Genomic DNA, 288358 nt, shown 5'->3' with positions numbered 1-288358 from the left:
CACAAGTATTTCATTAGTTTGAAAAGAGTTCTTACGTAATTACTTATTTTTTTATTGGAGAGAATAATCAGAAGCCCCTTTCATATACCTAATCACAGTTTGTATCCATTTCCACTGTTTACCTATGTTTCGTCCATAGGTAGCTCATGAACCCAACATGTTTGTAACCAGTACTTCATAAACTACTTACAGAGACAGCATAATTACTTTTACTGTATACTGTTGAAGCATTACAGTTCTCTTTTTTTTAAAAAAATGTTCTTTTTTCAACTTGATACTCAATAAAAGATTTTTAATCTACCTTAAAGTTTGTGGAAAATAAAATTTCATTTTGGTTCACTGCTTGGTAGGCCTATTCTAATAGTGGATTAAATGCACACAGTAAAAGTATTTCTTGTTGAGTGTACTAGGAGTCTACAAAGTACTTACTCTTATTAAACAGTTTTTAATCCACTTCACTACTTGGAAGTAAAAAAACATTTTGGTTCACTGCTAGGTATTAATATGTTTTTTTTTATATATGTGTGACGTAATTACAAAAATCTCATTTTGGTTTACTGTTAGGTATTCTAGTACTGGATTACTACCAAAGTACACAGCACAAGTAATTCATGTTGAATGTGCTAGTAGTCTATGATGTACTATTTACAATAACATAGGATTTACATACTACTTATTCAAGGATTTTTAATTCGCTTCGGACTTGGGGCAACAATCTCAGTTTAGTTCACTGCTACGTATTCCAGTACTGGATTACTGCAAAAGTACACAGTATCAGTAATTCATGTTGAATGTACTGGTAGTCTGAAGTAATAGGTGCTTGATTGATTGATGGAGTAGACTACTTATCGAATAAACAGCTTTTATGTCACATGAAATCTGGAAGAAAAAGCTCATTTTTATTCTCTGAAAGGTATTGTAGTACTGGGTTACTCCAAAGGTACATTGTGAGTACAAAAGTAGGTAGACATTGATGGTGTAAGATAAAATTGAACTACTTATCAAGGTATCTGTGCATGTCACTCCCACTCGATCCCATTTAAAAAAGTGTGCAGATGTAAATAAAAATATAGCCGCAAGCGGCGATAAGCGGCCCTCGCCTCGAGCGCACCGCCCCCGACGCACCGCCCCCGCGAGCAAACCGCGTCCCCCAGTTAACCACATTCACGAACAAACCGCCTCCGCCCTCTGAATTGACCACCCCCAAAAAATTGGCTGCCCCCCTAAATCCCCTCCCCCGAAGAGACCTTCACCTCCCCAAGTAGACCACGTCTTTGAGTGGACCCCCACGGAGGTCTGTGAAAAATTTGGTACAGTTCTAACAAAGTAAGTGCAAGTACATAGGGGGCATCCTATGTCCGATTGAGCTCATTTTTAGCCAGCATCACCTAGACCCATGGGGCTGCAAAAGTTATCCAAATTTTGTGAATAAGTATTACGGTTTGCCTTTGGCGGGTGCGGCAAGTTGCCCCCCCCCCAAGTAGACCACGTCCTCTAGTGGACCCCCGCGGAGGTCTGTGCCAAATTTGGTACAGTTCGGACAAAACCTGGACATTTTGCAAAATTCCCATTGAAATTGAATGGCGAGATTTGGTCATCGCCAAGGCAACAGCCTTGAAAATAGGGCATGGGTACGATTGGCTTTTATGATCAGGATGCCCGATGTCTGTGCCAAATTTGGTACAATTCTGACAAAGTAAATGTTTTGGTTTGAATGGAAATTTTCAAATCGTTATACAGGGGGCGGTATTGGGCCTATTTTGATTTAGTTTAATCAAATGGGTTCAGGGCGGCAGGGACTACAATTCATCAATTGGTCCGATTCTAATCCGACAATGCGTGTGAGAGTTATTACAAGTTGAAGAAAGGGTGGCGAGCCAAAAACCTGCGACAACTTGCCGCACCCGCCAAAGGCAAACCGTAATACTTATTCACAAAATTTGGATAACTTTTGCAGCCCCATGGGTCTAGGTGATGCTGGCTAAAAATGAGCTCAATTGGTCAAAAGCCCAAGGAGGAGTTCGTTCAAGTTCGAGGTGAGCAAAAACAGCGAACTCAATGACCCCAAGATGAACTCCCAGCTTGTGGACTTCCTGTTGGTCGCATGACCTCCGCATGATATGCTGTTTTGCTTGGCCTGACATGAAGAAGAGATGTGCAAGGTTTGGTGACTGTGCGATGAAAAAAATGTCAGAGGAGTTCCCATAGGCGCAATGTATTTTGATTTTTGTCGGGGGGCGCTGAAGAGCCATTCTTTTGAGGTCGTTTATGAAACCAATAAAATATCAAATTTTCACGTGATTATGAGTGGCATGCAAATTTTGGTGAGTTTTCACACACGTTCAGGGGGTCAAATTTGAGGGAGTTGCGGAACGGAAGAATAATAACGAACAAAAAAAAGAAGAAAAATCCTAACAATTTCCAGGCCCACGGCCACCTGTCTATCGTAATATATACATTTTCGGAAAGGTCTAACGCCCAGTAACGTCACGGTGGGGTGCGGGTAGACGCTAGACGATGCCTGAAACCTAGTAGGCATTAGTTAATGTGGAAATATTTGTAACACCTGTCCCATCATTATGATCATGTATCATGAAAACATTAAGCAATGCTGTCGTTATATATACATGTTGTGCATTCACTCCCTTCTAACTGCCCTCGCAATCGTTTCATTGCGATTACGGTAAACGTGTGACCTCAAAAGACGAGCGGCTGACTTGACCACGGAAAATAGAACGGTGGTTCATTTAACCGAAGTATCGTGATTGCCACGTTCACTTCCTGAAAAGGAAAGCTACTGAACCAGTAACGTTTAACGTTACGCCATTCGCCTTCTGTAGGCTGTACCGCGCCTATCTGGCAACACACACACAAGCCAGTCGTTGCTGTCGTCACTAAGGTCACGCAGACGGAGCAAAGATGGCGACCGCCTACGAGAGATACAATTTGTAAGTATATGTAACGTTAATGTAGTTAGCCTGTCTAAATATTTTGAAGGAAATTGAGACGAAGCTTAAGATAGAGGTAAACCAGTAGTTTAGAAACAATGATAGGTTAACGTTAGATGAAACCAGCGACTGAAGTTCGCTAACAGGCTTGGCTGGTAGAGTAGGAGCCAGTCAAGTTTCATTCCACACTCATTCATTATGAAGAACATATCTTGGTATCTTTATGTAGACTTGGTGCGGTATGTGTATGGCTGTCAGTTAGCTAACGTTAGATGATTGTAAGTGCTTTTTTAAATTTGCCTTTTAGTGTGATAAGGGAGACGGAAAGTTAACATTAGTTTAATGCCAGTCTAGCTAACGTTAGCGGGAGTGTTTATGGACTTTTAATGTTCAGTTTTTCAATTTTCCCCATATACTGTCCGTTCTGTTAATCGGTGGGAGTGTGACTGTTTATTTACGACATAGCTACACTTCTTTGAAGATATATTGTAAACGGGCTTTCATGGCTAACGAACGCCATTCACTTGTCCGTGAAGGCGGATTGACCCTGTTTTTTCTGGAGGTTTCTTCCGTTAAAGGGAGTTTTTTTTCCTCACAACCGTCACCAAGTGCTTGCTTATCAAACTGAAATGTGCTGAACCGAAATTAGTTAGTTCAATTTAACATTAGCTTAGCTGTTGTCCTGTATTTAGCGGATGTTGAGAAAGCTCTGTACTTTTTCAGACACACCCTTGTTAATGTATATTTCACCTCATTCAAGGTGTAAGCTAGTCCTACGAGTCTCTTCTATCACACCAACTTGGTCAGTAGTACTTTGCTCACCCAGTCTAATATGAGAGTTTAAAGGATTTCAGGCTGCCACTATGTATGAATTGTGTGAGGTACAGTTCTAGGCCCCAGTAGTTGTTTGAAATAAGGGGTTTAGTAGGCTATTTGTGCCTTGTACATAGGGACATCTTAGGCAATGCTTTGAAACACCATTTAGTCTATTATGCAGGGATGTAAAATTGATCAATAATAACTTGATTATGGAACTTTTTTGCTTCTTTATCGCAATTGCAATTAATTTTACAATTCAGTTTGCAAAATGGTAATTCAGTACTCAATTCTCTTTGAATTATTTTAATAAAAAATTTAAATGAAAGCTAAATTAATTGCCTTTCATATTACCATGTTTTTTGGGGTCACCTGAAATGGGACCCCCAGTGGATTGTATTTTCATTACATTATTACCACGCTCCTTTGGTGTCGAAATTCAAATTAACCTGCAAACTGTCAGTCCTCTAATCCAGGCATGTCCCCACCTGCGTCGGCTATGTCACGTCCTTACTCTGCCTCTGATTGGCAAAGTCTAACCATAAACTTAACCAAGGTAACAAGTCCCAGCCAGTCACAACATTCTTTGAGCCTTTAGTTACACTAACAGTAATGTTATGGCAAAGTAAGCGGCAGATCCTCTGAAAGACTGCAAAAATGTTTGACAAACAGAACAGAAGTATCATTAGGTTTGTTCAAGATGAACTGCGCCTCACCTGGTTTGTAGACAAGAACAGGCGGCTGCAGCAGTGGGCGGGGAAAAACAAATGCGTTTAAGTCGGACACTTTTGAGCAGCTTGAAGAGACAGGAACAGGAAGTCAATGGTGTACAATCTAGTCCCTAATGCTTATATAGTGCAGCACTATAGATTGCAGATTTCTGCAGGGAGATTGCAGATCTCCCTGCTCACACGTAAAACAACAGCTCCTTGCCCGTCTTCGAGTTTGATAGTAACTCTGTCCATTTTTGCTGAGTTCTAATTTTGAAAGGATTAAATTGTACCTTATACACCGACAGCCAAATTGGTTACCACAGCTGCTTTGAATTGAGCAGCCGGTAATGGGTGCAGCTAGTTAATCCATAAAGTGCACCCAGCAAAGTTTGTTGTGTGTGGAGTCATACACTATTAGGCCTAGATATCATATCATATATTAATTGAGAAAATGCTGGAATTATCTAATAAATAATAAATGATATATTGAGCATGTGTGTAAAAATGTTTTCTTGAAGGAATATCACCACTCAAAAATGTGAGATTTGTTCTTTTAAATTTATTAAGAATTATTGATAGTATTATTAATACAGAGAACCAGACACATATTACAACACACATTTAGGTCAGTGACATTTTAGAATTTCAAAATGGCAAAAAAATAAAAATGAAACAGCAAGTCAGTTTCATCATTTCCTGTGTACATCCATATGTATATTTTTCATTTCAGTATGTGCCTCTTATAAATATATAAAATAAAAGGCATTTTAATGTATTTCGTGTTACGCACTTCTTGAAAATGTCATTTGGCAAAACAGAACTATTTTTCATATGCTATTAAATTTAATATCAATTATACAATTGTAAATAATGCAAAATGCAAGTGTTGATTTACAAGTAATTCACAGCCACTTGCAGAATTTCCACGCTTTAACTAGAAATATAGAATTTTTTGGCTTTTAAGGTTAATCAATGTCATTTGTCAACATTCGTTCCAAAATTTTTCCACGAAAGGTAAAAATGCTTTGAAATCATATAAAACTTCATAATGTGTTAAGTGTCCTTTATTTATGTCCTTTTATTTATGTCAATTAATGCAATATTTTATACATTTCCCAGAAATTTCAATGTTTTACTGTGACACATTTTGTTTTACCAAATGACATATAGTACAGTTGCAATATGCACTACATAAATCTATTGATAACATAAATATACATAAATCTGATATTGAATGAATATAATTCTGAACAACACAAAAGATACAAAAATGTCAACCTTTCATTCACTTTATAACATTTTCTAACAATTTTATAATGTTCTCCACCTTACAAACAAAATTATAGTACTTCTAAGTTTTAGCATTTTAGATTCGGTTCTTAAGTAAAACAGTCCTCAAAGTTAATGAAGACAACTAATGGTAAAATTATTCAAAATCATTCAGTTTTCTCTTTGGCATATTTTTTAAAGTCTTGAGATAAGCCAGTAAAAGTTTTTGCATGATAGACCTTTTAAAAACATTTTTAGTATCTAACGAACGTTATTCCGCAATGATCTATTTCCTTAAATGTCATTTGGCAAAACAAAGATAAGAGGCCATTTTGAGCTATAATCTCATGGGTTTAGTTAAGTGACGTGATGATATCACTCGCAAGACCAATGAAGTTGGAGGAAAGTTTAAAATTTTCTCCTCAATTTAAGTTTATTTCACCTTTTCCAAGTGTGGTAGCGTGTGTCACACATTTGGGTGTCATTTGGTCTTGATTAACTTTGAGGACAGTTTTACCAAACAACATTTTACCACTTTAGTCCTACAATATTCTGCCAATTTTGTGTTTTTCATACAAGTATGAGTAGGGATCATCAAAATGATGTGAAATTAACCTTTTTAAACAATAGTAAGATGTTTTTCTTCAAAAATATAAAATCAGTTGCTTATGGAAGTAAAAATCTAGGCATCACGTCACTGACCCACTTCCGCAATTCTGTAAGAAAAAATAAATAAAATAAAAGAGGAACTGATTACCCTAGTAAAAACTAGGACTGGGCGATAAACTGATTTCATCAATTAAATGTTGTTGTTTACATTGACTTGTTTGAATGAAAATCGTTTTTCTCTGTAACATTCGCTGATGTACCCCTCAAAACTGCCAAGTGTATAAGCCTACTCTTTTAGTTGTACAGTTTGTCAGATTTGGTTTGAAATAAATTATGTAGATCTATGATCAGAGGTTGTCTATGACCAGGTTCTCAATGCGATATTTATGTCCTCTATATTTGACAACACCCTGAACAGTTTCCATCACATTTGAAGCGTTTGTTAGCATAAAAGTAGACTGTAGGGCTGTAGAAAAGTGGGGCTTTTCTGATCAAAACAACTCGCATCCAATCATATATCGGTGCACGTGTTAACAACAAGCTTGGCTCAAAAACTGCGTCCGCCTTGTTCTCACGAGATTACCGTGACTGGCGCACAGGTTACATCAGAGCAAATCGGTGTCAAGTTGGACACAAAACTAATCATCATGCAATGCGCACAGATCGGCGGTGATCGGATCTGCATTCACCTTGCTCATCACGAGCGCACCTATTAATGCCAAAGATGGTCCTCTGATGTGTCTGCAGCAACCTGGAGGTGAACATGCTCAGGTCTCCCCGTGCCATAACCCTGATGAACACTTAATCCATGCTTGTTGGACAGCAGAATCTGGCAAATTTAGGTGTCTGGTTATCTGAAAACATTAGCTGAAAACCCACAGACAAGTTCTGCTCTGTAAATTAGCAACACTGGTAACATTATACCTGCACCTAACTTTATATCTGAACCTTAGCCAGCTTTAGGTATGTGCACACTCTGCTGCAGACAGCGTAGTGATATTTGAAACATTAATCAGATTTTGGCAGCCTTTTGGAGCATTTATGGGGCAGGTTTAATCTGCCATCCAGAAAATACATTTCAGAGACTGTTATACCTGAACAATACAACCAAGTCTCATCTCAGTTAGTATAGAGCAGTTATCTAAAAGATGCTAATATAGGATGCAATACTTAGTGATGGGCAAATGATACCGAGGCTTCGGAGCTTGTGTCATTCTTCCTGAAGCGGAGTGATTCGAAACACTGTGTGTTGAGTGGTGTATCAAAACACCAGTGTCACGTGACTGATGGCGTTCGAAGCTTCGAACGTCATCACTGTTTCGCTTCGCGCTTCATTGCTTCAAAATGTTTCATAGCTTTTCATTGGCTCATAGTCTTTCAGTGTGTGTCATTGGCTCATGGCGTTTCAATGCATTCTGAGGCAATGACAGCTTGACAGGTTTGACAGATTTGAGTGGTTTGGTGCCATACCAGCTATATAAGATGCATCATTCTGCTTCAGGATTTGGAGAGTGAGAGTGAGAGTATTTTGGCAAGTTTCACGGCGAGTCCCACCAATAAGCGACGTTCTAAAGTTTGGGATCATTTTGACCTCAAGAGGTCTGAAGTTTTATTGCTGTCATGGGATTGAAACAGTGCCAGTGCTTCAGTCGTGCTCTTTAGAGGTTGCTATTGCTTCAGTTGTCCACCAGATGTCACCGTCACTGAAGTCTCGAAGCTTTGAATCTTTTTCGGCACAATTGTCAGGAAAGCTTCAGTGCTTCATGAGGCTTCACTTGCCCATCATTAGCAATACTTCAATAAGTAGTGGTGTTTGGTTCATTTGGGCCTCATGATGTAACCTTAAGCACAATAGGAACAACAATTATGATAAAATTAAATTAGAAAGATCTCTTATTTTGGAATTTGTATCAGTTGTAGATCAGTCGAACTGGAACTTAGGCAATGTGGATCAACCTATTTCTAATTTATTTAACCTACCCTGAGTCCCACTTGCTTTGTTAACTGGTGTCCCAGCACCTGACACAAGCCTATCTGTCTGGAGGTGGAGTAAGGTCAATGTTTCTGTAATATTGTGTTATGCATACATGGTTTGGCCATGTAAAAGGTTAGCATCTCAGTGTTGTATTGGTGTAGCACAGACAAATTTACTAATATTTCAGTTGTGGGAGGCAAAGTGTCATTGTTTGTATACAGGAGATCACATTTTTGTGTTGGAAAAGTTTAAAGTTGTAATTTTACTTCTGAATGAAAGGCTCAACCATAGGATCTTTTTTCTTTCTCTTCCAGGCACACAACCACAGAGAAATTCTTCATTGAAGCCTGTGATGAGGGGGTTGATGCTGTTCTGGTAATCGACAGGGTCTCAAATGAAATGACCCTCACAGGTAGAAAGTCTTTGAATGTTTGTTACTGTACATCGCTTACACTTGATATATTTGAACAGAAGACATTTTCTTCCTTGCATCTTTATCTAGCAATTAAAATTTCAGAGAGGGAAAAAACACATCTGCTCGTAACCCAGCAGAAAATTCCCAATTGGCAATGCAGTTCCAAAAATGTGTATATACAAAGTAGCTTTATATACATTTATACACACACACTAACATATACAATTCCCCACCCACCAAGCTCAGTTCTTTTGAGTTTGAGGGTTCTGTGCAGTATCTTAGCTGTGAAAGTGGTTGAGAAGGACCAGGCTAAGATCCTTTGGGACTTCCAGATTCAGACTGACAAACTCTTAAAGGCTAACTAACTGGACATAGTAGTGGTCATAGTAATAGATGTAGCAATCCCAATCGATAGCAACATCAGAGAGAAGGAACATGATATTGAGACATACCAAGGGCTGAAAGAAGAGCTTGAAAAGACGTAGAATGGGAAGGCAACATATATATATATATATATATATATATATATATATATATATATATATATATATATATATAAAAACAAGCAGATAGGCAAGAAACATTGGCCAGTTGCATTAGGAGGACCAAAGATTCAAACACTATTGGAGCACAACCTATTACTTTCCCCAGAAGATACCTAAACATAAACATCTTTCCTTTCTTTAATTTCCCTATCAATCTTGAATGTGAGATTGCGGTGTATAAGAATTGACACATTTCAGCTACTAGTAGTAGGATTAGTATGTTTGATTTAGCAAGCCCCTTTAAAATATAACATGCGTGAAGGTTAAGGTCTGATAGATGAGTCTTTTGACACCTTTTTTTTCTTTAGGAAATAAAGTAACTTCTGATGCTTAGCTATGTGGTTTAAACCTTTTGAGGAACATTAACTAATCCTTTTTAAAAAAAATTTTTTTGTTTTGCAATATGTTTATCAACACTAATGGTGAAGATCTGAAGCAGTGTCAGTCACCTAAAATACATAATGAGACTTCACACAAAACTTCCAATTCAATTCAATTCAGTTCAATTCCATTCAATTTTATTTGTATAGCGCCAAATCACATTACAAATCATCTCAATGCACTTTACAAAAAACTAAAAGTAAAAACCCAACAAATCCCTTATGAGCAAGCGCTTGGCGACAGTGGACAGGAAAAACTCCCTTTAACGGAAGAAAAAACCTCCAGCAGAACCGGGCTCAGTTTGGGCGGCCATCTGCCTCGACCGGTTGGGGTGAGTGGATAGAGCAGAGAGAAAAGAACAGCAACAATAAACAACAAATAGACACTGCAGGTTGGTGGGGTCGGTAACTGCACATCAGAAATATACAGCTCCAGGACCAGTGACACCTGCAGAAGGTACAGAGAGAGAGGGAGAGAGCACAAGGTTAGTGAGATTCAATGGTGGAATATTGGTTAGGGTAGGGGAGCTCAGTGCACCGATGTTCCTCAGATAGTCTAGGCCTATAGCAGCATAACTAAGGGATGGTTCAGGGTTGCCTGAAGCCAGCCCTAACTATATGCTTTGTCAAAGAGGAAGGTTTTAAGTCTAGCCTTAAAAGTACAGAGAGTGTCTGCCTCCTGAACCCAGACTGGGAGCTGGTTCCACAGGAGAGGAGCTTGATAGCTAAAGGCTCTGCCTCCCATTCTGCTTTTGGAAACTCTGGGAACCACAAGTAGACCTGCACTCTGAGAGCGAAGTGGTCTATTGGGATAATATGGTACTATGAGGTCTTTAAGGTATGAAGGAGTTTGATCATGGAGCGACTCTTTCTCCTTAAGGAAGCTGAATGCCAAGTACCTCTCAAAAATCCTATTTTAGCATTGGAAAACAAAGAAGATCTTGAATACTCACAACCATGAAAGTAACCTAATCACTGAGAAGGACCAGGCCAATCATCAATCATTAGAAGTGACACACGATAATAGGGTTAGGAGGAGGGTACGTAATATAAGAAACATATTGTTGGAACATCACTGTTTTCATTACATTAGGATTGGTTTCCAACAAAGGTTTTCCCAATGTGTCAACACTAAAATGCACACCTTTTTATCAGATAGTCAGAGGTATACTCCTTCACTGTCTTTGCGTGTCATGAGATGTGCTCCTGTTAATTTTGTGAATTGTTTGACTGTTTTTTCAGAAAACCCTATTATGCAGTTTGGTTGTCACAAAGCATGGTGATTTTATTCATTATAAAGTCTTTTAAAGCGTATTATCAATAAATTGTTATTAAGGTAACATACAGTCATACATACAAACAGTCATACAAACCTTACATTTGGTGGAAATTGAAGAATATAATAGGAAATTCAGAATCTAAATTAAAAAGAAAGATATTACTAATTACTAAAATTACTAGATTCACAGAATTTAACTTAACCATTGTGGTGCTTTCACAGGTAAAATGGATATTCCTCCCTCAGCAGTAACCAGGCCTATATGTGGCATCATGGGAACCCTTCGCCTGGTAGCCGGTAGATACCTTGTTGATGCAGCATTATGTTGAAGTTCTCTATTGAGCGTGGCTGTGCAGTAAAAGTGCTGTTACTGAACACTTAATTTCACACAGGGATGTACCTAATTGTCATCACCAGGAAGAGGAATGTGGGCAGTCTCCTGGGCCATGCTGTGTGGAAGGCAGTGGATTTTGATGTGATTTCTTATAAGAAGACAGTTCTCCATCTTTCAGAAATTCAGGTCAGCAAGACTTCATTCAAAATATACAGTAGGCAAATAGATGTAAAGAAAAATACACTTAATAGTTTATTCTATAAATTTAACTGGAGATTGACCTTGTTTTCCCAAACTGAAATGTGGTGGCAGGAGCGGTTTATGATGCAATTACAACCCAAATTCAGTGTTATTAAAAATATGACTTTCAGCCTCCACCCTTGCCTTGAAAAAGAAAAAAAAATGTTGAAAATTTGAAAGATTTTTTTCTTTCTAACATTTGCTTGTTAGCAGTTTTAACAGTGTTATAGTCTAAACTCTTTCAGAAAATACACTGAAATGAAAAACATCCTTTTTTTATTATGCTATTACTTTTAAGCTCCTGAAGTCGATTTCTTCACATCAAATATTTGTCTAAATAAACTACGACTGAAACTTAACATTTGGAAATAAATATCCTTAGTTGTTAGTCAGAATCTCAGATGATCTGCTTCATCAGAGCTGTGTTGGGTGTGCTTCTATCATATTTAATTGACAGCATCATTACAGCAGAAACAAACAAGCCCTCCAGTCATTCATTCAGATATAAACAAGCCTTGCACATACACACAGACTCGTTCCTAATGTTTCTAAATGCCAGTCCCAAGTCCACAAATCTTTCTACAACTGGCTTTTGCTATTTACTCCGTTCAAAATTGTGTACAGAACTTGTGATAACACGGGGTATTCTCATGTTTTTACAACATAAACAACCAGCTTGGGGTGGTGTCTCTACTAGCTCTCTTGAGTCATATTGTTCGTTTCTTTGATTGGTTTACTCTGTGTCCACTGGCCTGCCCCCTGTAAATTGATCTCAATCGAAGAGATTCCAGACTAATTCTTTGTATAGTATAGAAAAAGAGTCAGTCTAGCTGGCCAAGCAAATGAAAAACAGGAGTTTTCCAGTCAAGCCACACTCACATCAAACTGGTAAGACAAAATACAGAAAAATAAAAAAACAAAAACCAAATATGTAGAAATTTCTGTTCATATGTGATTCCATTACTCAAAATACTATTTAAGGGCAGTCCCTATGCATATTTATAACGTTATGTAGAATTTGAATGCTTTGCACTAAAATGTCAAAATTTGGACCTGAATCAATCAATGCTACTATGAAATACATATAATCATTGGTTTTCAGCTAAAAATAGTTTTGTGGTTTAGTTACCTTAATTGTTTAGCATTTATTTAATTAATTGCAATTGAGGATGTGCAATATGTGTATCATTTATTATTTTTATTGTAGGGAAACAAAGATATTTAAAAGTGAGATTGAGGCAAACTTAAGTTCCTCATATTATATAACCATCTTCTTCATCTACATGAAGCTGATACCTAACTATATTCGATATTTTCAGTTTATTTTTAACCCACATATTTGCGTAGCACTGATCTTCCATCCACCTAAATCCTATTTTATTTCTTTCGAAATTTTTTTTCCTAAGTTCTGTCATAAAGACTTTGGAATCATTTGGTATTTTTGTTGCTAAATATCTTGTACAATTTGCATCCCAAATCCAGTCTCCTCATTGAAGGAACAGAGGTTAGTAGGGTGGATCCTAGTCAATAATTATATTTCCCAAATAAACACCTAGCATACTACTCTATGCATAGATTTGGGCACCCCAAGACAAATCACATACTTGAAGTACATTAAATTACATTTTCAAAGTGATATGAATAAAATTCAATTCAGTTCAATTCAATTCAATTTTATTTGTATAGTGCCAAATCACTACAAATCATCTCAAGGCACTTTACAAAAACTAAAACTAAAAACCCAACAAATCCCTTATGAGCAAGCACTTGACAACAGTGGACAGGAAAAACTCTCTTTAACGGAAGAAAAAACCTCCAGCAGAACCGGGCTCAGTTTGGGCGGCCATCTACCTTGACCGGTTGAGGTGAGTGGATAGAGCAGAGAGAAAAGAACAGCAACAACAAACCACAAATAGACACTGTAGGTTGGTGGGGCCAGTAACTGCACATCAGCGATATACAGCTCCATATATATATATATATATATATATATATATATAAATATAAATTTAAAAAAAAAAAAATTCCCTTCTCACCCCTATGGGTAGTGTGTGTGTGTGTGTGTGTGTCTTCCTCAATCTCGGGTCCTAGTATTGTTCAGTCTCCAGCCTTGGTGGGTCTGCTCTCGTGTTACTGCCCCCCCACTGAGAGTACACTTTGGATGGTTCGGTGGAGAACATCCTGTTTATTCTCCGTGCTTCTATTTCTCTGGTGTACCTCTTCAGGCGTGTGGCCAGGGCTGTGAGTCGTTGTTTGGCAGTCTCTATGGTCTCTGGTATGGACAGCCTGCTGTATTTCTTACCCAACTTCATCCCCCTTCTCTGCAGTTCTGATAGTTGACTAACTTCTCTCCGTATTGCCCTTATTTTTGCCTTTAACCTCCTTCTCCATGCAGGGCACTGCTCCTTGGTGGTGGAATGTATTTTGTGGCCAAGCATCTCAAGGATCACTGTTGCCGTGGTGTATATCAGCTTGTTGGTCTCGGTGATGGTCACAGTGGGGATTGTTTAGTACTTGAGTACTTCACTTAGTCTTGGTAACCGGCTGCGGAGGTTCCAGGTGTCTATCTTGCCTACGATCTTCATTCTCAGGTCAGCTGCTCTTGTGTTGAGCATGTTGGGGCTTGTCATTGGGGCTTGATACCCAATCTTGGGTGGGGGTGGTGTTGTTTCCCCCCTGACCTAGCGTCCTGGCTCCCCCTTGCCGTAGCATTTGTGTTGTATTTCTTCAATCTCTAGTTGTGATAGCAGCTGCCGTTTGCGGATGTTGGAACACTGAGCTACTAGATGTTTTGGCCCTAGTGTAGATGGTGGTTTTCAAAGTTTCCATAGGTCCAACATCCTCTTCATGTAGCCCCTATTGCTGGGGTTACTCATGTAGTAGCACTCCAACAGTTCTTTGTTATCAGCCCTCGTCCACGAGTGTCTTGTTCCAGTAGCCCATTTCTCATCACGTTGCCCTGGTCCCCTAGCACCTGACGCGGACCTTGTTGACCCTCTGTATCTGAGGAAGACACACACCACCCATAGGGGTGAGAAGGGAAACTTTTATATTTTTATATATATATATATATATAAATTTCCCTTCTCACCCCTATGGGTGGTGTGTGTGTCTTCCTCAATCTCGGGTCCTCTACCAGAGGCCTGGGAGTTTGAGGGTTCTTCGCAGTATCTTAGCTGTTCCTAGCATTGCGCTCTTCTGGACTGAGATGTCCGATGTTGTTCCTGGGATCTGTTGGAGCCACTCTCCCAGTTTGGGGGTCACAGCCCCGAGGGTGCCGATTACCACGGGGACCACTGTTGCCTTCACCTTCCACATCCTTTCTAGCTCTTCTTTAAGCCCTTGGTGTGTGTGTGTATATGTATATGTACAGTGGGTACGGAAAGTATTCAGACCCCTTTAAATTTTTCACTCTTTGTGTCATTGCAGCCATTTGCCAAAATCAAAAAAGTTCATTTTATTTCTCATTAATGTACACTCAGCACCCCATCTTGACAGAAAAAAACAGAAATGTAGAAATTTTTGCAAATTTATTAAAAAAGAGAAACTGAAATATCACATGGTCATAAGTATTCAGACCCTGTCCTCAGTATTGAGTAGAAGCACCCTTTTGAACTAGGACAGCCATGAGTCTTCTTGGGAATGATGCAACAAGTTTTTCACACCTGGATTTGGGGATCCTCTGCCATTCTTCCTTGCAGATCCTCTCCAGTTCTGTCAGATTGGATGGTGAACGTTGGTGGACAGCCATTTTCAGGTCTCTCCAGAGATGCTCAATTGGGTTTAGGTCAGGGCTCTGGCTGGGCCAGTCAAGAACGGTCACAGAGTTGTTCCGAAGCCACTCCTTTGTTATTTTAGCTGTGTGCTTAGGGTCATTGTCCTGTTGAAAGGTGAACCTTCGGCCCAGTCTGAGGTCCTGAGCACTCTGGAAGAGGTTTTCTTCCAGGATATCTCTGTACTTGGCCGCATTCATCTTTCCTTCAATTGCAACCAGTCGTCCTGTCCCTGCAGCTGAAAAACACCCCCACAACATGATGCTCCCACCACCATGTTTCACTGTAGGGATTGTATTGGGCAGGTATTGAGCAGTGCCTGGTTTTCTCCACACATACCGCTTAGAATTAACGCCAAAAAGTTCAATCTTGGTCTCATCAGACCAGAGAATCTTATTTCTCATGGTCTGGGAGTCCTTCATGTGATTTTTGGCAAACTCTGTGCAGGCTTTCATGTGTCTTGCACTGAGGAGAGGCTTCCGTCGGGCCACTCTGCCATAAAGCCCCGACTGGTGGAGGGCTGCAGTGGTAGTTGACTCTGTGGAACTTTCTCCCATCTCCCTACTGCATCTCTGGAGCTCAGCCACAGTGATCTTTGGGTTCTTCTTTACCTCTCTCACCAAGGCTCTTCTCCCACGATTGCTCAGTTTGGCTGGACGGCCAGGTCTAGGAAGAGTTCTGGTCGTCCCAAACTTTTTCCATTTGAGGATTATGGAGGCCACTGGGCTCTTAGGAACCTTGAGTGCTGCAGAAATTCTTTTGTAACCTTGGCCAGATCTGTGCCTTGCCACAATTCTGTCTCTGAGCTCCTTGGGCAGTTCCTTCGACCTCATGATTCTCATTTGCTCTGACATGCACTGTGAGCTGTAAGGTCTTATATAGACAGGTGTGTGCCTTTCCTAATCGAGTCCAATCAGTTTAATTAAACACAGCTGGACTCCAATGAAGGAGCAGAACCATCTCAAGGAGGATCAGAAGAAATGGACAGCATGTGAGTTAAATATGAGTGTCACTGCAAAGGGTCTGAATACTTATGACCATGTGATATTTCAGTTTTTCTTTTTTAATAAATTTGCAAAAATTTCTACATTTGTTTTTTTCTGTCAAGATGGGGTGCTGAGTGTGCATTAATGAGAAATAAAATGATTTTTTTGATTTTGGCAAATGCAATGACACAAAGAGTAAAAAATTTAAAGGGGTCTGAATACTTTCCATACCCAATGTATATCCTCAAGACAGTTTAATACTGAGATATTTCATCCCCTTACATATCCACCTAAAATTACATTTTTTAACCATAAATGGAAAATATGTTTTAGAGAGGGGTATTGCTTCTGATTTATTGCAATTAAAAGAATAAAAATTGAGATGATTGTATCATTTCCATCAGGCATTGCAAAGATAATAAGGGGTCAGATACCACTGCTAAGATATCATCTGCATATAATAGTAACTCAATGTTCATTACCCCCTCCCTTAACTCCTCTAATTTCTGGGTGTACTCTGATGGACACGGCTAGAACCTCTAAGAAAATGATAAACAATAATGGACTTAGTGAACAGCCCTGCTGTGTTCCTCTGATTAAACTGAAAAAACGGGATACTACACCATTGGTTTTCACCGCTGCCCTAGGTTTTCTATACAACATTAAAACATTAAAATTGGTGTTGAAGCCAAAGTTAGACAGGGTGGAGAAGAGGAACTGCCACTCCAGCCTGTCATTGTCTGAAAATTTTCTTGTTTTGTTCTTGTGTCTTGTGTGTGTTTTCTTGACTTTCACTGTTTATTTTAAGATGGAACCTATTTTTGGACACACTTATTTTTATAGCCTTCCCTGCTTTGTAGGCATCAGTTAAATTCATCCAGTTCTGGAAATGTCATCAGCTGATATATAACAATAACAATTTCTGACCTTTACAAGTCCAGACAAGTCAATATGAGGAAAAGCACTTTTTTACTTGTTTGTATGCTGCAGGAGTTCTATTGCCTTCAATAAAAATTAAAATATGTAATTTCTTCCAGTGTTTTCAAATTTTAGCTAAAACTCAATAATTTTTAATCCACATTTAGCTAGGTATTTAAACTACATTATCTAAGACCAGGTCCATCTTTCTGAATAGCTGCCAGTTTTCTAATTACATTAAGTATCTAGAGGTGAATAAAGGTAATTTGCAATAATGTGTGAATTCAACAGAAATTTCTAAAATTTGGGTGTAACACTTTCAACTCAGGCATTTCCTCATTTTTGGGTAATTACCATACATGGATAGATTAGCTGTAGTTGAGGTATTAGAAAAGTTGAATCGGTACATCTCTAACATAAATTCCAGTGCAACATATAAGTTTGCAGGTTCCTGCACTCTGCTGTGTACATCAGCATGAGTTTTCCTGAAAACTAAAAATATGTTTTCTGTCCTTCCCTAGTCTCAGGAGAATAAGACCTTCCTATCAATGATTAACAATGTGCTGAATACAGACGGCTTCTACTTCTGTACTGACTTCGACCTGACACACACACTGCAGCGGCTAGCCAACACCAGCCCTGACTTCCATGAGATGAGTCTGTTGGAGAGGGTGAGACATCCAATAATAGGCTATCTGGGATAAATCAGTCATTTTTTTAAAATCTATAAAGAATTATACAAAATGTTTTCTTTTTTTTTTCTAAATAACAGCAGTTAGTTACAGCACCTTGGTTGTGGTCTAGAGTCTGTTTTGGTAGACACATGCTCATAGCTTATGGCCAAAATAAATGTGGGCATAATTCAGTAGACTGCACTAGCACAATATTTGAGTCATATTTGTAAATCTTTCAATATGTCATGTGAGTATTTTGTACGGTTGCATAACAAATAAAAACAAACTTTAAAAAAACCCCAAAAAACCTTAAGTCAGTTACTCTGAATTAATAGTTACCACTAGACCCAAACAAACAAAGAGCTTATCCTATTAATGTCCATAGCATGACATGTCAGTTGTTTATATTTGACCACTTTTCATTTATTTCATTAGCATGGGTTGGCTAAATAAAAAATAAATTTCTGTAAATTGACATTCATGTTCACCATGTAATTCTCTTAAATTTACTATATCATAATCACAGTCATAGTAGAATGTCTGTATATTTTTTAAAATTATGAATATGACATATACTATACTTGCAATATACTGCTATACTTGCTTGTAATTTCTGTTGAAATGATTCAGTAGTGCTAGTAATTACACCTACAAGTAATTTGAATTTAACTGATCTGTGGCTGATGACCTAAAATATTCTTTATTAAGAAGTAATAATTATTATATGTATAAAAAGCCATGCTTATTTACCTCTGATAAATAATGCATTAATTTTATGCCCATTTGTGGTTTTTAGGCAGATCAGAGGTTTGTGTGGAATGGGAACCTATTGAGAGAACTAGCTGCACAGCCAGAGGTAACACTTGGCCCACTTGTTTTTCTGTCATGCTAGTGAATGTTTTTGTATTTATTTTACTGTTCTCTATAGCTTCACAAGTTTGCACTTCCAGTTGTCCATGGATGTATCCTTTTATACATATTTTCTGAAATGTGAATAAAGCATGGGGCATCTTATTTGTTATGCAACACATTTGAGCAAAGTCTAGATAAGAGAGGGAAAGATGGCATTCTGACTAAAGCCTTTCCTTGACCATTGTGGTCCAGTCATTGTAATGAAGCCATGTCGTATAAATGGGAAGATCTTTGAGTGGATCCTCATATCCAGGAGAAGCTGCTTCCGAGCTGGTGTCAGATACTACGTTAGAGGTAAAAAAACTACTACCTTAAAAGGAAAAAAACATAATAAAACAAAAAAACTGACACATGACACTGAAGCATTGTTTTTGCTGAACTGCACCAAGATGTATGGAGTTACTTCTTGTGGAGTGGAGAGCAAAGGAGGCAACACATTTTAATTATTTTAATTATGGAATTGAAAATGTATATAAACAATAGCTCACAATGAACATGGTTACTGTCATGACTGGCTGCTGATGAATATTTTCTTGTCTTCACAGGCATCGACTCTGAAGGCCATGCTGCTAACTTTGTGGAGACTGAACAGATAGTTTTGTATGAGGGTGCAAAAACTTCGTTTGTGCAGGTCAAACTTGAATTATAGTTCAGTTATAGTTGCTGTCTTTTCTTCTTCTTGCACAACTTTTGGTTAAGCAGTTAAAAATTTTATATTTCAGAAGAAATTACCTTTCATCTTTTTTTCCCTCCCAGACACGAGGCTCCATGCCCTTTTACTGGAGTCAGAGGCCCAACCTCAAATACAAACCTAAGCCTATAATCAGCAAAACCATAAATCATGTAAGAGCAGTTGTTGAGTGCTTTTAAAAAAATTATGATAGGTGTTAGAATTGAATACTAATCACTTACACTTGGTATAGATGGATGGTTTTCAGAGGCATTTCGACTCTCAGCTCCTCATCTATGGCAAGCAAACGATTCTCAACTTGGTGAGGAAATGTTTTTCAAGGGCTTATATTATTCATTCAAAGCAAATGTAAGACACTTACTAAGCCAATTTGTGTGTGTGTGTGTGTGCGTGCGTGTGTGTGTGTGTGTGTGTGCGTGCGTGTGTGTGTTTTTCCCCAGGTAAATCAGAAAGGCTCAGAGAAGCCACTAGAACAGGCCTTTGCCAATTTGGTGTCTGGTATGAATAATGGTATGCTCAAGTAAGTGTCACTTAATGCTTTCTCAAATTTTTGTAAACATTCACTTACCATCATTCAGTGTACTTACTACATATACTCAAGTAACCATCTTACTCAGAGAAACTACATTATACAGTAATTGAAGGCCTTTTATATGTTGTTTAAGAATTATATACAGTGGTGTGAAAAAGTGTTGGTCCCCTTCCTGATTTATTTTTTTTGCATTTGTGTCACACTTTGTTTCAGATCATCAAACAAATTTAAATATTAGTCAAAGATAACACAAGTAAACACATCATGCAGTTTTTAAATGAAAGTTTTTATTATTAAGGGAAAACAAAATCCAAAACTACATGGCCCTGTGTGAAAAAATGTTTGCCCCCTAAACCTAATAACTGGCTGGGCCACCCTTAGCAGCAACAACTGCAATCAAGCATTTACAATAAGTCTAAGTGCAATGAGTCTGTTACAGCGCTGTGGAGGAATTTTGCAGTTCTTTGGATGATGTTGTGGGGTCTTTTGTGACCTCTTGGATGAGTCGTCGCTGTGCTCTTGGGGTAATTTTGGTCGGTCAGCCACTCCTGGGAAGGTTCTCCACTGTTCCATGTTTTCGCCATTTGTAGTTTGTGGTTCGCTGCAGTCCCAAAGCTTTAGAAACGGTTTTATAACCTTTCCCAGATTGATAGATCTCAATTACTTTCTTTCTCATTTGTTTTTGAATTTCTTTGGATCTCGGCATGTCTAGCTTTTGAGGATCTTTTGGTCTACTTCACTTTGTTAGGCGGGTCCTGTTTAAGTGATTTCTTGATTGCGAACAGGTGTGGCAGTAATCAGGCCTGGGTGTAGCTAGAGGAATTGAGCTCAGGTGTGATAAAGTTATGTTTTAACGGGGGGGGGGGGGGGGGGGGGCAAACACTTTTTCACACAGGGCCATGTAGTTTTGGATTTTGTTTTCCCTTAATAATAAAAATCTTAATTTAAAAACTGCATGATGTGTTTACATGTGTTATCTTTGACTAATATTTAAAGTTGTTTGATGATCTGAAACAAAGTGTAACAAACATGCAAAAAAATACTTTTTCACACCACTGTAGATATGTAGCAACTTTGTTTTGTTCATTTCAGACTTTGAATGGAATTATTGTAAATACCAAGAAATGTCTTTAGAATATATTTTAGTCTGGCTGTAGGACTTTCACATATGATATGGTCTCTTTTATGTCATCAGTTACATAGCCTTTGACTTCCATAAAGAGTGCAGCCACATGAGATGGGACCGTCTCCAGATTTTAGTAGAAGCTGTCACTGACACACAAGATGAATATGGGTAACTTAAATCAGGAACTGTTCAGGTTTAATATTTTATTATATGCTGTCACTCAGTATTCAGACTTTTTTCTGCATGTAGTTACTTCATGGTGAACTCAGAGGGAAGAACTCTGGCTCAGCAGAGAGGAGTTTTTCGCAGTAACTGCATGGACTGTCTGGACAGGACCAACGTCATTCAGAGCCTGCTGGCCCGACGCTCCCTACAGTCTCAGCTTCAGGTATTTTTAATGTTGCTACTGCCAAAGAAAAATCATTTCTGTAACATATGGTTTAGTGGTAATTGCAGTCCCTAGATGCTAGTCCTAGTGTGCTTCCAGTTTCTAGTTATATCAGTTTTTCTAACATTCAAAGCTCATCCTGGCTATTGAATTTCTGTTGTTGGAATTCAAAGAATGGAATTTTAGCATGCCAGTGCCATTTGGTCCATTCTCTAGGAAGTTCAGCAGAAATTCAACAAAAGTGAGAAAAGTGTACCACAATTTTGCTTCATGAAGAATATTTAAACAATCCACAGTATAAAACAGAACTTGAGTACCCCCATGGTAAGTATCACTAAAATTAATTCTGTACATTTAACAATTTACTTTGTTAAATTTTATTATAACTTATTTTTCATTTGTTTTAAGACAAAGCCCAAGAAGGTGAAGCTAAACTTTAATGCAAATGTGGCCTGGTCTACAAATTACGGGACAAACAATTTTTCATGTTGGTTTTATTCCTTGTTAGTTTATTAAAGTGAAATTTTAACACCCCCTACTTCCCCTGGCTACATTCTCCCCTGCTACAAGTCAAAGACCTCAGTGACTTACTACTCATCTATGATCATCTTTGACATGTAAAGGGCTATCTTTGCTAATATCTGAGAAAACACATCAAGACTAAGGGACACAGAGTTGCAGGCTGACCTTGGTAGGTTGAATGGGTTTCTGTGTTTCCCTGCTGTCTCTTTCTGACTTCTGCGTGGAGGGGGAACAGGTGCCTCTACTCTGACTTTGCTCCCTCTCCTCTCTCTTAGAGCAGGTACCGGTCTCAACTCCAGTTCCTCATCAGGTACATTAATACTCTCCAAAGCAGTACCAGGACAGGACAATGGGGCTGTTTCAAGGTCACTTCTAGATGTTGCCTCATTCCCTTCCCCACATACTTCCCATTCTGTCACCTCATCTGGATGGCTTTCTGGCTCGGCAGCCACAACGCTCAGGTTGTCAGGTCATGGGTACCTTACATCCTCCACCAGTACAAACTCTGGATCCATCTCAGTTTCCGACCCCAAATCCATGTGAACCTTGCAGATGGGAGGGTTGAGACAAAGATGCCTTCTCGGCATTGTCGTAGGTCCCACTCATGGCTGAAGATTGGATCTGTGCACTCTCTTCAATGGACCTCCCCTCCAGGGGCTCCACAGTGTATGGGGTCCCACGAACATCAATGACTTTGTACACAGGAGCCTGCCCATGCATCTTGGATTTTATTCCTTCCTGGTGGCCTATGGTGGAGATACGCCATCTGCCCCACATCTATAGGTGGACAGTACATCCTCTCTTGCTGCTGCGCCACCCTTCTGCAGCCTTTCGCTCAGCATGGTCTTACCTGTGCATCTTGTAGTCTCTCTTGGTGTGCGACAAACCAGTCAAGCTTATCATCCTTTTCTCTTGGCCTAACAAAGTATCAACTGGGAGATGGGGGTGAACCCCAAACAGCAGGTAATAAGGTGGATACCCTGTGGTTGAGTGTGATGTGACATTATAGGCATAGACAAGTTCAGGCAGGTGCTCAGGCCGGTGCTGCGTCTTTTCAGGAGAAAGTGTGAGCAAAAGGTTGTGCAGTGTCCTCTTGAACCTTTCACAATGGGGATTTCCCTGGGGGTGATGAGGTGTTGTTCTCGTCTTCTTCACCCCATACAGCTTGCATAGCTCCGCAATCACTGCACTCTCAAAATTTCAACCCTGGTCTGAGTGCAGGCGTTCTGGCACCCTGTACCTCAGGAACCACTGTTTGAGAAGGACCTTCACCATAGTATCTGCTTTCTGATCTCGGGTGGCAACTGCATGACTGAACTTGGTGAAGACGTCCGTTATCACAAGCACGTTCTCACGACCATCTGTGTCATGTTCAAGGGTGATGTAGTCCACTGCAATTACTTCAAGGGGGCCAGTAGCCAACAATGGGGTTTGGGGAGCTTGGATCTTTAGCTATGGCAGTTTTGTTAGCACACACCTCTGACACTGTTTAACACACTGCTCAACATCTCCATGCGTGCCACACAGAAACATCTGTTTTAACAGGCCCAAAGCTTGTTCGATGCCCTGATGCCCCAATTGGTCATGTACACTTTTGAGGACTTGTTCTTTGTTCTAAACTATATCCTCAAGACAAAAGAAAAAGGGGATCCCACTTCTGCCATCAAGAATTATGTATGGCTCGGTCTACGAATGATGGGACAAAGACAAATAATTTTTCATGTGGGTTTTATTCCCTGATTGCGCTTATTGAAGAACAGTACAACAGCATTAAATTTATTGAATTTAGGATAGCTAGTTAGTGAAATAATTCTTTTACACTCCTACTGACCATAGAATACAACAGTCAACAGTAGAATTGACAATACTAACTAGAATAGACACTACAATAAACTACAGTACCAAAATAGATAATGGATAATCAACCCTGAGTAAAATAGACAAAATACTAAGGCTAGGATAGACAACAATAGTGGCCTCTTTAGGCAGGGAAAACAAAAATACATTTCACATTAGTGCCTAGGTCACATCAATTAAACAATATCATTTATCATAGCAAATACAAAAAAACTCAGTGCATTATCTCTTAATAAAAGTTAATTCAATATCTCATTGTAAACTACACAATACATTTCAACAGTACAAAAATGCAACAAACAATAAACAGTGCAAACAAAGACATTTTCTCTATGTCATATGAATAAACTCACTTTCCCTCCAGTGTGTATAGTCCTGAACAGAAAACTCACATGCTGGAAACTTGTCTCGGCAATATATCCCCTCTAAAGTCCACACACAACATTAACACACAACCGTTGTAATAACGCTGTCCTGATATTTCAATACAGAGAATCAGTTCTCACAGTAGTGAAGACTAGAGTGTAACTTGTTAGTTTGTTAAAGTAAAATTTGAACACCCCCTACTTCACCTAGCTACACAAAAAAGACATTTTTGACTAATTAAATTATAGGTTCACTAAAGGTCCATGTTTGGGAAGCTGCTGTTGGTGTAGCCTTTAGCACACCTGTCCAGATTAGATTATTAAGAGATTATTAAGCGGTTAACAGGCAGGTGTGTTAGTGGGCAGCTTAGTGTTGCTGTTGTGAAACACGTGACATTGTCCCTATAAAATAAAAATGATGATTAGGCCTATTATTAACTAACATTACATTTTGCAAATGTGCTAATTTTTTGAACTTGGCTCGTAATCTGGCACACACCTAAAAGAAACACAGAGGAAGAAGCGAGCGATGGATTTCATGATGGACATTAACCTTCTGGGGTCTGAGGGTGCTTTGGGGCCCTGGACAAGTTGTGACATGCCCTGACATTTGTGCTTTTTTCAGTTGCTTTTAAACATATTAATGGCTAGTCTGATAACACTGTAATCAGCACAAACTGAGTTATATTAATATGGGACCAGCAAGTTTATACATGATTGTGTTTTTGAGAAAACAGCATTTATGCATGGTTAGTGAAAAACTAAAATTTTTAAATCACTGAAATAAGACCATAAAACACAAACAGAACATTGGTTCACAAGACTTTTAAGAAATGCATCTTGTAGTGTAAAGTGTTTGCTTCATAATGATGTGAAAGTCATCTTGTTCACTCATTCACAGAAAACAATACACTGATTTAAATTTTCTAAGACACTTTTTGTTCAGAAAGGGCATATGCAGGAAGGTGTGTCTCACCATGAATAGTCATGTGATTTACCTGAGAAGACAAACACGCACTCAAAGACCTGCACAAAGTCGTGAGTCGTGTTTTTCCTCTCAGGAGAAAGTATTCATCTCTGTCTGGAACATACAAAGCGCTTCTTCACCCACGTAGCGTGCCATCATTCAAACACACAAAAAAAGTGAGTAAATTCTATGATGAAGTTTCAATTCAGTTTAATTCAATTCAATTTTATTTGTATAGCGCCAAATCACAATACAAATCATCTCAAGGCACTTTACAAAAACTAAAAACCCAACAAATCCCTTATGAGCAAGCACTTGGCGACAGTGGACAGGAAAAACTCCCTTTAACGGAAGAAAAAACCTCCAACATAACCGGGCTCAGTTTGGGCGGCCATCTGCCTCGACCGGTTGGGGTGAGTGGATAGAGCAGAGAGAAAAGAACACCAACAATAAACAACAGATAGACACTGCAGGTTGGTGGGGCCAGTAACTGCACATCAGCGATATATCAGCGTTATTATGAGGCTATACAACTAAAACTAGACCCTTTACTCGAATGATATATATTGCTTTTATCTGTACGATCAAAATTGACAGAGTAATTTAAGTTTGTTTCAGTGTTATCAGGAGAAGATGCCACAAAACGCGTGTTCTTCGACCCCTGAGGGTTAAACTCACAAGTATATTGAAAAATTAAAGTTTAGCAAATAAAGTTGCTGACTGTTCTGATTGTGAACATTAGGTTAAACTGGTCATTATTACTGTGGCTTAGAAAGGAAAGCAACAGGGAAACCAAAAGTAATTCATCTGTTCTAACGTGCATGAATGTTTGTTTTTTTCAACGAAAACTAGGTTTAGATGACAAAGTAGGGTCAAAATGACATTACCTGACTGCAGTGCCCACAGTAACCTAATAAAACATTAGAATAATTTTATAAATTGATATGAATGAATTAGATTTTAGATTCTGTGATTATATGTTAAGTTTGCTACTTGGTTGACAGCCCAAAAGGAAGAGAGAGAGAGGAGAGAGAGCAGAAAAGAAAGAGCACTGGGCATAAGGTATTGTAGAAATGTTGTGGTCTGCTCAGGAGCCGAGCACCCATAAAAATCTGATTCTATTATCACCCCTAAATTTTAGAGAAAAAATGGGAATGCCCAGTAAAAGAAATTGGCTCAACATATTGGCCACAAAAAATTGGTGTCATATGTCAGCCGTTGGCCATAGAAAAACCCATATTGGTGGACCTCCAGTTTTGATCCTCGAGTGTAGACGATGTTTTACTCAAATTGAGAGATGTTTTACCATGCTTTTCAGATGAGTGTTTTAACTGCTCTTTGCCGCAGGAGTTACAGTGGGTACGGAAAGTATTCAGACCCCTTTTAAATTTTTCACTCTTTGTGTCATTGCAGCCATTTGCCAAAATCAAAAAAGTTCATTTTATTTCTCATTAATTGACACTCAGCACCCCATCTTGACTGAAAAAAACAGAAATGTAGAAATTTTTGCAAATTTATTAAAAAAGAAAAACTGAAATATCACATGGTCATAAGTATTCAGACCCTGTGCTCAGTATTGAGTAGAAGCACCCTTTTGAGCTAGTACAGCCATGAGTCTTCTTGGGAATGATGCATCAAGTTTTTCACACCTGGATTTGGGGATCCTCTGCCATTCTTCCTTGCAGATCCTCTCCAGTTCTGTCAGGTTGGATGGTGAACGTTGGTGGACAGCCATTTTCAGGTCTCTCCAGAGATGCTCAATTGGGTTTAGGTCAGGGCTCTGGCTGGGCCAGTCAAGAACGGTCACAGAGTTGTTCCGAAGCCACTCCTTTGTTATTTTAGCTGTGTGCTTAGGGTCATTGTCCTGTTGAAAGGTGAACCTTCGGCCCAGTCTGAGGTCCTGAGCACTCTGGAAGAGGTTTTCTTCCAGGATATCACTGTACTTGGCCACATTCATCTTTCCTTCAATTGCAACCAGTCGTCCTGTCCCTGCAGCTAAAAAACACCCCCACAACATGATGCTCCCACCACCATGTTTCACTGTAGGGATTGTATTGGGCAGGTGATGAGCAGTGCCTGGTTTTCTCCACACATACCGCTTAGAATTAACACCAAAAAGTTCAATCTTGGTCTCATCAGACCAGAGAATCTTATTTCTCATAGTCTGGGAGTCCTTCATGTGTTTTTTGGCAAACTGTGCGGGCTTTCATGTGTCTTGCACTGAGGAGAGGCTTCCGTCGGGCCACTCTGCCATAATGCCCCAACTGGTGGAGGGCTGCAGTGATAGTTGACTTTGTGGAACTTTCTCCCATGTCCCTACTGCATCTCTGGAGCTCAGCCACAGTGATCTTTGGGTTCTTCTTTACCTCTCTCACCAAGGCTCTTCTCCCACGATTGCTCAGTTTGGCTGGACGGCCAGGTCTAGGAAGAGTTCTGGTCGTCCCAAACTTTTTCCATTTGAGGATTATGGAGGCCACTGGGCTCTTAGGAACCTTGAGTGCTGCAGAAATTCTTTTGTAACCTTGGCCAGATCTGTGCCTTGCCACAATTCTGTCTCTGAGCTCCTTGGGCAGTTCCTTCGACCTCATGATTCTCATTTGCTCTGACATGCACTGTGAGCTGTAAGGTCTTATATAGACAGGTGTGTGCCTTTCCTAATCAAGTCCAATCAGTTTAATTAAACACAGCTGGACTCCAATGAAGGAGCAGAACCATCTCAAGGAGGATCAGAAGAAATGGACAGCATGTGAGTTAAATATGAGTGTCACTGCAAAGGGTCTGAATACTTATAACCATGTGATATTTCAGTTTTTCTTTTTTAATAAATTTGCAAAAATTTCTACATTTCTGTTTTTTTCTTTCAAGATGGGGTGCTGAGTGTGCATTAATGAGAAATAAACACGAGTGAAAAATTTAAAGGGGTCAGAATACTTTCCGTACCCACTGTATATTGCCCTACTTTTTGTTTTTAAATATTCTAAATGTTTTCTATTGGATTCAAGTCAAGGTGACATCCTTCACATTGTCTGATCAGTCACTGAAAGATCCTTGTCAGAAGCGCTTAGCTCTTTTCTTACCTTCAAAGGTTCTGTAAATAGTAAATTGTGTGGTGCCATACAAGGTTGGCCAATGTGCCTTCTGTTAGTTAGTTAGTAGTGCAACTCTTCTTGATGCAGCTGTGTCTCAACTTATGTTTAATAGCACATTGTTTTCATGATGTGATTGCTTGCTTGTTCAGGCATTTCAATTACCATGTTACAATATTGAAGTAGGCATAATTCAGGGCAAATGTAAGAAAGCTATGGTGTTCGCTGGTTCATTCATGACCTTTATCATGTCATTAACCTTTATTGAAAGTTGTAAACGCAATTACTTTTACAGATAAACTGTTGCTGCAGTGATCACAAATGTACTTATTTTGTTACTTTGGGCTATGCATTTCCAATGAAAACTCTCTATTTTGAAACCTAACAGAAGAGGCACATTACTTTAAAGTATATAGTGCGTGTAAAATTATAATCATGTTGATATTTTGTTTTAAGTTGTTTATTCATAATAATAATAATAAACTTATGTTTTGTAAATTTTTGATTTATGACATTGATACCCAAAATTAAGACATTCATTCATTATCTATACCCATCCATCTATCCATCCATTATCTATACACGCTTATTCTTTAGGGTCACAGAGATCTGCTGGAGCCTATCCCAGCTCTCTATGGGTGAAAGGCAGGGGTACACCCTGGACAGGTCACCAGCCCATCACAGGGCCACATAGAGACAAACAACACCACACTCATTCCTATGGGCAATTTAGAATCACCAGTCAACCTGACTTACGTTTATGGACTGTGGGACGAAACCAGAGTACCCAGAGTAAACCCACACAAACACGGGGAGAATGTGCAAACTCCACGGAGAAAGGTTCCGGCCGGGTTTCGAACCAGGAACCTTCATGCTGTGAGGCAACAGTGCTAATTACTCTTCCACCGTGCTGCCGAAATTAAAACAAACAAAAAAAGAAATCTTAATATTTTTCGTCCAGTATATTGGCTGGTATAACTCTTTAAATGCATATTTTCAGTCAGCTAGGAATATATCTAATTTTTGTTTGATCTGTTAGTTTGGAAAGATACAAAAAGTGTATTGCATTTCACATCCTGCTTGCATTCAGATCCCCATGTCTTCCTGACCAATATATTGTATGTATCTTGGCTGTGTATCCACAGAGAATGGGAGTTCTGAATGTGGGTCAGCGGATTGACGAGCATGCTGAATTTGAAAAGATATATAAGAATGGTAACGTTTTCTTTATTCTCGACTTTTGGCATGTTTTGAGTCTAGAAACTCTAGCCTCTGAGTTTGCCCTCATTATTCTCTGTGTACTCTCTAACCAGCATGGGCTGATAATGCAAATGCATGTGCTGTACAGTATGCAGGAACTGGAGCCTTGAAAACAGACTTCACAAGGTATGGTACTATAACCTATACCACACATATTTACTAACAACTGTTGTTTTCTGGACACCGCCCGCAGCATTATGATGATGGCTTATAACTAATCAAAGTTAATTTCTTCATCAGGACGGGGAAGAGGACTAGGTGGGGGCTGCTGATGGATGGCTGGAATTCCATGATTCGGTACTACAAAAACAACTTCTCTGATGGATTTAGACAGGTATGTCACAATAGTAGGATGGCAGTGTCAAGGTTCTAGTAGTAGTATTTGTAGATATCACTCTAGGGGTGTTGTAGATCACTCTAGGGGTGTTGCAGGTATTTGACATTGTTGATGTTGTTTGCTCCTTCATAGTTTGACTTAATTCGCCGACAACAGTAGTGCCTGAGCTGCTTCCTTCCAGTAGCCATGGTGCTAATGACTACTGCAAAATGTTTCTACTGAATGTTAGCTTTGGAAGCTAATTTTGCTATCATTAGGTACTTTTCCGTGGGCAGGCCCTTGAGCCTCTCTGTGATGTAAAAAATGGGCCAGATCTGAAATGATGTGTTCTGATTGTTTCTGACAAAGCTGGCCTTTTCAATTCAATTCAATTCAATTCAATTTTATTTGTATAGCGCCAAATCACATTACAATCATCTCAAGGCACTTTACAAAAACAAAAAAACAGAACAAATCCCTTATGAGCAAGAACAAGGCGACAGTGGAGAGGAAAAACTCCCTTTAACAGAAGAAAAAACCTCCAACAGAACTGGGCTCAGTTTGGACAGCCATCTCCCTTGACTGGTTGGGGTGAGTGGATAGAGGACAGAGAAAAAACAGCAACAATAAACAATTCAATTCAATTCAATTTTATTTGTATAGCGCCAAATCAGAATACAAATCATCTCAAGGCACTTTACTAAAACTAAAACTAAAAACCCAACAAATCCCTTATGAGCAAGCATCTGGTGACAGTGGACAGGAAAAACTCCCTTTAACAGCAACAATAAACAGCAAATAGACACTGCAGGTTGGTGGGGCCAGTAACTGCACATCAGCGATATACAGCTCCAGGACCAGGGACACCTGCAGAAGATACAGATAGAGAGGAGAGGGAGAGAGCACAAACTAGGGGAGAAAGAGAGCACAAAGTTAGTGTCATTCAATGGTGGAATATACATGTAAGGGGGGAGGAGAGGAGGAGAGGGGAAGGGAGGGGAGGGGAGGGGAGGGTTAGGGTAGGGGAGCTCAATGCACCAATGGTCTTTGGGCAGTCTAGGCCTATAGCAGTATAACTAAGGGATGGTTCAGGGTTATCTGAAGCCAGCCCTAACTATACACTTTGTCAAAGAGGAAGGTTTTAAATGTAGCCTTAAAAGTACAGAGAGTGTCTGCCTCCTGAACCCAGACTGGGAGCTGGTTCCACAGGAGAGGAGCTTGATAGCTAAAGGCTCTGCCTCCCATTCTGCTTTTGAGAACTCTGGGAACCACAGGTAGGCCTGCACTCTGAGAGCGAAGTGGTCTATTGGGATAATATGGTACTATGAGGTCTTTAAGGTATGAAGGAGCTTGATCATGAAGGGATTTGTATGTGAGAAGAAGGATTTTAAATTCTATTCTGTATTTTACAGGGAGCCAATGAAGAGAGGCTAATATAGGAGAAATATGATCTCTCTTGCTTGTTCCTGTCAGGACTCTGGCTGCAGCATTCTGGATTAACTGGAGGCTTTTTATGGACATAATGGGACATGCAGATAGTAATGAGTTACAGTAATCTAGCCTTGAGGTAACAAATGCATGGACTAGTTTTTCTGCATCGTTAAAGGACATGTCCTGGTCAAAAATAACTACAAGGTTTTTCACAGTAGTGCTGGAGGCCAAGGCTATGCTATCGAAAGTAGCTATATTGTTAGAAAAGCTATTTCTGAGGTTTTTAGGCCCAAATACAATATCTTGTATTTTCTCTGAATTCAAAAGTAAAAAGTTACTGGTCATCCAAGCCTTTATGTCAGTTAGACACACTTGAACTCTAGCTAACTGGTTTGTGTTATCAGGTTTCATAGATGGATACAGCTGAGTGTCATCTGCATAGCAGTGGTAATTAAGTGGTAATTAGTGCTTCCTAATAACATTGCCTAAACGAAGCATGTACAGGGTGAACAGAATCGGTCCTAGCACAGACCTTTTTGGAACTCCATAACTAAATCCATGAAGGGCACACATCACAGCAGTATTTTATGTTTATTTTTACATAAAATTAGGTTTCAAATGAGACATTTTTGTTGTATTCTCTTGAGTGGATAGTGGAGGATACACAAGGGTGGAAAAAAAAAAAAACTACATTTTGTCTATAAGGTGTTTTGCTCATTAAGGTGTGTTAAACTGTTTGATCTGAGCGGGTTTGAATGATGTAAATGTAATCAGTCCAGGTACGATGATCTGAGCTATGATATTGAGAAAAAACATAATGAAAACAATTTCATAATAATGAGCTGAATTTTAAAGATGTATTGCATTAGTTTACAGTTTCATGGTCATTTTATAAAATAATTTGATAATTTCATAAAATTGCATATATTTATTTAAATAATTCTTATGTTTATGCTTTATTTAAATAATGCTTATGTTCATATCATTAGTCATTTTATTTAATTTTGAACACTGGGCTGCAATATTAAATATAGCTCTGGTATAGGTTTTGTGTGTTTTTCCATATAAGTTCTTAATGTGATCTCTTTTTTCATTTCATTCCTTTTCTGATGAACTGATAACAATGGGAGTATGTCTTTTTCACAAATGTAGAATCCATCTCTGCAATCATCTCAACTGTTAATTCCTATAACAGGAAATAGATATACTATTTTACCCATTGATTTTTTTTTTTTCTGTCTTGAGATGGTGTACTCCAATATTCCACAGTTGAACACAAAGAGTTGTGTACATGGCATGCAGAGTACATGGTGAGAGACAATATGCGATGGTATCTTTCAGCTCTTGACTGACTGATCCGATCTGATTCAGGTAATCATCAATGGGTAGGGCAGGGATAGTTGGAAAATAAGTTGGGCAGTGGCCCTTAAGGAACATGAGTTTCCCCAAGTGTTGGGAGTGGTTTCAGATGCAGCCCTGGAGTTCGTAGATGGTTCCTGCACAGATCTGTGGGAGCTGACCAATCAGACCAGATGGGTTTTCAGGGAGGAGGCAGACAGTTTGTTTTTTTTAATGAACTTAATGAACTGAAAAATACAAGCCTGTAAGTTAGCATAATATGTCCCCAGAAAGGAAAATATATATGTTTGGAGTAGTGTGTGATCTGTCCAATAAAGGTGTCAATGTGGTGTGACATTTTTAGGATTCCATTGACCTTTTTCTTGGGAACTTTGTTGTCGATGAGTCAGATGGACCCACTCCCCTTCGTGTACAGAAGGACTGGAAGTTCCTCACGGTTAGAATATCAAGCATTTTATTTGTTATAATCCATAATGGGGAATGCAACGCCAGTCTAATGTTTTTAATTCTGTTCTTTTTGTAGCTGCCCATCATTATGTTGGTGGCATTTTCGATGTGCATCATCTGCCTTCTCATGGCTGGTAGGTTCTTCTCTTCTGACCAACCTACAATTATACAATCTAGCACTGGTGAAATCTTATTTTGCATACATTTTGATGCATAATGATAGCTTTATTCCAAATGAGGAAGTGTGTGAGTTCAGTTTTTCAATGAGTATCATTGATACTTCTCAGCATAAATTACTGCTTTTTGTTTTTCAGGTGACACATGGACAGAGACTCTGGCTTATGTGATGTTCTGGGGAGCTGCTAGCGTGATAACAGCCACCATCATCCTACTTAATGGCCAAGATTTTGTGGATGCTCCCAAACTGGTTCACAAGGAGAAGATGGACTGAGTGTGTGTGTGTGTGTGTGTGTGTGTGTGTGTGTGTGTGTGTGTGTGTGTGTGCGCGTGCGTGCGTGCAAAGCAGCTGAGCTGAGCAGGCCCATACACTTTTTAATATTCACATCCAGAATCTACACTGATCCACTGTTTCCATATTGCCCTTGAGATATTCTCATTTGGAAAAGTTTTTTGTAATTTGTCAATAACATATTTTACTTTCTTCAGTTGAGAACACAGTTTAGCGTGATTTACATTTAATTTTCTGCAATTCACATTTTTTTGGCTGGTTTTGCTGTGTCCAGTGTCATTTATATATAACTGTAATGTTATGTTTTACATTCCAGAGAAAATAAAATGTGTGTACCATTACCAGTTACCATTTACATTTGTAAAAATGTTACCAATATCTACCAATACAAGAGTGAAGCTGAAAGAAGCCAAATGAATGTTGAATTTTTAATATAACATGCCTTAAACATGAAGTATAAATATTTGGCTAATCTCTGTGTAACTGGAGTGAACAGTTTTGTTGTCTATGTATTACACTAACTTGGGAGAGTATCTATGATGAGTCTGTTTTATTAATGCTTTAAAAGTGCTTGCCTTACATATCGTTTTATCACTTTAGAGAACGAGGAAATGTGCTGCTAGTTTACAGGTGTTGATGATTTAGCTATTAGTATGGAATATTAGCACTAGTACATTAGTAGATTTTCTGTGGTTGGTAGTTTTTTTGTTTTTTTCTAGCCTGCTTCCCGGCCTATTGATTTGTTCAGTAATTCAACAAGTGGGACTTTCATTGTGTTCACTTGCACATTGTATTAAAACTGGTTGGAGAAGCAGTTATTCAATTTTAAACTTTAAAGACAAGACTGAATGAGGACCATACCTTTCTGCATCTTTGATTAACCACTTAATTAGGAGTTAGTTTCATTTTTTTCAAAATAACAGATTATTGGGTGTATAAGTATTTAGCATATTAAGATCTTTGGTTAATATTTTAAAACGGTTGCTATATTTTCACATACCAGCTGAGTGGCGCTTTTAGATTACTCCCGCATTTTCTGAAGTCATTGGATGAGTGATTGGGTTTCAGACTTGTTTAGTCAAATGTTTATTTTTGAGTGTATTCTATTCATGCATCATAAAAAGTAGATCAGAATTACTTGCAAGTTGGTGTTAGAGTGTAGATCATGGCTAACAACTACAGATGCCCAAAGGGCCAATATGTTCATTTAAGTTGTATATTTAGATGTTGTGGAGTTACTTTCATAATAAAGCAGTAAAAGGTCACAAATAGAATAGAATACATTTTCCTTCCATTATGTCAGCTGCTGATTTAAAGTAACTTGAATGTTTTACTTTTACAGTAAAGGTTTATTTGATTTTGGATATGGTCATTATATCTCTACTGTTGATTTTGCATATGTTTGCTTGTAAACCTAAATTAATAATTGTACCAATGACATATTACTGTATCATACAAACCTTCTAAACTAAGCTGTATTATGAAGTGTGTGCAGAATAATATGACCTGCAAACTTCATTGTATTACAACAGTGCATTACAATCATTTGGAAACAGTCCCTTAACTTCCTCTGTGAACACTGAGATCATGCTTTAATTTTTTTCTTAAAATTTGGAGCATTTTGAAAAAAATGTACAATTAATGAATGTGTGTACAAATTGTTTGCAAATGATGTTATAACAAAGTGCAGTATAGCTGATGTTGAGTTTTTAGGTTGCCCAATAGGTGTTACATGTTATTCTTAAAAAAAAAAACAAATAATATTCTAGATTTCTTATGGTACTGGAATTTGTGGTGGAACATCTAAATTCCTTCTCAGCAGTGTGAATCGCTTTTCTTCCAGGACCAGAATTTAAGTTTCTGTAATTGTCAATAAACTCCAGTGAACACACAGATTACCATTATTGGATTTTTTTTTTTCACTTTTAACCATAATAATGTACAAACACAAGTAGAGATGTAAAGACTATGGAGTTGCAGTTTTTTTATGAACAAAGACAATTCAATTCAATTCAATTTTATTTGTATAGCGCCAAATCACAATACAAATCATCTCAAGGCACTTTACAAAAACTAAAACTAAAAACCCAACAATTCCCTTATGAGCAAGCACTTGGCGACAGTGGAGAGGGAAAAACTCCCTTTAACGGAAGAAAAAACCTCCAGCAGAACCGGGCTCAGTTTGGGCAGCCATCTGCCTCGACCGGTTGGGGTGAATGGATAGAGCAGAGAGAAAAGAACAGCAACAATAAACAACAAATAGACACTGCAGGTTGGTGGGACCAGTAACTGCACATCAGCGATATACAGCATATACCAGGACCAGGGACACCTGCAGAAGGTACAGAGAGAACAGAGAGAGAGGGAGAGAGCACAAGGTTAGTGACATTCAATGGAATATACATGAGGTGGGAGGAGAGGAAGAGAGGAAGGGAAGGGTGGGGGTGAGGTTAGGGTAGGGGAGCTCAGTGCACCAATGGTCCTCGGGCAGTCTAGGCCTATAGCAGCATAACTAAGGGATGGTTCAGGGTTGCCTGAAGCCAGCCCTAACTATATGCTTTGTCAAAGAGGAAGGTTTTAAGTCTAGCCTTAAAAGTACAGAGAGTGTCTGCCTCCTGAACCCAGGCTGAGAGCTGGTTCCACAGGAGAGGAGCTTGATAGCTAAAGGCTCTGCCTCCCATTCTGCTTTTGAGAACTCTGGGAACCACAGGTAGGCCTGCACTCTGAGAGCGAAGTGGTCTATTGGGATAATATGGTACTATGAGGTCTTTAAGGTATGAAGGAGCTTGATCATGAAGGGATTTGTATGTGAGAAGAAGTATTTTAAATTCTATTCTGTATTTTACAGGGAGCCAATGAAGAGAAGCTAATACAGGAGAAATATGATCTCTCTTGCTTGTTCCTGTCAGGACTCTGGCTGCAGTATTCTGGATTAATTGGAGGCTTTTTATGGAGATACTGGGACATGCAGATAGTAATGAGTTACAGTAATCTAGCCTTGAGGTAACAAATGCATGGACTAGTTTTTCTGCATCATTTTGAGAGAGGATGTTCCTAATTTTGGCAATGTTGCGCAGGTGAAAGAAGGCAGTTCTAGAGATTTGTTTTATGTGTGAGTTAAAGGACATGTCCTGGTCAAAAATAACTCCAAGGTATTCACAGTAGTGCTGGAGACCAGGGCTATGCCATCTAAAGTAGCTATAATTTTAGAAAAGTTATTTCTGAGGTTTTTAGGCACAAATACAACTTCTGTTCTGAAAGTTACTGGTCATCCAGGCCTTTATGTCAGTTAGACATGCTTGAAGTCTGGTTAACTGGTTTGTGTTAACAAGTTTAATAGATAGATACAACTGAGTGTTGTCTGCATAGCAATGGTAAATAATAGAGTGCTTCCTACTAACATAGCCTAAAGGAAGCATGTACAGGGTGAACAGAATCGGTCCTAGCACGGAGCCTTGTGGAACTCCATAACTAACTTTTGTTCGTGTGGAAGGTTCATCTTGGACATGAACAAACTGGAATCTGTCCGATAAATAGGATTGGAACCATTTTAACGCTGTTCCTCTGATACCAGTCATATGCTCCAGTCTCTGTAATAAGATGTTAGGAGGACAAGTATAGAAACAAGTCCATTATCTGAGGCTAAGAGAAGACTGTTGGTGACTTTTAACAGTGCTGTTTCTGTACTATGACGTGCTCTAAATCCTGATTGAAAATCTTCAAATAGTTCATTCCTGTGTAAGTGGTCTGATAGCTGCTTAAAAACAGCTTTTTCTAGGATTTCAGAAGTAAATGGTAGGTTGGATATTGGTCAATAATTAGCCAAGACTCCTGGATCAAGACTAGGCTTTTTGAGTAGGGGTTTGATTACTGCAGTCTTAAAGGCCTGTGGTACATAGCCTGATACTAGAGATAAATTAACCAAGTCTAATAAAGATGAGTTAGACTTAATTAATGGCAGGGTGCCTTTAACCAGTCTAGTCGGGATGGGGTCTAAGAGACATGTTGATGATTTAGATGAAGCAACTACTGATGTAAATTCAGAGAGATCTATGGGAGAAGCAGTCTAAACATAACTGAGGTCTTACAGATGATTCAAGAGCTAGAGAATTCAAGAGAATAGAGCCGTCGAACAAAGGGCCTATATACCTGAAGGGAAGATCAGCATGTTTCCTCTGATTTTTACTATGAACCATGTCTGAAAAAAGTCCTTCTCACTGCAAACCTGCAGCCAACTCCACTACAGCTGCATGCACAAGAAAAACACTGGTCCATGTTCGTTCCATAATCAGGTTGATAAGCCCTTGCTGAGGTGGGGCGTTGTCTGGTATTGTTGTTGCTCTCGGATTCCTCATATTCATTTGCAGTTTGTCCAGCTGATTCAGAAAACAGAAAAAGGCCAGTGTAACCTGCTTTGATGCATTTTCGCTTGGGCTGGCTGCGGGTACTCCACAATGTCGTACAGTCTGGGTGTTGCGGAGGTGAGCTTCAGGGTTTTCAAGTGTCTCTTCATGTCCTGGAGGATCAGAGTGCTATGGATGCTCTGGCAGCCTGGTAATGTTGATAGGATGCTGGGAACTCAGCTCGTGAGTTCCAGAGGGTCATCACTCAGTGGTTCAGGAAACGCACAAAAACTTTGCTAGCTGACTTTGTTACTGGTAACTTGAAAAGAAAAGAAACAGAAACTATTTAAAAAGTTGTGCACAAAGTTACTAAAAAATGAAGAAGCAAAAAAGAAACAGAACACAGAATGAAGCAGAATCTAGAGTGAAGGCTCCCTTTTTATAGGCTCTCAGTCTGGAAGTGGGGGATTCAAAGTGATAAAATTGAATCCAAAGAAAAAAGGGGTAAAATTCATCCTTTCTTCAAAATTAATTGATTAATACAGACAAATTATACATCTCACTGTCTGTGTGTGGCTTTCAGTAGGGGCTCCATCAGTTCTTCAAGTTGAATCCTGTTAGAGAGCAACAGTATTTTATGAACGGTATCCGGCCTGGCTCTGAGGTCTTTGGTCAGGATAACCAGTCCATGGGGTTTTCTTGAAACAGTGAGTGTGTGTTTGCTCATTGGTTATAGCTTGAGTAGAGTGTTCTGTTTAGAGTTAGCTAAAGTTCGCTGATAAGATTGTCCTTGGGTGTTTGTTTTGAGGCAGATTCCTTGGTTGGCAATAAAACATCACTCAGTCCTTCTGTCTTTTATTGTGAGGGTCTGTGTTCTGGAAATTGTTGCCCCCAACCTTTCAGAATGCTTGTAGGCAGATTAAGCTTGGTAGTTCTTTTTGGTACACCCAGGTATGTCCTAAATAGATTGTTCCTTGGAAGAGTCAGTAGACTTTCACATAGCCAGGAGAGAGCTCAGAAAGGTGTCACTAAACCCCCCATTGAACATCCACAGGCTGAGGTCACATCAGTGTACTTGTTTGTGATTGTTTTTGATCATTTTTTATTTGCAGCATAGGTAGTAATGTGTCCGCAGTCATAGTTCCTTAAAATCTACAATAGAAGTTTTTCTTGGTTTACTGAACTTCAAATATTCTAAAAGAAACTAAAAAAATAGAAAATATTACTTAAAAAGAATTCTACTGGGAATTATATTTCCAATATAACATACTCTATAAAAAAGCAGCATTTTAAAAATAAAGGCAATTAAAATAGAGGCAATTAACCAGCAATCTGTAACTTATATTTGTCAAAAACATAAGTACCATAATCATAAGTACAACTAATTTCCAAGTGAGTAGTTAGCAACTACCTCAGCCATGGGAGTTTGAATTGCTGTCATCCACCTACATTGTGTTTTGGTAGTGACAATATTAAAGAGCAAGCTAACCTTAGCCAGGTAGCTTAGTTCATCTTTGCCTAATAATGTTCAGTCTAACTGTGTCCTCATACTAATACTCATGCAATGAGAATCAAATACTCTGTATATACATGACAAGAAAAGCACAGTGAGTACAACACAACAGAGCAGGACAACAAGAATCACTTAGTAGATTCATCCAGTGGATGCATGGATGCTGATGACATTTTGATTATGCCACAAAGTCACCATTGTGATATTTTTCCAAACCATTAATGTCCTTCAAGGTCCTAATGTATTTTCCGTTCATTTATGAAGATTGGTTTTTGTGGTGGAAATTTTTCTCTTCACTCTCAAAAAAATTTAAAGTGCTTTGCAATTTGAAATGGTATTAGTGTCAAGATTGTAAGGAGCCCAGACTAAAGATAAAGCTATTAGAAAGTGATTGGATATGACAGTAACTAGATATTATTGATGGTACAGTGATGCAAATTTCTCTCATACTCTAATCAAATCGCCAACTAGAATCTGGCCACAAATGGCCTAGATCATGTCTGAATGTGGTCCGAGCAATGTAATCACAATATGTTAGCAGATTACAAAAGACAACAGATGGTTAAAAGAACACAGCCCCCAACATCCAATTAACATTTTAATTCAGGCTCGTCAGCAGTTAATAGACACATTGGCTGAAAAACATCCCCCACCTTGTCTGAAAACCTGAAGATTCACTCACCTCACCTGCAACTTAGATCACAACTGTGGTTCATTCCTAAAGATTTCTAGCTGTTAAACTGAGGGGATTCATTCATTTGGAATGAAGATGGCAAATTGTTAAATGTATCTGCCAACATCTAAAATATTTGAAACTATCTTTTCTAATCTGTGTCCAGAGAGTGGCTGTTTTTTTTTAAAGAAATAGATGTCTCTGTTGTAGTGAATATAAATATATATATATATATATATATATATATATATATATATATATATATATATATATATTGAACATGAATGTGGTATGTCTGGTTTATGAGTTATAAATATTATAAACCATTTTTATAAATTTGGGGCACCAGATCCTTTGATGGCAGATCAACCAGTAAATTAATTAATAATACAGGGAGAGTTCCCTGATTCAGTGATGTATTTACTGTGTGAAATAACATCAATGATGCCAGTCACAGATGCCTTTTAAAGATTTAATCAGCTATTTACCATATATACATGCTATTTAAATAGGGGGAAATGGAGGGAGGACTGATCAGAAATGTATTAATGATTAAAACATTTTAACAGTAGGTTGTTTGCAGTGGTGGAAAAGAAATCTTGAAATTAATTTATGTTTTTTGTTTGAGTCTGAGGTCTAAACAGTTTTGGAGAAAGTTCTAAGTAGTTAGCTATGGAGACCAACTAAAATTAGTGTAAGACAACAAGCAAAGCCACAGGTTACTTGCTTGACCTCAGGCTTGGCCTGTTCCGTTCTGGGCTGGTCCGACTGCAGTTCGCCGGTTTCCAAGAGAGACGTAGGCGTTCCCGAACTCCTCAGCTGCAGGCATGGAGGTTTGGTTGATGTAAGATGGTCAGCTGGAAGTGAGCTCTTTGCTACAGGACAGCCACACACAGGGAAGATGTCTTTGGGTCTCTCCTCAGCATGGGCCGTCTCTGCTTCATTGTTCTGCTGGTGCCCTCTTCCTGAGGATCAAAAAGGAGTCTGCAGATCTCTGGAAATCTGTAAAAAGTCTCTCTGAAGAAACTCTGTCCAGTGCTCTGTTCAGGGATTCTGTTCAATTGTGTGTCTGTCTGTGTCTTTTTGTGTCTTGCTGTGCTGGGCAGGGAATCCATCTGATTAGTCCGTCATCGTGCTTGACACAAGGTGATTGGTCCTGGAGGCACTGCATCCTTGCTGGTGATTGGTTAATTCTCACTGGTCCCTGTGAATCAAGAGACTGTTTTCTTTTAAGTGTTGTAAGTTTTAAGAATATTTGTCTAAGATGGGAACAATAATTTATTTTTCCACCCAGCATAGTTCAAACACATGACAAACTTAGCAACTAATTAGAGTCAATAGTCCATCAACAACATAAATGAAAATTAATAAAACTTCACACAGTTATATGGATTAACCACAAGCACAAATGACAGATAAACAATAGCACAGCTTCAATATCCCGCTGTAGTCTGACAGCAATGCTCTGTATAAGTCTGGTCATATGTTACATACAGCAGAAATGTTAAAAGAACAGTTCATAAGTTATTGCAGAGGTTTCAGGTCTTGCCTGAAAGACAGTAGTTTTAAGGTATTTATGGCCGGGTGTAAGCAGTGGACTTTCTTTGTCAAGAGGGTTCTCTCAGTAAGAGTCGGTGGTTTGCTCTTTATCAACTGGAGTCTTGACAGTGCAGTATTCCTGTTGTTTACCTTAGCAGGTCACTAAAAGTTTTAGAGCAATAAATTGTCTAAAGGATATAACTCCTGCCTCAATCATGAATGTGAACATATTCTGCTGCTTTAGGTCTGCTATACTGTACAGTGGATATAAAAAGTCTACACACCCCTGTTCAAATGCCAGGTTTTCGTGATGTAAAAAAATTACATCAAGATAAATAATTTCACAACTTTTTCCACCTTTCATGTGACCTATAACCTGTACAATGTAATTGAAAAACAAACAGAAGTCTTTTAGGAAGGTGAAGTAAAAATAAACAACTGAGATAATGTGGTTGCATAAGTGTGCACACCCTTTTATAACTGGGGATGTGGCTGTGTCCAGATTTAACCAATTACATTCAAACTCATGTTAAACTGGAGTCAGCACACACCTGTCACCAATTAAAGTGCCTCTGATCAACCCCAAATAAAGTTCAGCTGTTCTAGCAGGCTTTTTCTGACATTTTTGTAGCCATGTCTTCCAGCACAAGCCATGGTCTGCAGAGAGCTTCCAAAGCATCAGAGGGATCTCATTATTCAAAGATATTGGTCAGGTGAAGGCTACAAAAAAATTTCCAAGGAATTAAATATTCCATGGAACACAGTGAATACCGTCATCATCAAGTGGAGAAAATATGGCACAACAGTGACATTACCAAGAACAGGACGTCCGTCCAAAGTTGTTGATAAGACGAGAAGAAAACTAGTCAAGGAGGCTGCCAAGAGGCTGACAGCAACACTGAAGGAGCTGCAGGAATTTCTGGCAAGTACTGGCTGTCTAGTACATGTGACAACAATCTCCCGTCTTCTTCATATGTTTGGGCTATGGGGTAGGGTGGCAAGACGGAAGCCTTATCTTACAAAGAAAAACATCCAAGCCTGGCTTAATTTTGCAAAAAGACATCTGAACTCTCCCAAACGCATGTTGGAAATGTGTTATGGTCTGATGAAACCAAGGTTGAACTTTTTGGACATAATTCCAAAAGGTATATTTGGCGCAAAAACAACACTGCACATCACCAAAATATCACCATACCTACAGTGAAGCATGGTGGTGGCAGCATCATGCTTTGGGGCTGTTTTTCTTCAGCTGGAACTGGGGCCTTGGTCAGGGTGGAGGGAATTATGAACAGTTCCAAATACCAGTAGGTGTTGGCACAAAACCTTCGACCTTCTGTTAGAAAGCTTAAGATGAAGACGAACTTCATCTTTCAGCATGACAATGATCCAAAGCACACGTCTAAATCAACAAAAGAATGGTTTCACCGGAATAAGATTGAGGCTTTGGAATGGCCCAGCCAGAGTCCAGACCTGAATCCCATCGAACATCTGTGGGGTGATCTGAAAAGGGCTGTGCACAGGAGATGCCCTCGCAATCTGTCAGATTTGGAGCGGTTTTGCAAAGAAGAGTGGGCAAATATTGCCACATCAAGATGTGCCACGCTGATAGGCTCCTACCCAAAAAGACTGAGTGCTGTAATAAAAGCCAAAGGTGCAGCAACAAAGTATTAGTTTAAGGGTGTGCATATTTATGCAACCAGGTTATTTTAGGTTTTTTATTTTATATTTTTCCCCTTTTCAGTTTGTTTTTCAATTACATTGTACAGGTTATAGGTCACATTAAAGGTGGAAAAAGTTTTGAAATTATTTATCTTGCTGTCATTTTTTTACATCACGAAAATCTGGCATTTGAACAGGGGTGTGTAGACTTTTTATATCCACTGTATATAGAAAAAACAGCATATACTGTGTACTGTAATATATAGTTGTGGTCAGAAGTTTACATACACTCAAAATGTACATGAATTTCATGTCAATATTGGGCTTTTAATGGTTTCTGTGAAATGTTTGACCATCTTTTTGTGAGGGTAAGTAATTGTACAACATACATCCGTAACAGAAACAAAAATTATTTAATGCACTCGTTTTGTGTTTTCTGAGATCAACACAGTGAATTTTATATATACAGGGTCAAAAATATACGTTAGACTCACATTGATTATGAATTTGTCATGCTTAAGCAATGACTGAATTGACAGAAGTATTGACAGAAGCAAATTTATTTAAATGGGAAACACATCCCCAGAGCATGATGCTTCTACTACCATGTTTAAGAGTTGGTAAGGTGTTCTTGGGGTTGAATGCCTCACCTTTACACCCCCGAACATACCTCTGGGCACTGTGTCTAAACAACTCAATCTTTGTCTTATCGAACCAAAAGACCTTCCTTAAGTAGTTATTTCTTTGTCCCTGTGGTCAGCTGCAAACGTAAGCCTAGCTTGAATAAGTGGATTCTGAAGCAGATGCTTCTTTAATGGACAATAGCCTCCATGGCAATGTAAAGCTCTCTGAACTGTAGATGGTAGACAGAGAACGGTAGCTGCTGATGAGCATCACCTGGTTCCAATTACTCACCGTCTACAATATAAGCTCTGGTTTATCGCTCCATCGTTGCCAGTTCTTCCCGTTAACTAAACGCGGTAGCATTTCGCCTGCTTCACACAAGTGAGAGAATCTTGTCAGCCAAATACTTACCTATTCTCTGTTTCTCCAGGTCCCTGCACGTCAGCAGTTACCTATGGTGCACCTGACCCTGTTGTCCTCGAACCACGCTGTCCTGAACAAAGCACACGTTGCATCGTACCTCAGCGAGGGAGTGTCCCGAGTTGCCCTGGAGTGTTTTGTGTTTTGAATTGATCTTCAGTGATTTTTTTGTTGTTTAAATAAACTGTGATTCACCATTTGGATCTGCCTTTGGGTCCTCTCCTATTCCGTCATAACTGACGTAACACTCATCTACGGATTAGCAACAGACTAGTTTTAGTCTAACACACCTAAACACTAACTATTCAATTCAGTTCAATTCAATTGTATTTGTATAGCGTCAAATCACAATTCAGTCATTTCAAGGCACTTTACAAAAAAAAAATAAAAAAATAGAAAAAACCCAACAAATCCCTTACGAGCAAGCACTTGGCGACAGTTAAGAGGAAAAACGCCCTTTAACGGAAGAAACCTCCAGCAGAACCAGGCTCAGTTTGGGCAGCCATCTGCCTCCACCAGTTAGAGTGAGTGGATAGAAGAGAGAGAAAAGAACAGCAACAATAAACAACAAATAGACACTCCGGGTTGGTGGTGCCAGTTACTGCACATCAGCAATATACAGCTATACAGTAGCACCAGGGACACCTGCAGAAGGTACAGAGAGAGTGAGGACAGAGAGAGAGGGAGAGAGCACAAACTAGGGGAGAGCGAGAGTGCAACGTTAGTGACATTCAATGGTGGAATATACATGTGAGGAGGAAGGAGAGAAGGAGAGGGGAAGGGAAGGGTTGGGTAGGGGAGCTCAGTGCACAGATGGAGAGTCCTCAGGCAGTATAGGCCTGTAGCAGCATAACTAAGGGATGGTTCATGGTTACCTGAGCCAGCCCTAACTATAAGCTTTGTCAAAAAGGAAGGTTTTAAGTCTAGCCTTAAAAGTACAGAGAGTGTCTGTAACTGGTTTGTATGTTTGTATGGATAAGCAATCACTTCAGGGTGTCGGGTCAGAACAGCAATTATATGTTTAGGTGAGTTGAGATGGAAATGAAATGATAATGTCCAGGTCTGTGTTTTATCTTGACTTTGCATGAACAGCTTTGGGGTGTGTGTGTGTGTGTGTGTGTGTGCGGTTCTCTGCAATAGAGAACAAAACAAATACAATCATAAATATTGCTCTACAAGTATCAACAGAAACAATTCAAAGTGCAACAAAGTAGTAAACGTAGCTAGGCCTACATTAAACTTTGTCTTACCTAGTTACTTAGTTACAAAGTTACAAAATGTACTTCATCAATACACATCAATACACTAATTGTCAGTGCATAATCAACATGACAGATACATAATCGAACATAACGTATTCAGATATTCCTAAAAAAACTCACGAACATATTCTGAGTCACTTACAGGCCTGCAGGCCTTAATAATATAAGTGCTAAGTGGCTAACAGCTAGGCGAACTTGGCGAATTACAGCATGAAACCTCTAAGAATCAAATACGAACAAGATTACTCACTTTCAAAGGACGCACACAACAATCAACCACACGATCTCCGTGTCACGCTGGCATCTCTCTGAACTACGTTGCTACAAACCATGCATTGGTGGGTTCAAAACTCCACCTAGTGTCTGAAATGTGAACTACATGTAGTAATACTAACGTAAACTAACCAAATAGGATTGAGATGAGTACAATGATACAGTCTTTTGTACAGTTTCTGCCTCCTGAACCCAGGTTGGGAGCTGGTTCCACAGGAATGGAGCTTGACAGCTAAAGGCTCTGCCTCCCATTCTACTTTTGGAAACTGAGAGCAAAGTGCTCTATTGGGATAATATGGTACTATGAGGTCTTTAAGGTATGAAGGAGCTTGATCATGAAGGGATTTGTATGTGAGAAGAAGGATTTTAAATTTTATTTTGTATTTTACAAGGAGGCAATGAAGAGACGCTAATATAGGAGAAATATGATCTCTCTTGCTTGTTCCTGTCAGGACTCTGGCTGCAGTATTCTGGATTAACTGGAGGCTTTTTATGGAGATACTGGGACATGCAGATAGTAATGAGTTACAGTAATCTAGCCTTGAGGTAACAAATGCATGGACTAGTTTTTCTGCATCATTTTGAGACAGGATGTTCCTAATTTTGGCAATTTTGCGCAGGTGAAAGAAGACAATTCTAGAGATTTGTTTTATGTGTGAGTTAAAGGACATGTCCTGCTCAAAAATAACTCCAAGGTTTTTCACAGTAGTGCTGGAGGCCAAGGCTATTCCATCGAAAGTAGCTATATTGTTAGAAAAGCTATTTCTGAGGTTTTTAGGCACAAATACAATAACTTTTGTTTTCTCTGAATTTAAAAGTTACTGGTTATCCAGGCCTTCAGTCTGTTAGACATGCTTGAAGTCTGGTTAACTGGTTTGTGTTATCAGGTTTCATAGATAGACACAGCTGAGTGTCATCTGCATAGCAATGGTAATTAATAAAGTGCTTCCTAATAACATTGCCTAAAGGAAGCATGTACAACGTGAACAGAATCAGTCCTACCACAGAACCTTGTGGAACTCCATAACTAACTTTTGTGCATGTGGAAGGTTCATCATGGATATGAACAGACTGGAATCTGTCCGATAAATAAGATTGGAACCATTTTAATGCTGTTCCTCTGATACTAGTGAAATCCTCCAGTCTCTTTAATAAGATGCTGTGGTCAGTAGCGTCGAATGCAGCATTAAGGTCTGGTAGGACAAGTATAGAAACAAGTTCATTATCTGAGGCTAAGAGAAGATCGTTGGTGACTTTTAGTAGTGCTGTTTCTGTACTATGATGTGCTCTAAATCCTGATTGAAAATCTTCAAATAGTTCATTCCTGTGTAAGTGGTCTGATAGTTGCTTAAAAACAGCTTTTTCTAGAATTTTAGAAATAAATGGCAGGTTGGATATTGGTCTATAATTAGCCAAGACTCCTGGATCAAGACTAGGCTTTTTGAGTAAGGGTTTGATTACTGCAGTCTTAAAGGCCTGTGGTACGTAGCCTGATACTAGAGATAAAGTCTAATAAAGATGAGTTAATTAATGGCAGGGTGTCTTTAAGCAGTCTAGTTTAGATGGGGTCTAAGAGACACAATGATTTAGATGAAACAACTACTGATGTAAATTCAGAGAGATCTATGGGAGAGAAGCAGTCTAAACATAACTGAGGAATTACAGATGATTCAAGAGCTACTGCAGTAGAAGATTCATTGCATTGATTCATGGCAGCTATTGGAAGCATCTGCTGAATTTTATTTCTAACAGTTGTGATTTTATTTGTAAAGAAACTCAAAGTCATCACTGACATCACTAGATGTAAATAAAGATGGAATAATTTTCTTAAATTTATTAACAGCGCTGTCAGATAAACATCTACTGTAGTGGAATTTTCTTCCAATTACTCGAATTCGAAAGTTTGATCTGAATGATCTGCCAAAGTAGGATTTTGGGGAAAAACTATTAGATGTTCAATTTCAATGCCATAGGTCAGAACAAGATCAAGGGTGTGATTGAGACAGCGGGTCGGTTTATTAACATTTTGAGTGAAACCAATTGAATCTAATATTGAATTAAATGCAGTGCTGAGACTATTATTTTCAACTCTACATGAATGTTAAATTCTCCCACTGTAATGACTTTATCTGAACTAAGCACTAAATCAGAGAGGAAGTCTGGAAATTCAGTTAAAAACTCTGAGTAAGGGACAGGTGGACGGTACACAGTGACAAGTAGAACTGGTTTTTGTGTTTTCCAGTTTGGATGTGAGAGACTAAGAGTGAGGCTCTCAAATGAGTTTTTTGAGGATGAAAGTTTAATAATAGGTTTGAATGGAATATTGCAGCTAATCCTCCAATTTGGCCTGTACTTCAAGGAACATGACTGAAGACTGACATAGAAGACTGACATATTCATCCTGCTGCAGCCAGGTTTCAGTAAGACAAAGTAAGTCAGTTTGGTGATCAGTTATGAAATTATTTACAGATTTAGATGAAAGAGACCTGATATTTAATAATCCACATCATTAAGAGGACTAGTCTTGATTTTTATTAGGTTTTTATGAATAACTCCTCTTGTGTTAACTTCTGATTTATATGATTTAGATGTTTGAGGGGGAGACACAGTCTCTATGAGGTTTGGGAGGGGGGTGGAGGGTGATGGCTCTAAGGAAACTGCGGAGAGGCGCTTTAGATGAGTCTCTGCGTCCCGGTCCCCACTCTGGATTGTCAAATTGTTGGCTAATAAACTCAGCCAAATTTCTAGAGATGAGAGCCACATCATCCAACGTGGGATGGTTGCTGTCCCTCGCTACCAGACCGTTTTCCTCAGAAAGTGGCCCAATTGTCTATGAAGCTCACATCGTTTGCTGGACACCACCTAGACAGCCAGCGACGGAACAATGACACGTGGCTAAACATGTCATCGCTGGTCAGATTGGGGAAGGGTCCAGAGAAAATTATGGAATCCGACATTGTTTTGGCAAAATTACACACCAAGTCAGCATTAATTTTAGTGACCTCCAATTGGCGTAATCGGGTGTTAGAATAAGGGCATTGTAAATTGCTAACTGTGTTATGAGAATTGTCATTTTGTAGACAGATTTATGTAAAGGGTGTAACCAGGCATGTCATAGTTGAGGAAACCCAGGTTTTCTGTGCAAATCACCAAGACATGTAAATGTATGGATGTGAACTCTGTATGAACTCTGAAGTTAACCTATGTTTCAACTTTCCCCTGTTGTGTAAAGTGAGACGGTGCCTGGAACCCATGTAACCACCTCCAGATATAAATTAAAGTGTTCTGAGCGGGCTCGGGGCTGCAGCCGGAGATAAGCAACAAGTTTGCATCTCCTAACAGTCACGAGCTCAACCTAGAACAAAGAAAAGAAAGTCTCTGTTTAAATGTTTGATTAGAACCAACATCGGGTGTCGTTGCTACGGACGTGAATAACAATTTTTCCATATTTACGATTGTCCTTAGCCAGCAGCTTCAGATTTGACTCAATATCGCCTGCTCTGGCCCCCGGAATACATTTGACTATGGTTATTGGTGTCTCTAAGTTCACATTTCTGACTATGAAATGGCCAATTATCAGAGTTGGTTTCTCAGTGGGTGTGTTGCTGAGCGGGGAAAATCTGTTAGAAATGTGAACAGGCAGGTGATGAGCTGTGGGCTTCTGCTTAGGAGCATGTTTCCGTCGGACCGTCACCCAGGCTAATTCTCCAGGCTGCTGCAGAGCTGCCGTCAGACAGCTAACAAGTCCTGAGCTCAGTGGCTCCACACCTGCTAACAGGCTAGGCTAGCGGGCTTTTGTTCAAAGGTACGGACCCACGCAATCAGTGATCCTCGCCTCCAAAGTTAACTTTAACAGGTATCATTATCACTAAAGGAGGCAGAGGAATAACTAAACATGTGGCACACAGCAGGAGAGAGAGGGAAAGGGAGAAACCATGCTACTAGCTAGCTAAGCTAACTGCTAGGCTAACGAGCGCTAAGTCTGGTAATAGCAAGAAATACCGCACAAATAGATAGGTACTTGTCTAGTACAGGAATATGTAGCAGTTAATGAATTGGCCAGAGAATTTAGTTGCTGGGGATATTTGCTTAGCTTAAATGAACTATTTGAAGATTTTCAGGATTTAGAGCACATCATAGTACAGAAACAGCACTGCTAAAAGTCACCAACGATCTTCTCTTAGCCTCAGATAATGGACCCTTTTATATACTTGTCCTCCTAGACCTTAGTACCTTAGTACCGCATTTGACACTATCGACCATAGCCTCTTATTCCAGAGACTGAAACATGTGATTGGATTCAAAGGAACAGCATTAAAATGGTTCCAATCTTATTCATCACAAAACCTTGGGGTTTTGTGGACATGTCCTTTAATTCATACATAAAACAAATCTTTAGAACTGCCTCCTTTCATTTGTGCAATATTGCCAGAAGTAGGAGCATCCTGTCTCAAAATGATGCAGAAAAACTAGTCCATGCATTTGTTACCTCAAGGCTAGATTACTGTAACTCATTACTATCTGGATGTCCCAGTATCTCCATAAAAAACCTCCAGTTAATCCAGAATACTGCAGCCAGAGTCCTGACAGGAACTAGCAAAAGAGATCATATTTCTCCTATATTATCTTCTCTTCATTGGCTCCCTGTAAAATACAGAATAAAATTTAAAATCCTTCTTCTCACATACAAATCCCTTCATGATCAAGCTCTTTCATACCTTTTGGTTCCCAAAAGTAGAATGGGAGGCAGAGCCTCAGCTGTCAAGCTCCTCTCCTGTGGAACCAGCTCCCTAAAACCTTACTTTTTGACAAAGCTTTGTTTATGCTGCTATAGGCCTAGACTGCCTGAGGACTCTCCATCGGTGCACTGACCTCCACTACCCTAACCCTCCCTTCCCCCGACGCATATTCCACCATTGAAAGTTTGTGCTCTCTCCCTCTCTCTCTGTACCTTCTGCAGGTGTCCCTGGTCCTGGAGCTGTATATTGCAGTTACTGGCCCCACCAACCTGCAGTGTCTATTTGTTGTTTATTGTTACTGTTCTTTTCTCTCTCTTCTATCCACTCACCCGAACTGGTCAAGGCAGGTCACCGCCCAAAAGGATCCTGGTTCTGCTGGAGGTTTTTTCTTCCGTTAAAGGGAGTTTTCCCTCTCAACTGTCACAAGTGTTTGCTCATTAGGGATTTGTTGGGTTTTGTTGTTTTTTTTTGTGCTTTGATATGATTGAATTGTGATTTGGTGCTACACAAATAAAACTGAATTGAATTGAATTCACATTAATTGAATTCTGGGGTTTCAACTTGTACACAGGTAGGTTTGGTAGTTGCTTGAGTATGACGTAGGGAATGTCATACCAACGATTTTCAAGTTTGTGTTTGTCTTTCAGACCAAGATTCTTCACCAAGACTCTGTCTCCTGGTTGAAGGTTCTGGAATCCTAATCTTTTGTCATAGGGTTTCTTGTGTAGATGAGTCTTATTGGATACTTCAGCAGCCATTTTGTAAGCCTTTTGTAGATCTTCTTTCAGCTTAGCAAAATACGCTGAGTGCTGGGTTTCTCCTTTGTCGTCCAGGCAGGTACCAAAGCACAAATGAACAGGGAGCCCGGTTCTGCTGGAGGTTTTTTCTTCCGTTAAAGGGAGTTTTCCCTCTCCACTGTCACCAAGTGCTTGCTCATAAGGGATTTGTTGGGTTTTTTGTTTTTGTAAAGTGCCTTGAGATGATTTGTATTGTGATTTGGCGCTATACAAATAAAATTAAATTGAACTGAATTGAATTGAATTCCCTCCCAAACATAAGGAAGTAAAGGGAATAACCAGTTAGCCACATTTGGTACTGTTATAAGCATGTACGAGATGGCTCCATTGGCGACTCAGGGTGCCTAGCACTGACAATAGGGTTCAGTTAACCCTCTGGGGTCTGAGGGGGTTTTTGGGGCCTGGACAAATTTTGACATGTCCTGACATTTGTGCTTTTTTCATATTAATGTCTAAAGTCTAATAACACTGTAATCAGCACAAAATTGGCTACAATAATATGTGAGCTTCAAGTTTATACATTATTGTGTTTTTGAGAAAAAAGTGTTTATGCATGGCTAGTGAAAAACTACAATTTTTTACTCACTGAAATAAGACCATAAAACACAAACAGAACATTGGTTCACAAGACTTTGGAGACCAGCATGTTGTAGGCTAAAGTGTTTACTTCAGAGTGCTGTGAATGTCATCTTGTTCACACATTCACAGTAAACAATACACTGATTTAAATTTTCTAAGACACTTTTTGTCCAGAAAGGCCATATGCAAGAGGGTGTGTCTGAGGATGAATAGTCATGTGATTTACCTGAGAACACAAAAGACGCACTGAACGTCCAGACAAAGGCGCGCATAATGAGCCTTTCAGTCAATGTAGATGGGACGGATTAGTGCTGTACAATACAACACAATGAGGAGCCAAACGATCCTCATTTGAGTTAAAATCAGTGTTTTTACTCTGAGGACAAGCTAAACTATTTGTCTCTGTGTGGAATGTAAGGAGCGCCGCTTCACGTGCGTGACGCGCCATCATCCAAACGGGCCGAAAAAGTGAGTAAATTCTATGATGAAGTTTGATATTTTGTGTCATTTCTCGGGGGCGTGCACATATTTATCTGGTTCACCTGAGATTATTTACATGTGAACAGTGGACAGTGTACAAGGCGGGACCGCGTTACCTGTAATGAGGTGAGACAGGAAAAAACGTCTCCTTACGTTCATACGGATTCAATAAAAAGTGATGATTTGTTTTTGACTTGAATTGTTTCACTCAAAAGAAAACATTTCAAGCTTTCTAGCCATATAATTCTTATTTTTATGAGCCAAGTATTCGCTAAGATTCTGGTTGTTTTATTTACGCGTCTGTGAAGAGAAATGGCAGAGAAAGAAAAGTCAGAGAGCGCACCCTGTCGGCTTTCTTTATTTAAAAAAAGCACAACGTTTTGTTGTTATTATGATGGTATACCACTAAAACTAGACCCTTTACAGATTTGAATGATATGCTTCTTTTATCTGTACGATCAGAATTGACGGAGTAATTTAAGTTTGTTTCGGCCTTATCAGAAAAAGATGCGTCAAAACGCGCCGGCGCGTGCGTCGACCCCAGAGGGTTAAACTGCTCAGGTTGCGGGTCACCCTGGTGATGACACGGCATTGGATTACCAGTATTCTCAGAAGTTCTTTAATGAGTTTGGACTTGAAGTCCCTGCATTGATCCGAATGGATCTGTGCGGGTAAGCCATGGTGGATGAAATACTTTTCCATTAGGATCTTGGCGACTGTGAGAGCTTGTTGGTTTTTGGTAGTAAAACTTTGGGCATACCTAGTAAAGTGGTCAGTTACCATTAGCACATTGCTTATTCCCTTTGAATCAGGTTCCACTGAAAGGAAATCTATGCAGACAAGGTCCATCGGCCCTGTGCTCATGATCTGGTGCAAGGCTGCAGCTCTTTGGCATGGAGTTTTCCTAAGCATGCATTCTTCACATTTCTTTATGTATTGTTCCACATCCATGGCCATTTTGGGCCAGACGAACCCAGATCTGCATCAATGTTATTTCTTCCAGGTCGGTAGATGATGTCAAAATTGTACACTGACAGGTCCGACAACCATCTATGCCCTGTTGCATTAACTTTGGCAGTGGTGAGGACATATGCTAGCGGATTATTGTCAGTACATACAGTAAAGCGGACTCCAAATAAGTAATTATGGAACTTCTCAAGTATTGCCCATTTTAGGGACAAAAACTCCAATTGATGGGTGGTGTAGTTCCTTTCAGAGGGGTTTAGTTTGTGACTGGCAAATGCCACAGGTCTAAGTCCTTCTGGGTATTCTTCATAAAGGACAGCCCCAAGTCCACTTAGGCTGGTGTCAACATGCAACACATATGAATTGTTTGGATCAGCAAAAGCCAATACTAGGGCATTTGTGAGACAATGTTTTCATCTTTTCAAATGCCTTGGTACATGACTCATCCCATTTGACTCCAAACGGTTCTCCCTCATCCAGGTAAGTATTGTTTTGTTTCTTTTTGAGATTCTTTCCTCGCTGTGTGGGAGCATATCCCTTGCTTAGGTCTGTCAAAGGGTGTACAATGGACAAATAGCTTTTGATAAATCTTCTGTAGTAGCCACAGAAGCCTAAGAAGGAACGCAGGGCCTTTAAGTTGTGGGGCCTGGGCCAGTTAGTGACGGCTTCGATCTTTGCTGGGTCAGCAGCAATGCCATCAGTGGAGACTATGTGGCCAACGTTCTTGACTTTTGTCTGGCAGAACTGGCACTTATCAAGGGAAATCTTAAGGACTACTTCCTGAAGTCGTTCGAGGACTTCCTCTAGTGTTCGTCGGAACACAATCAAATCATCGAAATGGACTTGAAGGAGGTTCATGACACTGACCGCTTTCTCCATTGTGCGTTGGAAACTTGCAGGTGCTCCAGTGATGCCTTGAGGCATTCTCTCAAATTGATTGAGGCCTAGGGGACAAATAAAGGCTGTTTTTTCTTTGTCCTCCTCCATGGTGATCTGGTAATAGCCACTTCTCAAATTGAGGACAGAAAACCAATTCCTGCCTGAGAGGCAGACTAGTGCTTCGTCAATCTGTGGTCTGATATACTGGTCAGGAATGGTGTGGTTATTGAGAGTGCAGTAGTCTATACACATCCTAACGCCACCGTTCTTTTTCCTTACAACTACTATTGGGGATGTGTAAGGACTTTTTGACTCTTTGATAATGCCTGCTCCTAGCAGTTTCTGAATGTGGCGACGCACATCAGCAATCAGGGGCAATGTGTCGGGAGCCTTCACGAAATGGCCTTGGGGCAGATGTGTATACTCTGCTCAACTCGCTTGGCTAGACCTACATCGAGGTCATGTAAGGAGAAAACTGCTGCTCTTTCGGGTAACTTTTGACATAACCTTGTTTTCCAATTTTCAGGGATAGGTGACTCTCCAAAGTTGATCTGACTGGTATCAAATTGCTTGGAATTGGACTGGTGGCAGGACATAGTCGTGACAACATCAGCAACGCAGAGGCACGCGACAACAGCGCCGACAGGTAAGTTGAGATTCTTTAGTGACTCTTTTCGAATCAGGATTATACACTGATCATATTTGATGGTGCTGCTTGGTACCACCATAGGTCAGTGTAACACTTCAGCAGGAAGCTGATTGGTTGCTGAGGCTTCAACCATCAGCAGGTATAGTTAGAGATCCCCGGCCCTCCCATTTCACAAATCCTACTCCATCATCCTTTTCTTGGATTGATGTGGGAATGCTTGTCTTTGTACTGGGGCAAGAGCTCTGTGTGCCAGAAACATGTGCTGGAATGCCTGGGGTTTCACTGCATAGCTGAGCCAGGCACTTGGAGATACTGGCCTTGGCATTAGTCCCTATGATGACAGGGGTCTAATCAAGACCTGGTGGATCAGGAAAAATCAGGGCTAGATATTTTTGGTACCAGGATTCAAAGATGATGCTGACACGGGAACCACTGTTCAATAATGCAATAATAATTTATTTTCACTGGCTCTACCGAGGGTGGGCCTATTATGCCTACAGGTATGCCTACAGGCTTCAGCAGATGAACTGGTGTGTTAACAGCCATGAAAATGTGTGGAGGTAAATTTTGATGTCTTGGAGTTCACGTTTTGTTGTAAGTGCTTGACTTGTTCTTTCAGTGCTATTACTTCAGGGTCTAAACTGGTTGCTTGTTCAATGTAAGTTGAACGCTTTTCAGTAACTTCCACCTCAGGCTGAGGTTGGGTGGTGAGAGCTGCAAACATAGATTTTGCTTCTTTTATCTCTGCTCTTAAATCTTGTATCTCTGACTATTTGTTTCCTCATTGAACTTTGGCATGGACAGTATGAACTGACTGGTTCAGCTTGACTTTGGAAGCTTCGTACTCTTACTCTGTTCGGATCTCTCATAAGAGCTCTAGAAAGTTTGGGGGAGTGGCTCACCTTTCCCTTAGTCTGAACTGCAACAGTATCAAATCAGCATTAACTGCACCTTTGAGTATTGCCCAACTCTGGCTCTGTCGATGTTACTAGCTGGCAGACCACCTCGCTGCACAAATTTGGCCAGGACCCGTTCAAGTCTTCTCAGAAAGTCAGATAGCTTTTCACCAGGCTGTTGCTGTAATAGTCTAAAGGAAAAATAAAGATCCTCACCAGACTCAGCTAGTCCAAAAGCACTTTTGAGGGCTTCTAAGCAATTTTCTGGAGTAACAGCAGATCTGCCAGGTGTATTGCTTTCATCACTTCTAGTGCTGGGCCCTTTAGACTCTCCATTATCCTTCACCTTTTGTCTTTGTCAGAGCCATCACTTTCTTCTACCATTAGGTGGGCTTGCTCTAGCCAATGGTCAAATTATTACTCTTCGGCAGGAGCAGCCACAATTTCAGAAAAGATGCGCAGGCGGCAGTACCCACCCACGGTAAGTTGTGATTCAATGAAAAAAGCTTGGACATCATCAAGCGTTTTTCCTTCGGCCTGTAGAAGTGCATTTAGTTTTATATTAAAATCGACGATGGGCCATGCTGCCAAACATCTGGGGCCAGCACCTCCTGTGGGACATCATTCACCATCTCGATTTCTCTACATTCACAAAGTACAAGCACTTTATTTTCAGTATCACCATAAATCCTTCCCTTGACTCGGACACGACCAAGACACTAATAGTCTGTAAAGTCTCTTCAATAAGTGCTATCTCTGTGTTTTCAGGAGCAACTGTCAGCAGGGCGTGGCTCTCATCAAGGGCTTCTCCTCGACACCACTTCTTCAGCTTGTCAACTACTGTGTTAGTCATGGTGTGTGTTAATGTGAATGTGTAAAATGTTCTGATTGTCACAATAGGAACCTAAGATACAGCAAACAAAATGAATCTATCCCAGCGGTGCCTCCAATTTATGTAGCCCACCTATACCCACAGTAATGAAGTAAGGGCCTTCTGAGTTCTTACCAATTATTATGTAGTTCCCACTACGAGTATGACTAACTTGATGACAGGTTCTTAGGTCCCAAGTACCAATCCCCAATCCAAAGACTCTCTTCTAGCCATCTCGTATTACTTCACGAAAGAATAATCTTCATATCCCAGGTCGGAATGATGAAAAGGTAGACTCTGTAGCCAGCTGAGTTAGCTATGCTAGTCACAACAATACAGGTACTGCACTGCTGTCATAAAACAATAATTTATTAACAGATCTATCCAGGTTACATATATATATATATATATATATATATATATATATATATATATATATATATATATATATATATATCACTTTGTATGTGTAGCAATGTCTTCAGTATATTTACAGATGTAGGTATTAATGCATCCAAATGTTTAATCAGACCATCATTAGTTGGATGTATGCCCTCTGCAAGGCTGTGTGCAACCACTTTTTATAAAATATCACATCTGTCACGTTCTTAGCAGCTCACAATAATTTGTTGTTCCATAACTACTCTTCTGAACTGTGAATAAAGCTAATGTAAAACCTGTGTTTGATGATAATTGTTCTTGTTATTTGTGTGAGAAATTTGATCTTTGATTGTTAGGGTCATGTCGGTTTCTTAACATATAAATTAAAAGGGTTTATGTTACATAACACAGAGCAATGTGTTTACATGTACTTTTACATCTATGCAAATGCATATACAATATTTATAACTTGAATAAACAATACAGAGACAGTTATTTAACAATTGCTAAGAAGTAGTTACACTTATAAAGTCTTAGTTACAACCGGCCCTTTGAGGGCAACCATAATGCTGATGTGGCCCTTGCTGAAAATGAGTTTGATACCCCCGTGCTAAATGGTCTCTTCAACTCTCCATCACAGTTCATAGAGCTACCCGCTGTTCTAATGTGACCTACCATACATACCATAGTTGTTTACTAAGCAGTTTTACTGTGTAATGTAGGATTGTTAGTGACATTTTGCCTGCAGATTACCGTATTTTCAAGACTATAAATCGCTTTTAACTAACATAGCCATGTTGAACCCTTTGGTGTATAAGTTGCATTTAGACTAATTATAGTACCAAGTACCAGTAACACAGACTAAGCATAACAACAAGCAGAAGTGCATTGCCAAATTCATTCATTAGAACAAATAGCACTTATTTAAACAAGAAGCATATTTTAAGCAGATTAAAAACAGGTTTTTAAGTGGTCTGTGGGGACATTAAAGCCCAGACACATTAACAGAAGCATATTTTTGTTTGCACTTTGTTTGCTTGTTTATGCTTTACAATAATTTGTTTTCTGTAGACTGCTGTTTGTTTCATGCACTTTTCTTGATGTTCCAGTGTGTCCAGTGTTTTTTGCTCTCAGTTTATTGCTGTCACATAGAGATTCATTTGTATTTGGCCAATGTACCTTCTAATCCTCCATTATCCCTAACTGCAGTGTCAGTATGGTGGTGTCAATCATTGTCAGCTATTCCTTTTCATATTACTGACAGCCTGTTTACCACCTCACTCAGAGTACTTTCTCTCTTCCCTCTAATTTCCTCTTTGATCCTTCATCATTCACTTGTCTTGATCCTCACTCATCATTATCCATCAGCCTCCTCCTGCCTGACTATCATAGACTAACACTTCTCTGGTGGTGCTTGACAAAATTCCCCTGCTTCTCTTTACTAATGACTCTGTTCTTTTCCTGCTCCTGCTGGGGACCCTCTGTTACCACATCCTTCCTGGCAGGCTTCTCAGGCTTCCTGTCACAGACCCACTCCTCACCTAACACGCTCCTGGAGTCACTCAGGTCACCTAAGTGCTCCACTGAGTCACATTTTTCCAAGTCAGAAGCAATGGTCTGTAGGCTGATGACTGATATGCAGTCTGAGCTGACCTGCTCTGCTTCCAGCCACTCCCTTTGGCCCCATCCACTCTCTCTGTGTCTCTCCACCCACAGCCTGGTTTTCTCACCAGCAACCCAGTCACGCTCTATCCCACTTACTGTCACATAATTACTGACATGAAACCCAATGACAGCTCTAACCTCAGCCTCAGCACCTACAGGGGAGTTCCGCCCCCCACAAACTGTTGGATGCCTCCTGTTGGCCCTGATTTGCCCCCTCTGTGCATGGATCTGTTCGCTGATCTGCTCCAGGTTCCGCAGGGCCACAGAGTAATGTGTTTTTACTTTTGCCACCTGCTCCTCCAGCTGTACTACTTTATGTTTATGTTCCTGAAAAATAGTTAAAAGCAAGTTAGCAGGGCTCACAGTTACACATTTCAATGTGATCTTGAAATATATTTTGCTTCAAGTCATCAACTTAATGTAACATAACTTAAAAAAACAAACTGAGTCACTAAATTTATCAGCCATAACATCCAACCAAAGTAATTACAGTTAAAAATACATGTGGATTAAGTATATCAGTGAAAAACCACCAAAATCATGTGGAGTATCACAGAGGGCCTGCGTCCCTACTTACTCTTGGTTATAAAAAATTAAATGCTTAAATGATCAGCTTTCAGTATACATAATACAGGGAATATGTTTGTTATGTTGTAAAAACACTGGTACATACCTCCAGAATCTGATTGAATTGAGCTTTAAGTTCAAAGTAAGGTTTGGACTTCAGAATAACCTTCTTCAGGGCTTTCTGGAGGGTTTGGACTCGAACCTCTGCATCCTGGCAGAGCTGTGTGACTTGCTGGTGCTCCTGCTCACTGTGGAGACGCTCCTCCTCTGCCTCGTTCACCTGATCAGTACAGGAAATATGACAGAAGGAACACTATAAACTCACATAAAATGTTCACTGAGAAAGTGACAGAAGTGGTTCTGTGGTGGATGAAAACATTTAAAGTTCACACCATTGGGTTTTTCATACTGTGAATAAGGTTTTCATTTATTTGTTTTTATGCACATTTTCAAATATTCTGAGTGAAAACATGGAGCAGTATGTCACTGACAGAACTACCCAGTGTAGCCAGTCTCATGCATTGAGTAATTCTGTTATGATGTCTGTGAAGATTCTCAGTCAGCCAGGGGAAATTATGTAACATTGAGTCATGACAACTGGACTTTCAGTTTTTAGGTCGAAACATTTCTCCACGCCTCCAGGTGGCTTCATTAGTCTGAGAAAAAGCTGGACAGGAACATATCCAATATACCTCTTGTGCTGGTGTTACGCCCCTGTAAACGGGGGAGAAAGAATCAAGAGAGTCATATGTAGCATTTCCCTCTTGCAGTGGTTTATTGCCATGCGAGAACGGCGCGATTTCCCTCGAAGTGGCCCGAGCCCTGACCAATCGATCCCAGAGCAGAATACAGACTAAGGATTACCAACACACAAGATTATCTTGAGAACTGGCCTTCTCTGTACTTATCCATCAGCATTCTCAAAGCAAATATTGCATCTGTGGTACTCTTTCTTGGCATGAAACCAAACTGCTGCTCACAAATGCTCACTTCTGACCTCAGCCTAGCCTTCACTACTCTTTCCCATAACTTCATTGTGTGACTCATCAGCTTTATTCCTCTGTAGTTTCCACAACTCTGCACATCTCCCTTGTTCTTAAAGATAGGCACCAGTACATTTCTCCTCCATTCCTCAGGCATCCTCTCACTCTCCAAGATCTTGTTAAGTAGCCCAGTCAAAAACTCTACTGCCACCTCTCCTAAACACTTCCATACTTCCACAGGTATGTCATCTGGACCAACTGCCTTTCCATTCTTCATCCTCTTCAACGCCTTCCTCACTTCATCCTTACTGATCTTTGCTACTTCCTGCTCCACAACAGTCACCTCTCTAACATTTTCCTCATTCATCAACTCTTCAAAATATTCCATATTTATTCCATCACACTTGTGGCACCTGTCAACACATTTCCATCCCTGTCCTTGATCACCCTAACCTGCTGCACATCATTCCCATCTCTGTCTCTCTGCCTCGCCAACTAGTACAAATCCACCTCTCCCACCTTAGAGTCCAACCTATCATACAAATCCTCATAAGCCCTTTGTTTGGCCTTTGCCACCTCTGCCTTCACCTTACGCTGCATCCCCCTGTACTCCTGTCTGTTCTCTTCTGTCCTCTCAGTGTCCCACTTCTTCTTACCTCTTAACACACTCCTGAACTTCCTCATTTCACCACCAAGTCTACTTATCTGCTTTCCTCTTTCCAGATGACACACCATGTGGATGACTGGTACCTACCTGTCTCCCTGATCACTTTAACTGTAGCTGTCCAGTCATCTGGAAGAACCTCCTGACCTTCCAGAGCCTGTTTCAGCTCCTCCCTGAAAGCTACACAACACTCTTACCATTTTAACTTCCACCACTTGGTCCTCTGCTCTGCCTTTGTCCTCTTCATCTTCCTCACCACCAGTCATCCTACACACCACCATCCTATGCTGTCTGGCTACACTCTCCCCAGCCACTACTTTGCAGTCACTGATCTCTTTCAGGTTGGAACGTCTGCACAAGATGTAATCAACTTGTGTGCTCCTGCCTCCACTCTTATATGTCACCCTATGCTCCTCAATTTTCTGGAAAAATGTGTTCACTACAGCCATTTCCATCCTTTTTGCAAAGTCTACCACCATCTGTCCTTCTGCATTCCTGTCCTGCATACCAAACTTACTCATCACTTCCTCTTCACCTCTGTTTCCCTCACCAACATGTCCGTGAAGTCTGCCACAATCACCACTCTCTCACCACTAGGGATACCCTGAATCACCTCATCCATCTCCCTCCAGAAATTCTCCTTCTCTTCTAACTCACATCCTACCTGTGGGGCATAACCACTGACAACATTCAACATCACACCTTCAATTTCCAGCTTCAGACTCATCACCCTATCTGACACTCTCTTCACCTCCAGAGCATTCCTAGCAAAATCCTCTTTCAGGATGACTCCTACTCCATTCCTCTTTCCATCCACACCATGATAAAACAGCTTGAACCCTGCTACTAATTGTTATGACCCTAGGTCATTATGTGTGTAGTTAGTGTTATTGGCTCTCCCCTCCCCATTTCGTGAGTGTGTGTATGAGACGGTGCTGGAGTGGGCGTTGACTCGAGGACCCCGTGGATTGGACTTCCGGGATTGGTCCAACACTTCCCGGAAGGACTATAAGAAGCCCATGGACTACTGCTCAGGAGAGCCATTCTCCCACCTTTGCCATTCCCAGCTATTTTGCTACAGATTTCGATTTCGAGTTAGTTAGTTAGAGATTAGGTTTTATTTCGTGTTGTAGGTTTAGTATTGATAGTATTTTTCGTTGTTTAGATTAGAAATATTTAGATTCTTAGGTTACGTTTGTGTTTTGTTTTCTCCTGTTTGTTTTAGGAGTTTCCAGGCTAGCGACCTGTGATTTTGTGTTGTTTCTCTTAGATTAGATATCGTAGGGCTATTATAGCGTTTCTGTTATTGATTTTCGTTTGTTTGATACCGTAGGGCTAAATTAGCGTTTATGTTTTGTTTTGACCATTCTGTATTGTGTTCTGTGTTTCCACAGAATAAATATTCTTGTTAATTGTAGTTCGTATCGTTCGTGTTTGTTGAGAGTGGAAGAGGTTTGGAGGAAAACTCCACATCGTGTTACGCTTCGGTAACCCCTAGGTTGGGGCGTAACATAATCTACAGGCCTTGCTACCTTTCCACCTGGTCTCCTGAACACACAAGCTATCCACCTTTCTTCTCACCATTATATCAACCAACTCTCTAGTTTTCCCTGACAAAGTTCCTACATTCAAAGTCCCTACTCTAAGTCCTACACTCCTGCCCTTCCTCTTCTCTCTTTGCCTACGAACACACCTTCTTCCTCTCCTTCTTTGACCAACAGTAGTCCAGTTTCCACTGGCACCCTGTAGGTCAACAGCACCAGTGGCGGTCGTTGTTAACCTGGGCCGCAACCGATCCGGTATGGAAGTCATATTTGTGATTCGCATGTTTGATTTGGCTGAAATTTTACGTCGGATGCCCTTCCTGACACAACCCTCTGCATTTACCCGGACTTGGGACCGGCACATGAAGACACTAGATTGTGCCCCCCCTGTGGTTGCGTTAAACGAACAAATATTAATACAATATAGAATATAACAAAGAGTTTTACAGTTCTTAAAGTATTTAACATGTTTTAACCAACTTTTAACTGCATATCAAATGTTTTAGAGGCTTGCATGAATTAATATGAATGAATATTTATTGCATTTTCCCCAAGTTTTTTAACCCATTTCCCTTTTACATGAAATCATACTGACTAAATCATGTTAAGGAGTATTAAGGAGTCATGTAATGCTATTTTAGCCTATTACACTAGGCCATCCTCCTATTAAGTGGTTGTTTGGTTTCTCCAATGTAGAGTTCTGAGCATTCTTCCTTACACTGGACAGCATCTTTTATTTTGGTGTCCGGCCTTTAGGGTGAACCAGTCTCTGTCTCAGTGTGTTGGTGGGTTTGAAGTGAACTGGTATCTGATGTTTCCCAAAAATCCATTTAAGCCTCTCTGAATCACCTGCTACATAGGGAATGATGAGGTTTTTCCTCTGTGGATCTCCCCAATCTGACCAGCAATGACATGTTTAGCCGCCTTTTAGCTGGCTGTCTAGGTGGTGTCCGGCAAACGATGTAGTCTTCATAGACAATTGGGTCACTTTCTGGGGAAAACCTGGTCTGGTAGCGAGGGATGGCATCCATCCCACTTTGGATGTTGCAGCTCTGATCTCTGGTCGAGCATATTAGCCAACCTAAATCAATCCAGAGTGGGGACTGGATTGCTGATTGCTGTGCTGTTTCTGTACTATGATGTGCTCTAAATCCTGATTGAAAATCTTCAAATAGTTCATTCCTGTGTAAGGGGTCTGATAGCTGCTTAGCAACAGCTTTTTCTAGGATTTTAGAAATAAATGGCAGGTTGGATATTGGTCTATAATTAGCCAAGACTCCTGGATCAAGACTGGGCTTTTTGAGTAAAGGTTTGATTACTGCAGTCTTAAAGGCCTGTGGTACGTAGCCTGATACTAGAGATAAATTTACCAAGTCCAATAAAGATGAGTTCATTAATGGCAGGGTGCCTTTAAGCAGTCTAGTCGGGATGGGGTCTAAGAGACACGTTGATGATTTCGATGAAGCAACTACTGATGTAAATTCAGAGAGATCTATGGGAGAGAAGCAGTCTAAACATAACTGAGGTCCTACAGATGATTCAAGAGCTACTGTAGTAGAAGATTCATTTATTGCAGGTATAGGAAGCATCTGCTGAATTTTATCTCTAATAGTTGTGATATTATTTGTAAAGAAACTCATAAATTCATCACTGCTGAGAGCTAAGGGAACACTGGGCTCAACAGAGCTGTGACTTTATATTAGATTCAATTGGTTTCATTCAAAATGTTAATAAACCCACCCACTGTTTCAATCACACCCTTGATCTTGTTCTGACCTATGGCATCGAAATTGAACATCTAATAGTTTTTCCCCCAAATCCTGTTTTGTCAGATCATTCTTTAATAACTTTTGAATTTAAAATGATGGATCATGCAGCATTTGGAAGAAAATTCCACTACAGCAAATGTTTATCCGACAACACTGTTAATAAATTTAAGAAAATGATTCCATCTTTATTTACGTCTATGCCAAGTACAAACATAGTGGAGGGCAGCTGCTTCAATCCCACTCCCTACCAAATTGATCATGTTGTTGACAGCGCTGTAACCTCACTGCGTGAAATGCTTGATTCTGTAGCCCCTCTGAAAAAGAAGTTAGTGAATCAGAGAAGACTAGCCCCATGGTATAATTTACATATTCGTACCTTAAAGCAGGCATCACGAAGGCTGGAAAGGAAGTGGCGTTCCACAAACTCAGAGGAAATTTTTCTAGCCTGGAAAAACATTCTACTAACATATAAAAAATCTCTCTGTAAAGCCAGAACTGCATACTATTCATCACTAATAGAGGAAAATAAGAACAATCCCAGGTTTCTTTTCAGCACTGTAGCCAAGCTGACAAAAAGTCACAGCTGCACTGAGCTCCCCTACCCTGAATGAATTGAATTGAGTTGAATTTTTGTAATCAAGTTGCCTGATCTTCCCTGTGTTTTGGACTTGATGTTATTTGTGTCCTGGGTGTTCAGTAAGTCTGTATTTTCCTAGTGTTCCGTGTGTTCCTGAATCCTCCTGTTTCTCATTACCATCCAGTGTTTTCCCAAGTGTGTTTCACTGCCTTGTTTCCTGTTTATTATATAAACCACCTGCCCCTAGTCTTGTGTCCATGTGTTTCCTCCAATTGGGTGCTCATCCTTGTTGAAACCATGACAGTCATTCTCTTCTCTTGGCCAAGACCCTCCTCTCTCCCACCGCCTGCACTGGGTCTAGGTAACAACCTAGTACAGAGATGGCCCTTTTGATTAGTTTAGTTTTAATCCAGTCTCTTCCTGTCCGCAGTCGAGGTGCCACTGCCCTAGCAGACCGCTTTATAAAAAATGACTGATGCCACCACTGTGTCCTCAGGAGTGTCCCGTGCACTCCAAAAGACCTCTGACCCACATTTAACAGACTCTGTCATGCCGGGGACCTTTAGACTGAAAGGACTTCCTGCCTTCCCTTGCTTTGGTCCCCGGCAGCTTTACCTTAATGAGTTATTGTTGGCACCTGCGTTCTCATTAGCCTGATTATGTTCACCCATGTCTTATTAGTTCCTCCCTGGTTAGTATAAGTACTCCCTGTGTTCTCTGTTTCATTGCTGTAGCATTGTCTACCTAACCGTAGTCAAGACTGATCGTAGCTAGTTGAAATAAGTCAGTGTTTTGAAGTGAAAGTGTGTTTTTTATGACGACCGTCCCACCCGGTCTTTCTTCAGTTTCAACCATCTTATGTTGTCTAGTGAATTTACCGTCTCACCCGGTTCCCGTGTTTGCCCTGGAAGTCCCAGGAGAATAAAGCTTTGTGTTACCTGCATTTGGGTCCTGCCTCTCCTCCTTCCACCCAGCGTCTCTACGCAACTCGTGACAGACTCAGGACCTGTTCACGGTCTTCCGCTCTCTCCTTACCTTTTATCCACACATTACTTATGCTTCTTCTTCTTGAGGATGGTTGACAAAATCAACTCCATACTGGATAATCCTGTCTACCCACTTCATGAGGAGCTGTGGCGAATGGGAAGTTCATTCAGCCAGAAACTAATTCCTCTTAAAGCCAAGACCAAGAGATTCAGGAAGTCTGTTATGTCCATTGCCATAAGCCTTGCACGCACACACACACTTTCTCACGAAAGCAGCCGCTCTCTGCTGTTTAACAGTAATTTGTTATAAACATCCAAGTCAATAGTTAATGATGTAGCTAAATAAATTACTTTGATAATTATCTTTCAGTCGAAACATTCACAACAGTTTAAGTTAACAGGGAAGCTATGGAATCAATTCCTCATATTAAGCATAGGTGATGTACACAATTTATTACATTTGAGACAAATCAATTCATACAATTGCAAGCACAAGTTTAGGTTTAGTGTCTAGTGGGTGCTAGATGCAATTATGTCTGATTGCCATGGCACAGAGCAGGAAGGGCTGTTGAAGTACAGGCACAGGTACTTTCATTGTCTACAGGGCGTGAGCAGAATGGTAATTAAATGGTGTCTGTGCTGCTAGTGTTAATGGAGGGATAATTAGAAGTGGTACCTCACTCCCCACCTGATACCATCCTGTTCACGCTGTTGCTGATCAATTACGCTTAATGTCTGTACTATTCCCGGTTAACATTCGTGCTTCCTGACCCATTCCCACTCTACTTGCGCTCTCTAGAGGTCAAGAGAACTTTTTGGTTGTGAGGTTGGTGAGGTGGTACAGATTCCAATCGACGGATCAAAGTCCACCCCCATGTGCTCCAACTTGATATTTGATATTTGTAGGCTGGCTCCACTTCAATTTTCACACCACAGATATTGACTAGATAAGGAGGGGATAATGTTAAACCTCTGCTACAGGTTTCAAGTTAGCACAAGATACATACATTGACAGACATACATAGAGAAACACACAGACACACACATGGACAGATATACACAGACACACATACTGACACACACAAACACACATAGATAAACATACAGACACACAGATAGAGACATAGACATCCACTCACACACAGACATATACAGACATGGCCAGGCATATGGAGACACACATGGACAGACGTACACAGAAACACACACAAAGGGCACGACACAATCACCAGCATACTCCCAGACACACACATTCGTAGACATGAATACACATGCACACACATGCACACAAACACAAATATTTGTGCATACAGACACATACACATGGACATACACAGACACAGAGACACATTCAAACACAATGACAGATATACTCACAGACACACAGTCACACACATGACAGACATATATAGAGACACACATTCACTTATATAGAAATCTCATCCTATCCCACGCCAGAGATCTGCAGATATCCATAAAAGTACTAGAAAGGAAATAAACCATCCTGAATGGGTGTACCACAAGTCTTTAGTAGCAAAATGAATATTAAAAAGTATTTGCCAATTATGAATCCAGAGAGAAGTAGCCTATTTCACACAAAGTAGCAATAAAAACCACAGAAAGCCAACAGCAGATGGCAAGCCATATACACTGCCACCATCTTGACAGTTATTATTCACTATGCACTTAAAAAAAAAAATCAAAGAACATAATCCTCACATAGCTTCCAGATTCTTACAGTTGAAAGAAGGCAGGAATAAGTGTGTAGAGGACAGAATCATTCACAACAGATGATACGTGACCCCTGTGACACTGTTTCCTAGTAAGAGAATTCACTTCCTGCGTGTGTTGTACTGTGTAGCTCGTCTATGGATTAGCAACAGACTAGCTTTGGTCTAACACACCTAAAAGCTAACTAAACTCTCTGAACAAATCAATAACTGCTACATATTCCTGTACTGTATCTATTTATCTATTTTGTCCTATCAGTTAGTTTATCTAGCTAGTAGCATGGCTTCTTTTGATTCATATTCATATTTAAGATTCATATTTTCTCTTCTGAATTGAATTGAACACTTGTTATCACTCATATACCATACTGTAGCCCTCCTAGCTACCTACAGGTTCCTGTCGTGAAGCAACATGTAACCACATGGACGCCGTTGGTGGAGATTTTAACCTTTTTATTTATTTTGCCAATTCTCCTGTTCTCCAGCTCTCGTTGGGGCTGGCGCTCGCTCTCCTCCCGTCTCTTCCTCCTCCTCCTATATATCAAGGAAAGCTAGTGATTATTATTCATCCCCTACACCTGACCCTAATTTCCTCTCTCAACCGCTGATCCTCTGGCTGCTGCCCCACCACTCCCCCTGCAGCCTCGCGCCGTAATCACACCCCGCCACCACATGTACATTTTTTTGTTCTCATTGCCGGTCACATTTTGAAATAGTACCTTCTAATAGACCATTGGTGCTGTGGCTCAACAACCCTGATGGCACTCTATGCACAGACCCCAAGTCATACACACACACGGATAAATAAGTACACACCCTCCACCACACCACAGGTGTGATAATGTTCCTGAGGCTATCCATGATCTGGGTACCCACTACAGAGAGTGGTCACAGTATAAAATCACCTCCTTTACAGACATTTTGAGACAAATCAACAATTCTTGATTGTAGGCCTTCTCAGATCTTGTTTGCGGCATATTGACACAGTTTTGGTGTTTTTTATAAGTCAAGAAAGTTCTAAACCACACCCTGAGTCTCGTTTCATTGACTGGACTCCAGAGATGCCACCATCTCACTCTAGCTAACATTTACTGAGAAGACTAGTGTTGCCATTACGTTTTCTATCATGATTCTATATGTTTAATGGGTGTGTTGAAAGACATGAATGATCAAGACCGTGTTTTATTAGCTTAGAAATATTCCGTTCTGTGAAGATCAAATCTCATTTCATGACCAATTTATTCATAAAACCACGAAATAGCAAAAGGTGTCATTACATTGTCGTGCCACTGTAGAATATTCCAAAATTCTGAGGTCAGCAAAAAGCCTGCATATGTACCTTTGTGGTGGCATGATTAAGCATTTCCTGCCAGGTTGGGTCCATGGTGTTCCTGTCTGCTAATAGACCTTGCTCTGCCACATAGACCATCTCTCTGGCAGCAGTGTGCATGGACACGGCCCTCTCATATCTCAAAGCTGCTTTCTGAGTCTCCTGTTGGGCCTGGGGGAACAGACAGAAGCAGCTTATAAATATCTGAACTCATCACTGTTTAAAAAACAGGATGTACTTATTTAGGCTACAAGAATACGTGAGCATATTCATGACTCAAAATCTTTTCAATACATAAAGAAAAAAAATTAGAAAAACACCAACATTTTAGAAACACCCACCAGATTTTCAAATTCAATCATCACCGTAGGCAAGGCCTCATACAGTTGAAAGTGCTTCACCAATAGCACTTCTCTATCACAGGGCTGACAAGTGGACAGACAACCCCTTACACACACACGTATGGGAAATTTAGAGTCACCAAAATAGCCTAACGCATCTGCATGGTTTTAGAACGTGGGAGAATGTCTGAGTACCCAGACGGAACATAGAGAACAATGTTGTGGAAATTTCGTTTAGGTTATTCTCAAAAACAAACACAAGTGTGACGAATAATCTCAGGTTTAATCATGGGCGCCCAAGAGAAGTCCACAGAATTCTCTGTCATTCTGTTACAGATTCAGGGTAAGATAGGTTGACGTAAAGAGGTGGACTCATATTGGAAAAAGACCCCACATGTTTCAATAACAATATTTAGATATATATGTTGATATTTTTTAAAACAATACAATATTGATATTCCCTCCGTCCCTCCAAACAGGCTTGCTGTAGCTTTCCCAGCCTGCAGTAAATGGGGCCAGTCCTTCTTGAACAATACATGTTTTTGTCTTTTCACACCTGAAGCGATTGAATGAACCAAGTAGCACAATCACTAGCCATGATATTAGATCCACATCTGGAGTTGAATTCCTACTCTGCGGGTTGAACAAATTCTTTAAATGCTGCATTATTTAATGCACGTTCTGTGAACAATAAGGCTTTGCTTCTGTCAGATATCATCATGGACAAAGGTCTGGACTTACTGTTTCTCACTGAAACCTGTCATAAACAGGACGATGGCCTACTCTTCAATCAACTAACTCCAGCAGGTTTTAGTCTCTTTGACCACCTGCAGCCTTCTCGTAAAGGTGGGGGTATTAATGTGGTCTATAACCTGCAATGCAAATTATGCCCTGTGCCTCTATCTCAGTTTACATCCTTTGAATGCCTTGTACTCATGGTAACTTTTTCCTACTCTGCCGCTATTGCTACAATTTATATACCTCTGAAACCAAATGCAGAATTCTGTCATAATTAGCTGAATTGCTGACAGTGTTGTCCATTAAATTTGAGAGAATTCTGATTCTTGGTGACCCCAGAGGGTTAACATACATGTTGATCAGAAAGGACTGTGTCCTTTGACTGTGACTGTGTGCCAAGGACTTTTTATCGCTGCTGTTAACTGTTTTAACTTTATACAATTTGTGAATGTTTCAACTTACTGCAAAGGCCATACATTAGATTTAGTTATGGCTAATGATCTTTTTGTGTCAAATTTTTCTATTGTAGATATTGGTCTTTCTGATCATTCAGCTATCTTTTTTAATCTGGAGGTATCATATTTCCCAAGGCCTGTTGCACCTACCGTCTCGTTCCGTAAATTGAAATCAATTGACCCTATGGCTTTTACTAATTTGATCAATGCATGCCTGAATAATTTGTCTTTGGTCCCCTCTGAACCTAAAACTCTTACTTAATAATGCCCTTACTGCTAATTTAGACATTTTTGCTCTTGCAAAAACATGAAATATGTCTTTCGTAAATACAGCTCCCTGGTATACTGATACTTTGCTTTCAAAGGTGGAATGTCGCAAACTGCAGCACAAATGATGTGGCTCTGGTTTGATAAAAGAAGAAGGAAAACCTGTTTGGGCCAGTACAAAACAAAAATTGATTCTGCAAGGTCCTCATATTTTTTTCAGTTTATTGACAATAATCATCATAACCCTAAACAGCTCTTTCACATAATTAATAGTCTATTGAAAGTAGACAGTGCAAATACTCTATCTGTGTCTCTATCTTAGTTCTTCTAGGCCTCATGCTTCTACAGTTAACCCACCACACTTTTCCGGTACATCTTTCTCTAATTTTGTTTAGTCACCTCTGAGTCGCTTTGTGCACAGGTATCTCGCATGAAAGCTTCCACTTGCATACTTGATCCCTTGCCTTCTAGCTTATTTAAATCTTGTTTTGGCTATTTATGCCCTGTTGTTCTGACAATAATAAATTATTCCCTCTGCACTGGTGTTGTGCCAACAGCACTTAAAACTGCTGCTGTCACTCCCATATTAAAAAAACAAAATAGTGATTGAACAATTTTTTTGTCCAATTTCACATCTTCCATTTCCATTGAGGATGTTGTTTCATCTCAATTGCATAATCATTTAAGCGTCAATTATCTGTTTGAGCCCTTTCAATCTGGGTTCAGGAAGTTGTACTGGTTACAGTTAACTGTGGTTAAAGTTGTCAGTGACTTAATGCTAGCTTCTGATTCTGGCTCTCTCTCGATTCTCATCTTACTTGATCTTAGTTCTGTCAAGATCCTGCCATGGACTTCCTGCAGTGGACTTTTATGTTGAAGGACTTGGCAGGATCCACCTTGTCTGTTCATCTCACCTTGTTTTGATTTTGATTATTTTCACCTGTGTCTTGTTTTACCCTTAGTTATATACCCCTCCTTTTCCCTTTGTTCCTCGCCAGGTTGTTTTTGTCCTAGGCGTTGTCTGTGCGTTTCTCCCTAGCCAGCATTAGCTACCCAGCCTCGTTCCAGCCCTGCCTGTTTGGGATTTAGTTCTTTTGGACCCTCTGTTGTTAAGTTGCCCTTTTCATGTGTCTTTTGAGTTTATCTTTCTGTGTGTTGTGTTGTCTCTCCGAGTCCGCTGTCTGTGTTGGTGTTAGCCTGATGTGTCCCCGTTTGTGTGCGTGACCCAGGCTGTGTGCCGAGTCCTGTGTTTGTCTGTCTGCCTGTGGTGTCCCCAGTGTGTGCGTGACTCAGGCAGTTCCGATCCTTGTGTGTGTGTTAAGTGTTCCGTGTGTTTGAGTCTGTGTCCCCATAAGTGTGTGCGACCAGACCGTTCCTGATTTCTCGTGTGAGTCTGTGTTCCCCGTGCGTGTGTGACCAGACCGTCTCCCGAGTTCCCCGTTTGAGTCTGTGTTCCCATGAGTGTGTGCGACCAGACCGTCCCTGATTTCCCATGTGAGTCTGTGTTCCCTGTGCATGTGTGACCAGATCATCTCCCAAGTTCCCCGTGTAAGTCTGTGTCCCCATGCGTGTGTGACCAGACCGTTTCTGTGTGAGTCTGCGTCCCGAGTGTGTGCCAGACCGTGTTCTGTGTGTTTCTGAGTTGTGTGTCTCTTAGTTTAGTGTCCGAGTCCCAGGTTTCATGTTTCGTCTTGTCTGTTGTTAACCCCTTGTTCTCCTTAGACCCAAGCCTTTGTTTGTATTTTGATTTCTGTAAATAAAACCTTGCCTGCACTGAGTACCAGTCTCTGTGAGCGTATCTGGTCCTTTAAAGTTAGTTAAGTTCAGCCTTTGACACCACATGCTTTTACTTAATCGTTTGGAAACTGTCATTGGGGTTTCTGGGACTGTCCTAAATTGGTTTATGTCATATTTTATGTGTCGCAGTCAATTTGTTTTCATGGATGGATCCAGATCCAGAAGGTTTCTTTTCAGCACTGTAGCCAAGCTGACAAAAAGTCACACCTCTGTTGAGCACAGTGTTCCCTTAGCTCTCAGCAGTGATGAATTTATGCGTTTCTTCACAAATAAAATCACAACTATTAGAGATAAAATTCAGCAGATACTTCCTATACCTGCAATAAATGAATCTTCTACTACAGTAGCTCTTGAATCATTTGTAAGACCTCAGTTATGTTTAGACTGCTTCTCTCCCATAGATCTCTCTGAATTCACATCAGTAGTTGCTTCATCTAAATCATCAACATGTCTCTTAGACCACATCCCGACTAGACTGCTTAAAGACACCCTGCCATTAATGAACTCATCTTTATTAGACAGTAAACTTATCTCTAGTATCAGGCTACGTACCACAGGCCTTTAAGACTGCAATAATCAAACCCTTACTCAAAAAGCCTAGTCTTGATCCAGGAGTCTTGGCTAATTATAGACCAATATCCAACCTACCATTTATTACTAAAATCCTAGAAAAAGCTCTTGCTATGCAGCTATCAGACCACTTACACAGATTTTCAATCAGGATTTAGAGAACATCATAGTACAGAAACAACACTGTTAACCCTCTGGGGTCTGAGGGGGTTTTGGGGCTCTGGACAAATTTTGACGTGCCCTGACATTTGTGCTTTTTTCAGTTACTTTTAAACATATTAATGGATAAAGTCTGATGACACTGTAATCAGCACAAAATGGGCTACAATAATATGTGAGCAGCAAGTTTATACATGATTGTGTTTTTGAGAAAACAGTGTTTATGCATGGTTAGTGAAAAACTACAATTTTTAAGTCACTGAAATAAGACCATAAAACACAAACAGAACATTGGTTCACAAGACTTTGGGGAACTGCATGTTGTAGGCTAAAGTGTTTACTTCAAAATGATGTGAAAGTAATCTTGTTCACTCATTCACAGTAAACAATACACAGATTTAAATTTTCTAAGACACTTTTTGTTCAGAAAAGACATGCAAGAAGTGCTTTACGTATTAAATAAAAAGTGATGATTTGTTTTCGACTTCAATTCTTTCATTTAACCCTCTGGGGTTGACGAACCCGCTGCCGTGTTTTAACGCATCTTCTCCTGATAACGCTGAAACAAACTTAAATTACTCCGTCAATTTTTATCGTACAGATAAAAGAAATATATCATTCAAATCTGTAAGTTTTATCAGGAGAAGATGCCACAAAACGGGCCTGCGCGTTCGTCAACCCCTGAGGGTTAACTCCTTTGTTTTCTCACGAATTGATTATTGCAATGCTCTCCTTGTTGGAGCATCTAAATCCTCCCTTAACAAACTGCAATATTTGCTCACAAACCCGGATGACCGTGCCCAACACCTGGTGCATTGCGGAGCAGCGCATTAAAAGCCACAAAAAGTGTGAGAAGAATAAGGCTTATAAGGTGTACACAACATTTGTCAATTACCTCATTGAAAGGCTATGCAGAAGTGGTGCCTCATGACCCGCTGGAACCCAAAGATGGAAGAGTGGTATACCCTATCATGGTATCTACCACCCAAGGAAGAGGATGCTACAAGTGTTTTTTGACTGTGGAACAAGCTATAAAAGGACATCTCAGTCAGCCCAGTGATCTGATGACAGTCCACCTCTTTGGAGCAGTTTCATCTCCAAGTTGTGCCAACTATGCTTTGAGAATGACTGCAGCAGACCATATGTGTAGCTACACCACAGACGTGGCATTCTCTCAATAGTCAGCTCCATCTATGACCCATTAGGTTTCCTGGCACCATTTACTCTATAACCAAAACTGTTGCTGCAGGCTTCAGGTTCTGGAAAAAATAGCAGAGTGACTTGCTGCATCAAACCTAGCAGTTTTAAAGGATCCCTACAGGCCCAGTTGCATCATTTTGCAGATGGCAGTGACCATGGATAAGGTACAGTATCCTACTTGATTCTGCAGGACAAGAGAGGAAATATGCATCTTGCATTCATGCTGGGAAAGGCTAGAGTAGCACCACTGAAGTAGACCACAATTCCCTGCCTTGAACTCACTGCTGCTGTGCTAGCTGTGAAAGTGGACAGATTGTTGAGGAAGGAGTTATCCCTCCAGTTGAACAGCTCACCCTTCTGGACAGACAGACAGTGCTGAAATACATCAATAAGAAGGGCAAACAATTTCACACTTTCGTTGCAAATAGAGTGGCTGATATAACAGAGGCTACAGATGTTTTTCAGTGGAGGTACATCAGCTCCAAGTCCAATCCAACTGATTAAACCTTCAGAAGACTGACTGTCAGAGATAGATCACAGGCCCAGCCTTTCTCAGAAAACCTGAGCAGGACTGGCCAGGGGCATCTGAACCACAGCCTGTTTCATCAGAAGACCAAGAGGTAAAGATGGACATTATGGTGAATGTCATTAGCACACAGGAGGATCCTACCAAGAGGGTCATGCATTACTTTTCAAGTTTGGCAAAGCTCAAGACTTCACTTGCTTGGTTTCTCAAGCTAAAGAGCATCCTCCTGAGACTGAGCAGGAAAGAGAAAAGAATTAGTGGCTGCACCACCTTGTACTGACTCATCTATAGGTCCTGGAAAGATAGTAGATGAAAAGGAGCAGCGCTGCTGTTCATACACAAACACTTGTCAGTAAGTGATCTTTCCAGAGCAGAAGTTGCCATTATCTACTATAGTCAACACACAAGATTTAAAGAAGAAATCTGTACCTTGCAGAGTGAAGCATCTGTTGTGAAGAGCAAGATTGACATCTACAGGCTAGACCCTGTGCTGAAAGATAGTTTACTGAGCATACGTGGAAGGCTGTGAAGTGAAGAGGGGATGTGTAACGGTCGTAATATATGTAGTCATTTTTACCTGCATGGCCAGCCAACCTGTACATCTAGAGGTGGCACACTCGTTAACAACTCACACCTGTATTATGTAGTATGACTTAAGACATTTAATATGTTGCAGAGGTCCAGTACGTCAGATAAGATCTGACAATAAAACAAATGCTATTGGTGCAGAGCGAAAACTGAGGAAGGCTTTGGCAGCTGTAGACCACAATAAAACCCACCAATCTCTATTGCCAAATCAACTGGATTTTCAACCCATCATGGAGTGTGTGTGTGGGAGTATCTTATTAGAATGGTTCAAAAGGTGTTGTTTTCTGTCTACAACAGCAGATACCGGAGGATGAAAGCCTACAAATCATCTTATGTGAAGTGGAAGCCATTACCAATGACCGCCCCATTACCAGAGTCTCAGATGATGTCAATGACTTGGAAGGTCTTACCCTGAATCACATCCTTCTGCTCAAAGGGAAGCCTTTTCTCGCTCCTGGTGCATTTGAAAAAAATGACTGGTTCCTGGATCCTGGTAAAGGTTACCAATACTTACCCTGATAAAGATGGACTTGTGCGTGTTGTACAGCTGAAGTCGAAGACAGGACAGCTGGAAAGACCAAAATCTTCCTTCTTCAAGAAGCCATTTAACCCTCTGGGGTCTAAGGGTGTTTTGGGGCTCTGGAGAAGTTTTGACATGCTCTGACATTTGTGCTTTTTTCAGTTGCTTTTAAACATATTAATGGCTAAAGTCTGACCAGCAATGGCATGTTTAGCTGCATGTCGTCGTTCCTTCACTGGCTGTCTAGGTGATGTCCAGCAAACGATGTGGGCTTCATAGACAATTGGGCCACTTTCTGGGGAAAACCTGGTCTGGTAGCAAGGGACGGCATCCATCCCACTTTGGATGGTGTGGCTCTCATCTGTAAAAATCTGGCTGAGTTTGAGTGTTGTTGAGTGGGGACCAGGACGCAGAGACTCAGTCTAAAACGCCTCTCTGCAGTTTCCTTAGAGCCGTTGTTAGAATAAGGGCATTGTAAATTGCTAACTGTGTTATGAGAATTGTCATTTTGCAGACAGATTTATGTAAAGGGTGTAACCAGGCATGTCATAGTTGAGGAAACCCAGGTTTTCTGTGCAAATCACCAAGACATGTAAATGTATGGATGTGAACTTTGTATGAACTCTGAAGTTAACCTATGTTTCAACTCTCCCCTATTGTGTAAAGTGAGACGGTGCCTGGAAGTCATGTAACCACCTCCAGATATAAATTAAAGTGTTCTGAGCGGGCTCGTGGCTGCAGCCGGGGATAGCACCAAGTGTGCATCTCCTAAAAGTCACGAGCTCAACCTAGAACAAAGAAAAGAAAGTCTCTGTGTAGATGTTTGATTAGAACCAACATTTATTGGTGTTTCCGCCCGGTTTCCAATACAGCATCAACGGTGAAGAGGAGGACGAGGACGCTGGAAAACTGTGCACAGTCGGTCCCATAGGGGATCGAGGAAAATCCACCCTCGTGAATTCGACGGGAGGTCGGTGTCTACTCGCCTGAAAAGATCCTCTTCACTTCTGCTGCTTGACGGAAGCCGGACAAGAGATGTATCTGCAGAAATAGGTGAGCTGCGTTGACTTCTATGTCTGGGACATAGCAGTGTCAGGGACACTAGAAAGCAGCTGTAAGTTCGTCAGGGACGAAACCTATGTCAGGGACATAGTAGTGTCAGGGACACTTGAAAAGTAAAAGCGCTATTCGTCAGGGACGAAAAGAAAGTATCAGGGATACTGAAACACGTGTGAGTGAATGAGAACGTGTGATTGATGGTAGTTGACGGACTATTGTCGGCTGAATAGAGCAGTGTCACTACCTATTAAAACTGTGTTATTTCTTGGGCACAAGTAAAAATTGAAAAGTTGAGTGTGGTGGACGGCTGTATCCGCAGGTACTTAGCACCTGTAGAAGCCTGATACAGTGGACGATCCCCGCGCTGTTGTGACTGATCGTTTGCTTGTGCCAAAGTTGCAACTATGGGAAAGGGAAACAGTAAACCCCAATTAATAGGGGATCCTAAATTTATGAACACTTATTCTCCTGGATCAGCGAGATATTTAGGAGAATGGAAGGAAAAGTATGAGTTTCCTGGAAAATTGGAAACCTGCGCATGCGATAAATTGGTAACTCAGTTAAAAGCAGAAATGGCCATAGTAGAACCTAGGAAAATTGATAAATTTAAACTGCAGCTCATTGAGGCAGTAAAATGGTAAGAGCAAGCTGAGAAGAGAAGGCAGAAGAGAAGAGATAAAAAGTCCCTCATAGCAGCCCTACAAGAGGACCCAGCTGATTTTGTAGGGCGCCCACAAGCGTTAATTCAACAAGAAGAAACAGCGGCTGCTGCAGCTGCTGCGGCTGCCGCACCTGTGATGGGGGCAGCGAGGACAGCTGCGGCCCCGCTTCCTACGGCTGGACCTGCCCTAACCAGTCCTAGCCACACTAGATCAGGAAATCTGTATGGTCCTTTAGTTGATGAGGTCCAGGGACTGGCAGAGGCTATGTCAAAATTAAGCCCGTTTAGGGACCTCCGGGGCGATGGGTTAAGGATGGGGCCCCGTCCTGATCCGCCGCCCTGGCCACCATTGACCGACCCAGCCAGCATCTTTCCAGCCATAGAGGTGCCTAACCCCCATTTTGGAGTAGGGAATGATAACAGGCCCCTTCTCCTGGTAAGGAGACCGTGGTCTTGTAAGGAGCTAGAGGATGCAGTAAAAGGGCTAGGGGACCCCTCGCTAATGTTCGTTAATGGATTGAAAATCTGCAACAACTTAGACAAACTTACAATTTGGACGGGCAGGAGATTGACTCAGTGTGTAGGAAAGCTTTAGGACACAGATATGGAGGAGTGAGGGGAGGATATACAGGGCGGACTCCAGCGGGGGAGGTTTTGGCCCCCGGAGACCCAGCCTTAGACAACCAAGTTACATTACTGACAGATAGAGTAAAAAATGCATTTGTTAAACCTCCTGATTACCAAGCTATTGCCCAATGTAAACAAAAAGAAGGTGAGGATGTGCAGGACTATAGAAGACGGCTAGAGGACGTGTTTAAAGCAAACAGTGGTTTGGATCCCTCTGACACTGTCGCTTCCCCCTATCAGCAACAACTGAAGCAGGCCTTGCTGAGTGGGTTTCTTCCGTCCATCACCCACCACAACCGAAAGCTAAATATTAATACACCCACGGATGGAGTGACTCAAATAATGAATTATGCACAGCATGCCCAAGACTTACAGAAACATAAATCAGAACGACAATCAAAAGCTGCAGTGTTTGCACTACTGGATGTCATGAGTGACAGGGGAGGAGGAGGTCCTTCACAGTACAACAGGAGAGGATTCAGAGGAAGAGGCAGAGGTAGAGGGAGCTCAGGAAGAGGCTTTGGAAATAGGAAATGGAAGGATGATGTATGCTATAATTGCGGTAGACCAGGACACTTTGCCCGTGATTGTGATGAGCAGAACCAGAGCTCAGGGAGAGATGAAGGCAGACGACCAGAAGAGTATAGGAGGCCGGGACCCTTTAACCCCCAAGCATGACTAGGCCCCACTGTAGACGAAATGTTGGACCTTGAAGAAATTGTAGAAACTTATTATAGTGCAGAAGGGAATAAGGTAATGCCCATTAGAATGCTAAAAATTAATGGAGTGAAAATAAAGTTATTGTGTGACACAGGAGCAGACAGAATTCAATTCAATTCAATTCAATTTTATTTGTATAGCGCCAAATCACAATACAAATCATCTCAAGGCACTTTAAAAAAACTAAAACTAAAAACCCAACAATTCCCTTATGAGCAAGCACTTGGCGACAGTGGAGAGGAAAAAACTCCCTTTAACGGAAGAAAAAAACCTCCAGCAGAACCGGGCTCAGTTTGGGCGGCCATCTGCCTCGACCGGTTGGGGTGAGTGGATAGAGCAGAGAGAAAAGAACGGCAACAATAAACAACAAATAGACACTGCAAGTTGGTGGGGCCAGTAACTGCACATCAGCGATAAACAGCTCCAGGACCAGGGACACCTGCAGAAGGTACAGAGAGAGAGAGAGAGAGAGAGAGGGAGGGAGAGAGCACAAACTAGGGGAGAGAGAGAGCACAAGGTTAGTAACATTGAATGGTGGAATATACATGAGGTGGGAGAGAAGGGGGGGGGTTAGGGTAGGGGAGCTCAGTGCACCGATGGTCCTCGGGCAGTCTAGGCCTATAGCAGCATAACTAACTAAGGGATGGTTCAGGGTTGCCTGAAGCCAGCCCTAACTATATGCTTTGTCAAAGAGGAAGGTTTTAAGTCTAGCCTTAAAAGTACAGAGAGTGTCTGCCTCCTGAACCCAGGCTGAGAGCTGGTTCCACAGGAGAGGAGCTTGATAGCTAAAGGCTCTGCCTCCCATTCTGCTTTTGAGAACTCTGGGAACCACAGGTAGGCCTGCACTCTGAGAGCGAAGTGGTCTATTGGGATAATATGGTACTATGAGGTCTTTAAGGTATGAAGGAGCTTGATTATGAAGGGATTTGTATGTGAGAAGAAGGATTTTAAATTCTATTCTGTATTTTACAGGGAGCCAATGAAGAGAAGCCAATATAGGAGAAATATGATCTCTCTTGCTAGTTCCTGTCAGGACTCTGGCTGCGGCATTCTGGATTAATTGGAGGCTTTTTATTAAGATATTAGGACATCCAGATAGTAATGAGTTACAGTAATCTAGCCTTGAGGAAACAAATGCATGGACTAGTTTTTCTGCATCATTTTGAGACAGGATGTTCCTAATTTTGGAAATGTTGCGCAGGTGAAAGAATGCAGTTCTAGAAATTTGTTTTATGTGTGAGTTAAAGGACATGTCCTGGTCAAAAATAACTCCAAGGTTTTTTACAGTAGTGCTGGAGGCCAGGGCTATGCCATCTAGAGTAGCTATAATTTTAGAAAAGTTATTTCTGAGATTTTTAGGCCCAAATATAATGACTTCTGTTTTCTCCGAGTTTAAAAGTAAAAAGTTACTGGTCATCCAGGCCTTTATGTCAGTTAGACAGGCTTGAAGTCTGGTTAACTGGTTTGTGTTAACAGGTTTAATAGATAGATATAACTGAGTGTCATCCGCATAGCAGTGGTAATTAATAGAGTGCTTCCTAATGATATATCCTAAAGGAAGCATGTACAGGGTGAACAGAATCGGTCCTAGCACAGAACCTTGTGGAACTCCACAACTAACTTTTGTTCGTGTGGAAGGTTCATCATGGACATGAACAAACTGAAATCTGTCCGATAAGTAGGATTGGAACCACTTTAACGCTGTTCCTCTGATACCAATCACATGCTCCAGTCTCTGTAATAAGATGTTGTGGTCAATGGTGTCGAATGCTGCACTAAGGTCTAGGAGGACAAGTATCGAAACAAGTCCATTATCTGAGGCTAAGAGAAGATCGTTGGTAACTTTCAACAGTGCTGTTTCTGTACTATGATGTGCTCTAAATCCTGATTGGAAATCTTCAAATAGTTCATTCCTGTGTAAGTGGTCTGATAGCTGCTTAGCAACAGCTTTTTCTAGGATTTTAGAAATAAATGGCAGGTTGGATATTGGTCTATAATTAGCCAAGACTCCTGGATCAAGACTAGGCTTTTTGAGTAAAGGTTTGATTACTGCAGTCTTAAAGGCCTGTGGTACGTAGCCTGATACTAGAGATAAATTTACCAAGTCCAATAAAGATGAGTTCATTAATGGCAGGGTGCCTTTAAGCAGTCTAGTCGGGATGGGGTCCAAGAGACACGTTGATGATTTCGATGAAGCAACTACTGATGTAAATTCAGAGAGATCTATAGGAGAGAAGCAGTCTAAACATAACTGAGGTCCTACAGATGATTCAAGAGCTACTGTAGTAAAAGATTCATTTATTGCAGGTACAGGAAGCATCTGCTGAATTTTATCTCTAATAGTTGTGATTTTATTTGTAAAGAAACTCATAAATTCATCACTGCTGAGAGCTAAGGGAACACTGGGCTCAACAGAGCTGTGACTTTTTGTCAGCCTGGCTACAGTGCTGAAAAGAAACCTGGGATTGTTCTTATTTTCCTCTATTAGTGATGAATAGTATGCAGTTCTGGCTTTACGGAGAGCTTTTTTATATGTTAGTAGACTGTTTTTCCAGGCTAGAAAAATTTCCTCTAAGTTTGTGGAACGCCACTTCCTTTCCAGCCATCGTGATGCCTGCTTTAAGGTACGAACATGTAAATTATACCATGGGGCTAGTCTTCTCTGAATCACTAACTTCTTTTTCAGAGGGGCTACAGAATCAAGCGTGAGGTTACAGCGCTGTCAACAACATGATCAATTTGGTAGGGAGTAGGATTAAGGCAGCTGCCCTCCACTATGTTTATACTTGGCATAGATGCAAATAAAGATGGAATCCATCCATCCATCCATCTTCCATACCCGATTTTCCTGGCTCAGGGTCACGGGGATCTGCTGGAGCCTATCCCAGCTCTCTCTCGGGTGGAAGGCAGGGGTACACCCTGGACAGGTCACCAGTCTGTCGCAGGGCCAAAGATGGAATCATTTTCTTAAATTTATTAACAGCGTTGTCGGATAAATATCTGCTGTAGTGGAATTTTCTTCCAGACGCTGCATGATCCATCATTTTAAATTCGAAAGTTATTAAAGAATGATCTGACAAAACAGGATTTGGGGGAAAAATTATTAGATGTTCAATTTCGATGCCATAGGTCAGAACAAGATCAAGGGTGTGATTAAAACAGTGGGTGGGTTTATTAACGTTTTGAATGAAACCAATTGAATCTAATATAGAATTAAATGCAATGCTGAGGCTGTTATTTTCAACATCTACATGAATGTTAAAATCTCCCACTATAATGACTTTATCTGATCTAAGCACTAAATCAGACAGGAAGTCAGGGAATTCAGTTAAAAACTCTGAGTAAGGAACAGGTGGACGGTACAAAATGACAAGTAGAACTGGTTTTTGTGTTTTCCAGTTTGTATGTGAGAGACTAAGAGTGAGGCTCTCAAATGAGTTATAACTGTTCTGAGGATGAAAGTTTAATAATAAGTTTGACTGGAAGATTGCAGCTACTCCTCCACCTCGACCTGTGCTTCGAGGAACATGATAATTTTTATGACTGAGGGGGGTTGATTCATTCAGACTGACATATTCATCCTGCTGTAACCAGGTTTCAGTAAGATAAAGTAGGTCAATTTGGTGATCAGTTATCAAATCATTTACTAACAGAGATTTAGAAGAAAGGGACCTAATATTTAATAATCCACATTTGACAGTTCTGTTTTTCTGTTCAATAAGAGGAGTGGTCTTAATTTTTATTAAGTTTTTATGAATAACTCCTCTTCTGTTAACTTCTGATTTATTTGATTTATATGTTCGAGGGGCAGACACAGTCTCTATGTGGTTTGAAGGGGGCGGCGGCTCTAAGGAAACTGCAGAGAAGCGTTTTAGACTGAGTCTCTGCATCCCGGTCCCCACCCTGGATTGTCAGGCTTTAGGTCGGCTAAGAAACTCGGCCAAATTCCTAGAGATGAGAGCTGCACCATTCAAAGTGGGATGGATGCCATCTCTCGCTATCAGACCGGGTTTTCCCCAGAAAGTGGCCCAATTGTCTATGAAGCCCACATCGTGCGACATGCGGCTAAACATGTCATCGCTGGTCAGATTGGGGAGGGGTCCAGAGAAAACTACGGAGTCCGACATTAATTTAGCAAAGTTACACACCGACTCAACATTAATTTTAGTGACCTCCGATTGGCGTAATCGGGTGTCATTGCTGCTGACGTGAATAACAATTTTCCCATATTTACGATTAGCCTTAGCCAGCAGCTTCAGATTTGACTCGATGTCGCCCGCTCTGGCCCCAGGAATACATTTGACTATGGTCGCTGGTGTCTCTAGCTTCACGTTCCTGACTATGGAATCGCCAATTATCAGAGTCGGTTTCTCAGCGGGTGTGTCGCTGAGCGGGGAAAATCTATTAGAAACATGAACAGGCAGGTGATGAGCCGGGGGCTTCTGCTTAGGAGTATGTTTCCTTCGGACCGTCACCCAGGCTAATTCTCCGGGCTGCTCCGAAGCTGCCCTTGGACCGCTAACAGACCCTGAGCTCGGTGGCTCCACACCAGCTAACGGGGCTAGGCTAGCTGGCTTTTGTTCGAAGGTGCGGAGCCGCGCTTCCAAATCAGTGATCCTCGCCTCCAAGGCTAACAGAACCTTACACTTAATACAGGTATCATTATCGCTAAAGGAGGCAGAGGAATAACTAAACATGTGGCACACCGAGCAGGAGAGAGAGAGAGAGAGGGAGAGGCCATGTTAGCAAGCTAACTAGCTAGCTAAGCTAACCGGTAGGCCAACGAGCGCTAAGTCAGGAAATAGCAACAAACACCGGTCAAAACAGAAAGGTACCCAACCAGCACCGGAATGCAGCAGCCAGTGAACCGTTCAAAGTCTAGCCGGTTCCCAGGTGTGCCAAACCACAGCTAGTCTGCCGCCAGTCTGCAGACGAACCACACAACACACACAACACGACACGCCTGCAAGACAAAAGTGATTTGCTTACCCGGATGTTCAGCCGGAACAGAACAGTTTTGAGGGATAAAATTCCTGGAGTGAAAAAAGGTGATAAAAATATTTTTGTAAAATCAGCAAATGGACAGGTCACCCCTTGCAGTTTCTCCCAAAGTTTTATGATTGAGGATGAGGCATCTGGCTTTCAGGAAAAGGTAATGGCAGTTTTGTGTCCTAACTGTCCTGTGAACTTATTGGGCAGAGATTTGTTGAGTAAGTTAAAAATATCTCTAGTACCTACTATAAACGGGATGGCAGCCATAGGCCCGGGGGAGGAGATCCCCTCTTATGTAGTGCTGAAGCAAGGGGCGCCACATTACTGGTGGTCCCTAGATCTGCCCATGCCTGACCCTGGACGCACAGGAGAGCAGCTCCTGCGCCTGCTGCCTGATCCTCAACCACCACACTCAGAAAGTCTCTCACCAGAGCAGATGCATGTCACCCTCTATTATAAACACACCCCAGGTCCAGATTTTGACTATGTACGGAAGTTTGAGAAGTTAGGGCCGCAGAGAATAACACTTAAGACCCTTTATACTGATAGGAAAGGAAAGGCAGTCTGCTCTGTTAGTCTTCCTCCAGAAGCTAAGCGCCTCTTGATGGGATGGTCACCTAATCCTCACTTGTCAGTGTCTAAGACGAATGACATGCACTGGGAGGAGTTGAAGCAGTTTTTGAATAAAGCTGAGAGTATTTGTGATTGGCATGAGGATGAAGGGGGCTGGTTTAGTAATAGTGTGGGAAGCTGTTTTTACAAAAACTTAAATTGGGTTGTAACGGCCACTCCCCGTGCTCACATGGGGGAGGATGACCGAGAATGAGTGTTACTTCTGGAGGAGTTAGATCCGTGTTTGGCTGAGGTGCCTGACAGTTTCTGGTCTCGGAGCAAAACTGATGTAGGCCTAATGACCACAGCTCCAGAAGTTATTATCAAACCTAAATCCGATTATAGACCTAGGATAAAGCAGTATCCCCTTAAACCAGACGCGCTTCAGGGAATCAGGCCTGTAGTACAAGAGATGCTTGATGCAGGGATCCTGGTGAGGGCACCAGAGGCTCAGTGTAACACCCCTATATTCCCAGTGAAAAAGGCTGATGGGAGGAGTTGGAGGATGATCCAAGACTTAAGGGAAGTAAATAAAGCAGTTGAAAGTAGGGCCCCGTGTGTCCCAGATCCTCACACTTTGTTGAACCATATAAAACCTGAAATGAAGTGGTTCACGGTTGTGGATCTTAGTAATGCTTTTTTCTCTATCCCAGTACATCCAGACTCACAGGGATGGTTTGGGTTTACCTTTGAGGGAAAGAAACTCACCTACACCAGGTTGCCACAGGGTTATGTTGATAGCCCTACTATATTTGTATTAGAATTGGAAAATTGCTTATCTACATTCCATGTGCCCTCACATAGCCAAATTTTGACCTATGTGGATGATATTTTAATTACATCAGACACTCAGCAGCACAACAAAGACACGGCGATAGCACTGTTCAAACATTTAGAAAGAACAGGTAACAAAGCATCTCCAAAAAAGCTACGGTGGGCTACTTCTAGCAGCTATTCAACAAGCCTGTAAGCCTATCACTAAGCAACAGATGATGCAATTTTTAGGGTTGTGTAACTACTGTCGACAGTGGATTCCAGATTATGCTCAGGTAACACAACCGCTGTTAGACTTGATTTATGAAACACCGATGGCCATGAAGCAGGAAATACAATGGGCTCGCAGAGGAATGAAGACAGCTGGAGGACAGTCAGTTAGACATGCCCCACTCTTAAAAGAGTTATTACAAGCTGTCATGTTACCAAAACAACTTGCTGTCTGTAAATGTGCCGCACATACGAGGAATATAAATCCAATATCCAAAGGAAACAATAGAGCAGATGCTATAGCAAAAGCAGCGGCGCAGGGACAGTTTGGAAAATGTAACCTGTACCTCATGGAAGAAGTGAAACAGCCTATAGATCATGAAGTACTTTCAGACATGCAGAAAAGAGCCCCACCGGCTGAACAGCAACTCTGGCTCAAAGAAGGAGCCATAATTGAGCAAGACCTTTTTAAAATTAAAGACAAACTTTGCCTACCTAGAAGTCTCTATCATACGGCAGCTATTTTGACGCATGGGCCTTGCCATGTGTCAACAGGAGGGATGGTATATGCAGTGGAAAAGTATTTTCATGCACCAGGTTTTAATAACTACTCAAAAAATTTTTGTAAATCCTGTTTGACTTGCTGTAAGCATAACCCACAGGGAAATCTCAGACCAAAGAGAGGGAGATTCCCCAATCCGGACTATCCATTCCAAGTTTTTCACATGGATTTCATAGAGTTGTCACAATGTCAGACATACAAGTACTGTCTTAGTTTGATAGATGCATACTCCAAGTGGGTTGAGATTGTGCCCAGCAAAAGTGCTGATGCACTAACAGTGGCCAAAGCGCTGTGCAAAAGTATAATCCCAGATCATGGGATTCCACAGCGAGTCTACAGTGATAATGGTCCACATTTTGTAAATGAAGTAGTTACGCAGATGTCTAAATATCTGTGGGTTTTGAATTGAAAAACCACTGTTCATACCATCCCCAAAGTGCAGGCCTGGTAGAAAGAACTAATGGCACTATAAAGATGAGACTGAGGAAAACTATGGAGCAAACGGGAAGGACATGGGTGGAATGTTTCCCCCTGGTGAAAATGTATATGAGGGTCACGCCAACAGACAGAGGCCTGACCCCGTTTGAAATCCTTTATGGAAGATCTTTTACACTTCCCATTTGTGAAAATGTGTGTGAAAAACCTCAAGGAGAAACTACTCTAGCTGAATGGATGAGCAAGATGTTGCAAACTAGAGAAGTCATGAGTGCAAATAATCTGCCAAGAGATGTTTTGTCTCCACAGGTGCAGAGAGTCAAACCTGGTGACCAAGTCCTGATAAAGGTCATCAAGAGGAAGACCTGGTCCACTCCCAAGTGGGAGGGGCCCTATACAGTGATCCTGACCACTCCCACTGCAGTAAAGATTCAGGAGAGACCCACGTGGATTCACCAGAGCCACTGCAAGATACTACAGCCGCTAGGAGCCGAGTAAGGTGGAAGTCGGCCGGTATCAAAACCCTTGGCTGCTGAAGAGACCATCTGATCCTTACTCCCAGCTATGGCTCTCCATTGGCTGATTCTGTGTCTAGGGACACTAAGTATTGTCTGTTATGTAAGCACAGAGGTGACTGTAAATACCACTTGCTCCCTGGTCGAACGCCTAATACAGCGAGCGTTGGGCCCAGTGGAGCAACAGGTGGATCAGCTGTACCCTCTCCTCACAGCCTTGGACCACTCTGATGAAGATGATAATGAACAGTTTGTGTAAATACTGACTATGTGTAACTGATTGTGCTCTGATAGAGGACCAGAGGTGGTCGCCCAGGAGCCTGGGGGCCGGTTGGGAATTTTTCCTTTACAGAAGGTTTTCGCCCAACCCCTCACAGAGCCTTGCTTCTCCAAAGCTTGTTTGGTCATAATGACGAGTTTCCAGAAAATCCTACAAGGAAGATGGAAAACTCTGATACTATGGTGAAAATGACAAACAGGAGGGAAATGTTAGAATAAGGGCATTGTAAATTGCTAACTGTGTTATGAGAATTGTCATTTTGCAGACAGATTTATGTAAAGGGTGTAACCAGGCATGTCATAGTTGAGGAAACCCAGGTTTTCTGTGCAAATCACCAAGACATGTAAATGTATGGATGTGAACTTTGTATGAACTCTGAAGTTAACCTATGTTTCAACTCTCCCCTATTGTGTAAAGTGAGACGGTGCCTGGAAGTCATGTAACCACCTCCAGATATAAATTAAAGTGTTCTGAGCGGGCTCGTGGCTGCAGCCGGGGATAGCACCAAGTGTGCATCTCCTAAAAGTCACGAGCTCAACCTAGAACAAAGAAAAGAAAGTCTCTGTGTAGATATTTGATTAGAACCAACAGCCGTCACCCCCCTCAAACCACATAGATTGTGTCTGCCCCTCAAACATATAAATCAAATAACTCAGAAGTTAACACAAGAAGAGTTATTCATAAAAACCTAATAAAAATTAAGACCACTACTTACTGAACAGAAAAACAGAACAGTCAGATGTGGATTATTAAATACGAGGTCTCTTTCGTCTAAATCTCTGTTAGTAAATGAGCAAGGATCCTGGTATGAGCAAGAGAGATCATATTTCTCCTATATTAGCTTCTCTTCAATGGCTCCCTGTAAAATACAGAATAGAATTTAAAATCTTTCTTCTCACATACAAATCCCTTCATGATTAAGCTCCTTCATACCTTAAAGACCTCATAGTACCATATTATCCCAATAGAGCACTTCACTCTCAGAGTGCAGGTCTACTTGTGGTTCCCAAAGTTTCCAAAAGTAGAATGGGAGGCAGAGCCTTTAGCTATCAAGCTCCGCTTCTGTGGAACCAGCTCCCAGTCTGGGTTCAGGAGGCCGACACTCTCTGTACTTTTAAAGCTAGACTTAAAACCTTCCGTTTTGACAGAGTGTATAGTTGGGGCTGGCTTCAGGCAACCCTGAACCATCCCTGGTCTAGACTGCCCGAGGACCATCGGTGCACTGAGCTGTATATTGCAATTACTGGCCCCACCAACCTGCATTGCCTATTTGTTTATTTTTGCTGTTCTTTTCTCTCTCCTCTATGCACTCACCCCAACCGGTCGAGGCAGATGGCCGCCCAAACTGAGCCCAGTTCTGCTGGAGGTTTCTTCTTCCGTTAAAGAGAGTTTTTCCTCTCCACTGTCGCCAAGTGCTTGCTCATAAGGGATTTGTTAGGATTTTTGTTTTTTGTAAAGTGCCTTGATGATTTGTATTGTGATTTGGAGCTATAGAAATAAACGTGAACTGAATTTAATTTAATTTACTTATGGACTACAGTATGGTCTGTTCATTTGCAGATAGCTGTACATGTCAGTGTAAGCTGTGGCCCACCTACAGACATTATAGTGTAATACATGCCATGCTGTTGTATAAATAACGGACAGTCCCTATAAAAGTGGCAACTTAAGATTTAGTCAGCTGTCTGTAGTCACTTAAGAGACAGTGTAGCATATTGAATTGAAATAGCTTATGTTTCAAAATAAGAATGAAACTAAACAGTATTATTTTTTGATTCTATGAAAAGATTCAATCACCAGATGCACAAGGGGCGAATCCAATACACAGGAGCAAAGCACAACAGAATCTCCAGATCTGTCAGAACCCAGGAGTTTTAATGTTTTCCAACTGCATGCATGACTGCATGGCACACCTGAGCAGCTTCTCTCAGATACTTCTCTGAAACTTCAACAATGACTGTGGCTGAAATTCACAAGTGCCTCACTACCACCCAGGAAGTTCTGATAAAATACAAAGACAGGAGAGTGACATAGAAAAATGAAAATTTGTGTTATGGTTGATTAGCTCAATATTTGCGAAGCTGATTCACAGACATGAGCACAAGAATTCTCCCAGCTACATAATTGGTGAATCTCAACACTGATGTAGATCACAACAATGGTTAACAACAAAGTTAGATTGAGACAATTGCATTAATTATATATAATAATAATAATTAGTATTATATTAATTATATATTATATTATTTATTATTATATATATATATATTTTATTAATTATATATAATTAATTATTATTATACTGACACTGGGCAGCACATTTTGCTCCAGAATGCCTTGATAGTCTTGAGAATTCATTGCACCTTGTACAGATTCCAGACACCCTGTGCCAGATGCAGCAAAGCAGCCCCAGAGCATAATTCTTGAAAATGTATTGCCTTATCCTTTAAACAAATACAAAATCAAAAAGATAAGTCAAAAATACATAGATCTGACAAAACACAGCCTATCATAAGAACTGATCAAAAAGACACCTTAAGAATGAATGAATTTTCAGTTTTTCATCTTTTATATAGAAACTTGAATGGATAAGTATTATATGAACCATATTATTTTGTTCTTTTACAGGTCACCCTCTCTCTCCAGTTGGTTAAATCTCCCATAAGCTTGATCATTCAAGTTGGCAACAGGTTATAAATTAAGTGTTCCATTGGTCAAGTTGCAAAACCAAGTCTGGTGTTGAATTCTCCTTATAGAAAGGCTTACACTTGACAAATCAAAAGTTTGCAGTTTATGATATTGTGTGGTGTCGGTGAAGGAAGGAGTGAGGACCCAAATGCAGGACACCAACCTTTATTCTCCCTGGATCGTCCAGGGCTCAGGCAAAACACAAAATGTTCTCCGCCGTTCGGCGGCCAGGCAGACAACAGGCAACACAAGACATCTCCGCCGCTCGGCGGGCAGGCAGACAGGGAAACTGGGGCGCTCTCCACACTTTGCATTAGCAAACATTAGCAATGCTCCGGCGGGGAACAAAGGAAAGCCGGGGACATATATAGACAGGACACAGGTGAGCGTAATCTAACTAATGAACACGAAACACAAAGCTACCTGGGACTACACTGAACAGAACCGGAACACAGTGGGGACGTCATCGTCGGCACACTGAGGCTCGGGAACCTGGACCGGAGCCTCAGCGGGGACGTCTTCGTTGACGCATTGAGGCTCTGGTTTCTGCCTCTTAGGGCGGTGGCGACGCCGACGAGGCATCCGGGTTGGAAGTTCAGGGGGCTGGGCAGCAGCGAGGAGGGACTCGGGCTGGGCAGCAGCTATGGGACCAAATCACAGGGAGCCAGGGGCTTTGCCTTCAACTCCCGCCAGATGGCACGCGCCTCCACCGGCGTCAGCGACTGTGGAACCGGTGTTGAAGGCTGGATGTTCGGCGGTGCGGCGTGGAGTGTCATGGAGGAAAGCCGGAGGGGTGCCTCGGCAGGAACGTGATCGTCTGGCGCCTGAGGTTCCAGCTCCTACCTCTCAGGACGGTGATGCTGAGGCAGCCGGACTGGAGTTTCTGGCGGTTGAGACACTGGGGACCAGGAATCTGGCGGCTGGAGCCGGAAAAGACACAGCTGTCTCGCCACGGAGAAGGAGACTGGCAGATCCCTACATACCTCAAGCATGGTATGGAGGAAGGAAAAAAGGTCTTTGACTTTGACCATGCGTCTCGCCGAGGGAGCACTGAAGCACCCGTTTGTGTTGGGCAGACCAAATTAGAGGCGCCCCATAATCCTATCCATAAACAACCGAAGAAGCCCTTCGCTCCATCTCTCTTTGGCATCCGCTGGGCATGTATGTGGCCGGAGCATTCTGTTATGATATTGTGTGGTATCGGTGAAGGAAGGAGTGAGGACCCAAAATAGGCACTATGCAATTGCTAAAGCTAAACAGATGCCAAATATCTTGCTCAAATATAAATCACTGGAATTGTCAAGCTCAAGGTTCCCCACATGCCTTAATGACAGCTTTAGTTTTAAATGATTTCATAAAATATATTTGGAGTTTGATGGAAGATGTAGTAATCAAATTGTGTCATAATCTGATGTTCTTATATTTCTATTGTCTAGAGTGTACATTGTCTTTTCAGACCACTTTCGGGAGTGGCCTGCTGCAGTGGTATGTGTTGAATCTATTTCAACAATCATTTTGTATGTAAGTACCTTGTTGCCAACACTTTTATAGTCAGCCATGATATTAAAATATAATTTGAAGCTCTACCGACATCTTTTCTTTGATGATGTGCCACCTCTTTTTACTTTTGTATTTGAACAGCCTAAGGTGGGGATGGACAATTTTTCTTCTTCTTTGGATAACTATTTATATACAGTGGGTACGGAAAGTATTCAGACCCCTTTACATTTTTCACTCTTTGTGTCATTGCAGCCATTTGCCAAAATCAAAAAAGTTCGTTTTATTTCTCATTAATGTACACTCAGCACCCCATCTTGACAGAAAAAACCAGAAATGTAGAAATTTTTGCAAATTTATTAAAAAAGAAAAACTGAAATATCACATGGTCATAAGTATTCAGACCCTGTGCTCAGTATTGAGTAGAAGCACCCTTTTGAGCTAGTACAGTCATGAGTCTTCTTGGGAATGATGCATCAAGTTTTTCACACCTGGATTTGGGGATCCTCTGCCATTCTTCCTTGCAGATCCTCTCCAGTTCTGTCAGGTCGGATGGTGAACGTTGGTGGACAGCCATTTTCAGGTCTCTCCAGAGATGCTCAATTGGGTTTAGGTCAGGGCTCTGGCTGGGCCAGTCAAGAACGGTCACAGAATTGTTCCAAAGCCACTCCTTTGTTATTTTAGCAGTGTGCTTAGGGTCATTGTCCTGTTGAAAGGTGAACCTTCGGCCCAGTCTGAGGTCCTGAGCACTCTGGAAGAGGTTTTCTTCCAGGATATCTCTGTACTTGGCCGCATTCATCTTTCCTTCAATTGCAACCAGTCGTCCTGTCCCTGCTGCTGAAAAACACCCCCACAACATGATGCTCCCACCACCATGTTTCACTGTAGGGATTGTATTGGGCAGGTGATGAGCAGTGCCTGGTTTTCTCCACACATACCGCTTAGAATTAACGCCAAAAAGTTCAATCTTGGTCTCATCAGACCAGAGCATCTTATTTCTCATAGTCTGGGAGTGGCTGGACAGCCAGGTCTAGGAAGAGTTCTGGTCGTCCCAGACTTTTTCCATTTGAGGATTATGGAGGCCACTGTGCTCTTAGGAACCTTGAGTGCTGCAGAAATTCTTTTGTAACCTTGGCCAGATCTGTGCCTTGCCACAGTTCTGTCTCTGAGCTCCTTGGGCAGTTCCTTCGACCTCATGATTCTCATTTGCTCTGACATGCACTGAGCTGTAAGGTCTTATATAGACAGGTGTGTGCCTTTCCTAATCAAGTTCAATCAGTTTAATGCTGGACTCCAATGAAGGAGCAGAACCATCTCAAGGAGGATCAGAAGAAATGGACAGCATGTGAGTTAAATATGAGTGTCACTGCAAAGGGTCTGAATACTTATGACCATGTGATATTTCAGGTTTTCTTTTTTAATAAATTTGCAAGAATTTCTACATTTCTGTTTTTTTCTGTCAAGATGGGGTGCTGAGTGTACATTAATGAGAAATAAAATTAACTTTTTTGATTTTGGCAGATGGCTGCAATGACACAAAGAGTGAAAAATTTAAAGGGGTCTGAATACTGAATAGTTTTAGTCTCCTTTTTTTGTAAAAAAATAGGTTGTCAATGAACATTTTTTTCATAGTTATCATAGGTGAAATGCTGAGGACATTAAAAAAAAAAAAAAAAAAAATCACATCAACCATATAAGACAAGCACAAAAAAAGCCTGCACAAACCAGGTTGTTACTTTTCTAGCAAATCCAGTGCAGTGCCTAAATGCTGCAGTTACTGTTAGTCAATGCCAAGTTCTGTTGGTGTTTTCTTCCATTCCCATTTATTTATTAACAAACTTTGTATGTTAAACACCTCTATGTTAATACAATACAAAAGAGTTGCACAAACTACCCTCCTGAGCGTTATGCTGAGCAGGATCAAGCAGGATCAGGATTTTCTGCATAGGTATTTAGACTACATAATGTTGCACTAGCTTAACTCCCAGTTCTCAAACTATTCCATGCACATACACTGCAAATCCATACACGCACCTCTTTGGCAAGTCGGCGGGCTTCATAGTAGGGCCTTGCTTTCTCAATACAGGCACCAAGCTGGGAGCCCTGAGCATTTAACCTCCTGGCAGAATCAGTAAGAATCCTCCTGTAGCTGGACCGGGCATCCTGAAGTAGCACACACATGACGGCTAGTGTAAATGGCATTCAGTGAGCCCTGTCATGATACTGTCTGACAATTAATGTTATGATAACAGGGCTACATTCTGTCAAAGTACAAACACTAACTGTGACACAAACAACTCTCTCACATCCAGCTGCAGCTCCAGCTTGTTAATCTCATTACTGGCCTGGTTAAGGTGCTCCAGCTCCTCCTGGAAAAAAGCAGGTGGGGGGGTTGTTCTATTAAAAGGAGAATACAAACTTAAATGCTACAAAGATGATGGAATTAAGCTACGTTAAATTGTTTAGTTGCAACCCAGATTTCCTCACACGAGTAATTATGATAATCTTATGACCTGCCTGAATTCTTGGGTCGAGTTCCTCCTCATATTTTCGAGCACCTTCTCCCTCTACGATTTTAATCTGATTCTCAGCATCGCTGTCTTCTTCAAAAAGCGCTTTCAGCACCTCCGCGGTGTCTTCACACACTCCGCTTTGCTTCAACATCACGATGCTCCCTTCTCTTGCCTCTTCTACCGGGGTCTCCTCTCGCAGACCGGCCGGTTTAGGGCACCCTGCGCCATTTGGTGTTTTATGTGATATCCCTGGCTCCATTTGTGGCCTGTCGCTCGTCTGCCAAGTTTTATTACGCTTTTTCCCGGGATGATGAATCCAGATGATAATGAACAGTCAGAGTCTAAGCGACACGAAAACACTAGCGGAAAGCACTTTCTGGCTTATCCTGGCTAACATTACTATGGCGTGGCTGCTTTGTTCATTCCGGCTGCACAGTGGCCGCCTGGTAGTAACGGAGTATTGTATTTTGTGTGTGTGTGTTCTGTATTGTAATGTACTTAATTCTAATTTAGCCTATCCACTAATAACTGTAGTCCATTGCCAGGCTGGTTTTAAGTCATCTAGGGATCTTACAAAGACACCCTAACAATTTCTACCTTCACAAGGATTATCATTATTGTAACTGTTATAATTTTTAAAACTTATAGTATGACTCAAAGTCAATAATGTGCGGCCACCTTAAAAATCGGAACACTCAACAATACAACACTAGCCAAGTATTTCCCTGCAAATTTTATTCAAAAAACATAACACAGGGTAATGGCCATAAATTGCTTAATATTTTTTCAACAGTATACCAAATACTGCCCTATGTCATGCTAGTTAGAATATATTTATCATGGGCCTGAAAACACAGTATCCAACCCAAATATGAACAAAAAATGAACACAATATATCAACAGTAAACCTGGCCCACATTTTTTAAAAAGAGTCCTCTGGTGCACTGATTATACAATCCATACGAAATGTGGATGCTGTGTGGTAGCCTATTTGTATGTTCAAATACACTAAAGCACTCACTCAAGCAAAACACAGGATTCATTTTAGTCTCTCTGAAGCCATCAGTAATCAGTTAACTTTGATCCCCTAGGTATGCCTCATGTTGGGTATTTTATTTGTGTCACCTGTAGCTCACCTAGTGAGACATCCAGTTTGTTCCTGTACTTTATCTTTAAAGCCACAAGGGCTGAAAATCCAGTTTCAAACAAATATGTGGTAGCAAACGGCATCAGAAACAGTGCTTTGTTAGCCAGATCCGTGAATTCTGGGTCGAGAAATGGACCAGGTGTTTCTGCATAAATATTACTGTCAAAGTATCACAAGATAACTCCACAAGGCTGTTTACTCCCTGGAACCTGTGATGGCATGCCCATTCTGTGGGGCAAATGGGTTCTGGATCCAGTCGTGCTGCTTGCTTGCTGAGTATGGGAAAGTAATATCACAGCTGCCTCCCAAGGGCCTGCAGGTGCGCTCTGGCGCACAGCACTTGAGTCGGGATCTCTTCCAAAAAGTCACAGTTGTTCTGTGCCATTGTTCAGTCCTACAGCTTGAACTTTCTTATTGTGGCTTCAATCTTACTCTGGATTTGAAACCAGTGGTGGAGCTAGGGGGTGTCTTTCAATGCTTAGGCCCTGAAACTTCTCTCAAAAGCCCCAATTTTTTTTATGCTTTGAAATTTATGATAATTTCATTTTTGATTGAATAATCCCATCGGTTTCTTTAATGAGACCAAACAAAGCTCTGGGAAAATATCCCCTTCTAGACTAGCTTATAGGTGTAGTGGTTCCAAGATGGTTTCCAGCAGAACACAGACAAACCAAACAGGATTCTGGTCACTGCAGTTAATTCAGCATGGACTCTCTCTCCTCTTTAACAACAGAGGCAGGAGGCATTTAATTAGTGGACGCAGCTACATGGATGCAACTCTCTGCAACACGCGAGCAAAGAAAGAAATTAACATAAGTGCTGTTAAAGTTCCTTTTCTACAAACGGAAAATAACAGTGATCACAATTCATGGTTAACACAATCTTATACATTCCTAGCATTTACTTTCAACTAGCATAGCTCTTACAGCTGCTAGCTTAACCTGTAGTGACACGGCAGCGGCACACAACAATAAAATTGGATATTGATCTCAAAATTAGCATAAAATAAAATAAATTAGTGTGCACTGTACAGTTTTGAGAATGTTAATTTTCATATTAATCTGCTACATAGTCTCACATTTTTTCAATTTCAATTCCTCCATTAGTAACCATAAAGAGCCAGGTTATTTTTCAAACTTTTCTTCCGGAACCCCCTAGCATTACTAGCCTAAGCCCCAGATGTTCACAATGTCTAGCTCCGCCCCTGCACACTGTAAATTGTGATTTTGCCTTTTTATTCTTCTAGCACATAATTCCATGTCAGTACAACAGATTTCTTAAGCTGTTGTGATAACATGAAATTACTATTAGACCGCAACTCAACTACAGAAAAAAATGTAAACTTGAAAATCCATGTTCAGCTAACTCAGCAATATACGTCACTTCGACTGATGGAAACAGTTCGGAGTGTGCGTGGACTAAGCTGCTTGCATCATCACGTTTCTGTGACTGTGTCGAGGTGCATTGTGGAAAATTGGCAGCAAACGACGTGCTCCTAACTTTCTTACTTTTACCTGATGTTGTGGTGTCTAGCTATTTTCAAGGTGAGTAAAATCGGTTATAAGTCTAAACTGAGTGCAGTTGCAAGAGATGTAACATGTTTATAATATTTTGAGAGTTGCTCTGGACTTTCATGCTTTCCGAGATAAACGGTTATGTGTAAAAACTGCACTGGCTTTAGCTAAAGAGAAGCTAATGCTAATCGCTAACATTAGCATTATTGTAATATTTTATCCCTGTAATATTTCCGAAATACATGCTGGTTAAAAGGACAACACCACTGTATTTTCTTGTTAATATGATGAATTTTCAGATCTAAGCATTTCCATTGTAAAATATGGCAAATAGAATAGCATTTGTAATGGTGAAAATATTCTGCATAGGGCATTGCAACATGGAGTAATCTCACAAATATACTGCATAATTTAGCAAACTGTACTCTGTGATATCAATACTTTGTGCATATTCTGGAGAAAAACTGTGCAAAATTGGTGCCAACAATATAATTGTAACTGCTGTTTTCTTTATTGTTATAGGTCTGTGTATTTTGTTTTCAAGTTTTCAAGTAAGATAAACTGGTAAGTTATTTTATTTCTCAAATTGCTTCAATTATTGCTGAATTTAAGAGTAAAGTTATTCCAAGTTGCTTAGAATAATTTGAATATACATTTTTTTTAACAGTTTGTAATTTAAATATGAGAAGACTTTCCCTGCTATAATGAAAATGGTAAATGCTATTTTTGCTTTTTTGTCTTTCTTTTGCAGGCCATAGATAATGAGGATGTGTTCACTAAGGGGATGAAAGTTGGACTTGTGATGGTGAAAGAAGGAGAAGATGTCATTGATGTGTCCGTTGTCCTTGAGGAGGCAGCAATCCTGTCAGATCTGAAGGACTTCCCAACCACCATTGCCATGCTGATGGGCCTTCTTTTTGCCCTCTACATAGACTATCCAAAGGAACTTAGGTACACATTCGAAGTTATTCAAAAGGTTCTCATGAACATTGGTGGAAGACAGTAGGTCCAGGAAGACGGGACAAACTGCAGTGAATAAGCTCTTGTAGGAAGAAGTTAATGTAAAACACTGTAGTTGAAATATATTCTCAGCTGTAACATAAAAGACAAAAGCATCAACCCTGTCATCAGACTTGTTGAAGTGATAAAATATAATTACATGAATGAGCACAGATTTGTGAGTTTGTAATATAAAAACAAACAATAATATATGGTCTGTTCTGGGGAAACCTGGACACTGGCAGGAGAAACGCATGTCCAGCAGCGATGGGTCTGCTGTTGTTTACACACCTTAGAGCCACTAATCAAACTAACCTGTATGTGTTTGCAAACATACTTTCTGATGTATTTCTGTGTTAGCAGCTGCGTACAGTGATGTTAACATCATTGTCCAAATGTTTTTGCCTGTGCATTTACCAATCCTGACCCAGACCCATCGTGATTAATGCACAGGCAAAATATAAAACCACAAAAACATAGCTACCAGAAAATATTATGACCCATAAAATTATCCAATACCCTGAAAACATAATTACCAAAGCAACTTTCATTCCACGTACTACATAGAACAGCGATATATTAAACAACACTATTATCTAAAATACAACCTGATGCTCAGCAAGTGTATCTAATCATTTTAAAAGTGACAAAAAAGGCACAATGCAGCAGACACAATGCAAAACTCACCTTATGATTTGTACATGCAAAGGCCAGTTTAATGCATACCACTCCTTTCTGTTTCAGATTCTTCTCTGCTCTCTCTATGTACACTAGATTGGCAGGATGTCCTGGTGTTCTGTTATGGTGATTCCGTCCAGATGCTTCATTATCTATCCTGAGCCCAAGCATAATGACGTGCAGAACCATTTTGTTCAGAAGCTCTGACTAAAGTTGTCACGATTCGGGGGATAATTGTTTAATAGGACCAATAATTACGCCCGGCCTGATACTCAGGTGCAGAGGGGAACTTTATTGAAACAAAAAAAAAAAGAAAAAAAAAAAAAAAACCAAGGAAAAACCAGAAACAAGGAAACAGGAACGAGACAACGAGGACTATGGTTTGACACGGGTGGACAAAAACAGGGACCTAGGGGACATGGCACATGAACAGAGGGAGATGAGACATGGGACCTGGGACGCACACACACTGGGGTCACACAGGCCTAAGGGGAACAAGGCAAGAGGGTCTGGGTCACACACACTTGGGGGAGACACACCAGACCATAGGGGAGTCAAGACAGGAGAAGGGAACAAGGCAAGAAGGTCAGGGCAGGTTAACATAAAGACAAGGAGACACAAGAACCGAGCCTGACACGACTAAGGATCTGGGGAAACATGGACATATGACAAAGGAGAAAAGAACACAAAAACCTCCAGGTAGTGATGGGCAAATGATACTGAGGCTTCAGAGCTTGTGTCACTCTTCCTGAAGCGGAGTGATTAGAAACACTGTGTCGGAGCTTGTATCAAAACACCAGTGTCACGTAGCTTCGAACGTCATCGGTGTTTCGCTTCGCGCTTCATTGCTTCAAAATGTTTCAAAGCTTTTCAATGGTTCATAATCTTTCAGTGTGTGTCATTGGCTCATGGCGTTTCAATGCATTCTGAGGCAATGACAGCTTGACAGGTTTGACAGATTTGAGTGGTTTGGTGCCATACCAGCTATATAACATGCATCATCCTGCTTCAGCATTTGGAGAGTGAGAGTGAGAGTATTTTGGCAAGTTTCACAGCGAGTCCCACCAATAAGCGACGTTCTAAAGTTTGGGATCATTTTGATCTCAAGAGGTCTGAACTTTTATTGCTATCATGGGATTGAAACAGTGCCAGTGCTTCATTCGTGCTCTTTAGAGGTTGCTATTGCTTCAGTTGTCCACCAGATGTCACCGTCACTGAAGTCTCGAAGCTTTGAATCTTTTTCGGCACAATTGTCAGGAAAGCCTCAGTGCTTCATGAGGCTTCACTTGCCCATCACTACCTCCAGGCAAGAAATAGTTGTTTAAACCAAACACACAAAGAAACAGCTACTTAGCTTGGCCTTGGGAAAACATGGCAATCCATAATCAAAAGTCCAAACCAAAAAAGTCCTGTGACGTGGAAAAACAAAAACAAGGGCTGAGAGCAAGGCAGAACAAAGGATGTGGTAGTTATAGGCAGATGACCTGGCAAAGAGCAGTGACTGAACAAAGGTGAAACTAATAACTAATTAGGTCAATGTAAAGAGAAACAGAACGAAACAAAACCAGATCCTGTCATGACCCGCCAAAATAAAAGTCCAACAGGAAGTCCAAAATGCGGATCATGACAAAAGTAGCAAATGAACCATTGACTAATCCCTGAGAAATGTCCAGGTTTCTGGTGGCTTGTCTTTTTTATGTCCTTTTTATAGTCGTCTGCATCGATTTTAATGGTCTGAGAATGGAGCCAAGTTAATGTTGCAGAGTTGTGTGCATCTACTAGTTTATTGGTTGCAAAAATATGCAGGACATCACGTGGACAAAGTTGTGGTTCAGTGACGGCTTGTGACAGCAAAGCTCTGTCTGCTTCAGACAACTCATCTGACTTGTCTTTGACATGGATCCTGTTCAGCATCTCTGCAAAGGCAACATCATCTTTCTGACACATGATCTGAGTCAGAGTGATCATCTGAAAGTGTTCCTGCCACAGGTCAATCTCACATGGGTCATGTAATTGCAACAAGATGGCGCTGCAAGAGCAGCAGCAAGTTATGGTAGCTCTCCCCTTTCTCTTTTTTATACTTTTCTATTGTTTGTTGGCCTGTCTTACAGGTTTTCTTTAACATGGTCATTTCCTGTTGCAAGTCTACACACAGGGAGACCACTTTCATTACTTTTCTGTTCATTGTTTTTTAACATTTTTGGGAGTGCATCGGTGGATCCCCTCAGCTCCACCAGAGACTAGCTGTTAGCTCTGCGCGGCCCCACACCTCTGTACACAGAAAGACCTGAGGTTACACCTGAAATACGGAGGAAAAGGAGAGGCTGCAGAGCGGGACGAAAGCTCCAGGAGAGGAAACAGAGGTACAGCTCATCTGAGCCCACCATCATTATGGGAAATGTCCATTCCCTCTCCAATAAAATGGACGAGCTTACGGCGCTAACCCGGCTTCAGCAGGAGTACAGGGAGTGTAGCTTCATGTGTTTTACTGAGATGTGGCTGAATGTATCGACACTGGACGCTGTGGTCGCCCTGTATGGATTTAAACTGGTTCGGGTGGACAGGAGTTTGGGAAGGAGTGGTAAGAGGAAAGGAGGAGGACTGGCGGTGTTTTTTAACGAGAGACGGTGCAACCCGGTGCATGTCTCTGTTAAGGACACCCACAGGTGCTCCTTCTCATCAGTGGGGATTTCAATCACACCTCACTCTCCTCCATTCTCCCCACTTTTACCCAGTACCTTAAGTGCCACACCAGGGAGAACAAGATGCTGGACCTGCTGTATGCAAACGTTAAGGATGCATACGACTCTAACCCCCTCCCCCCATTTGGCCATTCTGATCACAACCTGGTGCAGCTGCTCCCTGAATACACACCCAAGGTGAGAAGAGAACCTGCACAGAAGAAGACTGTGAAAGTGTGGACTGATGAGGCCAGTGAGAGACTGAGAGACTGTTTCCAGACCACAAACTGGGAGACACTCTGCAGCTGTCATGGAGAAGACATTGACAGTATGACCCACTGCATCACAGACTACATCAACTTCTGTGTGGAAAACGCGGTACCGACCCGTAGGGTGCGGTGTTTCTCTAACACCAAGCCCTGGGTGCCCCTTAAGCTTAAAGCCCTGCTGAAAAAGAAGAGGAGGGCTTTTATTTCAGGGGACAGAGGAGCAGAAGAGAGTTCAGCATGAACTCAAGTACAAGATCAGGCAGGCCAAGAACAGCTACAGGAAGAAGCTGGAGGAGCGGTTGGAACAGAACAACGTTCGAGACGTGTGGAGAGGCCTGAAGACCATCTCTGGCCATGGACAGAGAGGAGGCACAGGGACGGCTGATGAAGACCAAGGCTTGGCCAATGAGTTAAACCTGTTCTTCAACAGGTTTGATTCCAGCCCTCCTCTCCCCACTTCAGAGTCCAGTGGATACACACGCCCCCACGCACTCACACCACTCCACACCACCCCCCTCCATAACTAGCCCATCTCTGCCCCCCTCCTCCACCCCCCTCTCCTTGACTTCAGACCAGTTGAGGAGAGAACTAAGGCGGCTAAAGACCAGGAAAGCCGCAGGTCCAGACGGCATCAGCCCTAGACTGCTCAGGAACTGTGCTGACCAGCTCTGTGAGGTGGTCACTTACATGTTCAAGTCTGGAAATGGTCCCTGTCCTGTGCAAGACCCCCTGTGTGGTTCCGGTTCCTAAGACTATGCACGCTAAGGAGCCAAACCACTACAGACCAGTAGTCTTGACCTCCCACCTCATAAAGACCATGGAGAGACTCATCCTCAGCCACCTTCGCTCTGTTGTCAGCACAGCGATGGACCCGCTGCAGTTTGCCTACAGGCCGAACATCGGGGTGGATGACGCCATCTTCATCTATCTGCTGCACTGAGCCGGTTCTGTCCTGGTCTGTCCACTGGACTCTGTGGAGGAGGTGGGTGAGAAGAGGATGGTGGCCAAGCTGGCATCCATCATGGACAATACCTCTCATCCACTGCATCAGACAGTGGAGGTGCTGTGCAGCTCCTTCAGTGGAAGACTGTTACACCCTCCTGTAGGAAGGAGCGGTACCGCAGGTCTTTCATTTCCACCACTGTTAGATTATACAACCAATCAACTGTGTAAATAAAGGTTTTCATGTTAGCTTATCTTGTGTAGTTTATTTTATTTTAGACATATTGTTAGGACTTTGGTGTGTTGGTGTGATGAAGGAGAGGTGAGGACCCACGTGCAGGACACGAATGGACTTTATTCCCCCTGGATCATCCAGGGCTCAGGCAAACACACAAATTATCTCCGCTGCTTGGCGGGCAGGCAGACAGGTGAAACAGAAACGCCACTCGGCGTGCAGGCAGGCAAAACAGAAAGAACCGTTCGTCACATACATCACATACGTTACTTTACAAACGTTATCAATGTTCCGACGGAGAACAAAAGAAAAAAGGGGGCCTATATAGACAGAACTGAAGACTAATTAGCAGGGGTGAAAGTAATCATACTAATAACCAAGGCTACCTGGGAACAACACAGACAGAAACCGGGACTAACCAAAATAAGAGAGCAAAAACCGGAACTCAGAATACACATCCTAACACATATTATGTATAGTATTCTTATTTGTAAACATTTGTAAACTTGTAAAATTTTTATTTCTGCACACATTTTGACACTTTTTTTTTTCTCATTCTTTGCACCTTACTGTTGTCCTGTAGCTGTGGTAACAATTGAATTTTCCCACTGTGGGATCAATAAAGAATTATCTTATCTTACACACAGAGGTTTAGCCTGTCGGACTGGTGGCAGCTGATAGAAGTCTCCAACAACTATTACTGACATCCCTCCAAAGGGTCTCTGCCTGCCTTTGATCTGTTTGAGTCTGGGATCCACATAAGCAAAAAGGGGCTTTGACACCATGGACACTTCATCAATAATCATGACTTCAGCATTTACAGTGGGTACAGAAAGTATTCAGACCCCTTTAAATTTTTCACTCTTTGTGTCATTGCAGCCATTTGCCAAAATCAAAAAAGTTCATTTTATTTCTCATTAATGTACACTCAGCACCCCATCTTGACACAGCTGACAATCACAATAATTCACAGCAACAACATTATTAATGACCCAGGGTCATAACAATTTGATATTTCCTCTTTCAGTTTGATTTTTTTCTTTTCTCTATATGTTTCATTTGAAGCATACTTTTCAACTTCTTTCCTTTTTTGATTCTCTTTTCCTTGTGGAGTTTTTTGTGAGAGCAATGGTCTTCTCTTAAATTTTCTCCTTTACTTTTTACTTTACTTTGGACAGTTTACAAAAGGTCTTGTTGGATGAATTATCAGTGACAATGACAGTGGTATTTTTATTTGAAGCAGCTAAATTTGCTTTGCCATGACATGCCTCATGTGATGGCATTGAATTCAAAGAGAACTCACATGATTGTTCAGGTTGCATATCAGTGGATGTAATATGAACCTCTTGCTGTTTCTCAGCTGTTGTGTGAGTGAACATTTCAGCATCAGAGTGATTTTCCAAGACCATCATCCAACAGAGTAGGAGTAGCAGCAGTGTGAGGTGTAGGCCTGATTTCTGTGTCTGGTATAGCATCATTCAGGTTGACTGTGTCCACGTTGTAAAACACCACAGGCTTTCAGCTCATAGCTACAGTAGGACTGTGTGCCAGACAGCTTGTGACACTTTTGGAGCCTGTCAGTCATGTCAATGAGACATGTGAATGTAACCATTACAGCAGTTCCAGCAGTGTGTGAACTTGGTGGTCGGGGCAATCCATCGGCTCTTCTAGAGTGTGGATCAAAGAGTCCGTATCTGCCTGATCTGGTTCTGAATACTGCAATACATAACCCTGTCATTAGCCATAGCGGGAAAGTTGTGCGTTGTCCACATAATACCTATACCTGCATGCAGCAACGTGGTCAGGCAGCTCATCAGTGGTCAAATGGATACTCTTAGGGAACCGTTTCCTGGTGTCTCGATACATCACATCACTGTTATCCAGGACGAGATAAAGGTCTGCTCTGGTGATGTTTTCATCCTCATGAAAGAAGGCAAGAAATGTTAGTGTTACAGGTGCACTGCCGATTTCTGGATTTGCCAAATTCAGAGAAGCCTGGCTGCAGGATGCACAAACGTGTTTCAGAGGACTGGTCTCCTGGGGTTGCACAGTCTGCATGAGAAGGTCCTGTTATACTTGGAGCATCACTGTGACATCCAGTTTTTACAATGTCAGTATAGGATACACATGGTATGCATGCAGCTTTATGTTGACTGTTGTACACATTCAGCAGACTTTGCAGACACATTTACATGGGCACAGCTCTAAGGATCATTCTGAGAATGTTCTGCTTGGTCACTTGTTGTTGCACACTGGAAGTCAGTCAGTCTCTGCCAGCGGAGCGTTGCAGCTTCTGACTTCTGTGGGGGTCAAAGGGTCACTGGGACATATTTACTTAACCCATGCATGGTATGTGATTTCTTAGTGTTTTATGGTTGTAGAGGGTTGTAAATAACTGCCAACAATTTGTTTAGTGCTGGTAGAGGCCTGGAGATAGAGGACACTTGAAAAAATATGTAGGGTCTTTTCCAATCTCAGTCCAGCCCTCTATATATATAGATATATAAACCTGATTCTGTAACACAGAGTCAGAGGATTTTCTGTAAGGACTTCCTCTCCGGGACTGTGATTAAACCTGAGATGATTCATTACACTTGTGGCTGTTTCTGAGAAATTTCCAAGACACGTCTTGCCTTTCTTTGGCATTGTTCCTGTACTCCAAAACTAAAGCTGCTTTAAGATTATGTCAGTATCAAGTCTATTAAAACTGTAGAAATCACACTCTCAATATGGACCAGAAGATAAATAGTCAGAATTATGCAGATTTTACTTAATACAGCTTTCTAATTACATAAAAAAGGAAGCGTTTCTTCTGTAAATCTGTAAAGCCATAAGCTTACAACAAGCTGCTTTTCACAAAATCACCATAGATGCAATAGCGCCCCCTATGTACTTGCACTTACTTTGTCAGAACTGTACCAAATTTGGCACGAGCATGGGTTTTTGGCACCTTTCAGAGATCACGCACGCATTGTCGGATTGGAACCGGACCAATTGATGAATTGCAGACCCTGGGGGCCTGAATCCAGGTGATTGAACAAAATCACAGTAGGCGCAATAGTGCCCCCTGTATAAGGTTTTGAAAATTTGAACGGAGAGCCAAACATTTAGTTTGTCACAGGTCTACCAGATTTGGCACAAAAATCCTTTAGGGCGTGCTAATCAAAAAAGCCAAATGGACCCATGCTGTATTTCCAAAGCTGCTGCCTTGCAATGACCTGAAGCCACAATTCATTTTCTATGAGTTATCTCTGTACTGATGAATGAAATTACATGGAGAGCAAAAATTTAGTTTGTCAGAAATATACCAAACTTGGCTTAAAAATCCATTAGGGCATCCCAATCAAAAGAGCCAATTAGACCCATGCTCAATTTTCCATGCTGTTGCCTTGGCGTTGACTGAGATTCACAATTATTTTCCAATGAGAGTTTTAAACTTAAAGGTGCAAATGCTGTACAAATATGTGCAGCTGCTGTGTTGTCAAATTTTAATCACTTATACACCCCACACTCCTGAACCCACATGACCAAACAAAGTCACAGTAGGCATAACGGCGCCCCCTCTTTAAGGACTTGCAAATTGCATGGAGAGCCAAACATTTAGTTTGTCAGAAATGCACCAAACTTAGCTTACAAATCGTTTAAGGTGTGCTGATCAAAAAAGCCAATCAGACCCATGCTCTATTTTCCATGTTGTTGCCGTGACGATGAGCGAGAGCCAGCATTCTATTTCATTGACAGATGCATACTGGAAGATGCAATTAAGCCTGCTGCTGCCGTCCTGCATTTGTCTGTCTGTATGAGTGTCTGTGTGTGCCTGTAGGACTGTGGTCTCAGAAATGTGCCCTCTTCAGCAGTTAACAAAATCCCTCTGCACACCTCACCTGTCCAGGCCTGAAATCTGCTCTCATTTAAAGGGCTCCCAGTGAGGCGACTGGAAACACAGTTTGGCCTTGGTATTGAATAAATCTTGTGGTTTTATGAGACAAGACTCTTTTCACTGGGATGAGGTGAAAAATGTGTCTTTTCGGTCCAAACTGGGGCCTCTTGGGTCATTTAGAAAATCCTCCACCTCAGCTTTGCTAGTCCTGTCAAATGAAAAATTACAATGATAAATGTGTAGGTTTGCTGGTCTGCATGTGTCCACGGGTGTGTGCAAGGGTTTGTGTGGCTGAATATGTTTGTTAATGTCTTAATATGTGTGTCTGTGTGTTTTTGTGTCTCAGGACCATAGCCGTTTCTTGCGCTATGCAGACTATGCAACTGCATAGGGCCCCCAAGCCACTAGGGGGCCCCCAAGCGGCAGCTTCAGCCTAATCTAAAGAGAATTAAAATTATTACCTGTTGTTATCTGCAGCGTTCTCTTGTGTTTATTAAATCACTTATGTTTAAAAATATAGGTAGGATATAAATAAAATAAGCTGAAAAAACAAGTGGTGGCTGTGTTTTTGTTGTCAAAAATAAAAAAAATCGTTGTTGCACAGAGAGTGATGTTCGCCGACAGGCTAGTATAAATAACACTTGCAGGGTTCTCTCGGCCTCTTGTCACGCGCCACCTTCTACTTCTCATGCATAGAAATTGCAACGATAGTGGCTGTGCTGTCTAACGTTAACACGCACACACAAATATCATGCTCAACTAGGAACCCTGCACTGTTATTTAATTAATTCCCAAGAAATATTTGGCCTATTGACTATGTTGGGCTTATATGTCAGCTGTGAGTGACTTATTACTACCTCGGCTGAGATACTTTCACTATTTACAATGCTACTTTGAACAACCCTGCCTCCATTTAGCTGAAGTTACTTCTTTAAACTTAAGGTTTGTTTTAAATTACAAGTTGACCTCTTTGAAATACACAGACATTGCTATTATTACACATAGTACATATAACCCATTTATCATTGGTTTATTATCTTAACAAGTACAATGTGTAAATAAGAGCAGAAGCATAATAAAAGTAACAGCTCAGCTTTGTATTTGGGGAAATGCTTCAAAGGAACATTCTACATTCCAAAGTCTAAAAACAGATTACACATTTCTCTGTTCGTGCAATATCACTGCAATTATAAAATATAATTATATTTGAATATATGCTTGTGATGTGTTATTTTTGGTAACCTAAAGAGCTTTGTCTTTGCAGGAGCAATTCTAAAATATTTTGGAGCTCCAGGCACTGAAGCTGAAGCTTCTGAAGCTGCTGAAGGTCCTGACGAGGAACAACCTGGATGTTCTCATTCTTCAGTATTTTCTGCTGACCAGGAAACCAAGGACGAGCTAGACACTCAGCTGCCTGTTTTTGGTGAACCACTAGATCCTGCTGACTGGCCATACGTTCTCTCCGATTCGTTCAGGTCAGATTTAATAGGTAGAGGGCCATTTCAGATTAACCAAGATTTTACATTTCCCAAACAAGATGGTAGAAGCTTTCATTATCATTATTTTTACAGAACACTAGTGATGTTATGAGTCCCCTTTTGGGACTTCCTGCCGGGGACCTTTATGATGAAAGGGCTTCCGGTTTTCCCCCTGCATCAGTCCCCGGCAGCTTCACATTGGTCACTGATTGTTCGCACCTGTGTCCAATTACTGTTTCTCTGCTGGCTATATGTACTGCTGGTATTCCTTTGTTCAGTGCAGAAGCATTAACCTGTTTCGTTCATTAACCTGTGTGACTCGTGTTAGCCCGTTAATCCTGATTAACCCGTGTAGCCTGTTAACCGGTGTAATCAGTATTAATGTGTGTAGCTAATTGTGGATTACTTTCATGTTTTATTATATGCGTCTGTTTGGCAGACTGTGCCGCCTAACCGGCTACTATTTGTTCACCGGGACACCCGGTTGTATTTCTGTTTTCTCTCCTGATCCCTGGAGTCTCCAGGGGGAATAATTAAACCTCTTTTGTCCTGCATTTGGGTCCTGTCACTCCATCCTCCTGCCAGCACCTCAACACATAACAAGTGAATGGAGAAAAGATAAAGTGGACCTGGCTTATCTACTCCAAAAAAAAACAATGCCCTTTATTGCTTTTGTTGCAAATTATTTTCAAACAAGGAGCACAAATTAATGACAACGGGACTGACAAACTGGGCAAACGTAGGCATACTTTTAAAAAGTCATGAAAGCAACAAAGAGCACATAACACACATTGCAATCTGGAAAGATTTTGAACAGTGTCTACAAACTGGAAAGACAATAGACCAGGCTGAAATGATGTTATTGGAAGTTGAGAAGAGGCGCTGGAGAGATGTCCTGACTCGCTTAATCTCCATCATAAAATCTCTAGCTGAGAGAAATCTTGCATTGAGAGGTTCATCAAACACATTATACCAGCAAAATAATGGAAATTTCCTAAAAGAGGTTGAACTTGAAAAATTTGATCCTGTCATGAAGCAGCACATTGAGCGTGTGGAGAGTGGTCAGTTCATGCATTCCAGTTATCTTGGAAATGTTATTCAGAATGAACTGATTGACTCAATCAGTGGGAAAATATTAGACACGTTGGTGACTGAAATTAAACAGTCCAAATATTATTCAATCATTTTGGATTGTACTCCTAATATAAACCACCAAGAACAGATGTCAGTGATCGTAAGGATTGTAAAAATGGACAAAGTACCAGAAATCAAGGAACATTTTCTAGGATTTCTTGTGGCTTCAAACGCAACAGGTCTTGGTTTGTCATCTTTGATTTTGAACAAGCTTATGGAATTGAATATTCCATTTGATGATTGCAGAGGACAGTCATATGATAATGGTGCCAACATGAAAGGGACGAACAAAGGAGCTCAAGCCAGACTTCTTGAGATGAATCATGCACTCTATGTTCCATGTGGGGCACATTCACTAAACTTGGTGGTGTCTGATGCAGCAAAAGTGTCAACAGATGCAATCAGATACTTTGGCAATGTACATAAATTGTACAGCCTTTTTGCAGCAGCCCCACAAAGATGGGAACTCCTAAAGGCGCATGTAAGCATTGCACTCAAGACATGGAGTGACACGCGGTGGGAGAGCCGTGTTAAGAGCATAGAGGCTGTGCGGTACCAGGCCTCCAAAATAAGGGAGGCGTTGTTGGAGGTCAGGGACAAAGTGACAGATCCTCTGACCAAGGTTGAAGCACAAAGTTTGGCAGAAGAGATTGGGTCATACCGTTTTCTTATTTGCACAGTAGTATGGTATGACATTGTAAACATTGTGAACCATGTTAGCAAGCTTCTACAGTCTGCCACTATGCAGCTTGATGTGGCAGTTGACCTTCTCACTAAGACAACATCTCTGACTGTTTACAGAGAAACTGGCTTTGCTTCAGCTCAAGCCTTTGCTAAAGACATATGTGAGGAAATGAATGTGGAGGCTGTGCTGAAAGAGGAAAGACTAAGAAGCACAAAAAAGCACTTTGCCTATGAAGCCCCGGATGAGCCTATTGCAGATGCCATGAAGAAGCTTAAAACAACATTCTTTAATGTAGTTGTTGACAGAGCCATTGAATCACTAAAGGATAGGTTTGAAACACTGGGCAATGTGAGAGACAGATTTGGAGTGCTGCACAATTTTTAAAAAATGGATGATGGGGAACTGTGCAACCAGTGTGACAACCTCTGCAGGACATTAGGAACTGCAAATGAAAGCTACATTGATGGAAAAGAGCTGGCTGTAGCGATAAAACATTTGCCGAGTTTGCCTTCTGATGACATGGCTGCCCTAGAACTTCTCTCTTTCATCCATGAAAAACATTTGAAAGAACTGTATCCGAATCTGTGGATTGCACTGAGAATCGCTTGTACTCTTCCTGTGACTGTTGCCTCAGCAGAGAGGAGCTTCTCAAAGCTGAAGCTCATCAACACCTACCTTAGGTCATCCATGGGACAGGATCGCTTTTCTGGTCTCGCACTAATCAGCATTAATCATGAGACTGGTAAACAGCTGTCATATGATGACATAATTCAAGACTTTGCTTCTAAAAAAGCCAGGAAGCAGACCTTTTGAGGAAAACAATACAACAGACTGTGATGTTAACTATACAGAGCAAATTATTTTAAAGTTAAAGTATTATTTTTAGTGTTGGGGTTTTTTTCATTGTTGCACTTTAAAATAGATGGTTTATTGTGTTTTCATTCTATGGAACAGTTAATGTTGATATGTTTTTCATAATGACCAGTGCTTGTGAGAATTGTGTTTTATAAAGTATATGTTGAAAAAAAACTCAGTATCTGTTTTCTTTATTGATGTATAGATGATTGTTGATTACCTTGTATTAATATTTATTATCAGTTTAAATTGCTTAATTTGCTAAGATGTTTATTTTAATATGAGAAGTGGATTTTTGTGGATTATCAAAACAGTTGTTTTTTTGGCGAACTAAGGGGCCCCCAAACACAATCTTGCATAGGGCCCCCACAAGGCTAGAAACGGCCCTGGTACCAGCCCTCTGTTACAAGTGACTTGTAAATTAAGCTGTTGGCTAATTAAATTTGTGAACATCAAAGGGCAGTGGAGTAATTAAATAACTTAGAACTCAGCTTTTAATAGAAATTTATTTGCCTGGTTGTGTGGTGGATGATAGAAAAACAGATGAACGTGCGGGTGGGGGGTTAGGGTGGACAGAGGTTTGTTGTCGGTGAAAAGGGCGGATGGGAGGGCGAGAGAAGGAAAGATAAATGAGAGGGGCTGGAGGATGTAAATCCAAAGTGGTTTGTAAAACAAAGACACAGAACCCCCCATCTACTCCTCTTCCTCCTCCTCTCTTCTCATTTCTCGCATGCGCTTCTGCAGCAGCTACAATCAAACGCACAGATCTGCTAGCCGAACGCGATTCCCGTCATTTGTCTCCTGTCTTCTCATCAGAGGCCAACCACATTCCAATAAGACTAAGGTGGCTTTCATCTCGAAATCGACATTGTTTTCAGATCTTTCATATTAGATTCCATTGGATTACTGAAAACAGACATTGCTCGTATATTGCGTATACTATACCTAGGCTACTACGTGTTGTGTGTGTTGTAAACCTTTCGACAGAACAGCGTGAGTCTGTAGGCGGCTGGATGAGGAAGGGCAGATAAATGGCGAGAAGACAGAATAAGGTTCACCGTGTGTTTCTCGGGCTTGCTAATATTTCATGAGGACGAAAAGGGACAGGGTGTTAATACGATCTGCCAAGCAGGCTCGGGCTGAATATCACGGACCCTCCACGAGTTTAGCTTCAGAACCTTGGACAGCACAAAAAGCTGGATCTAAAAAACAAACTCGGCTTAATATTGAAATTCGGCTTAGGAAACAGTAACTGTTCACTGTCTTTGTTCACCCATAACAGAATGTCCTTTCCGCACGCAGGCTAAAAGTGTTTATATTTTTTGGAGCTCTTCTCTGAAAATGCAATAATAGCTAATAATCATTTTAACAGTCAAATTAAAATTGTGCACTTCAAGTACGAGTATTCTAGATGTGCTCCAGTCTCTGAAGAAAATCAATCTATTCTGTTTGTGGGAATTTACTTCTCCTGACCCACACACAGTACACCCTCAGAGTCACAGTTGAACAATACAGGAGGAATAAGCTGACTTTATCACCTTCAGCTTCCCCCCAGCTATGACCTGGCTCTGTCAAATCCTTCCCCGTATTTTTCTCCTTAACTACTCGCTCAGCATTACCGTCCTCCTGTCCTGCTCCTGTCCGGCTCTAGCAAAGAAGAAGCTATACATCGGAGCCCTCTTCCCTATGAGCGGAGGGTGGCCTGGTGGACAAGCCTGCCTCCCTGCTGCTCAGATGGCCCTGGACCTAGTGAATAGGAGAACTGACATATTGCCAGACTACAAGCTAGAGCTGATACATTATGACAGTATGGTGAGTAACTAGCAAAATATGTTCTATAACATAAGATTTCATGTACAGTATAAGGTCAGTAATTTTGTTCCTAACATTCCATATATTGATAAGGAACAGGACTGGTTTGATTTGTCACATCAGCCTGCAAGTACAGTACCAGGAATTCCACTTAACACAATAGAGTAACAAACGATAATAAGATACAAGGCTTCCTGTAAACTGTGCTTATATTCCTGCTTTTCTCGCACAAATTGAAAACATGGTTGAACAGAAATTTACTTGGGATATACAACATTTAAAAACAAGAAAAAGTGTGAAGAATTTCAAATACAGCCCTCTTAATTGTGAAGTTGCATCTTGAAACAAATGGCTTTATTAATCAGTGATAAAATATGTAGTAATGCAATAATACAATTGAACCTCATAATGTACTGTATGTTAAAAGACACATAGCAGGTTGTTTCATTGTGGCTATTTTATATATATCTCCGCAAATTTATTAATCTAAATTTCCAAATCATGTAATCATGTAAATTAGAATAAGTAGCAGTCCTGTCTTTTATTGTATCTTTTGAAATGCAGCGTCATAAAACAGGTTGCAGTCCCACAAAAATCTTCTACAGTATATAGTGGTGCAAGAACAGCAGCTACACAGCCTACAGAAATTCAATTACTACAACACTCCCACCTAAGAGGTTGTAAGAGCGCTAATAGAAATTATTTTATTTATTTATTTTATTATTTTAATTTTCACTACTAGACTGTAATCCTACTAACAATACTACTATTTAGCTTTTCCAACTACTGTATGGGGGAAATTGCAATTGATTGGTTAAGTTCAACTGCAATGTATTTTCTAACCAAAACTCCAAATCACCATACAGTCATCTCAAGACTCCTTACAACAACCCAAAAAAATCCTCATGAGCAGCACTTGGCAACAGTGGAGAGGAAACACTCCCTTTAACAGAAGAAGGCTGCAGCAGAGCTGGGCTCAGTTTGCCTTGACCGACTGGGGTGAGCAGATAGAGGAGAGAGAAAAGGACAACAAATAAACACTTTAGGTTGGTGGGGCTATTAACTACACATCAGCAATATACAGCTCCAGGACATATATATAGAGAGACCATAAATGGGTGAGAGAAGGCACAAAAGTGTTATTCAATGGTGGCATATACTTGTGAGAGGGGAGGAGAAGAGAGGTTAGGAGAGAAGGATAGAAAGAGCAGAGAGGGAGGGAGAGAAATGGAGAAAGGAGCTCAGTGCACCGATGCACCGACCAGAAAGATAGAAGGAAGCTTCTTCCCTCAGGCCATCCAACTCTTAAACTCATAGCTCTCCACCATTCCCTTCTACCACCTGCACTATGACACTGGCACCTTTTTGCTCTTTGCACACCATTTAGTTCCCCTTATATTCTGTTTTCAGGTTGCACCTTTTGTAAGCACACTGGACTCGTTTAGTCAAAGTTATCTGTAATTTGTTTACTTTTTATTATCTGTGCATTTTTCTTTAGTTTTTTTGTAGCATTTGTAGCATTTCTGTAGCATTTATGTTTACTGTTTAATCCTTGTAGCATTTGTATTTATGTCTGTTTACACTGGAGTACCCCCCCTGTACCTAAACAAATTCCTTGTGTGTGTGTGCACACACACTTGGCAATAAAGCTCATTCTGATTCTGATTCTATGCTGATTGAGACTTCAAGCAGTCTAGGCCTATAGCAGCATAACTAAGGCATGGTTCAGGGTCACCTGAGGCAGCCCTAACTATAAGCGTTGTCAAAAAGGAAAGTTTTAAGACTTACCTTAAAAATAGAGAGGGTGTCTGTCTCCTGAACCTAGACTGGGAGCTGGTTCCATAGGAGACGAGCTTGAGAGCTAATGGCTCTAAAGGCTTTCTGAAGGATTTTAAATTCTATTCTGGAAATTACAGGGAGCCAATGAAGAGAAGCTAGTATAGGAGAAATATTATCTTTCTTGCTAGTTCCTAATGAATTACAGTAATCTAGCCTAGAAGTAACAAATGCATGGACTAGTTTTTCTGCATCATTTTGAGACAGGTCCTAATTTTGACAATACCAAGCAAGTAAAAGAAGGAAGTTCTAGAGATTTGTTTTATGTGTGAATTAAAGGACATGTCCTGGTCAAAAATAACTCCAAGCTTTTTCACAGTAGTGCTTACATCTAATGTAGCTACATTGTTAGAAAAGCTATTTCTGAGGTTTCTAGGCCCAAATACCATAACTTCTGTTTGCTCTGAATTTAAAAGTAGAAAGTTACTGGTCATCCAGGCCTGTGTCCTTTAGACATGCTTGAAGTCTAGGCAACTGGTGTGTTTTATCAGGTTTCATAGATAGATAGGTACAGCTGGGTGTCATCTGCATAGCAATGGTAAATAATACAGTGCTTCCTAATGACATTGACTAAGGGAAGCAAGGATAAGGTGAATATAATCAGTCCTAGCACAGAACCTTGTGGAACTGCATAACTAACTTTTTTGCGCTTGGAAAGTTAATCATGAACATGAACAAACTGGAATAAGATTGGAACCACTTTAACGCTGTTCCTTTGATCACAATCACATGCTCCAGTCTCTGTAATAATGTAATTGTTGGTTCTACTCAATCATTTAACAAGAGACACGTTGCATCTTTTCAGGCTGGGATCAGCTCGTGGCTGCAAGAAGACATCTCTTCTTGGGTTTGTGGCTGCAGCCCCGAGCTTCACACAGACTTCTTTATTTATAGCAAACAAGGTTACACAATAGTTGCACAGAAGACCTTTAACATATATCACGTTCGCTTTAGAAACAAGGAAACTGGCTTTTGTCCCTATAGATTCATGAAGTTCAACCAGGGGGCACTTGGTGTCACAAGTTCCTTGACCCAGAGCGGGTCTGTTTCACTTCCTAAACGCATACATTCTTACAACATATGCACAACTGACATGTGTTGAGCGGTCAACATTCAAAGCAGTCAAAAGTTCAATGTCTCAACAAGATCACATGTACATTTACTTATAGCAGTGAATAAATTCTATGATAAACAATTTAGACTTTTGATCCTAACATTCCCTCCTGTTTGACGCTCAATACATCAGTTGTATATGTTTCCCTAAGGGATTTCCATATTCAATGTCATAAAGGTCAAATGAGATGGTGTCAGGTAATGGAGGTTGGGCGAAAACCTTCAAAAAGGGAAAAATTCCCAACCAGCCTACAGCACCGCTGTACGACTCCCTCATGGGTCCATCCTTCTAAAATACTAGTAGTAGTACGATTTTCAGCACAGATGGTAAGAGTGAACCAAGGGTCTGCTCCAGCTGCGTGGAACATGTGGTGTTATTAATGACTTCTGTGTCAACAGGACAGAGAGTACTTGCTGCCCCTAGGCACAGAATCAGCCAGTGGAGAGCCATAGCTGGGAGTAAGGATCAGATGTTCTCTACGGCAGCCAAGGGTTTTGATACCGGCTGACTTCCACCTTACTCGGCTCCCAAAGGCTGTAATACTTTACAGTGGCTCTGGTGAATCCACGTGGGTCTCTCCTGGATCTTTACTGCAGTGGGAGTGGTCAGGATCACTGTATAGGGCCCCTCCCACTTGGGAGTGGACCAGGCCTTCCTTTTGATGACCTTTATCAGGACTTGGTCACCAGGCTTAACTCTCTGCACCTGTGGAGACAAAACATCTCTTGGCAGATTATTTGCACTCATAACTTCTCTAGTCTGCAACATCTTACTCATCCATTCAGCTAGAGTAGTTTCTCCTTGAGGCTTTTCACACACATTATCACAAATGGGAAGTGTAAAAGATCTTCCATAAAGGATTTCAAACGGGGTCAGGCCTTTGTCTGTTGGCGTGACCCTCATGTACAGTTTTACCAGAGGGAGACATTCCACCCATGTTCTTCCCGTTTGCTCCATTGTTTTCCTCAGTCTCATTTTTATAGTGCCATTAGTTCTTTCTACCAGGCCTGCACTTTGGGGATGGTATGAACAGTGGTTCTTCAGCTCAAAACCCAGGTGCTTAGACATCTGTGTAACTACTTCATTCACAAAATGTGGACCATTATCACTGTAGACTCGCTGTGGGATTCCATGATCCGGAATAATGTTTTTACACAGCGCTTTAGCCACTGTCAGTGCATCAGCACTTTTGCTGGGCACAATCTCAACCCACTTAGAGTATGCATCTATCAAAACAAGGCAGTACTTGTATGTCTGACATTGTGACAACTCTATAAAATCCATGTGAATAACTTGGAATGGATAGTCCGGATTAGGGAATCTCCCTCTCTTTGGTCTGAGGTTTCCCTGTGAGTTATGCTTACAGCAAGTCAAACAGGATTTACAAAAATTTTTTGAGTAGTTATTAAAACCTGGTGCATAGAAATACTTTTCCACTGCATATACCATGGCAAGGCCCATGTGTCAAAATAGCTGCCGTATGAAAGAGACTTCTAGGCAGGCAGAGTTTATCTTTTACCTTAAAAAGATCCTGCTCTATCATGGCCCCTTCTTTGAGCCACAGCTGTTGCTCAGCAGGCGGGGCACGCTTTTGCATGTCAGAAAGAACTTCAGTATCAATAGGTTGATTGATGTGTGCAAGGAGGTACAAGTTGCATTTGCCAAACTGGCCTTGGGCTGCTGCCTTAGCAGTAGCATCAGCTTTGGCATTACCCAATGAAATAGTATCTGCTCCCCGCGTGTGCGCTGCACATTTACAAACTGCCACTTTGGCCGGCAACTGAATTGCTGCAAGGAGGTGTAGCAGCAGCATAGAGTGCTTTACTGATTGCCCACTGGCCGTCTTCATGCCCCTTCGGGCCCACTGTGCAGCAAAGAAGTGCAATGTGGAGAAAGCATACTGACTGTCTGTATAAATGGTGACACTTTTCCCTTCTGCTAACTGACAGGCTTGTGTTAAGACAACTATTTCCGCTGCTTGTGCAGAGAAATGAGAAGGGAGCTGACCTGCAACACAGACTTCCTGTTGAGACACCACAGCGAAACCACACATGTTTTCTCCCTTATCATTCTTAAAACAAGAACCGTCTACAAACCACACTTCCCCTTCAGCCAAGGCTACATCCTTCAAATCACTACGAGGTTTACACATCTCCTCAGTGTTTGTAATACAACAGTGTGGTGTGCCTTCCTCAGCTGTGGGCAATAATGTAGATGGATTGAGTGTAGAGCATCTTTTTATAGTCAAATGTGGCTGGGACATTAGGAGCGCCATAACTGACAGATGTCTGGCTGGTGACAAAAATGACATTTTAGTTTCTGTCAGAAGTAAGTCAACCGAGTGTGGGACTAGCAGTGTGAGGTGATGGAAAAGTACTACTTCCGCTGAGGCTTCTATCGCCATTGCAGCGGCGCACACAGCTCTAACACAGGCAGGCAAAGCACAAGCCACAGGATCTAGCCTCTTACAGTGATAGGCTACCGGCTTCTGCTTTCCTCCTGATAACTGAGTTAGCACTGAGGTCATGAACCTCCCCTTACAATCTACAGTTTGAACAAAGGGTTTACTATAATCTGGGAGACTCAAGACAGGTGTGGTCACTAACTGCTCTTTTAATTCACAGAAAGCCTTCTCGCCTTCTGGAGTCCACTGTATTTCCTGCTTCATGGCCATCGGTGTTTCATAAATCAGGTCTAACAGTGGTTGTGTTACCTGAGCATAATCTGGAATCCACTGTCGACAGTAGTTACACAGCCCTAAGAACTGCATCATCTGCTGCTTAGTGATAGGCTTACAGGCTTGCTGAACAGCTGCTTTCCTGGATTCAGTCAGGGCTCTGCCTTCTGGTGTTAGCTTATGACCCAGGAATACAACTTCAGAAGCAGCCCACTGTAGTTTTTCTGGAGATGCTTTGTTGCCTGTTCTTTCCAAATGTTTGAACAGTGCTATTGCTGTGTCCTTGTTGTGTTGCTGAGTGTCTGATGTAATTAAAATATCATCTACATAGGTCAAAATTTGGCTATGTGAGGGCACATGGAATGTAGATAAGCAATTTTCCAATTCTGATGCAAATATAGTAGGGCTATCAACATAACCCTGTGGCAACCTGGTGTAGGTGAGTTTCTTTCCCTCAAAGGTGAACCCAAACCATCCCTGTGAGTCTGGATGTACTGGGATTGAGAAAAAAGCATTACTAAGATCCACAACCGTGAACCACTTCATTTCAGGTTTAATATGGTTCAACAAAGTATGAGGATCTGGGACACACGGGGCCCTACTCTCAACTGCCTTATTTACTTCCCTTAAGAATCATCCTCCAACTCCTCCCATCAGCCTTTTTCACTGGGAATATAGGGGTGTTACACTGAGCCTCTGGTGCTCTCACCAGGATTCCTGCATCAAGCATCTCTTGTACCACAGGCTTGATTCCCTGAAGGGCGTCTGGTTTAAGGGGATAGTGCTTTATCCTAGGTCTATAATCAGATTTAGGTTTGATAGTAACTTCTGGAGCAGTGGTCATTAGGCCTACATCAGTTTTGCTTCGAGACCAGAAACTGTCAGGCACCTCAGCCAAACATGGATCCACCTCTTCCAGAAGTAACACTCATTCTCGGTCATCCTCCCCCATATGAGTACGGGGAGTGGCCGTGACAACCCAATTCAAATTTTTGTAAAAACAGTTTCCCACACTATCACTAAACCAGCCTCCTTCTTCTTCATGCCAATCACAAATACTCTCAGCTTTATTCAAAAACTGTTTTAACTCCTCCCAATGCATGTCATTCGTCTTAGACACTGACAAATGAGGATTAGGTGACCATCCCTTCAAGAGACGCTTAGCTTCTGGAGGAAGACTAACAGAGCAGACTGCCTTTCCTTTCCTATCAGTATAAAGGGTCTTAAGCGTTATCCTCTGTGGCCCTAACTTCTCAAACTTCTGTACATAATCAAAATCTGGACCTGGAGTGTGTTTATAATAGAGAGTAACATGCATCTGCTCTGGGGGGAGGCTTTCTGAGTGTGGTGGTTGAGGATCAGGCAGCAAGCGCAGGAGTTGCTCTCCTGTGCGCCCAGGGTCAGGCATGGGCAGATCTAGGGACCACCAGTAATGTGGCGCCCCTTGTTTCAACACTACATAAGAGGGGATTTCCTCCCCCGGGCCTATGGCTGCCATCCCATTTGTAGTAGGCACCAGGGAAATTTTTAATTTGCTCAACAAATCTCTGCCCAATAAATTCACCGGACAGTTAGGACACAAAACTGCCATTGCCTTTTCCTGAAAGCCAGATGCCTCATCCTCAAGCACAAAACTTTGGGAGAACCTGCAAGGGGTGACTTGTCCATTTGCTGATTTTACAAAAATATTCCTATCACCTTTTGTCACTCCAGGAATTTTATCTCTCAAAACTGTTCTATCTGCTCCTGTGTCACACAAAAACTCTATTTTTACTCCATTAATTTTTAGCATTCTAATGGGCATTACCTTGTTTTCTTCTGAACTAAAATATGTATCAACAATCTCTTTCAAGTCTAACAACTCATCCTCACTTCCCCTATCCTTGTCGGGCGTCCAGGAAGCTACTGGCAGTCATGCTCGCGGATTGTGTGGGGGGGGCTTTTCATATTCAGCAGGATTGCGCTCTCGGCATTCTCTTGCAAAGTGTCCTGGACGCCCACAGTTGTAACAGACATCATCTCTGTACCTTCCGTACCTTCCTCTACCTCGTCCTCTTCCTCGTCCTCTACCTCTAAAACCCCCCAGGCCTTGCTCTCTGAATCCTCCCTTTCTCTCTTCTGACATCACATCCAACAGGGCAAAGACTGCGGCTTTTGATTGCTGTTCTGATTTATGTTTCTGTAAGTCTTGGGCATGCTGTGCATAATTCATTATTTGAGTCACTCCATCTGTGGGTGTATTAATATTTAACTTTCGGATATGGTGAGTGATGGAGGGGAGGAAGCTCTCCATCAGCTCCTCTACTTCTCCCGTAAGCTCCCGTGACCTAGGTGCTAAGGGAAACCCATTCAGATCAGTTCCTGTATAACCGCCTCTGACTCCCCCATACCTATGACCAAAAGCTTTCCTACATACTGAGTCAATTTCCTGTCCATCTAAATTATATGTTTGTCTCAACTGCTGAAGATTAACAATCCACTGGCGGACATTAGCCAGGGGGTCACCCAGGCCTTTAACTGCATCTTCTAACTCTTTACATGACCATGGGCGTCTAACTAAGAGGAGAGGTTTGTTATCTCCACTTACTCCAAAATGAGGATTAGGCACCTCAATTGCAGGAAAAATGCTAGTCGGGTCCGTTGGTGGCCACGGTGGGGGATCAGGTCGTGGTCCCCATGGCTCGTCTCGTTTGACCATGGCTGACAGCTCTGTCTGTACCTCACCGTAAGGGCCATACTGCTTTCCCGACCGCGAATGGGAAGGACTCAGCCAACCAAACCCGAACGGGAGAGGTGGAGGAGGAAGAGGGGGAGCGGAGCCTGTAGACGAACCTTGAGACTGCGGTTCCGTTGCCTCCGACTTGGCCTTTGGTGCTGCAGTCACCTGTGGCCCTCGGGCCGCCAATTCCCCTTGGGCTGGCTTAGGCTTCTTTTTCTTATCCTCCTCCTGCTGGATAAGTGCTAGTGGCCTCCCAACAAAATCAGCAGGGTCCTCTTGGAGCGCTGCTATGAGGGATTTCTTATCTTTCCTTTTCTGTCTGCGCTTCTCGGCTTGTTCCTGCCACTTTACTGCTTCAATAAGCTGAAGTTTAAACTTATCAATTTTCTTAGGTTCTGCTATAGCCACTTCTGCTTTTAACTGAGTTACCAATTTATCGCATGTGCAGGTTTCCAATTTTCCTGGAAACTCATACTTCTTCTTCCATTCCCCTAAATACCTTGCGGATCCAGGGGAGTAAGTGTTCATGAATTTAGAATCCCCAGCCAATTGGGGTTTACTGTTTCCCTTTCCCATAGTTGCAACTTTTGGCACAAGCAAACGATCAGTCACAACAGCATGGGGATCGTCCACTGTATCAAGCTTCTACAGATACTAATTACCTGCGGATACAGCCGTCCACCACACCCAACTTTTCAATTTTTACTTGTGCCCAACAAATAACACACAGTTTAAATAGGTAGTTACACTGTTCTACTCAGCCGACAATAGTCCGTCAACTACCATCAATCACACATTCTCATTCACTCACACGTGTTTCAGTATCCCTGATACTTTCTTTTCGTCCCAGACGAATAGCGCTTTTCCTATTTAAGTGTCCCTGACACTTCTATGTCCCAGACATAGGGTTCGTCCCTGACGAACTCTTGCAGCTGCTTCCTAGTGTCCCTGACACTGCTATGTCCCTGACATAGGGTTCGTCCCGGACGAACTCTTTCAGCTGCTTTCTAGTGTCCCTGACACTGTATGGGGTCCCGGACCCCCAACCACGCAGCTTACCCCAGCTCAGATGTGCGTGTCTTCTGGCTCGGCTTCCGTCAAGCAGAAACGATGGAGAGGACCAAAGCTGGAGAGGAACAGCCGACCTCCCGTCGAATTCACGAGGGTGGGTTTTCACAACCTCCTACCGAGGCTGACTGTGCACAGATTTCAGCATCCTGTCCTCGCTGTCCTCCTCTTCACCGTTGATGCCGTATTGGAAACCGGGCGGAAACACCAATAAATGTTGGTTCTACTCAATCATTTAACAAGAGACACGTTGCATCTTTTCAGGCTGGGATCAGCTCGTGGCTGCAAGAAGACGTCTCTTCTTGGGTTTGTGGCTGCAGCCCCGAGCTTCACACAGACTTCTTTATTTATAGCAAACAAGGTTACACAATAGTTGCACAGAAGACCTTTAACATATATCACGTTCGCTTTAGAAACAAGGAAACTGGCTTTTGTCCCTATAGATTCATGAAGTTCAACCAGGGGGCACTTGGTGTCACAAGTTCCTTGACCCAGAGCGGGTCTGTTTCACTTCCTAAACGCATACATTCTTACAACATATGCACAACTGACATGTGTTGAGCGGTCAACATTCAAAGCAGTCAAAAGTTCAATGTCTCAACAAGATCACATGTACATTTACTTATAGCAGTGAATAAATTCTATGATAAACAATTTAGACTTTTGATCCTAACAGTAATATGGCCAATATTAGTAGTATCAATGCAGCACTAGATCTTGCTGGAAAAATACTCAGATATGAGTGTATTATCTCAGATTAAGAGAAGATCGTTGGTGACTTTTAATAGTGCTGTTTCTGTACTATGATGTGCTCTAAATCCTGATTAAAATTCTTCAAATAGTTCATTCTTGTGTGAGGGGTCATGTAGCTGCTTAGCAACAGCTTTTTCGAGAATTTTAGACATAAAAGGTAGGTTGATTGATCTTTAATTACCCAGGACTCCTGGATCAAGAATAGGCTTTGTATGCAGCTCTGGCTTTACGGAGATCTTTTTTATATGTTATATGTTTTTCCAGGGTAGATAAAATTCTTCTAAATTTGTGGAACTCCACTTCCTTTCCTTCCTGCTTTAAAGGTATGGATGTGTGAATTGTATCATGGAGATAATCTGCTCTGATTCACTAACTTCTTTTTCAGAGGGGCCACAGTATCAAGTGTTTCACGCAGAGAGGCTACAGAACTGTCAAGAATATAATCAACTTTGTAGGGAATAGAACTGAGGCAGCTGCCCTCCAATCTGTTGGTACATGTCATAGAAGTAAATAAGGATGGAATAATTTTCTTAAATTTATAAACAGAGTTGTCAAAATCTTGTGTAGTGGAATTTTTCTCCCTAACGCTGCATGATTGATTATTTTGAACTTGAACGTTATTAAAGAACGGTCACACAGTTCTAACACAGTTGTTGTAACCGATGTAGCAATGCAGACTAGTGGTGAACACACTTTCTCTCTAACGCAGACCAACACAGACCTGCTATCAAACATCTGGTCTAGTCTCAAAGGATTACATGAAAAGTATAATTGTTTAAATAGCAAGGTAGAACAGTTTCTCTCAGCTCGTACACAATTAGTCATATTTTGTTAACACAGTAGAACTCTGTTTATCACACATAAACGATACACAGAAAGTAATCACCGCGGTTTTATATAAAACACAATAATTTCTTGAAAATGGACAGGCCTGCCAATCAGAACAACAATACAGCAGCAGCAGCAGATAGTGATCACCCTAGTTTGGACATGATACACGATAGATTCCTATGCAGGGCTGTAGAGATCTGTGAGAAAAATGCACATTTCGTCTGAGTATCGCAATATTGCACAATCCCCATCTGAATTCCTCAGATGGTCTGAAAATCCATCCATCCATCTTCTGTACCCGCTTTTTCCTGAAAGCCAGGGTCACGGGGATCTGCTGGAGCCTATCCCAGCTCTCTCTCGGGTGAAAGGCAGGGGTACACCTTGGACAGGTCACCAGTCCATCACAGGGCCACATAGAGACACACAAAGACAGACAACCTCTCACACTCACACTCACTCCTACGGGCAATTTAGATTCATCAATCAACCTAACATGCATGTTTTTGGACTGTGGGAGGAAACCGGAGTACCCGGAGTAAACCCACGCAAGCACAGGGAGAACATGCAAACTCCACACAGAAAGGCCGGGTTGCTGGTCTGAAAATACACGTATGAAAACAGAGCAACTCAAAAGAAAAATCGAACATCTCCAGCGGGGCTCTCTGGCTAAACAGGGTGTTTTAGCAGCAACAGCTAGTGTACAGAGTGTGGATGACTCTGCTTTTGATCATGCTCTTGATCAGGGCATCTCTGGAGGGTTGGTCCGTACAGTGAGCTCAGATCCCCCTCTCCATCCACAGAGCCCTCCATCTAGAAGTGTTGAGTCCACAGTCGGTAGCCCATTGTATGGAGCAGGTGCTATCAGTGTTAAGAACATCCCCACCTATGATGCCCTGGAACTAAGACAGCCGATTAATTTCATAGATATAGATATAGACAACAACCCACAGGGTGTGCCTGCGTTAATCTGAGAGAGGTTGGTTGAGGTGATAAATAGAGCTATTGAGGTATCACGAGAAGGCAGTGTATTAAATATTGTATTGAGGGGCCCATAACTGGTTAGTGACGTGCAAGTTATTTTAAGGCCTGATAATAGGTATTGTTGTAGCCGATTTAGAGTTATGTGTGTGTGTTTGTGTGGATTTGTGCCTGGAGTGAGAAAATGTGGTTGGTTGATTACCTGCACACCTGTGGGCATAGGACAAAGAAGTTAGATAGGGAAGACACAGGTGGTTGGAGTGGGAAAAATGAGGATAGGAGGAAGCCACATAGGCTTTCAACCTTGACGTGCTTGACGGGCTTGATGTGTAGTTTTAATATTTTAATCAGTATACTGCATTTTTGTTGCTTTGGCTATTTTCATTTTGATAATAAAGTGTTAAACATATGTTTTTGGCGGACATTGTTTTTTACGGCATGAGTTGGAAATGTCTTCCTTTTTTCCCTAGTGGCATTTTTTTGTTGTTAGATTGCCACTGTTGAAAGTTGAAAACCTTGGTTTTTGTTTTTGAAAACCCTTTTTTGCGACAAAGAGGGACGGCGCTGGATGCGAAGGAAGCGAAGACAGCTGAGCGCAATCAGTGGGATTGAAATGAATGACAGCCTGAACGACGGAAAGTCTGAAGACTAATGGTAGGATTGTTTAAAGTTGATGAGTGGAAAAGATGGGCCTTCTCACAGAAAGGATAAAAGGTAAATCCTGCAACAATTTTGAATAAAGTCTCCAGTAATTCCGCTAATTCATAGAAAAATGAGTAATGTGGAAGCAGCTGTCAATCAAAATGAAATTGAAAATGAAAGTCTTAAAAGACCAGTCAAACCTACGTTTAAAGCATTGGAAGCAAAAATAATATCGCAACAAAAGGAAAGGACTTCCAGGATAAAGAAACTCCATAAACTAACAAAGGAAGTTGAACAATTGATGCTTTCAAACGTAAATGTGCACGATGTGCGGACAAAACATGAAATGTTTGTAAAGCTGTGTGTGGAAACAAAGGAGTTGCATGAATCATTGAAACCATTATTACCTGAGGATGAAATGACAAAACAAAATGAATGGTTTGAAACAAGGATGCAAATCAATGAAAAGGTAATACAAAGAATGGAAGAGTGGTTGCTTGATAATAAATAGCAAAACAATGGTGGTGATAATGGCTTTGATCATGAGGATGATGACGGTCACTGCACTAAAACCAATGTTGGTCAATAAAACTACTGCTGAAAATACATCAGTGGTAAATGATGATATTGGTCCAGGTGACAGTATTTCAAATATTGGTGGTAAAACATGCTCATCAGCTGGTCGTTCTAGCCACAAGTCTTCAAGGTCTTCAGCTTCTTTAGCATGTTTAAAGATCGAAGCTGAAAGGGCTGCTCTCGTTGCTAAAGCAGCCACCCTAAAGGAAAAACATCAACTGGAAGCTCAGGAAGAGCAAATTAGAAAAAAGAAGGAACTGCTTGAATTGCAAGGTCAAATTGCTGCTCAAATGTCAAAAGTGTCTGTGCTTAAGTACAACGGTTTTGATGTCCAGAGCTCCAGGGCTGTTTCAAACGGAATGAATTCATATCTGGAAAGGTCAAAACACGAATCCTCTCTCAGACCCTCTGCGGTGAAGTTTGTACCACAAAGCTCAAACCACCAGTTCAACTATCCACCAGCAGGTGGCAGAAATTATACAATTCCAATGGAGGCTTGGCTCAAAGATTCAGTTCATCAGTTAACCTTATCATCTAAAGGAGGCCATAAAGCTGCCACAACAATGGGTGCAAGGCCCAAACAAACCTTTTTACAGCAAGCTTGTGATCTGAATTCAAAACTAAGCATTCCTCAGGAGAAACGTGTCACATCTCACAGGAACCCAACATGAATGTCCTACAGGAACCCAGGAACACTCAATGTGATAAGCTAGCTAGTATGGACCAAATCAATGTTCTTACTATTATGCAATGACAAAATGATATGACATCTCTATTAGTTCAGCAACATTCAGCATCATCGTTACCTCCAAGGGCGGACATACCAACATTTAATGGAGACCCTCTTGAGTATAATGGATTTATCAGAGCCTTTGAGCATGGAGTGGAAGGAAAGAGTGCTAGCAGCTTAGACTTCTTATACTTTTTGGAGCAGTACACAAAAGGACAACCAAAGGAGGTGGTTAAGAGTTGTCAACACATGCCACCAGATAAAGGATATCAGAGAGCAAAGACACTCTTAAAAGAACACTTTGGAAACAAGCAAAAAATAGCTACTGAAATAGCTACGTATATAGAGAAAGCTCTTGGATGGCCGTCAATAAAATCAGAGGACGTTGAAGCTCTACAAGATTTTGCTTTGTTTCTGCGTGTTTGGTGTTGAATTGTTATGTTTTTATACAGTAACAATTAGGGGCCGGTGCGTTGTAGCCGATTTAGAGTTATGTGTGTGTGTTTGTGTGGAGGTGTGTCTGGAGGGAGAGAATGTGGTTGGTTGATTACCTGCACACCTGTGGGCATAGGAGGAAGAAGTTAGATGGTTGGAGTGGGAAAAATGAGGATAGGAGGAAGCCACATAGGTTTTCAACCTTGACATGCTTGACATGCTTTACGGGCTTGACGTGTAGTTTTAATATTTTAATCTTGCCAAGTCAGTATACTGCATTTTGTTGCTTTGGCTATTTTCCTTTTGATAATAAAGTGTTAAACGTATATTTTTGGCGGACATTGTTTTTTACGGCATGAGTTGGAAACGTCTTCCTTTTTTCCCCTAGTGGCATTTTTTTGTTGTTAGATTGCCACTACAGGTATGGTATCGATCATTTCACAGAAGAGGTATGCCAGGTGATACAGAGTAATGATGATGTAACGTCTTTTGTCTTAGGTAAATCACATGACTATTCATCGTGAGACACACCCTCTTGCATATGGCCTTTCTGGACAAAAAGTGTCTTAGAAAATTTAAATCAGTGTATTGTTTACTGTGAATGTGTGAACAAGATGACTTTCACATCATTGTGAAGTAAACACTTTAGCCTACAACATGCAGGTTTCCAAAGTCTTGTGAACCAATGTTCTGTTTGTGTTTTATGGTCTTATTTCAGTGAGTAAAAAATTGTAGTTTTTCACTAACCATGCATAAACACTTTTTTCTCAAAAACACAATCATGTATAAACTTGCTGCTCACATATTATTGTAGCCAATTTTGTGCTGATTACAGTGTTATTAGACTTTAGACATTAATATGTTTAAAAGACACTGAATGCACAAATGTCAGGATGTCATAGTTTGTGTATGTGTGCTGAAGCAACACAAAGAACCCACTTGCAGACACTAAGCGTACAGAGTTCATTTTAGAATCAACAAGAGTGAGAGCGGGCTTTGTCGGTAGATCCCTGCGGCAGGAAGGAGGCTGGGCCGACGAGCTGGGAAGGATTGCCGACTAGGTTGCCGGGCGAGGAGGCGGCATTGACAGACGGCGAGGCGAGACTGGTAGCCTGTAGACAGAGGACAAGGTTAGTCCTAGTTTTTCTGAGACAACTGAGCCACAACGGTGCGTTACTACCGAGGGAGGTAGACGGACGAACTGGCGATCAGACCGGAGAGAACCTGGGCTTTTATTGACGGGAAGATTGATTGGCATGCCGACCTGCCTCCCGCAGGTGTGACTCATTAACCTAGAGAGAGAGAGAGAGACAGCAGGAGAACGAGGAAGAGAGGGAGAGAACACAAGGACACAGAGAGAGTACCCGCCGCCTCATGACACAGGACATGTCAAAATTTGTCCAGGCCCCTCAGACCCCAGAGGGTTAATACAAAATCCTAAGGGCTTTTTTGGGGCTTCGTATGTTTGCGAGTAGTGTTATAACACATATGAAACACCCCTTCTGCATAGTTGTAAACACCTGTGTAATGTATGCTTTACACTATGCATACAACATCCGGGCCCTAGTGTTAAATGCAATGACAATTTACAATTCTGTAAATCCCAACACTGTTTTCAGAATCATAAATTACAGACCCCAATACATGGTATGATACCATGTGAGACTACGTTACTGTGAGACTACATTTACAGACACCACAAGCGAGCACCTCCAAAGCATAAATGTACCAAGCCCCAGTGTGAGCACTGTAGGGCTCTCATAGGAGACGGGGTACACCCTATAATCAGCGATGGATTGATTCGTTTCTGCCTATGAGTCTGTCTAAAACACCTGCTGCTCTGGGTTTTGAGGATGATATAGGTAAGGGGTACTTTCCACATAAATTCAACACTGTTGACAATGAATTTTATGTAGGACCTTAACCCGAGCCCGAATTCTGTGGCTATGAATAAATGTCCCATAGTGAACAGGAAAAATTCGTGAGATGGTACAAAAACACACGCTTTGATATGCAGGCTGAGCTGGCTCATTACTGTCGCAACGACGTTAATGTGCTGTGTAAGGCCTGTGTGATCTATCGCAATGCCTTCATGCAGTGTACCCAGGTAGACCCTTTCACCTTCACCACCCTGGCATCAATACCCTCTTGCCTCCTGACAACCTCCTGATTATTGACGATCTAATGAACGATGCCAGCGGCAATTTGGAGGTTCAAAATGTTTTTACAAAATATGTACATCATAGAAATCTAAGTTGTATCTATCTAGTGCAGAATTTGTTCATACATCGCAAGGCCAGTCGTACTATTAGTTTAAACACTAACTACCTTGTGTTATTTAAAAACCCAAGAGATAAATTTTAGCTGCTGTTGATAGCCCACCACATGTTTCCCGGTAATACCAAATACTTTTTAGAGGCCTTCAATGATGCCACAAGTACTCCTTATGGCTACTTACTCATTGATTATAAAGCCAAAACACCCAATTATCTGAGACTTAGATCAAATCTGCTTTCCAAACAGCCGGTTGTCTACATCCCTAGAAAGCTAAAGTAACAATATCACTATGCAGAGATATTTGACACTGCTTATTGCATAAATCAGGACAGAGACAGCGTAGGCTGCACCAGGGATTGCAGCTGACGCAGGTGACAAGGGTAGTGTGAAAGATTTGGTCGTGGAGGATGTATTGAATCATGTGCCCAAAAGGCAGAGGAAAAAATGCAGAACACATTTTGTCTGCCCTGTCCAGGGCTGGAGATGCGGTATCATGGTCGAACCAGGGTGAGCTCACTATCAACAAGCAGACAATCAGGGGTACACATCTATATGATTTGATTAAAAGAGTTACAGCCCCCTACCATGTGTCTGCAAATTTGGTACCTCAGGGGTGGACTCTATTTTTAAAAACACTGGCAAACCTAAATGTGCCATTATCTGCTGTATCAAACACTCAGGTCTGTAATTATTGAAGAGATTAAATCTGGTAAAGACAATGACTATAGTCCTTCACACCAACACCAGCATTATCCAGCCTTGTTCAGTGAAAAGAAAAGCAGCCTTGGCACACGTGTACATAGATCTAGGAGGGGGATTCAACACAAACCTTACACTGCATTCTGGGTACAATACTGATTTTTCATTGGAATAATTTTTAAAACTAGTGAATGTATTTAAAATACTGCATTCAATTTACTGACACTGTTCGAGATATTGTTTTTATGTGAAATCATTTTATAGGTCATTAAGAATGTATATGCTTGACATTATGAAATATTGTCTGATGAATTTATTTGACATTGTACAATGATTATTTTCTTTCATTATAAATAATAAAACACACTATGAAAACATATGCATTGAATGTCTTTTTATTAATATTTTATATGCGTCATAATTGCACATTGGAGCACCCTGCTGTGGGCTAGTCAGAGGGTGGGTGAGATAGAGACTTTCTTCACAAAAAGGCTGGCTGACAGGATTTTCATAGTACATTGTGTATTAGGCGCTGCCATTAAACAGAATTCATCTTTTGCTCGTATAAATTTCATAGAGATGTCGATACCATTAACGTGAGTGATGGGTAGCTCATTCCCATCGTAGCTGTCGGCGGACATCACTCTCTGCGCAACAATGATTTTTTTTTTGTTTTTGACAACAAAAACACAGCCACCACTTGTTTTTTTAGCTTATTTTATTTATATCCTACCTATATTTTTAAACATAAGTGATTTAATAAACACAAGAGAAAGCTGCAGATAACAACAGGTAATAATTTTAATTCTCTTTAGATTAGGCTGAAGCTGCCGCTTGGGGGCACTATTCAGTCTGCATAGCGCAAGAAACGGCTATGATGTAGAGTATAAGTATCTTGAGCCAATAGAAATTCTTTAACATCGGATAATGCCGGGTTTACTCCTGTGTGCTCCTTCACGGCTTCACGTAGTTTATTAATACCTAAAGCCTCCGGGATTGGCCGGATCATAATATATATTGTCCATCAATCGTTCCATGGCGGGTGTCAATAAAACAATAATGCTTTTCTTTTCAATACTTGATTTTTATTCACAAAAACCATAACACCAGGTAGACTATCATGCATGCATAAAAAGGATGAAAACATTCAGATATACATAAAACAATCATTAATATGAATATAGAAAGAAAAACTATCTTAATACAGGGTCATTTAATAATAATGAAAAAAAATGAAAAAACTATCCTGTCATTTAATAATGATAATGGGCATAAAACATTCATTATCATGTATATAGAAAGAAAAAAATACCACCACTTAAGAATAGGTGTGTAAAAAACTGTCTTCACAGGCAAAGAATGCTTTATTATCACTCCTGGCCAGACATCCAGACATCCACGAGTAGAGCCAGCTGTTTCTGTCTTTCACTTTTGTCGCTGGTCCAGATCGGCTCTATGGCAGTATGATTTTTCTCAGATTTTAAGGCGTACAGGATGACTTCAGCAGCCCCATGAATCCTAGCATACACAGCCTCCACCCCGCCGGCCCTGAGGAACGCAGAAAGAGCAGGGATGAAGCGTTCTGTCCAAAGTCTTTTCACCAGAAGTCCGAACCGGTTCGCCAGGAATCCTACGGGAAATTCCCACAAACACTCGTGCCCATCCTGAGACGGTGAATCCACTTCACACGTGTCCCTGTCTGGCGTCAGACCTAGGGCATGACACGCCAAATGTTCATTACCAGTCAGGAGCATCTGCACAAATGCCTCAGCTGTGTTTTCGGGTTGTCCGTTCATGCTTCCGGGTTGAGCGGCCATGTTTTCTGTTGTGTTTCCGGATTGAGTGTAGGTGATCTCGTACAAGGCATCGCTCTAATTCCATTGGCGGTCCGTCAATTTATTGTTTTTCACAAAATACACAGAAATAAAAAGCATTGTCAAGTCACAGAATGTTGTTTGAAATACACCAGACATGCCAAATACAGACGCTTGGATCGTCTACACATCGTTACCTACCGTAGTGCGTTACAGCCGCTACTTGATGCACAGCCATATTGTCACCAGTATTGTTAAAACGTAAGCGTCTTCTAACACCATCAAAATTCCTACCGACCTTATTCTGTATGATCGCGATCATCGATCTCACTAAACACTCTCTGCAACCCCACCCAATCCCTCCACTGTATGAACATTCATTCTCCGAAATAAATCTCACATTCACTGTGAGTCACAGGGTCGGCACAGTTCAAGTGGGTGTGTTCAGCGGTGATGCGATCACAGTCATTGCAAACTCTTAAAAATATATGTGCACTGAGCTCCCTTATCCTACCCCACCCTACCCTAACCCTCCCCTCCCCTCCCTTCCCTTCCCCTCTCCTCCCTCTTCACATGTATTTTCCACTATTGAATGTCACTAACTTTGTGCTCTCGCTCCCCTAGTTTGTGCTCTCTCCCTCTCTCTCTGTTCTCTCTCTCTCCCTGTACCTTCTGCAGGTGTCCCTGGTCCTGGAGCTGTAAATTGCTGATATGCAGTTACTGGCCCCACCAACCTGCCGGCAGGTGATCGCCCAAACCGAGCCTGGTTCTGCTGGAGGTTTTTTCCGTTAAAGGGAGTGTCATGATTCTCCATTGGGACTTCCTGCCGGGACCCTTACTTTGTATGGACTTCCTGTTTTTCCCCTGCACTGGTCCTTGGCAGCTTCACTTTAGTTATTGTAATCACTTTCACCTGTTTTCAATCATCTTTTGTCTCCCCCCCCCCTACCGTTTCATTCGGCTCTGTTACCGTTTCAGTCGAATACCCCTTTGTATTTTTCCTTAATCCTGGGATTTCCAGGAGGAAATAAAAGCCTCGTTTGTCCTGCATTTGGGTCCTACCTCTCCTTCAGCTCTCCAGCACCACAACACATAACTGCCACCAAGTGCTTGCTCATAAGGGGTTTGTTGGGTTTTTTCTTTTTTTAAAGATGATTATATTGTGATTTGGCGCTGTATAAATAAATTGAATTGAATAATTAAAGCATAATTACTGATAAATGGCCTGCAAAATGATGATGCAGCTCTTACACAGAAAAAGTAAATATTTTGTGTACTGTGAAAATGACATACTCAAACTTGATGTAATTGGGAGTTAAGATCTAATCTGGTTCAAATATTAGTTAATGAACTAGGAATGATCTAAAATAAGAAAGTGTTAAGCTAAATGTTTTAAAAATAAGTTGTTAAATGGATATGAAGTTTGTCTCCAAATGAAAGAAAAGGTAAGGAACAATTGGGCTTTCGACAAAAAACAGCGCTGAACCACTGTCCTCAGTAAAAGGTTGGTTTCCTCTGGGCAGGCCTAATGTCATGAGATTAGAAAGGAAGCTCTCCTTAGCTTGCTGTAGTCCATGTTCAGAGTGGTACACACCATGATGCCAAACAGCACAGTGACTACTTTTCAACCTTTCAATAGGCAATCACTTGAGTGAAGTGTGAAAGACAACTGTGATGCTAATTAAAGGACACAGTTTAGTTTATGGTCAAATTATTTTCAATCTTTTCTAGGGGTACCATCATTTTTGTCTAGGCCAGTTTCATTAGTTTGTTTTTTTTAATTCTTCTTTTGTACCACAATGCAAAAGCAATGTCTGATTTTCACAATTTTGACCATTGTGTGTTTTTCTTTCTTCAAAGAAAGCATTTCAAGCTTTCTAGGCATATGTTTCTCATTTTTATGAGGCAAGCATTCGCTGAAATTCAGGTTGTTTGATTTACGTGTCTGTGAAGAGAGGTGACAGAGACAGAGAAGACAGAGAGCGCACCCTGACAGTTTTTCATAAAAACGTGCCGGCGCGTTCGTTTACCCCTGTTTAGTAGTCACGCCTAGTTCAGTTCCATATTCATTCATTCATTCATTCATTTGAAATGATGATGTTACAACCCTTTTTGTCTAGGGGATATTTTTAGGGAAGAACACAGTGACCAGGTGGTAAAAGGTCGGCCGATATTTATTTATAAACTAAAGCAAGGCCAAGGAACTTAAGTACAACAACGAAAAAACTGATTGGGCACAGCCAAGTACTTCAAAAAAACGTTTAACAAAAACACTCAGGCTCAAAGGCATTGTAAAATGAACTAATATTTCCAGATCTTTTTTTCTATTTCAGAAAATCAACACAAACACTAAATAACTAAACAACTCTAATTTTAACAAGAACAAAACTAATCAAACCGACAAGCGGTATACAAGACACTATACTGACAACCAGGTTGTGTTGAGGCAAAAGTCACAACACCGAGGTGAACCGACCATGGGCAAGGCACAGCTCACCCCGAGTGACGGAAATCCTGGGCCTTAAATACATGGACTGTTGAGGTGTAGTCAGCTGATTGGAGGGAGGCTGGTGAAGGGGAGCCAACCAGGCGAGGAGGCGCGGTCCATGGAGGTGTTCTGCAGCTGCTTTCCGGCATCTTCCTCTACTGTTGGTCACCCGTCTACGTACAATATAAAAAAGGGCAGAGACAACTTTTCCTTCCAGGGCAGCTTAGGTCCTTTGACGTCTGCAGGACGATGCTGCACATGTTTTATCAAACTATGGTAGCAAGTGTGCTGTTTTATTTTGGAGAGGCACCATAAAGCAGAAGGATGCAAGGCTGCTGGATAAAAAGCTGGTTCACTGACTGGAATGAGGCTGGACTCACTGGAGACTGTGGTAGAGAGATGCACACAGAAAAAGATAGAAACCATCCTGGAATACACTGACCATCATTCACAACATCCTGATAGAGCAGAGAAGCAGCTGCAGTAGACTCACCTCACTGCACTGCAGGACGCAATGATACTGGTACTGGTAATGATACTACTACACCTTCATCTCCACTAATAAGGCAACATAAGGCTCTTACAACTCCTTAGCCAATGGCAGATGACGACTCACTGACTATTCTGACTACTGACTTCCAAAATAACTACAAGACTACCTGAATTTCCAATTGAAGATGAAGTTTATCTTATGTTGTCTTTGTCTTATGTGTCCACAGTGTGATCCAGGTGAGGCCACCAAGCTGTTATATGAACTTCTGTACACTGAGCCCATTAAAATCGTGCTGATGCCTGGCTGCAGCTCTGTATCTACCTTGGTGGCTGAAGCTTCTCGCATGTGGAACCTCATAGTGGTAAGAACCAATACCTTCATGTCCTTGATTTTGAATACAAAGTTGCCATAGTTCACTTAACTTGGGATTATTTCAACATAAAAGTGAATCAAAATATTGCCACTGCCAAGTTTTAGGAATTTATACTATAAGGAAAATGTATTTATATTGCTATACAATGTATTTATATTGCTATACAAACAGGTCTCTTCCAAGAGCCAGTTTTTTTTTTTTTACCTAAACCCTTGCAGTTTACTAAAACAAGTTTAAAGCTCCACTATTTCAAAGCATTATCAAAATCTTTATTTATTTTGAAAGTATTCTCAGTTTATTGTATTTATCAGTATTATTAGATTTTTCTACACAAATACAGCCAAAATTTCTTAAGCGGTGTACATAAATCTCAGATGTGGGGAATACCAATATGTAGGAAATTAAAGGATATGTACATAAGCATCCCTCAAATAGAAACAAAAGAAAAATATAATAAATAATCAAATAAACAATCCCAACAACAATGCCAGCCTGTTTAACAACCATTGCAACAGCGTAGGAAGTGTGCAGAGATACATGTAAGCTATAACAACAAAAGCATGGTCTTCGTTTAATACGATACTAATATGACAGGTCAAAGACTATATAATGTATAGTAAAGACAAAGTAATGGAAGGTCACAGCCAGCCTACTGAGGTACATTTCGGGACTGCAGGGTTTGTATATAGTTATAAACAGGGCTGCCATATTCTAAAAAACATAGCAGTTGAACCGGGTAAAATTAATTTAATTTTTACCAGTTTACTAAAATGGAGAGCATCTTTAATCCAGTGTTCATACGATGGTGGAGAAGAGGATTTCCAGCACAACAGTATCCTACGTCTGGCTAATAAAAAAAAAAGCCACAAAGTCTGCTTTAGACTTTGGCAAGCTCATTGTGTCTGGGAGTATTCCAAAAAATGCTACAAGAGGGTTTTGGCGAAGGGGGCAAGAACCTTTGATAAAACGATTGGATTAATGAAGCAGGTACTTGATGTTTCGCTGACAATACAGGCTGAGAGAGTTCAGGTGAAAAGTGCATGTGTGTCATTAAGAACGCAGGCCAAAATAACTTGAAAAACGGAATAATCTTTTTTTCTCGATTACATTACGATTACATTACGATTACATACATTTTTGTGATCATTGAGACCCGCAATCAAAATTCGATTAATCGCACAGCCCTAGTATGTACCCACTGGAGAATTTTATGCCATTGAACTCAATTAATATCCTGACCTATGGGGGACAAAGTTGTATTTGAAAAGATTACTCAGTTTACTGGAGACTTTAACCCCCAGGTATGTGAAGCTATCTGAGACTATTCAGAATGGTAATGTGGAGAATGGATATTCATGGGCAGCTGTGTTAATGAGAAAGAGTTCGCTCAGTTTGTGTTATGCTATCTGGTGGTGTCAGTGTGATGAAGGAAAGAGTGGTGAGGACCCAAATGCAGGACACAACAGGCTTTATTTACCTGGATCTTCCAGGCTCAGGTACAAAACATAAGGAATCTCCGCCGCTCGGTGGGCAGGCAGACAGGCAGGCAGGACAGGGAAACAGAAACGCTCTTCACACTTACGTCAACAAACAGTAATGCTCCGGCGGGGAACAAAGGAACAGCCGGGGACATATATACAGAACTCGGGACACAAGTGAACGTAATCTAACCTAATGAACACAAAGCTCCCTAGAACTAATACAAACAGAATCAGAACACAGAAAACTCACCAAAATAAAAGGCAAACAGGAAACAAGGCTCGGGGCCTAACAGTTTGTAACCAGAAATGAGACTGAATACATCAAGAACGAAGAACACAGCAGATATAGCTGTATCAGACCTTGAAACATAAAGGAGCAAATTGTCCGCCTATTGTGATTCTCTCTGCTCAATACCATTTCTCATGGTCCCATGATGTGAGAGATCTAAATGCAATGGCAAGAGGCTCTATAGGGAAATAGTCAGAGTGGGTGTTATTTGTTCTGACAGAGGCAAGTAGAGAAGTATATAATAATTTGACCCAAGAAATTAATTTTTTACTAAAACCAAATTTCTTCATTACATAAAAAGGTACCGCCACTCAATTGTCAAAAGGCTGCATCCAAACTAATCACAAGTTCAGAGTCAACTAAATCTGAAGGATTATATCGGACATTAAACAAATGTCTAATATTGAATAATGCATATCTCTCTCTAATAAATCCTGTCTGATCAGAGGCTTGCAGCAAGGACTGGGGAAGAGAACCAACCTGGCTACCTGGGCACCTAGGTGTTGAAGATGATGCTCTTCTGCTTCTTTTAATTGGCTCATTCAACCCTTTATAGTTCCAGCTACAAATTTTAAAAGAATTACCTGCTGGCTGATTACTGATATTAAGATTGTGTACCATCCAACGAAAAAATGAGAATTGGTAAAGACCTTTAAGTAACATTAGAAGACCAAATATAATATGCAGAGCAAAAATCACTAGGTACATGCTACCAGACATAAGATGACCCAGCAGCAATTAAAATTCTAGTTAGTCCAAAACAGTGAAAAACATTTTATAATGAAAGTATAATGCACAGAAATAGAAAACACATCCCCCTAGAATGAACTGATTAAACTGAGACTGAATTCTTGATATTCAACTTATTAGTTTTGCCAAATAATATTGGTTGGCAAAACCTAGATAACAGCACCACTGATCCAGTTATTATAGGTCAGAGTAGGCAGCGCCCTCCACGTCCTTGTTAATACAGTCAGTTGCACCTGCAGGATATGAACAGCTCCTCCTGGAAGTGAGATCCTCAGCTCAGCTAGAGAAGAAGAGACCAAATTTCACATTCAGCTTTAAACACATTGACCTCACCTTTCAGAGCAGTGACTGTGGATTGCAGGGAGGCTAAATCATCACTATGCGTAGTGGCTAAGAGTTCGATTTCTTTTATGGTGTATTGTTGTTCTTTTCTCTCTGCTCTATCCACTCACCCCAACCGGTCGAGGCAGATGGCCGCCCAAACTGAGCCGGGTTCTGCTGGAGGTTTTTTCTTCCGTTAAAGGGAGTTTTTTCTCTCCACTGTCGCCAAGTGCTTGCTCATAAGGGAATTGTTGGGTTTTTAGTTTTAGTTTTTGTAAAGTGCCTTGAGATGATTTGTATTGTGATTTGGCGCTATACAAATAAAATTGAATTGAATTGAATTGAATTATTAACAGTGGTCGCAAAATGGCCAAAGCTGATTTTAGCTCATCCTTGACTGAAGGGATTTTAAAATGCAGTGTGTGAGTAAATGTGTCAATCTTCAGATCCAGCTTATCATATATGTCCCATTTCAGGCCTTCCAGTGCCTTATTGAGTGCTGGTGGAGTGGAGTTCCCAGGTTGTCACATTGCATCCCACGCCTCAGAAGCGGCAGCCCTGCAGTTCAGAATGGTTAGATGATGTCAGGACTATGTTAAGGCCTGTCACCACAGGATTCAGTCTAGGCTGAGGCTTAGAAGCATCTTTCTTATCACCTATTGTGTTGCTTTAGACATTCTTTGGGTCAGCAGGGATCGATGGGCTAATAAAAGCAAAGACTGAAGTTGTGTTAAAGGTGGGACCATGCTTTAAAATCCATTATTTTGTCATTGTTTGGCAGAGATCCAGGAAACACGTCTTCAACCCATGGTGTAAAACATAAGACATACAGTATTGTTCAAAATAATAGCAGTACAATGTGACTAACCAGAATAATCCAGGTTTTTAGTATATTTTTTATTGCTACATGGCAAACAAGTTACCAGTAGGTGCAGTAGATTCTCAGAAAACAAACAAGACCCAGCATTCATGATATGCACGCTCTTAAGGCTGTGCAATTGGGCAATTAGTTGAAAGGGGTGTGTTCAAAAAAATAGCAGTGTGGCATTCAATCAGTGAGGTCATCAATTTTGTGAAAAAACAGGTGTGAATCAGGTGGCCCCTATTTAAGTATGAAGCCAGCACTTGTTGAACATACATTTGAAAGCCTGAGGAAAATGGGTCGTTCAAGACATTGTTCAGAAGAACAGCGTACTTTGATTAAAAAGTTGATTGGAGAGGGGAAAACCTATAAAGAGGTGCAAAAAATTATAGGCTGTTCAGCTAAAATGATCTCCAATGCCTTAAAATCGAGGGCAAAACCAGAGAGACGTGGAAGAAAACAGAAGACAACCATCAAAATGGATCGAAGAATAACCAGAATGGCAAAGGCTCAGCCAATGATCAGCTCCGGAATGATCAAAGACAGTCTGGAGTTACCTGTAAGTACTGTGACAGTTAGAAGACGTCTGTGTGAAGCTAATCTATTTTCAAGAATCCCCCGCAAAGTCCCTCTGTGTGCAGAAAAGGTTACAATTTGCCAAAGAACACATCAACTGGCCTAAAGAGAAATGGAGGAACATTTTGTGGACTGATGAGAGTAAAATTGTCCCCATACTCCTGGAGCGCTTCCCACAGGATGTTGTGAGGGACCTGGTCGAATGCCTTCTCCAAGTCCACAAAGCACATGTGAACTGGTCGGGCAAACTCCCATGAACCCTCAAGCATCCTTGAGAGGTTATAGAGCTGGTCCACAGTTCCACGACCAGGACGGAAACCGCATTGTTCCCCCTGGATCCGAGGTTCGACCACCGGCCGGATCCTCCTCTCCAGCACCCTGGCATAGACCTTCCCTGGGAGGCTGAGGAGTGTGATTCCTCTGTAGTTGGAATGCACCCTCCGGTCTCCTTTCTTAAAAAGAGGAACCACCACCCTGGTCTGCCAATCCAGGGGTACTGTCCCCGAACGCCATGCGATGTTGCACAGGCGTGCAACCCAAGCCCAACAACAATTAAATCCAATTTATTTTATTTGTGTTACCAAATCACAATACAGTCATCTCAAGGCACTTTACATAGACACCCAATAAATCCTTTATGAGTAAGCACTTTGCAACTGTGGAGAGGAAAAAGTCCCTTTAACAGAAGAAACCTCCAGCAGAACCAGACTGACTTTGTCTTTGTTGTCTCTTTTATCTTCTGTGTTTATTAGTTTATTAACTATAAAATAGAAATACAATTTTATCAAACACACATCTGCATAAAATCACATAGCTCTTAATGTGGTTATATTTCTGATGCAGTTACTGGCCCCACCCACCTGCACAGTGTTTATTTGTTGTTTATTGTTGTTGTTCTTGCTCTTTCCACTCACCCCAATCGGTCGCGGCAGATGGCCGCCCAAACTGAGCCTGGTTCTGCTGGAGGTTTTTTCCGTTTAAAAGGGAGTTTTTCCTCTCCACTATTACCAAGTGCTGCTCATAAGGGATTTGTTGGGTTTTGTTTTTGTTTGATGTAAAGTGCCTTGTGATGATTGTATTGTGATTTGGCGCTATACAAATAAATTGAATTGAATGGATATGAATTAAAGCCATTCTAAAGTACAATGATAATAAGTCTAACATCTGCGATGAGATAAAAGCTGAGTAATGAATGATTTAACAGCAGTTCAAGGACAAAATATATTTTTTTCACAAGACTACAAAGGTAGTCCATTGATAATCTACGCTGGTTTTAAGCTGTCACCTGAGCTTTTTTTGTTTGTTTGTTTTTGGCCAGTGAGCAAGTAGACCAGAAAATCAAATATCTCAACAACTACTAACATGGTAAAACATTCAAACATCCGGTACACTTTGTAGATTTATTCTTCGCAGAGGATGAATCATAGTGACACTTGTCATTGTTTATGACAAGGTACCGTATTTTCCAGACTATAACTTTTAGTACTTTGGATTGCCGTGCGACTTACACAGCAAAGTGACTTATACTCATATGTGTATATTATATTTACAGTAATTTTGTCAAATAATCACTAGCACTTGTGGCTCAATTGAAGATAATACTTGTAGCGATTGTGAATTTATCACATTTCTTATTAATTGTTTTATGAAAATGATCAATGAATTAATTACCTCAGAGCACCAAGTCGTTTCTGTGACTAGCCGTTCAGCTGATATGAATGCAATTATCAATTTTGAAATCTGAAGAATGAGTTTGATACCCAACAGTGGCCTTATTGTTTTACAACCAACAGAGACAAGCGACAGTAATTACTTAATAGGTGTGGACAACTTGGAGAATTATTGGGTGCGGCAGTAAATGTCAGACCAGCTGATTCAGAGAATAGAAAAAGGCAGGTTTAGCCGTCTTTGATTGCAGTTTCGCCGAGGCTGGCTGGCGGTACTCCACAATGTCGTTCAGTCTGTGTGTTTTATCTGCTCACGCCAAAAAGCGAGGGAACTCGGAGGATTGCCTACAGACAGGGGAAATATTAATCCTGTGTTCAAAATTGTGGATTTCAGAGGATCTTATTAAATGGAGGGATTATGACTATTGTAATACTTTCTTATTACTCCTGATTAAGTTATTACAGTGGCTATTTAGAATCAAGCAAATATTCATAACACAAGTTTTCATCATAATACTGATTCAATGAGATGATGTGAATTGATCACCTGGTGACTCAATTGATTATTTAACTGCACAAGGCTGGAAGGGCTTGAATGGCAAAAACACTCATAATTCAGAAATTCTGATACAAATACAATATTGAAATACATCGGTTAATGCAGATAATTACCATCTCTTTACATAGGGATAATTCATCCAGTAGGGGTCGTTGTGGCTCCATCAGTCCTTTAAGTTGAATCCTGTAACAAAACAGTAATGAATTTTGGCCGATGCCTGGCTTACCTTTGAGGTCGTTTGAAATTCACAGGTCAGAGGACCTGCCCATTTATCTCCTGTTTGTGGATGCTGGCTCCTTATTTATAGCCTGGATAGAGTGTCCTTTTTAGGGTTAGCTGGGTTTTGAAGATGAGATAAGTCTTTAGAGTGTTTGTTTTAAGGCAATTTCTTGAACCTTACTCAGTTCTTCGATGTGTTTATGGTGAGGATCTGGGTCCTGGAATGTTGAACTCCCATCTCTTGGAATGTTTGAGGGGTAAATCAAAGTGGGGTTTTCCTTTTGTTACATACTGTACCACTGAAAAAGTAAAAATGTTTATGTTCACACTAAACTCCTAGTGGAACTCAAGTTAAAATTCCACCCAAAAGTTATCACTATACTGCAGACTTCAAACTGCAGGTAATAAAGTATGCAGCTGAAACAAAGTTTGGAGTGAGTGTTGGCATTCAGACAGGACAGGATAAGTGTGAGTTCAGATGGAGCAAAAGGCCAGATCCAGGGAGTAAACAAGTGTCCATTCAGGCAAACAATCAATACAGAATTTATCAGATTACGTGTGTCCAATAGTTCAGTTAGTTTGCAATCATGGATAGTCATCAAGCACCACAGTCAGAGAAGTGGTGTGGCAGAGTGTAATGAATTGTCACCCATGTACGCACTCCACAAAACACCCATGTGTTTTACTGGTCTGTTTCATTTTAGCTACAATTCTAAATCAGCAGCTCCCAAGTTTTTTCATATCATGGCAATAACATCAGCCAGGCAAAAAAATGAAGGAGCAATTCTTACAAGCTCATGATTGAAAAGACATATTTTTAAAGATAAGTGATTATAGCAAATTACTAAATATACACTGCACTAGCCATATGGCCCCATTATCAGCTCATGATGTTAGGATCCAGGGTTCTGAACTTTCAGTTTCATACTCTTATTCTGAAAACTTCTTCCTGTAATCAGCTAAGCAACCTTGAGTAACTTGATCTAATCAACAAATTGAATTACTATATAAGCAGGTCTGCAGCCACACATCTTTGCCAGATTGTGGTTTAACTATAAGTGATCACACTCCAGCCTTTCTGCCCGATTCCTGCTTACAGTGGGTACGGAAAGTATTCAGACCCCTTTAAATCTTTCACTCTTTGTGTCATTGCAGCCATTTGCCAAAATCAAAAAAGTTCATTTTATTTCTCATTAATGTACACTCAGCACCCCATCTTGACAGAAAAAAACAGAAATGTAGAAATTTTTGCAAATTTATTAAAAATTATTACATATACACGTGCAACACAGCAGACCGACATAGAGCCACCGTGTGGCAAGCTAGCACTTAGAGCTTCCAGTTTCTAAATGCGAAATTTGGCACACTCTCATTAGTTCTGCACATTTGATAGACATCCCATGTTGAGAGTGCAATATTAGATGGTGACATGTCAGGGTTCATGCCCCATTATTGTCGCTTGTGGCTATACTTTCTTTTTGAGTCATAATTTTGCAGCACTAAGACATTAGGATTTCAATAGTTTTAATATGTTTTCTTCTGTCTCGTTGTGTCTCAGTTGTCATATGGGTCCAGTTCTCCAGCCCTGTCCAACCGGCAGCGTTTTCCCACCTTCTTTCGCACACATCCGTCTGCCACACTGCACAACCCCACTCGAGTGCAGCTCTTTCAGAAGTGGAAATGGACCAAGATTGCCACCATTCAGCAAACAACAGAAGTTTTTACATCAGTGAGTCATGTATTTAACTGAAAGTGAAATATAGCAGCATCACATTTAACAGCATTTAACCACTCATTTAACCATTTAAAGGTACTTTTATAGATTTTGTTACAGCTAGTCCCTTAAATGGTCAGTATGTATTGTGGTCACTGGATAGGCACACAAGGAAAATTAAGTTGAAATTATGGCGATTTGAGTCACATGATGGGTAAAAATGTTTTTGCTAGTTAACAGGTACTATTTATGCAGTTTGCACTTTGGCTATTTGCGCTGAACAAAGTGTTTCTTTATAAGGGATTTGATAGGTTTCTATTTAAAGTGCCTTGAGATTATTTTATTTTGATTTTGCCACTATACAAATAAATTTAATTGAACTGAAACTGAATTAAATAAACACTGCATAACACGTCAGCTGTCAAGTTAAGCTGAATAATGTGAGACAGAAGTGGTCTGTACCATTTTTATTTAATTAACAGTCAATTTCAATTTGTATCACTGTATTAATTTCCTTTCAAGTATTTGAATTGGTTTTTGTTGTTACAGTAAGATAAATATGGTATGAGACATTTTGAGAATCAGCATACAGTATATATTTTTAAGCATCCTGAAGTGACTGCATTCCTTAATGTAAAATAGTATTTTTTAACTTTAAGTAGTCCAAAACCATCAAAAACATCTATACAGAAGGGCTATTTTAGTAAATATTTGAAAGGTGATTTGAACACATATTTCTTACAGAGCAATACAGGAAAAAGTTGCTTGTATTTACAATTTCTCTCCCCTCCCTTATCTTCCCCATTTTCTGCTATGTCTATTTTCTGTTGCTTGGTTCTCACTCTCACTCAGTCTACCTCAATGTCTCTCTTGTCATGTGCTGTTATATTTGTTGGTGTCATTAACTCCTCACCCATCATCATCATTCCAAACTATCCACTCATCATCCCTCTCACTACCGTGCTCCTGCTTCAATTGCTGTTTACTATTTTTCTTTTTGTATGTGTGTATATGAATGCATGTATGTCTTTTACAGACTCTGGATGATCTGGAAGAGAGGGTAAAGGAGGCAGGGATTGAAATCAGTGTTCGCCAAAGCTTCCTCACTGACCCTGCTGTGGCTGTCAAAAACCTCAAGGTGCTTCCTCTTACATATACCAGTCGGCTAAATGGTAATCAGCCCTTTTTCTGGCTAGTTCAGTACATAGAACTCCTGGAAACTGCAACAAACGTCAAGAAATGGTGGAGCCAGTCTCATTTAGCACATTACTGAATCTCTGTAGCTACAGTTGAGCTATAGAGAACTCTAAACTGTTATAGAGGTTGAAGCCAGTACTGAAGCATTCTCAGATATAGCACCATAAATAATTACAAAATATATATCTAGCTTCTAGCTAAACAGAAAATTCAAAACAACTTTTCTTTAAAAGCCAGTCTTTTTTCCTACCAGATATTATGGTCATATTAGTTGGTTTCTGTTACAGTAGAACCTAAACCTAAGGTACACTTGCTTTCTCTAAAACCTTTTCATAAGCTTGGAACTGAATATTTCCATATTTCTGAGCATTATTTCTAATATTGCCTACATGTATGGTTAATCATAGAGTAGTTTAACGCCACTGTATCTGTATTAATTTGATGTTAATCCAAAACTTTAATACACTTTTTCCATGTTTACCTGTTGTCTTAATAAATGCTGTATGCTGTATGTTTGAGCGCTAATTTCATTGGTCTTTTCACATTGACAGCTCTGAACATACTATTGATACCCCCCGCTTCCAGCTAAGCTGGACAATCCACACACTGGTGCAAGCTTGGAACTTAAAGAATAAGCTACTGAGCTGCTCTAGCTTTGTGCCAACTAGAGTCTGATTTGGTTTTAGCTTCAAAGATCTGCACATACGTTTTCATGAAAGCACAGGGACTCATTTTCTCCATTTTCTATCTCAGTGCTGTACCTATATTCCCTCCTCCTTCCATTCCTTCCTCTTCTCATTCACCTTCCACCTGAGTCAGTCTGACTAGCTCTCACACACGCACTCCTTTACCAGGATGCTGTCCTAGGTTTAGTGTGCAAGATGAACTGGCCATTGCAAAAGAAACCATGAAAACATCATTAGTTAACCCAGCGGAGAGGAAGTCTATTTCTGTGTGGTGCCTGAATTATGAGGAGGGTTGGCTCATATGATCTCTATTCACACTGCAGGGTGTTTAACTTGTGGGTTTTTCAACTCACTGTGTGACTTCTTTTTTTTTTCACTTCCAAGCGCCAAGACGCCAGAATAATTGTTGGCTTGTTTTATGAGACTGAGGCCAGGCAGGTCTTCTGTGAGGTAATGTGTTCTCCTCTTCAAATTCCTTTGTGACAGACATATATTGCCATATACAGTGGGTACGGAAAATATTCAGACCCCTTTAAATTTTTCACTCTTTGTGTCATTGCAGCCATTTGCCAAAATCAAAAAAGTTCATTTTATTTCTCATTAATGTACACTCAGCACCCCATCTTGACAGAAAAAACCAGAAATGTAGAAATTTTTGCAAATTTGTTAAAAAAGAAAAACTGAAATATCACATGGTTATAAGTATTCAGACCCTTTGCAGTGACACTCATATTTAACTCACATGCTGTCCATTTCTTCTGATCCTCCTTGAGATGGTTCTGCTCCTTCATTGGAGTCCAGCTGTGTTTAATTAAACTGATTGGACTTGATTAGGAAAGGCACTCACCTGTCTATATAAGACCTTACAGCTCACAGTGCATGTCAGAGCAAATGATAATCATGGGGTCGAAGGACCCGCCCCAGGAGCTCAGAGACAGAATTGTGGCAAGGCACAGATCTGGCCAAGGTTACAAAAGAATTTCTGCAGCACTCAAGGTTCCTAAGAGCACAGTGGCCTCCATAATCCTCAAATGGAAAAAGTTTGGGACGACCAGAACTCTTCCTAGACCTGGCTGTCCAGCCAAACTGAGCAATCGTGGGAGAAGAGCCTTGGTGAGAGAGGTAAAGAAGAACCCAAAGATCACTGTGGCTGAGCTCCAGAGATGCAGTAGGGACATGGGAGAAAGTTCCACAAAGTCAACTATCACTGCAGCCCTCCACCAGTCGGGGCTTTATGGCAGAGTGGCCCGACGGAAGCCTCTCCTCAGTGCAAGACACATGAAAGGCCGCACAGAGTTTGCCAAAAAACACATGAAGGACTCCCAGACTATGAGAAATAAGATTCTCTGGTCTGATGAGACCAAGATTGAACTTTTTGGCGTTAATTCTAAGCGGCATGTGTGGAGAAAACCAGGCACTGCTCATCACCTGCCCAATACAATCCCTACAGTGAAACATGGTGGTGGGAGCATCATGTTGTGGGGGTGTTTTTCAGCTGCAAGGACAGGACGACTGGTTGCAATTGAAGGAAAGATGAATGTGGCCAAGTACAGAGATATCCTGGAAGAAAACCTCTTCCAGAGTGCTCAGGACCTCAGACTGGGCCGAAGGTTCACCTTTCAACAGGACAATGACCCTAAGCACACAGCTAAAATAACAAAGTAGTGGCTTCGGAACAACTCGGTGAACGCTCTTGACTGGCCCAGCCAGAGCCCTGACCTAAACCCAATTGAGCATCTCTGGAGAGACCTGAAAATGGCTGTCCACCAACGTTCACCATCCAACCTGACAGAACTGGAGAGGATCTGCAAGGAAAAATGGCAGAGGATCCCCAAATCCAGGTGTGAAAAACTTGTTGCATCATTCCCAAGAAGACTCATGGTTGTACTAGCTCAAAAGGGTGCTTCTACTCAATACTGAGCACAGGGTCTGAATACTTATGACCATGTGATATTTCAGTTTTTCTTTTTTATTAAATTTGCAAAAATTTCTACATTTCTGGTTTTTTCTGTCAAGATGGGGTGCTGAGTGTACATTAATGAGAAATAAAATGAACTTTTTTGATTTTGGCAAATGGCTGCAATGACACAAAGAGTGAAAAATTTAAAGGGGTCTGAATACTTTCCGTACCCACTGTATTACTGATGTGCAGTTACTGGCCCCACCAACCTGCAGTGTCTATTTGTTGTTTATTGTTGCTGTTCTTTTCTCTCTCCTCTATCCACTCACCCCAACTGGTTGAGGCAGATGGCCGCCCAAACTGAGCCCGGTTCTGCTGGAGGTTTTTTCTTCCGTTAAAGGGAGTTTTTCCTCTCCACTGTCACCAAGTGCTGCTCATAAGGGATTTGTTGGGTTTTTTGTTTTTTTGTAAAGTGCCTTGAGATGATTGTATTGTGATTTGGCGCTATACAAATAAAATTGAATTGTCATACACAATTTATCACTTATACATCACATTCTTGTTTTTCTTGTGCTCCACTGTCCCTCTGCAGGTGTATAAGGAGAAGCTCTATGGGAAAAAGTATGTGTGGTTCCTCATTGGCTGGTATGCAGACAACTGGTTTAAGATCAAGGACCCATCCATCAACTGTACTGTGGAGCAGATGACTAAGGCTGTAGAAGGCCATGTGACCACTGAGATTGTCATGCTCAACCCAGAGACTATGCGAGGAGCCTCCAATCTAGTAAGACAAGCATTACCTTACAATATTGTTTATCAGAAGTGCTCAATTGAACTATCTGCACCTACAGGGCCTGCTGGGAAATTATGACTGTGCTAATGCTAAACTTTTTATTTCCTGTTACAACTTAAAAAAGTGTACCTTTTTTAAAAAGCATTTCCAATCCTCAAGATTACAATAGTGATTTATTTTTAGTGTGGTTCTCCCATGGCTATATTCCCACCTTTCAAACATGTAAAAACATTTCTAGTAAGAAAATATAGTGTAAAAAATATGTTTCGGGTGATGGCTTTCTCAACCTTTTTTATAGATATCCTAGAGTTAACCCATTACAGGTAATGCGGTCCCGCCTTGTACATTGTCCACTGTTCACATGTAAATAATCTCAGGTGAACCAGGTAAATATGTGCACACCCCCAAGAAATGACACAAAACTTCATTATAGAATTTACTTTATTTACTTTATTTATTAGAATTTATTAAGCGCTTCTTGTATTCCACACAGAGACAAACAGTTTAGCTTGTCTAGGTGGAATACATAAAATGTTAAAGATTTAACGGTATCTCAGGGTGACATTGCAGACCACAACATTCTGAGCAACACCTTACCTAACATTTCCAGTCACAATGAAGTGTACAGTGGCCTTTATTCCATTCCAAGCCCCAATAACATGCCCTCTCAACACAAGAGCAGCTGACCTGAGATTGAAGTTCATGAGTAAGCTGTACACCTCCACAGCTGGTTACCAAAATGAAGTACTTGAAGTTATGAAGTTAATGAAGTTAAATGAAGTACTCTCTGAAAGTCTACTAGAAGTATCCTGCATGGAGGAGGTGGTTGTGGACAAAAATAAGGGCAACATGGAGAGAAGTTAGCCAACTATCAGAACTGCAGAGAGGTGGGATGAAGAAAGAGTTGGATAACAAGTACAACAAGCTGTCCATAGCAGAGGCCCTGGAGCCTGCCAAGCAACGACTCACAGCCCTGGCCACACGCCTGAAGAGGTACACCAGAGGAATAGAAGCAAGGAGAATAAACAGGGTTTTCTCTAACAATCATTCCAAAGTGTACTCTCAGTGGCAGGGTAGTAACATGAGAGCAGACCCACTAAAGCTGGAGACTGAACAATACTGGAAAAACATATGGGAGAAGGAGGCATAACATAACACCAATGCCCAGTGGCTGGTGGACCCTGAACAGGACCCAGTAACCATCACAATGGAAGATATCCGAGAAAGGGTCTCAAGCATGAAGAACTCGACAGCACCGCGACCCTGATATGTTCCACACCTACTGGCTAAAGAAACTAACTGCACTCCATGAGCGCCTGGCAGCTCAAATGAACCAGCTGATAATGGATGGGATTCACCCTGAATGGCTGACTGAAGGCAGGACAGTCCTGATCCGGAAGGACCCTCAAAAGGGAGCTGTCCCATCCAACTACCGCCTGATAACCTGCCTCTGCACAGCATGGAAGCTCCTGTCAGGCATCATAGTGACTAAGATGAGCAGGACCCAGAACAGAATGGGTAACACCAGGGGAGCAAAACCGGACATAGTACTGGTGGACAAACAGTAGAAGAAAGCCGTAGTGGTAGATGTAGCAATCCCAAGTGATAGCAACATCAGAAAGAAGGAATATGAGAAGCTTGAGAAATACCAAGGGCTGAAAGAAGGGCTAGAAAAGATGTGGAAGCTGAAGGCAATAGTGGTCCCGGTGGTTATTGGTACCCTCAGGGATGTGACCCCGAGACTGAGAGAGTGGCTCCAACAGATCCCCAGAGACACATCAGAGCTCCCAGTTCAGAAGAGCGCAGTGATAGGAACAGTTAAGCTACTGCGAAGAACCCTCAAACTCCCAGGCCTCTGGTAGAGGACCTGAAATTGAGGAAGACACACACACACCACCCGTAGGGGTGAGAAGAGAATTTTTATATATATACACATATAAGCTTTCAGAGAATCTTTTCAAATCAAATTTGATTTAAAAAGGCAAACAAAAAGACACACCATGTGTTGTTTTATATATTAAGATTCAAATGAGTGCTCAAACTGCTGATTCTCTGTTTTGGCTTATCTGATTGATAGGCATTACATCATTTTTCAGCAAACATGTCATCAGACCCCATATCAACAAACCCCATGAGTCAACTTTGTTTCTTACAGTCTGTCATAATCATAAATTTGCTTTGTCAGATATGTGAGACATCATTATATTGTATAAAACCTGTCACTTGGTTTAGGCTATTAAAAGTTTTGGGTAAGTCTGACCTTACAAAAAAGACGTTTATTCAATTGTGCTACTTCTTTTAAACCTAAAATAAGATACTTTCAGTTTACTTTGTATGTATGTATTACATTGTATATTATACTATACTTTTACTTCATTCTTTGACTAAAAAGTGCATAGCACAATTAAGCTTATATCTAAGCATTCTTTCCTTATGGGTTAGGGTTAGGAAGAAGTGGTACAAAGTGTGACCTTACTTCACAAAGTTGACAGTAGAGATACTTACTTTAAAATAACTAGAACTGCACCAGCAATATGTTGAGACATCGTTCAATGCAACAAATGCATGAATGCCACTGAATGCCAATCTGTTACTGAGGGAAAATATCCTGTGTTAGGACATTCGCACCAGGCAGGCAGGCTTAGTAGTCCTTTATTTTACTAAGAAACAAAATACTACAGAAATATTCTCTCATTTAATTCATTTTAGAAGAGGAGAGATAGTTTGTTACTACACACAGCTCTCATGTTGTTTATACCAAAAAAACTCTGAATCAGGCTCTGAAAAAGGGATGAATTTATGGTTTTATGATATGATGATACCAGTGGATTTCTTCTACAGGTTTATATAGATGTGTGTGTTGGGGTGTGTGGTCTGTAATGAACCAAATAAAGCACTAATGAATAAACAGAATGCATTTCTTAATTACATACAAACTAACTGAAATAGGCTACCATATGTACTAATACACTTCAAAGGAGAGAGGGCATGAAAATATGCCATATATTAATATATAATATTAATATATAATACTGCAACAGTCAACACACAGCTCAAAACAGCAACAAAGTACACTAAAGCAATATTTCATGTGAACAGAGGAAGATATAACCATACTGTAAAATAAGCAAGCTTAATTAGATTAAAATGGAAATGTGCATTCTTTAGCAGGAACAAACTAAATAGCACCACATCCGGCATCTGGTCAATCAGCGCAGAAGCCCCCCCAGGGAAATGTGTTGCCCCCTGCTCCCCCTGAAAAGCACCTATTCAAAGAAATAGACCTTTTACTTACATATTTTCAATTCACACACAATACATTGTCACATAACTCTGTTGCCAAGCCTTAATTGCTTGTTGATACTCCTCCAAAGTAGTGGGCTGCCATGAGCTGTACAGGTCACGGGGGTGCTGCGCCAATGTAATATCAAGTCTCACCATTGGGTGGCTTGCTCTGCTTTCGAACAAGGACTTTCAAATGACTTTTCTGTCTTCTGCAAAATCTCATCATGAAACTAACAAATTAAAAATAATCCCATTACAGTTTAAAAGAACTGTATGTTCAATTGGATTGATATAACAAATGATAGGACATCTTATAATGGTGAATAAATGTGTTTCTTTATAGTGATAGTATTATAATATAATATAATATGGTGGTAATATAAGTATTTGTTTAGTAGTATAGTATTGAGCTTTTTATGACCTTGTGAAAATAAGTTGTCATAGTTTCCTGTCAAACCCAATACTTGCTACAGTACAGTTAAATTGCAAAATACATCTTAAAGGTAAATCAGTACTGTGCACAAATGTTATTACATCAAAAGATGTCAGTGTTTGGGTTTTCTTTGGATCCAAAAATGTTTGACACCCTAGTAGAATAAGAATCCAATACTCTATTGAGAATTGCTACAGGATAGTGAGCTGGAGCTTGACAGCCAGCGAGTGCGGTGGCACAGCAGCAGGGGAACAATAGTGTGACTTAATGCTGAAAGTGTTGGGATCAGTAGTATATACAGCTCCTTTTCTGAGTGCATATGAACCAGTGTGTGCACGTGGCCAATATGCACTCCCTTTGTGCATACATGACTGTGCATGTGAGTAGGTGTGACCAATACAGATAATATGATTGGTTCCTGCAATCCGTGTGATTTACTTTGGAGGCCATTCTATTGTGTGTGGTGGATGGATTGATTTTTTTAACAGGAGCTGCATTTTTCCAAAACAATCTGCTGTACTGTTCCACGTTTTGCAGACACAGACTGAAGAAAAAATGGTCTACCCATGTATTCTGTGGTTATTTCTTTGATATTCAAACGTTTACAGTTGAAGATAGTTTATTCAAAACTGTATTGTTGTTTTTTAAAAAGTGTGATTCACCAGGTGCTCTTCTAACTGACACAAGCTACAGTACACCTGTTAGGACCCTGCTCTTGGACTTCCTGTCACTGGCTTTTATTTTGTTAGTCATTTCCGGTTGCCCCAACTAGTCTGTGACAGCTTTGTTTCATTAAGCTGATTGTTCTCACCTGTGCTTTTTACTATATAAGCGGGTCTGCTGCAGTGTTTGCCAAATTGTGATTTATCTCACAGTGATCACTCTCCAGCCTTTTCGCCTGACCAGTTATCTGCCCGATTGCCTATTCAACTTTTGATTGACCTGGACCGGATTTGGAACATATTTTTCAGCCCGACGATCTGATTCCCATTCACCTTTGATACCTGAACCACACTGTCTTTCCTGACCCAGGTCTATTCTTAGTTTGCCAGTTACCTACCTTTTAATAATACTCTGTCTCTCTTCCATACCCCACTACCTCACATCCGACCTTCTGTGAGACCAGAACCCTCAGCCAGAGCCATAAGTGTACAATTGCCAAATAAAACACTTTTTCACTCAGTTCCTTCTGTCAGCCTTTTTTGAGCTCAAACTTTTAATACCCCATCCCATCGGACTCAGCATACTATTGAGGAGAGAACAGGGTTGCTGGAATCACATGTCAAACAAATTGTAGCATCTAACATGACTCACCATAGTAATGTGGAGAAACTAGGGTTGCTGGAATCACATATCAAAGAAATTGTGGCATCTAACATGGCTCATCATACTATTGTGGAGGATATCCTGAGACAATCTAATGAGTGGCCTCATTTCTAACGTTTAAAGAATACACTCAGTTATCAGTACCCTCTTTGTTAAGAATCATGGAACCCTTATATAACCTGTTGAGCTAGTGTGATCCCTCTAGTCTGCCTGATGATAATAATAATAATGTCAAATAGACATCAGACGTTTGAGATTAGAAACAGATGGGTTTAAACATTTGGTTGCAGAATGATATAAGAGCAACTGACAGGTATTATTAATCGCGCTCTAGAGCTTTCTCAACCAGATAGTAGTGTTAAATGTGATTTTAAGAGGTCCCTCACTGGCGAGTGATGTGCATTTTGTTTTAAACGTTGACAATGAATACAACACGCACGTTTTTAGAGGAAACTGCATAGGTATTACAAAGTAACAATGGTTCTTTATCAGGTGATGAGTTAGAATTTGTAGTAACAGGGGCCCAGAATCGTAGAGGGGGGGCAAAGCTAAAATTTATGATGAAATTTTATTAGAGAAAAGTTATCACCTCTGATTTTTATTAGAGAAAAGTTATCACCTCTGATTGCATCACACATGCAATCAATGATTCCGTGTCTGATGTAGTAAAATTAAACCGAGCTAAACAGCTACGCAATTCTGTAGGACTTGATCATATGCAATGGGTGTCATTTAGTGAAACAGCTTCACCACTACTAGCTCAGGTTCTTTCCCTGATGTCAACCATACACGCATCACAGCGCGTCTCTTTTTAGGTCTTCGCTCACTCTCCTCTCCCTCTCGACCAGGCACGCTACTGCTATATAGGGAGAGGCAGATCATTAGATTTGATGAGGAGCAGCTGAGGCCAATTTCCCTGCTTGGCCACTGTTTCCTCAGCCACTGTTCCATAGCTCCCCCTGCAGCCTAGCAGTGATCACAGCCCGCCACAACATACCCCAACTTATGCCAGGGAGCCCTCCAGCTGAACCCATTCCCATCCCTGCAAGCGAGAGAGGAAGTCCTCCACCGCCATCTGTGCCTCCACCCTATGAACCACTGTGAACTTAAAAGGCTGTAGAGATACCAACGTGTGATCCGGGCGTTTGCATCTTTGGGAGCCATTGGAGCGGGGCATGAGCCGAACAGAGGGTGAATAGGCGTCCCAGGAGATAGTACCTGAGGGCATTGACGGCCCCCTGGATTGCCAGACAATTTTTCTCGATGTTGCTGTGCCTCCTTTCTTGCTCTGACAGTTTCCAGCTGAGGTACAGCACTGGGACGACCCCTCGTACCTGCTGGTCTGCAGCATACAAGGGAGAGAAAAGTTAGGAACATGAAGCAGTGGTTTCCCACAGGGAGCTTGTTTTATCTTCTCAAATACCACCTCTAACTGCTCCGTACACTGGAGGCGGTTAGGTCCACAAAATTCAGAACAAATTGCTTTTTTTTTATAAGTTTTGGGCTGAGGACAGAACGCAATTAAATAAACGCTGCTGTCTTTCCTATCTGAAGCCACACCTGCCCTCCACCCAAATGACACCCCAGATACTATACCTCGCTCCGTCCAATAGCAGGCCCCTCCGAAGCTGGCTGTTGTTGTTGGGACCCCGGGATAACGGATGTTTGTAGTCCTGCCTCCAGTCGTTCCATGGGGTGAACAGCCAGGAAGTCTTCAGCCACCGTGATGGCAACCTCCAGGGATGCTGGGTGATGGCAACGCACCCAGTCTGCTGTCTCGGTCAGCAGTCCGGCCACAAACTGTTCGAGGACCACCTTCTCCAGCATGTCCTGCTCCCCTTGGCTTTCCCCTGGGTTCAGCCATCTCAAGTGCTGGACGTAAACAAATGGATCTGAATCTGTCGGTCCTAGGGCACCCTCCCGGAACCAGTGGCGATAATACTCTGGCGAGAACCCCATCCTGTCCAGGACTGCCCGGTGAAGGTCAGAGAAACAGCCCACGCTGAAGCTGGGAGCATGAGGGGTGCTGCCTGGGCTTCGCTGGTCAGCAGCGGTAGCAGGTGCACTCCCCATTTTGCAGTTGGCCATGGCCATCACCTCGAATACCTCCAGGAAGCTCAGCGGATCGTCCTCTAGTGTCATCCGTTGCAAGGTGACAGTCTGTGGTTGGTACGAGGTCGGAGGGGTTCCGGCCTTCCAACTGGTCCACCAGTTCCCATAGCACATCATTTTGTTTCTCTGTCTGTGTCTTCAGCAACTCCAGCTGACGGAGCCTTCCATTCAGCTTGCTCACGGTTCGCTGCTGCTGTCTCCACCCAGACTTAGCCCAAGGTGACCAAAGGCTGTTGTGGCTACGACACTGTGGGGAAACCTGCTGCAAGTCAGATGCATAGGGTTATTGCAGAGTATAAAACTGGGAGCAACTGTCGGTGAAACCAGTTTTATACACCATACATACACAACCCAAAAAAGAAAGCCGCAGCAGCACACCCATATCAAGAATAATATAATTTGTTGTGATAGTGTTAAATAAGCGGCAATGTTAAAGAAAGGAGCAAACAGTAAAGCACCAGAATCTTACTACACGTCTCATCTTTGACTCCGGTTTACCCAAGTTAAACACATTTTTCTTAAATATAGAGCAATACATATTCATTTGGGATAGTAAGATAGCACTATAATATTCCTCACACTGCATCTCCTGTGTTTAAAACAAGGGACAAACTGATCCACAGTATATGTGCAGAGGTTAAGCCACAAAGAAACAAGGTTTTCCATAGACAAAGTGTCCACACAGGTTGGTCAAGGTTAAAAACAAGGCACAATCATCGGTCACATTAGTTAAGGTAGACTTTTTGAAACTTTCTGGGCTATCACATGCTTCTGACAGCACAAGGCAACTACCAATATTAGCATTGACTGACACAATATTTAATTTTAAATTTAAAAATAAAGCCTGTGTAAACAATATTTAAATATTAAATGTTTTTTTCTCAAGATATATTACAGGAATTTTACAGGAAGAAAAACATGTCTGAAACAACTGTGTACTATGCAGAGATACAAAATACAGACCCTGCTTCGTATTTAGACATATACACGCTTTATTTTTTATATTGAAAATCAAAACTAAATCTTTAGTGTGCATCTAACTTAATCTAACATAACAATACATACAAAAACATCAAAGCAATCTAACATCTAACATAATATAAACAATAATGCTGCTTTCCTGGTTCTGTTTGTCTGCCTGCCCGCCAAACAGCGAAGAACATTTGTGTTTTGCCTGAGCCCTGGACGATCCAGGGAGAATAAAGGTTGGTGTCCTGCACTTGGGTCCTCACTCCTTCCTTCATCACACCGACACCACCAGATACCATAACACACACATACACACAAACCCCCAAAAATGAATTACTTTATTTTTCTACATATAAGTTAATTAACTTATTACTTTATAAATTACTTTATTAATTACTATTAATAATATTAAATTGAACTTTAAATTAGAATAATTGCTGTAACAATTAAATTTCCCCTTGAGGATTAATAAAGTACTTCCTCTTCTTCTTCTTCTTCTTCTTCTTCTTCTTCTTCTAACTAATTACTCTAGAAAAACCCCAAGAGTCTTCTATCAGCAGCGGTTATTGCGTATGATAAATGATTATATTTGCGGTATGACGTTAGTTAACGTATAGTGTTATTTGAGAATATTTACTACTTCTGATATTTAATGTATGTAATACACATAATGTGGATGCTATTAAAAAAAACAATTGCAGCAGCATATTAATTTGCAAGACAACAACGTATGCATCTAAATAAAGTGTTTTTCACCGGTCCTAGTCAGCGCAGTAATAGGTGGTTATTCAGGTTTGTTCTGATGCCAAATAATTACACTTTCATTTGACACACCTCGTAAACTCTGCGGCTCTTGCTCAAGCCCCGTTTGCCTCCAGTATTCGTTTTAAAACATCCAATGTACTAATGCAGTGGGCACCGCCATTTCATGTCTAGCGAAGAAGATTTGTTTTAAAGACAGTGACAATATTTCAAACAACTATTATTTTCCCACCTCTATGGCCCAGTTACTGATAAGACCGACACCAGGTCACTAGCTAGGCTAAGCTAGGCAGCGTGTGTAGTGCTGGCATGATCAAAAACTGCAACAAGGCCATTCAAATGAAGGCAGCGGTTATAATAGCAGTACATCTATTTTTCACGAATAAATAAAGAAATCCCCTGCTTACCTTACTACAACCCAACTACTGTTACCTTACTTTGTCCCGCTCCTCGATGGAAAGAACTGCGATGGGTAGAGAGCGCACTTGAGATGGCTTTGTAGTCTGGTGGAAATAAGTAGTATTCTTCTGCCACATTTATGGACACCTCTTTTCATTTTTTAATTTATGCTTACACTATTCTGTAATTAATAAATTTCAACAATAACAAAGTATTAACTCCTACAGAAAGTCTTAAATTATTCTTATTTGTCATAAGTCTACATTTCTAGCACTTTATGCGCACGCTATAACTCACTACTCCAAGTCAAGTTCACCCTTTGAAATTTTATATTTTGCTAGAAGAGCTCATAATGAGTCGAAACACCTTGAATCTGTAAAGGTGATTTGAAATTCAACAACTCTCCATATTATGTGGAAGTCAATTATAAAATGAAGTTATTACAAATCATTGGCTATATCAGTTTTTACAGTGTAGATGTATGACCTGGTCCTGAACTCCTCCCCGTGCAGGTGGGTCTTCAGCTTCCTGACCGGCAGACCACAGGTTGTTTGAGTGGGTCATCACACTTCCATCTGCCCTCACCCACAACACCGGATCTCCCCAGGGCTGTGTGCTCATCCCTCTGCTGCACTCACCAATGACTGTGAGGCCACTTCTGCCTCTAGTGTCATCATAAAGTTTGCTGATTACACTGCTGTTGAGACTAATCTCCCACAATGACAATACAGCCTATAGGAGGGAGGTCTCCCACCTAGAGGACTGGTGCAGGCAGAACCACCTCCTGCTGAACGTCAGTAAAATAAACTAACTCAGAGTTGACTTCAGCAGGAAACAACAGAGGGACTTCCATGCACTTGTCATCAGTTGATCTGAGGTGGAAAGAGTGGACACTTTCAAATACCTGGCAGTGACCATCTCGAGCTACCTGTCCTGGACTCAGCACATCAACACCATCATGAAGAAGGCCAGACAGCGACTCTACGACTGAGAGACTTTAAGCTCCCTCTCAAGGTACTCAGGAACTTTTACATTTGCATCATTGAGAGCATCTTGTGTGGGAGCATCTCCGCCTGGATGGGAAATATTACCAGACAGGACTTCTTGGCCCCTTGGCTGAACGGGTCTTCAGTACCCCCCTCAACAACCTGCAAGACGTTTACACCAAACGTTGCAGTTTAAGGGCTAAGAGGATACTGAAACAACCGAGCCACCCTGGACACACTCTCTTCTCCTTGCTGCCATCAGGCCGGCATTACTGCTGCCTTTCTTTCCTCAAGCCATCCTCCTACTCACCTCTGAGCATAAACTGGACTAATATGCACATTTATCTTCCATCCATCCATTTTCTACTGCTTTATCCAGGGCCTTAGTTTGACCCATCACCTAGGACCTCTTTGCCTTGGGAGACCCTACTAGGAGCATGTAGCCCCTGACAACATAGCTCCTAGCATCATTCAGGCACTCAAACCCCTCGATCACAATAAGGTGGCGATTCACATTCACTTAAAAAAACATGCATCTTATTGTTACAGCTGCAATATGTACATTATGTGAATTCCAAAAAAAGTCTGCCCATATCGCCACCTTATATATTTTAATATAAAAATACATATTTATATTTCTATCTTTTATACTTTTATACTTTTGTGTGGTATTGTTTAGCTACTGGCAGCAGGTACAAAAATACATTTCACTGTACATTGTACTAAAGCTTATCTTATCTTATCTTAACCTTTAATTAAATCAAACCTTAAATTAGAGGTCCACATTGAAACGCTTATAAACTGTATTTTCTGGGGCACCACTCTTGCTTATAAGGAAATCTGGTTGAAACTCTAATATGGGTCATTTTTAAAAAATTAAGGCAGCTTCGTAGATTTTGTGGCCCTTAATTAGGGCATCAAACTAACAGTTTGTGTGTGTGTGTCAGTCAAAGAAGTAGCGAAGGATACCAGACCCTGCCTTAATTATGCATTTTTAGATTTCATATGTGATAACCACCGTCTCTCCTTATGTTCTCTCCTCCCCAGACCTCTCAGGAATTTCTAGTCCAGCTTATGTCCAAGCTTGGGGGTAAAAACCCAGAGGAGACAGGGGGTTTCCAGGAGGCCCCACTGGCCTATGATGCTGTATGGGCTCTAGCCCTGGCACTCAACAAGACTGTGGGGCCCCTACAGGACAAGGGTTACCGGCTAGAAGATTTCAACTACAACAACCGAGATATCACTGCTGAGATTTACCGAGCAATGAACACTAGTTCCTTTGAAGGAGTTTCAGTAAGTACCAGACTTGTTGAGAGGAGAGGGGAGACACGGAAATTATGAAAATGTTGACAGTGCTGGATAACTATATGAAAGTGTGAGAGAAGGAGACTGTAAAGAATGGAGAATGTTAAAGCATTCAAATTCTTCCTTTTGTTGTCAGGGTCATGTGGTCTTTGATGCGCAAGGTTCCCGAATGGCGTGGACTCTTATTGAACAGCTTCAAGGTATGCAACAACACACACCCCTGAAGAATGGAATTAATTTCAATAATTGCCATTTCCATCAATATTGCAATCTACAGTATATTCATAGAAATATACTGTATTGTGGTTCATATACTTTTGGCAGAGTTTGAAGCATGGAAAGTACCATGGAAAGTATTTACAGTATTTTTTTTCTATGTTATTTCTATGTTGTGTTTATATGTTATTTGTCCAGTGTTTCGGCAAAGCAAGATTGTTCTTTTCTGCATGTAAAACTAGAAATATGGGAAAACATCCGTCAGATTATCCTCACTTCTATTTCCTAGCACCATTGCTGTTTGAAGAAATACTATGCAAAGCAAGGGTGCAGAAATTAGAGAGGCCAGGGGTCATCTTATTGACACTGCCACTTTACACTCCTCTTCCACAAGTTGCTGATCACTATATGATATCCCTGTTTCAGCCATTTCAGACTTTAAGTAAAATACAGAAATACATTTAAATTTTAGTCTAATCAAAGTGTACATTGACACATTAATCAAATGCATACAGCATAAGAGTACACACTATTCTATTCTGCCTCCTGAACCCAGACTGGGAGCTGGTTCCACATGAGAGGAGCTTGATAGCTAAAGGCTCTGCCTCCCATTCTACTTTTGTAAACTCTAGGAACCACAAGTAGACCTGCACTCTGAAGGAGCTTGATCATGAAGGGGGATTTGTATGTGAGAAGAAGGATTTTAAATTCTATTCTGTATTTCACAGAGAGCCAATGAAGAGAAGCTAATATAGGATATATTATGATAATATGATCTCTCTTGCTAGTTCAAAAATAACTCCAAGGTTTTTCACAGTAGTGCTAGAGGCCAGGGCTACGCTATCCAAACTAGCTACATTGTTAGAAAAGTTATTTCTCAGGTTTTTAGGCCCAAATACGATAACTTCTGTTTTCTCTGAATTTACAGTGGGTACGGAAAGTATTCAGACCCCTTTAAATCGCTCTTTGTGTCATTGCAGCCATTTGCCAAAATCAAAAAAGTTCATTTTATTTCTCATTAATGTACACTCAGCACCCCATCTTGACAGAAAAAAACAGAAATGTAGAAATTTTTGCAAATTTATTAAAAAAGAAAAACTGAAATATCACATGGTCATAAGTATTCAGACCCTTTGCAGTGACACTCATATTAAACTCACATGCTGTCCATTTCTTCTGATCCTCCTTGAGATGGTTCTGCTCCTTCATTGGAGTCCAGCTGTGTTTAATTAAACTGATTGGACCTGATTAGGAAAGGCACACACCTGTCTGTATAAGACCTTACAGCTCACAGTGCATGTCAGAGCAAATGAGAATCATGAGGTCGAAGGAACTGCTCAAGGAGCTCAGAGACAGAATTGTGGCAAGGCACAGATCTGGCCGAGGTTACAAAAGGATTTCTGCAGCACTCAAGGTTCCTAAGAGCACAGTGGCCTCCATAATCCTCAAATGGAAAAAGTGTGGGACGACCAGAACTCTTCTTAGACCTGGCCGTCCAGCCAAACTGAGCAATTGTGGGAGAAGAGCTTTGGTGAGAGAGGTAAAGAAGAACCCAAAGATCACTGTGGCTGAGCTCCAGAGATGCAGTAGGGAGATGGGAGAAAGTTCCACAAAGTCAACTATCACTGCAGGCGCTTTATGGCAGAGTGGCCTGACGGAAACCTCTCCTCAGTGCATGAAAGCCCGCATAGAGTTTGCCAAAAAACACAGGAAGGACTCCCAGACTATGAGAAATAAGATTCTCTGGTCTGATGAGACCAAGATTGAACTTTTTGGTGTTAATTCTAAGCGGTATGTGTGGAGAAAACCAGGCACTGCTCATCACCTGCCCAATACAATCCCTAAAGTGAAACATGGTGGTGGGAGCATCATGTTGTGGGGGTGTTTTTCAGCTCCAGGGACAGGACGACTGGTTGCAATTGAAGGAAAGATGAATGCGGCCATGTACAGAGATATCCTGGAAGAAAACCTCTTCCAGAGTGCTCAGGACCTCAGACTGGGCTGAAGGTTCACCTTTCAACAGGACAGTGAACCTAAGCACACAGCTAAAATAACAAAGGAGTGCCTTCGGAACAACTCTGTGACCTTTCTTGACTGGCCCAGCCAGAGCCCTGACCTAAACCGAATTGAGCATCTCTGGAGAGACCTGAAAACGGCTGTCCACCAACGTTCAACATCCAACCTGACAGAACTGGAGAGGATCTGCAAGGAAGAATGGCAGAGGATCCCCAAATCCAGGTGTGAAAAACTTGTTGCACCATTCCCAAGAAGACTCATGACTGTACTAGCTCAAAAGGGTGCTTCTACTCAATACTGAGCACAGGGTCTGAATACTTATGACCATGTGATATTTCAGTTTTTCTTTTTTAATAAATTTGCAAAAATTTCTACATTTCTGTTTTTTTCTGTCAAGATGGGGTGCTGAGTGTACATTAATGAGAAATAAAATGAACTTTTTTGATTTTGGCAAATGGCTGCAATGACACAAAGAGTGAAAATTTTAAAGGGGTCTGAATACTTTCCGTACCCACTGTAAATGAAGAAAGTTACTGGTCATCCAGGCCTTTATGTCAGAGATCTTAGACACACTTGAAGTCTGGCTAACTGGTTTGTGTTATCAGGTTTCATAGATGGATACAACTGAGTGTCATCTGCATAGCAGTGGTAATTAAAAGTAGAAAGTTACTTTGGCATGTCTAAAGGCCTTTATGTCCTTTAGACATGCCTGAAGTCCTACTAACTAGTTTGTGTTATCAGGTTGTGTTATGTCATCTGCATAGCAGTGGTAATTAATAGAGTGCTTCCTGATAACATTGCCTAATGGAAGCATGTATAGGGTGAACAGAATCGGTCCTAGCCCAGAACCTTGTGGAACTCCATAACTAACTTTTGTGCGTGTGGAAGGTTCATCATGAACATGAACGAATTGGAATCTGTCTGATAAATAGGATTGGAACCACTTTAACGCTGTTCCTCTGATACCAATGACACGCTCCAGTCTCTGTAATAAGATGCTGTGGTCGATAGTGTCAAATGCAGCACTAAGGTCTAGCAGGACAAGTATAGAAACAAGTCCATTATCTGAGGCTAAGAGAAGATCGTTGGTGACTTTCAACAGTGCTGTTTCTCTACTATGATGTGCTCTGAATCCTTATTGAAAATCTTCAAATTGTTAATTTCTGTTTAAGTGGTCTGATAGCTGTTTAGCAACAGCTTTTTCAAGGATTTTAGAAATAAATGAAAGGTTGGATATTGGTCTATAATTAGCCAAGACTCCTGGATCAAGACTAGATTTTTTTGAGTAAGGGTTTGATTACTGCAATCTGTTCTACCTCCCTATAATTTTTATAAGCATTAAAATCTCCACAAAATATAACCTTACCACTATTCAAACATTCTGTAAGGATTATAAAAATTTTCAATTACCACCTCGCCTTCACTTGTCCACATTTCTAATGCTGCTTTGTTCCCTTTGCCATTTTCTCTAAAAGCTCATCCCTCTTTAACAAAAGCAGGACATCTTCCTCTCACTCCCCCATACAAACTCCAGATTGGGTCTGTATATTATCTGTATACTTATTCCACCTTCTAAATTTGATTTAATTTCATTCATGGTGACACAGATTATACCCTTATGCCCCCCCAGATCCCCTCCCCCCTTTCATCGCTATGTCATTCAGGACAGACCACTGCTTTAGTGATGGCCTCCTCTGCTTACGTGGCCTCCTCCTCGTCTGCTCTAATCTCAGTAGAGAATGGCCGCATCTCTAGGAAATTCATCTTGCAGAAAAATTGTTTGCTTTTCTAGTATTCTGTCTGTCCCTCCTTTTAGTCTCTGTACTCAGATTCAGAATGAATAGCATGGTCTTTCACATCTATCAAAGAGTAGGTGTTGTGTAACCAGGTGGAAATTTTATCATAGTTCTCAGTAAGACCACCAGGTAGCATTGTTCCTTTGGATACTCCTGCCACTGCAAGGGTTTTTGGGTACAGACTGGGAAATAATGGAAGTCATATTACCTATTGCAGCATGGATGCATGCCTGTTCTTCAGTGGACTTTGACTGTTTTGTGAAGTAATTGTATTACAATTCCCAGGTCTGGGAAATGGAGTCCTGCTACAAGCTAGTAGTGGAGCATGCTGATTAACAATCCATAAAGCCACTGCAGTTATTTTTGTACTATTGGTTGTAGTATTTAGATATTTCAGCAATCTAGGAGTGATTTTATATTTCTTTTTTTTTGTTGCTATGTGTTATAATGGTAATAGTTACAGGGTAACAGTTACATAGTTACCTCTTACATAGTTACATAATAACAGACATGAGCAATCTTATGGTTCAGGTAATTTATTGTCCATATTAAACAAAGGTCATGAGTGATTTCTGCTGATCCTCCCAACTGGCCAAAGAGCACAGGGCAGACCTGAATCCAGGACCAGAGTAACCTGTCCACACTTAAGATCCTCAGCATCCATTTGCTATTTGGTACAAGGTTACATGGTGGGCAAGTAATGCCGGATGAAACTAGCCCAGAAGTGATCTGCCAGGGTTTGACTATGGTGCCATCTCCTCTTCCCAATCAAATCAGGGTTGCTGTAAATTGCTTCAGGGGGAGAGGCATCCTGCTGCCCCATAAACAGAAGATTTGGAGTGACTGGGTCAGCATCAGCCACAGAGGATACATGTCCCAGTGATTTTGAATTCAGAATCCCATCCACTTCCACAAGCACAATTTGGATTATTGGTTCAGGGACTGACTGAGTTCCTACAACCACATGCAGAGCACCCTTTACAGACCAAATTTCTCATTCCCAAGTGCCTCCAAAGTGGGGAGCAATTAGGAGGATTAAAGCGGAATGTGATTTGTTGATCTCTCACAGAGCTCAGGGACCATATTGGAAAAGGCCTGCTGCAGTTCCAAGCTTCCCCCTTGGTACCCTGGTCACAGAGGATCTCACAAAGCCACGAGAAAGGCATCAGTGTCCAGATTTTCTACCAGATCAAGATGGACACTGCATGTGCGATGCCGCAGTGCTTCTCTGTACGGCACCCAGCCTTGATAATGAAAGCAGTCTACTCCCATAGACCAGAATTGTGGCTCGAAAAGACGAAGCTGGGCTGGAGGTAAAAGTCAGTCATTTGTGGGATGCTGAGTGAAGCTTGCCTTGACCAGTTTGGTAAGAATGGCTTGCCCTTGACTCCACCCAATATTTACAGAGGAGTTCAGCAAAGACCAGGATGGTCCAGACCTTCATCGTGATCTTTAATAAGCAGTTTGGTTAGGATGTGACTGGGATCCAGAACAACTGGGTGAATAGCATCAGGTTCCAGGTCAGCCTTCCAAAGCCTTCATCCCAATTGAATGAGCCCAATGTCAGGGTCAAGCACTGGTGCCAGAGAGGGAAGGTGGCTCATAAAGGGGAGAGCTTTCCCTGATTTCAGGGCCGCAAGTTCAACAGGGAAGCTCTCCTTTTGGGCTCTTTGAAGGAGGAAGCTTTCAGCATTGAGTTTGGAAGAATACTGGCTGATTAGTGGAGTGGCAGTAGCAATGACTTCCTTCCAGGTCTGGCAGTTAGACAAGTCAAGGACTGGAACTGCAGGAGCTGTAGTGAAACTGAAGATATGGATCGATCTTTGCAGTTTGGGGACGTTACCTTCAACATGGAGGTTATCTTCCAAGGAAGATCAAAGGGTTTCACTGAGGAGCAGGAACAGAGGACCATGGTTCCAGCGTTGTGACTGGGAAATCTCTTTCAGCATTTTTCCCTGGGTAAGATCATCTGCTGGATTGCAGTGTTGGTATCTCCATTCAGGCGAGTTGGTGAGTTCCTGGATCATTGCCACACGGGTCCCCAGTCAACCCAGAACCGTGGTGGAGTCAGTCCAAAATATTGTCTGTGTCAGTGGAAGGGTCAATTCAGTCTGAATCAGCACCGAGTCTGAATCAGCACTGTGTCATGAACTGAGGGGAATGCGGACCAATTAAATGCCAATACCACAACTCAGATGTAAAAGGCTTACTTTATTTCTTAGTGAACAAGAGGTTGAAAACAAGGAGTGAATGACCAATCACTGGGGTGAAGCCGGGGGAAAGTCTTTGGAAAGCAAGAGGTTACTATCAAGGCCAGGACGCGGGAAGACCAGGGGTAGTTGTGACAGAGGATGGGTTTGAGTCTGGGTGGTTTCCGCAGAGCAGTATCTGGTGGTATGGGTTTCCTTGGTCAGCGGATCCATGAAATCTGCTTTGATAACTCAAAACAAAATCCTCTTGAACAAAAATCCTTTTCTCTAATCATGAAAACAAGAAACAAGGTACATGGCTTGGCATGGTGATCTTGGTCTTTTAACTTGAGACTAACAAGATCCTCTTGGACAAAAACATTTCTCTTCTCTAATCATGGAAACATGAAACAAGGTACATGGCTTGGCATGGTGATCTTGGTCTCTTAACTTGGGACTAACAAGATCCTCTTGGACAAAATCTGTTTTCCTCTTTCCAACAAAACATAAGCAGGGAGTGAGCAGATTTAACTTCACATGAATCCCTTGATTGTCACATGACAGTGAAGACAGAAAAATCCTCTTGGGTAAAACATTCCTTCCTTGAACAAACGAGTAATGTTACTTAGCTTGGCATGGCAAAACAAGGCGAGGGGTCAGTGATCGGCATTTTCCATGAAACCAGGTCGCTTGGAGCAGATTGCAGGTAAAGTCAGTAAGTCGTAGGCAGGGTTGGTGAAGATTTCACAGACAACCTGGCAGTTTGTCTGTTGCTGAGAGAGGGTATATAACGGTGAGCAGAGAACAGAACACAGGTGAAATCAATTACCTAATCAAGTGAGAGTAAACAGTAAGAAACTAGATCTTGTATGATCCTTCAAAACAAAAGCATAAAACAGGAAGTCAAGCTGCTGATCATGAGCACCAGAAAGGGGAGTACAATGCTCCAGTTGTGGCACTGAGTGGTGCTTCTTGGGAACATCACAGAAAATATGAAGCTCATGAACCAAACATGAGGAGTCTACTGGGTTCAGTTAATAGCAGCAAGGAAATATCACCTCAGGTAAGTATTTCAACTCACTTTGCCAGGTTTGCCAGCGACGGACCAGGTCTTCTTCCTTGATTGGATCATCCCAGCCTCATTGACAAGGCATTCAGCACCAAGTGTTCAACCACACTAGATAAATTGCTTACCCAGTGACATCTTTCAAACCCACCGATGGCAAGGAAGCACCTCAGAAGCTTGGGTTGCAGAAGTGACACTCTGTAGGCAGTTGTCTGCGTAGAATGAATACTATATGGTGGTGCAGAGGTCAGGATCAGAGGAGGTTTGGGCATGGTGTGACAAGGAATAAATGGCACAACATGGACTGCATGTGGTGCAAGAGAACTTGCCATTCTTAAACTGATGGGTCTTCATCTGTCCTCAGTTCATGCCAGTTAAACTGAAGCAGCGGCTGGTTAGTTGGTAGAAGTCAGACTTGATGGAACATTGCTTTGATGTCTCCAGTTATTGCTTACAGGATATTGCCTGAAACAAAGGAGAACACCAATCAATGATGGCCCGAGAGTAGGTCCAGGTAGGAGGTAATCATTCAGTGTTTGCCCTTGATGCTTATAGGAACAGCTAAAGATAAAATGATGCTTGCCACAGCACTCAAGGTTCCTAAGAGCACAGTGGCTTACATAATCCTCAAATGGAAAAAGTGTGGGACGACCAGAACTCTTCCTAGACCTGGCCATCTAGCCAAACTGAGCAATCATGGGAGAAGAGCCTTGGTGAGAGAGGTTAAGAAGAACCCAAAGATCACTGTGGCTGAGCTCCAGAGATGCTGTAGGGAGATGGGAGAAAGTTCCACAAAGTCAACTATCACTGCAGCCCTCCACCAGTCGGGGCTTTATGGCAGAGTGGCCCGAAGGAAGCCTCTCCTCAGTGCAAGACACATGAAAGCTTGCATAGAGTTTGCCAAAAGACACATGAAGGACTCCCAGACTATGAGAAATAAGATTCTCTGGTCTGATGAGACCAAGATTGAACTTTTTGGTGTTAATTCTAAGCGGTATGTGTGGAGAAAACCAGGCACTGCTCATCACCTGCCCAATACAATCCCTACAGTGAAACATGGTGGTGGGAGCATCATGTTGTGGGGGTGTTTTTCAGCTGCAGGGACAGGACGACTGGTTGCAATTGAAGGAAAGATGAATGCGGCCAAGTACAGAGATATCCTGGAAGAAAACCTCTTCCAGAGTGCTCAGGACCTCAGACTGGGCCGAAGGTTCACCTTCCAACAGGACAATGACCCTAAGCACACAGCTAAAATAACAAAGGAGTGGCTTCGGTACAACTCTGTGACCATTCTTGACTGGCCCAGCCAGAGCCCTGACCTAAACCCAATTGAACATCTCTGGAGAGACCTGAAAATGGCTGTCCACCAACGTTCACCATCCAACCTGACAGAACTGGAGAGGATCTGCAAGGAAGAATGGCAGAGGATCCTCAAATCCAGGTGTGAAAAACTTGTTGCATCATTACCAAGAAGACTCATGGCTGTACTAGCTCAAAAGGGTGCTTCTACTCAATACTGAGCACAGGGTCTGAATACTTATGACCATGTGTGTTGGTTCTAATCAAACATCTACACAGAGACTTTCTTTTCTTTGTTCTAGGTTGAGCTCGTGACTTTTAGGAGATGCACACTCAATGCTATCCCCGGCTGCAGCAGCGAGTCTAACCCAGCACTCTTTATTTATACAGTGATGTGGTTACATGACTTCCAGGCACTGTCTCACTTTACACAATAGGGGAGAGTTGAAACATAGGCTATCTTCAGAGTTCATACAGAGTTCACATCCATATATTTACATGTCTTGGTGATTTGCACAGAAAAACAGGGAACATCCTTAACTGTGACATGCCTGGTTGCACCCTTTACATAAATCTGTCTGCAAAATGACAATTCTCATAACACAGTCAGCGATTTACAATGCCCTTATTCTAACAATGTGATATTTCAGTTTTTCTTTTCTAATAAATTTGCAAAAATTTCTACATTTCTGTTTTTTTCTGTCAAGATGGGGTGCTATGTGTACATTAATGAGAAATAAAATGAACTTTTTTGATTTTGGCAAATGGCTGCAGTGACACAAAGAGTGAAAAATTTAAAGGGGTCTGAATACTTTCCGTACCCACTGTAAATGAGTCACCATGAGAACCACATTTCAATTCATTGCCATTCTTGCCCTCTACAGATTTCAACAGGCTAACTAGTGCTTGGGTAGACAAGGAGAACTCCTCACTGAACTTGACACAAAGAGTGGCTGAATCTCACTTTGGATCTCCTGTCAAGGCTGCCCATATCTGGCATCAAGAGCCAAGAAAGCAGAAAAATAAGGCTGGGCATCGTAAATGAATGAGCAGACCAGCCTGTAAGCACTAGAATGTTTAAGATGATTGATTAAGATATCATATTTGTATTCCTCAGATAGATGAACTTGACTGCCAGCTAAAGTATCAAATGCTTTTTTTGAGAAGAAGGAAATCACTTTCTCCGTCAGCTTCAACGTAAGGAAGCTGAGGTTTAGGCAAACTGTAGAAAGAGGAAATCAGCAATTCAGATAGACCTGGCTGAGCAAGCGTGAACTGGTTACCTGCTTGGGCTGGTTGGAATGACACAGGAGCTGGTAGCTGTAACAAGGAAGGATCTGAGAGAGGGGGGGGGGCAAAGTGCCAATTGTTTGTAGCAAAGGGAGGCCTAACCGAATAAGGTTGGTAAACCCCAAGTAATGCTTGAGTGGGCTGGAAGTTATAATAAGGCACATCGAAAGAGAGTGATTAGAAAGAAGAGTGAGGAGGATGTGGCTGGGTAAGGCCATGTACCTGAGGTTCAAGTGATGAAGGTGACTGGTGTACTACTATTCGGTCAGGCTCCTCACGTCTGTCCTGTACAACAGGCTTTTCAGGCACAATAACAGTCTCAGTTGAAACATGTTGCTGAACCAAAGGTGGTGCTGCTGCTCCACCCGTAGCACCACCCAAAAGAGGAGAGGAAGCAAAAGGTACTGTAGAAGGTGTCTCTCTGCTTGTCTCAGCTGTCTGGCTCTTGAAAGACATTTGATTAATTTTTTTTTTTTTTTTTTCAAAAAATGCACCATTCTGAAATGGCAGCAAGTCCGAGTAGCTCCTGTGTTTTTGTAGTTTTTTTCTTATGTTTTTTTCTTACAGTGTGTGCTGGCTCAAGTAGAGTAGTGTACACTAGAGAGGAACTGTTGGCCCTGTTGAAGATTGGACACGGAGTAACTCACCCAATCCAGACTATGCTGAGGAGACAGTTTTGTGGCTGTAGAGCCAGGGCTACCCTCTGTGCTCATGAAGAATGTTAACTCACTGCATAATTGAACTGGTCTCAGTTGGTTTCCGCCCACACTATGTGCCACTCACCCCAACCGGTCGAGGCAGACGGCCACCCAAACTGAGCCCGGTTCGGCTGGAGGTTTTTTCTTCCGTTAAAGGGAGTTTTTCCTCTCCACTGCTTGCTCATAAGGGATTTGTTGGGTTTTTAGTTTTTGTAAAGTGCCTTGAGATGATTTGTATTGTGATTGGGTGCTATACAAATTGAATTGAATGGAATGGAATAGAGTTTACATACATAGTCGCCATTGTTGTTTACATTCCACCGAAGGTGGCGCCTGCAATGGCGTGTGACGTCATACATGATGCCGTTGCTAGAATACAGACACAGCACCCTGATCCATTGCACCCATTGCAATTACAGGGGATTTCAATCACATCTCTGTCCTCCTGTCTGACTGACTTTGTACAGTATGTGGATTGTGCAACATGTGGGGAAAGAACATTAGATCTGTTCTATGCTAACGTCAAAGAAGCCTACAGGCTGTACCTCTTCCTCCACTGGGTAGATCTGATCACAGCATGGTCTATCTTCAGCCCAGTCACTAGAGGCAAGGGATTCATTGGGAGGCTGTTTTGAGTGCACAAACTGGAATGTACTGATGGAGGAGCAGGAATTGGACAACGAATTGGACTTGGACAATGACTACATTAATTTCTGTAGAGAAACCGTACTCCCAGTTAGTACAGTACGGTGCTATCCTAACAATAAACCATGGATCAACAGTGACATTAAAGACCTCCTGAACCAGAAGAAGAAGGCTTTCCAGGACAGGGATTAGGAGTAACTGAGGAGTATACAACGGGAGCTCAAAAGACACTCTACACACTGCCTTATTGTCCAAATATGGTACTTCTGGCTCCACGATAGCAACATGGCGATATCTGTTGTACATGGTCCCGTCCTCACTACTGTAGGCCTTCTCCTTAGCATGAGGAAGCTACTTGAGTTTGTTGGGTTTGTTTTTGTTGTATGTGTAAAAAGTTTTTGTGGGCACACATGCATCTTCAAAGAAGCTGATGTAAGATGTCAGAGTCAGCGAGTTTCTATAGGTCTGTGGGTGCAGCCCTGAACACACTCCAATCTGTACAGTCAAAGCAGGCCTGCAGTGCTGACTTTGCCTCTTCAGTCTCTTGTTTTAGCCACAGGCTTTAAGCTTCTGTCTGTAGTTTGGAATGAGGTTAAGGTTTCGTACCTAATCCTACCTGATGAAATGTTCAGTATATTGACATTACTGTCAAGTCTGACCCTTTCCCTCTGTCTGTCTCTCTTGCTTACTCTCAGGAGGGAGCTATAAGAAGATTGGATACTATGACAGCACTAAAGGAAATCTGTCCTGGTATGGGAATGACAAGTGGATTGGTAAGAAACATTTATCTTCCTAAGCCCATTTTTTTTCTTTTTTGCACTCCTACTACCTTCTAAATCTCCTGTTTTTTCCGACCCTGCAGCATCACCCTCTCTCCCTCTAGTTCCTCTTTTCTTCCTCCTTTATTGTTACCTCTTCTCTTTCTTCCTACCACTGTATACATGGTTGAATGTGAAAGTTCATTAATAAATCAATGACCTTTTTATTTATCGTTTAGGAAAACAGTGACACCTTTGCTAACTTTTCACACCTCACTGCTTCTGAAGAATGCAGATAGTTTTCTGTTTGCTTATGCGAGCTTTACTTAGCTTTTATTCCTTTTTATTTTTATATAAAATAAAAATAAAATGAAATAAAAATAAAATTATTATTTAAAAAATTATTATATACAGTGGGTACAGAAAGTATTCAGACCCCTTTTAAATTTTTCACTCTTTGTGTCATTGCAGCCATTTGCCAAAATCAAAAAAGTTCATTTTATTTCTCATTAATGTACACTCAGCACCCCATCTTGACAGAAAAATTGGTGTTAATTCTAAGCGGTATTGTTATGACCCTAGGGGTCATTATGTGTGTTGTTGGCTCTCCCCTCCCCATTTCGTGTGTGTGTATGTGTGTGTGTGTGACGGATGCGGAAGTGGGCGTGGACGTAGGAAGCCGTGGATTGGACTTCCGGGATTGGCCCAACACTTCCAGGAAGGACCATAAGAAGACCACGGACTGTTGTTTGAGAGAGCTATTCTCCCACCTTTGCCATTCCCAGCTATTTGATAAAGATTTCAGTTTTCGAGTTAGTTAGAGATTAGATTTTTGTTTCGAGTTTGTAGATTTAGTATTGATAGGATTTTCGTTGTTTAGATTAGAAATACTTAGACATTTAGGCTACATTTGTTTTGTTTTCTCCTGTTTGTTTTAGGAGTTCCAGGCTAAGTACCTGTGATTTTGTGTTGTTTTCTTTTGATTTGAGACCATAGGGCTATATTTAGCGTTTGTGTTTGTTTTCCAGTATTCGTATCGTATCGTAGGGCTCACGGAGCGTTTTTCTTTGAATAGGGCTAAATTAGCGTTTGTGTTTGTTTTGACCATTCTGTATCGGATTCTGTGTTTCAACAGAATTAAATTTCTTGTTAATTGTAGTTCGTTCGTTCGTGTTTGTTGAGAGTGGAAGAGGTTTGCAGGAAAACTCCACAATCATGTTACGCTCCGGCAACCCCTAGGCTGGGGCGTAACATAGATTTGGGGGCTCGTCCGTTGCATTTTCCGTGCCGTCCCCATAACATAGATTTGGGGGCTCGTCCGTTGCGTTTTGCGTGCCGTCCCCATAACATAGATTTGGGGGCTCGTCCATCGCGTTTTGCGTGCCGTTCCCATATCATAGATTTGGGGGCTTGTCCGTCGTTTTTTTGTGTACGTCTTTATACTTGTCTGTTCGGCAGTTCGGCAGTTTTTTCTTTTGTGGTGGTGGCAATATGGAGTTCAGGTTAGAGGACTTTACCTTGAGTCCAACTTTAGATAAGTTGGATAGGTGCCGCAAGGCCGATTTGGTGCTAATCGCCAACTTTTTTGACATACATGTGCCAACAAGCGCCAAAAAGGAGGAGATAAAACAACTCCTCATAGCAAAGCTGACGGAAAGGGGGTTGTTTGGTGGGCCAACTCCCACAAATGGAGTCGGGCCAGTGATCTGGCTGGTATTCCTACCCCACCTAAGGACCTCCCAGTCCAAACTGGACGAACAACTGAGGAGTTGGAACTCACTCTGCGAATTCGGGAGGTGGAACTGCAGAACAAAAGGTTGGAGGTGGAAGCCATGCATCTTAAGGTAAGGGTCCTGGAGTTGGAGCAGGGAGCTGCTTTAGCTGCCAGTCCCTCCTTTCAGTCACCTGTTTCACGACCCCACGAAGGCTTTGATGTTAGTAGGCACATAGCTTTAGTACCACCTTTTAGAGAGTCTGAAGTGGACTCATATTTCAGTGCATTTGAACGTATAGCTGCCACCTTAAATTGGCCAAAAAATGTGTGGTCTCTGTTGCTACAATGCAAATTTGTTGGAAAAGCCCAAGAGGTATGTGCATCGCTATCTATAGACGATAGCTTAGATTATGATACAGTTAAAACCACAGTCCTCAGTGCGTATGAGTTAGTGCCAGAGGCTTATAGGCAAAAATTCAGAAACTGTGAAAAAACTGCCACACAGACATATGTAGAGTTTGCGAGAGAAAAAGGCATTCTTTTTGATAAATGGTGTCAGGCTAGTAAGGTTAAAACCTTAGACAATTTGCGTGAACTTATGTTAATGGAAGAATTTAAGAATCGGCTACCAGAGAAAATTGTGCTTTATTTAAACGAACAAAAAGTCACATCTCTGGATAATGCTGCTGTCATGGCTGATGAGTTTGCACTAACGCATAAGAGCGTTTTTGTTTCCCCAGTCCGGCATGAGCTAAGCTCAGTTGAGAGGAAAAATCCCTCTCCAAAAAGTTTCCGACGTACATTCCCAGTCACCGCTGAAAAACACGAGTGCTTTTACTGCCATGAGCAGGGTCACCTCATTGCTGTGTGTCCCATTCTGAAGAAAAAAGAACAAAACAGAAATGTTAAATCTGCTAAGTCATCATCCCCAGTGGCTCTTATACAAACCCCGCCACCTACCCTGCCACTTGTGGGTATGGATGGAAGTAACCAAGTGGACAAGGCATTTAAGCCGTTTGTTACAAAAGGGTTTGTTTCCTTAGAACATGAGTCAACTCAAGTACCAATTACTATCCTAAGAGATACTGGTGCAAAGCAGTCTTTGTTACGTAATGATGTACTACATTTCTCGGCCCAGTCTTACTGCGGGTCCGACATCTTAATGTGCGGAGTTGAAATGAATGTGGTACGTGCCCCATTACACTTTGTTCAACTGTCATCCCGATTTCTGTCAGGCAAGTGTAAAGTTGCCATTAGAGAAAAATTGCCAATAGAAGGGATAGATCTTATACTTGGGAATGATTTAGCCGGTGGACAAGTGTTCCCGTCGCCGGAAGTGATCGAAAGTCCAATCGCTTCCTCATGTGTGTCAGATGACTCTGTGTTAAACTCACCTGTAGTATTTCCTATGTGTGCTGTAACCCATACTCAAGCACGAAAGTTTGGAAACTTGGTGGATCTCAGTGATACTTTCGTGAGCACTTCTGATCCGCCAAGTCTACCTGCCAAATGTGAAAAAGAGGAATCTGTGTGTGTTGAACTACAACCTGATGACAAAACACTGTCTCTTTCGGTGGACAGAGAATAGCTAATTAAGGCACAACAAGCTGATGTTACTTTGTCTTCCTGTATGTCTCTTGTGAAAAGTGAAAACTGTAAAAGAGATGTGTCGTACTTTGTGAATGATGGTGTGTTGATGCGACGTTGGACTCCGAGCTCTAGTAATGTACATGACTCTGTTTGTCAGGTAGTAATACCCCAACCCTTTCGTTTCCAAATTTTGACCCTAGCCCATGATCACAGTATGGCAGGACATTTGGGAATACGAAAAACATATGATCGTATTCTTCGTTACTTTTTCTGGCCAGGACTTAAGTCCGATGTGGTAAAATTCTGTCGTTCCTGTCATACGTGTCAAGTTTCAGGTAAGCCCAATCAGTTAATTCCTGTTGCCCCATTAAAACCAATTCCTGTAATTGGGGAACCATTTGAACACGTCATTATTGACTGTGTTGGTCCGTTGCCAAAAACCAAATCCGGAAATCAATACATCCTTACGATAATGTGTGCTGCCACTCGTTACCCCGAGGCAGTGCCACTCCGAACATTAAAAGCTTGTGTCATAGTCAAGGCACTTGTGAGATTTTTCTCCACATTTGGCTTGCCCAAGGATATTCAGAGTGATCAAGGTTCTAACTTCATGTCGAAGGTTTTCGCTCAGGTCATGTGTGTTTGTTTGTGTGTTTGTTTTCCAGTATTCGTATCGTATCGTAGGGCTCACAGAGCGTTTTTGTTTGAATAGGGCTAAATTAGCGTTTGTTTGTTTGTTTTGACCATTCTGTATCGTATTCTGTGTTTCAACAGAATAAAATTTCTTGTTAATTGTAGTTCGTTCGTTTGTGTTTGTTGAGAGTGGAAGAGGTTTGGAGGAAAACTCCACAATCGTGTTACGCTCCGGCAACCCCTAGGCTGGGGCGTAACAGTATGTGTGGAGAAAACCAAGCACTGCTCATCACCTGCCCAATACAATCCCTACAGTGAAACATGGTGGTGGGAGCATCATGTTGTGGGGGTGTTTTTCAGCTGCAGGGACAGGACGACTGGTTGCAATTGAAGGAAAGATGAATGCGGCCAAGTACAGAGATATCCTGGAAGAAAACCTTTTCCAGAGTGCTCAGGACCTCAGACTGGGCCGAAGGTTTACCTTTCAACAGGACAATGACCCTAAGCACACAGCTAAAATAACAAAGGAGTGGCTTCGGAACAACTCTGTGACTGTTCTTGACTGGCCCAGCCAGATCCCTGACCTAAACCCAATTGAGCATCTCTGGAGAGACCTGAAAATGGCTGTCCACCAACGTTCACCATCCAACCTGACAGAACTGGAGAGGATCTGCAAGGAAGAATGGCAGAGGATTCCCAAATCCAGGTGTGAAAAACTTGTTGCATCATTCCCAAGAAGACTCATGGCTGTACTAGCTCAAAAGGGTGCTTCTACTCAATACTGAGCACAGGGTCTGAATACTTATGACCATGTGATATTTCAGTTTTTCTTTTTTAATAAATTTGCAAAAATTTCTACATTTCTGTTTTTTTCTGTCAAGATGGGGTGCTGAGTGTACATTAATGAGAAATAAAATGAACTTTTTTGATTTTGGCAAATGGCTGCAGTGACACAAAGAGTGAAAAATTTAAAGGGGTCTGAATACTTTCCGTACCCACTGTATATTATAAAAATATAATAAAATAAGTGCTATGTTGACCAAATGACAGAGTTAGCGATAGTCTCCAAGCAGCAGGATATCAGTGACAACAGCAGAATAATTACATGCAGCTACCCAAGGGCCATGGTCACTGATATAGCAGCACTCCTCCCCCAGGTCATCTCAAAACACCAAGGATTCAAACAACTTATCCTGCATGTGGGTGCAGTGGACATCAGAAAGGGAGAATCAGAAGTTTTAAAACAGGACTTCTCTAAATTATTAGAGAAACTTCATAGTCGATATCTTCCATAGTCTTCCAGTCATTTATCAGTGGACCTCTCCCAAATATCGACAAGGGGATTATTAAATTCAGTCGGCTGCTTGCATTGAAGACTTGGCTGTCCAAGGCCTGTGAGATGACCCGTTCAAGGGAAAGGGCCCATACCTGAGCAGAAGTGGAGTGAGACGGCTAATGGATAATGAGTCCACTCAGTCCACTGTCTGAGGGACCAGATTGACTGACTGTCTGAACAGCCAAGGACTCCTCTGAGCGAAGAGAGGAGTGAAGAAAGCACTCATACCTCACCAGCAATGGACCCGTCATCAGCCAAGGATGCCCCCCTCGACAGCACTTAGTAATTGGTAATAGTAATTGGCCCCTCCACTGCCCTGGGCACCCCCAGCTGCATCCAAACCCTCTACAGACTCGTAATTGTCCATTCCTTCCCCAGCTTCAATTCAGCTTATTTAATTCAATTCAATTCAATTTATTTGTATAGCACCAAATCACAATACAAATCATCTCAAGGCACTTTACAAAAACTAAAGTGACTAAAAACTAAAACTAAAAACTAAACTAAAAACTGGCTTCACCAGTGGGATTTCCAAATCATTTGGAAGCCTTGGTGAAATCAGGAATTAAAATCGTTCCCCTTACTCCTAACCTGGGAAGGTCACAGGTATTATCATCAACACCTGTGAATCCATTCATCCAACAAACACCACCCCCTTTGCCACCCAGGAGCACGACCTCTGTCCCTCAGTCAATTAAAACTTCACCAGCTCTACCATCTCGGCCAACACTCACACCTGTCTTTCCACGGAGCACCCCTGTTAGACCCCCGCTGCCTGCTTCCAGACCAAAGACCCTGACTAGCATCAATGCTGCTATCAGTGACTAGGACACCCAGGGCCTCTGCTGTTCCAGGACTTATAGCGATAATAAACCACTTATCTAAGACCTGAGTCCCAGTGAGAAAGCACTCTCCCCTAGTGCTATAGCTCCAGTCAAAAGTCGTAGAGTGTCTAAAAGAGTGAGACTGTCCAATCAGAGAAGTCTAATTCAAATCCCTTGCAGACAGATAGTTTCAGGTCCCACTCCCACAAATTTCAAATTAGTTTTAATTTGACACTTGCAGTGTTCAATGTCAGATCCTTATGTAGCAAATAATTTGTAATCAATCTTTTTATTTCGTCTTACAATCTTGATTTTATGTTTTTAACAGAAACTTGGTTAGATAGCAGGACAGGAAATGCAGTTCTTATTGAATCCACCCCACCTAATTTTACATTTTTATAAGAAACATGGGAAAACAAAAAAGATAGTGGCATCTGTGTCTTTTTTAGGGATAATATGGTTATCCACAGGGCGTTTGCATTTGCATTTGGAGAGTTTTCATCACTTGAGTATGCATCTTTTAAAATTGGGCTAAATTATCTCCCTCTGTACTCTTCATAATCATTTACAAACCTCCCCAATGTTGCCAAACTTTCATTGATGATTTTACTGAGATGCTTTCAGTTGTCAGTTGAGTTTGACTGTTTAGTTATTACAGGTGATTTTAATGTTCACGTTGATAAGGTCTGTGACAGAAATGCCAAAGAACTTTCTGCTGTCCTCTAATCCTACACCACCACCCACTCGGTCAGGGCACAGAAAGCAGATGTGTGTGTTCAATGAAACTCTATGTAAAAAAAGAGAAATTTATTTTACTGAAACCATCAACAACAGAAGTAACAACTCATGTGTCCTGTTTGCTACAGGGAGTAGATTAACAAACCCTCTGTCTCTATTGCCATCAGAACTAATTTCAATATCTAATTGCAATGAGTTTGCATTATTTTTTAATGACAAGGTTCAGGGTATTAAACAAGCAATAAACTGCACAACACAGATAACATTTCTGCAGCCATCCAGGAGACACTTGACACCTGTAAATGACAAAACAGTTGAAAACACCATTTACAGTCTGAGTTCATTCACCTGCTGCCTCGATGTTTTACCCACTAGATTTCTGAAATCAGTACTAAGCAGTTTGTTACCACAACTCACTCAATTAATTAACTCATTACAGTCTGGAACATTTCCAAGGGCCTTGAAAAAGGCTGTCATCAAGCCTCTCCTGAAGAAGAGCAGTCTTTTGATGCCACAGTACTGAACAACTTACTGACTTTCTCCTGTTAAACTGCTTTGATGATTTTCAGTCAGGTTTTAGGCCCCATCACAGCACTGAAACTGCGCTCATCAAGGTGATAAATGACACTCGTCTGATTACCGACACTCTTAGTACTGTTGGATCTAAGTGATGCATTTGACACAGTGGACCATGTGATCCTGTTACAAAGGTTGGAGGACTGGATAGGCATCTCTGGTACTGCCCTTAAGTCCTATCTTGAAGACAGGAAGTACTCTGAAATTGGTAACTGTGTCTCAGACCAAATGGCGTTGATATGTGGGGTGTCCCCCAGGGGTCCATTTGGGACCCCTTTTGTTCAACCTTGACGTTTCCTTTAGGCGAATTAATACGCGGTAATAATGTGTCCTACCATAACTATGCTGATGACATTCAGATTTAGATATCACTCACAGCAGGTGGATATGGACCAGCTGATTCACTGTGTGGACATTGAACAGATCACAGTGTGGATGCAAAACAGCTTTCTCCAAATAAACAGTGACAAGACTGAAATAATCACCTTTGGGCCACAGAAACAAAGAGAAACAGTAAGCAGTCACCTCGAGTCTCTTTCTCTAAAATCTAAACGTCAGGTTAGAAATCTGGGGGTAATCATGGACTTGAATTTTAACAGCCACATTAAATCTATAACATCGTCAGCATTCTACCATCTACATTGCCAGAATCAAAGGTATCATGTCTGAACCAAACTTGGAAAAACCATTCCATGCATTTATCTCCAGCATGTTAGATTACTGTAACAGCCTGCTCACGGAGCTCTCAAAACGAGTTGTAAGGCAGCTACAGTACATTCAGAATGCTGCTGCTCAGGTCTTGACTAGAACGAGGAAGTACAACCACATTACTCCTATTCTCAGATCTCTGCATTGGCTTCCTGTCACTCAGAGAATAGACTTTAAAACAGCACTGCTTGTGTATAAGTCTCTTCATGGCTCAGCACCACAGTACATCTCATCTGACATGTTGGTGCCATATGAACCATCTCGAAATCTGAGAACATCAGGGACAGGCCTTCTGCTCATGCCCAGAGTCAGGAATAAACATGGAGAAGCAGCGTTTCAGTTTTATGCAGCTAAAATCACATATAAAACAAATCTCTAGAACTGCCTTCTTTCACCTGCGCAACATTGCCAAAATTAGGAACATTCTGTCTCAAAATGACACAGAAAAACTAGTCCATACATTTGTTACCTCAAGGGTAGATTACTGAAACTCATTACTATCTGGATGTCCCAGTATCTCCATAAAAATCCTCCAGTTAATCCAGAATGCTGCAGCTAGAGTCCTGACAGGAACTAGCAAGAGAGATTATATTTCTCTTATATTAGCTTCTCTTCACTGGCTCCCTGTAAAATACAGAAGTACATTGGTGTTTAAGGGGAACTTAAGAGTTGCAAGATATCCTTAGTTACTTGGCCTATATATAAAATAGGATTTGTGTTTTGGACCTTTGCAGCTTGAACTGAAATGGAGAAATTTTATTGGGAGAGTTGGTTATTTTAACTTCTGACCTAATCCAATCTGCTCAACCTTATCCTCTGTCACCACCTTGTGTTCCTCAAACACATTTATACTCAGTCCATCTGTCAAGCTTCTTTCTGAGCTCAAGCAAAAAAACCCTCAAATCCTAACACACAGGTTCCATTTTATGTGCTTGTTTGGTGTAGTTCACCAGGAATCAGTGTTCATAAACAGACTTTAAGGAAGGATCTTCTCATTTTTGCTTTTTATTGTGCTAATCTCTGCCACTTAATGTCAGTGTGGGAACTCCAAATGCAAAACAAACTTTTTAAAATACACATCTTTATTGTAATAGATGTATGAGGTGAGAATACGTTCAGAATAAGCAACACTGAAAGCTAGGATTTGAATATTTGAAAATGCATTTTGAATATGAAAATTGTGGTTTCAAAACTGAAAACTATGATTCAAACCTTTGAAAATAAAATTTGAATACAGTGGGTACAGAAAGTATTCAGACCCCTTTAAATTTTTCACTCTTTGTGTCATTGCAGCCATTTGCCAAAATCAAAAAAGTTCATTTTATTTCTCATTAATGTACACTCAGCACCCCATCTTGACAGAAAAAAACAGAAATGTAGAAATTTTTGCAAATTTATTAAAAAAGAAAAACTGAAATATCACATGGTCATAAGTATTCAGACCCTTTGCAGTGACACTCATATTTAACTCACATGCTGTCCATTTCTTCTGATCCTCCTTGAGATGGTTCTGCTCCTTCATTGGAGTCCAGCTGTGTTTAATTAAACTGATTGGACTCGATTAGGAAAGGCACACACCTGTCTATATAAGACCTTACAGCTCACAGTGCATGTCAGAGCAAATGAGAATCATGAGGTCGAAGGAACTGCCCAAGGAGCTCAGAGACAGAATTGTGGCAAGGCACAGATCTGGCCAAGGTTACAAAAGAATTTCTGCAGCACTCAAGGTTCCTAAGAGCACAGTGGCCTCCATAATCCTCAAACGGAAAAAGTTTGGGACGACCAGAACTCTTCCTAGACCTGGCCGTCCAGCCAAACTGAGCAATCGTGGGAGAAGAGCCTTGGTGAGAGAGGTAAAGAAGAACCCAAAGATCACTGTGGCTGAGCTCCAGAGATGCTGTAGGGAGATGGGAGAAAGTTCCACAAAGACAACTATCACTGCAGCCCTCCACCAGTCGGGGCTTTATGGCAGAGTGGCCCAACGGAAGCCTCTCTTCAGTGCAAGACACATGAAAGACTGCATAGAGTTTGCCAAAAAACACATGAAGGACTCCCAGATTATGAGAAATAAGATTCTCTGGTCTGATGAGACTAAGATTGATCTTTTTGGTGTTAATTCTAAGCGGTATGTGTGGAGAAAACCAGGCACTGCTCATCACCTGCCCAATACAATCCCTACAGTGAAACATGGTGGTGGGAGCATCATGTTGTGGGGGTGTTTTTCAGCTGCAGGGACAGGACGACTGGTTGCAATTGAAGGAAAGATGAATGCGGCCAAGTACAGAGATATCTTGGAAGAAAACCTCTTCCAGAGTGCTCAGGACCTCAGACTGGGCCGAAGGTTCACCTTTCAACAGGACAATGAGCCTAAGCACACAGCTAAAATAACAAAGGAGTGGCTTCGGAACAACTCTGTGACCGTTCTTGACTGGCCCAGCCAGAGCCCTGACCTAAACCCAATTGAGCATCTCTGGAGAGACCTGAAAATGGCTGTCCACCAACGTTCACCATCCAACCTGACAGAACTGGAGAGAATCTGCAAGGAAGAATGACAGAGGATCCCCAAATCCAGGTGTGAAAAACTTGTTGCATCATTCCCAAGAAGACTCATGGCTGTACTAGCTCAAAAGGGTGCTTCTACTCACTACTGAGCACAGGGTCTGAATACTTATGACCATGTGATATTTCAGTTTTTCTTTTTTAATAAATTTGCAAAAATTTCTACATTTCTGTTTTTTTCTGTCAAGATGGGGTGCTGAGTGTACATTAATGAGAAATAAAATGAACTTTTTTGATTTTGGCAAATGGCTGCAATGACACAAAGAGTGAAAAATTTAAAGGGGTCTGAATACTTTCCGTACCCACTGTATCAGAAGGAATAGGAGGCAGTTGTTTTTATGCTATAATTATACAAAAATGATGTTCAGCGCCAGTTTAATATGCCTGGGTAGTAAGACCTCCATCCGCTAGGGCTCGCACTCGAGTCAATGTGAGATGTCTGCTCTTCTTCTCCATTTTAAATTAAGAGCATGCCCCTTCTTCTTCCCTTTTCCTGTTTGGAACCACTGTGGGAGAGGAGCTGTTGAGCGGAGTATTTACCAGAGGGTGTTTTATGCGGCTTGGCCAGAAGAAGTGCCACTTCCTCAGGTGCTCTGTGAAGTTTCTGGGTCATATAGTGGACGCTGGTGGGGTGGCAGTTGACCAAGACAAAGTGAAGGTCATTTCCAGCTTTAAGAAGGAAGACCTTATGGAAGCTGTTGTCCGTTGATGTGTCTACAGATGGACTGGGTGCTGTCTTGGCACAGGTACCAGCTGGCGAAGAGAGGACTAGGCCCATAGCTTTCGCTAGTAAGTCCCTCAGTAGAAGTCAAACTAGGTACCTGGCACACAGACTTGAGTTTCTAACCCTGAAGTGGGCTGTGTGTGATAAGTTCAGCCACTGGTTCAAAGGCCATCAGTTCACTGTGTGGACTGATAACCCTCTCACATACATCCTGACCAAGCCAAAGTTGGATGCCTGTGAGCAGCGTTGGGTAGCAAAGCTAGCTCCATACAACTTCGAGATTAAGTATGTCCCTGGCAGGCTGAATGTGGTAGCTGACGTCCTTAGTAGAGAACCATTTGCGAAGCCCTTGGCTCAGCGACTCTTGGCTGAACCTTACTTTCAGTTGGCAGGACAGGTTGATGAAGTAAAGAATGCCCGAGTGCAGGACGCTTTCCGCCTGACCTGTCTGCCTCAGTCACTGAGCAGTCATCCCCTCTCTGTTGCGGGCAATGGGTCTATGTTGGAGGGCGATGTCTCCTCCCACTTGAGGTCCTTTAGTGACTGAGAGTCTTCTCCTCGTCAGCTTGCAACATCCCTCGCTGACGACCTGGCTTCAATCGGTTCGCCTATTGATGATAACCCTGATGAGTTATCCCATGCCGATCTCGTCTCACCAGACAGGGGACCCTGTTATTTCTAGGGTCGCCCACTATGTTGAGCGTAAGCGCAGGTCTTCGAGGCATGAATGTTCCCATCAGGACCGACTTACACTAAAGCTCCTGAGACATTGGGATAAGCTCACTCTTTTGGATGGTGCTCTGTATCGAGTGGTGAGAGATCCACTCACCAGACACAAGCCATTCCAGTTTGTTGTACCGATTCCCTGAAGTCGAAGGTACTGGCTGGCGTGCATGATGATGCTGGGCACCAAGGTCAGCCTGGCACGCTTTCCTGGGCCCGTCGGCGGTTCTTCTGGTATGACATGGAGGAGGATGTACGCAATCACGTGAGACATTGCTGCAGATGCATCTTTAGTTATACCCTGGAGCCGGCGGCTAATGGTCCCAGCATTAAGACCAGTGCCCCCTTGGAGCTCGTCTGCATTGACTTCTGGTCAGCTGAGGATACTCAGGCTGTTGAGTCCGTTGGTGGTTGCATTGACCGCACGTTGTCATGGGTCCAGGAACGCTCCGCCACTGAAAGGGACATGGACGATATTCAGTTGTCCCCACCTCTGAGGAGTCCTTCTGCTCTTGGGGATCCAGCTGAGGCTGGTACTTCCCCATGCTCCATTGCTCCCACTCTTTTCCCCCGGCTGTGTCCGTTGGTACTGACATGGGTCAGAGACTTACTACACGTTTTGGTAGGGTTATTAATCATGTTTGTCGTCTGACTGAGTCCATGGTTCAGGTCAAGTCACTCCTAGGGAATGAACCTGCTCATGCGGCAGTTATTCATGTGTGACATAGTTTGGTTTTTTTACGATGGCTCTTCCAGTTAAGTCGCCCGTTATTGATTAGCATGTTAGGGAATATTGTTAATTACATCCAGGGGTAGAATGGCCTCTGTGTGGCTTAAATGGCACCTCATATTGTCTGTAGAGTGTCCTGAGATCCTGCTAGGCGCTAAGCAGTTCTCCGGCCTCTTATCCTGATTGTAGGAAGCTTCATTGGTGAACTGATTCACTGACTAGGTCTGAATCTGTCAACGGCCTGTATAATTGTCCCTGTGGGTGTGTTGTTTTTTTGTTTTCTTATTTCCCTGTGTAACCCCCTTTACCACACGGCTCGTTAGAATGAAGTAATCCTATGCAATATGGGACCCCTTTACTTCATTAACTCTATGGTAAGAGAGACATTCAAAAAAAACAAATCTGTCTAGGGTAACTGTATAATTTCCAATCTTAATTAATGTGAAGCTTCTTGGAGTAATATGAACCAATACACATAACGGGATACAAATTTACCTTGGAATGATCCTCTTCCAATGTGGGTCTTACAGGAAAAAAAATCAACCATACACAGTGATGGCGTCTTAAGGGTTTTTTTCCCTCTTTTCTTTTTATATTATCCAAATGCAAAATTAATTAATAGAATTTTATACTCAACAAAAAAAACCAGTTCTACACCCATGGGAATTGTAAATTAATAGTTTGTCTGCGAGTGCACTCTTAAGTTATTGTGTATGCACGCTTGCAATTAGCGTTGGCGCGCGCTGGAGATCACGTCCATGTTGGGGTCCAACCTTCCGTACTCTACTTCCCTCGGCGCAGGTGAATGCAGAGTCTCTGGCGGCCCCACCGTCGTCTCTTCTGCTGGCTCCGTGGTAACCATTGTAGACACGCGATGCTAGTGCTAGCTTAGCTCCGTCAGCGTCGACCTCAGAATGGTGCAGCCACTCACAACCTCACGGCGCGAGTCGTCCCCGAAACATCCGCGGTCCCTCGGAGCAAGAAGAACTGAACAGCTGACCTAAGTTGTGTCCCTAAACGTGTCCCTAAACACCTTTTCCTTCCCCTAGGGTGTGCTTGCTCCCAGCGAGCGTCGCCATCTCCAACAACTCTCTCCCATTTTTTTTCTTCCCCTGCGTCTTCACGTCACACGCCAACACAATAATACAAAGAAAATATACATCTGGGTGGTTTCCTCCTGAAACATGAAATACACTAAATGCCTTATGCACTATCATAACGAAGTAAAAAAAAACCCCTATTCTTGTGAATAGATCAAACACAACATACCCTGATAGGCTCAATATTCAGGTTATTACACTCTCCCCCCACTAAAAAAAAAACATGCCCTCATGGTTCCTATATTATCCGGTAAGGTAACCCTGAACTAAGTTAGGAAAAAGAACTTATCCATGTAAGACAGGCACATATTTAACCCTCTGGGGTCTGACGGGGTTTTTGGGGCCTGGACAAATTTTGACATGTCCTGACATTTGTGCTTTTTTCAGTGTTTTTTAAACATATTAATGTCTAAAGTCTAATAACACTGTAATCAGCACAAAATTGGCTACAATAATATGTGAGCAGCAAGTTTATACATGATTGTGTTTTTGAGAAAAAAGTGTTTATTATTGGTTAGTGAAAAACTACAATTTTTTACTCACTGAAATAAGACCATAAAACACAAACAGAACATTGGTTCACAAGTGTTTACTTCAGAGTGCTGTGAATGTCATCTTGTTCACACATTCACAAAACGCGCCGGCACCTATTCTTAAGTAGTGGTATTTTTTTTCTTTCTATATACATGATAATGAATGTTTTATGCCCATTATCATTATTAAATGACAGGATAGTTTTTTCATTTTTTTTCATTATTATTAAATGACCCTGTATTAAGAGCGTGCGCCTTCTCCTTCCCTTTTCCTGTTTGGAGCCGCTGTGGGAGGGGAACTGTTGAGCGGAGTATTTACCAGAGGGTCTTTTATGTTTTGTTTTGGGTACCAGGTATGTGAAGCTGTTATTGTTATTATGTTATGTTTTGTTCTGTATTATGTGTGAATATGCTTCCCTTCTCCTGTTTGGAACTGCTGTGGGAGAGGAGCTGTTGAGCAGAGTATTTACCGGAGTGTCTTTTATGTTTTGTTTTGGCTACCAGGTACCGCAAAATAAAAGGCAAAATTCAACGAAAAACCCTGTGTCACTATTTGTGCTCAACATCATAACAACACAACGCAGAGTTTCTCAGAGTATGTCGAGAGCATCATGCGATCTGAGTACACAAGGTGACAATGAGAGTGGGAGAGAGATCCAAGATGGCAATGCGGATGACAGAAAACCAGGCGCAGAGAGGCATCTAAGGCAACCGGTTACAGTAAGACAATTCAAATCCCAGCCCATAATACTCCCCGTATTCCCATCGATGTGTGGATTGTGCATCCATAACCATGTAGCTCCTAAGACCAGTGGTCGTGGTGAATGAATTATTCTGAATGATATGTGCTCAGAGTGATTACCTATAGTCATATGCACTGTACTGGTCTTCTTGGAGCAGGCGTGAATAATGTGATTGTCCAAAGCTTTCATTTTCACAGGAGCTGCTAATTCAGTCAATGGTATTTTAAGTCTCTTACACAGCCCTTCGTTCATGAATTCCGTATCTGCTCCTGAGTCAATAAATGTGAAAAGGGTCTGAGGTTGGTTTCCCAAGTGTAACGTAACTTCGGTTAGTGGCTGGGGATCAGCCTATCCAGACTGGGCTGGGCTCAGCAGCGATCCCCTCCTAGCTGCTGAGCCTTTACTTTTGCTAGCGCTGGGCACGAGGAGACTCTGTTTTCTGGTTTTCCGCAGTATAACCACAGATTCTCCTGAAAACGTCTGTGGCATTCTTCAGGTGTTAGGTCAGTTCTACTGATCTGCATGGGTTCTGTAGCTGACCTTATAGTTGAACTGTCCTGCTGGTTGTCTGAGTTGGAAGCCTGTGGGCGGTTCTGTAAGTTGACAAGTGACGAGTGATCAGGGGAAGTGCGAGTTGCGTGAATAAAAAAAACTTTCTCCCACTGTCGTTCCCTTAAGCGACGGTCTATACTGACCACCATCTCCAGAAGTTTGTTGAATTGTTCTGGCCATTCTCAAGCTGCAAGCTCATCCTTGATTTTTTCCGTCAGTCCCGCATAGAACATATCGCTTCAAGCTGTCTCATTCCAATCACAGGTGGCTGCTAATATCCTAAATTCCACTGCATAGCCTGAAACTGATCAATTCCCTTGGATTAACCTAGACAGACGAATTGCTGCTTCCTTCCTGGGTTTTGCGGGGTCAAATGTATTAATTAGTTCCTTGGAAAATTTTGCCAAAGAGTTACAGATACCAGACTCCCTATTCATTTCTACCGTTCCCCACTCTCGGGTTGGACCAGATAGTAGGGACAGGATAAAAGCTACCTTGCATGAATCAGTGGGGAATGCAGAGGGTTGGTATGAAGCTGAGCTTCATAGGAAGCCAGCGCATCTTCCACCCAAAACCTCCATTGTTTTTTGTCAGTTGAGCTCATAGTTGGCCCAGATTGTACTGTTAGGGTTTAGCAGGAATTTTGGTGTGAGCTCAAAAAAAGACTGACAAACATAGAGGTAATGAGGTTAACAAATTTTATTAGCAATCTGGATGGATCTGGTGGAAGGTCCTGAGTGTCGAGATCAACTGGATCTATAAGAAAGATGATAATGATTAGGAGGGGTCAGAGGTAACTCCAAAACTGATGGGTCTTTTCCAAAAACAACAGAAAGGTTTCACTTATCTCTTTCCATGTACTTAAGCCAGATCCAAAGAAAAACTGCCTCAGTCCATTAACAAAGCACAGATGGGTTCGTCTGCAGTTGGTCAAATCCAGTAATTCAGGTCAAGTTGGTTCCTTGAGGTCTAAGGGTATCTGGTAAGAGCACAGAAAAACATGAGGCAAGGTTTCAAGGTGATTAAGGCAAAAAGTCTGAGCAAATAGCTGGAGAGTGTCAACTGGAGTGTTAACCACAATCTGGCAAGGAATGAACAAATGGTGAGGGTCACAGGTGGAATTAATCAAGTAATTAGGTCAAGTTACTGGAAGAATGTGTGAAGTGTCCAAAAATAAAAGCCTCCGGAGGAAGTCTAAAATCCCAGAAATTTAACACTGCCAGGTGTTGTAATGCTGCACTAACACAGATAAACACTTATGGAAGCAAATATCTGACATAAGGATTTGAATTACATCAACACAAATAAAATATTTTGAAATTTTATCACTATTGAATACATAGTTTTTGAAATTTAAATACAACTGAATTTATTGCACTGAAACATCTGACTTTGTAATTCATCTTGATTTATGTGGTCTAAAATTTACTTCATGAATTCTCAGTAATCACTTTTAAGTTGTGCAAAACCTTAATTTTCTATATGCTTTATTTCAGGTTTCTCAAATTCAGAAAGAAGCTATATTCAAGTTGAATTCAGATCATTAAATTTGCAACATAAAAATTCAACACTGACACCTGGGACTTAACTTTTGTTAATGTAGAAGCAGATTCCCCCTCTTCTCCTTTTTAAGTCTGTTTCACAGCTCTCTCTGTAGAGCTCAAACCCTGGCAGCCATAGATAACTGTCCGGAGTGGAGTCACTGGGCCAGATCAACAACACCAGGACCAGGGACACCTGTGTGTGTGCATGTATGTCTGTGTTTGTGCTATACATAGCAGTTTCCATGATGGCCCAAAAATTTCTTTTAATCTCATCTGATAAGAGAAGCTTCTTCCATGTGCTTGGGGATTCATCCACATGCTGTTTGGTAAACTCAACACATTTTCTTATTTTTGTCTTTAAGTAGTGGCCTTTTTCCCTTGCCCTGTTTTTGCCCATGTTTTATGACCATAAGTTGTTTTTATATAAACATATTTTGGTTATGTTATTTGTGAGCAGTAGTCTCAAAAAAAAAAAACGGGTTAAGAAGACCAAAAACCCATGACAATATGGTATGTAAATGATTCCATATAAAATAATTAAAACCAAAATAATTCAAAGTGAGTATTTAAATGCCACTTTACTTATTAAATACATTTTCAAATTACATGGTCAAATTTCACATTGTATTGCCAATTGCCTAATGAATTGTAAATTGATTTTTGCGGCCATGTAGAATTGAGTGGTGTATTTATACTGAGCATGCATTTATACTGAACAGGTAACAAGTAGCAGGCTTCGGGTCATACAGTTAGCAAAACTAAAGTAAGTCCATGAACAGATAACAAGTAGCAGACAGGAGCAACTTCAGGAAAACAAATCAGGCTTTCAATTTGATTAAAGTCCGGTAGGCAAGAATATATCCACTCAAAGTCCAGGTCAGATAGTTAGGAATCAAGTCATCAACTCAGGAGTCAAACTAGGCCATCAAGAATCATGCATGCATGAATCATAAATCAAACTGTGTCCTCAGTAATTGGGTTCTACTTTAGGAAGTCAGGTTAGTCACCAGGAATCTGATGACCTTTGGGAATTAAGTTAGGTCCTCAGGAATCAGGCTATGCCTTGGAAGTCAGGTTAGGTTTTTTTAGGAATCAGGTAAAGTCCTCATGGAATTAGGATAGGTATTCATGAGACAGGTTCTGTCTTCAGGAATTAGGTTCTGCCTTCAGGAATCAAGTTAGCTTTCATTTATCAGGTTAGCTCACAGGGATTAGGTTAGCTTCACAGGAGTCAGTTCAGCCTTCAGGAAAAGGGTTTGGCCTCCAGGAGTCAGATAATGTCTTCAGAAATCAAGTGAGGCATTCAGGAATAAGGTGAGGCCATCAGGAATTAGGTAATGCCACCAAGAATCAGGTGAGGGCTCAGGAATTAGACTTTGGTCTTCAGGTATTAATTCATGGTCAGGCAGAAATCATGTCAGGCAGGGCTGGATGGTGAGCACCATGGGGTAACATCACAATGTTTCAAAGGGTGTGAGGCTACAAACCTGCTTTTATACAGAGTGTCTTGCAGATCCAAGCAGATCCTGTTGATTACTGAGGACAGAGCAGGTACAGGTGAAACCAATCAAAATTAATTCAGAGAAGTTACAGAAACTAACTGAGGGGAATACATGAAATTAATGTCAAAAGTCCAGAACAGGAAGTCCAAAATCCAGGATCCTAACAGTAGGACGGGCAGAAATCCAAGGCCATTCACACTATTTGGGTACTCTGGCAGTTCCAGAGGACAGCCCTTCACATGATTTGGAACTGCAGATGCAGTGGCGTCGACATGGACAGCCGACCCACTGAAAAGACTTGGAGCAGTGGTGTTGGGGTTATCAGTCAACTCACTGGCAGGATCAGGAACATAGACAAAAACTGTGGCGTTGACAGGACCGGCTGACCCACTAGCCCAGGATCAAGAACAGGAACAGCAGTGGTGTCGGCCAGACCAGCCGACCCACTGGGACAGATATCAAGATCCGGAAATGCTGGGGCGTCGACAGGTGTGGTTGATCCATAACTGACATCAGGAGCAGGAGATTCAACTTTGTTGGCCGTATCCACCAACCCACTGGGCTGAGCAGGAACAGAATAAACAGTGGCATTTTCCATGCTGGTTAATCCACTGGGCAGATCAGGAACAGGAGGTACCTTAGGGCCATCTGCACGGAAACAGTGGCGGAGTCTCAGAGGGAACGTATCCAATGTCCAGGAGGAGGCAGGACAAGGAACTTTGGATGGAGACGAGACCTCAGGCGGAGACAGCGTCAAATGAGGTATACCAGAACTCTGGAAACTCTGGCATGTGAACTTTGGACTCTAGAAAAGACTCTGGCTGGGGCACTGGCTGAGTAGCTGCAGGTTCTGTAAGTAGAACTTGAGACATAGGCTGGAGAGCAGGGAAGTCTGGCTGGGGCTCTGGCTGGGGCTCTGGAGAGCCTGGCGGGAAACTGGAAACTGTGGCTGGGAAACGTTCATGAGCAGTGAACGATGGCTGCAGAGCTGCAGATTCCGGACTAAGAACTGGGGACATAGGCTGGAATCCAAGGAGTTCAGAAACCTTGGGGCGTATGGCTTGAATGGGGATCTGTTGTTTTTCACAGTCCATTATTAATGAGATTATGGATCAGCATAATCCGCTAGCAAAACAAACAGATGTCTGTGAACAGGTAACAAGTAGCAGGATTCGGGTCTCACAGTTAGTAAAACTAAGGTAAGTGCATGAACATAACAAGTAGCAGACAGGAGCAGCAACTAGTAAAGAATTAAGGACCATTACAGTAATCTAACATGCTGGAGATAAATGCATGGATGTCTTTCCAAATCTGGTTTAGACATGATCCCTTTGATTCTGGCAATGTTTTTGAAATGGTAAAATGCTGACAATGTTATAGATTTAATGTGGTTGTTAAAATTCAAGTCTGAGTCCATGATTAGAGGATTTCTAACATTATTTTTAGATTTTAGCGAAAGAGACTGAAGGTGATTTCTGACAGTTTCTCTTTGTTTCTGAAGCCTAAAGGTGATTATTTCAGTCTTGTCATTGTTTATTTGGAGAAAGTTGTTTTTCATCCACACAGTGATCTGTTCAATGCAGTGACAGTGATTGACTGGTCCATATTTACTTGCTATGAGTGATATGTAAATCTGAGTGTCATCTGCATAGTTATGCTAGGACACATTATTGCTTCGTATTAACTCGCCTAAAGGAAACGTAAAGATTGAACAAAAGGGGTCCCAAGGTGGACCCTTGGGAGACCCCACATGTCAACGCCATTTGGTCTGAGACACAGTTACCAATTTCAATGAAGTTCTTCCTGTCTTCAAGATAGGACTTAAACTATTTAAGGGCAGTACCAGAGATGCCCATCCAGTCCTCTAACCTTTGTAACAGGATCACATGGTCCACTGTGTCAAACGCAGCACTCAGATCCAACAGTACTAAAGAGAGAGACTCTGCCAGCGTCTGTGTTCAGACGAATGTCATTTGTCACCTTGATGAGTGTACTGGGGGCCTAAAACCTGACTGAAAATCAACAAAGCAGTTTTTTAACACAAGAAAGTCAGTAAGTTGTTAAACAACTTTGTCATGGATTTTGCCTAAAAATTGCAGGTTTCATATGGGCCGGTAGTTGTTCAGTACTGTGGCATCAAAAGACTGCTCTTCTTCAAGAGAGGCTTGATGACAGCAATTTTCAAGGCCCTTGTAAATGTTCCAGAGTGTAATGAGTTAACTAATTGAGTGATTGTGGTAACAAACTGCTTAGTACTGATTTCAGAAATCTAGTGGGTAAAACATTGAGGCAGCAGGTGGATGAACTCACTGTAAATGGTGTTTTCAACTGTTTTGTCATTTACAGGTGTAAAATGTATCAGTTCTACCAAGTGTCTCCTGGATAGCTGCAGAAATGTTATGTGTTGTGCAGTTTATTGCTTGTTTAATACCCAGTTTAATACCCTGAACCTTGTCATTAAAAAATAATGCAAACTCATTGCAATTAGATGTGGAAATGAGTTCTAATGACAATGGAGAGAGTTTGTTAATCTACGCCCTGTAGCAATGGAGACAGAGAGTTTGTTAATCTACTCCCTATAGCAAACAGGGCACATGAGTTGTTACTGCTGCTGTTGATTTCAGAAAAATAAATTTCTCTTTTTTTGTTTTGTTTTATTGAACACAGACAACATCTGCTTATAAATGTCATAGTGAAACTGGAGCTTTGATTTAAACCATTTTTGTTCAGCCTCCCAGCACTCCCTTCTCTGTGCCCTGACCGAGTCATCATTTCTCCATGGTGTCTTTTGCCTGTTCCTGATCACTTTATCTTTAACAGGAGCAATCATATCCATGACATTTAGAATACTTGAAGTAGGCTATATGAATTTAACAAATCTTCAAAATGAGAAAAAGTGGTATTTTCAAACCTAATCATCTCCATAAACAGTGTCCTGGTCCATTTACATGTCTTTTCTGAACAAATGTAGGTCCAGCTGCATTTTTGGGAATTATGAACAAATTAAAAAAAGACTCAAAAATGATCAGACAAAGCAACATCAATCACACTGACATTTGAAATGTTAACACCCTTAGTGATTACAAGGTCCAGGGTGTGACTTCTGGTTTGGGTTGGCTCACTAATATGCTGACTAAGACCGAGGTTTAGAAGGCAGCAGAAAGTTTTTTGGCATTCTTCATGAATGTCAAAATAAAAGTCCGGAACAGGACATCCAAAATTCAAGATCCTAAAAAGTTGTATTCCTTGTTCTCTTAAAAAAAGAAAGAAAAAGAGAAAATCTGCTGTGCACTGGTTGTCCAATTGGGGTGATGGTTGATGGTTCACCTTTCAGCACAACAATGACTTGAAGCAAACCACAAAGACTGGAGTGGCTGTGGGATGAGTTTCTGACTTTCCTTGAATCGCACAGGCAAAGCCAACAGTTTCTTCTTTGTGCCCTTCATGCTGTTCCTTTGATATCAGTGATTCTCAAATTAAAAGTCACCAATGATCTTCTCTTAGCCTCAGATAATGGACTCAACTCTGTACTTGTCCTCCTAGACCTTAGTGCTGCATTTGACACTATTGACCACAGCATTTGACCACAGCATCTTATTACAGAGACTGGAACATATGACTGCGATAAAAGGAACAGCATTCCAGTCTCATTTATTGGACAGATTCCAATTCATTCATGTTCTGATGAACCTTCCACACACATAAAAGGTAGCTATGGAGTTCCACAAGGTTAAGATAGATAGATAGATAGATAGATACATTATGCATCCCCCATGGGGGAAATTCAGATTGTCCTGCAGCTCTTATATTTACTTTAACATAGAAATTTTACTATAAAATATAATAAATGGATAAAGGCACCCAGTCAAGAACATATAAGTAACGTATCAACGATTACTATTAAAAAGGTTCTCCTCAATCTCTCAGTTCTGCAGCACAGTGAGATGTGCCTCCCATTGCAGCTGCTACTCTGTTTAGTCAGTATATCATGTACGGGGTGATTATTATTGTTCAATATGGAAAGCAGCTTCCTCCACATCTGCTGCTCCACCACAGTTCTGAGAGGGTCCAGCCCCCTGCCTAGTACAGAACTGGCCTTTTTCACCAGTTTGTCTAGGAGCCTACAGTCTCTGTCCATAATGCCACTCCCCCAACAGTGTACTTGCCAAGACAGTGTAGTAGAACATGCATAGCATGTCACTGCAGACATTGTACGAACCAAGCCTCTCAAAAACAAGAGGTGGCTCTGCCCTTTTCTGTACACTGCGTCCACATTGGCAGACCACTCCAGTTTTTCGTCCACTAGCACTGCCAGGTACTTGAATAGTGTCTCTATCTCCTGTCCATCAATGCAGACTGACTGGCATGGTGGTTTGATCTCCTAAAATCCACCACCAGCTCCTTAGTCGTGGAGGTGTTCAGGAGAAGATAGTTCTTTTTGCTCCAGTCAGTGAAGGCCTCCACTAGGTCCCTGTACTCCCGTCCACCATGCACACATGCCACAATAGCCATATCATCAGAATACTTCTGAATGTGGCAAGACTCTGAGTTATACCTAAAGTCTGTGTATGTAAGTTTTATTGATTTTCATTTATGTTGTTGATGAACTATTGACTTTAATTAGTTACTAAGTTTGTCATATGTTTGAACTTTGCTGGGTGGAAAAAGAAATTATTGTTCCTATTTTAGAAAACATTCTTAAAACTTAAAACACTTAAAGAAAAGATTAGTGTCTTGATTCACATAGACCAGTGAGAATGCGCCATCACAGTCAGGGGACTGTTAACCAGTCACTAGCAAGGATGAAGTACCTCCTGGACCAACCACATTGTGTCAAGCACGATGCCAGACTAACCAGATAGAATGATATCCAGTATCAGTCATTAATTGATTGGTTAATTAGCCATCAAAGGATCTGGTGCCCCCAAATTATGCAGATGGTTTATGATATTCATAATTCATAAACCAGACACAATAAACACATTCATGTTCAATACATGTATATATTTATATTCACTACACTATTACTAAGTGTAATAGTGTAGTGAATATCTTTGTCAATACTGCAGATGCAGATTACTGGGACTGTTGGTCCACAGTTTTTCAGAGGACTTCTATAAATTTATTGTCATCACTCAATGGCACATATAATTTTAATTTTGTAGATGCTTATCACACAAAGCAATGTCACACAGGTTCTGATTCTGACACACAACCCTACAAAAACAGCACATCATCATACAAAAAGCTAAACATTATTCGGGTAACTTATTTTTAACCAGTAAAATAAAACAGATGTCTGCAGCTCACAACTCCCTCTTTCACCCCTTTCTGTTGCTTTTTTGTTGACTGCCACTGTTTCTTCACTTTCCTGGCATTTCATTTTTGTTTCTGGATTGCAACAAAAGAAAATGCTAGGATGGTCACAGCAGGAATAGATACAAAATTGTGTTGGTAGTGGAAACAGATGTGAAGAAAATGGAATGTAGTGAACAAATAAAAACACTATTTTGACATATTTATGCTATTATTTTTGTACTAGCTAATGTTACCTTACAAGCTAAGCCTGTTATTTGTTATCTGTAGGATAGCTGTCTTATTGCTAGCAGAATTAAATAATTGAACATTTGGATATATCGCATAAGTTGTGTCTACTAACAGTGTTGAGACCAAACTTGTGCTCTTGTTTGCACTTAATTATACCAGTATTGCATTGTAAAATTGGCAAATAGATTAATAATGCAAAGTAGAGGTCAATGAATAAAAAGAACCAAGCGTAATGCATCAGTTGTTTTTCTCAGTCCTGCACAGTTTCTTTTTCTGCCCTGTTTCTACCTGATAGGGTTGGTTGTGATCTGAACATTAAATGAAGATGACACACCCTGTTTTATTCATTACAAACATTAATGGCCGACTAGAGGGTAAGATATGTTTAACTGATAGTTAGACCAGAGCTAACATTGGAGATGCATTTTGCATTTCTGTTTGACTAATTCATGTTTTTGTGACCTCTGACTTATATCTTTTGCACAGGCTCTTCAACAATCCATTATCTATACCCGCTTATTCCTATTTAGGATCATGGGGATCTGCTGGAGCCTACAGGCTCTTTATCCTTTAAATTATATACTCTGTTTTTTCTAGGTTTAGGACCCCCTGCAGACCAGACGGTGGTGATCGAGGAGTTTCGCTACCTGTCCCAGAAGCTATTTGTGTCTGTGTCAGTCTTTTCTGGATTAGGAATCCTGCTGGGAATTGTCTGCCTCACTTTCAACATCTACAACAGTAATGTCAGGTATATTTATATATATATATATATCCCTTCTCACCCCTGTGGGTGGTGTGTGTGTCTTCCTCAATCTTGGGTCCTCTGGGCCTGGGAGTTTGAGGGTTCTTCACAGAGTTCCTAGCACTGTGCTCTTCTGGACTGAGAGCTCTTCCTGGGATCTATTGGAGCCACTCTCTCAGTTTGGGGGTCACAGCCCCGAGGGTGCCAATTACCACGGGGACCACTGTTGCTTTTACCTTCCACAGCTTTTCTAGTTCTTCTTTCAGCCCTTGGAATTTCTCAAGCTTCTCATGTTCCTTCTTTTTGATGTTGCTATCACGTGGGATTGTTACATCTACCACTATGGCCTTCTTCTGCTGTTTGTCCACCACTACTATGGTTAGCCATCACCAGTTTGTCGGTCTGTATCTGGAAGTCCCACAGGATCTTAGCTCGGTCATTCTCCACCACCTTTGGAAGTGTGTCCCATTTTGACCTTGGGACCTCCAGCCCATACTCGGCACAGATGTACCTGTACACTACGCCGGCCACTTGGTTATGGTGTTCCATGTATGCCCTGCCTGCTAGCATCTTACAACCTGCTGTTATGTGCTGGATTGTCTCAGGGGCATCTTTGCAGCCTGCACCTGGGGTCCTGCCTGGTGTGATAGACCCCAGTCTCTATCACTCTTGTGCTCAGGGCCTGTTCTTGTGCTGCTATGATTAGTGCCTCTGTGCTGTCTTTCAGTCCAGCTTTTTCCAGCCACCGGTAGGACTTTTCGATATCAGCCACTTCTTGGATCTGTCGGTGGTACATACCGTGCAGGGGTTTGTTCTGCCATGATGGTTCTTACTCCTCTTCCTCTGCATCGGGCTTCTGTTGCCTGAGATATTCAGTATTCCATCGCTTGGGGCCATCTTCCTGATGTACTCATGGATCTTTGCTGTTTCATCTTGGATCTCTGACACTCACCAGTCCTCGGCCTCTTTCCTTCCTCTTAGTGTACAGTTTCAGGATGCTGGATTTGGGGTGAAGTCCTCCATGCATTGTGAGGAGCTTCCTTGTCTTGACATCAGTGGCTTCTATGTCCTCTTTTGGCCAGCTTATTAAGCCAGTGGGGTATCTGATGACTGGCAGGGCGTAGGTGTTGATGGCTTGGACCTTGTTCTTCCCATTTAGCTGACTTCTTAGGACTTGCCTTACTCTCTGTAGGTATTTGGCTGTGGCGGCTTTCCTTGCGGCTTCTTCTTGGTTCCCATTTGCCTGTGGGATTCCAAGCTACTTGTAGCTTCCCTCAACATCTGCTATGCTGCCTTCTGGAAGTTTAACTCCTTCATTCCTGACAACCTTCCCTCTCTTTGTTATCATTCGACCACACTTGTCCAGTCCGAATAACATTCCAATGTCGTTGCTGTATATCCTGGTGGTATGGATCAGTTAGTCGATGTCTCGCTCATTCCTGGCATACAGCTTAATGTATAGGAGGTGGCTGATGGTTGCTCCATTTCGTAGTCGGTATCCAAAGCCAGTCTTAGTGATGATCTGGCTGAGTGGGTTCAGGCCTATGCAGAACAGCAGCGGGGACCGAGCATCTCCTTGGTAGATGCGCACTTGATGGAGACTTGTGCACTAGGTTGGCTCCTAGGGTTGTTTTCCACAGACCCACAGAATTCCTTATGAAGGTTCTTAGAGTTCTATTGATGTTGTATAGCTCCAGGCATTCCAAGATCCATGTGTGAGGCATTGAGTTGTAGGCTTTCTTGTAGTCAATCCAGGCGGTGCACAGGTTGGTCTGCCTGGTCTTACAGTCTCGAGCAACCACTTTATCCACCAGTAGTTGATGTTTTGCTCCCCTGGTGTCCTTACCCATTCCTTTCTGGACCCTGCTCATGTATGAACCATGTGCTTACTCATCTTAGCCGCTATGATGTCTGACAGGAGCTTTCATGTGGTGCAGAGGCAGGTTATCGGGCGGTAGTTGGATGGGACTGCACCCTTTTGGGGGTCCTTCAGGATCAGGACTGTCCTGCCTTCAGTTAGCAACTCTGAGTGAGTCCCATCCATTAGCAGCTGGTTGATTTGAGCTACCAGGTGCTCATGGAGTGCAGTTCTTCATGTTTGAGAGCCTTTCTCAGATATCTGTCGTTGTGATGGTTACTGGTTCCTATTCAGGGAGGTTGCTGTGGTCTGCTCTCAGGTCTGCCAGCCACTGGGCATTGGTGTTATATGATGCCTCCCTCTCCCATATGTTTTTCCAGTATTGTTCAGTTTCCAGCCTTGGTGGGTCTGTTCTCATGTTACTACCCTGCCACTGAGAGTACACTTTGGACGGTTCGGTGGAGAACATTCAGTTTATTCTTCCTGCTTCTATTTCGCTGGTGTACCTCTTCAGGCGTGTGGCCAGGGCTGTGAGTCGTTGTTTGGCAGTCTCCAGGGCCTCTGGTATGGACAGCTTGCTGTACGTCTTACCCAACCTCATCCCACTTCTCTGCAGTTCTGATAGTTGGCTAGCCTACCTCATTACAAATGAGGGATAGAAATACTGGAGTCGTACCGGCTCAGACATTGCCCGGGTCAACAACGTCCGCGTCAGGTGCTACGGGACCAGGGCAACCTGAGAAATGGGCTACTGGAACACGACACTCATGGACGAGGGCTGAGAATAGAGAACTGTTGGAATGCTACTACATGAGTAACCCCAGCGATAGGGGTTACATGAAGAGGATGTGGGACCTATGGATATATATTAAAAATATATATATATATTTTATTATATATATATATATAATAAAATATAATTTATTATTATATATATATATATATATATATATATATATATATATATATAATAAATTTTTTTTTTTTTTTACAAAACGGTGTCATGTTTGTAGAGGAAAAAAGTAAGAAGAGACAGAATACAATTTACAGGATGGCAAGTTAATAGGCAAGCAACAGAAACACAAGCAGTACGTCCAGATGGTGTCGATTTGATCGACTAAGACTGCCGGTTTCCTGTGGGTTTTATAACCACTAAGTAATTGAGTAAATCTGAGTAAATCGGGTCAACAATTTACTTTACTACTGCATGTTTGTGTGACAAGCTGTCTTCTTGGTTCCTGAAACCCCCTACTGAATACACATCAGTGGTTTTTAAGTTCACACAAAGTTGGCATCTTATAAAAATCCATCTTTTTATCATTCTATAAGTAAAAGATGGTCAGGGTTCATCAGGGCTGAGCAAGTTACAGATGTTTCATCAGAAATGTTAATGCGCAAAAATTTCCAAAACATTTTGGTATTATTTTCCAGAAAGCATGCTCAAAGCCTAGACACTGATGTAGTCATTGTGAGGTTCAGATAAAATATTGAGAATCACTTGGTCTGAAAACCAAACTTGTTGATTGCATGCATTATTAATCCACAGGCACACAAAATTAGCACAGTATTGCTTATAACATCATCTGCAAAGAAAGACAATAAAAAGCTTTCCATTTTCCAAACATAACGTCAAACCAGCCCCAGAGCAGGTGCCATCGTAGCTAGGTCATGTTTTCAGTTCCTGTTGTAGTGATCTCCACTGAAACATTTCCACAGGTCTAGTTGAAGCTGTCTGTGGTGGGTATTTTGTTTGAAAATGCAATTGGTATCCCAGGTCACCTGTCTGGAGGCTTGAATGCAGTCAATCAAACCATTTTAAGACTGTCCATTGTGCATTTTGGATCCTCAGGAAGTCATCCATGTGTACGAATATGGTACAAGCAAACATCCAGGTTCAGTCACACTACTCGTGAGCCTGGTGAACTGCTAAGTGATCTGCTGGTCATGCCATAAATCATGGATTATCCACGGGATTGTTGCACCCATGGTGCACAACCTGATCTTAAGGTTAGTAGTAATAAGGTGGTTCATTTTGCTGATAAGATCTATAATTTGATATGAAGTTAATAATTAAGGGCCCCTCCCGTAATAAAGGGTGTTTCCCCTATTAAATATAGCCTCCGCCTAATAAAGGGTGTTACCCCTAATAAATGATGGCTCCCTTAATAAATAAAAGTTGCCTCCCATAATAATAATAATGGGTGTAGTTTAAAATGTTTTATTTTAAAATAAAAAAGATTATGGAGGGCTGAAGGGTGTTTCCTATAACGCTGCAGCAGCAACAGTAATGGATGGGGGTGTTTTTTAAAGATAAGAAGTTCGTTTTGGCTGTGGGTGTGTGTAACGTATAGGCCGAAAGGGGAGTGACCTTGCCATTGGAATTATAAACCATTAAAATAATTTCTGCTACTGCTTTTTTAAAATCTCGTAGATGCCATTTTAGTCCCGTGTCATAGTGACGTCAGTAGGTACAAGCGTGCCTCGCTAGAGTTAGCAATGCATTAGCATCCAGACCGCAGCGTCGTCCACACCGTTTGTGCCACACTGAATCGCGTAAAACAGCGGAGAATCATGTTCATCTTTCACAGAGGTAAGTCTTGTCTATATACCATTTTAGCATTATAGAGAGAGAGTGGTATCTTTTGTATTGAACGAAAATTAATGTTGGCATAATTGGAAAAAAGTGTAACATCTGACAGGTGACGATCCAAGCAGCCTGCGCAAGAGCAAGTCATTGTCTAAACCTGGTGTGTAGTTTTCTTTACTTTTCATTCATTAGCAATGTTCTTAACATTAATACATGTAGTGATAATGAAAAAACGAAATACGTGTTTCGCCAGGTGATGAAAATGCAGTGACGGGTTTGGTAAATGAGCATGTGGTTGATGACGTTAATAAAGGTGAGAGATTATTTTTGTAAATGTTTCTTTTATGTAGTCGTGAGTCTAGAGTGTAAAAACGGGTACATTTTAAGGTGAATATAGACGTTGTATGTGATGTTATACGAGGTATTTAGGCCAGATTACAAGATAGTCCTTTTAAAAATGGCGCCTAATGACGTGTTTATTTTTTACAGAAAATGTACCGACGAGTCAGCGGCCCAGGAAAAGTCTAAAAAAAAGACCCAGAGAGCTGCTAGCAGGTAGGTAAAATGCTAATATAGAACAATGATAATATAGAACCCGATGTTTAACGGGTTTTTTAACGTTTGAGGGTTAATCTACAGAGGAGGGTGGAGTTCATACAAGACACATCCCAGCTGCAATGGTCAGCTCACGACAGGGAGCGCTTGCACCGCCAGGTCAGAGGGAGCTGGCGGTACCCAGGAACGTTGCAACATCCAGGGGTGTCCAGCAGAGGGTGCCACAGGTATCCAGGAACCGTGCAACATCCAGGGGTGTCCAGCAGAGGGAGCCACAGGCACCCAGGAATGGTGTTATATCCAGGGGTGTCCAGCAGAGGGCGTCACAGGTATCCAGGAACCGTGCAACATCCAGGGGTGTCCAGCAGAGGGAGCCACAGGTACCCAGGAACGGAGCAACATCCAGTAGTGTCCAGCAGAGGGAGCCACAGGTACCATGGAATAGCTCAATATTCATCAGTGAGCGGCATAACAATGATGGATGAAATAATGTATTTCAATGCTGTCTAAATACAATGTGTATATATTTATATACTGTATTTTTAAATATGTATGTGTGTGTGTATGTGTTTGAAGATTTGCAGGGCTATAAAAGACTGAGATACTCTACAACACCCGGCGCAGATGAGCACAAACAGCCTGCTTCTGAGACCTTTCAAGCAACACAGCTCCTGGAGAATCTGAACGCTGCACAAGCTCACGAACTGCAGGACATCTATTCATCATCAGGGGCATCTCAAGGTGATCTGGATTTGACATCTTCAAGTCTGTTATACAGTGACTGTGGGTCAGGACGTAACTTTGTACATACAAAGGTGGTTGTGGTTTTGGATGCTGGTATAGAGTTATTTGATATTCTAGATGATTATTTGTCCTCCTTACAAAATACAGCTACAACTAGTGGGGCTGCCAGTTCAGAATCTTCTTCTTCTTCATCTGAGACAAACACTGCTGTTGTTTACACAGACATAGCAACACATACTAGTGCCGGTGAACACACTTTCTTTCTATCACAGCTCGGCATAGACCTGCTGTCAGACATCAGGGATACTCTCAGAGAGAATGGTAAAAAGCTTGATTGTATGCATAGAGAGATAGTGCAGGCTCGCTCAGAGGGTGCACAGCTAGGCTTATATTTTGTAAACAGTGCAGAACTAGGCCTATCACACATGATCAGTACACATAAAGTAATGACTACTTTTTTAGACAAAACACAATAATTTCTTAAAATGGACAGGGCCGTCAACCAGAACGACAACAACATGTCTGCAGATAGTGAACACCCTAATTTGAACATGTCTGCAGATAGTGAATACCCTAACTGGCCCATATTACATGCTACATTCCAACGCAGGGCTGCAGAGATTCGTGAGAAAGATGCTTATTTCAGACAACTATTGAACATCCCGTCATCACCACCACACTCTGAATATCGTTAATATTGTACTATCCCCATCTGAATTCCTCAAATGGTCTGAAAATACACGTATGAAAACAGAGCAACTTAAAAGAAAAATCGAACAATACCATCAGGCTTCTCTGGCTAAACGGGGGGTCTTAGCAGCCTCCGCAGCTCCCCTCAGAAAGAGTAGGTATATGTACACACCAAATAATGACGGCGCAGACAATAATTTATGTTTCAGCATGTGTGTCATTCGTTCAAAAAATCCCTGTATGGTCGATGCTGAAATCTTACACAATGCTAAAGAACTACCCGAATCAGTAGGGCTTCACCACACACAGCAGGTATCGTTTAGCCATGTTGCTAGATTTGAGAGAGAATTAGGGGTGAAAATTATAATTTTCCATCATAGCAGGGGTAGAAAACAACCAGACTGTTTCCAGACACACCTTGCACCTCATCCAGAGACTATATGGCTGTATCTGTATGACGAGCATTATCATTTGATAGCAAATCCTAGGGGTTTTTTTGGGGCATCGTATGTTTGTGAGACATATGAAACCCCGCTAAAACGTTGTAAACACCTGTGTAATGTTTGCTTTACACTATGCATACAGCATCCAGGCCCTACTGTTAAATGTGATGACTGTAAACGAATCTGTAAATCCCAACACTGTTTTCAGAACCACAAATTACAAGACCCAGTTCACGGTATCATACCTTGTGACGCTATGCGTCACTGTGATGAGTGTGGTATGATATACAGACACTCCAGGCAAACAGTCAACAGACGCAACCGTCAAACAGCCGAAAAGCACAAATGTATAAAGCCTCGATGTGATCACTGTAGAGCTCTCATAGGAGACGGGGTACACGTGTTTCATACAACCTACACCGCCTAAAGAAGTTGACGAGGCATCCCCTCCTAAATATATTCTGTACGACTTTAAAACTAGATACAGGGATGGTAAACATGAAGCCGTTATGGCATGTGCCACTGTGATGGATGAGATGGATCCGTTTCCGTCTTGTTTCAGAGGTGCTGATTGTGTGGATGGGTTTGTCAGATCTTATCGCCGTAAAAGATATAGAGGCTATACTTTTATAGCACACAATGCATCAGGTTTTGACAACTATCTAGTGCTTGAATATTTTGTACGGCAGCACATACCGAGGAGGAAAAGCAGAAATATGTACAAGACTATTTTGTTCATGAAGACATCAAACTCGATCCTGACAAGATAGCCGTCAACAAGGCAGTCAGGAGCCATAACAAGTTACTTTTAAACTCCCTATGGGGGCGTTTTAGTATGAGAACCAATCAGGGGTTGTGTGAGTTGATTACAGAGCCTGAGAGGTTCACAGAGCTGATGTTTAATGATTGTATTGATGTCAGACAATTCTGCTTCATTTCTGATGAAATTGCTATGGTGCAGTGGAGAAATGCTGATGGCCGAGACGTTAGGGTGGCTGATGTGAATGTTTTCATAGATGCAGTGACGACGGCTCATGCAAGGCTTATGTTGTACGAATTACTGGATAAGCTGCAACAGCGGGTCTTGTATTGTGACACAGATTCTGTAATCTTTACATCTAGACCCGGGAGGTGGATGCCTCCCTTAGGTCCTTACCTAGGGGATTTAACAGATGAGGAGTCACATTGAATTCTACTAATGTGACCGCTGTGACTCATGAGTCACTGGTGGGTCTTGTCAAGGCATTTGTAGCTGACCAGAAAACAAACATACATCTCACAGCTGTAGCAGACACCATCAAAAGGAATAAAACCAAGTTTCATTTGAAGAACGACACTGTTGTGAAGAAGGTCCGGGTCGTGTACAACAAGCATAGGGTCTTGTCTGGTTTTACCACATTACCTTATGGCTTCTGAAATAGAGTTTGACAGCCGTCTTTTACACCCGTTCAGCATGATTGTGAGCGGGCCCTCGAATAGTGGAAAAACTTTTTTGTCAAAAACATCATTGAAAATGCACAGCGGCTTATATCGCACAAAATTGATAACATCGTATATGTATATTCATGCTGGCAGCCTATGTATAATCAACTCCTAAAGATTAGAGATATAAACTTTGTCAATGGTCTGCCAGAATCACTGGGGGACGACACCCTCCTACCTCCAGACAAAATTAACCTCCTGATTATTGATGATCTCATGAATGATGCCAGCGGCAATTTGGAGGTTCAAAATGTTTTTACAAAATAAGTACATCATAGAAATCGGAGTTGTATCTATCTAGTACAGAATTTGTTCATACAGGGCAAGGCCAGTTGCACAATTAGTTTAAACACTAATTATCTAGTGTTATTTAAGAACCCCAGAGACAAATTCCACATAACGCTAATAGCCCGTCAGATGTATCCCGGTAACACCAAATACTTTTTAGAGGCTTTCAACGATGCCACAAGTGCTCCTTACAGTTACTTATTCATTGATTATAAAGCCAAAACACCCGATTGTCTGAGACTCAGATCGGATCTGCTCTCCACACAGCAGGTTGTCTACATCCCTAGAAAGCTAAAGTAACAATGTCGCTCCGTATGCAGAGAAATTTGGCACTGCTGGAGTTATTGCTTAAATCAGGACCAAAACAGCGTAGACTCATCATAACTAACAGCGCCGACGACTTTATAAAAGCATTGTGTGAAATAGCTCTCAACGTGTTGAGGGGCCATATTCCACTCAGTGACCAGCAGTATAAGCAGCTGAAAAAGCGGAAATCTGTCATCAGACGCATAACAGATAGAAAACTGGCTAGTTTTAGAAAAAGAAAGCTTATCAATCAGTCTGGTGGTTTTCTACTCCCCTTACTAGGCAATTCCCTTTATAATCAGCCTTATTAATAACAGAAGATAGATATGGAGCATACGCACAAAATGTATCTGGTGCCACACAATCAACTGGAAATGCTAAAGCAGCAGCAGCAGAGCAACGAGACCATAAGACAGACGGCACAGAATGAGCTCGACCAGGAAATGTCACGTGTAACAATTACCAGACACTGATGTTCACGAGAAAGGTAAAAAGTATACAGCTATTCTACAGAGATATTTGTCGCTGGTGAAACAGGGGGAGCGTGAAAAGAATGTGCTGACACTGTCTCTACCACCACCACCTGCTGGTGATGCAGGTGACGAGGGCAGTGTGAAAGCTTTGGTTGTGCAGGATGTACTGAATCATATCCCCCACAGACAGAGGAAAAATGCAGAACACATTTTGTCAGCCCTGTCCAGGGCTGGAGATGCAGTTTCATGGACGGACCAGGGTGAGCTTACTATCAATAAGCAGACAATTAGGGGTACACATCTATATGATTTGATTAAAAGAGTTACAGCCCCGTACCGGGTGTCTGCAAGCATGGTGCCACAGGGTTGGACTCAATTTTTAAAAACACTGGCAAGCCTAAATGTACCATTATCTGCTGTATCTCACTCACTGCACTCAGGCCCGTAGAGATATTGAAGAGATTAAATCTGGTAAGAACTATACTCCTCCTCCTCCACACCACAAACACAGCCACCATCATCATATCATTTCCAGTAAAGCAAAAAAAAAGCAGCCCAGACATACTTGTACATAGATCTAGGAGGGGTGCTCAACGCAAAACTAACCCTGCATTCTGGGTACAATACTAATTTTTTTATTGGAATAATTTTTGCTGTATTTTTAAAAATAACTTTATATGTATGACATCATTGAATGTTTATTGATCTGATGAATTTATTTGTACAATGATTATTTTCATGCATTATGAATAACAAAACACACAAAGTATTTACTCTTTTTTCTTTTTAAATAACTTTAGATGTATGACATTATTGAATGTTTATTGATCTGATGATTATTTTCTTGCATTATGAATAATAATAAAAGACACTATGGCAACATGTACATTGAAATATCTTTTTTATTATTAATATTTTATACATGTCATAATTGCACATTGTACACATGTAAAATGTTGCTGTACAGGTACAGGACTGATTCTATTGACAAAGCGTAAAACCATGGCGTCATTGCGGGTAAGATCAGAGCTATATTTGTCAATAAATTTTTTGTAAGAAATCCTCTTTTGCACATGCCAGAGAAAAAATACACAGTGTTGCCCGCACGTTATGGAGAGGGGCGACTGTACCTGGGTGTGTGAGTATAACACTCTGCTGGCATTTTTAATGAGAAAGTTGGATATATATGTTTGATATTTATCTGGAGCATTGCCATAACTGTCAAAAAACCAGGCCTGATGATCAACTGTGAAATATACGGCCAACCAGTTCTCGCCTGGCAGGTAAGACGGATCTGTGTTGACAATCAAAGCAGCAGGTCGCCGTGAAATTTTGAGTTTGACCAGCTGATCGCACGGTAGCACACCCAGAAAATGAACATTTTTACTAATTATCCTTCTGATGACACAAGTCAACTCAGTTGTGTTCATGTCCTGCTGTGACTCAATAGTAGTCCACCAGCACCTGTCTGCTGTTTGATATCTCGATGACTGAATCAAACACTGCATAACAGATCATGTTAACGGTGCGCTGGAGAGGCGTTCGGAACCTCACCTCCAGCCTCACATTCCCGGTCTTGATCAGGGACACATTACTACCACCACCGCCGTCTGGTTCAAGGTTGAAACAATACAGGGTGTAACCATTTCCAAATGCTTCTCTTGAAATGGCTAAGGGCCTGTCTTTAAGATGTTTGCCTGTGGCTTGTATCATTTGATAATATTCCCTGACATACTGTCTTCTGGGAAAGTGTGGCTGCAGCGGCTTTGCTGGGTACGTGTGTCCGTCAACATAGAGACTGACAAACTCTGCATCCAAATGTTCGAAATTAAACGGATTTCTGGCATAGCTTCCGGTGTACGATTCGTTGTCGACGAATGTTACTATGATAAATTTCGGCACCTGCCCTATGTAGAGATTCTCCTGGTTGCAGACTGTTGTTCCTGCAGGGACTAAGAATGTTTTCAAGGTCACTCTGTCTACGGCATATTTTACATTACTATGTTGAAGCACACGGCTGTGTGCGAGCCTGAGAGTAGGGGAGATTGAGATTTTCTTCACAAAAAGGCTGGCTGTCAGGATTTTCACGGCATATTGGGTATTAGGCGCTGCCATTAGACAGAATTCATCTTTTGAACGTATAAATTTCATAGAGATGTCGATACCGTTAAGCAACAATTTCTCCTGAAAGAACAGTGTGTATGGGAGCTATTAATTCCACAATCCTTCTGTTTTCTGTATGCCCTATATTGTTCCCATACAGGGCCACCACGTTCATATGGCCGGGAGTGTCCATAGCAAATAGCGCAGTACCGAACTGTGTGGCAAGACTATCCCGGCCATAATTAATTAAACATTCTATAATTCCTCTATAGGGGTAAGTATTAGACGCTTGGGTAATTAACCTATCACCGAGCATTACATCGACCTGGGAGAATAACGTACAGCCTGGGTAATTAACCAGCCACACATCCGCGCCGTTTGCAATATTGGTTCCGTCTGGATTTGTGATCTTTATACTCAGATACCAATGGGTGTCGTTCAAATCCAAATAGTCTTTTCCACTTGCGCATATGAAAAATTCCAGCGGCCCTGTATCGGTAAGGGCTGAGACCGGTGGTATTTCAACATAACTGGATCTCTCGATGGATGTCTGTGTGCATGGAACTGTGAAGAGGTTGAGCTCTGATTTTACACACTCGGCTGATTGTTTGTGGATGAGCGACATGTTTTAAAATATGTCTTGATGCGTAGCTCTGTGCTTCTGTCCACTCGTTTTCTTTCTGATGGTGTTACAACGTCTACCGGTCTTTTTAACCTCGTTCTTCTTCTTCTTAGCTCTGTGTTTCACATCGAGAACCCCTGGTGGTCTCTTAATCCCCCTGCTTGTGTAGACACTCACCCCGCCCCCCTCCTGCTGTTGCTGCTGCCCGTTCATAATTCTGCGGCTGACCTTTGACATCACCTCTCCCGCGATATTTGCGGCAGCCGTTTTAAGGTGCGGTCTTGCAATCGCGAAACCGCTTTTAAATAACGGGACAGCCATCCTGAAAAGGCTACGAAACAGACCTCCCAGGCCGTTTCCATATTGCATTCGTGAGCCTATAAACCCTGGTAAATCACCGCCTGCCTGTGCGTTGTAATATCTGAGAAGTCTCTCACTGTTGTCAGAGTTGTAAGGCACGCGCATATCCGTCTTTTCTGTCTATTTCACAACCCTACAGGTCTGAAGTGAAGTTTTACTACTGCCTTCCCGTAGAGAAATGCGATATATTCGTTTTGGTCGTCCTTTAATGTCACCTGTATAGTGTCTAACACTGGGTTTGTCAGCTGTACGTAGTGAGGCTTGTCGAAAGACAATGTGCGTATTTTGGCCTTGCTGTCCCCTGATATGTTGACACATCTGAGCAAGGGCACGTATGAATCCCCAACCAGCTGATAATCTACGATGTCTGAATATATGAAAATATTATATAGTCCTGCATGTATGTCTGCTGCGTAAGGGGCTATAAACAATAAGACTTATAAGACTTATTATTATTAGGAATAGTTACTTGTTTGTCCGCCTCAAATCCTAGTATTTCAGCAAGGCGTCCTTTAAATCTCACAGCAGTCCCCGCTGTGCCTGTTCAATTCAATTCAATTTTATTTGTATAGCGCCAAATCACAATACAAATCATCTCAAGGCACTTTACAAAAACTAAAACTAAAAACCCAACAATTCCCTTATGAGCAAGCACTTGGCGACAGTGGAGAGGAAAAAACTCCCTTTAACGGAAGAAAAAAACCTCCAGCAGAACCGGGCTCAGTTTGGGCGGCCATCTGCCTCGACCGGTTGGGGTGAGTGGATAGAGCAGAGAGAAAAGAACAGCAACAATAAACAACAAATAGACACTGCAAGTTGGTGGGGCCAGTAACTGCACATCAGCGATAAACAGCTCCAGGACCAGGGACACCTGCAGAAGGTACAGAGAGAGAGAGAGAGAGAGAGAGGGAGGGAGAGAGCACAAACTAGGGGAGAGAGAGAGCACAAGGTTAGTAACATTCAATGGTGGAATATACATGAGGTGGGAGAGAAGGGGGGGGGGGGGGTAGGGTAGGGGAGCTCAGTGCACCAATGGTCCTCGGGCAGTCTAGGCTTATAGCAGCATAACTAACTAAGGGATGGTTCAGGGTTGCCTGAAGCCAGCCCTAACTATATGCTTTGTAAAAGAGGAAGGTTTTAAGTCTAGCCTTAAAAGTACAGAGAGTGTCTGCCTCCTGAACCCAGGCTGAGAGCTGGTTCCACAGGAGAGGAGCTTGATAGCTAAAGGCTCTGCCTCCCATTCTGCTTTTGAGAACTCTGGGAACCACAAGTAGGCCTGCACTCTGAGAGCGAAGTGGTCTATTGGGATAATATGGTACTATGAGGTCTTTAAGGTATGAAGGAGCTTGATTATGAAGGGATTTGTATGTGAGAAGAAGGATTTTAAATTCTATTCTATATTTTACAGGGAGCCAATGAAGAGAAGCCAATATAGGAGAAATATGATCTCTCTTGCTAGTTCCTGTCAGGACTCTGGCTGCGGCATTCTGGATTAATTGGAGGCTTTTTATTAAGTTATGGATATTCTGTCGGTATGGTGATTATACCACATTTTTAGGCCCACCGCATGCGATAATTGTGTCCTAGATGCAGTATTGAATTCATGGACGCCTGCATCTATGGCCTCATAGTGAGCCATAGGTATTGATATTTTAACTTGTTCGGTACTCTGACCCTCTTTTATCCATACTTCTGCATCGTCTTGGAGAAAGCGGAGCCACGTAGCTGGGTACTGGAACTCGCTGATCCCTACCTCGTAAGGTTCATCTAAATATATGGTCTTGGCTAGCTTTGTTCTATAGTTCCATATTTTATTGTTTGGATAGATGTGGGACGATGCGTTGCTGGGGAGCGTTATATAAAAACCCGTGTTTCTCTTATTCATTCTCTCTCTCTCTCTCGTCTTCACCCTTAGTTAGTTATGTCTCTTTTGAGAGTTTAACTCTTTCTCCCTGCTTTTTGAATCCCTCTTTTCTCACTACATTATATATCCACGACGTCTTTTGCAGCTACCCATGTATTAAATTTTTCAGGCCAGCCCACCCATTTAACCAGCATTTTTTTCCCACGTTTGGCCAATATTTTCTCTATTTTATAGGGTTTGTTTTTATTTATGATTACAGGTTGAAGCTCTTTATGATAAAATGATCCTTTCACAACCTCCCCAGCCATGTCACACAATTTGTATACAGTAGGCACCGTGGACAGTCGCTCTGTGATGGTGAAATATTCGTCCGTGAAAGTTTGCTTATAGCCTTTACTAAACAATCCTCTGTGCTTTGAAATTCTAACTGTGTCGCCCACGTTGAATCTAGCACGGGTTGTTTCAACCTGCGGCTGGTACAGCGCTTTACGCACCAACCTCTCATTGTTTTTATCCACACTAGCGGGTGTTCTTTTTATTGATCTATGATATGAATTATTATATGCTAGGAGCATATCATCAATACAGTCAATGTATCTATGTGTATTGACAGCTGTCAAATAACGTAGCTTGTTAATACTGGCTAATCCTCCAGGATTGGCCGGATCATAATATATTTTATCCATCAATCGTTTCATGGTGGGTGTCAATAAAACAATAATGCTTTTCTTCTCAGTACTTGATTTTTATTCACATAAACACCAGGTATACTGTCGTGCAATAATATGAATATGGAAAAACTCAGAATGATTTAATGATGAAAACATACAACTTGTTGAAGTTTTAATACAGAATGATTTAATGATGATGATGAAAAAAACATACAGCTTTGTTGAAGTTTATAAAACTCTTGATACAGATTGAAAACATACAGTTTGTTGTTGAAGTTTATAAAACTCTTGATACAGAATGATTTAATGATGAAAACAAACAGCTTGTTGAAGTGGGTCAATCATTGATATAGAATGATTTAATGATGATGATCATAATGGTGTTTTAAAACAGACAAAGAATACTGTATTATCACTCACTCACTCATGGCCGGGCCTCCATGTATCGACAAGTACAGCCAGCTGTTTCTGTCGGTTAGTTTTGTCGACCATCCATATCGGCTCTATGGCGCTACGGTTTTTCTCAGATTTTAAGGTGTGCAAGATGACTTCAGCTGCTCCTCGAATCCTTGCATCGGTGGCGTTGAGGAATGCAGAAAGAGCCGGTATGAAGCGCTCTGTCCACAGTCTCCTCAACAGTAGGTCGAAGCGTCTCGCCAGGAACCCCGCAGGGAATTCCCACAAACAGTCGTGGCCATCCTGAGATGGGGCATCTATCTCGTACGCGTAGCACCATTCTTCACGATCTTCCCAACACAGCCCAAGCGCCCGAGATGCCAAATGTTCAATAGCAGTTTGGAGCAGCTCCACAAATGCATCATCTGGGTTTTCGGGTTGATCGGCCATATTTTCTGGTGTTGTGTTTCCGGGGTGAGCGGGCATGTCTTCATCAGTACTTCCGGGTTGATCATAGGTGGCTTTGTACAGTTGTCGTCGTTCTGATTCCGTCAGCGGTCCATCGATTTCTTGTTTTTTGACAAAAATACACAGAAAAACACTGTCAAGTCACAGAATGGTGATTGAAAAAAATACCAGATGCATGCATACAAACACATCGTTACATACCGTAGAGCATCACAGCATCTGTTCCGCTGCTTGATTCGGCGTCATGTTGTCAGCAGTTTCAGAATCATTAAAAGATAGACGCCTTCTAACACCATCGAAATCCCTACCGACATTGTCCTGGTTGATCACTTCGTCAATCTCCCTAAACTCACCCTGCATACCGACCCAATCCCCCCATTGTATGAACATTCACTCTGTGAAATACCGAGCACATGCGATGTGAGTCACGGGGTACGGGTGGTCTGGACGTTTTGAGTTCAGGTGTTCAGCGGCGATGCGTGCACGGTCATTGCAGACTCTTAAAAATATAAACTCGTCAGATGGAGCTTCATATCGGTCTGCTAATACCCTGTACAGCCCAGGCCCGTCAACGCTCGGCCACTGCATCACATAAATACAATCGTCCGGCCCTTTACAATTCAGGTCCTTGCACACTACGTCGCGAAACAGCCACCAATCTCTCACACCCATCCTATGCCCACGACCCTCCATTCCTGCTCACTAGCAACCTCTATTGCCCACATCTGCACCACCCCCCGACATATTTTACCTTATAGTTGTACCCCCGACCCCCTTCATATAGACGCTCAAACGGGGGCGCTAGCTCACCCACCACGCGTCTATGTTTAACATTGTATGCAGACGGAGCTGGAGGTGTCTGGCCCTCATAAGACATACCTAGTTTGCCGCCACGACCCGAACCGCGGCAGTACATCGTGAACTCGCTGGCTGTGCTGTCCCCCGAGCTCGAGTACCCACTAGTGCAACTTTTATTTATTAAGGGAGCCATCATTTATTAGGGGTAACACCCTTTATTAGGCGGAGGCTATATTTAATAGGGGAAACACCCTTTATTATGGGAGGGGCCTTTAATTATTTACTTCATATCAAATTATAGATCTTATCAGCAAAATGAACCACCTTATTACTACTAAGGTTCCAGTCCTTTTGCTGTGCGTGTTTCTCCATCAATGGGCTTCAGATGTCACCCTTGTCACCTTCTTGTATTCACTCTTCTTCACGTCTTTTGGAGGTTGAAGTGTGGGCGAGATGAACAATACACAGGACAAATTTGACTTTCTGTGCCTTGTTGATCATCTTCAGCAGCTGTTTTCTCATCTAGTCGTCATACGTCTGGGTGATCCTGCACACCCTGGTGGGTAGGGAGTGTGAACCAGCTGCGTGATGCTGTTAAAGAATCTACTTGTCTGAAGCCGACAGTCCCAGCAGTTAAACATTTTTTAATGGGTCAGTCCTACATGCTACACACTGTAGCTAGGAAGCATTTTCCCAGATGCAGAGTAATAGTCAGTGGTATTGACAAACAGTTCCAGGCTGATTTGGTCAATATGAGGGAATATTCTGCAGAGAACAATAATGTGCGTTACCTTTTAAGCTGTATTGATGTATTTCTAAATTTGCATGGGTGATATGTCTTAGAACAAAGACCAGTGTTGCTGTAACAAGTGAGAAGTCCGTTTTTTAAGAATATTCTGAGTGAAGGGCGTATACCTCTGAAACTTCAAATGGATGCAGACACAGAGTTTTATAATAAACAGTTTCGGCAGCTAATGAAGCAATATAAAATCACTCATTTCTCAACACTAAATTTCAATTCAATTCAATTCAATTCAATTTTATTTGTATAGCGCCAAATCACAATACAAATCATCTCAAGGCACTTTACAAAAAACCCCAACAAATCCCTTATGAGCAAACACTTAGTGACAGTGGAGAGGAAAAACTCCCTTTAACAGAAGAAAAAACCTCCAGCAGAACCGGGCTCAGTTTGGGTGGCCATCTGCCTCGACCGGTTGGGGTGAGTGGATAGAGGAGAGAGAAAAGAACAGCAAAAATAAACAACAAATAGACACTGCAGGTTGGTGGGGCCAGTAACTGCACATCAGCCATATACAGCTCCAGGACCAGGGACACCTGCAGAAGGTACAGAGAAAGAACAGAGGAAGACGGAGAGAGCACAAACTAGGGGAGAGAGTGAGCACAAGGTTAGTGACATTCAATGGTGGAATATACATGTGAGGTGGGAGGAGAGGAAGAGAGGGGAAGGGAAGGGGTGGGGGGTTAGGGTAGGGGAGCTCAGTGCGCCGATGGTCCTTGGGCAGTCTAGACATATAGCAGCATAACTAATAATTAATTAATATTGGTCTATAATTAGCCAAGACCCCTGGATCAAGCTTTTTGAGTAAGGCTTTGATTACTGCAGTCTTAAAGGCCTGTGGTACATAGCCTGATACTAGAGATAAATTTACCAAGTCTAATATAAAGATGAGTTAATTAATGGCAGGGTGTCTTTAAGCAGTATAGTCTGGATGGGGTCTAAGAGACAAGTTGATGATTTGGATAAAGCAACTACTGATGTGAATTCAGAGAGATCTATAGGAGAGAAGCAGTCTAAACATAACTGAGGTCTTACAGATGATTCAAGAGCTACTGTAGTAGAAGATTCATTTATGGCAGCTATAGGAAGCATCTGCTGAATTCTATCTCTAATAGTTATGATTTTATTTGTAAAGAAACTCAAAGTCATCACTGCTGAGAGCTAAGGGAACACTGAGCTCAACAGAGCTGTGACTTTTTGTCAGCCTGACTACAGTGCTGAAAAGAAACCTGGGATTGTTCTTATTTTCCTCTTTAAGTGATGAATAGTATGCAGTTCTGCCTTTACGGAGAGCTTTTTTATATGTTAAGAGAGTGTTTTTCCAGGCTAGATAAAATACTTCTAAATTTGTGGAATGCCACTTCCTTTCCAGCCTTTATGATGATTGCTTTAAGGTACAAATATGAAAACTGTACCATGGAGCTAAACTCCTCTGATTCACTAACTTCTTTTTCACAAGGGTCACACTGACTGCTGGGGGCGACCTTCCTAGTCAGAATGCACTGGCCAGGTGCACCAGGTCTACTAATTGGTAGAACAAACACAAACTGTGTAGAGCAGCAAGCACCAGAAAGCAGCACTGAGAAACCAGTGTATCATCAGCTTAGTGATGGGCAAATGATACCGAGGCTTTGGAGCTTGTGTCATTCTTCCTGAAGCGGAGTGATTCGAAACGCTGTGTCGGAGCTTGTATCAAAACACCCGTGTCACGTGACTGATGACGTTCGAAGCTTCAAATGTCATCACTGTTTTGCTTCACGCTTCATTGCTTCAAAACGTTTCAAAGCTTTTCATTGGCTCATAGTCATTCAGTGTGTGTCATTGGCTCATGGCGTTTCAATGCATTCTGAGGCAATGACAGCTTGACAGGTTTGACAGATTTGACAGATTTGAGTGGTTTGGTGCCATACCAGCTATATAAGATGCATCATTCTGCTTCAGGATTTGGAGAGTGAGAGTGAGAGTATTTTGACAAGTTTCACGGCGAGTTCCACCAATAAGCGACGTTCTAAAGTTTGGGATAATTTTGATCTCAAGAGGTCTAAACTTTTATTGCTGTCATGGGATTGAAACAGTGCTTCAGTCGTGCTCTTCAGAGGTTGCTATGGCTTCAGTTGTCCATCAGATGTCACCGTCATTGAAGTCTCGAAGCTTTGAATCTTTTTCAGCACAATTGTCAGGAAAGCCTCAGTGCTTCATGAGGCTTCACTTGCCCACCACTACATCAGCCTTACTCTTCTGCAGAAGTAAGCCCACTATAATTGAATGTAGCCGGTGAGGTTTTATACTTTTGTTTGTAACTAGATCATTTATATTTATATCTCAATATGATTGGTTTGGTTAATAGATTTATATATTTGGCAGTGATTGTTTATATATTGGGCAGCATGGTGGCTGAGTGGTTAGCACTGTTGCCTCACAGCAAGAAGGTCGTGGGTTCGCATCCCGGCCTTTCTGTGTGGAGTTTGCATGTTCTCCCTGTGCTTGCGTGGGTTTACTCCGGGTACTCCGGTTTCCTCCCACAGTCCAAAAAACATGCATGTTAGGTTGATTGGTGACTCTAAAATTGCCCGTAGGAGTGTGTGTGAGGTTGTCTGTCTTTGTGTGTCTATATGTGGCCCTGCGACAGACTGGTGACCTGTCCAGGGTGTACCCCTGCCTTCCACCCGAGAGAGAGCTGGGATAGGCTCCAGCAGATCCCCGTGACCCTGAACCAGGAAAAAGCGGGTATAGAAGATGGATGGATGGATGGATGTTTATATATTATCTTCTGATTAAAAAACTGTTTAAAATTACCATGTTTAAAATCATCAAACCATTTTAAATCATCTAGTTAAAAAGAGTGTATTTTGTATTTGTTTTTTTTTCTCCCAGCTGGCCAACACTGTTGTTATGATGTGCACCGTATTGTCTGAAGAGGAGCTCAGAGACAGTTTCAAAAAACTCACAATTGAGGCCAATAAAGTCAGAGAAGCTAATGATGATGTAGAGGCCCAGTATCAGAAGTAGAAACAGAAGTAGAGCTGGATGCAGACGTTCCTGGGTTGAACGAGCAGCAAAAGGTTGATATAGAGAAAACTGCCAGTAAGTGTGAGATGAAACGAAAGGAGTCCAAAAGACTCTTTGGACCAGTTTTGGAGAAGAGGAGCTAATTATGGCGGTAAAGACCGCAGAGGATGAAGCAGAGCGTATGTCATCCATCGAACCGTGGCAATACTGATGCTTTACCGTCTAGGAGGACTTGTTAAGACAGCGAAAGAGCTGCATACACAGTGTAAATGCTGGGCCCCTCTTACTGAGCAGAAAGACATCCAGTATCGTGTACAAGGGCTTGAGCAGGTCTTTATCACGTTAACTTCCAGAAAAATAGACTTTATTCAAGCAAAAGCTATAAGAGCCGAAAGAGTGGTCACTGCAGCTTCAGCTTCTATCAGCTATCCAACACCAGCCATTAACCCTCTGGGATCGACGCACGCGCCGGCGCATTTTGACACATCTTTTTCTGATAACTTAAATTACTCCATCAATTCTGATCGTACAGATAAAAGAAGTATATCATTCAAATCTGTAAAGGGTCTGTAATGTAAGGAGAAGTCCGTTTTTTCCTGTCTCACCTCATTACAGGTAATGCGGTCCCGCCTTGTACACTGTCCACTGTTCACATGTAAATAATCTCAGGTGAACCAGGTAAATATGTGCACACCCCCGAGAAATGACACAAAATATCAAACTTCATCATAGAATTTACTCACTTTTCTGCGCGTTTGGATGATGGCGCGTTATGCACGTGAAGCGGCGCTCCTTACATTCCACACAGAGACAAATAGTTTAGCTTGTCCTCAGAGTAAAAACACTGATTTTAACTCAAATGAGGATCGTTTGGCTCCTCATTGTGTTGTATTGTGCTGCACTAATCCGTCCCATCTACATTGACTGAAAGGCTCATTATGCGCGTCTTTGTCTGGTCGTTCAGTGCGTCTTTTGTGTTCTCAGGTAAATCACATGACTATTCATCCTCAGACACACCCTCTTGCATATGGCCTTTCTGGACAAAAAGTGTCTTAGAAAATTTAAATCAGTGTATTGTTTACTGTGAATGTGTGAACAAGATGACATTCACAGCACTCTGAAGTAAACACTAGCCTACAACATGCTGGTCTCCAAAGTCTTGTGAACCAATGTTCTGTTTGTGTTTTATGGTCTTATTTCAGTGAGTAAAAAATTGTAGTTTTTCACTAACCATGCATAACCACTTTTTTCTCAAAAACACAATAATGTATAAACTTGCTGCTCACATATTATTGTAGCCAATTTTGTGCTGATTACAGTGTTATTAGACTTTAGACATTAATATGTTTAAAAGACACTGAAAAAAGCACAAATGTCAGGACAAAAAATTTGTCCAGGCCCCAAAAACCCCCTCAGACCCCAGAGGGTTAAGCTGAAGCCAATCTCCCTTCCTGAGTTTACTGGCATCAAGCGTGACCTTTATCGATGGAGAAGAGACTGGGAAGCTCTGCAGAGACAAGGTGAGCCAACTGGGTCAAGAGAAGTCAAAAAGTTCCAGCTACTTGACAGCCTGGATGACAAAATTACAAGAGATCTTCGCTTGATGTCCTATAATACAGCAGATGATATCTTCCGCATTCTGGAGAACTGCTTTGGAAGTCGAACTGCCATCACCATTGAGATAGTCAAGGAGCTCCAGAGACAGAGACTTCCGGTTGTTAAAGGCCATCAGCCAAAGAAAATCATGGAGCTCATCCAAACTGTCGATAAAGCCCTTCAGGACCTGAGTGACCTTGGTGACATCGGTGCTATTAAGAACCCATTAGTAACTAAGTCGATTGAAAGCAAACTTCCTGATGCACTGAAGAAGAACAATGCTGTGGTTCCAGACAATCGCTTTGACAGTCTATTGGACTTTCTTAAGAGTTAGGAAAGCATTTATGAGCAGCGGAACCAGTTGAAGGATGAAGATCCACCTAGGAGAGAAACCAAGATTGAGTCAAAGTAAGCTAGAACCAGAGTCCTAAACCACTCAAGTAGCTATCCTTCTGGGTATGTTGTTTGTGGAGACAATAAGCATAAGAAGAAGCTGTACTTCTGTAAGAGGTTTCGTATGTTTAAGAAGAGTAAGAAGTAAGAAGACTGGGAGCTTGCAGGAAATGTTTGGAAGTTCATGATGATGATAAGTGTAGAACTACAGAGTGTAAAGACCAGCAAGCCCACCATTATTATTTGTGTCCCAGTACTGAAATGTCTAGAGGCAACACAGCCCAAAGGAGGAGCAAAGGCAGTATAGTGGGAGGTGAAGGCAAAGGGAACTATATGGAGGCACAAGAAGAATTCTTTAAAAAGCTCTCACCTGAACTGGCCCAACAATGTCGAGATGCTTTCTGCAACACAGTGTCTGGGACTTCTCATGTTTTAGAAAGTCAATCAGACCTTCTGGCAGAAAACGGCTTAGTGGAGTGGCCAGTCATTATGATGCTTTTAGAGGTTACAGCTAACGCTGGACAAAAGATTGGTACCCTTATTGACTTAACTTCAGACACCAACTACATCACACACGAGGCAGCTGACAGACTTAACCTCAGAAGTGAAGACATCACACTTGTGGTTCACGGTGTTGGAGGGATGAAAGTCCTCGTTAAAACAAAGCCTTACCTGCTGAAGATCCGAGTCAAGACTCCAAGAGGTACCCTTAAGTCCCACCAGTTGATCTGCTATGGTCTGGACAAAATTGCAGATGGCCAAGAGAGATTAATTTCCTGATAAGTCACAAAGCAGGTCAGCTGGCTCCCCAGAAAGTCCGCACTGTAGGAAACCTACAGTGCTCTGGGATGGACCACTAGGAAAGACTGTTGCTGGTACCCATCCTGAGCTGTTTGAAGAGGTTGCAGTTTCATCTTATATGTCCAGAACACACTTTGCAAGGTCTATGAGGACTGCTGCTGTAAAGTATGAAGAACTTACTTGTGTAGCCTCTATTCATCCTTCAAGTCAGCAAGCCTCATTAATCATCCAACCTCAGCAATTCAGTTCTGCAGCCACAAGCTGTAACTTTCTTGAATGGTGGAGATGGGACCACATCGGTGCTGCATGTGACCCAAGGTGTGGAGGCTGCCGTTGTGGAAACTGTCAGCCAGGCGGCAAAGAGATGACCCTTGCTGAAGAAAGAGAGCTGGAGGTGGTGAGAAGTGGGCTTACATATGTACTTGTTGATGACCACAGTGAAAGGCCCCACTAACATGCCAGATATCCTTGGATAGAAGATCCAGCCACATTGCCGAACAACAGATAGGCAGTTGAGAGTACCTTCTTGAGGACAGAGAGGCAGCTGGCTAAACAACCAATATGGAAACCTGCATATGCCGCACAAGTCCATGACATGGTCAAACCTTTTGTTGGAGCAGGTCAGAGCTCAGACACCAGACCCATTGACACGACGAGAGTTATTAAGTCAAGTTTCTGGACTGTATCACCTGATCAGCCTGACAACACCTGTAAAACAAAGGTGCCAGATGTAACACAGTTATGGACACATGGGATTTTGCTCTGTCAGACAAGCTTAGAGAGGATGCTATTGATCTCTTTAGAGAATATGTTCAGTTGGGTAAAGTCAAGTCAAGTCAAGTTGACTCCTGCAGGCACTTCGGCTGACCCTAAAGCAATAACCTTCTCTGATGGCAGTGAGCATGCCTATGGTGCTGTTTTGTATCTGTGGTGGGCCTGTGACCAATGGTCAACAGTGAGACTAGTGGAGTCTAAAGCCAAATTGATCCCCCTAGATCACAAGGGAGAAGTAGTCAAGGCAGAGTTGTGTGGAGCAGTCTTTGTCGCTCATCTAAAGAAGTATTTCGAGCAACATAGCCAAATTCAAGTCAAGCAGTGGTACCACTTTATCAATAGTCAGACAGTTCTTGGCACTATCAAACATGAGAGCTATGGCTTCCAGACGTTCTTTGCCAACAGGATCAGAGAGATTCAAGGCAGCACACAACTTCAGGATTGGTGGTGGGTCCCTGGACCACTGAATATTGCTGATATTATCACTAGAGGGGCTGGTCCAAATGATTTGGAGGAAGATTCAGAGTGGCAGCAGGGGCCAAAGTTTCTGAGTCTGCCAGTAAATGAGTGGCCAATTAAATCTGCAAAAGATGTTACGGTGACTGCTTGAGAGAGCATTACTAAGATGCAGAAAAAAACATTTGCTGCTGCACTCACAAGAGCTCAAGTGAAGAAAAGGCTGCCAGATCAAGAACACCGCAGACCATCAGCTGGCATAGTTATCCGAAATCTGGTCAATGAAAAGCGGTTTAGTTATCTGGCTCATTTGGTCAGTTGCATGGGTTGCATGGATCTGGAGAGCAGCAAAAACGTTTGAAGCAAGGAAGAAATTGCCAATATTGCGGATGAAATTACCCGAAGCGCCAGGGATCTCATACAGGGAATGCAACAACACCCACATGTGACCAGTATGCCTACAAAGACAGAAACCGAAACCAATAATGACATAATAAGATTTTTCCACTGACCGAACATACCCGTCTCATCCATTCCTCAAGGGGATTATTGATACCTGAGTGTTCATGCATAGTTTGTGAAAGTGTGCGCAGCCCTTCCAGAGCCTTAGAAACCGACCCATCTGGTGCCATATTGTTGGGAATGAAAGTGCAACACATGTCACCGAACACTGTTCATACACCTCCCTTCTCGGCCAACAACATATTCAGCGCCATACGATTTTGAACTTACATCAGGGAGGTAGGACCGGCTTGCTCCGCCAACCCCTCCACCGCATCCCTGGTCAGATTAGCCAATCGCAGTACATTATAATGCACATAATTAATGCGGCCAACGTTTTTACTCTGAGTTATAGAAAAAAGAGCCGAAATAATCAGGAGATTTTCAAAACCTGCTGCAATTTGGTCCACCAATTTATATTCGTTAGGCACCCCTCGGGGCACTCTGATCGCATCAGTATACGTACTGACAGAAAGGTCAAAATATTGAGAAGTCACTTCCCGTTTAGACAAAACATGGCGTCGGCGTCGCGCGGTCAATGCTGGTAGGCTAACCCCCGGCCCTGAAGTGACCAAAACAGTTTCCCACCAGCACCAATGGCGCACAAAGTCGCACCATAGCACATATCCCTACACCAGCAGGGGGAAGACGAACAAGAAGACGTCGGCCGCCACAATAGTAATATAAACCTGCTCGTGCCAGATCCACTCAGGGTATGGTTACACCAATACCATGGGATCTGTCCCAGAGCAACAGAGGGACTTGGGTGCGTGATGGTAAAACATACATAAGAACTGTTCCCCTTATCCGGTGTAAAGGGGCCAGTTTTAGTCTTATTGTCAATCGGCGGAAAAATACTAGCCAAGGTAGTACAGTTGGCGGGGGTGGCAGCTCAAGTTAACCCTATCATACACCAATAACCCCATTTGTCCTCTGGGAAGAGTGGAGCTGGTTCAGTTCTTAAGTGGGGGCGTGCGGAGGCACAGGCCACACAGTCCCCTACGTGTTGTTCTTTGGCATTTTGTACCATCCAAGACAACCACAGGTTCTGCTCGAATATCCAGTAGCCAATTCCATGATGTCTAGGGGTTTGAGAGTGGAATAATCAACTGCTATCACTTTATCTGTAATAGTCGAATTAGGCTCACTGGACGGAGCAGGCACAGGGAGGGATAAAAGACAAGAAAGTATTCTTGTTGGGAGGAGGATCTAGGAAGTTCACCCTAATTAACTCTAGGGGGTCCTTTCCGGTGATATCTACTCCGAAAAAGAAATACGCAACAGACCAATTACATGACGAGTTACTCAATTGGCCAAAAGAAAGGGACAGAGGTTTACTACTAAGACTAAAATCTCTTTGAAAGTTGACTTTGGACCACCACTGCCTGAGGGTCGAATCCAAATGGGAGAATGCCACCGTAGTGGGGTCCCAAAGGCCTGTATACTTAGTCATCTGTCCCCAATCACAGGGTCCCCTGCACGCATCTCTCCTCGCAATCCGGCACTATGGTAGGAGGGGCACATAAGTAGACATCGTATTCCCGCCAACTACTCGGATATCCGCCACAATTTATGACAGCGCACAGGTCAAATTTGAATAGCGTCTCAGACTGTCGTGTATAATTGAGGGTCAACTTAGGTACGCAATGATACCCTCGCAAACCTACGGCGATCCCTGTGAATGATAGTTAGGTCAGTGGAAGAAGAAAATATAACCAAACACAAAACAACAATCATTACCGTCAGGGACGTAAGGACCCCCAATACCTTCCCAAATCCAAACATCTTCACTTTAACTCCCCAATTGTTAACTAAACTATCTAATAATGGATAAACATACACAATAAACTAAATAAATCAACAACTAAAACTACCACACAAAAACACAACCAACAATCCCTCGACGCTGCCTCCCTCGGCGCTCTTATTCGTCGGTTGGAGGCTTGGCACGCCCCTTATCGGAGAGGGGCGCTCTTTCTCACCCCCTCCCTTTTCGTGCAGTTTCTTCTTTCTTCGGACTGAGGGTAGACTACCTCAGTACCTGACTCGCTCCCCGGGGATTATTCTGCCCCTTTCTGAGGAGGATCCACCTCTGCCTCAGCCGAGACAGAGGTATGTTGTTGCAGGTCCTCCTGGACCTTGGTCAATGATCTGGATGGCGGTTCTCCTGGTGCACACTGCGACCAGTGGTACCAGGTATCTCCTTTCCCCTTTAACCTCACCGCGTGGGATGTTCTCTCTGTCACCTGATAGGGTCCTGTCCACCGTGGCTCTGACCACTTCCTTTTTATCACCTTCAGCAGCACCCAGTCGGCGTCGGGTGAAGTTTGTGTTCCGTCGCCCTGCTGGTCCGCCACCTGATGGGAAAAAGCTGAAACGAGAGCTTGCAGAAAGTTAAAATATGCTTTGGCTGACAGACCCTCATTCTCTACTGTGGTTACTGGGCTAATGGTATGGGGCCCTGGAAAAGGTCTCCCTGTTTGGAGTTGAAAAGGTGTAAACCCAGTGGATGGGTTAACAGAACAGCGGATTGACATAAGTCCCAATGGCAATGCATCAATCCAGTTCAATTTGGTCTGTGCACAGATTTTTGCCAATTTGGTTTTTACAGTTTGATTCATCCTTTCCACCTTTCCTTGAGACTGTGGATGATACACCGTTCCAAACCCATGTTTCAACCCCATCATGGCCTCCACTTTCTGCAAATCCTGATTTTTAAAATGCGTCCCATTATCTGACCTAATTTTCTCTGGGAAGCCATGGTTGGGGATATAATAATTTATCAAGCATTTAATTACCGTGTTACTGTCTTCTCTCTTGGCGGGCCACGCTTCTGGCCACCCTGAATACGCATCCACACACATCAGTACGTACCTGTACCCTCGAACGGTGGTGCCCATTTCTGTAAAATCAATAACAATCTCTCATCCAGGCCTGGTGATAAGTGGATACCTACCAATCTCTGGTTTCACTGTGGGTCTGGTGTTGTACTTAGTACAGATGTCACATTCCCTGACCAACTCTCTGGCCATATCTTTGAGATATGGATGCCACCATTGCTCTAGGTTCTTCAACATTTGGGCTGTCGCAACATGCCCCACCCTGTGAGCTTCCAAGAGGGCTGTCCTCCTGATTCCAGGAGGAAGTATGGGACAACCATCCGGCCCCCTCCATAACCCTTCTACCTCCGTAGCCCCTCTCTCTTTCCAAAGACTTCTCTCCTGGGGGGATGCCCCCCTTGAGTTCCTCCAAATTAGGTCTTTCTTTCATCCCTTGTGTCACATCCAGGAGCATTAATTTAACTTGATATCCCTCTGCTTCCTTGGCTGCTTGGTCTGCAGCCCGATTTCCTTTTGCTGTAGGGCTGTTGGACTGATCGTGTCCCTTACACTGCCACAGCTAACGGTTCCAACAGGGCATCTGCTAGTTCTCTCATCTCTTTCTCATGTTTAATGGGCCGATTAGACACTGTTAGGAACCCTGCTCTAAGCCATTGTCCTAACTCAACATGTACGGCTCCTGCCGCATATGCTGAGTCAGTGTATATGTTAACTCTTTGTCCATTCCCTAGTTTCAAGGCTGCTATTACTGCCATTACCTCAGCTCTCTGGGCAGACTGTTGTCCCTCCAAAATCTCGGCCACTCTTATTTCCCAGCCGTCCCCTATATCCTCCACCACGGAGTATGCTGCCTTCAGTCCTTCCTTCTCGTCTCTATAACAGCAGCCATCCGTATAGAGATCTCGGGCCTCCAACAGGGGGGTCGCTTGTAGGTCTGGTCGCACCCTCTCCTCCTTCAGGACCTTTTCCACACACTGATGTGGTTGCCCTGTTGCAATTCTATCTGCCATATTAATTCCCTCATGGGTGTACGAAATATGTGGTTCCTCCAGAACCTTGCTCAACCTTTGTTGCCTAAGTGGCGACAGAGTGAATGTTTGAGAATTCACATATGCCACAACACTGTGGCATATGTGAATTCTCAAACATTGGGAGGTATCGTTAAAAGGGCATTGACAGCTGTATTTTTGTATCCAGCATTACACTGGTATACATCAAAATTCTCCTCTCTCCCCCTTTTTTCTGGAACAGAACGCCATTGGCCACGGCGTCTGTGACAGAAACATCCAAAAAGAATGGAAGTGAATAGTCCAGAATGGCCAAATCAGCTGCTGTAGCCAGTTCTTGTTTAAGGCGGATGAAGTTTTGCTCTGCGTCCAAACAAGGTGGTTCCTCAGGCCTTGGTCTTTCACCATCCGTCGGAGGGGGCTCGTGAGGTTGGTGTAATCCGGGACGTAGGAGCGGCTGTACCCTGTAAGGCCAAGGGAGACCATCCCTTTTGAGAGATCAAACGCCCCAGAAAAGAGACTTGTCTTCTGCAAGTTTGAAGTTTCTGTTTACTAACCTTGAAACCCCTCTCTGCCAGAAGCATCAAGACTGTCTTAGTGGCCTGTATGCAGGCAGTCGCAGATGGTGCCGCCAACAAGAGATCGTCTACATACTGAATAAGGGTGGTCTGGTCCGGCAAGTGACAAGTGGAGAGCGCCTGCTTCAATACCTGGTTAAATATGCCGGGTGAAAGAGCAAAGCCCTGAGGTAATCTAGTATACGGCAACTGGACTCCTTGATACGTGAAGGAAAAGATATCCCTACAACTCTCTGCCAATGGCAGACAGAAAAAAAGCATTGGCCAGGTCAAGACAGGTGAACCAATTCTGTGCTGGGTCGAGATTAGCCAGAGCAACGTAGGGGTTAGGCACCGGCACTGTAGGCGTGAGCAGAATATCATTTATTGCTCTCAAGTCGTGGGCCATGCGATATTTACCGGTACCTTTCTTCTCAACCGGGAGAATGAGAGGATTCCAATTGGAATAGGAGGATTCCAAGACGCCTGCCTGTAAGAGGCCTTCAATGGTGTCCCGGATCCCCTCTGCTGCATGCTGTTTATGGGGGTACTGGCGGACCCACAAAAGGGGCCCTTCCCGTACCTGGAAAGTGACTGGCGCACAATCTGTCAATCCCACATCCGTGGGCGAGTGCGCCCAGAGTGAGTCCGGCAGAGTGGCAAGCATGCTGGCAGCCAAATGATGGTCTGTTTTTTCTCTCCCGTGATACCTAGAAACCTCACAATGCTCCAATATCGCCGTGTCTGTTGCGTAAAGCTGGATGCAAAAAGTCTGTATAGTGGGAGCGTATGAGACCTGCGGTATTGGGGTAGGCTTCCAATCTGAGTGAGTCAATGCCCTTTTAACGATACCTCCCAATTCTTTGGCCTCATGACTCGGATGTAGTGCGAGAGACACATGAGGTGCAGAGTCCTCCTCCATTTGATACCACTGTTGTTGTTCCGGGAGCAGCTGCTCCCTCTTCCTCAGAGGGTCTAAGTAGGAACTGCGCACATTCCCCGGTAGAATACCGGGTACAAGGCAAGCATGTGCCATCTGGTAGAGTCACACTCAGTCCTTCAAGGGAGCAGAGAATAGTTGCCCCAGTTTGATCAGTAAGTCCCTGCCCAGGAGGTTGACAGGAGTGCCCGGAGAGTAGATGTAAGTGTGGCGGACACACTGGTGGCCCACTTGTGTGAGTAGTGGCAGTGTCACCGGCAGAGTCTGTTTCTTCCCCGAGAAGCCCATAACTGTGGTAGTCTGCGTCGACAGCGTAGATTCTGAGGTGGTGTTCAAAGTGGAGCATGTTGCCCCAGTGTCGACCAAAAACGACGACAACATGTAATTGACCATCACGGACAGCAGCGGATCTGCCGTAGTTTTACTGCTGTCCGGGCCTCTCGATGGGGTGTATCATTCTTGGTAGGGATCATCCCAGGTCACGGGAGATCCCCAGTCTATCACTGGCATGTTGTAGGATGGAGGGCCACCTTGTCCACGATACGAACCGGCACCCTGTCCCCCCCGGGCTCTTCCTCGGGCGAAGTAACCTCTGTGAGGACAGTCTTTTACCCAATGTTCTGTGTCCCCACATAGGAAGCATACATTTGAAGTGCCTCGAGGTGGGCCCCCACGCCTCCCGTGTCCTCTCCATCCATTTCCCCCCCTCGGAGCTCCCCTGTAGCCCCCCCTATTCACCGGTAGACGGCGATTCGGCTCCCAGGGCGGTATGGAAAACAGGTCCGGGGATTCCGGAGCATCCATTCCCCATTGCCACATCAATTTCTTTGGTTCCTCGTTTTTTTCCTTCTTTTTTTTCTGAATTAACCCTTTGCCGGGCCTCTGACAGCTGTATTTTTAAAAGCTGAGTTTGGAGGCCCTTATTGTGCTCGTCTTCCTTTTGCAATTGTTGCTGAACATGAGTCAGATGGTGCACCAGATGTCTCTCCCACTCTACAGAATCGGCCCCCTGTAAATCAGGATTGTCACACATAGCAGTTTTTACCTTCTCCGGTACTCCCTCTAACACCGCCTGTCTATACCACTCCCTCTGGGGCCCTGGTTTGCCAGGATGACACCCAGTATGACGCACCCACAGTTCCTTAGTCTGATCCAAGAAGGTCCTTGGATTTTCTTTCGAGTTCCATGCCAGTTTGGGCACGGCGGATGAAGTGGGTAATGGATATTTTTCTCTAATCACCCTACTCAGGTCACCAGCAAACGGCTCCTCATCCTGCTGGCACAAAGTCCCTGCTGCCCTCTCCAGGTCTCGTGCATCTATACTGGTGGAATAACCGCCCTAAAGTCTCCCAAAGCCAATCTCTGCCCTGCGGTCAGCTTGTCCAATTTGCCAAGCCACAAACCTCCTCCCTCTGCCACTGGGGGAAGTTGATCCACCAACGCCTGCACATCCCCGAGCCCGTACGGCCGATACTTCACTCTTCCTCCCGAAGCCAACAAGGGTGCTTGAAAAGAATGATGCTAGTTTACTTCCCCGTCCTCCAGTCGGTCCTTTTCGTCCTCACTGCCCTCAATGAATTGGGTGGATTGATTGGGGGGAGGTGGGGGACCCTTGGGGGGTCCCCATGATCTGAGCTTTTGACAGTAGTTCTCACTAGGACCTGGATCCTCTAGTTTACCAGTCACCTTTCCAGCTGAGCCGTTCATTTCTTCTTCATCAGCCTCCTTTATCTCTGGACGCCATGTTCCTTCCGCCCAGAGGACTATCTGTCCTGTCTTTGGTTGTCTTTCTGGGGTGAACTTCAGCAACACTTCCCGGTCTAATGTCTGTGGGTCCGTCCACCTATCAGTACTTACCTTTGTCTCAGGAGGCGTTTGAATATGAACGTTTCTGGGGCCTCCCTCTCTATGTGCTCTGTCTGCAAAAGGAAAAGTTTACATACTAGTCACACAAAGTGTGTCTGCATTGCCACACTTTCTCCCCAGAATCCGCATGTGGTTACAGCGCCATCTTGAGGGGTATTGAAATGGGCTATACCCCCAAACCCATCCACATGGTTCACATAAAGTCCAAGTTGGTAACAGGATACTTCCCTGTTGCGGTGAGTGACAAACTACCCATCGAGGGAATAACTTTATTGCTAGGTAACGATATAGCTGGTGGAAAAATGCTACCATCATTAGAGGTGGTAGATGTGCCTATGCCGCCAGACTTGTATAGTGAGTCATCCACAATCCCCTCATGCGCCATTACCCGATCCCAAGCCCGTGCCAATACCAACATTTGTATTGGAGACAGTTTTCTCATGCCCTTACTTGCAGAGACAGGGAAACCAGAGGCAGAGCTTCCTGCAGCTCCGAAACAGCCCTGCGGGCTAGAAGTAGTGGCGGAGCCCACTCCTGTTATGGAGGAAGTGGGGACTGCTGTAAAAACCAAATGGCTTAGTGAATTGCAACAATTGGATCCCACTCTACGCAAGTGCTTTGAAAGGTTGTTAAGTAATGACGGTACGCAAGTTAAAAGTGCAGTATTATGGGCGTATGAGTTCCTGAAGTTTCGTCCCAACGTCATAAACATGCCCAGTTGTATTTGGAAAATAATGTGTTGATGCGAAAATGGTATGTGCCCGGTGATGAAAACAGTGAATGGAGACACATGATACAAGTTGTGCTGCCACAGAGCTAATGACAGCAAGTTCTGTCAATGGCTCATGAAAGTTGCTGGTCTGGACATTTGGGGGTTACGAAAATGTACCAGAATATCTTGCAACACTTTTTCTGGCCTGGACTGAAGCAAGATATGGCTAAATTCTGCCGCAGCTGCCACATTTGCCAGTTGGCCGGGAAACCTAATCAGAGCATTCCTCGTGCCCCACTTTGTCCAATTCTTGTAGTAAAGCAACCATTTGGTAAAATCATCGACTGTGTAGGCCCCCTACCAAAGACTCCCAGTGGAAATTAAGTATCCTGAGGCAATACCTTTGAAAAAGATCACTGCCCCCACTGTCATTAAGGCATTGATGACATTCTTTGCAACGTTTGGGTTGCCGCAGGTAATTCAAACAGACCAGGGAACAAATTTCACGTCTGAAGTGTTTCAGCAGGTGATGAAAACCCTGGAGGCCCAGCACCTGACCTCCAGTGCTTACCACCCAGAGAGCCAAGGTGCACTGGAGAAGTGGCATCAGACAGTGAAGTATATGCTCCGTAAGTATTGTCTAGAGACAGAAAAGGATTGGGATGAGGGTTTGCCTTTTGTATTATTTGCAGCTCGTAATGCTAGACAAGAATCCTTAGGATTTAGTCCTTCCGAGTTGGTGTTTGCGCACATTCCGCACAGCCCGCTAAAAGCTATGCAAGAAGCTATATTGAACGCTAGTGACCCAGCATGTAACGTGCTAAGTTACGTGAGCAGATTTAGAGAGTGATTGCATAATGCAAACCAGCTTGCCAGAAAGACACTAGAAAACACTCAAACAATCATGAAATACTGGCGAGATTTACCCAAGATTCCACCAATGCTGACACCCCACACTAGTGCCGCCCTCATAGTGCAAGGCTTTGACATGGATAGTCCTGAAGACAGCGGACTCAAAACATACTTTACTGTATGACAGACCGGTAGACTCACTAACTCCGATGAACTAAAGATTTTCCCTAAACGGCTGACTCATTTGACTGAAGCGCAACAACTTGACATAGAACAGCTTGTGCATGAATTTCCTTGCTTGTTTAATGACGTGCCCACCTGTACCAGTGTTTTGGAACATGATGTCAGAGATGCCAAACCAATAAAACAGCATCCTTATAGAGCAAACATCATTAAACGTGCCCTGATGAAATCTGAAACTGATTACTTATTACGACATGGTCTTGCAGTTCCCAGTTGCAGTGCACGGAGTTCCCCCTGCTTGGAGGAGGCCAAGTCTGATGGTACACCACACTTTATTACAGACTTCCACAAGGTAAATCATATTACTGTCCCCGACTCGTATCGAACTTCCTCGCATGGAGGATTGTGTTGATAACGTTGGCTCTGCTAAATTTGTGTCTAAGTTAGATTTGCTGAAAGGGTACTGGCAAGTCCCTTTAACCAAACGTGCATCTGAAATATCAGCCTTTGTTACACCTGACTGCCTGCTACAATACACAGTCATGGCATTCGGCATGTGTAATGCACCTGCCAATTTTCAGCGGCTGATGGATATTGTGTCATGTGGTATTGAGGAGTGTAGTGATTATCTGGATGATGTTGTTGTGTACACGCAACACTGAAATGAACATGTTGATGTTTTGCGTAAGGTATTTCAAAGACTCGCACAAGCCTCATTTTAAACCTTGCGAAGTGTGAGTTTGGCAAAGACACTGTACTCTACCTAGGTAGAGAAGTTGGCCAAGGACAGGTGCGCCCTGTCCAGGAAAAAAATCAACGCCATCGTAAGTTTCCCCGTGCCTACAACACGGCATGCTCTATGCAGATTTTTAGGAATGGCAGGTTACTATCGTGCTTTCTGCCGCAACTTCTTGACAGTTGTTCAACCCCTGACTAGTCTACTTAGTCCAAAGAAAAAGTTTGGATGGACCCCTGAATGCCAAAGTGCTTTTGAATGTGTAAAAGCCCTGCTGTGTCACTCTCCTGTGCTGCGTTCTCCTGATTTCTCTAGACCCTTTAAGCTTGACATTGACGCCAGCGGTGTTCGGGCTGGGGCGGTCTTGATACAGGAAGATTCGGAGGGCATTGAGCATCCAGTGTGTTACTTTTCTCGCAAGTTTAACACATACCAAACCTGATATTCAACCACTGAGAAAGAGACTTTAGTGTTACTGCTAGCCCTTCAGCACTTTGAGGTTTATGTTGGATCCAGCCATTTGCCCATCGTAGTCTACATGGACCACAACCATCTCGTTTGTTGGCCACTGGCCCTTTTATTCACCTTTGTCTTTTGTATGTGGTTGTTTTAGCTCCAGAGTCTTTTACTCCCTTAGTTTTGTACTTAAGAATCTCAATTTTCTTGTGTTCTGAAAAGAAATGTCTGCTTGGCCTTTTAACAATCTGGCTTCTATGTTACTCCCTTACCTCCCCTAGACACTTGGGTTGTAACACATACAAATCCCTTCATGATCAAGCTCCTGGATACCTTAACCATCTGGTAGTAAACTATTTTCTTTGATGGTAAAGGCTGCAGCATTAGTGGTGTTCTGACTATTAATGAGCTCAACTGTTTGACAAACTTGTACAACTGATGTAAATAATGTACGATGTACATCACCTTTCTTGCTATACTCTGTCCTAGGATCTGATGCTGTTGGTTGAAAGTCCTTGAAAGTCTTTCCAACTCCAGTCAGCAGGTGTTGCCAGTGGGATGTGTGGAGTATTTCCTTTAAACAGTTCTTTCTGGCTAGGGGAGAGTAGAACAGAGTCAACAACAGCAGTCTCCGTCCAATAGAGGTGTCAGATTTATCACTTCCACTTCCTCATTTTCTACATACCACTCACTGCCTTTCATACTTTAACATACCACTGTCGTACGTCAACATACTGCTGTCCTTCATATTTCAACTTACTCTCCTCACATGACTTTTCATTCAGCTTGGAACACTTTTTCCTTCTTTCTTTCTCTTTTGGACAAAGACCTGTGTTGCCCTGCACTCTCTTTCCTTCTTTTCAAGTTTATCTTTTAATTGCACTAGTTGTCGACTACTCAGACTGAATTCTACAGGAAACCCCAGCTCCCACCATAAGGTTAGTTGCTTACAACTTCTTACAACATAACGGTGACAATTCAGTTGGTAGACCAGACCCTGGCCAGGCATTTGCTTCTCTCTTAGTACCCAGTACTAAACCCGTTTCTGTTCTAGCCGTTTTTTCGTGTTATCTTTCCTCGTGCGAGTCAGACTATTTTACTGCGCTGCATACAACAGTAATCAAAACACAACGGTCTCTACTAAGACATCTTGTCAACTACTTCAACCACATAGTGAGTTAGCACTCTCTCTTACATAACATTACAGGTCTGTTTGTGTCTCTACCCCGCTGTTGTACAATCGGTCCATACTTTTATTTCTTGGGTTAGATCGGAAGCTAGGCTTCTTAGGATGAAAGCTTCTCAACCCGTGGGGAGGAATCGCTATTTGTAGTGCACTGTTACTGTCCATCCATCAGTCCATCCCACTCGACACCAAATCTGTCGTGGCAAAAAGCATTTAGGAGGATGGGATGTTAAAGGATGGCAAGTTTAATAGGCATAAGCAGCAGAGTCACAAGCAGAGCATACGATCTGTAGAACGGGCCAATAACCAATTCACCCCAGGACAAGGAAAATGGCTAATTTTTGTATCTTCTATTTTATATTTTATATCAACTCAGCAGTTTCTATTTAAACATCAAATTTCTCTCATGATTCCACTCAATTTCACAAGGTTTTGTTTGAATCATAAATCTCTGAGATGCAACTCAGACCAAGGTCCCTAATTTTACTCTGTTTTGTTTTAAATCTCTACTCAGCTTACTCAAAAGATTCCTCTTACCTTACAGGAGTTCGTCTCTGGTCTCTCTTTTCAAAATTCAGGCGCATGACTACTCTCCCTTTCAAACATATTTCCTGGCCTCTCAACTCACCAAACCGTTCACTTCAGAGAACGGGGCGGAGGTCTTTAAATCAGGAGTTACAGACTCCCTCATGCACAGTATCAGGTCCAAACCTGGAAGAAAGAGGACGTATTGCGATCCCAGATGAGCCCCCAAGTTTGTTAGGTAAATTGTTTAACAAATAGACTCAGAGGACGAACTTTGATAAGTTACATAGAGGTTTTAATTGCAAGAAGTAACGGTCATACAGCACTTTATCACAATCACTGGCTGGTAGCAGCCAAGCACATAATTTGTATACAAATAATGTCATGTGAAGAGGAAGAGTGGGCAATTTCCCACTGCAAGACAACTGAGTTTTGATACTAAGTGTCTTTCTCAAGAAGTCAAGGAGTTATCACATGGTGGGTGAAGTAGCAAGTCCAAAGAGCTCTCTGAAGCAGGATGGTACCTTGCAGTACCTCACCAGGCCAGTTATTTTTACCAGAGATGAGGTCTCAAGTTCTCCAGTGGAGACACTCGTCAACCCTGGGGTGCCAACCTGGGGCACTTAGGTCAGAGATTTTTTTTCTGAGCCACTTTGACAGTTTTGCTGACTGATTGGGCCCACTTCCTCTATATTTAATCCACTGACCAATGGACAAAATTAACCAGATTTTGGGGATTGGTCTCCATTGTATATGTTCCATCAGTCTGGCAACTTGGTCACATCATGGTCATAACTCCCCATAACTTCCTCTGCCACTAGATTGACCAATTTCCAGGTCGCTTATGGATATCAGCCTCCTTTGTTTCCATTTCGTGGTAGGGGGTTAGGTTCCTTCAGAGGCGGTCCTAGTGAAGTATCATCAGGTTGGAGCTCAGTTTAGACTGCACTTCTGAGAGTGGGCAGATGCTACTTCAGGACGGCCAACCATCGGTGGGGAGTGGCTCTTATCAGTGAAGTGGGTCAGCAGGTTTAGCTCTCAATGAGGGGCTATCTTGCTGCAGCAGGATCTAGAAAGCTGGGATTGCGATTCATGGGGCCATATCCAGTCACCCAGGTTCTGAGTCCAGTGACAGGCTGGGGTTCTCTATTGGGTTGAGGACTCATCCAATTTTCCACATATCCAAAGTGTAACTTGTACAGTCCCGTCCCCTTGGCTTGATTTGTGTTTGGATCTCTGGACTGCATCAGAGGCCACCAAAATTGTTGGCTTCTTCAGCCCATGTTTTCTAGCTCTGATCGAAGTTCACTGGCTCTCTATTCACCCCTCGGTGGTGTTCACTGCTGGCAGGAAGCCATCTTTCTCGCTTTGGCTGGAACCTATACCCTAATAACCAGTAAGTCAGTCAGGCCTACTGCAGTTTATCCTCCTAACAGACAGCTAAATGTTCAGGACTGGGTTGTTCCTTCTACTGTTGTACAGTATGAGTTTTTTTTTTCATGTCTTTACTTCATACATGTACATGTTAATAGTTATCTCCATAAATACATATATTTTTTCTTTTTCTCCAGGTACATTCAGAACTCTCAGCCCTACCTTAACAACATGACTGCAGTGGGCTGCCTGATGGCACTTGCTGCTGTCTTTCCTCTGGGCATTGATGGCCTTCATGTCCATAGGAGGCAGTTCCCTGTCATCTGCCAGGTATATAAGTAGCTCCAAAAACTTAACTGTGGAAAGTCAACACAGCTGAACTTTTTATTCAAAGCAAATAATATTTTGCTCAGCAGTATGAATGTCTGGAAGGGAAAAAAGGCCTGCTCTTACTTTACAGTATATTGAGTTGTAGTAGGGCTAAAAGAAATTTTGTGCAGAAATGAACTACTATATATAGAAATAAGTGTAAAAGACATAATTTTAATTTAAATGTCAAATACATTCCTTGTAGAATAAGCTGGACAAAACCTTTGTGGCAAAAATACTTTCAAAATACTCTCAATGTCGGTATATTGGTAGTATGGAATTTCCTTTGCAAATAGGTCGTTATTATATTGGTATGGATTACTGATTCTAGTTACAAAGTTTAATTCAAACTGAAAGGGAATCCCTTCGAAGGAAACATAGGACAGTTTTTAATTTAAACCCCAGCAATATTTTCTTAAAACTTCAAAGTTTTATATCACTCTTTCAGTTGTCTTTTTAATTTCAGTCTACAGGAACAAAATGTAATGTCATCCTCCTACTTAAAAACTTTCTAAACCCAGAATTAGAGTGTGTATTTAGGTTTCAATTCTGTTGTTGCCAATTATCTGATCCTTGTCCAGCACAGTATTTGTCCACACAGTCCACCACTTGCTGCTGATTACTAGTGTCATGTGTGTTCAGTCAGTACAAAGCAAATCACAGTCTTTCCCCAATCCACTGTCATCTGAGATGGTAGGTTCCAGCTTCTGATTGACTGAACACCTGATCCAGGAAATCACTGGCAGGGATAGATGGAAAACAAGCAGGCAAGTGGTCCATTAGTATCATGAGATGCCCACCAATAGTTGAGAACAAAAAAACAGACCGCCTCAGAGAAGGTTATTTTCACATAAAGGTAATTTGTGAAAGGCTATTAAACTCAAACAGGATGTAATGATGGGGAATGGCTGAGGAGCTAATTTGATCTATATATTTGATGTGTAATTATGAAATTTTTCTTTGCTGTCCTGCTAGTTCCGTCTATGGCTGCTTGGTCTGGGTTTCAGCCTTGCATACGGCAGCATGTTTACCAAGATCTGGTGGGTCCATACTGTATTCACCAAGAAAGATGAAAAGAAAGATAAGAGAAAGGTATAGTAAATGGGACAGGGGATTTGAAGTGGTGGATTTATGCTGAACACTTCATTGATTTACTTAATTATCATTAGCTACAAGGGCAAGCACCACAGATGGATGTAGTCCCTAATGAACTTACATATTTTGACCTTTTATTCTCAGATCCACAGTGTGACAGCTGGGCCAGTGCTTGACAATGAGTAGTGTAGCAATTATTTGTCATGTTTCCTGTCCAGTAAACTCCAACTCCAATTGGTCCCAGTGGTAGAACACTATCCCTAGTTCTCTATACTAGTGTCTCCTGTTTGCTGTATGTAAAATTACATGTCAGACTGTTTTATAGCAGATGCTTCTGCTGTACCACAAAAGCAAAAATCTTCCTGGCAGAAAGATACAGCCCATTGCTGAATAATACTGTTTAAAACTTGACTGAGTTCACTTTCACTTTAAACACTGCAGCTGCTGCATCCCTTCACCCAGGGTGAAAGATACAATGCTTCAGTATTTCCAGAGAGCATGCTGTAGCTATTATATGCATTCTATAAAACAGAACTACATGTTGTGGTCATAGTCGTGGCCTAATGGATAGGGACTTGTAACCTGAAAATTGCAGGTTCGAGTCTCAGGTCCGGCAGGAATTGTCAGTGGCACAGAGTGAATAGCTAGCACCCTGTCCACCTTCAATACCACAATTGAGGTGAGAGCCTTGAGCAAGACAGCAGACCCCCAACTGCTTCCTGGGCGCCACAGCACTGGCTGCCCACTGCTCCGAGTGTGTGTTCACGGTGTGTGTGTGTTCACTGCTGTGCGTGTGCACTTTGGAATGGGTTAAATGCAGAGCACAAATTCCGAGTATGGGTCACCATACTTGGCCACATATGTCACTTTCAGTTGTCATGGAGATTATGGAGAGCAATGTACATAAAGGAAACACTGAGGGACCTGAAGAAAGGTTCTGTGATCATATGCTTTTCAGTCACAACAAAGAGGAAATCTAAACTGAGCTAGAACTCTAAGCTTTTGCAGTTATTTATATAAGGACTGCTGCTAACTTGTGTGACAAGTATATATTAGGGTGACCAGTAGGGGTAAGTTAGGGTGAGGCATGAAAAAACCTATAAGAAAACCTTACTCACAGGTTGTACCATGCGCGTGCTTTAGTTTCACAAGCAAGACAGCTTTAAAGATGTGCAATATCTGGTTGGTTTGCCAAGTGTATATGAGGTTAATTTTGTATGAAGGCAAACCAAAACTGAGAAAAAACATAAGACGTGATACAAACTGATTTACATTTACCACAACATATTTTGATAATTAACAGCACCACTAACTGTTGGGTTGCATTGGACTGACAGACACAAACTCTGGATTCCCTAATGAAAGTCAGCTGCACTACATACTCATTATTTATTAACTGAGTTATAGAACTGTGTGCTCTTATCAATATGGTCTCTTTTTCTGTCATGGTGTGCTGCTTTCAGGGCAGATTGGATTGGCCTCAGTTAGTGATGCATCATTGTTTTCTAGTCCAGCTTAGGTTAGTCTATTTATGGCTTCATAAATCCCTTCCTCTCAAAATCAGAAAGAGAGGATTTGTAATCTTTCTTGATCCCTTGCCATGCTTCTATACTGACTACCACCCCCTTTTTTTCAGCAACACCTGGAACCATGGAAACTCTGTGCTACTGTTGGTGTTCTGCTCGGGATTGACATCCTGTCTCTCATGATTTGGCAGATTGTGGATCCTTTACATATCACAGTGGAAGTATGATCATCCATTCATTTTGTTATATACAGTACTGTGCAAATTCTTTAAGGTATTAAAACAGGTATTGCTTTTAGTATAAATTACATAAGTAATTTTTTAATTTATCAGTTAACTTTCTACAAAGTGCAGTAAAGTGAACAAAACCTAAATCTAATCAGTATTTACAGCCCTCATCTTTGCCCTTAAACCAGCAGCAGTTCTCTTTGGTTTGACCTGCACACAGTTTCTCCTGGTACTTTGCAGCATCTTTGAGAAGCTGCTACAGTTCTTCTCTACATTCCCTCCTGTATCCCAGTGTATTCTGTCTTTTCATATGATCCCAGACTTATCCACACTGCCCAGGTCAGGGCTCTGTGGGGGTCCAACCATCTGCTGCAGGACTCCTGGTTCTTCTTGCCTATTAAAATAGTTCTTTATGAACTTAGTGGGTTCTTTATAGGCTTGTTGTCTTGCACAATGGGCTGCACAATGAACCTGGAATCAATGAGACACTTGTTGTGTGTTAAGAATCTAATACATCTAAACTGCCTAAAACTTTGATACAGTACTGTACCTGTAACTGGGAAAAACATAGTTTTAGTAATTCTTCAGTATCTAATACATTCATTGCAAGATTAAATTAGATAACACTAGGTTAGGAAAAACATAATAATATGTTATGGCGGAGTAAGGAGAGGACCCAAGTGCACAGTTTATTTTCAAACAAAGCATCACCAGAGACAAAAAGCACAAACAAAAACAAGAGGGCAGGCAGGCAGCCTGCAGGCAGCTTGATGCTCAGCTCGTGTGAATGCCAACACGTACACCTCAGGTTGCAGCAGTGCTCGGATCCTGGGATGACAAAAAAGACAAGTAAGTAGCAAGTTTCAAGTACAAACTCTAACTCAAGCATCACACTACCGCGGGAGTTAGCAGGGCGAACTGGTGAAGTTGGAGAGGAAGACTGGAGCTTTTATGGTAGCAAGTGGATGATTGGTAGCAGGTGAGGCTCATCAGCAACCACCGCTTTCCCGAGGTGCAAACAATACAGACCAGGGAGACAGCACAACACACACTAAGGAAACGGAGGAGAGAAACACAAGGATCTGGGAAGGCAGGTACGGCCACCTCATGACATAATACTAATAATAATAATAATGATTAGTAATATTATTTTACTACTATTTACTATACTATTTAATATTTTGACATCCTATCTTTTTTTAAAAATGAAAATAGAGGTTCTTCCTTTATGGTTATAACACTTATTAATAAGCAAATATATCATGACTGCAGTGAACTGCATGAAGTCACGGGCTGCTCTCTCGCAGAGGTGGGCAGTAATGAAATAAATTTACTTGAGTGCTGTTATCTCCCTCTTGACTTGCAGCCTACTTTTTAGAACTCAGTTCAAAATTTGCATACCCATAATGAAATGAGTATAGCTCTGCAACCACAAGGTCTATTTGAATACTTTTGGTGTCATATTGAAGGGAAGACTTGTGAGATTTGTTCAGATGTGTAATTATCAGTATATGTGTTATTGGTGAGGAGTAAATGAAGATGGCAAATAGAAAAAATTAAAAAATTTCAGCCTTGCCTAAAAAAAAGCTGTTGTATAATGAATATCTCTTGAGAATAATGCTGAAATAGCCCTAAAGATTTACGAAATCGTAATAAAACATGGTTTAATCTGATAAAATGAAGCAGAACAAAATTTGAGAGGTATTAGTACAGTGAAGTCCAGGTGAGGATTCCAAAAATGGCATTATTGCACAGTTAGATACCATGTGTGCCATTTGTTTTGTTTGTATTGGCGATGTTCTCTTAGCCTCAGATAATGGACTTGTTTCTATACTTGTCCTCCTAGACCTTAGTGCTGCATTCAACACTATTGCCCACAACATCTTATTACAGAGACTGGAGCATGTGGCTGGTATCAGAGGAACAGCGTTAAAATGGTTCCAATCCTATTTATCGGACAGATTCCAGTTTGTTCATGTCCATGATGAACCTTCCACATGCACAAAAGTTAGTTATGGAGTTCCACAAGGCTCTGTGCTATGACCGATTCTGTTCACCCTGTAAATGCTTCCTTTAGGCTATGTCATTAGGAAGCACTCTATTAATTACCACTGCTATGCAGATGACACTCAGTTGTATCTATCTATTAAACCTGTTAACACAGACCAGTTAACCAGACTTCAAGCGTGTCTAACTGACATAAAGGCCTGGATGACCAGTAACTTTCTACTTTTAAATTCAGAGAAAACAGAAGTTATTATATTTGGGCCCAAAAACCTCAGAAATAACTTCAGAATAAGTACAGAGAGTGTCTGCCTCTTGAACCCAGGCTGGGAGCTGGTTCCACAGGAGAGGAGCTTGATAACTAAAGGCTCTTCCTCCCAGTCTGCTTTTGGAAACTCTGGGAACCACAAGTAGACCTGCACTCTGAGAGGAAAGTGGTCTATTGGGATAATATGGTACTATGAGGTCTTTAAGGTATGAAGGAGCTTGATTATGAAGGGATTTGTATGTGAGAAGAAGGATTTTAAATTCTATTCTATATTTTACAGGGAGCCAATGAAGAGAAGCCAATATAGGAGAAATATGATCTCTCCTGCTAGTTCCTGTCAGGACTCTGGCTGCGGCATTCTGGATTAATTAGAGGCTTTTTATGGAGATATTGGGACATCCAGATAGTAATGAGTGTGGGAATGCAGAAACACTTTGTGTGGCTAGTATTGCAGCACAGTGTGCAAGGTGTAATGACACGTGACAGGGTCACCGCTCTTCACTATGTCTTTACTATGAGGGAAGGTAAAGGGAATAACAACTCCATATATGGTAATAGTCCGAATTCCTTTTGTGGAAAAGTACTGGCATGTAGGGCGGTGGCCAAGTTACAAGGTATATACATTCTATAGATTTTGCCTAGAGCTCAGATGTCTCCGTGTGCCACATGAGGGTTGATCTCCAGAGCACTCTGTATAGTTTTAATAAAACCTGTAATCAGCTGAACCACTCCAGCCGCCTCTGTGTACTTCCTCATCAACGGACCTGTGTAAAACATGTGAGTATTCAACATGAGTTACAGTAATCTAGCCTTGAGGTAACAAATGCATGGACTAGTTTTTCTGCATCATTTTGAGACAGGATGTTCCTAATTTTGGAAATGTTGCGCAGGTGAAAGAATGCAGTTCTAGAGATTTGTTTTATGTGTGAGTTAAAGGACATGTCCTGGTCAAAAATAACTCCAAGGTTTTTTACAGTAGTGCTGGAGGCCAGGGCTATGCCATCTAGAGTAGCTATAATTTTAGAAAAGTCATTTCTGAGATTTTTTGGCCCAAATATAATGACTTCTGTTTTCTCTGAGTTTAAAAGTAAAAAGTTACTGGTCATCCAGGCCTTGATGTCAGTTAGACACGCTTGAAGTCTGGTTAACTGGTTTGTGTTAACAGGTTTAATAGATAGATATAACTGAGTGTTATCTGCATAGCAGTGGTAATAAATAGAGTGCTTCCTAATGACATATCTTAAAGGAAGCATGTACAGGGTGAACAGAATTGGTCCTAGCACGGAGCCTTGTGGAACTCCATAACTAACTTTTGTTCATGTGGAAGGTTGATCATGGACATGAACAAACTGGAATCTGTCTGATAAATAGGATTGGAACCACTTTAACGCTGTTCCTCTGATACCAATCACACGCTCCAGTCTCTGTAACAAGATGTTGTGGTCAATGGTGTCGAATGCAGCACTAAGGTCTAGGAGGACAAGTATAGAAACAAGTCCATTATCTGAGGCTAAGAGAAGATCATTGGTAACTTTCAGTGCTGTTTCTGTACTATGATGTGCTCTAAATCCTGATTGAAAATCTTCAAATAGTTCATTCCTGTGTAAGGGGTCTGATAGCTGCTTAGCAACAGCTTTTTCTAGGATTTTAGAAATAAATGGCAGGTTGGATATATTAGCCAAGACTCCTGGATCGAGACTAGGCTTTTTGAGTAAAGGTTTGATTACTGCAGTCTTAAAGGCCTGTGGTACGTAGCCTGATACTAGAGATAAATTTACCAAGTCTAATAAAGATGATTTACTTTATGGCAGGGTGTCTTTAAACAGTCTAGTCGGGATGGGGTCCAAGAGACACGTTGATGATTTCGATGAAGCAACTACTGATGTAAATTCAAAGAGATCTATGGGAGAGAAGCAGTCTAAACATAACTGAGGTCCTACAGATGATTCAAGAGCTACTGTAGTAGAAGATTCATTTATTGCAGGTATAGGAAGCATCTGCTGAATTTTATCTCTAATAGTTGTGATTTTATTTGTAAAGAAACTCATAAATTCATCACTGCTGAGAGCTAAGGGGAACACTGGGCTCAACAGAGCTGTGACTTTTTGTCAGCCTGGCTACAGTGCTGAAAAGAAACCTGGGATTGTTCTTATTTTCCTCTATTAGTGATGAAAAGTATGCAGTTCTGGCTTTACGGAGAGCTTTTTTATATGTTAGTTGACTGTTTTTCCAGGCTAGAAAAATTTCCTCTAAGTTTGTGGAACACCACTTCCTTTCCAGCCTTCGTGATGCCTGCTTTAAGGTACGAATATGTAAATTATACCATGGGGCTAGTCTCCTCTGATTCACTAACTTCTTTTTCAGAGGGGCTACAGAATCAAGCGTTTCACGCAGTGAGGTTACAGTGCTGCCAACAACATGATCAATTTGGTAGGGAGTGGGATTGAAGCAGCTGCCCTCCACTATGTTTATACTTGGTATAGATGTAAATAAAGATGGAATCATTTTCTTAAATTTATTAACAGCGTTGTCGGATAAACATCTGCTGTAGTGGAATTTTCTTCCAAACGCTGCATGATCCATCATTTTAAATTCAAAAGTTATTAAAGAATGATCTGACAAAACAGGATTTGGGGAAAAACTATTAGATGTTCAATTTCGATGCCATAGGTCAGAACAAGATCAAGGGTGTGAAACAGTGGGTGGGTTTATTAACATTTTGAATGAAACCAATTGAATCTAATATAGAATTAAATGCAATGCTGAGGCTGTTATCTTCAACATCTACATGAATGTTAAAATCTCCCACTATAATAACTTTATCTGATCTAAGCACTAAATCAGACAGAAAGTCAGGGAATTCAGTTAAAATCTCTGAGTAAGGGACAGGTGGACGGTACACAATGACAAGTAGAACTGGTTTTTGTGTTTTCCAGTTTGGATGTGAGAGACTAAGAGTGAGGCTCTCAAATGAGTTATAACTGTTCTGAGGATGAAAGTTTAATAATAAGTTTGAGTGGAAGATTGCAGCTACTCTTCCACCTCGACCTGTGCTTCGAGGAACATGATAATTTTTATGACTGAGGGGGGTTGATTCATTCAGACTGACATATTCATCCTGCTGTAACCAGGTTTCAGTAATACAGAGTAAGTTAATTTGGTGATCAGTTATCAAATCATTTACTAACAGAGATTTAGATGAAAGAGACCTGATATTTAATAATCCACATTTGACAGTTCTGTTTTTCTGTTCAATAAGAGGAGTGGTCTTAATTTTTATTAAGTTTTTATGAATAACTCCTCTTCTGTTAACTTCTGATTTATTTGATTTATATGTTCGAGGGGCAGACACAGTCTCCATGTGGTTTGAGGGGGGCGGCGGCTCTAAGGAAACTGCAGAGAGGCGTTTTAGACTGAGTCTCTGCGTCCCGGTCCCTACTCTGGATTGTCAGGCTTTAGGTTGGCTAATAAACTCGGCCAAATTTCTAGAGATGAGAGCTGCACCATTCAAAGTGGGATGGATGCCGTCTCTCGCTACCAGACCAGGTTTTCCCCAGAAAGTGGCCCAATTGTCTATGAAGCCCACATCGTTTGCTGGACACCACCTAGACAGCCAGCGACGGAACAACGACATGCAGCTAAACATGTCATCCCTGGTCAGATTGGGGAGGGGTCCAGAGAAAACTACGGAGTCCGACATTAATTTAGCAAAATTACACACCGACTCAACATTAATTTTAGTGACCTCCGATTGGCGTAATCGGGTGTCATTGCTGCCGACGTGAATAACAATTTTTCCATATTTACGATTAGCCTTAGCCAGCAGCTTCAGATTTGATGTCGCCCGCTCTGGCCCCAGGAATACATTTGACTATGGTCGCTGGTGTCTCTATTTTCACGTTCCTGACTATGGAATCGCCAATTATCAGAGTCGGTTTCTCAGCGGGTGTGTCGCTGAGCGGGGAAAATCTATTAGAAACGTGAACAGGCAGGTGATGAGCTGTGGGCTTCTGCTTAGGAGTATGTTTCCGTCGGACCGTCACCCAGGCTAATTCTCCGGGCTGCTCCAGAGCTGCCCTTGGACCGCTAACAGACCCTGAGCTCGGTGGCTCCACACCAGCTAACGAGGCTAGGCTAGCTGGCTTTTGTTCGAAGGTGCGGAGCCGCGCTTCCAAATCAGTGATCCTCACCTCCAAGGCTAACAGAACCTTACACTTATTACAGGTATCATTGTCACTAAAGGAGAACTAAACATGTGGCACACCGAGCAAGAAATAGAGAGAGAGGGAGAGGCCATGTTAGCTAAGCTAACTAGCTAGCTAAGCTAACCGATAGGCTAACGAGCGCTAAGTCAGGAAATAGCAATAAATACCGGTCAAAATAGAAAGGTACTTGACTAGTACCGGAATGTAGCAGTTATTGAATTGTTTAGACTTTAGTTGGTTTTTAGGTGTGTTGAACTATAGCTAGTCTGTGCTAGTCTGTAGACGAACTATACAACACACACAACACGACACGCTTGCAAGACAAAAGTGATTCTTTTAGCCGGAGAGCAACACCAACAGGACAGAGAATCTACCTCCCCCTTTTTTATGAAACAGGATACCGTTTACAGTGTCTCCTGTTTCAGAAACATCTAGGAAGAATGGTGCTGTGTAGTAAGGGAGAGCTAAGTCTGCTGCCTGTGCTAGGGTCGTTTTCAGGGAGATGAAGGCCATCTCTGTGGCTGTGTCCCATTGAAGTCTAGCTGCAAGGTTTCTCATGCCTTGATCATTGACCAGTTTGCAAAGAGGCTGAGTAGCTTGAGTGTAGTTGGGGATATAGTTTCTGCTGAAGCCTGTTAGACCTAAGAAGGACAGCATATCCTTCACAGTTTGTGGTTTGGGATGATGCAGGATGGTGGACCGATGGGATGGTGAGAGTCCAGCACCTTTGACCAAGATAATGCGACCTAGGAAGGAAATTTGTTTCCTGGCAACTTGAAGCTTAGATTTACTGACTTTAAAACCCTTTTCTGCCAACCTCTGTAGCACTGAAAGCGTTGCTGCAAGGCAGTCTGTGTCAGTGCACGATGCAATTAAGATATCATCCATATACTGGATGACAGTAGTACCAGATGGCAAGGGGCAGCCAGCCACCATATTTTTCAGGACTTGATTAACCCTCTGGGGTCTGAGGGGGTTTTGGGGGCAAGGACAAATTTTGACATGTCCTGACATTTGTGCTTTTTTCAGTGTCTTTTAAACATATTAATGTTTAACGTCTAATAACACTGTAATCAGCATAAAATTGGCTACAATAACATGTGAGCAGCAAGTTTACACATGATTGTGTTTTTCAGAAAAATGTTTATGTATGGTTAGTGAAAAACTACAATTTTTTACTCACTGAAATAAGACCATAAAACACAAACAGAACATTGGTTCACAAGACTTTGGAGACCTGCATGTTGTAGGCTGAAGTGTTTACTTCACAGTGTTGTGAATGTCATCTAGTTCACACATTCACAGTAAACAATACACTGATTTAAATTTTCTAAGACACTTTTTGTACGGAAAGGCCATATACAAGAGGGTGTGTCTCAGGATGAATAGTCATGTGATTTACCTGAGAACACAAAAGACGCACTGAACGACCAGACAAAGACGCGCATAATGAGCCTTTCAGTCAATGTAGATGGGAGGGGATTAGTGCAGCACAATACAACACAATGAGGAGCCAAACGATCCTCATTTGAGTTAAAATTAGTGTTTTTACTCTGAGGACAAGCTAAACTATTTGTCTCTGTGAGGAATGTAAGGAGCGCCGCTTCACGTGCGTAACGCGCCATCATCCAAACGCTCCGAAAAAGTGAGTAAATTCTATGATGAAGTTTGATATTTTGTGTCATTTCTTGGGGGCGTGCACATATTTACCTGGTTCACCTGAGATTATTTACATGTGAACAGTGGACAGTGTACAAGGCGGGACCGCATTACCTGTAATGAGGTGAGAGGAAAAAACGGACTTCTCTTTACGTTCATACGGATTAAATAAAAAGTGATGATTTGTTTTTGACTTGAATTGTTTCACTCAAAAGAAAACATTTCAAGCTTTCTAGCCATATAATTCTTATTTTTATGAGGCAAGTATTCGCTGAGATTCTGGTTGTTTTATTTACGCGTCTGTGAAGAGAAATGGCAGAGACAGAAAAGTCCGAGAGCGCACCCTGTCGGCTTTCTTTATTTAAAAAAAGCACAACGTTTTGTTTTTATTATGATGGTATACCACTAAAACTAGACCCTTTACAGATTTGAATGATATACTTCTTTTATCTGTACGATCAGAATTGACGGAGTAATTTAAGTTTGTTTCGGCCTTATCAGGAAATGATGCGTCAAAACGCGCCGGCGCGTGTGTCGACCCCAGAGGGTTAACTAAGCAGCTGATCAGGAAGTTGCGAGAGAAGTAGTGTTCAATTGGGTCAGTTGCTCGGGTGTAGTCCATACAAACTGACTGGCTTGTGTGGTATAGGAAAAGTTGTTTTGTATTGAGAAAAGGTTTCATTTACAGGAAAAATTCAAGGAGGTAAGTAAAAATGGACGGAGAATTTGATAGGGAAATAAATGATGATGGGTGGGGTCCCGGAACGAAGAGCTGGAAACCGGTAAGTGATCAGATTATCCATCTCATGCAAGCGGTGAGTGGAAGAGAAAATCCAAGAAATAGAGACAAAGCTAAAGAAGACATGAGAGTGTTGGTACAAAAAGTAATGAAGGAGAAAGGACTCCCCCCGTCCATGAGAGTGCCGCTGAAAAATACCTTGTGGAAAAAACAAGAGGAGGTTAGAGAAGAAAAGGAAAAATTGGAAAAAGATATTGGGGAAGCAGGAATGTTGAACAAGTCCAAGTTAAAGAAAAAGGTAAAAGATTTAGAAGAATATAGAACTAAGCTCTATGATGCCTGGGTGTGTTGCACATGTGCAGACTCTTATAATCAGGAACAGAAACCAACGTCAAAAGGGAGGAATAGAAGCGAGCCTGCACCTCCTCCACCGCCATATCAGGAAGTGAAACCCACTGCCCCCCCAGCGCAGCTCTACCCAGTGTTGACAGTTACAGGAGGAAGTTTAGCTATAGAGCCTGCAGCAGCTGTAGGAAGACACAGAGTGAGAGAAAGAAAAAGGGACAATGGGGAAGACACGCAGCCAGAACAAGAGGCATTTGAGGCTAGGAAAATGAGAAAGCTGACAAAAGAAAGGGAAAGAGAGACTAGAGAAGCACAGATGAAATTGGAAAATAACAGAGGTCAGACTATGAGCTCTTTAAAAAAGGAATATAAAGGTAAGGTATTGGCCAGGGGAGAACTGCAGGGAAATTGGAAGGAGGAAGAAAGTGAGTGGATAGAACAGGGAAGTTGAATCAGAGAGCGAAGTAATTGGGAAGAAGAGGAGGAGGACGACAGAGAGGTCCTCCATCAGTCAGGCCAGAAACCAGGGCATACTACTCAGAACGTAGATCAGTTACTCTGGGTGGATGAGACCACCCCCATGCGAGAAGTACCACCCAGAGGTAGACATCGCATGAAGCTGAGATCCCAAGATAGTCCTGAAGGACCGGCGGGACCTGGCCCTTCGACACCGGTAGGGAATTTCCCTCTCTTTAGAGGAGACGGAGGTAGAGATAGATATAAACCATTGACCTTAGGAGATGTTACTACCCTGGTAGAGCAGATGCCCCCTCCCTCCGAAGGAGGTGGACTGTGGCTTAAGAAGTTGGATAAACTGACTGCAGGACAGAGGCTTGCTTTAGGAGATTTCAGGGCTGTGGCTAGTAGGTGTTTGGACTTTCGGGGACCTTAAGGAAGTAGAGGAACAAGCTGGGACAGATCGTGAGTCAGATGAAACTCCGCTGGTTAAGGTGATAACAAAGATAGGTGAAGTCATGCGTGAAAAGTTCCCACTGCCTAACTCAGCTGGGGTCCCCAAACTGCCATGGAAATCTGATCAGACCCCCAGAGAGTATTTGGATAATTGTAAGGAAGCCTGGGAGAAAATCACTGGGTGTCACCCAGGGAAGCGAGGGCTGCAACAGGAATGGTTCAGACAGGCAGTGATGGAAGGAGTGCCCCCATCTGTTAAAGACGCCATGATGGCTAACCCCGACCTACCGGGAAGTGAGTCTTCCATCTGGGAAAGGCTCCTATTCCATCACCTCCAAAGAGCCAAGGACGATGAGACTAAGGGAGAAAAGGATATGAAAGAGTTACAAACACAGCTGCTTAAATTAGAATTGGGGGAGGCCAAAAAAAGGTAAATGATAACAAGAAAGACCATAAACTAGGAAAACAACTGGTCGCTCAGCCCACTTCAAACCCCACTGTCCAGGACACGCCCGACCTCTTCCCTAATCCACCGTGGGTAGATCCCCACCCCCCACAAGGAGGAGGGTGGGGCCAGAACAGCTGGAGAATATATAAGCCTTACAGGGGAGCTCAGGGAGGGGGAGGATATGGCAGGGGGGGAAGAGTCTGCGGTCCGCCCCGGGGAGACGATGTTTGCTTTAGGTGCAGTCAGCTGGGACATTGGTCCAGAGAATGTCCAGCTATGGGAGGCCGCCCTAGACAACCACCAAGGGGCCGCGGAGGGCCCTCTAGGGGGAATGCACCCACTCGACAAGTGCCAAACGCACCTACTTATCAGGCGCCAAACCCATCCGCTGCACCCCGATGATGGAAGGGGGGGACTGGAATGACCACTCCTCCCAGTATTGACACACCCCACAGAGAAATCCCAGCAGTAGGGGGCAGGCAGACCCCATGCTGCAGATGCAGGTAGCACAACAAATGCTGCCATTTCTCATTGACACAGGTGCCACATATTCCACTCTGACAGGGGTGCCTGATCAAAGTGACATTTCACACCACACTGTTGATGTGGTGGGGTTCTCTGGGGTACCTCAAAGACTGCCTGTTACCAAGCCGCTAACTGTTCAGATCGCCGGCCAGCTGTTGGCCCATAACTTCGGTGTCTCACCACAGGTCCCGGTGAATCTCATGGGCAGAGACCTCCTGACTCATATTGGGGCCTGTATACTCTGTGGGCCAGAGACAGAAACTCCTGTGATTGGCATCAGGAAGAATTTCTAAATCATTTGGAAGGGCGGTCATGGACAGTGGAGTGCTCTGACCTCTTTGTGGGTCCTGAGGGAGTGGCTGCGGGCGTCAAACTCACTCCTGAGCAGATGATCTGGTATGAGATGGCAGATGAGGCCGCTCCACATATTTCCTTAGCCTTACATTGTGAGGAGTTTACAACAGAGCAAATGGTCACTGACTTAAACAAATGTGGGGGTTGAATGTTTGCTGGACCCTTTCATGTTATGTAGTTCTGTTTATTGGTTTAGTGCTTTGGGGTAGAAGGTTGTAAATGACTGTCAACAATTTGTTTCTTTGATGGTAAGAAGACTGAAGATAGTACCTGAACAAACATGTGGAGTCTGTTCAAGATTAGTCCACCCCTTTCGTGTCAAACAGTATATAAACTGGTCCTGTAACACAGACGGGAGAGGACTTTAATAACTTCTGCAAGGACGTCCTCTCCGGGCCCGTGATTAAACCTGAGATGATTCATCACACTTATGGTTGTTTCCTGAGAATTAGCAACTCTCAAACTTAAAGAAATTTCTACCACAACATCCAGGGCACCAAGCGAAAGAATTAGGTCCTATGGTAAAGAGAGCCCTTGCACTCACTGATTGGGCTTCAACCCAATTGCCCACGGTCCACTTTTCTCCCTCTTCCAAAATGTACAGAATTACTTGTTCGACGATTGATTCGGACATCCTTGAACATTGTCAGCTGTTAAGACATCATGGCAGAGACAAACTGACCATGATCTGGCAGAGCACTTCCTACAAAAACTCCCAGACAGTCTCTGGTCCCGGGGATCCATGGACGTGGGCATCTGTAAGTCCTGCCCTCCCATTTCTTTCGACGTTTCCGCCGAGGGGCCAATATGGCAGGCTCAATATCCCCATAAGCCCCAAGCAGAGGTGTGAATTTCTGAAACCATACAGGGCCTCCTGAAATCCGGCGTCCTTGAACCATCCACCTCAGCCTGGAGCACTCCCATCCTCCCAGTTGAGAAACCTAGAATGGGTAAATCCAGACTGCAGGGACATTTTTCCATTCACTTTTCAGGGCCAACAGTTGAGGTATACTCGGGTGCCACAGGGCTTCGTCCTCTCACCGGGTCTCTTTAACCCTCTGGGGTCGATGCACGCGCCGGCGCGTTTTGACGCATCTTTTTCTGATAAGGACGAAACAAACTCAAATCTGTAAAGGGTCTAGTTTTAGTGGTATACCATCATAATAACAACAAAACGTTGTGCTTTTTTTAAATAAAGAAAGCCGACAGGGTGCGCTCTCGGCTTTTTCTGTCTCTGCCATTTCTCTTCACAGACGCGTAAATAAAACAACCAGAATCTCAGCGAATATTTGCCTCATAAAAATAAGAATTATATGGCTAGAAAGCTTGAAATGTTTTCTTTTAAATGAAACAATTCAAGTCGAAAACAAATCATCACTTTTTATTTAATCTGTATGAACGTAAGGAGAAGTCAGTTTTTTCCTGTCTCACCTCATTACAGGTAATGCGGTCCCGCCTTGTACACTGTCCACTGTTCACATGTAAATAATCTCAGGTGAACCAGGTAAATATGTGCACACCCCCGAGAAATGACACAAAATATCAAACTTCATCATAGAATTTACTCACTTTTCTGCGCGTTTGGATGATGGCGCGTCACGCACGTAATGAAGCGCTTCTTGTATTCCACACAGAGACAAACAGTTTAGCTTGTCCTCAGAGTAAAAACACTGATTTTAACTCAAATGAGGACAAGGAATATTCAACATAAACTCCAGATTCTAGTATAAGGTCCCATGAGTCTCCTGCAGTATTTTGTCCTTTCAAAATAAAAGCCTTTTTATAGCCTTTTTTTCAAAATAAAAGCCAACAAACACGGTTGCTATCTTCTTTCAGACGCTTTGGGCTAGAAACTCCATTCAAACTTTAAAACGTGCATCTTCCAGAGGACTTTTCTGCTATTACTTTTCTTTTTAACTTTTATACTTTTTATTTTATTCAACTGTTTTCAACTTTTCCTTATAATGGTTTGATATGGAGAAAACATTCACCTTCCATGAAACTTTCCTCTTTATTTGAGCTTCCCAAATCGTCATGCTTTGGGCTAGAAACATCATTTCAACTTTAAACCTTGAATCTGTAAGTCAGCTTCTTGATAGCTTCTAGTGAGAGTGATGTCTAGAGTCACTGATGACATCACCCACTCTAGCTTTTGCTCTTCAACTTTTTTCAACTTTTTTGTCTCTTTTTTTCTCTTCTTGTGTCAACTTTCAGCTTTATAAACAATTTATATATTAAAGCAGTAGAGATTTTTGTCTTCTTTCAAGTATGCTGTTCTCATTTGGATAGGACCTGCGGTTTTTCCACCAGGTGGCCAAACCCACAGAGAGTGACTGCTCAATCTCTGGAATATCTTCACAAAAAATGGATCTATCTCTACATTGAAGTCTCCTGGCTCTGTTAGTGAAAGATTTTGATAGGTGTTATAGTTTTTCTGTAATCCTCCATTTTGTGAGGTGAAGTTTTCTCAGCTTCTGTATGCTGCATGTGTAAAATGCTGTGTCACTGTCACGCCCCCTCTGGTCACCATAGCAACAGCTCAAACAGCATTAGTAAAGACAACAGCTGGCTGTGGTTGGTAATTAGACTGACTGGCTGCCTAATGTCCACTGCTGTTACACATGGGGACCATTCTCAGTATCAGCCATGTTGTTTTCTCCAAGCAGGACGTGACAACGTTTTCACAATAAAAGTCTGCAGTGATTCACAGGAAGTGACTGCACCTTTCTGAAGTATAGTGTGTATTCAAAATTAAACTCAAGCTTGTAATTGAAGGTCATATGAGTGCACCACAGCATGCTGCACTTTCAAAATAAAAGCCTTTGTTCTGGATTCCTTCAAAATAAAAGCCAATAAATAATTAAATGAGCTTAAAATGGACTTTGGGTATTGGCATACAGCTTTAGGCACTAACTTAGGATGTTTTAAAGGTTAGGCATGGTGTTTCTCCAGCAGGCCATGTTTGGACTTTCAAAATAGTTGTAGTTAATTGTAGGACGTTATTAAACCTTTGGAAAATAAAATGAATATTCAAGTTAAGATTGTAATCTAAGATGACATGAGTCTCTTGCAGCACTCTGTACTTTCAAAATGAAAGCCTTTTCATTCCATTCTTTCAAAATGAAATCCAAGAAACAGTAACATGCGCTTAAAATGGACATTGGCTACTGGCATACAGGTTCAGCCACCAACTGAGACCATTTATAATGTCAGCCATGTCTTCTTCCAGGAGGACACTGTTGGACTTTCACAATAAAAGTCTACAGTTATTTATAGGAAGTTACTGCACTGGTCTAAAGTATAATAAATATTCAAAATTTCAGATCTTAACTCAAGGTCACATGAGTCTCCTGCAGCACAATGCCTTTGAAAAATAAAAGCCTTTTTATGACATGTCTTCAAAATAAAAGCAAATACTAGTGTTTGCTCTTTTCCAGCACATTCTTTCCCTTCCAGCTTTTTAGCAATGCACTTCATTTTATTTTATTTTTATACTTTCACTCCTTATCCAACACTTGGCTCCTGGCAAATTGCTTTAGGCACCATTGGACCACATTTCTGAAGTCAGCCTTGCTGTCTTCACTAGGCAAGACATGTTCACCCCCTTTATTTGATTATTTTACTTTCTTTATATCCCTAGTTCTGTCTTTCCTCATCTATCTAATCTATTTTAAAATACTCCTCGTATTTTCGACAGCGTATCACCTCTCCCATGTAATTTCTTCCGAAATTACCTTTTCGAGTTAGTGTGATTACTAGAATCACTGGAATAGTGTGATTACTGGAATCACGCTATTGTTATCCTCACTATTTATTATTATATTTTCTTCCGTCCGTTTTGTTGGAACAGACTGGAGAAGGTCCTTCTCAGTCAAATAATTGTTTTTTATTAAACATTCACTGACTAAAGCATTACAGATCTCTGGGTCAGACTGTCCCTAACACCAACAGTGTTCTCTGTCAGTTCACGAAGTCTGACTCCCTGTCCCTCCCTCAACCCAGCATTATGTACAATTTTGAATGTTATGCAAGAGCTTTAGTTCTTTCTTTGCGTTGATTGGTCCTCCCTTGGGCATTCCTCGACTGCCACATTGCTGTTACCAACTTCTGCCGCTCCTGGGTGTGGTTTCTGCTTGTGAGACAGACACTCACAAACACAAGCCACCTCCGGTTATAACTGTCACCCTGCTCTATAATACTGTACTCCTCTAAATCCCCTTTGACCTTTTGCACTCACTTTAATCATCATACTAGAACCTAAACTGATTCATTCAGAGTGAAAGTGAGTCATTCATAGTGAAAGTGAGTCATTCATAGTGCAAGTGAGTCATTCATAGTGCAAGTGATTCATATGTAGTGCAATCATCACACAGGCCTATATTTAATCCCAACAGTTTTTTGCACCTAACTAGTCCTACACGCTTACAGCTAGAAACATGGTTCCAACTCTAAAGTGTTAAGCATGTTTGGCGACCCGGGCTATTACTTATGTTGCTTGTATCTCATCTCTGTGATTTTATATGAATTTTATAAAATTAAAAACGTCCCATTGGAATGAATGAGAAAAATGATCTCTTCTTCTTCAGCTGCTCCCTTCAGGGGTCGTCACAGCACTTCCATTCAACCCTATCCTCTGTATCCTCCTCACCCACACCAACTATCCTCATGTCCTCCTTCACTACATCCAAGAACCTCCTCTTTGGTCTACCTTTAGGCCTCCTTCCTGGCAGCTCTAACCTCAGCATCCTTTCACCAATGTATTCACTGTCCCTCCTCTGAACATGTCCAAACCATCTCAATCTGGCTTCCCTGGTTTTTTCTCTAAAACATCTAACATGAGTTGTCCCTCTGATGTACTCATTCCTGATCCTATCCATACTCGTCAGTCCCAAAGAGAACCTCAACATCTTCAGCTCTGCTACCTCCAGCTCTGCCTCCTGTCTTTTTTGCAGTGCCACTGTCTCTAAACCATACAACATTGCTGGTCTCACCACTGCCTTGTACACCTTTCCTTTCATTCTTGCTGAGACTCTTTTGTCACACATCACACCTGACACTTTCCTCCACCTGTTCCAACCTGCTTGCACACATCTCTTCACTTCTTTTCCACACTCTCCATTGCTCTGGACTGTTGACCCTAGGTACTTAAAATCCTCCACCTTCTTCACCTCTACTCCCTGTAACCTCACCATTCTACTTGAGTCCCTCTCACTTACACACATGTACTCTGTTTTACTGCGGCTAACCTTCATTCCTCTCCTTTTCAGACCAACCCCCCAGCTCTCGATTTTCCTCCACCTGCTCCCTGCTCTCACTGCAGATGACAATGTCAACATCATGGTCCATGGAGATTCTTGTCTAACCTCATCTGTCAGCCTGTCTGTCAGGTTTACGCTACACTGACATGGTTCTTTTCCCTGAAGGCAATGAAACACACGACAACTTTGTACCGAGTATCTGTCTGCAAGTGAAAATGCCTCAGTTGCAAACGGAGAGAAGAGACTTTCTTCTCTCCCCATGTGACTTTCACCCTTCTCCCCCTCCTTTCACTTAGCAGTCCTTTATTTGTATAGTGGGGAACAAAACCAGACACAGGATACTTGGGTGCAATAAAACTTCAGTTCATCATGGGTCATAAGGTTATGGAGGTCAGCTGGAGAAACAGACCTCTCACATAAACATCCTCTCTAGGCACTCTACCCATGTCCTCCCCGTTTGCTCCATGGTTTTTCTCAGTCTCATTTTTATAGTGCCATTAGTTCTTTCAACTAATCCTGCACTCTGGGGGTGGTATGAGCAATGTTTTTTTAACTCAAACCCCAGGTGTTTGGACATTTGTGTAACTACTTCATTCACAAAATGTGGACCATTATCACTGTAAACTCGCTGTGGGATCCCATGATCTGGAATAATATTTTTGCACAGTGCTTTAGCCACTGTTAGTGCATCAGCATTTTTACTGGGCACAATTTCAACCCATTTAGAATATGCATCTATCAGAACAAGGCAGTACTTGTATGTCTGACATTGCGACAACTCTATAAAATCCATGTGAATGACTTGGAATGAATAATCTGGGTTGGGGAATCTCCCTCTCTTTGGTCTGAGATTTCCCTGTGGGTTGTGTTTACAACAAATCAAACAGGATTTACAAAGTAGTTATTGAATCCTGGTGCGTGGAAATACTTTTCCACTGCATATACCATCCCTCCTGTTGACACATGGCAAGGCCCATGTGTCAAAATAGCTGCTCCATGATAGAGACTTTCTAGGCAGGCAAAGTTTGTCTTTGATTTTAAAAAGGTCTTGCTCTGTTGTGGCTCCTTCTTTGAGCCAAAGTTGTTGTTCAGCTGGTGGGGCTCTTTTCTGCATGTCTGAAAGTACTTCATGATCTATGGGCTGTCTAGGGACCACCAGTAGTAAAGCGTCCCTTGTTTTAGCACTACATAGGAGGGGACCTCTTCCCCTGGACCTATTGCAGCCATTCCATTGGTAGTAGGCACCAAGGATATTTTCAATTTGCTCAACAGATCTCTGCCCAGTAGATTGACTGGACAGCTTGGACATAAAACTGCCATTGCCTTCTCCTGGAAGCCAGATGCCTCATCCTTAATCACAAGGCTTTGAGAGAAACTGCAAGGAGTGACCTGTCCATTTGCTGATCTCACAAAGATATGTTTATCACCTCTTGTCATTCCAGGAATTCTGTCCCTTAATACTGTTCTGTCTGCTCCTGTATCACACAAAAATGTTATTTTTACTCCATTAATTTTTAACACTCTAATGGGCATTACTTTGTTCTCTTCTGTACTATAATAAGTCTCCACAATTTCACTAAGATCCAATTCTTCAGTATTTGAGGGGTCTAGTCATGCATTAAAGTTATAGGGTTCAGGTCTATCGTACTCATCTGATCTCCTGTATCCTCCCTTTCTCTGCCTCCGTTGATCACATTCTCGTGCAAAATGACCTGGCTGACCACAATTATAACATACTTCATCCTTTTGTTCTTCTTCCGTGTACCTGTCTCCTCGCCTCTTAAAACCTCCTCTGCTGTACTGCTGAGGGTCCCCCCAGGCTCCGCCACTGCTCATCACATCCAGGAGTGCAAACACAGCAGCCTTAGATTGCTGATCTGATTTATGTTTTCGCATGTCTTGTACATGCTGGGCATAATTCATTATTTGGGCCACTCCGTCTGTAGGAGTGTTAATATTGTATTTTCGTATGTGATGAGTAATAGATGGGCAGAAACCACTCAGCAGGGCTTGTTTTAGCTGCTGCTGGTAGACTGAGCTGGGGGCCTCCTCAGGGTTCAATCCACTGTTTGCTTTAAACACTTCCTCTAACCTTCCTCTATATTCCTGCACATCCTCATCATCTTTCTGTTTACGCTGGGCAATGGTTTGGTAATCAGGGGGTTTGACAAAAGCATCTCTGATCCTCTCTATTAATGCTGTAACCTGAGCTTCCAGCGCGGGGTCGTCTGAGGGCAAAACGACTCCGGCTGGGCTTCGTCCAGTGTATCCCCTCTATCTCTTTCCTTTCTTGTCTATAACCCACAAAGCTGCCTTCTTTCTGCCTGTTCCTGCCATTTAACGGCTTCTATAATTTGCAATTTAAGTTTATCAATTTTCTTAGGTTCTGCTATAGCTGCTTCTGCTTTTAATTTAGTTACCAATTTATCGCATGCGCAGGTTTCCAGTTTCCCAGGAAACTCATATTTTTTCTTCCATTCACCCAAATATCTTGCTGATCCGGGGGAATAAGTGTTCATAAATTTAGGATCCCCCGTTAATTGGGGTTTACTGTTTCCCTTTCCCATAGTTGCAACTTGGCACAAGCAAACGATCAGTCACAACAGCGTGGGGATCGTCCACTGTATCAGGCTTCTACAGGTACTAATTACCTGCGGATACAGCCGTCCACCACACTCAACTTTTCAATTTTTACTTGTGCCCAACAAATAACACACAGTTTCAGTGGGAAGTGACACCGTTCTACTCGGTTGGCAATTGCCTGTCCAACGTTCCCTTTTCATCAACAAACAAACAAATAAGCATTCACATTCACTCCACAGTACTGTTTAATGCCTTCCTAGTGTCCCTGACACTGGATACCCCTCGACCATGTGCCTGACATGGGAGATTATTTTGCCATGGTCTTTTATCCAAGTGGTGTTGTCTAACAGTTTTCACCGTTCGTGCATTCGAATCAATTTGATTCTAATCCCGCTCTGCAACGGTATTTAATTTAGACTCACACGTTTTTTCTGACGTCCATTCACACAGTTTCACCCGTGGATTTTTACCTGATTTGATGCAAGGATTGCCTTCACGGTTTCCGTCAGACAGTAGGGCTGAGAGGATGTTTCCAGACGGGGACCTGCCGACCTCCCAACGAATTCACGTGGGTGGATTTTCTCCAGCCGTCTAACGGCTGACTCTGCAGAGATTCACGGCGTCCTCGTCCTCCTCTTCATCCAAACTGTCGTATTGGAAACCGGGCGGAAACACCAATAAATATGTCAGGTTTACGCTACACTGACATGGTTCTTTTCCCTGAAGGCAATGAAACACATGACAACTTTGTGCTGAGTATCTGTCTGCAAGTGAAAACGCCTCAGTTGCAAACGGAGAGAAGAGACTTTCTTCTCTCCCCATGCGACTTTCACCCTTCTCCCCCTCCTTTCACTTAGCAGCCCTTTATTTGTATAGTGGGGAACAAAACCAGACACAGGATACTTGGGTGCAATAAAACTTCAGTTCATCATGGGTCATAAGGTTATGGAGGTCAGCTGGAGAAACAGACCTCTCACATAAACATCCTATCTTCAGATCTAATTCCACAATGGCAACCTTTAAACTTTTGTCCTTATAACCCCAACACTGTCCATCACCACAGCAAACAAGAAGGGGCTCAAAGCCGATCCTTGGTGCAGTCCCACCTTGAACTCCTCTGTCATACCTACAGTAGACCTCACCACTGTCTTACAGCTCTTATACATGTCCTGCACCACTCGAACATACTTCTCTACCACTCCAGACTTCCTCATACAATACACAGCTCCTCTCTTGGCACCCTGGCATACATTTTTTCCAAATCTACAAAGACACACTGCAGCTCCTTCTGGCCTTCTCTGTACTTCTCCATCAGCATTCTCAAGGCATATTACATCTGTGGTACTGTGACATGAAACCATACTGCTGCTCACAAATGCTCACTTCTGACCTCAGCCTACTCTTCCTACTCTTTCCCATAACTTTGTTGTGTGACTCATCAGCTTTATTCCTCTGTAGTTTCCACAACTCTGCACATCTCCCTAATTCTTAAAAATGGGCACGGGTACACTTCTCCTGGGCACGGGTACACTTCTCCTTCATTCCTCAGGCATCCTCTCACTCTCCAAGATTTTGTTAAGTGGCCCAGTCAAAACCTCTACCACTAACACATGTAAAACCTGTCTTTACAGTGACACTCAGAAGGAAACCACAAACAAAATCTACTAAACCTTCAGCATTAATCTCAATCTCCTTAGCTTCAACACATAGTCAGCATAGTCAGATAAACATCTACTGTAGTGGAATTTTCTTCCAAATGCTGCATGATCCATTATCTTAAATTTGAAAGTTATTAAAGAATGATCTGACAAAACAGGATTTGGGGAAAAACTATTAGATGTTCAATTTCGATGCCATAAGTCAGAACAAGATCAAGGGTGTGACTGAAACAGTGGGTGGGTTTATTAACATTTTGAGTGAAACCAATTGAATCTAATATAGAATTAAATGCAATGCTGAGGCTGTTATTTTCAACATCTACATGAATGTTAAAATATCCCACTATAATGGCTTTATCTGAACTAAGCACTAAATCAGACAGGAAGTCAGGGAATTCAGTTAAAAACTCTGAGTAAGGGACAGGTGGACGGTACACAATGACAAGTAGAACTGGTTTTTGTGTTTTCCAGTTTGGATGTGAGAGACTAAGAGTGAGGCTCTCAAATGAGTTATAACTGTTCTGAGGATAAAAGTTTAATAATAAGTTTGAGTGGAAGATTGCAGCTACTCTTCCACCTCGACCTGTGCTTCGAGGAACATGATAATTTTTATGACTGAGGGGGGTTGATTCATTCAGACTGACATATTCATCCTGCTGTAACCAGGTTTCAGTAATACAGAGTAAGTTAATTTGGTGATCAGTTATCAAATCATTTACTAACAGAGATTTAGAAGAAAGGGACCTAATATTTAATAATCCACATTTGACAGTTCTGTTTTTCTGTTCAATAAGAGGAGTGGTCTTAATTTTTATTAAGTTTTTATGAATAACTCCTCTTCTGTTAACTTCTGATTTATTTGATTTATATGTTCGAGGGGCAGACACAGTCTCTATGTGGTTTGAGGGGGGCGGCGGCTCTAAGGAAACTGCAGAGAGGCGTTTTAGACTGAGTCTCTGCATCCCGGTCCCCACTCTGGATTGTCAGGCTTTAGGTTGGCTAATAAACTCGGCCAAATTTCTAGAGATGAGAGCTGCACCATTCAAAGTGGGATGGAGGCCGTCTCTCTCTACCAGACCGGGTTTTCCCCAGAAAGTGGCCCAATTGTCTATGAAGCCCACATCGTTTGCTGGACACCTCCTAGACAGCCAGCGACGGAATGAAGACATGCAGCTAAACATCACTGGTCATCGCTGGTCAGATTGGGGAGGGGTCCAGAGAAAACTATAGAATTTAGCAAAGTTACACACCGACTCAACATTAATTTTAGTGACCTCCGATTGGCGTAATCGGGTGTCACTGCTGCCGACGTGAATAACAATTTTTCCATATTTACGATTAGCCTTAGCCAGCAGCTTCAGATTTGACTTGATGTCGCCCGCTCTGGCCCCAGGAATACATTTGACTATGGTCACTGGCCAATTATCAGAGTCGGTTCTCAGCGGGTGTGTCGCTGAGCGGGGAAAATCTATTAGAAACGTGAACAGGCAGGTGATGAGCCGTGGGCTTCTGCTTAGGAGTATGTTTCTGTTGGACTGTCACCCAGGCTAATTCTCCGGGCTGCTCCGTAGCTGCCCTTGGACCGCTAACAGACCCTAAGCTCGATGGCTCCACACCAGCTAACGAGGCTAGGCTAGCTGGCTTTTGTTCAGAGGTGCGGAGCCGCGCTTCAAAATCAGTGATCCTCGCCTCCAAAGCTACTAGAACCTTGCACTTATTACAGGTATCATTATCACTAAAGGAGGCAGAGAAATTTCTAAACGTGGACCACTGAGCAGGAAAGAGAGAGAGAGAGGGAGAGGGAGAAGCCATGTTACTAGCTAGCTAAGCTAACTGGTAGGCTAATGAGCGCTAAGTCAGGAAATAGCAATAAATACCGGTCAAAATAGAAAGGTACTTGACTAGTGCCGGAATGTAGCAGTTAATGAATTGTTTAGAGAGTTTAGTTGGTTTTTAGGTGTGTTAGACTATAGCTAGTCTGTTGCTAATCTGTAGACGAACTATAGAACACACACAACACGACTAACTTGCAATAGGAAGTGATTCACTTACCCGGAAACAGTTCCTCCCTTCTTCCTTTTTCAGCCTCCACCACTTGTTCCTTTGCTCTGCCCTTGTCCTCTTCATCTATCACTAATAGAGGAAAATAAGAACAATCCCAGGTTTCTTTTCAGCACTGTAGCCAGGCTGACAAAAAGTCACAGCTCCGTTGAGCCCAGTGTTCCCTTAGCTCTCAGCAGTGATGAATTTATGAGTTTCTTTACAAATAAAATCACAACTATTAGAGATAAAATTCAGCAGATGCTTCCTATACCTACAATAAATGAATCTTTTACTACAGTAGCTCTTGAATCATCTGTAGGACCTCAGTTATGTTTAGACTGCTTCTCTCCTATAGATCTCTCTGAATTTACATCAGTAGTTGCTTCATCGAAATCATCAACGTGTCTCTTGGACCCCATCCCGACTAGACTGCTTAAAGGCACCCTGCCATTAATGAACTCATCTTTATTGGACTTGGTAAATTTATCTCTAGTATCAGGCTACGTACCACAGGCCTTTAAGACTGCAGCAATCAAACCTTTACTCAAAAAGCCTAGTCTTGATCCAGGTGTCTTGGCTAATTATAGACCAATATCCAACCTGCCATTTATTTCTAAAATCCTAGAAAAAGCTGTTGCTAAGCAGCTATCAGACCACTTACACAGGAATGAACTATTTGAAGATTTCCAATCAGGATTTAGAGCACATCATAGTACAGAAACAGCACTGTTGAAAGTTACCAACGATCTTCTCTTAGCCTCAGATAATGGACTTGTTTCGATACTTGTCCTCCTAGACCTTAGTGCAGCATTCGACACCATTGACCACAACATCTTATTACAGAGACTGGAGCATGTGATTGGTATCAGAGGAACAGCGTTAAAGTGGTTCCAATCCTATTTATCGGACAGATTCCAGTTTGTTCATGTCCATGATGAACCTTCCACACGAACAAAAGTTAGTTATGGAGTTCCACAAGGTTCTGTGCTAGGACCGATTCTGTTCACCCTGTACATGCTTCCTTTAGGATATATCATTAGGAAGCACTCTATTAATTACCACTGCTATGCGGATGACACTCAGTTATATCTATCTATTAAACCTGTTAACACAAACCAGTTAACCAGACTTCAAGCCTGTCTAACTGACATAAAGGCTTGGATGACCAGTAACTTTTTACTTTTAAACTCGGAGAAAACAGAAGTCATTATATTTGGGCCTAAAAATCTCAGAAATAACTTTTCTAAAATTATAGCTACTCTAGATGGCATAGCCCTGGCCTCCAGCACTACTGTAAAAAACCTTGGAGTTATTTTTGACCAGGACATGTCCTTTAACTCACACATAAAACAAATTTCTAGAACTGCATTCTTTCACCTGCGCAACATTTCCAAAATTAGGAACATCCTGTCTCAAAATGATGCAGAAAAACTAGTCCATGCGTTTGTTTCCTCAAGGCTAGATTACTGTAACTCATTACTATCTGGATGTCCTAATATCTTAATAAAAAGCCTCCAATTAATCCAGAATGCCGCAGCCAGAGTCCTGACAGGAACTAGCAAGAGAGATCATATTTCTCCTATATTGGCTTCTCTTCATTGGCTCCCTGTAAAATATAGAATAGAATTTAAAATCCTTCTTCTCACATACAAATCCCTTCATAATCAAGCTCCTTCATACCTTAAAGACCTCATAGTACCATATTATCCCAATAGACCACTTCGCTCTCAGAGTGCAGGCCTACTTGTGGTTCCCAGAGTTCTCAAAAGCAGAATGGGAGGCAGAGCCTTTAGCTATCAAGCTCCTCTCCTGTGGAACCAGCTCTCAGCCTGGGTTCAGGAGGCAGACACTCTCTGTACTTTTAAGGCTAGACTTAAAACCTTCCTCTTTTACAAAGCATATAGTTAGGGCTGGCTTCAGGCAACCCTGAACCATCCCTTAGTTAGTTATGCTGCTATAGGCCTAGACTGCCCGAGGACCATTGGTGCACTGAGCTCCCCTACCCTACCCCCCCCCCCCCTTCTCTCCCACCTCATGTATATTCCACCATTGAATGTTACTAACCTTGTGCTCTCTCTCTCCCCTAGTTTGTGCTCTCTCCCTCCCTCTCTCTCTCTCTCTCTCTCTCTGTACCTTCTGCAGGTGTCCCTGGTCCTGGAGCTGTTTATCGCTGATGTGCAGTTACTGGCCCCACCAACTTGCAGTGTCTATTTGTTGTTTATTGTTGCTGTTCTTTTCTCTCTGCTCTATCCACTCACCCCAACCGGTCGAGGCAGATGGCCGCCCAAACTGAGCCCGGTTCTGCTGGAGGTTTTTTTCTTCCGTTAAAGGGAGTTTTTCCCTCTCCACTGTCGCCAAGTGCTTGCTCATAAGGGAATTGTTGGGTTTTTAGTTTTTGTAAAGTGCCTTGAGATGATTTGTATTGTGATTTGGCGCTATACAAATAAAATTGAATTGAATTGAATTGAATCTTCCTTACCTGGTGGTGAGTCATCCTATACACCACCATCCTATGCTGTGTGGCTACACTCTCCCCAGCCACTACTTTGCAGTCACTGATCTCTTTCAGGTTGAAACGTCTGCGCAAGATGTAATCAACTTGTGTGCTCCTGCCTCTTATGTCACCCTATGCTCCTGCCTTTTCTGAAAAAATGTGTTCACTACAGCCATTTCCATCCTTTTTGCGAAGTCTACCACCATCTGTCCTTCTGCATTCCTGTCCTGCATACCAAACTTACCCATCACTTCCTCATCACCTCTGTTTCCCTCACCAACATTTCCACTGAAGTCTGTCCCAATCACAACTCTCTCACCACTAGAGATATCCACAATCACCTCATCCGTCTCCCTCCAGAATTTCTCCTTCTCTTCTATCTCACATCCTACCTGTGTGGCATAACCACTGACAACATTCAATTCAATTATTTATTATATATTATATAATATATTCAATATAATTAAATTTTGGCAATGTTGTGTAACCGGGTTATAAGACCTCGAGTCATTGTGAGATGTCTGCTCTTCTTCGGTGGTGTCTCCATTTTAAATTAAGAGTACGCCCCTTTTCCTTCCCTTTTCCTGTTTGGAACTGCTGTGGGAGAGGAGCTGTTGAGCGGAGTATTTACCGGAGGGTCTTTTATGTTTTGTTTTGGCTACCAGGTACTGCAGAACAAACTGCAAAATTCAACCAAAAGCCCTGTGTCACTATTTGTGCTCAACACCATAACAACACAACGCAGAGTTTCTCAGAGTACGTCGAGAGCATCATACAATCTGAGTACACATGGTGACGATGAGAGTGGGAGAGAGATCCAAGATAGCGATGCGGATGATGGAAAACCAGGCACAGAGAGGCGTCTAAGGGAAAACCTGAGCTAGGGAACATGGCATGGAAATAACATAGGCTAGGAAACGAGGCATGGGAGTAACATGAGCTACAATAAAGTAATTAATAAAGTAATAAAGTAATTAACTATTTATTTGGGGGGGTTTGTGTGTTTGTGTGTGTGTGTGTGTGTATGTGTGTGCATGCATGCATGCGTGTGTATATGGTGTGTGTGTGTGTGTGTGTGTGTGTGTGTGTGTTATTGTTTGTATTATGGAATTATGGAGTCTTATGGCCGTGGACACAAAAGACTTCCTGAATCTCTCAGTCTTGGCTTTAGGAGGAATTAGTCTGTGGCTGAATGAACTTCCCATTCGCCACAGTTCCTCATAAAGTGGGTGGGCAGGATTGTCCAGTACGGAATTGATTTTGTCCATGATCCTCCTCTCTCCCACAGCCTCCAGACTGTCCATTTCCAGTCCAACAACAGATTTTGCCTTCCTGATCAACTTGTTTAGTCTGTTGGCCTCACCAGCCTTGATGCCACCTCCCCAGCACACAACTGCAAAGAACAGTGCACTCGCTACTACAGACTGATAGAACGTCTTCAGTAGCATGTTGCACACGCCAAAGGAACAGAGTCTCCTGAGGAAGAACAGTCTGCTCTGTCCTTTCTTGAAGAGTGCATCTGTATTGTTTGACGAGTCCAGTTTGTTGTTAATGTGGACTCCAAGGTATTTGTAGGAGTCCACAATCTCTACTTCGTTTCCAAGGATGGAGACAGGGACAAAACAGGAAACAGGAATGGTGCCAGTACAGTTCCTTGGGGTGCACCGGTGCTGCTCATCACCACATCAGATATGCAGCCTAAGCGAACAAACTGTGGCTGCCCAGTGAGGTAGTCTTTCATCCACTCCACCATGTCTGCGGGAACTTCCATATCCTGCATCTTTGCAGGATATGGAAGGGGCTGAATAGTATTGAAAGCACTTGAAAAGTCAAAGGACATGACTCTCACAGTGTTGCCCTGCCTCTCCAGATGGGAGTATGCTCTGTGTATTAAGAAGATGATGGCATCTTCCACTCCGATGTGTTCCTCATATGCAAACTGCAGGGGGTCCAGAAATTCAGACAATTGAGACCTCAGGTGTTGCAGGACCAGTCTCTCAAACACTTTCATGACATGTGATGTTAGCGCTACTGGTCTGAAGTCACTAAGGGTACTGGGACGGCGTCTTTTTGGTAATGGGACAATACAGGAAGTTTTCCATAACTTGGGCACCTATTTGTGCCTCAGAGAGAGGTTGAAAAGTCTCTGAAAAACCTCTGCAAGCTGTCCAGCACACACCTTAAGTACTCTGGTACTGATCTCATCTGGTCCTTTTGCTTTGTTGGTCTTTAGTTTAGCTAGTTCCTTCCTCACCTGTTCTGTGGCAAAGGTGTATTGTGTTGATGAGGAGTCAGATGATGAGGACAGGGGAGGAGGTATTGGAGGTGTGGTATACTTCAGTGTTGTATGGCTGCTGATAGAGGAGATGGCATCAGTAGGCAATGGGGAGGCAGCATTGGCAGAGATGTTGGGTGGAGGGATGTGAAGAGACCCCAAGGCATCAGCTAAGGTGATGGAGGGAGGAGAGATTATGTGTGAGGACACTGGGTCGGAGTAAGAAGCAGAGGGGGTGTCAAATCTATTAAAGAACAGGTTAAGTTCATTAGCAAACTTTGAGTGACTTCTTATAGCCAGTCATTATTTTCATCCCATTCCACACCTCTTTGATATTATTCTGGGCTCTACTACTGTGCTACTGTGCTACTTGTGCTCTACTCTGTTTCTATAGAGCTGCTTTGCCTCCCTCAGCTTCCTCTTGAGTTCTTTCTGCACAGCCCGGAGTTCCTCCTTGTCTCTTGCCATGAACGCCTCTTCTTCTTGTTGAGGAGGCCTTTAATGTCCTTATTTATCCATGGCTTATTATTGGGGAAACAACGAACTTTTTTGGATGGAACAACATTGTCCTCACAGAAGATGATGTAATCTGTGATACAGTGAGAGATGCCTTCAATGTCCTCACCATGAGTGTCCATGAAAAGGTCTGTAATCCTGGGTTTGTAATCCTGAAGCATATATCTCTCCACTGGAATTAGAAGATCCCAACTCATCCACTTTCATCTGTTATCAGAGAGAAAGCATAGATCTTGACTTGACTTGGATTAACAGATGATAATTCAGTAAAAAAAACTTACAAAAAAAAAACAGAGGAGCTGCTGTAACAGGCTGCCACCTAACAGGCGCCATTCTAGAAAGCCAGTAACTTAAATCAGTCATCATATCAGTTGAATATTAATGTTGTGAAGTGGTGTTGTGATGGTGAAGGAGAAGATGCAGGACAGAAAAGTCACACCATGACAATTAGATTTCATTCAAATGAAGACAAAAAGTAGATTTCAACACATTTTTTTCCAATCTTGTTCTACATTACATTACATTACGTACAGTACAAGGAATTTTCTTATCTGATCAGTCACTGATTTCTATAAAATGAATTCACATATTTTTCAATGCATTTCATTTTTATCTTCTTATATGTTTTCTGTTGTTGTGTTAATGTTCTACACCTCTGTGTTTATGTCATATGGCTGACAGAAATTCACCAAAGAAGCCCCCAAAGGAGACGTGGATGTTTTGATCCAGCCTTTACTGGAGCACTGCAGCTCAGAAAAGATGAGCACTTGGCTGGGTGAGTGAAATACCAACCAAATACTCTAAAAGCTACCTTTGTTGATGCTTTAGTTTCCTGCATATTTGTTTTTAAATAACAGTCCAGCGGAATGGAACAGAGGTTCTACATATTTTAGTCTGAAAAACATATACCCCCTGCTAGAGTCAAGTAAATTGAGTCTTGGGGTTTGATTGTTTTGAAATGGCTGTTTTCAAGGTCAAGAAAGAACAGAACCAGTTCAGTTTGTATAGCACCAAATCACAATACAAATCATCTCAAGGCACTTTACAAAAACTAAAAACCCAACAAATGACCAAGCACTTGGCGACAGTGGAGAGGAAAAACTCCCTTTAATGGAAGAAAAAACCTCCAGCACATCCGGGGTCAGTTTGGGTGGCCATCTGCCTCGACTGGTTGGGATGAGAGGATAGAGGAGAGAGAAAAGCGCAGCAAGTCTAGGCCTATAGCAGCATAACTTAGGGATGGTTCAGGGTTATGTTGGGTCGCCATGTTTCTAGAGTAGTCAAAAATGGACAAACCAAGAACTAGAAAGGGAGTTGCGTTTTGTTTTAAAGGTGGGGTGTGAAGGAGTGCTCAGAATATTGCATTCTGAAATCTAACCTCTAGATGTCACTAAACTGTAAACATTTTACACATCGTGAAGTGCTGAGTGAAATGACCTATTATACGCATAGCTCAATTTTTACTCACAGCTGCTATCTTGTCCATCACTGCAGGTGTGGTGTATGCTTATAAAGGCTTACTGCTGCTGCTTGGTATCTTCCTTGCCTATGAGACCAAGTCCATCTCCACAGAGAAGATCAATGACCACCGAGCTGTGGGCATGGCCATCTATAATGTTGCTGTGAGTTCACCTAGTATTCCTCACACTATAGGAACCAAACTTGCTTACACTCGAAGGACTCTGTAGGGACACTTCCTCATGGGGAATAGCATCTGGTCTCCACCATGTAAATCACTGAATTTTATAATGATGATTGGAGGTTAGTGAAAGGTTAAGGATAGGCTGAGGGCTAGGGTTAGCCAAATTGTGGTTATATGCCCCTTTTCCATTACACAGTTTTAGCACTACTCAGTTCTACTCTGCACGACTCGACTCGGTTTATGTCATTTTCCACCTCAACGTGTGTGGGCCGTCATAGCATGGCAGCACAAAACTGAAATGTCCGCCCCTCCTCATAGGACCACAGTGTTTTGTGGGTAGCATTAGCCATTTGCCTCGCTAAAGACGATAAAAATGGAAAAACAAATGGTTGCTGTTGCCATTTTTAAAAAAATGCCGGGCTTTTGATTCTTGTGTTGGATGCGGTCAAATGTACCGGTTCTGGTGGCACCACTCCCTGCCCAATCAGATCTCTGTTTCCTCAGTGTTTTTGCCTTTCCACAAGAGAAATATTGAAAAAAGACACGACTGAGCAAATCATTGTCAGCATGTCGACTTTATACAAATGTAATCAAAAGCTCTGCATTGTACCTGTCAAAATATTCCCCTAAAAGCTTGAAGAGGCTGTAGTATGCTCAGCCTTGTTATTAAAATAACATTAGTGTTCGACAGTTTGAATTTCAATTACAATTCTGAATTTCCCCCATTGGGGATGAATACAATATCTATCTGTCTATCTACAACAAAACGTAATCAAAATTAGTTTATGTAATAATTGGTAAAAAGACAGAGATTTATTCTTTAGTCTGAAATCTTTATACATTTGTTTCTGAATAGAAACAGCCTCCTGAGGACCACATCCTGCACATGGGAAAGAATTGGAGTCACAGCTCACCTGTTTGGCTTTAATCCCCAATATAACAGACAGAGAGCCTTAACCAAGTCTTGGAAACAGGCCTGTGTTACCCTCCTAATAATATCTTCAGGAACTATAATGCTTTCACACTGGCATGCAACTAATGTTCTGTTAATGTTTTAACAGTTCCATTTTACATTAACTTTTAACCACAAAATGCATACAACTAAAGATCAGCATCTAACACCTTTCGTCTATTATTATGATTTGACTGGTATAGAACTAATAATAACCAAACCAAAATGGCGGCCTGACCAATAGCTGCCAGTATGCGTGAGCCACGTCGATAAGTTCACTCAATTGATGAAGGAGACTATTGGCTCCTGCTGGATCCATGAGTGGCTTGAGTATAATGTCGGATTCAAATGTGAGAACATATGCTTAATGCCGGTGTACAAAAGTCTAGAATTGAACAGCAGAAATAAATCCAGGGCAAATTAGATCAAAGGCCGTGAAGTGATAGCAAGGTCTAACGAAATGCCCAGTCAATACACGATCAATCCAAAATTCAATTCAGTTCAATTCAATTCAATTCAATTTTATTTGTATTGCACCAAATCACAATACAAATCATCTCAAGGCACTTTAGAAAAACTAAAACAAAAAACCCAACAAATCTCTTATGGAGCAAGCACTTGGCGACAGTAGAGAGGAAAAACTCCCTTTAACGGAAGAAAAAACCTCCAGCAGAACCGCAGCAAAACCAGCAAAACAAATTCCATCAAAATAAGTTACCTGCAAACAATAGGTATCTTTCAGTTGAAATACGAAGTACCCAGAAAGAAAATTAGCAATATTTTGTACAAAACACAACCTTCCATCATGCAAACACACACCAAAGTGTAGTTGAATATCTGTCATTGATAAGGATGAACAGATTAATCAGATGGGTGGTTTTACTTCTTATATCATGTGATAATGCAGAGTGCCATCCGTGCAGCTTACCTTCCAGGACTGGGCAAGGCAAACATTAAGAAAACATGGTTTCCTGCCCGAAATGGATTCAGTACTGTGGTGTCCAGGAAGGGACAAAACAGCCGAAATTGCTAACTTTGCTGTGGGAAAGGCAACTCAGCGGTTCCCTACAACAGGCTACAGTCAGGCTATCTCCTCCTCCTTAACTCCTGGAGTGGTCAATGTGATGGTGAGACAGCGCTGAATAAATATATATAATGAATTTTGAGATTCTAAGATTTTAGTTGCATTTTACAAGAGGGTGTTTGTGAAACAATTATTTCGTGTCACATTTACAAATGTGCCCCTTGGTCTGTAGTGTATATAGAACATGTTGTGTCTTTCACACTTCCAGTATCATGCAACCTGACTTGTTGTGGTTTCTGCATCTGTGATTAAAGAACATGTGGTTTCTGTCCACTGTTTCCTCAGGTGCTGTGTATGATCACAGCTCCGGTGACCATGATCCTGTCCTCCCAGCAGGACGCCTCTTTTGCGTTTGCCTCCATGGCCATTGTCTTCTCAGTCTACATTACCCTGATAGTTCTGTTCGTCCCCAAGGTAAAACAACAGCACTATCACCCCATCATCATGTTCTCTCTGCAGATCACAGGAGCAGACATAATTTATTGCATTTCATCAGTGATCAAAATTATGCATAGTAAAATGCATAGTAGCTTACTTGAGTTACCATATATACATTAGAACATTCTGCATTGATAGACTTCATATGAGATTCAGGCACCTGCCTTTTTTTCCTCTGACTTTCCTCTTTTTGCAGGACATTTTTTTGTATTCTTAATTTCATATTTTAGCTTTATAAACAATTTTTATTTTGGCTATTGGGAGCAAATTTCAAAATTCAATTCAATTCAATTTTATTTGTATAGCGCCAAATCACAATACAAATCATCTCAAGGCACCTCACAAAAACAAAAAACCTAACAAATCCCTTATGAGCAAGCACTTGGCGACAGTGGAGAGGAAAAACTCCCTTTAACGGAAGAAAAAACCTCCAGCAGAACTGGGCTCAGTTTGGGTGGCCATCTGCCTCAACCGGTTGGTGGCCATCTGCCTCGACCGGTTGGGGTGAGTGGATAGAGGAGAGAGAAAAGAACAGCAACAATAAACAACAAATAGACACTGCAGGTTGGTGGGGCCAGTAACTGCACATCAGCCATATACAGCTCCAGGACTGGGGACAGCTGAAGAAGGTACAGAGAGAGAACAGAGAGAGAGGAAGTGAGCACAAACTAGAGGAGAGAGAGAGCACAAGGTTAGTGACATTCAATGGTGGAATATACATGAGAGGGTAGGGGAGCTCAGTGCACCGATGGTTCTCAGGCAGTCTAGGCTTATAGCTGCATAACTAAGGGATGGTTCAGGGTTACCTGAAGCCAGCCCTAACTATATGCTTTGTCAAAAAGGAAGGTTTTAAGTCTAGCCTTAAAAGTACAGAGTGTCTGCCTCCTGAACCCAAACTGGGAGCTGGTTCCACAGGAGAGGAGCTTGATAGCTAAAGGCTCTGCCTCCCATTCTACTTTTGGAAACTCTGGGAACCACAAATAGACCTGCACTCTGAGAGTGAAATGGTCTATTGGGATAATATGGTACTATGAGGTCTTTAAGGTATGAAGGAGCTTGATCATGAAGGGATTTGTATGTGAGAAGAAGGATTTTAAATTCTATTCTCAATTTTACAGTGAGCCAAAAAACAAAAAGCTTAAAAAATACCCAAATAGTCCACTAAAAACATTTGATTTTGTATCATAATACATTCTGAAGTAGATGCTCTCCACTACTAAATGTAAGATAGGCATATTAAAAAAAACACATAGCATAATGTAGGAACTTCGGTATTGAGAACTGAGCCTTAACATGGTCAAAATAAACAACTACTGTATCTACAATACATCTATACTGCACCCTACCTGTCAATAGCTGTTTACATAAAAGTACATGTAGATGTAGTTACCTACAGTAGCACATATTTTATTTATTTTTTGTAAATAGGATACTCTTATCCATGTGTTAATAACCGAAAGATTTCTATGAAATTATCATTTTACACACAGACATCTTTAGTAGTCAATATGTTATACATACAATGCAGATTAGCAAAATTTATTTGTAGTTGTGTATGATGATTCATTTGTAATCTCCTAGGTAGACAAGCACTGTTTAGTCTTGGACTATATCTAATTGGATAATTATTTAGATTACTGAATTTTATTGTAATGTAGGCCTAAATTAAATTATTATAAACCTCTGCTACTATTGGAGGGACATTATTAATGTGTAAGTACAATAAGATTAGCTGAAACTGAAATGCGACCTTGTAATGGCACTGGACTGTTGTGTTGACATGATATTAGTTGGTTGTGTATATATCCTAGTAGATTAAGCATTACAGGAGTAAGAATAGATAATTTACCAGACTATAACTTAATTTTTGCTTTACCAAGTGTAAATAGACATGGGACTGCTTCTGGAATCACATTTTTACACATCTCTTTTAATCAGGCCTATGAACTAGGTAATAATAACCCATGGTTCCACAAGCAAGGGCTGATTGGTATAGAAACAGATGTTACTGATATCCAAACATGGTTGCATAGACCATTAACCATGTTACCCATATGCTTAATGGTGGGTTGTTACTAAATTTAGGCTATTTGATGAAATTGTTGTTTTTATATTTAGACTAATGGTAGTCAAAATAGTTGTCTTAATTGTAACTGCATTTGACAAAAGTGAAAAAAATAATGCAAGGATTTATGACACAGTAGTGTAGTTATGGAACACATTGATGTTTATGACTCTGGATTTGTGTCATTCACTCCCATATTTACTGCCTACTCCTTTGAGCCAACCAGGTATAATAAAGATTTGATTTGGCACATAGGCTGTCTGATGCCATTGTAGCTGTTCCATCCATCTATTATCCATACCCGCTTATTCCTTAACCAGGGTCACAGGGATCTGCTGGAGCCTATCCCAGCTCTCTTTTGGGTGGAAGGCAGGGGTACACCCTGGACAGGTCAGTGTAGCCGTTAATACACGTAAATTGTCAAAAAATTGGGCTGTCAGGGCTCATTCAGTTTTGTTTGCCTTATTGCCTAATTGAAAAAGTGAATCCAGCTGGACTAGCCCAACTATACTCTATGTATAGAATTAGAAATCATAAACTCAGTTAAGTACATTATATACAAGTGAACAGGAAGATATCTACAAGTTTATCTCTCTCTCTCTCTCTCTCTCTCTCTCTCTCACCTATGTGTGTGTGTATATATATATATATATATAACCCTAATTAGGAATAAGCGGTTATAAAAAAAAAAAAGGATGGATGGATGGATATACTAAGTTAAATTAGAATGGATCTTACAATTCTGCACTAAAGGATACTGTTCAAAAACATAACCCTAATGCTCTCTTTAATAAGTGAATATTCATCTTTCATATAAATTATCATGTATAGTAACAAAAAAGGTGCATGATTTGTAGATTCGACGTTTGATCATGCGAGGTGAATGGCAGTCAGATGCCCAGGAGACTATGAAGACTGGCTCGTCTACAAATGATGACGAGGAGAAGTCCAGGCAGCTGGAGAGAGAAAACAATGAGCTACAGAAGATCATCCAGGAGGTCACCCAGGCCTTTTTTTTCACAGGGCCTTTTCTCATTTGTAAAGGATTCTTCTTCATGAGATCTAGAGGTTGAGTCATGGCCATTGGACTTGTAGTTTTAGGTTGGTAGGTTCAACCTAAAACTAGAAGTCCAGGACTAAAGCTAAAACTAGAAGTCCTGGACTTCTAGTTTTAGGTTGAACCTACCAACCTAAAACTACAAGTCCAATGGCCATGACTCAACCTCTAGATAACTTCATCTGGACAGCTGAGAATCTTCACAGACATTCTTAATGAGATAAAAATTACCTTTTTAAAGAAAGATCTCACCAAGAAGGCAGCATAAAATGTTTTAAATATAAGTTTTTGTTTGTTCTTTCAAATTATTTCCAAGTTTAAGAATGAACTTTTTCAATACATAATTACTTTCAATAACTCTCAGTACTTTTTCTGTTCAAATTCAATTCTATTTGAGGCAGACAATCATTGCAAAACGTGAATAGACGTAGTCAAAACGATCGACATGAAATGGATGTGAGCATATTTTTGTAATTTTAGTACCTATCCTTGAAGAAATTTAGTGAACCAGCATAAAACAAGCTTGGGACCTTGCTTATTTTCATTTCTCTGCTATTGTAAACTAAAAATAAAAAAGAAATTAAAAGTTTTAAGGGGCTGTAGAAGATGGTTAAGTAATTGTTACCAATTTTATTTTCTTAGAAAGAAGAGCGCGTGTCAGAGCTGAGGAACCAGTTGTGTGAGCGACAGGCTGTGTGGTCAAGAAGAAGAGCCTCCACAGTCATCATTCAGAATCACAGTGCTCCACCACTCACCATTGCCCAAACTGACCCCAGGTCTCTTGCCCATCCTCCAGGGTATCCCACCCCCACTTCTGACCCATACCCTGTCCCTTCATCGTTCACTAACTCATCCAGCCTATACCACTCAGACACCAAGATTAGCCGAAATAACTGTCACACCAGCCGGATGCAGCTGCTCTACAAGTGAGATTGTGGTTAAAAGTGGCAGGATATGAACAGTAACAAGGGTTAAGGTTACATATAGATGAAGAATATTTCTGAAATAAAATGAATACTTCAGTATGGATTTACATCTCCACATCTTTCACTCTTTCTGAGCTGATCAATGTTGTATTTTCTTTTCTTAAAAAAAAAAACAAACCTACAGTGTAGCATCTGTCGCCTGCCAGTTTTTGCTATCTAGAGTTTCAAGGTACAATTCTCCAGAATTGACCTTTTGCTAAGTCCTGACCTCTTTACCGACAGCTTCTAACCACCTAGGTTTTTTTTTTAAATACTGCACATAGTGCTATAGTGCTATAGTGCTATTGAAATACTGCACATAGTGGTGACAGATTTACCATCAAGAATTGTGGCAAAACAAAAGGCCTATCCTTTAGACAAAAGAATACAAAAGCAGCTTGTTATTTTTGTGGCTAAAATGACAACTGTAGCTAGCACTTTTTCATTATTTATTGTTTAATCAAGTCAACATCAACATTCAATACAAAGATTGGTTGAAAGGTCTTGAATGAATCAAGGACTTCAGTACTGCTTGTTACTGAAGTGTTCTGAAGTGTAAACCTAACCCTAATAGGCCTAAACCAAAACTGCCTAGTTTGTCCTGTTGCTATTGTTCAAATCAAAACAATTGACCAAGTCACTTCCTTTGCACTTTTTTCTCTAAATCAGGGGTCTCCAACTGAAGTTCTCAAGGTCCACTGTCCTGCTTGTTTTCCAACTATCCCTGCCCTACCTTCTGCTGATTACCTGGATTAGATGTGTTTAGCCAATCAGAAACTGCAAGGGCAACAGAGATAGTTGGAAAACAAGCAGGACTGTGGCCCTCAAGGACTGGAGTTGGAGACCCTTGCTGTAGATGTATTTGCTTGTTTCTCTCACAAAATCTGACAACATTCCATTCATGTCTCACTTTTAGTGTAAATTCCCTTCAGCCTCAGATGTAAGACTACTATATGTAGTAAGGGCTCACACTACACTACTATATGTAGTAAGCTAGTTATCAAAGCATGCCTATTATGCAGCTTACACTGTATAAAATATTATTAAATTTACCTGGTATCCAAAGCGTTTGCAAATTGGTGTCTTTTTTTAATCAATCTTTCAAAACCAAAAAGACAACCACTATAGTGTGAGGAATGAAATAAATGTAAACAGTTGTTTCTCTAAGTGTAACATTAGTCATGTATATTGTGAAATCATGTATGTCTCCTTAAGTGCATCTCAGGGCCCCTTTAAGATGGTTCTCATTACCTAATAAGACACTGGAAACAAACTTCATTTTCTCTGGGTTCATCAGAAATTCTATACTAATTGAAAAACCCAGTCTATTAAGAAGAAGTACTTTATTAATCCCCAAGGGGAAATTAAATTGTTACAGCAGTTATTCTCATTTCAAGTTATTAAATTTAATATATTTTAAATTATATAAATTAATAGTAATTAATAAAGTAATAAAGCAATTAACTTGTATGTAGAAAAGTAATAAAGTAATTATTTATTTTTGGGGATTTGTGTATGTGTGTGTGTGTGTGTGTGTGTGTGTGTGTGCATGGCATGCGTGTGTATGTGGTGTGTGTGTGTGTGTGTGTGTGTTATTGCTTATATTATGAAATTATAGAGTCTTATGGCCGTGGACACAAAAGACTTCCTGAATCTCTCTCGCTTTAGGAAGAATTAGTCTGTGGCTGAATGAACTTCCCATTTGCCACAGTTCCTCATGAAGTGGGTGGGGCAGGATTGTCCAGTATGGAGTTGATTTTGTCCACCATCCTCCTCTCTGCCACAGCCTCTAGACCAGGGGTGTCAAACTCATTTTAGGTCCGGGGCCATATGGAGGAAAATCTATTCCCAAGTGGGCCGGACCAGACCGACAAGGCAGCTAGCTTCGGGCCAGCTAACAGGTATAGGCCTACTTGCTCAGCCCCGGTATAAACAGTTTGCCTGCTTAACATAATTGCTATTGCGACACCCAGTGGACACATTTAGAACAGCAGTTTCTTTCATTGAAAAACTGCAGCTAATTTAAACTTCAAATCATCTCGCAGGCTAGATTAAACCCGTTTGCGGGCCTGATCTGGCCCGCGGGCTGTAAGTTTGACACCCCTGCTCTAGACTGTCCAGTTCCAGTCCAACTGCAGATTTTGCCTTCCTGATTAACTTGTTTAGTCTGTTGGCCTCACCAGCCTTGATGCCACCTCCCCAGCACACAACTGCAAAGAACAGTGCACTTGCTACTACAGACTGATAGAACGTCTTCAGTGGCTTGTTGCACACGCCAAAGGAACAGAGTCTCCTGAGGAAGAACAGTCTGCTCTGTCCTTTCTTGAAGAGTGCATCTGTATTCTTTGACCAGTTCAGTTTGTTGTTAATGTGGACTCCAAGGTATTTGTAGGAGTCCACAATCTCTACTTCGTCTCCAAGGATGGAGACAGGGACTGGGGTCTTCCTGCTCCTCCTAAAGTCCACCACCAGTTCTCTGGTTTTCTTAATATTGAGCTTTAGACAGATGTTATTACACCAATCAACAAAGCTTTTTATCAAGTATCTGTATTCCCCATTGTTATCATTATTGATGCATCCAATGATTGAAGAGTCATCAGAGAAGTCTTGTAGCGGAAGTCTGAGGTGTAGAGTGTAAACAGGAATGGTGCCAGTACAGTTCCTTGGGGTGCACCGGTGCTGCTCATCACCACATCAGATATTCAGCCATCTAAGCGAACAAACTGTGGCTGCCCAGTGAGGTAGTCTTTCATCCACTCCACCATTTCTGCGGGAACTTCCATATCCTGCATCTTTGCACTTAGCAGGTGGGGCTGAATAGTGTTGAAAGCACTTGAAAAGTCAAAGAACATGATTCTCACAGTGTTGCCTTGCCTCTCCAGATGGGAGTATGGCATCTTCCACTCCGATGTGTTTCTGATATGCAAACTGCAGGGGGTCCAGAAATTGGAACACTTGAGACCTCAGGTGTTGCAGGACCAGTGTCTCAAACACTTTCATGACATGTGATGTTAGCGCTACTGGTCTGAAGTCACTAAGGGTATTGGGACGGCGTCTTTTTGGTAATGGGACAATACAGGAAGTTTTCCATAACTTAGGCACCTATTTGAGACTCAGAGAGAGGTTGAAGAGTCTCTGAAAAACCTCTGCAAGCTGTCCAGCACACACCTTAAGTACTCTGGTACTGATCTCATCTGGTCCTTTTGCTTTGTTGGTCTTTGGTCTTTAGCTAGTTCCTTCCTCACCTGTTCTGTGGCAAAGGCTGGGCCTGTGTATTGTGTTGATGAGGAGTCAGATGATGAGTACAGGGGAGGAGTTATTGGAGGTGTGGTATACTTCAATGTTGTATGGCTGCTGATAGAGGAGATGGCATCAGTGGGCAATGGGGAGACAGCATTGACAGAGATGTTGGGTGGAGGGATGTGATGAGACCCCAAGGCATCAGCTAAGGTGGTGGAGGGAGGAGAGATGGTGGTGGAGGAGAAGCAGAGGTGGTGTCAAATCTATTAAAGAACAGGTTAAGTTCATTAGCAAACTTTGAGTCTCCTTCCACAGCAGTGTGTGACTTCTTATAGCCTGTCATTATTTTCATCCCATTCCACACCTCTTTGATATTATTCTGTCTGAACTTGTGCTCTACTCTGTCTCTATAGAGCTGCTTTGCCTCTATAGAGCTGCTTTGCCTCCCTCAGCTTCCTCTTAAGATCTTTCTGCACATTATCAGTTGAAACTCATTTTTTGTAATAATCTAATGAAGGAATAAAAATATGTCTAGTGCTGTGTTTACTGTTGTACTGTGGAGTTTAAATTCTAATCCCACACTCTCTGTAGCGGAATAAGTTGTGAAAGATAAAAATGCAGTACAATTTAAAAGAAGCCAACCAAACAGTACCAAATATGAGCTACCTATATGTATACTTATTAATGCTCAGTTTTTGTTAGGACTTGTTAGTCTTTCCACTTGTTAGTCTGTCTGCTGTAGTAGTGGACTGTAATACAACAAGGAGTGTAAACCATGAAAGTTTTGTGCAAACATCTGCTGTACCTCTGTCTGTAATTATTTATTGTAACACTTTAGTGTCCATTAAAGATGTCAGTGATATTGCAAATATGCACACAGACTGTAAATATTGAAGATATTCAAATTTGCATATACAAGTTTTAATTATGTGGGTCAGTATTCAAAATTAACTTCTATGTGCTGTAATAATGATAGAGAATAGTTGAAATGCAAGAATAGCATTAAACTTGTTGCTTTTCCTAAAAATATCACCTGCATTCTATGTAGATGACTTTTTAGCTATGACATATCATGGTCAGCATGGTCAAGTCAGTCTTCTACAGTGGACCAGAGTGAAATATCTCAAAGCCTAATAAATAGCATGCCATGGTGAGTACTGACATTCACCAGTACTATGGCAAGCTGTTTAGGGTCATGGGGACCTGCTCGAGCCTATCCCAGCTTTAGGTGAAAGGCAATTCAATTCAATTCAATTTTATTTGTATAGCGCCAAATCACAATACAAATCATCTCAAGACACTTTACAAAAACTAAAACTAAAAACCCAACAATTCCCTTATGAGCAAGCACTTGGCGACAGTGGAGAGGGAAAAACTCCCTTTAACGGAAGAAAAAACCTCCAGCAGAACCGGGCTCAGTTTGGGCAGCCATCTGCCTCGATCGGTTGGGGTGAGTGGATAGAGCAGAGAGAAAAGAACAGCAACAATAAACAACAAATAGACACTGCAGGTTGGTGGGACCAGTAACTGCACATCAGCGATATACAGCTCCAGGACCAGGGACACCTGCAGAAGGTACAGAGAGAGAGGGAGAGAGGGAGGGAGAGAGCACAAACTAGGGGAGAGAGAGAGCACAAGGTTAGTGACATTCAATGGTGGAATATACATGAGGTGGGAGGGGAGAAGAGAGGGGAGGGGAAGGGAAGGGGGGGGGGGGTGGTTAGGGTAGGGGAGCTCAGTGCACCGATGGTCCTCGGGCAGTCTAGGCCTATAGCAGCATAAACAGATACTGTTGTTATTGGCATTATAGACTGCATGATGAGTGTGATTGGCTTAAAAGCGAATTCTTTAGGTGCGTTCGAAATAAAGAAGGTGGACCCAGATCCTATCGGTGCGCATTGCACGCCTACTTGCTCTTTCGTAACCTGTGCGACGGTCGCGGTAATTTCGCGAGAGCAAGGCGGACAGTTTTTGAGCAGCTGTGATGCTGCTACTGTTTCACAAACTCCGCTTTCCACACCTCTCCCTTCAGAAATAAATCCGTCTCCCTACACCTTAGTTGTTGTTGTTTCCCTTGAAGGGAAGCCGAATCTTCATTTTCAGCTTCAGTTCTGCTTAGACCCCATGGCGGCAGGAGCGAAACTTTATTTTGATATACACCATGCAGCCAATCACATGCAAGGGCAAACTAGGATCAGACAGAGACACGAGGATTCGCATTTAAATGCAAGCGTGTCGGGAAAAACCGAACTAATCAGGAAACACCGTCTGGCTGCATTTCAGTGATATTGGACACTGCAAAGCTGAGTGCAGAATTTCTAAAATGAGCAGGATCAATAACTAATTTGCACAGACATCTAAGAGCTGTCTACCCATATGTGCATCTGGAGGAGAAAGAGCAAATGTCCTGTTTTTCTGTGTTCAGTTGTTCATTCAAAGGTTTGATTAAAATTAGGGCTATCAACGTTAACGTGTTAAGGCATGCGATTAATTAAAAGATTTTACCGTTGTTAGAGAAATTAAAAATTACAAAGCAGCTCATTGCGCAATAGCAGCATAGCAGCTGTCTATGTTTGGAAATTAAGAATGACAGGCTGCCAAATGTCCACTGCTGTTACACTTGGTGACCACTGAGTACCACCCCCCCCCACCCTCACCCTCACCCCCACTCTGGGCATAGGTCACCATAGCAACAGCTCAAAACAAAGCAATAGCAGCATAGCATCTGTCTGTGGTTCGTAATTAAGAATGACTGGCTGTATAATGTCCACTGCTTTTACACATGGGGATAACTCAATACCACCCCCCCCCACCCTCACCCCCACTCTGGGCATAGGTGACCATAGCAAATACATACAATGCATTAGCAGCATAGCATCTGTCTGTGGTTAGTAATTAAGAATGACTGGCTGTATAATGTCCACTGCTTTTACACATGGGGATAACTCAATACCACCCCCCCCCCACCCTCACCCCCACTCTGGGCATAGGTGACCATAGCAAATACATACAATGCATTAGCAGCATAGCATCTGTCTGTGGTTAGTAATTAAGAATGACTGGCTGCCAAATGTCCACTGCTGTTTCACTTGGTGACCACTCAGTACCACCCCCCCCCCACTCCCCACCCTCACCCCCCTCTAGGCATAGATCACCATAGCAACAGCTGACAAAGCAATAGCAACATAGCAGCTGTCTGTGGTTGGTAATTAAGAATGCCTAATGTCCACTGCTGTTTCACATGGTGACCACTCTGTACCACCCTCCCCACCCCTCACCATCACCCCCACTCTGGGCATAGGTCACCATAGTAACAGCTCAACACAAAACAATAGCAGCTGTCTGTGGTTGGTAATTAAGAATGACTGGCTGCCTAATGCTGTTACACAAGGGCACCATTCTCAGTTATTTAAAGCATTTTACTCTGTGGCTGTTTTACATGTCAGCCATGGTGTCATTACCCAGCAGGCCATGTTTGGACTTTCAGAAGAAAAGTCTAGTCATATATAGGAAGATATTACATTTTTGTAAATTTTAAGGAATATTCAAAATAAAGTCCAGATTCTTGTACAAGGTCCAAAGAGTCTCCTGCAGCACCTTGTCCTTTCAAAATAAAAGCCCTGAAATAGCATTTTCTCAATAGAATAGCCCTGAAACAGCAACTCAATATTAAAATGGACGTTACCTATTGGCATACAGCTTCAGGTACCAAGTGAGGCCATTTTCCATGTCAGCCATGGTTTCTGACATGGTGATATTTTCAAAATAAAAGTCTACAGTTATTTATAGTAAGACATTACAATTTTGTGAATTGTAAGGAATATCCAAAATAAAGTCCAGATTCTTGTACAAGGTCCCAAGAGTCTCCTCCAGCACCTTGTCCTTTCAAAATAAAAGCCCCGAAATAGCATTTTCTCAATAGAAAAGCCCTGAAACAGCAACTCAATATTAAAATGGACGTTACCTATTGGCATACAGCTTCAGGTACCAAGTGAGGCCATTTTCCATGTCAGCCATGGTTTCTGACATGGTGAGATTTTCAAAATAAAAGTCTACAGTTATTTATAGTAAGACATTACAATTTTGTGAATTGTAAGGAATATCCAAAATAAAGTCCAGATTCTTGTACAAGGTCCCAAGAGTCTCCTCCAGCACCTTGTCCTTTCAAAATAAAAGCCCCGAAATAGCATTTTCTCAATAGAAAAGCCCTGAAACAGCAACTCAATATTAAAATGGACGTTACCTATTGGCATACAGCTTCAGGTACCAAGTGAGGCCATTTTCCATGTCAGCCATGGTTTCTGACATGGTGAGACTTTCACAATAAAAGTCTACATTTTCTCAAAAGTAGTAGAGATTTTTGTCTTCTTTCAGGCAATGCTGTTCATATTTTTATAGGACCTACGGTTTTTCCACAAGGTGGCCTAACAGACAGAGAGTGACTGCTCAATCTCTCATTCACTCCCATTCTAAAGATCTCTACAATTTTTGGAGAGAAACACAAATGAAGGCTGTTTCTAACTCGCCACCAATCCTTCATTTTTTGGAATATCTTCACAAAAAGTGGATCGGTCTCTTTGTTGAAGCCTCCTGGCACTGTTAGTGAAAGACTTATATTGATAGCACTTATAGTTTTTCTGTAATCCTCCATTTTGTAAGGTGAAGTTTTCTCAGTTTCTCCACTCAGCGTGTGTAAAGTGCTGTGTCACTCCCCCTCTCACTCTGGCCTTTGATCACCATAGCAACTACTCAACACAAAGCAGCTCATTGCGCAATAGCAGCATAGCAGCTGTCTATGTTTGGTAATTAAGAATGACTGGCTGCCAAATGTCCACTGCTGTTACACTTGGTGACCACTGAGTACCACCCCCCCCACCCTCACCCCCACTCTGGGCATAGGTCACCATAGCAACAGCTCAAAACAAAGCAATAGCAGCATAGCATCTGTCTGTGGTTGGTAATTAAGAATGACTGGCTGTATAATGTCCACTGCTTTTACACATGGGGATAACTCAATACCACCCCCCCCCCCCCCCCCCCCCCCCCCCCCCCCCCCCCCCCCCCACTCCCCACCCTCACCCCCACTCTAGGCATAGGTCACCATAGCAACAGCTGGAAAAGCAATAGCAACATAGCAGCTGTCTGTGGTTGGTAATTAAGAATGACTGGCTGTATATTGTCCACTGCTGTTACACATGGGGATAACTCAATACCCCCCCCACCCTCACCCTCACCCCCACTCTGGGCATAGGTGACCATAACAAATACATACAATGCAATAGCAGCATAGCATCTGTCTGTGGTTGGTAATTAAGAATGAAAGGCTGCCAAATGTCCACTGCTGTTACACTTGGTGACCACTCAGTACCACCCCCCTGCCACTCCCGACCCTCACCCCCACTCTGGGCATAGGTGACCATAGCAAATACATACAATGCAATAGCAGCATAGCATCTGTCTGTAGTTGGTAATTAAGAATCACTGGCTGCCAAATGTCCACTGCTGTTACACTTGGTGACCACTGAGTACCACCCCCCCCACCCTCACCTTCACCCCCACTCTGGGCATAGGTCACCATAGCAACAGCTCAACACAAAGCAATTTAAGCATAGCAAGCTGTCTGTGGTTGGTAATTAAGTATGACGGGCTGCCAAATGTCCACTGCTGTTACACTTGGTGACCCCCCCCCCCACCCCCACTCTGCGTTTAGGACACCATAGCAACAGCTCAAGTCTACAATACAAGTCTAGTCATTAAAACGTAGATATTACATTTTTGTAAATTATAAGGAATATTCAAAATAAAGTTTAGGTTCTTGTACAAGGTCCCAAGAGTCTCCTCCAGCACCTTGTCCTTTCAAAATAAAAGCCCCGAAATAGCATTTTCTCAACAGAATAGCCCTGAAACAGCAACTCAATATTAAAATGGACGTTACCTATTGGCATACAGCTTCAGGTACCAAGTGAGGCCATTTTTCATGTCAGCCATGGTTTCTGACATGGTGAGACTTTCACAATAAAAGTCTACAGTTATTTATAGTAAGTTATTACATTTTTGTAAATTTTAAGGAATATTCAAAATAAAGTCTAGATTCTTGAACAAGGTCGCCAAGAGTCTCCTGCACCACTTTGTCCTTTCAAAATAAAAGCCCCGAAATAGCATTTTCTCAATAGAAGAGCCCTGAAACAGCAACTCAATATTAAAATGGAAGTTACCTATTGGCGTACAACTTCAGGTACCAAGTGAGGCCATTTTCCATGTCAGCCGTGGTATCTGACATGGTGAGACTTTCACAATAAAAGTCTACAGTTATTTATAGTAAGTTATTACATTTTTGTAAATACTAAGGAATATTCAAATTAAAGTCTAGATTCTTGAACAAGGTCGCCAAGAGTCTCCTGCACCACTTTGTCCTTTCAAAATAAAAGCCCCGAAATAGCATTTTCTCAATAGAAGAGCCCTGAAACAGCAACTCAATATTAAAACGGACGTTACCTATTGGCATACAGCTTCAGGTACCAAGTGAGGCCATTTTCTTTGTCAGCCATGGTTTCTGACATGGTGAGACTTTCACAATAAAAGTCCCCAGTTATTTATAGTAAGGTATTACAATTTTGTAAATAGTAAGGAATATTTAAAATAAAGTCCAGATTCTTGTACAAGGTCCCAAGAGTCTCCTGCAGCACTTTGTCCTTTCAAAATAAAAGCCCGGAAATCGCATTTTTTCAATAAAAAAGCCCTGAAACAGCAACTCAATATTAAAACGGACGTTGGTTATTGGCATAAAGCTTCAGGCACCAGGTGAGGCCATTTTCAATGTCAGCCATGGTTTCTGACATGGTGAGACTTTCACAATAAAAGTCTACAGTAATTTAGAGTAAGTTATTACATTTTTGTAAAAAGTAAGGAATATTCAAAATAAAGTCCAGATTCTTTTGTGAGTTCCCATGAGTCTCCTGCAGCTCTTTGTCCTTTCAAAATAAAAGCCTTTTTATAGCATTTTCTCAAAATAAAAGCACCCTCACTACAGTCCATATTATCGCATTCGGTCGATTCAAAACGTGCTTCGGCGATGCGGTCTGCCTCGAGCTTTTCGCGGCGATCAGCAATCCCAACGCAATTTCTTCAGAAATTGCATCGTCTAGTTCTTTAATAACTTTCAAATTTAAGATAATGGATCATGCAGCATTTGGAAGAAAATTCCACTACAGTAGATGTTTATCTGACAATGCTGTTAATAAATTTAAGAAAATGATTCCATCTTTATTTACATTACAGTGGAGGGCAGCTGCGTCAATCCCACTCCCTTTCAAATTGATCATGTTGTTGACAGCGTTGTAGCCTCACTGCGTGAAACGCTTGATACTGTGGCCCCTCTGAAAAAGAAGTTAGTGAATCAGAGGAGATTAGCTCCATGGTATAATTTACATATTCGTACCTTAAAGCAGGCATCACAAAGGCTGGAAAGGAAGTGGCGTTCCACAAATTTAGAGGAATTTTTTCTAGCCTGGAAAAACAGTCTATTAATATATAAAAAAGCTCTCCGTAAAGCCAGAACTGCATACTATTCATCACTAATAGAGGAAAATAAGAACAATCCCAGGTTTCTTTTCAGCACTGTAGCCATGCTGACAAAAAGTCACAGCTCTGTTGAGCTCTGTTCCCTTAGCTCTCAGCAGTTATGACTTTATGAGTTTATTTACAAATAAAATCACAACTATTAGAGTTAAAATTCAGCAGATGCTTCCTATACCTGCAATAAATGAATCTTCTACTACAGTAGCTCTTGAATCATCTGTAGGACCTCAGTTATGTTTAGACTGCTTCTCTCCCATAGATCTCTCTGAATTTACATCAGTAGTTGCTTCATCAATGTGTCTCTTAGACCCCATCCTGACTAGACTGCTTAAAGACAACCTGTCATTAATTAACTCATCTTTATTAGACTTGGTAAATTTATCTCTAGTATCAGGCTATGTACCACAGGCCTTTAAGACTGCAGTAATCAAACCTTTACTCAAAAAGCCTAGTCTTGATCCAGGAGTCTTGGCTAATTATAAACTCATTAGTATCTGGATCCCAGTATCTCCATAAAAAGCCTCCAGTTAATCCAGAATGCTGCAGCCAGAGTCCTGACAGGAACTAGCAAGAGAGATCATATTTTTCCTATATTAGCTTCTCTTCATTGGCTCCCTGTAAAATACAGAATAGAATTTAAAATCCTTCTTCTCACATACAAATCCCTTCATGATCAAGCTCCTTCATACCTTAAACACTTTATAGTACCATATTATCCCAATAGACCACTTTGCTCTCAGAGTGCAGGTCTATTTGTGGTTCCCAGAGTTTCCAAAAGTAGAATGGGAGGCAGAGCCTTTAGCTATCAAGCTCCTCTCCTGTGCAACCATCTCCCAGTTTGGGTTCAGGAGGAGGCAGACACACTGTATTTTTAAGGCTAGACTTAAAACCTTCCTCTTTAACAAAGCGTATAGTTAGGGCTGGCTTCAGATAACCCTGAACCATCCCTTAGTTATGCTGCTATAGGTCTAGACTGCCCGAGGACCATCGGTGCACTGAGCTCACCTACCCCTCCGCTCCCTTCCCTTCCCTCTCTTCCTCTCCTTCCCCCTCACATGTATATTCCACCACTGAATGTCACTAACCTTTTGCTCTCTCTCTCCTCTAGTTTGTGCTCTCTCCCTCTCTCTGTTCCTTCTGCAAGTGTCCCTGGTCCTGGAGCTGTATATGGCTGATGTGCAGTTACTGGCCCCACCAACCTGCAGTGTCTATTTGTTGTTTATTGTTGCTGTTTTTTTCTCTCTCCTCTATCCACTCACCCCAACCGGTTGAGGCAGATGGCCACCCAAACTGAGCCCAGTTCTGCTGGAGGTTTTTTCTTCCGTTAAAGGGAGTTTTTCCTCTCCACTGTCACCAAGTGCTTGCTCATAAGGGATTTGTTGGGTTTTTTGTTTTTGTGAGGTGCCTTGAGATGATTTGTATTGTGATTTGGCGCTATACAAATAAAATTGAATTGAATTGAATTGAATTGAATTGAATTGAATTGAATTGAATTGAATTGAATTGAATTACAATGAGGGGCAACTGGCCATGAAGGTCAGGTGAATGGGGAAAACAAACAACATAACAGAATAATACTAACTCGCAGAAAGATATAATGCATAATATTTTTTCAATTTCAATTTATTTATAAAGCCCAATTAAACATAACTACCGTTGACCAATGTGCTGTACAAAGTAAGTAACCGTTACCAGAAATAAAACACAGACAAGGTCACAAATAAAACTACAAGAAACAAGGCAAAGCAAATGCAGCTCATGAGTAATAAGTCATATCAAATAAAAATGATTTAAACCTAGATTTAAAAATAGATAGTGTAGGGACAGGTGTTACTGTTTTAACCTATTAAACTATGCTCTTCTGAAGGCTCATAGTGCAAGACCAGATGTGGCGTTTGACTAAATAGAAATTGAATTGTTAGAGCAGAATTTATAACTGGTATTTAACTTTTTATGAAATTAATGTTGAAGTATTTGGTATTATTAACAAAGTAAACAGCTCCTGTTATTTTTATCACTAGTTACAGTGGTTAATTATAGACTTGATATTACATAAGAAACCATGTCTTCCCTTTGCTAGCTCTGCACTCCCACTCCACTTAAAGTGCAGTTCTTTTTTTGTAGTAAACAGCTACACCAATCGGAAGACAGGAGGGGAACTCTCTGGTAACCCCCCTACTTCCTTTGCCAGCAGCATCATCAGACACAGTGGAAAGTATTTATCTGATGTTAGAAAGCCCGGCAGTGCTCTCTTGTGGACAGAATTGCAGTAAACCTCCAGAGTGAGCTGCCTGACTTGACTGCAGCCACATTACTGATTGGAAGTTCAGTTCTTTTCAAAGATTCAGCTCTTTTGGCTCAGCTCCCAAATGGCTCTTCATTTAGTATCACTCGGAGCCTTCTATTTTACCCTAATTTAGCAAATAGGAATGGTTTGTGTGTTGGTAAGCAATTTTATTTATTCAGTTTTCATAAATTGCATAAATATGTTAATGCATAAACATTTTTATGCATTTTGTGTTACAAAAAGATGACACAGTAACTATTGTTTAACATTTTAATTAGTGCTGTCAACCTATTAAAAAATTTAATTGCGTTAATCACAGTCATGGACGATTAAATTAATGGCGTCGTGTCTTCTGCCATCATATTAAGTAGCACAGTGTTCGCTGTAACTTACCCTTAATCACACAATGATAGATATCCATCCGGGCTGCTATGACGGTAAAAAGTTGGTGTCAAACTTTAGTTATCAAACGATACTTTGCGTTAAAAAAAAATATTAACGCATGTTAGGTAA

At 41.8% G+C, this 288358-nt stretch overlaps 3 protein-coding genes across 5 annotated transcripts; 2 read left to right on the top strand and 1 right to left on the bottom strand.

Moving 5' to 3' along the window:
* The first annotated feature begins 2796 nt into the window (after positions 1–2796).
* On the top strand, positions 2797–35497 carry sacm1la (SAC1 like phosphatidylinositide phosphatase a). 3 transcript variants are annotated; one of them, XM_026299869.2, is made up of 20 exons: positions 2797–2948; positions 8645–8742; positions 11172–11246; positions 11342–11469; positions 17722–17871; positions 18671–18730; positions 18803–18836; positions 18979–19080; positions 19332–19417; positions 19543–19629; positions 19710–19778; positions 19918–19997; positions 21205–21303; positions 21385–21523; positions 29466–29535; positions 29634–29706; positions 29821–29914; positions 33030–33122; positions 33210–33267; positions 33448–35497. In XM_026299869.2, the coding sequence occupies exons 1-20, from the start codon at positions 2920–2922 to the stop codon at positions 33582–33584; spliced, it is 1761 nt and encodes a 586-aa protein (XP_026155654.1). In that variant the 5' UTR covers positions 2797–2919; the 3' UTR covers positions 33585–35497. The 3 variants fall into 3 exon arrangements, 2 of the variants coding, with proteins under 2 accessions (XP_026155654.1, XP_026155655.1); XR_003295262.1 differs by lacking the exons at positions 33210–33267; positions 33448–35497 and adding an exon at positions 32573–32698; XM_026299870.2 differs by lacking the exon at positions 2797–2948 and having other exon boundaries at positions 11367–11469.
* Positions 35498–58465: 22968 nt separating this feature from the next.
* On the bottom strand, positions 58466–94525 carry sh3bp5lb (SH3-binding domain protein 5-like, b). The gene is made up of 6 exons (XM_026300543.1): positions 94271–94525; positions 94060–94122; positions 93788–93916; positions 68970–69131; positions 59484–59657; positions 58466–59137 (listed from the first exon to the last, which is right to left on the bottom strand). The coding sequence occupies exons 1-6, from the start codon at positions 94523–94525 to the stop codon at positions 58532–58534; spliced, it is 1389 nt and encodes a 462-aa protein (XP_026156328.1). The 3' UTR covers positions 58466–58531.
* A 17795-nt stretch (positions 94526–112320) lies between these two features.
* Positions 112321–274705, top strand: gabbr1b (gamma-aminobutyric acid (GABA) B receptor, 1b). Its single transcript, XM_026300435.1, has 18 exons — positions 112321–112575; positions 134932–135066; positions 143361–143531; positions 144553–144654; positions 145784–145849; positions 147892–148083; positions 159412–159657; positions 159806–159869; positions 171580–171657; positions 196616–196766; positions 235232–235364; positions 236379–236495; positions 238135–238245; positions 267219–267312; positions 268032–268159; positions 270501–270629; positions 273576–273716; positions 274418–274705. Exons 1-18 carry the CDS (start codon positions 112321–112323, stop codon positions 274703–274705), a joined length of 2601 nt encoding a protein of 866 aa, XP_026156220.1.
* The last annotated feature ends 13653 nt before the right edge of the window (positions 274706–288358 follow it).

The sequence above is a fragment of the Mastacembelus armatus genome, chromosome 11, assembly GCF_900324485.2.
Source record: "Mastacembelus armatus chromosome 11, fMasArm1.2, whole genome shotgun sequence".
Classification (NCBI taxonomy): domain Eukaryota; kingdom Metazoa; phylum Chordata; class Actinopteri; order Synbranchiformes; family Mastacembelidae; genus Mastacembelus; species Mastacembelus armatus.
The sequence above is the reverse complement of the archived record's forward strand: the minus strand, read 5'-3'. Positions and strand labels throughout refer to the sequence as shown.

Coding starts and splice junctions, on each gene's coding strand:
- gabbr1b (XM_026300435.1), top strand. CDS start 112,321: ATGACCTGGCTCTGTCAAATCCTTCCCCGTATTTTTCTCCTTAACTAC. Junction 238,246..267,218: donor CTTTACATATCACAGTGGAA/GTATGATCATCC, acceptor TATGGCTGACAG/AAATTCACCAAAGAAGCCCC. Junction 273,717..274,417: donor TACAGAAGATCATCCAGGAG/GTCACCCAGGCC, acceptor TTATTTTCTTAG/AAAGAAGAGCGCGTGTCAGA.
- sh3bp5lb (XM_026300543.1), bottom strand. CDS start 94,525: ATGGAGCCAGGGATATCACATAAAACACCAAATGGCGCAGGGTGCCCT. Junction 94,123..94,270: donor AACTCGACCCAAGAATTCAG/GCAGGTCATAAG, acceptor GCTTTTTTCCAG/GAGGAGCTGGAGCACCTTAA. Junction 59,658..68,969: donor TTAATCATGCCACCACAAAG/GTACATATGCAG, acceptor TGTACTGATCAG/GTGAACGAGGCAGAGGAGGA.
- sacm1la (XM_026299869.2), top strand. CDS start 2,920: ATGGCGACCGCCTACGAGAGATACAATTT. Junction 8,743..11,171: donor AAATGAAATGACCCTCACAG/GTAGAAAGTCTT, acceptor GTGCTTTCACAG/GTAAAATGGATATTCCTCCC. Junction 17,872..18,670: donor AGATGAGTCTGTTGGAGAGG/GTGAGACATCCA, acceptor TGTGGTTTTTAG/GCAGATCAGAGGTTTGTGTG.